Source organism: Callorhinus ursinus, unplaced genomic scaffold (assembly GCF_003265705.2).
Source record: "Callorhinus ursinus isolate GAN/ISIS: 27379988/994484 unplaced genomic scaffold, GSC_fseal_2.0 scaffold5, whole genome shotgun sequence".
Taxonomy (NCBI): Eukaryota; Metazoa; Chordata; class Mammalia; order Carnivora; family Otariidae; genus Callorhinus; species Callorhinus ursinus.
The window spans coordinates 46234511-46473181 of record NW_027397067.1 but is presented as its reverse complement, the minus strand read 5'-3'; the positions used below and the strand labels follow the sequence as shown (position 1 = coordinate 46473181).

General features: G+C 38.9%; 4 protein-coding genes and 2 pseudogenes across 27 annotated transcripts; 3 read left to right on the top strand and 3 right to left on the bottom strand.

The window, feature by feature from the left end:
- Window positions 1-1174: 1174 nt before the first annotated feature.
- Window positions 1175-1965, bottom strand: LOC112823279 (small ribosomal subunit protein uS5 pseudogene; annotated as a pseudogene).
- Window positions 1966-7965: 6000 nt separating this feature from the next.
- Window positions 7966-75849, bottom strand: SPAG1 (sperm associated antigen 1). 7 transcript variants are annotated; one of them, XM_073893044.1, is made up of 20 exons: window positions 73968-74024; window positions 72699-72755; window positions 70532-70673; window positions 68163-68322; window positions 62037-62162; window positions 58536-58600; window positions 57510-57619; window positions 56828-56933; window positions 53489-53619; window positions 50369-50475; window positions 46085-46244; window positions 33562-33936; window positions 33098-33197; window positions 27878-28030; window positions 23658-23824; window positions 21002-21134; window positions 19032-19158; window positions 11033-11197; window positions 9060-9431; window positions 7966-8953 (listed from the first exon to the last, which is right to left on the bottom strand). In XM_073893044.1, exons 2-20 carry the CDS (start codon window positions 72742-72744, stop codon window positions 8822-8824), a joined length of 2877 nt encoding a protein of 958 aa, XP_073749145.1. In that variant the 5' UTR covers window positions 72745-72755; window positions 73968-74024; the 3' UTR covers window positions 7966-8821. The 7 variants fall into 7 exon arrangements, with proteins under 7 accessions (XP_073749145.1, XP_073749144.1, XP_073749142.1 ...); XM_073893043.1 differs by having other exon boundaries at window positions 72699-72856; window positions 73968-73988; XM_073893041.1 differs by lacking the exon at window positions 72699-72755 and having other exon boundaries at window positions 73968-75849.
- Window positions 75850-78817: 2968 nt separating this feature from the next.
- Window positions 78818-82764, bottom strand: POLR2K (RNA polymerase II, I and III subunit K). The gene is made up of 4 exons (XM_025871494.2): window positions 82638-82764; window positions 81997-82066; window positions 81165-81257; window positions 78818-80497 (listed from the first exon to the last, which is right to left on the bottom strand). The coding sequence occupies exons 2-4, from the start codon at window positions 82055-82057 to the stop codon at window positions 80475-80477; spliced, it is 177 nt and encodes a 58-aa protein (XP_025727279.1). The 5' UTR covers window positions 82058-82066; window positions 82638-82764; the 3' UTR covers window positions 78818-80474.
- Window positions 82765-88311: 5547 nt separating this feature from the next.
- FBXO43 (F-box protein 43) lies at window positions 88312-102069 on the top strand. 7 transcript variants are annotated; one of them, XR_012378276.1, is made up of 5 exons: window positions 88312-89172; window positions 92109-93563; window positions 96799-96901; window positions 100196-100590; window positions 101138-101218. XR_012378276.1 is itself a non-coding variant. In XM_025870910.2 (5 exons), exons 2-5 carry the CDS (start codon window positions 92122-92124, stop codon window positions 101691-101693), a joined length of 1998 nt encoding a protein of 665 aa, XP_025726695.1. In that variant the 5' UTR covers window positions 88312-89172; window positions 92109-92121; the 3' UTR covers window positions 101694-102069. The 7 variants fall into 7 exon arrangements, 6 of the variants coding, with proteins under 6 accessions (XP_025726695.1, XP_073749138.1, XP_073749140.1 ...); XM_025870910.2 differs by lacking the exon at window positions 100196-100590 and adding an exon at window positions 101445-102069 and having other exon boundaries at window positions 101138-101341; XM_073893037.1 differs by lacking the exon at window positions 100196-100590 and adding an exon at window positions 101425-101627 and having other exon boundaries at window positions 101138-101341.
- Window positions 102070-114525: 12456 nt separating this feature from the next.
- RGS22 (regulator of G protein signaling 22) lies at window positions 114526-234450 on the top strand. Of its 12 annotated transcripts, XR_012378273.1 has the most exons (28): window positions 114526-114636; window positions 115123-115151; window positions 126072-126134; window positions 138227-138448; window positions 146873-146958; window positions 147599-147767; window positions 150893-151022; window positions 153043-153664; window positions 155784-155945; window positions 160795-160969; window positions 165156-165289; window positions 172781-172895; window positions 174325-174447; window positions 175467-175568; window positions 201112-201306; window positions 203202-203294; window positions 205536-205711; window positions 207082-207244; window positions 210657-210815; window positions 213531-213599; window positions 215875-216036; window positions 219116-219295; window positions 223173-223331; window positions 226678-226776; window positions 228249-228342; window positions 228460-228537; window positions 230459-230610; window positions 232770-234450. XR_012378273.1 is itself a non-coding variant. In XM_073893027.1 (27 exons), the coding sequence occupies exons 1-27, from the start codon at window positions 114612-114614 to the stop codon at window positions 230512-230514; spliced, it is 3840 nt and encodes a 1279-aa protein (XP_073749128.1). In that variant the 5' UTR covers window positions 114526-114611; the 3' UTR covers window positions 230515-234450. The 12 variants fall into 12 exon arrangements, 10 of the variants coding, with proteins under 10 accessions (XP_073749128.1, XP_073749131.1, XP_025726694.1 ...); XR_003207974.2 differs by lacking the exons at window positions 230459-230610; window positions 232770-234450 and adding an exon at window positions 229731-229901 and having other exon boundaries at window positions 228460-228685; XM_073893027.1 differs by having other exon boundaries at window positions 230459-234450.
- On the top strand, window positions 157280-159389 carry LOC112823274 (alpha-adducin pseudogene; annotated as a pseudogene).
- Window positions 234451-238671: the final 4221 nt, after the last annotated feature.

Genomic DNA, 238671 nt, shown 5'->3' with positions numbered 1-238671 from the left:
TACTATACAGTATTTGTCTCTCTGACTTATGTCACTTAGCTGTCCTCAAGGTCCATCCACATCACAAATGGCAGATTTCCTTCTTATGACTGAAAATATCACATCCTGTGTGTGTGTAATGTCCTCTTTATCCATTCATCAGGTGACAGACATACCTAAGTTGTTTCTGTACCTTGGCTATTGTGAATAATGCTACAATAAACAGGGAATTGCATATATCTCTTCAATATCCTGTTTTGGGTATATACCCACAAGTGGAATTGTTGGGTCATATGGTAGTTCTGTTTTTAGTTTTTTGAGGAGCCTCCATACTGTTTTCCGTAGTGGCTGCACCAATTTACATTTCCACCAACGGTGAGTGCACAAGGGTTCCTCTTTCCTCACATCCTCACCAATGCTTATTTCTTGTCTTCTTGATGACAGCCATTCTCATAGGTGTGAGGTGATATCTCATTGTGGTTTTGATTTGCATTTCCCTAATGATCGGTGATGTTGAGCATCTTTTCATATACCTGTGGCCATTTTGAGGTCTTCTTTGGGAAAATGTCTAGTTCCTCTGCCCATTTTTTAATCAGATTGGTCTTCATTATTGAGTAGTCTGAGTTGTTTATATATATATATATATATAAATAATTTTATTTATATATATATATAATTTAACAGATTTTTTTAAAGATTTTATTTATTTCAGAGAGAGAGAATGAGAGAGAGCACGAGAGGGAAGAGGGTCAGAGGGAGAAGCAGACTCCCCGCCGAGCAGGGAGCCCGATGTGGGACTCAATCCCAGGACTCCAGGATCATGACCTGAGCCGAAGGCAGTCGCTTAACCAACTGAGCCACCCAGGCGCCCTATTTAACAGATTTTAATTCGTTTTATTTTTTCTTGTGTAAAACTGCATACTGGCAACAGCTGGAGCCTGGGTCCTCTGCATGGAGACTCTGATGTAGGTCTTTACAAGATGGTCAGTGAATTCCATTTTGGGTTTTTTTTAGATTTTAATTTATTTGAGAGAGATATATATAGAGACAGAGAGAGCATATGAGTGGGGGGAGGGGCAGAGGGAGAGGGACAAGGAGACTCCCTGCTGAGCAGGGAACCTGATACAGGGCTTGATCTCAGCACCTTGAGATCATGACCTGAGTGGAAGGCAGACGCCTGACTGACTGAGCTACCTCAGGCGCCCTGGTCAGTGAATTCCTGATAGGGAGACTTAGTGAACAGTCTCTCTCCAGAAGTCAGAGGTGAGATAGCTGTAGGTCTTGGCATCAAGAGTGGCCTTGGCAAAGTTGCCTACACTGGCAGTGCAGCCCCTGGCTGAGGTGCAGCGGTCATCAATACAGGCCATCATCAGTAGCTTCTTGGGCATAGGGGCTGAGACAATGTCATGCGTCTGGGGGCAGGGATGAGGTGCACCAGCACAGAGCCATAGCGGCATGGTGTGGGGCTTGCTGATCTTATTCCATCAGTAGCCTTGCCACACAGGGATGATGGAAAGCTTCGCCAGGATGATGGCCCCATGGATGGCTGTTGCTGCCTTGGAGCACTTAACACCCAGAACAACGTGTCCATTGTAATTTACAATGGCAACAAATACTTTGAACCTGGTCCGATGGCCAGCATGGGTTTGCTTTTGAACAGGCATAATCTTCAAAACCTCATCTTTGAGGGATGCCCCCAGGAAAAAGTCAATGATCTCAGATTCCGTGATGGGCAGGGAGAAGAGATAGATCTCCTCCAGGGACTTGATCATGTCCTTTACCAGGCAGCCCAGCTTGGTGACAGGGATCCAATTCTTGGCCTTGGCCTTGTCTCCGAGAGCTCCTTGGCCTTGGCCCCAGCCTCACCATGGCCACAACCCCCACCCTGCATGCCACTGCCAAGCCTCTGCGGAAGCCACCACGGCCTCCCATTCCAGGGCCCCCAAGCCCTTCAGACCTTCCCACTGCACCAGTGCCATCCGCCATTTAATGTTTTCTCCGAGAACGATTTATATATTTTGAATATTAATCTCTTATCCAGGATATGCTTTGCCAATATTTTCTCCCATTCTATACATTACCTTTCCATTTTGTTGTTTCTTTTGCTGTGCAAAATTTGCTTTTCATTTTGATGTAGTCCCACTTGTTAATTTCTGCTTTTGTTGTTTGTGCTTTTGGTGTCATAAGCAAAAAAAACATCGCCCAGACCAGTATCAAGGAACTTCTTTCCTGTTTTTTTCTAGGAGTTTTATGGTGTCAAGTCTTAGTCTTTGATCATTTTCAAGTTAATTTTTGTGGGTGGTATAAGATTAGGGGCCCAAGGCGCCTGGTGGCTCAGTCGGTTAGGCATCTGCCTTCCACTCAGGTCATGATCCCGGGGTCCTGGGATCAAGTCCTGTGTCGGGCTCCCTGCTCAATGGGGAGTCTGCTTCTCAGTCTCCCTCTGCCCCTACCCCAGCTCATGTTCTCTCTCAGTCAAATAAGTAAAATCTTAAAAAGAAAAAAATCAGGGGCCCAGTTTCACTTTTCTGTGTTTACCCAGTTTTCCCAACACAATTTGTTGAAATACTTTCCTTTCCCTACTGGGTGTTCTTGGCTGCCTTGTTGAATATTAATTGACCATATATGTAGTGGTTTAATTTGGGGCTCTCTGTTCTATTCCACTGGTGTGTGTGCATTGTTTTTATGCCAGTACCATGTGGTTTTAATTACTAAAGCTTTGTGGTTTAGTTTGAAATCAAGAAGTGTGATGCCTCAGCTTTGTTCTTATGATTGCTTTGGCTATTTGGGGTCTTTTCTGGTTCCATTAAAGTTTTAGGATTTTTTTTCTATGTGAAAAATGCCATTGGGAATTTGATAGGGATTGTAATTAATCTATAGATGGCTTAGGGTAATAGGGACATTTTAACAATATTCTTCCAATCCATAAGCATGGAATCCCTTTTCCATTTGCTTGTGTCATCTTTGATTTCTTTCAATGAAGTCTTGTAGTTTTGGCTATACAGATCTTTCACTTCCTTGGTAAATTCAGTTTATTTTGTTTTTGATGCTACTTTGAATGGGATAGTTTTTCAGATGTTTCACTGTTCTAGAAATGCAACTGATTTCTCTATGTCAGTTTTATATCCTGCAACTTCATTGGATTTGATTAGTTCCAACATTTTTTTAATTGAATCTTTGGGATTTTCTCTATATAAAATATCATCTGCAACAAGAATTTTACTTCTTCCAGGGCACTTAAGTGGCTCAGTTGATTAAGTATCTGCCTTCAGCTCAGGTCATGATCCCAAAGTCCCGGGATCGAGCCCCACATTAGGCTCCCTGCTCAGCGGGAAGTCTCCTTGTCCCTTTGCCTCTCACCCTGCTCGTGCTCACACACTCTCTCTCAAATAAATAAAGTATTTTTAAAAAAATTTTTACTTCTTCCTATTCAATTTAGATGCCTTTTATTTATCTTGCCCAATTGTCCTAGCTAACATTTGTATTAAGAGTGATGAGAGTGGGCATCCTTGTCTTGTTCCTAATCTTAGAGGAAAAGCTTTTGATTTTTCACTGTTGAGTATATCTATATTCATCAGTTATGAGTCTTTAGCTTTATATGTAGGTCCTTATCTGGCTTTGATAGCAAGGTAATGCTGGTTTCATAGAAACAGCCTGGAAGTGTTCCCTTCTCTCACTTTTGGAAGAGTTTCAGGATTGCTAACTCTTCTTCAAACGTTTGGTAGAATCTGCCAGTGAAGCCATCTGTCCCTGCAGTTTTCTGTCTTAGGAGGTTTTTGATTACTGATTCAGTCTTTTATTGGTCTGTTCAGATTTTCTATTTCTTCCTGATTCAGTCTTGGTGAGTTCTTTTTCTAGGAATTCATAGATTTCTTCGAAGGTATCTAATTTGTTAGAATATAACTATTCATGGTAGGCTCTTATGATCCTTATTTCTGTAATGTCTCCTCTTTAAGCACTTCTGATTTTGAATCTTCTCTTAGTCTAGTGAACAGTCTTGTTAATTTCATTTATCTTTTTGAAAAAAGTTGCTTTGTTGATCTTTTCTGTTTTTTTTCTGGTCTCTATTTCATTTATTTCTGCTCTGATCTTTATTTCCTTCTGCTAACTTTGAGCTTAGTTTGTTCTTTTTATAGTTCTTTAGGTATAAAGTCAGACTGAGATCTGACTTAATATATGCATTTATCACTATAAACTTCCCTCTCAGAACTTTTTTTTTTAAACTTTATTTATTCATGAGAGACAGAGAGAGAGAGGCAGAGGGAGAAGCAGGCTCCCAAGAAGCAGGGAGCCCGATGCGGGACTCGATCCCAGGACACTGGGATCACGACCTGAGCCGAAGGCAGACGCTTAACCATCTGAGCCACCCAGGCGCCCTCAGAACCGCTTTTGCATAGGTTTGGTATGTTTCCATTTTCATTTGATAAATTTTATTTCCCTTGTAATTTCTTCTTTGACCCATTGGTTGTTCACAAGTGTTGTTGAATTTCCACATATGGATTTTCCAGCTTTCCTTTTGTTGAAGTTTCATACCATTGTGGTCAGAAAAGATGGTTGGTATGATTTCAGTCTTCTTAAATTTGCTAAGACTTGTTTTGTGTCCTTTCATATAATCTATCCTGCAGAATGTGCCTTGTATACTTGGGAATAGTATATTGTTGGTATTGGATGGAATGTTCTATATGTCAGTTAGGTCCATTTGGTCCAAAGTATGGTTCAATTCCAACATTTCCTTATTGATTTTCTGTCTGGATGACTTACCCACTGCTGTAAGTATTAAAGTCCTCTGCTATTATTCTGTGGTCTTATTTCTCCAGGTTTGTTAGCATTTGCTTCCTTAGTGCTCCAGTGTTGAATGCATACATATTTATGATTGTTCTGTCTTCTTGCTGTACTTACTGATCTTCATTATATCTGAAGGTCAGTTCAGATATAATGACTTTTATCATTATATAATCTTCTTTGTCTCGTTACCATTTTTGGCTTAAAGTTTGTTTTGTCTAATGTTCAGTATGGCTATCCCTGCTCTTCTGGTTTTCATTTGCATGTCATTTCTTCTTCCATCCTTTTACTTTGAGCCTGTGTGTGTTCTTAAAGCTGAAGTGAGTCTCTTGTGTGAAGCATATAGTTGGGTCTTACTTTTTTTTTTATCCAGCCACTTTGTGCCTTTTGATTGGTGAATTCAATTTACATTTAGAGTAATTATTGATATGTAGGGATTTACAACTGCCATCTTACTGATTCTTCTTTCCTTCTTGTTTCTGTTTCACCTCTGTGATTTTCCATGGTGGGTATACCCCATGTATATGTTTCCTTTTTTTAATCTTTTGTCAATCTAGATTTTTGCTTTGTGATTAACATGAGGCTTACCTAAAACATTTCATACATGGAACAGTCCGTTTTATGCTGATAGCAACTGATCTTCACTTGCCTATTAAAGGCTCTACACTTTTACTCCTATATTTTTATCACAATTCATCTTTTTATATTGTGTAGCTAGCAAATTACAGTAGCAAGTTATTTTTAATACTCTTTAATCTTTATACTGTATAGTTAAGTGGCTAATATACTATCCTATTATAGAATTAGAGTTTTCTAAATTTGAGTATTTTTCACCCTTACCAGTGTAAAGATGTTTTCATGTCACTGATTAGCATCTTTTAATTCAGCTTGAACTTTCAGCATTTCTTGCAAGGCAGACCTAGTGGTGATAAATTCCCACAACTTTTGTCTGTTGGGCAAGTCTTTATAACTCTGGTTGGCAGTTTTTATTTTTTGACACTTTGAATATGTCATTCCACAGTCTCTCCTGGCCTATGGGGCCTTTTTTTGCTGAGAAATCTGATAGCCTAATGGGCGTTCCTTTGTAAGTTACACTCTTTTTACCCCTGGCTGCCTTTAGGATTCTCTGATTTTTGGTAGTTTCCTTGTAACATGTCAGGGTGATCTATGAACTTTGTGAATTTGGATGTCCAAGTCTTTCCCCAGATTTAGGGGAGCTTTCAATTATTTTTAAAATAAACTTTCTGCCCCCTTCTCCCTCTTGTCTTCTGGATTGTGGATTATTTCAAAAGTCCTATCCTCTAAGTCATTTATTCTTTCATCTGCCCTATTCTACTACAAAGGCTATTGTAGTCTTGTTCACTGAATTCAACTCCAGAATTTGGTTATGTTTTTCATCTGATAAATTTTTCTTTTGTTCGGGACACCTGAGTGGCTTAGTTGGTTGAGCATCTCTTGGTTTCAACTCAGGTCATGATCTCAGGGTCCTGGGATCAAGCCCTGCCTCGGGCTCCACCATCAGTGAGGAGTCTGCTTCCCTTTGCCCTCTGCTCCCCGACCCCTGCTCATGCACGCTAAAATCTTAAGAAAAAAAAAAAAAAGTTATGTATTTTCCTTCCTAATACCATTGTATTGAGTTTTCTTGTAGCTAGTTGTGTTCTTCAAAACAGTTATTCTGAATTCTTTTATCAGCTAGATTGCAATATTCTGTGTCTTTGAGCTCAATTGTTGAATTATTGAGATCTTTTGGCGGTGAAATAGTTGATTTTCACGTTTGTGTTTTTCCATTGCTGTTTTCACATTTCAAGTAGCAGACACCTCCTGAGCCTTTACTGGTTGGCCTTCGATGGAGTGCTGCTCACCGGTGTTGCTACATCAGGTTTCCTCGACTTTTGAATGGGCAAAGCTGCGCCTCTTCCTGCTCCCTCTAGTGGCAGAATTCTTAAACCTCTACGTCTTGTCTTGTAACTCACCAGGCTGCCTGCTGGAAACCTGTTTTCCAGAAGGTGGTGCTATAGCTCCACAGCTCCAGTTGGTGACTTCTCCCTTGCCCAGGGACCCTGGTCCATTTTTCTGAGAACACTCTTATCACCGGACCTGTTCTCACTGCCCCAACACGAGCACGCACAGGGATCCAGCCACATAGTGGGAGCTGGTGTGCGTTTAGCACTTGGGGTTTGGGGATGCTGTGGACCCAGTGGAACAATCTTTAGTGGGATACTCTCGAGGTATATGGGCAGACCGCTTGAAGCAGTCAGCAGGAACTGCATTCTTTTAATGCCCTTTTTAAAGAAAGATTTTTATGTATTGAGAGAGTGAGAATGGTAGAGCGAGCATGAGAAGGAAGGTCAGAGGGAGCAGCAGACTCCCCGCTGAGCAGGGAGCCCGATGCGGGACTCAATCCCGGGGACTCCAGGATCATGACCTGAGCAGAAGGCAGTCGCCTAACCGACTGAGCCACCCAGGCGCCCTGCTCTTTGATATTCTTAACTGCTTCCTTCACCTCTCTTCCCTCGCCCTCACAGTCATGCAGGTCCCACTTCAGTACCCAGGCTGCTGCTGGAGACAAATGGATTTCTCCAGCCATGACCCACATAACTGGCATAGCTGGGCACTCACTGCTTTCCACCTTCTCTGGAGAGGCCCGCCACTGCCAGGAGGCTTAGCCCCAGGCAGCCAGGTGCTGGGTATGTAACTGTCAACAAAAGAGGTTTCCTTGTAATGTCTCTGAAGTTTACTAACATTCAAAAGGAGAAAACTTTTGTTTGCTTGAAGACTCGAGTCAGATTTTCATTAATGAACAAAGAACAGTTTAAAAATGTCAGAGTTTGGGCGCCTGGGTGGCTCAGTTGGTTAAGCGACTGCCTTCGGCTCAGGTCATGATCCTGGAGTCCCGGGATCGAGTCCCACATCGGGCTCCCTGCTCAGCGGGGAGTCTGCTTCTCCCTCTGACCCTCTTCCCTCTCATGCTCTCTATCTCTCATTCTCTCTCTCTCAAATAAATAAATAAATAAATCTTTAAAAAAAAAAAAAATTTCAAAAAATGTCAGAGTTTGAAAGGTATCATTTACCCACAATGATTTTTAAAATTCTGTAATTCTAAAAGATTAATGAATATGGAAATAATAAAAGTGATACCTAAAGAATGCTCCAGAAAAAGAGAATGGACTCTAACAACTACAGGAATAAATGACAGTACACTGATACAGACCTGAATGTTTTATTGTAAGAAATACTTTTACTTTGACCCAATTAACAAAGGAGCTTTCAATATGATAAGATTTCTTCACTTTCCATTAAGGGAATAAATATGGTTATGCTTAAAGGAGGAAAAGGGACATTTAAAGAAACATTGGGGAAAATGTGGAGGTGACAAAACACAGGCTTAGTTTGCTTTTATACAGTGGTGGTTTTGTTATTTACATAAGCAATATATACGGGACAGGAGCTTTTTAAAATCTAGTAAAAAGTAAAAATTTTTGCCCATTTTTTTTTAATGTTTCCATGTAAGAAAAAATAAGTTCCTCTTATAGCTCTTGAATTAATCACAATTTATTTAATAATCATTTCATATTAGAAGACTTAAGTGTTGCATTTCACCCAAGCAGACTGTAATCCACAAGTAGTAATAAAAGGGGATTGATTTATATCATAGCAGGAAATAAAGGTGATATAATAATCATTGTTAATGATTTTTAAAGAAATACATTTCTATCAAACTTTAGAGGAATCCTTCATAGCCCAAAGAAATGTAATTTAACTCAAATTTTTAACGAGTAATTAAAAGATGGAGAACATAAAATGTACTTTAAACAAGTTCCAAATATACTTATTAAATATAAAGATGTTAGCTCTTGGTACGTAAGAAAATATTTACAACTAATAAGAATATTGTAGAATATACATGTTCTATGTATAAAAATAAGTAAAATATTTTATAGTACAGACCAAAGGATCTTTTCTAAACCAGGTTTTATCCGTGCAACTCTCTTACAATACCATCCCACTAGCATTACTGGAACTCATACATGCATGGAAGAAATCTAACCATAGTCTTGCCTTAAAGCTCATACTTCCTTTTTAGGGCCTGTACATCTTCTAAAGTAAAATGTTTGTTTGGTGTGTCTGAGAGGTCATCAAAGAGCTGTTCAATTTGCTCCTTCTGGCCCTTGCTAATTAGTGTCAACATCATCTGGAATAAAGAGAAAAACTGTATTAGCTTAATTAAGAAAAAAATGAACATTTTAAAGTTACAGAAACCCTGGAAGAAAATCAATCTCTATTATTTTTCCACTTACCATGAACCTTTCTACTTTACTCAGATATAAAAGATGCTGATACACCAATGAGGGATCTTTACCAAGATTATTTTTCAGAGACTGAATGAGGAGGAGGAATGTATCCCCTTCAAGTTTGTTACTCAACAACATTGGCAAATCTTTCGGTTCTGTGATGGTTAAAAGGTGTGCACAGGCTTGTTTATCGTTCCGCATACTGATAGCATTTATAACCTGACCAAACTCATAGGCATTGTTAGGCTTGGTGATGGGTAGTTTTTCAGAGTATTCTGGTGGCCCACTACTGGTTGTGTCTCCGTTCTCGGAGGCACGGCAGTCAGTGGAGAGCTCCTCCGAGGTCCTTCCAGGCTCTTCTTCCTGGCCTTCGCTCACCTTCATGAGGGAAAAAATGATACTGTGACGTAACAGCCACTGCACACATCCCAAGCTACATTTATTAAAATGGGAAGGAACTGGAAAACACTAGGCGGCTATATTTTAGACAAATTCTAAGTGTGTAATTTATAATAGTAAAATCTATTCTTTTTAGGAAGAAGTTTTAAATATCCATTCATGAAAGTATTAAAATTTTTTATAGTTTTCCATGAAAGATGACCTATATAACAACTTTATCTCAGGGCACCTAGGGGGCTTAGTCGGTTAAGCGTCTGCCTTCGGCTCAGGTCATGATCCCAGGGTCCTGGGATCAAGCCCCACACCGCCCTGGGCTGGCTCCCTGCTCCGCGGGAAGCCTGCTTCTCCCTCTCCCACTCCCCCTGCTTGTGTTCCCTCTCTCGCTGTGTCTCTCTGTCATCAAATAAATAAAATCTTTAAAAAAGAGAAAAAGAAAAAACTTTCTCTTTTTCATGATAAATTTTACACTTACTTTCTTACATTTTAACAGAGACATGAACATTTTTTTCTTCCCTCAGAGGAAAAATACTTCTGGTTTTCTCACTTTTTGGCTTTTACTCTATAATGGAAATATAAGGTGATAAATATCACCATTTATGAATACACAAGAATTCAGGAGCCAACTTTTTTTTTACGAGAGCTTGTATGGGTGCGCACACACACTGGGGGGGGGGGCCCCCCCGTGAGAAGCAGCGGGAGGGAGAGAATCCTAAGCAGGCTCCATGACTCCACATCAGCTCAGAAGCCCAAAGCAGGGCTTAATCTCACAACCATGAGATCATGACCTGAGCTGAAATCAAGAGTCAAGACTCTTAACTCACTAAGTAACCCAGGTGCCCCATGAGCTGACATTCTTCACTGAAGGCAAAGCAAAAAGCTGGAGCACAAGACACTGAGTTTGATTCAGGACTAGTCCAAGATCTCTGATGAGGCCAGTCTTGTTTCAGAGTGCTAAAAAGGCCTAAATCGATCTTAAAAATCCCTATGGGGTATGGCAAGGCCACTGAAATTTCAATCAGTCCTATCAGGATTCTCCAGGTCTACCCTGAAGCAAAGTTCAATGACCACAGGCCCCCAGAGCAATCTGGGGTGGAAACAATGCAAACTGTAGGCAGGTGGGGAGGGGGGAGGGGTGGAATGCAGAGAAAGGAGGAACTGCAGTAATGCAGAATCCCAATGCCCTCCATGGACCCCAAGCTGGGAAATACAATGGCTAATTATGGCAAAGGAAAAGTTTTGTCTCTGTAACTGGTTAAAATTTCTTCACTGGAGATTAAAATAAAAAATTTAAAACATTTTTGTAGAACTCATAAGAATCTGACTTAAAAACATTAAATAAAGATTTTATTTATCTGACAGAGAAAGACAGAGAGGGAACACAAGCAGGGGGAGTGGGAGAGGGAGAAGCAGGCCTCCCGCTGAGCAGGGAGCCCGATGCGGGGCTCCATTCCAGGACCCTGGGACCATGACCTGAGCCGAAGGCAGACGTTGAATGACTGAGCCACCCAGGCGCCCCTGAATCTGACTTTAGAATCCAATATAAAATCCCCCAAAGAGTACCTTCAAAGATAATGAAATACCTCTTGAATCTCAATTTTCCTTCTCTCCTTTTCCTTGTTGAATAATGTTGTATTGTCCTTAATGTTAAGGAATCTGGTTACCTCTTCCAGTTCCATCTTTGCCTCAACAATACTTGAATCTAGTAGGAGAACTTTATTGAGATCGTTCAAACTTTTCTGATAATCCTGAAAGTAGAAAGCAGAGAAAATAATTTTCATAAATAAAAGACAGGGCACAGATTAGCTCAAGTGGGAGTAAGAACAAGCTTGAGTAGCACAGAACGTGTACAGGGGCTCCCTTTAGTACCTTGATGATAACGTCAGGCCCATACAGTAGTCTTGAACTAAAATATTAACACCCATAACACACAACACCCACCAGAGAAGAAAAGGCATGGAATCTGGAGTTGGAAGACTCAAGTTCAATTCGGGGTCACCACAACCTTCACAGTCCCTGGTATACAGCAGGCATTTGTTGTCTGCTGAGTGAGTGAATGGAAGAACCACCATCCTCATGTTAGCACCTACTAATTATGAAACTGGAACAAAATCCTACTTAATCTTTGAATTTCAGTTTTCTCATCTTTAAGGATAACAAAAGCTTCTCTACTCTGGTTTTCACCAAGGCTGTATCAAGTATAAATGAATTAATAAGGAATACTTTAAACCTATGTAAAGGGCTATCCAATGTCACTTGTCAGATAATATCTTGCACCATAAAACCCTTCAAAGTGGTACGCTGTTCAAACAGGCTGGCAGCAACATTTATTCTTCCATAGAGTCAAACAATACATGGGGGGGGGGGGTGAGGGAAAAGAAAAGGAATCTAAGCTTAACAAAACACAGCAAAGAATCTGGTGGTAGAGACAAGATACCACAAAATCACAGTCTGATGTGACAGGCCATTCTAGAACTACAGACTAGACCAATGTTTTCATTAAACCAAAATTAATTCTGTAAGGAGGCAAAGAATTCCAATGATGTGTAACCTCCCCAAGTATTCATGACCTGCCAATAAGCTCATGCGCTGGAGGCTAAGGCCTGGGTTAGACAGGCTCGTGGTTATGGGACGTTCCTGGGGGGCTCGCTGGGGGGCCACAGCCCTCCCCCTCCACCCAGCAGGACACTAGAGCAAAAGTGACCTGTTTAAAGAGATTAACGTAAATCTGCTCTCATTCAGTAAAAAAGGTAAATTATTTACAAACCATAGTAGAAATCTGCTACAGAAAAACAAGTGACACTGTATTTCCAACCGAAGTGTTCCTGCTGGGAACCATACTGAGAGGCAAGGAATGGGGCAGCAGAACAAGTTGAGGTAGTAATTAACTGCTAACTCTTAACCATTCTCTCTGCATTTTCATAGTAGTTTACTCCCAATAGCCCTATACATACTAACTGCTGTCCGCATTTTAAAGATAAGGAAACTGAGGCATCGAGAGAATCCTTGGGACGATCAAGGCAGCAATGCCCACCAAGCAAATGAGAACACAGTTGCGGAATCCCAGTGAGAAGCTTGAAAACAGACTGTGAGCTATGGCCTTGGAAATGGAAGAAGTCCCACACCACTGGAAACAATATGTTTTTTGTTTTGTATTGTATTTAAGAAAAATCTGTGCCTAGGGGCGCCTGGGTGGCTCAGTCGTTGAGTGTCTGCCTTCGGCTCAGGTCACGATCCCAGGGTCCTGGGATCGAGCCCCGCATCGGGCTCCCTGCTCAGCGGGAAGCCTGCTTCTCCCTCTCCCACTCCCCCTGCTTGTGTTCCCTCTCTCGCTGTCTCTGTCAAATAAATAAAATCTTAAAAAAAAAAAAATCTGTGGCTAAAGAGCGATCTGTCTGGTTGGAGGAGACCTAAGAAAACATGAAATAATACTTTGATAAAGAGTTACAACAGGGGCAAGCAAATGTAGAGAGAGAGAACAAGAGCACAGGAAGAGGGAGGAGCCCGTCTGCCAGATCCCAAGAATGGTCAGGTAGCCCTGGCCCCTATGGAAGCTTCTGTCTTAGGAAGGGAAACAATCTTTAAAAAGTAAACGAATGAATAAAGTACGGACTATCACTAATGCAATTAAGAAAGCCAAGGTTTTCTCTGGATACTAACGAGGGGGAATGAGTCTCCTTTTGATACCCTTGTCAGGGAACACAAGCCCTGAAGGGAAACAGGCATGCAGTGGAGGGAAGAGCAGGGCCTACACAGAGAAAAGTGTGGCTCCGGCAAAAAGGAGGACATTAAAAGCTGCTAAATACTGCATTAGGGCCTTAAAAAAGTATAATCACAGTATTAATAGATGTACTTAAAATGTGGTAACAATTATATGACTGTTTGATATTTCTGGCCTTACAGCATCCCCAATTAATGGGCTGCACATTCCCTAAAGCAACACCATGGGCTCGTCACCACTATGATCCACAGTCTAGCGCATACGTGGCACTCAATAAGAGAAAGAAGTTCTAAAACAAAATACCACAGGATTTAACTCACATGTGAAACTTAACAAAACAATTGAACACGGGGGAAAAAGGAGAGGCGGACCAAGAAACAGGCTCTTAACTATAGAGAACTGGTTACCAGAGGGGAGGTGGGGGGGGTTAAGTAGGTGATGGGGACTGAGGAAGACACTTGAGATGAGCACCGGGGGTTGCATGGAAGTGCTGAATCACTGAATTCTATACCCAAAACTAGTACTGCACTGTAGGTTAACCGGAATTTAAATAAAAACTTGCAAGAAAAGATAAATTCTGAGTGAAAGCTTTTAATTTTCAAAACTGGCACCCACGCACAAAGTTAAAAGGCATCTAGAAAACAAAAGATCTAAGAAAGCAGAGTACTCAGCTGCTAACTACAGGTAGGGCACCTGCTCACTGCAAGCCTCTGTGCTAATTCTCGTTACAGACACACTAAGGAAGTGGATCCGGGCGTGAGTTCTGATGCATTTGATAAAAGCAGCTGTCGCCTTTGAAGATCGTGAAATTAAATTTGCTTGGCACATAACTCAAAATTACAGGATATATAAATGGAAGCTACAAGAACTCAAACCAGAAACACAAACTGCCAGCCTCATAACCTAGTGGGATAGGATTACTCAAATTTGGGATTCTCTTTCTGCGTAATACAATTTCTAGAATTCATTCCAAAGAAGTATAAAAAGTCTTTCATTAGGTACACCTTCTGCCTTTATGTGAGGAAAACAGGTTCAAAGAATCAGGCAGCCAGTATGAGGTAAACGTGCTTTTTAGAGTCTGGACATACGTAAACTCATGAGTTGTCAGGCACACCTACCCTCATGTGCCCGAATCCATTAAACTCAGAAAAAGCCGAGTAAATTTTGAAGAAGCCTCTCTTACCTCATGGTGCTACACACCAGCTAAGAAATCTTTACGTGAGGTTTATGGATGGGTGTGTCACTAACAGAAGGAGTGGGGGGGGGGAGCGGGCCAGGTCACATGGGGGGCTTCCGGGTCGGCGGCAGATGCACCCACATGCAGGGAGGTGGTGCACGCCAGCACCGTGTCGACAGAAGCTGCTGTGCTCAGGACCCTTGTGGCCGTGGCCCGATATACCTCTTCGCCTGGCTCTCGATCTGCGTCCTTCACAATATCCTTGATAACACACTGGGCGGGAGATGGGGGGCAGGCACGGCACGGCCCCACTGGCCTCGGGGTCCTGCCACAGCAGCTGCATGCGTGCAGCTCAACCACAACCTCCGTGGATCCAGGATCTAGAAACACAAAAGCCTGAGCCCTCAATGCGCACAGCTTGGACTCATTTGCTACACTAGGCAGAAACGTAACTGCCCTCTCCCAAAAATCCCAGGTTTTATAGAATATATTTTTAGATATTGCCCTGTCAGTGATGGGCATGGAACCTAAAGAATTATCTCAAACTCAATAAGGTCAAGCTGAACTATCCCTCTCCCCAATCAAAACTCTCCCTCCTCCCGAATACCCTCCATTATCATACTGCACCACTCAATCCCCAAGCCAGGAAGCTGGGAGGTACCCCCCCTGCTCCTTCCCCCCTACACGTTACTGCTCAGGATGTTTACCTTCAAACGCCCTGGAATTAACCTCTCACTTTCTGCTATGGGCTAAACTGTGTCCCCCTGAAAATTCCTCTGTTGGGAGGAATTTTAACCACAGCACTTCAGAATGTGACCGTATTTGGAGATAGGTTCTCTAAAAAGGTAACCAAGTTAACATCAGGTCATTAGGTTGGGCCCCAATCCAGTGGGACTGGTGTCCTTATAAAAAGAGGGAACTGGCAGACAGACGTGTACAGAGAGAAGACAGCTATCCACAAGCCAAGGAGAGGGGCCTAGAGCACATCCTTCCCTCACAGCCCTCAGAAAGAGCCATCCCGGCTGCCAACTTAATCTCAAGATTAAGAACTCTAAGAACCGTTAAGAAAATATATTTCTCTTTAAGCCACAATGTGTGGTACTTTGTTATGGAAGTCCCGGCAAACTAAGAGACCTTCTCTCTTCCCTCTGCTATTCGTTACCTTCCTTCAGGCAACTGCTTCTTACTTTGGCAGCTTCTAACCTATCTCCCTACTCCACGCTGGGCCCCCGGTGATCCAGCTTTGACACTGCTGCCAAATCTGATCCATCATGCCCCCCCTGACCCTTAGGGGAATCCCACCACCTTCAGGATCAAGCCTATCCACCAGAGCAAGGCCTCCCAGGCCCTTCATAATCTGACCATCTCTCTCCATCCCCATTCCCATCTGCACCTGGCCTCTCGCTGTACCAGTTCATGTACAAGTTCATAAAAAATGTGGCAAGGAATAATCGTAACAGTTTTATTCTTAACAACCCCAGAAGGGAAACATCTAAATGTAATTAACTGGTGAATATGTTAAAAAAAAAAAAGTTGTAGTATATTCAGTAATAAAACTCAGTAATAAAAAGAAACAATTCCTGATATTCACAAAATATGGATGACTCTCAGATGCTCTGCTGAGCAAAAAAAAAAAAAAAAAAAAAAAAAAGCCAAAGAATACAGTACATTCTATATGATTATACTTATGTTACTGCCGAAAAGAAGCAAAACTAATCTACAATGATAGAAACGAGATGAATGGCTGCCTGGGGGTGGGTGTGGAAGGAGGGGAATGGGTATAGGGAACTTTCTGGAGAGATGGGAATGTTATTTACCTTGATTGGAGTGGTGGCTACATGGGGATATACATTATTCAAAAATCAACAACTAAAATAAGAAAACAATTCTACTTACAATTGCATCAAAAGGAATAAAATATCTAGGAATAAACTTAACCAAGAAGGTGAAAGATTTGTACACAGTATAGTGAAAAGTATAAGACACTGATCAAAGAAACTGAAGACAGAAATAAATGGGAAGACAGTTTGTGCTCATGGGTGGAAAAAATTAATATTGTTAAAATGTTTACACTACTCGAAGCAATCTACAGATTCAATGCAATACCTATTTAAAATTCCAATGGCATTTTTCACAGAAATAAAACAAGCAATCCTAAAACTTTTTTGGACCTGGTAACACCCCAAATAGCCAAAGCAATCTTGAAAAGGAACAAAGCTGGGGGCATCACAATTCCTGATTTTAGACTATATTACAAAACTCCAGTAATCAAAACAGTACGATACTGGCATAAGAACAGACACAGAGATCAATAAATCAGAATGGAGAGCCCAGAAATAAGCCCATGCATATATGGCCAACTAATTTACGACAAAGGAGCCAAGAATTCTCACTGGAGAAAGGACAGTCTTCAATAAACGGCGCTGGGAAAACTGGACCACTATCTTATACTATACACAAATATCAACACAAAATGGATTAAATTTGAACATAAGACTTGAAACCATAAAACTCCTAGAAGAAAACATAGCCAGTAAAGCTCCTTGACACTGGTCTTGGGTTTTGGATTTGACACCAAAAGCAAAGGTAACAAAATCAACAATAAACAACTGGGACTACACCAAACTAAAAAGCTTCTGCACAGTGAAGGAAACAAAATGAAAAACTACCAAGTAGGAGAAAATATTTGCAAATCACGTATCTAAGAAGTGGTTAATATCCAAAATACATAAGCAACTCCTACAACTCAGTATCAAAAAAAGAATCCGGTTAATAAAAGAGCAGAGGAACGGAACAGACAGTTCTCCAGAGAAGACCTACAGATGGGCAACAGACACATGAAAAGATGCTCAACGTCACTCATCATCGGGGAAATGCAAATCAAAGCCACAATGAGGTATCATCGCACACCTGTCAGAATGGCTAGAATCAACACCACAGGAAACAACAGGTGTTGGCGAGGATGTGGAGACAGGGGACCCCTTATGTGCCGGCGGTGGGAATGGACACTGGTGCAGTTATTACAGAAAGCAGCACGGAGGCTCCTTAAAAAAACTAAAACTAGAACTACCAGATGATCCAGCAATCCCACCTCTGGGTATTTATCTGAAGGAAATGAGAACACTAAATCTAAAAGATACCTGCACCCCCATGTTTACTGCAGCAATATTTACAACAGCCAAGACGTGGAAACAACCTAAGTGTCCACCACTGAATGAACGGATAGAGAAAAGGTGATATAGCTACACAATGGAGTATTATTCAGTCAAACAAAAGGAAATCCCTGCCATCTGCCAACAACACGGATGGATCCCAAGGACATATGCTAAGTGAAATAAGGCAAATAGAGAAAGGCAATTACCATACGACTTCACTTGTACGTGAAATCTAGAAAAAAACAAACAAAAAACTGAATTCACAGATATAAAAACTAATTGGTGGTTGTCAGAGGCAAGGTGGGGAGTGGGGAATGGGTGACATGGGTCAAATGTACAAACCTCCAGTTAAAAGTAAGTCATGGGCATACATATAATGGACCGCCTTAACACTGTACTGTGTATTTGAAAGTTGCTACAAGAGTAGATCTTTAAAAGTTCCCATTACAGGAAAAAAAAATGGTAATGATGTGTGCTGATGGGCTGCTAACTAGACTTATTGTGGTGATCATTTTGCAAATCGAATCATTATGCCATACACCCGGAACTAATATAATGTTATATGTCAATTATATCTCAACCTAAAGAAAGTCAATGACCTGTAGGCTTACAATGTGTGAATTTCATTGTATTAGGCCCTAAAACAAACTGGTTTTTAAGAAATACAATTTCAAGAAATGCCACAGCCCAGTATGTTCTAATTTGTCCTTGTGATGTTACTTTCTACAAAAATGAACATTAAAGTATTTCCACGCAGAAGACTCAGCCTAAAGAAAAGCGTAAATTATACTTTGAAAATAACGGTGTGGTTTTCTTAGAGAAGAACATCACTCCGCAGTCTCACGCTGATAACCAACCAGCCAGTTTAAAGCCCAAATCACCATCCGCTTCCCAATCTCTGATGTGTCTCTACCAACTTCCCCTGGGTGAGTCAATCTTCCGTCCCGAGGCCTTCCTCCCACCCCCCAGACAACCCCAATCGTTTGGTGGAGGAATCCACTGGCACCACTGGTTGCCTTCAGTGATTCAGTAGCAAACCTTCCTGTCCCTTAAAGTGGACCTATGATTAACTAATAAAATTCCTAGAAAATCAGGAAATAAATCCTAATCTCTGAGCTGGAAGGAATCTTAGAAATTATCTAGCTCCACATAAAAGGTGGGGGAAATCTGAGGCCCATTCCCAGGTGTCAGGACTGGTTAGCACAGAAGCAGGATTAAATCCCAGGATAATCTCACTCCCTTTCCATGATCCCAGGATTTATGTTCATAAAAACCACATGCTGTTTTCAGAGCTGCAATTTACATATTAAAATGAAGATTTCCAGGGCACCTGGGTGGCTCAGATGGTTGAGTGTCTGCCTTCAGCTCGGGTCATGATCTCCAGGTCCTGGGATCGAGCCCCGCATCAGACTCCCTGCTCAGCGGGGAGTCTGCTTCTCCCTCTTCCTCTGCCTCTCCCCACTGCTCCTGCTCTCCCTGTCTCAAATGAATAAAACAATTCTATTAAAAAAAAATGAAGATTTCCTCACCTTGAGTCCCTTATGAGCCAGAGCTCGTCTATAGCACGCTTTCACATTCCCGTTATCGATCTGAAGTGCACGATCACAGTCCTGCTTTGCCTCTTCAAACTGGCACAGCTTCAAGTAACAGAGAGCTCTGGTGTAACGTTAAGTATGAAAGTAACGATGTATTATCAACAGCGAAGACAACGTATCTCCAATCACAGCTTTTTCTTGCAATGCATGTAATCATGGCATTGGGGATACAACTGCAAACAAAATACAGTCTAGGACCCTCAAGGAGGCTACAGTCTAGTGGAAGAGAAAGACAATTAAAACAAGCAAACACAGTAAGATCTAAACAGGATGCTTTCTCTGGGAGCACACAGCTGAGAGTATCACGGAATCTGGTGGGGCTGAGGCAAGGGCAGGAGTAGTCAGGGAAGACTTCCCCGAAGAAGTTACATTTAAGTTGAAGCCCAGACATGAGGTGGGAATTATCCAGTGCAAAGGCACTGGGCCGAGAGTTAAGATGTAGGAGGGGAGTGGTGGCCAGGGGCCCAGCAAGAGCAGAGTCTCACAGTGAGAGAGAGAGACAGAGAGCGAGCGAGCGCACAGTGCTCCTGATGGGCTAAGAAAAGCGTCATATGGCTGGGTACAGGGATGAGCTAGAAGGGAGGACAGGCCAGATGGTGAAGGGTCCCGTAAATCATGGCAAGGAGGCTGGGCTTTCTCCTGAGCTTCGTGGAGGTCCACAAATGCATTCTCAAATAGGGCTAACATGTTTACCAGGTTTTAGAAAGATGGTTCGAGCTACAACCTTGGAGAAGGAGACAAGAGGGAACAAGACTTGCAAGGTAGTATGGAGGGTGCTGCAAACATCTAAGAGGAGCCGGTGGTGGCCCAGGACAGGGGTGACAGTGAGGTCGGAGAGAAAGACTCCCGCCAAAGAGGAATTTGGAAGGAGGACATCCCAGTTTGCAGACAGCCCGGGAGAGGGAGGCATCAGTCAGGAGTGCAGACAGGAGTGGAGTGCTCGGGTCTGGAGCCCAGAGGGAGATGGACAGGGCAGCAGGCAGTGGGCACACCTGAAAGGTGGTAGGGGGACTGGGGAGAAGATGGACTGGCCCGGAGAGCATGCAGGGTGAAAAAGGGATCTGCGCCTTCAGAAGCCCGAGAAGGTCAGGGGAAGGAAGGCCTGTGGAGGGAGGAGAGGAGCTGTGCTGGGTGAGCCGCCGGTACTGACATCAAAGGGCGAGGCGGTTTCAGGCCCAACTGAGCGGCCGCCCATACCCCAGACTGCAGAGGCTGAGCAGAAGGGGAGAACACTACCTGGTGGAGTTAGTGACAACGTTTTTGACAAAATGGTTGCCAACAGAGGAAAACACGCACAAAAACAAAGCAGTGAGAGGTCCGAGTAAAAAGAACTCATCTGAAGTAGCTAAGAAAACGTGTGCTGGGAGTCCCTGCTCTTTAGGAACTATCCTCACTCTTCTTTGTCACCTCAGACTCTACCTATTCCTGAAAATCCCCACATCACTGGAGTCTAGATAGCGATCTTTTACCATCATTGTGGTAAAGACTGCCTCTCAGCAGCTTTCCAGAACAACCTGCCCATTCCTGCTACACACTGAAGGATGCTGGTACCCTCCCTCAGGACTTCAAGAGAGAAAGGACACTTAGGAAACGCGTCGGAAAGACAGGTGAGTCTTGCTCCTATAGGGCCAACCACGCGCGGGCCTAGTTGGGCACAGGGAGCTGGGCGGCGGGAAGGGGGGCAAGGGCAGCCAGCGGGGACCCCCAGCCCGCCGCACCGCATGCTGTCAGTCTCTCTGGAACGCCTATGGCCCCCACCTCTTTGAAAAACACTTAGGACAATATGCTATATAAATTCTCCAAACGATGGAGAAAACACTTTGGCAAATAATCTGCCTATACTTTTTAATCCAAAAAAAAAAAAAAATTAACATAAGAAATACGTAAAGTTACAAAGAACTTGCCTGTTTGTATAAATGGCACATTCCTTGTTGTTAATCTTTAAGCATTCACTGTATTTACTAAGGGCATCTTTATAGTTTTTGTCCTTTACACATTGATTTCCTTCTTCTTTAAGGGTTTTAAACATTTTTTCATCTATGGGACACCCCCCAAGGGGGGGAAAAAAAAAGGAAGGATTCATATAAGCACCTCTACAAAATCTTCAGTACATCTGTAAGCAGATATTCTATTGCAAATTAACGTGACCACACACCATGCAGAGCTAAAGTCAAAGTGGAACAAAACTTTGTATACAAATTAAAAAGACAAATTGGCTGTAAGTAAAAATTACACAATTATGACATTTTTTTCAAATTAGAAAATAAAACATAAATAATGACATCATTTTATCCACACTGGTATGTCTTCTCTACTGGAGATACGAACATCTACAGTGTTTGGTTTAGTAACTATTTCATGAAAAATGCACAAACCTGTTCAAGCCTAAGGTGGACATTTGTCCAGCACCCCATTTCCTTGGAAAACCCACCTCCCCCTGCCCTCTGTCCTGCGGTTTAGGTAAAGCAAGCCCTACCCTAGCCCAACCTTTTGGAGTAATTTTTGTGTTACTATCAGCACATCATACTTCCTTGGCCACAATAATCTAACTCATCAGGGATAGGCCTCTGGGAGCCAATAAGCTACAACAAGATTTTTTATGGCAGCTTCTGGTAATGCTTGCTCTTTCTCGTGGAATATGAGGAGGAAGAGAGGAGCTATTCAGCCATCTGGTGATACAAGGGGAGAGGCTGTATTTCTCTAGATGGGGTGAAAAGAGCAAGAAAGAGGCCAAGAGAGACAGCTGAAGAAGAATCTATGAGTCCTGAATCTAGCCATCCCTGCAGCTACTCTACCTGTGGACGTTTCCATGATAGGAGCCAATAAACAACTTTTTTCACTTAAGCCATAAAAGGCTGGATTTTCTGTTATCTGCAGTGAGAGAGTCCCAACTATTACCATTACCTGTGCAGTGATCATGGCTGACTCTGCTTAGGATCCATTTCCCCTTCCTCAGGGTGCCCTGACGTCCACTCAGCTATCGCTTCTCTCCTACTCAACCCGGGCGTTCAGAGGAAGCTGACCCCACTGATCAGGAACACGGGCTTAGCTAAGCCAGTCGGGGCATGGCATGTCCTCATCATAGGGACTGGCTCAGGAATGGGCACATGACCCACTAGAATAAGTACCAGTAAAATGTGAGTCAAGAAAGTAACGGGATAAAAAAGCTAGGGCTTTCAGGGTAACATATTTTCTCATTTTTAAATTAATGCTACCCAAAGCAATGGTGTCTCTCTCTCTTTGGACATTGATACCTGCACCCAGGAAGCCTAAAACCACTACAGTTCTATTATTTTCAGTCAGCATCTGAGCCCTGATGAGCTTTCAGTTACATGAACCAAAATATTCCTTACGGTTTAAGTTAGTAGATTTTCTGTACTTGCAACCAAAGTTTTCTATCACACGTAAGTATGAAAACCTGAAGTTTTGAATCTATGTAATAAGTCTACCTAATGGAGTAACTTGATATAAAATAAAAATCCTGAAATTAAAATTTATTTCTAATGTTTCATGTTTCAAAAGACCACACAATGGGGCCAAATGGCACTCCCCATACATCCTGCTATATGTAAGACCTAAAACAGAATATTACAGGGATTCCTCCCTGCCCAATTTGCTGAAAAACTTTCCTTAAGCTTTTCTTCCCCCATTGTTTTTAAACCTTTGGTATCTATTCTAATAATCACATAGATATGTAGAGCTGATTATCCTTATGCTCCTCATGAGCTGACACAGATCCACAGTACAGTTAGTACATGCCCTTTGTTAATAAACCACCACCCTTCACTGAGCAAATGCTGTGTGCGAGACTCCGATGACAGCCAACTCTAGAAACCAGAGATCTCCAAGATTTTCCAAGTCTTAGTAGATGTTCCCTGCATCTCCCTTCTAGTCAATGAAGAGGATGAGGGTCTAAGAGAAGCCACATCACAACTCAGGAATCTCAGGGTGTCTATAGGATGAGGCTCAACCACCAGGGACACACATGGAGGTCCTAAGCAGGCAGGAGAAATGGGGCCTCAAGTTGCTTTTGTCAGAAAGCAAGAGTGAAGTCCCATTTATTAAACACTCTGCACAAAGTAATGAGGTAGGTACTATGGGAATGCAGATATGTTAATAACTATGATATAAGGCAGAAAGAAATACCTGCTAGATATTTATGTTGTAGCGTTTTACTTTGTTCTATTATTTCAAACACACCGATCTTATTACTTTAAGCCCTGCAACGTGCAGGTGTTAAGAGAGAACTACATGCTATACTTCTTTTTCTTATGAATAATAATGCTAGCTAAACCTTTATTAAGTGTTTTGTACGCCTATCTCCATTTACTCCTGGGAACAACGCCACAAGACAGTTAATTCATATTCCCCCCTTTCATACACACTAGGACACTGGATGTGGGAAGCAACTTCTTAAGACTCTAGTTAGAAAGAGGGCGAACAGGGTCTTAAACCTGGGTCTGTTGCCTGAGTTCATGCCCTTAACCTTCTGCTTCCCTGTGAAAACAGACACGCAGCTCAAGGTACCCTTGAAAAGAAGGGCGTGTAGGCTTCTCCCACCTGTGATGCCGGGCAGGGGCCGGCTGCAGGAACCTCCCCCTTGGTTGGGGGGCGTCTCCGCCACAGGCTGCCAAGCTCGCAAATGCGCAGAAGTGGGCACAGCAGGAATGGGTGACAACTTCTCCCTCCAGCTTGGTCCATCCAGATTCATTAAAATTCTTGTTATTCTAAAAAGAAAATGAGTTTTTTATATCACTGAAGCCCAAATCAACAGTAAGATTACAACACTTCTCTACAGAAAACACAGTCTTGAGCTATCTGCTGTCCCCATAAACGGTCTTTAAAAGGACTTTTAAAAGTTGCCCAAAACTATGTTAACTTTAGATCCTTTCTGTATCAAAAGAAAAAATGAAGGTCTAAAATTTTTTCAATGTATATGCAATAAAAAGCGAAATATAAAGGTAAAATTTAGGAGGCCTAGAAGAAATGTCCCACATAACATTTAATATAATTACTAAATTGATAACGCGTTACTCTTGAGAATAATCAAAAACACCTTAGAATTTCTATGCCCAAACTGTACACCAAAAAGAGGTGTACAAGACAAGCTACTAAAACTGATGAGGGCAAGCTATCATGTGTAATATTGTTTTTCCTTAAAGCATTTACATATGGCTAAGATACTCTTACCTTGCCTTTTTTTTTGTCTTTAAAGTTACTCACTTACTGTATTTTCATATGCATAAAGATGAAAGGACAGGGTACCGGAGTCTAAGAGACGGGCCCTTATACTATTGATGTTTACTAATGGCCATCACAAAGTTCAGATTAACATCCCCATTATCACTTATCACATCTGTCATCATTTTAAACATACAAAATATATTTACGTTTAAAAACAAAACTGAACTATGTCTTTGAAATGAAACTGGTTTTAAAAAGGTGTGTCCCAAGATGAGAAGATTTACAGGTAAGTAGTAGAATGCATTCAAGTTAGCTAACTCAACAGTACTTTTTGTGTGAATAGTTTTCTATTTATACAGAGACAAACACAATCCACATACTTTTTCTTACAGTTTCTGAAACCGAAATTTCAATAGTGATCTTTGGTTATGCAAACCAAGTATCAGACATCTTAGTGTAAAGAAAATAACTTTAAAAAATAATGTAAGGCCACCCACAACTACAGAAGGAAAAAAAAAGCTTTAGAAAAGAGAATTTTCAAGCAAAACTTGTATTACCAGCAGAGAGGAAGGAAGAAGCAGCTGAAAAGAGATGATGTGTTGCCAGGGAGTAAATAAGTAAATGCAGGGAAATTTAACATATAAGATTCCTGGAGAGGAAAAGAGGAACATGGTTAATGGAAGACAGAAACAAAATATAAGCACAGAGGTTTAAATAAATGAAAAAAAAAGCTGCTGTTGTTCACATGGAAAAGCAAACATAAACATGGGATTCGTGAAAAGGAACAGTGAAATTTAAAAAATGGATATTTCACAGAAAAATATATATGGCCACCCAGACAAAGCCCCCTCATCTTCTTATAAAGTATCACTAAGAAATGTTCGATTAAAAAGTGAATGAATCTTAAAAGTCAATCTGTATAAACGAACCTTCATGAATACATATAAAATGGATAACACAATCCTCAAAAAGCTAGACATAGAATTCCCCCATGACCCAGCGATTCCACTCCTAGGTATACTCCAAGAGAAAGTGAAAACAGGTGTGCAAACACTTGCACACAAATGCCCACAGCAGACTATTCCCAATAGCCCAAAGATGGAGACAACCCCAGTGTCCATCACCTGATGAATGAATAAACAAGACGAACAATGCCCATACAATGGAATGTTATTCAGCTATAAAAAGAAAGGAAGCACTCACATATTCTACAACATGAACCTTAAAAACATCACACTAGGTGAAAGAAGCCAAACACAAAAGGCACATACTCTAGGATTCCATTTACAGGGGCCATCCAGATAAACCAACAAGACAGAAAGCGGATGAGTGGTTGCCAGGGGCTGAGAGAAGGGAGAATGCGTGGCTGCTTAATAGGGACAGGGTTTCCTCTGGGGATGATGAGTGTTCTGGAACTAGAGAGAGGTGGTGGGTTGTACAAGTGTGCATGTACTAAAGGCCACTCAATTGCATACTCTAAAACACAATTTTATGTTCCATGAATTTTACTTCAATTTTTTCAAAATATATATATATATATAGTGCACAAGGTTCAGAAAGAGGAGTAATCACAGCCTCTCAGGTAACTATTTTTCCTGTCAGACCTTCCGGGCCCATCACTATGAACCCGCTTTCCTCCAACACCTTCCAACAGGCCCTTCCTCTCCGTCGGCTAATTCGGCTGTCTTCCTGCTTTGTCTCACAGGAAGCCGAGCTCTGGGAGAAGATCCTACTTGCCCAACTACGTTGGCGATGACTGGGGACAGAGGATGGGCAAACTAAAAGCCGACCACAGGAGTGAACTGTGCTCTCTCTGTTGGAGAATGAATTCATTCAACACATCTTACTGAGTGTATCTGCTGTAAGAGGTACTTCAACTACACAGACGGATAAAACCCAATTCCTGACCTCAAGGAACTTTCAGTAGAATGAGAGAAAAATAATTTTACAAAAAGGGACAGAGAATTTACAAACGATATGGAAGCTGGGTAATAATAGAGGGCACGGTGTTCTGGGGGAACTGGGAAGGGTGCCTAAAGTACATGTATGGTGGGATGGAGGTGGGTCTATCAGGGAAAGTCATTTCCTAGAGGAAGGAGGTCCTCTCCTAAAGGACAGCAAGGAATTAACCGGGCAAAAAATGGGAAAAGAGCCTCCAGGCACATATGAGGAGGCAGCAGATGACATTTCAGCAAGGCAGCTGTGCCACAGGGCAAATGGTTGAGACCTCCCAGGTGATGCTGCCCAAGCTCAAGATCAAGCTCAAGATCAAGGAGGCTGTGAATGCCCAAGGCTTGATCTGGCCCCAGGTCCAATTACCAATGCATATCCCTTTCTTCCAGTTAGGCCAGGATCAGACAGGTTCCACATGACCAGAGTGGACACTCCAGGAAATGACTGGTGGCTCTACACACAGATCTTTCCAACGGTCTTCTCCAAAGTGCGGTGGGACCATGTGTGGAGGTAAGGCATGATTTTATAAAATGAATTAATCTAAAACATGCCATTCTCATCTTGCACAATTTTGCTCAAGGTCGCCTCCTATCAGTGCTCTTCAAAGACCACGTCAGGCGCTTGCTCTCCAACAACTGCAGCCTACACAGACCAAGGGGGCCTGGCCTCTCTGTGATTTCCCCACCTTACTAACATATTTTCACCGTTGGGGATAATCTGTCTTATGTTTTTCCCCCTGGCTATATTCTGGTTTGCTTAAATACAGAGATTATGTTATTTTTCTGCTTTTTGTCTTTTTGTGGGGGGAGCAGGGCAGGGTACGCCAGACCAACACAGGGAACAGTGTAACGCACATAAGAAGGTATACTCTGGACAAATGGGATCAGAAAATAGTATACATAACTAGAAATATTATCCAACTTGCAATTTTTTAATTTCACCTGAAAGCAATTTATGAAGTCTGGAAATTCTTACCTTCCCATGCTCACTCAGGGGCTAAATAGGTCATAATATAAATTAGATCCAAATTCTTTGCTATTTCACCATGATAAATTAATACTCATCCTAGATGAGTGTCTATTTAAAGGGCATATAACACAAAATCTAGGAGGCTCATGAAGACATCCACTTTCCTGAGAAACAACAGTTACGCTTCCACTGACAGATGTGGTGCATTGAACATGTGCAAACCCTGTAGGAGAAGAAGATTCGATATGGCAGTTTTCACTACATTTTTGGATCTTGTGCTAGAATTACTAGTGATTTACAACATCACTGGAAACACCTTCCTAACGCCACAGATATTTACAAATACTAAAATTAAGTTCTGTGCGTTCAGAACAGCAAAGAAGATCTATACACTGAGCTTAAGAAAAAAAAATTTACTGAACAGTAATTAATGGACCAGGAAACAAATATAAAGGTGTTAGAGGACAACTCAAAATGGATTATAGGACAGTTAGAAATTAAGTTAGAGAGAGAGAGAGAACAGTTTGGTTTTGATGGGAGTGAAAATCATGCATGCAAAGTAAGTAACCAAGGACATGTCTACACTCTGACACCATTCTTGGAGAAGAGGAAGAAAAACACGTAATTCCAGTAGAAAACAACTAGACCTCAGGCACCGCCTCAGGCTGGCTTACCTGTTAATGCTGTCATTTGCTAGCTGGATTCTGCAGTCTATTTGCAACACTATTTTATAATCCACATAAGCTTTCTGATACTGCTCTAAAGTTTCATAGGCCATTGCTCGACGAAGAAGAGGTTTGATTGAGAATGGATGAAGTTCCAGAGCCCTGAAGACAAAAATATTACATGTCATTTGTTTTGAAAAGTTTTAACTTAATACTAACTGAATATACACTGTAGTACTGGACTTTCAAACACAAACATATCTAGTATTTTATACGAAGGACCTAGGAATATACTAGAAAGGCAAACTCAGAGTAGAAGAACAATCAAACTTGCGGTTACTTCCTTTATTTTATATACTTTGGGTGGCGGGGGAGGGAGAGAGAAAATCCTAAGCAGGCTCCACTCCCAGTGTGGAGCCGCCGTAGGGGCTCCGTCTCATAACCCTGAGATCATGCCCTGAGCTGAAATCAAGAGTGGGATGCACCACCTGAGCCACCCACGTGCCCCTACTTCCTTTATTTTAAACCAGTAGCAAAGCACGTTAGCATTTACTTTCCCCCGCTGAGACTGAGCTCCCCGGCAGTGGGCAGTGTGCCCCACCCTCTCCAATACCCCAAACCCTCCCCACCTCTGCCCCGACAGAGCCCACCATGGCACCAAATACAAGGTAGGCTTTCAACAGATTCTTGTTACCTACTAATGGATTAAGAGGAAAATTTTCATTCGCACTTGTGTTTAATAAGGCACCTCAGCAATAGAACCACAAAAATTTGCATTACATTTTGAAAATCAGCTCCCTAAAGGTCAGTTTATTATGATTTACTTGCTGGCAAAGGGCTTCAAAAATAGACCAGGGGGAAATCAAGGAAGTAAGTGTATGATGATTTCTTGTTAAGTCATGAATTTTCATCTTGCATTTGTTAAGGCTACGAAGTATTTCCAACATCACTAGAGATGTATTTCAAGGTTATGTTCCTTGGTTTTGTTTTAAGTAACTGTTTAAGGCTACTTCACTACACAACGGACTTCATGACATTCTGAAATAAAGCACACAATCCAGAGATTGTAATTATGAACGAAAATTATCACACTCTTCGTTTTAACGAACTTAACTGAAACTGTAAAGCACGGCGAGCAGAAATCCTAGCAAGAGCCTACCTTCTACACACCCCACCAGGGAGTGTCTGCTGCCCTGGGCTGTCCACACCAGGGATGGCAGGTCTGCTCCTCGGGTTCACTCTTCTGCTACACGCGGTATTCAAAGCACATGTTTAACTTCCTTCAGGGAAAGCACAAGTGAGGGCTGCTTTACTTGTTCTCCAACAGTCTTGGGGATCTGCTGTCTATCCCCGTCTACAGTGATCTGGCAAGGGGATGCTGACAGAGCACCTGCCAAGTGCGAGCCACTGCAGACTCCCTCCTCGCACTGCCCAAGCCAGCAAGGTCAACAGTCATCCGTTCATGCTGCAGGTGAGGAGGCGGAGGCGAACTGAGCCTGATCTGCCCACAGGGCAGTTCTGAATTTCAGCTTCAGGAAAGCCAGGGCAGTGACTGTCCCCACGGCTGAGATCAGCGCCTGGCCCGCAGGAGGCACTCAGCAAACACCCCAGCCCCCACAAGCGAACCTACGCTCTGCCTCCCTCACACATCCAAAAGCACTATCAATAAGGGAACTTCGTTGGAGTCATTCACAATTCTCCACACTGTATAGACACTCCACCGCAAAGGGGGGTGTGCTCCCGGGCTCTGCACCATACAGGCTGTCACGAACGAGCTTCAGTGCTCTATAATCTAACCAAGTTCGTTCTGCACAGGTGTTATCAGTGGGGGTTATTTTAATCTCCTCTGTACTGTACTGTACTGGGCTTTACGTTTTTTTCTCTAACACACATGTATTATTTTTATAACCAATAAAAGTTACTTTAAAAATAAAACTAAGATCAAGTAAAAACTACCTCAGATCTCTGAGCATCATTACCACTGCCTTAAATCTAGCTTAGTTTCATGCTTAGGGGATTTAACAACATGAACCCAGAAGACAAACATGTACGATACTCACACAACTACCCCAGGTCACCACAGACTTCCAATGCCCAAGGTGCTTTTCAGCCACTCAAGACAGAGCCCAGGTAGGCGTGGAATATAACACTGAGCAAGATGATGCATTTAATTTTTAGCCCTCCCAGCCCAGTAAATGCAAGGTTTTTTCTCTTTAACCACAATCCTGAAAGTGAATATGAGCTTATAAAGGAAATTCCACTAAGAAAAAAAAAAGGGCATTCATTCATAAAAACAGAGAGAACTTTTTAAGCCAGAGCTCACAAAGGTTTAACCATTCAAGTTAATACAGTTAAGACCCTACAGTCTTATAATTTGAAGCCTGTCAGAGAGAAGCAAAGAGGAGCAAAAGCAGAAAATTACCAGGCAGTGTTCATTTTTAGTGAGTCTGTCAAAATATCCTCAATGGAAAGTCACCGAAAGATTCTTTTGGGGTAGTTTAGATAACCCAAAAAGGTTCTCTGGCAGCTAGGAAGAGGATTTTTTTTTTTAAGCTGGTAAACAATTCTGAGAACATAAAGCAATTTCTAGGATAATGGTTTTAAACTTCTGCCCTGTTTCATGGTTCATCTCGAAGCCTAAAATAGAAACATGGAGATGCTGTGGTCAAGAGAGGGACAAGGCCCAGAGTCCCTTGAGCTCCTCAAATCCCCCTTATACTCCCAACCGTGGTCCTCTCAGCACACCCCTGGGACACACCTCAGAGGAGGTGTTTCAGAGGAGGCCCCAGGAGTTCAGATGTGTAAAATTAAACACTTTTCCCCCAAACTGCATTAAGTTATTCTCATAGGTCAATCTACAAAAGCTAATTCATAGGTTCCCCTCTCCCTTAAAGTTTGCCCCGATTGAGTTTTTTTTCAGTTTGACTCCTGCTACCACTTGCCTCAGAATAAGGGCTCATGGGCACACTAAAACAACTCTCCAAAGAGCAGAGACAAGCAAGTGAAAAACTAAAACATAGGCTTCCATTAAAATGTACGTAATCTTCTTGAGGTGAAAATAGTCCTATTTCTGCTACTAAATGATTCCTAGTTCATACAGATTTAAATACATTTATTTCAACATGTTTACAAAAGCATATCAAGTTTTCTGGCATTAAAAGTAGTTTGAGGGGCACCTCGGCGGCTTAGTCGTTAAGCGTCTGCCTTCAGCTCAGGTCATGATCCCAGGGTCCTGGGATCGAGTCCTACGGCAGGCTCCCTGCTCGGCGGGGAGCCTGCTTCTCCCTCTCCCACTCCCCCTGCTTGTGTTCCCTCTCTCGCTGTGTCTCTGTCAAATAAATTAAAATAGTTAAAAAAAAAAAAAGTAGTTTGAGGTTCACTGCTTTGGAGTAAAATCACCTCATGCCCCTTATGTTGGGACTCATATGCCAGGTATCAAGAAAACATCTAAGTAGGTCGGGCTCCACAGAGGTCAGTACTGACCAGCAAAGCAGGATTCTTTGGCCTAGAACACAGCTCTTATCTAAGGACATCTTAACTAAACCACCGCCCATCTCCCTCCACCCCCGCCCCCTCCCCAGGCCGTCTCCTGCTCTCTTTCCAGACAGACCTCCATTCTAGCCCCCTTAGACACCACGGAATCCCGTCTTTGACTTCCTCCCAGAGCTACATTGACACAGAACAAATTTGAGCAAGAAAATGTCTGCTACCCTAAACTATCTCACTTAAGGATAGTGACTCCACTGTTTTGCAGTAGCCCTAACTGTAGGGTTCCCAAGTTTGAACTGTAGTCCTGAACTCACTCACTGTAGCAAGACCTAAGATAAATCTGAAGGTTAACGCGTTAGCCACAGACACTTGTGCTGTAAAGGTTCTTGGCTGCAAATCACAATGTACTTGATATTCCACAAATTCATATGGTCTTACTAGTTAAGTGCAGTGGTAAATGTTTAACAACTGGCTCTCCTGAGGAGAAAAACCCAGATTTGAGGTGCCTGCCAATTTTCATGGTGTTAGTACTCCAACCATGGCAGATTTCAAGCTACCAATTTGACTTCGACCAGCTCCTAAAAATGTAACAAGTAGTGTAAGCCAGCACAACAGTGGATGGGGTCTACAGTCAGGGCCAAGTGAATATAAGCAGTATTTATTTTAAATTTGAACATGTAAAATTGGCAAAAAAAAAATCCAAGCCCCTCAACACCTTCTTTTTAAACTGTAGACACAGAAATTGGCAAGTTTTTACCCATATCAATATACTGATACTAACACAGAAAAAAATAATAAATTGTTCTTCTTATAATGAGATTGTCCACAAGTTATTGTTCAACCTAGGACTTCTGAGAGTGAAAACGGGTAATATTAGTAATTTTACCAGAGAAGAGGAGTAAACCAGGACTGTGAGGGTCAAGCCAGGACACACAACTTATTTTTTAGATGCACTAATAGTAGCTTCTTTCCAAAGGGCTCCTGAAGCAGGCTTATTACATAATGGTGGGAAAAAACAGTACTTTTTATTCATGTAAATACAGTCACCAACCTCAGTGTGTAAATTGTTGAGTACCACGGGTGACTATAGTGCTTGCAAAGTGGTCTACAACATGGTTCCTGACTTCACGGAGCTGAAAATCCATTGTAGTGGATAACACAAGTACCCACAGGTGTGAGAATGACCGTGCAAGGGGTATAGCCATGCAGGTGACCAGGAAGCCTGAGGTGACCAGGAAGGCAAAGAAGAGGGGGCAGCTGAGCAGGGATTTCAGAAGTAAAGATGTGCAGAGGGCATCACAGTGGCCCAAATGAGAGCAGAAAGCTTGTTTGGGGGGCAAGGAGGTAAGAGGAGCTTGTAATTATCTGCAACACCACACTGAGCCACTGAATACCTGTTTGAAACAAAATAATGCTTCAGGAAAAGTTGTTCTGATGCTACAGTGGAGGAGCCAAAGAGACTAGATGAAAGGCTTCTCCGAAAGTCTGAAACTGACATGAAAAGAGCATGGATTAAGGTGATGGCTGTGTAAATGAAAAAAGTTTGCAGCCTTCTATTAACTGTCTCTGTATATATGAAGGAGAAAAATGTATCATTTTTAGGTATAATTCAATTAACATGTCTTTAAAGTGTCTAAGAAATTAGATTCATGCAGAAAATTCAGTAAGAAATTAAATACTGCATTCATTCATCACACTGAAATGGTAATCTCTTGACAAACCTGAAAACGCGCAGTTTACCTGTTACAATCTTGAATGCAGCCGCTGCAGTTTCCTTCTTTTAGGTAGCACGCTGCTCTATTTGAATATAAGACACTTAGATCATCTGCACTTCCACTTCCTAAAATCACATTTAATTAAATACGGTTAAACTCCAGGAGCGCAATCACAGTTCCCCAGCAAGACGAGACGACTGAGGTCTCCGGGGGGCACTGCAGTCCTACAGCCCGCCCCTCACGCGGAGCCCGGGGAGCGCCCGGTGCCCGCAGGGGCCTCAGAGGGCGAGGCCGTGAGGGACGCACGCAGACGCGCCCCGCCCGGGCACATGCTACGCATTCCGAGGTGCAGCTCGCCCAAGTCGGTCCCACCCCGCCCTCCGTCCGGCCCGCACGGACGCGAGCGCCTGTCATCCGGGCGGCGGCCCTACACGTCCCGAGAGCCGCAGCCCGAGGGTCCGGGGAGGCGCGGGCTCAGCTCTCGCCTACCTGCAGGTTCCAGCTGCGCGATCGCCGCCGAGTACTTGAGGGCAGCCTCGGCGAACTGGCCGCTTTTGAACAGCTCGTTGCCCTGGCTCTTCAAGTCCGCGGGGCCGAGCGTGGCGGCAGGGACGGGGGCCGCGGCGACGGCGGCAGGGTCCCCGGCGCCCCGCCCGCTGCCCGGGTGCCGGTTGGCGCTGCCTGCCGCCTCGGGGGCCCGCGGTCGGCCCCGCTTGTCCGCGCCGGCTCCGGGCGCACGACCCCGCCGCAGCGCGCCCCTCTCCGGCCGCTTGCCGCCCTCGCTTTTGCCGGTCAGCTTCTTCTGGATGTTGCCCATGGCGCGCGGCTCCGCGGCGCTCCCGGCTCCCGCCGGCTCCGCGGCCTCTGTGGGAAGTGGATGCGGGAAGCGAGTGTTTGCATCATCAGGAGAAACTACCTACCGCGGCGGCCGCGGGGGTGCCCCGCGCAGACGCGCGGCGCAGCGCGCGCGGGGGCGGGTCGCGGCGGAGGCCAGGCGGACACCGCCCCCGCGGGCGGGGCAGCGCGGTTCCCGGCACCTCCAGGCGCGCGTCTGCCGGGGGGCTGACCGCCGGGCCGCGCGCTGCTCGGGCCACGCACTGGAGGCTCCCGTAGTTAACTCCTTGAACGCCGACGAGCTTAGGACGCGAACACGGCTCCGCAAAATCATTCCCTGAGTCAAAGCATCCGTGGCGAGGTACAGCTTAGAAAAAAAACGTACCTTTCTCCCATTTACGATTTACGAAAGCATGAAGTTACCAAACCTTGAATACGATAATTGCACCCAAGATCAGGGTACCCTTTTATGTTAAAGAACTGGGAGAGAAAGATAATTTGAAAGTGAAATAAAATCCAAGTGACCATTTTAAAATGAATTTAGCAAAGAAGTTACATAAAATAGGCACCAAGTTTTTAAAGTGATCCTTAAAAAACAGTAAATTTTCCATAACAGTGTCTTATTCAAGCTAAATTCCTTTATCTTGATGTAAAGACTTCAGGCATTAATCATAGCTTTAATAATTGATTTTTGAATCTATTATTTTTAAATATGAAAATGATGTATAAATATTTCATTGGTGGGTGTCTTATCAATATTTAAAACAAAGCAAAAAATATTTAAAACAAAGCAATTAATTATTTCACAGCACTGTTAGAAAAAACACTTAAGTACAGAGACTTCCGAGCTTTCTGTTTTAACAAATTCTAATCTGACTTTTTTTAAGCAGGCTCCATGCCCAACGTAGGACTTGAATTCAAGACCCGGAGATCAAGTGTGGCATACTGCACCACTGAGTGGGACTGAGTCAGCCAGGTGCTCCTCTAACCTGATTTTTAATGGATATATTTTCCACTGTTTCATGAATGGTAAAGCTAGTATTTGAACCACAAGGACAGGGGAATAGAAAAGCAGGAGTATTTAAGTGAAAATCAGTGGATGGTCACCTTAAGGCAAGCACTGAGTGTAAAAACACACTAATTAGTAAGTATGGGTTTCTATAGTGTAATAACCAAAAGAGGCTTCATTATGAAAAGAATAAAAAGATCTTGTTATAGCAATAAATCCCCAGATTGGACCCAGGAGGATTATTACAGCAAGACTCCAGTCTTCTTTGTCTGGTATCTGCTGCTCAAGTTCCCACCCAGCATCAAAACAGATGAAAGCAGAGATCAGTGTCAACAGAAACCATAGACACTTCAGTATTATTCTCTGTTCCCTTGTATATTACGCCCTCACGTCTGACCAGTACTATTACTAAATAGCTGCAGTTTATTTAGAACTTAATATGGGTCAAGATTTTTGCATACACCACTTTCCATTATCATTAATCCTCATGCCTAGTATTATCATCCCCACTTTATAAATAAGGCAACAAAGACACAAGGAAAAAGCTAAAGATTGTCCGAGAGCAAAGAGAGCTAGAAATCAGCATAACTGGTTTATGGGATTCAAATGAAATGACCTGAAAGCCATACCTCTCTCCTTAAGACTGAAAGGTCCTTGAACAACTTTGATAGTCTCTAGAGGTAAGCCGAGGCCTGATCCTGAAAGACCTGTGCGTCCTGGTGTGTACTGTACTACCTGTGGGACATTCCAGCGGAGTTGTTCAGGAGGTGGCTCCAAATGTAGCTCAGAGGAGTGGCCTTATCTAAAGTCTTCAGTAAGTCCCAGTGGACTTGGGAGTTGCTGATATAAATAGGATCACTGGAGTTTGGGTGTGGATGAGGTCACTCTGATCTTCCAGAGGATCCCTAAGAAATACTAACATGTAAAGGATGATAATAAGAAAAATCTTCAGTGGAGATGGAAGAGTATCTAGAAATGAGAGAAAGCCCAGGAGGGAGTACTGCCTCAGAAACCAAGAAGAAAGAGTATTTCAGGGAGGAAGGAGTCAAGAATAACAAATAATCAAAGGAAGGGATGGCTGGCAGTATCAGCTGCCTAAAGCCTACCGACAGCCATTAGATCTAAAGCCATGAGGACTCCCTTCAGTAGCCTTCAGTAGTTTGGGTAGTTGGTAGATGCAGAAATCCTCAACAAAACACTAGCAAACCAAATCCAACAGCAGAGTACAAGGATTATACACCATGACCAAGTGGGATTTATCTCAGGAAGTAGTTCAACGTACAAAATCAATATACAACATTCCACATTAATCGAATAAGGGGAAAAAAACCACATGATCATTACTGACTTTGAATGGGCATTTGACAAAAGCCAACACCCTTTCATGATAAAAAACAGAAAACTATGACCAGAAGTGAAATTTCTCAAAATGATAAAGTACATTTATGAAAAACTCAGTCAACATCATATCAGTGGTAAAATCCTCAAAGTTTTCCCCTGAAGTTCAGGAACAAGACAAGGATGCTGTCTTCACCACAGCTACTCAACATTATACTGGAAGTTGCAGCCTCATCATTAGGCAAGAAAAAAATAGAATAAAAACCATCCATATTGGAAAGAAAAAAGTAAAACTATTAACAGATGACGTGATTAGTATATTTTATATTATATGTGTGTGTGTGTGTGTTTATATTTGGAGGGTATATGTAATCCTAAAGAATACACACACACACATTACTACTACTAAGGCTAAAAAGCAAATTCAGCAGTTTCAGGGTACAAGATACACTAGCAATGAACAATCTGAAAATTACAAAAACAATTCCATATACAGTAGCATCCAGATGAATAAAATATTTAGGAATATATTTAACCAAGAAGGTGAAAGACTTGTATACCGAAAAATACAAATTACTGGAAGAAAACCAACAAATGGAAAGATATCTCTTGATCATAGGTAGGAAAACCTAATGTTAAGATATCCAAAGTGATCTACAGATCTGACATAATCCCCTATCAGAATTCTACAGCCTTTTCTGCAGAAATGGAAAAGTTGATCCTGAAATTCATATGGAATTTCAAGGGGTTCAGGGTAGTCAAAACGATCTTGAGAAAGAAGAACAAATCAAAGGACTTATACTTCTGATTTCTAAAAACTAAAAGCTTCAGTAATCAAAACCGTGTGGCACTGACATAAGAATAGACATCTAGGTGAACAGAATAGAACTGAGATTCTATAAACCCATACATCTATGGACAGTTAATTCTTGACAAGGGTGTCAAGTCCATTCAATGAGGAAACCATAGTCTCACAAATGGTGTTGGGACAATTGGATTTTTACATGCTGAAAAAAAAGCTAAGCTGGACTCCTTCCTACCTCAATTAATCAAAATAAGTCAGTGACCTAAATATAAGAACTAAAACCATAAAATTCTTAGAAGAGAACATAGGGGTAAATCTACATGCCCTTGGATTTGGTGATGGATTTTTATATAGGACACTGAAGGCACAGGCAACAAAAGAAAAAATAAACTTAACTTCATCAAAATTAAAAACTTTGCATAAAAGGATATTATCAAGAGCGCCTGGGTGGCTCAGTTGGTTGGGCGACTGCCTTCGGCTCAGGTCATGATCCTGGAGTCCCTGGATCAAGTCCCGCATCGGGCTCCCTGCTCGGCAAGGAGTCTGCTTCTCCCTCTGACCTTAACCCCTTTCATGTGCTCTCTCTCATTCTCTCTCTCTCAAATAAATAAAATCTTTAAAAAATAAAAAAATTTTAAAAAAAGGATATTATCAAGAAAGTAAAAACACAACCCACAGAATGGGAGAAATTATGTGCAAGCCATATATCTTACCTGCAAGGGTCTAGTACCCAGACTACATAAAGTACACTTACAATGCAACTATAAAAAGACAACCTAATTCTTAAATTAGGCTGCAAAGGACTTGAATAAGCATTCCTCCAAAGAAGATACACAAATAATAATATATACAGAAAAATGGTTACCATAATGTCATTACAAGAATGCAAATCAAAACCATAAGGAGGTGCCACTTCACACACCCATTATAATGGCTATAATCAAAATGGCAAACCATAACAAGTGTTTGCAAAAGTGTGGAGGAATTAAAATCCTCATATATTGTTGGTGGGACTATAAAATGGTGTAGCCACTTTGGAAAACAGTCTGGCAGTTCCTCAAGAAGTTAAACAAGAGTTACCATATAATCCAGCATTCTACTCCTAGTTATATACCCAAGAAAATTAAAAACATAACGCCCACACACAGAACTTATACACGAATTTCATAGCCACATTTTTCAGAAGAGCCAAAAAAGTGGCAATAATCCAAATGTCCATCAATAGATGGATAGAGAAAATGTGGTATTATCCATGCAATGGAGTTTATTTGTCCATAAAAAGGAATAAAGTACTGATACATGCTACAACATGGATGAACCTTGAAAATGTTATGCTAAGTGAAAGGAGCCAGACACAAAGGCCACATGTTGTATGATTCCATTTATATAAGATATTCAGCATGGGCAAAGCCACAGAGATAGAAAGGATTAATGGTTGCCCGGGGTTGGGGAGGGGGGGAGATGGAAGTGACTGTTAATGGGTATGAGGTTTCTTTTGTGATGATAAAAATGTGCCAGGATTAGACAGTGGTGATGGTTGTACAACCTTGTGAATATATTAAAATCCACTGAATTTGAAAAGGATGAATTTTATGGTATATGGATCCTATCTCAATTAAAAAAAAATGCTTATTTCACTTTACCCTTGACAACAAAGGATACTTTTTCTTTCTTTTTTTTTTTTTTATCTCCCATCTTGGCCAATTTGTTGGGAGAGAAAAAGAATCTACTTTTAATTTTCTTTTTTTGTTAGCAGTACAAAATACGTTGATCATTTAATTTCTCCATTAGTGATTAATTGTTCATATGCTTTGTTCATTTTGGTACTGGGCTCTTTTAACATTTTCTTACTGTTTTGGAAAAGCTCTTCATATCATAAGGTTACCAACCCCTTGCCATTTTTCCTAGTTTGTCATTTACCTTTTCATTTTTTTATAGCATCTGACTGATACTGGTTTTTCACTTATCCACAGTCAACATCATTCACCTTTCTTTTCATGATTTTATCTATTGTTTTAACTCCTTGAAATCCCTACCACCTTCCTGATCCCACCAATTCTAGGACAAGAGAAATAACTGTATTTTATTCTTCTGTTTGCAAGTTACTATTTAATTTTTTTTATTTTATTTGAGAGAGAGAGAGAGAGAGAGAGCACATGAGAAGGGGGAGGATCAGAGGGAGAAGCAGACTCCCCGCTGAGCAGGGAGCCCGACGCGGGACTCGATCCCGGGACTCCAGGATCATGACCTGAGCTGAAGGCAGTTGCTCAACCAACTGAGCCACCCAGGCACCCCTATTTAATTTTCTTATATTTCATTTTTAAGTAGGGAATAAGCAACAGCACGACAAAGGAGGCTAGATGCTTACTTTCCTCTGATTACTTCTCACACTCTGTAAGAAGACAATAAATACCAAAGTCTCTGACAGCTAGTCATATGGTGATGGTCACATCTAAATGCTCTCCACTAGGGAAGGAAAACACAAATAGATGGGGAGTTCCCAAGAAAGCCCAGGAGCTCAAATCCTTGGGTCTGATCAGCCTGGCAAATAGGTGTTTCTTCAAACTAGTCCCCATAAGGACAATTGTCAATGGTCTTGTCTTAGTACCTGATACAGAGCAGGTGATCAATAACTGTCAGCTATTAAATCAAATCCACTGGCTATGTTATACCTCAGTCGGGATGAACTGGGCCTGGCCAATCCAAATGGTGCTTACAGGTGAGCAGCATTATCAGCTGAGGTTACACAACACTCAAAGCTGCATTTTCCCAGGGGCTTTAGGGCTCCCTGCATCATAGCCCATAATGACTAAGAATTCTTTCTTGGAATGTGGTGGGATGGGGAAACATATGCAAGGATTCCATCCTGATGACCTCCCCTCTGGGCTTCAACAGGATTTCCTAAAAGTGACTTGGATTTCTCCTGTCTTGTCCAAGGCTCCAGGACCTCTTTTTACATGTCCTCTAACAATGGAACTTGGTAGAGGTGAGCATAAGACAGTCCTATTGACTTTATTTCATCTTAAAAGGACTACAGTCCTATTGACTTTATCTTAAAAGGACTACTTCTGAGCTTCCAGCTATTTATCCCACCTAATCTTGATTTGCTTTCCTGAAAAAAGGGAACTAACTAGTCTTAAAATTTATATTCCTATCAAGACATTTTTATTTTTGGAATTTCACATATCTTTATGTATTCCCTAATCTACAAAATAATTACTGAGGGGCATAAATGACGAGATCAGAAATGGTTCTCTCAGGGGTACCTGGGCGGTTCAGTCGGTAAAGCCTCCGACTCTTGATTTCGCTCAGGTCATGATCTCAGGGTTGGGGGATGGAGCCCTGTGTTGGGCTCTGCGCTGGGGATGGAGCCTGCTTAAGATTCTCTCTCTCCCCCACTGCCCCTACCCCAACCCTTCCTATGCGCCCCCCCCCCCATCCTCCCTCTCTCTCAAAAAAAAAGAAAAAAAGAAATGGTTCTCTTAAAGCTCTGGCTGCTTGGAGATCTGAATGGGAACATTGTTTCTCTGGGGTTCTGATGTTATGGATAACCACCTAACTCAGAAACATCAATCTATTAAATGATTAATATTACACAACAGTCTGGGGCGCCTGGGTGGCTCAGTCGTTAAGCGTCTGCCCTCGGCTCAGGTCATGATCCCAGTTAAGTTCCGCCCTGCCCTGCCCTCGGCTCAGGTCATGATCCCAGGGTATCGAGCCCCACATTGAGCTCCCTGCTCGGTGGGAAGCCTGCTTCTCCCTCTCCCACTCCCCCTGCTTGTGTTCCCTTTCTCGCTGTGTCTCTGTCAAATAAATAAATAAAATCTTTAAAAAAAAAATATTACACAACAATCCTGACTCACTTTTCTAATCACAGAATAGTAATTACTCATTGTTTAATGATTAGCCCTTTCCTGTTTATCTCTCTGTGGGAGGAGGGCCTTTTAGTATCTCCAGTCCCCCCCCAGCTTTATTGAGATATAATTGACATATAACATTGTATACGTTTAAAGTGTACGTGATGATTTGATATGGATATATATTGCAAAATTATTAGCACAGTAAGGTTACTTAACACATCCATCACCTCACGTAACCTTTTTTTTAATAGTGAGAACATTTAAGATCTACTTTCTTAGCAACTTTCAAGGATATAACATCATATTGTTAACTGTAGTCACCATGCTGTACACTACGTCCCCCAGACTTACAGGTGGAAGTTTCTACTCTTGGACCAACTTATCCCCAAAACCTCCACCTCTGGCAACCACTGTTCCACTCTCTATTTCTACAGGTTTGGCTTTTTTTTAGAATCTGCACATAAGTGAGTTCACACAGTATTCATCTTCCTCTGTCTGACTTATTTCACTTAGCATAATGTCTTAAAGGTCCACTTGTGGTTTTGCTAATGGCAGATTTCCTTCTTTTTTTGTGGCCTAATAATATTCTAGTGTTTAAATGAGTGTGTGTCTCACATTTTCTTTATCCGTTTATCTGCTGAAGGACACTTCAGGTTGTTATTGATGAAGGATAGTTGGAAGAAAGGAAGGCAGGGACGAGGGCCCTCCCCACCCCCCAAGAGGAAACCATCCTTGAAAGGAATTTACACCACCCTGGAAGGAACCCTCTCCCACGTGACAGATAGATGACAAAAGCCTGAATGGATGACAGGTGTGTGGAGGGTTAATCAGATTAATACAGTCCACCAGCAAGCCCATAAAACCCCCTAGACGTCGAAACTCTGGTGGCCACCCTCTCAGATCCCCTCCTTCTTCAGGAGCTTTGTACTATCGCTCAGTAAACCTTGCTTTGCTGCCCACCACTCTGTCTGGTCTACCTCTTCAGACGTCAAAGTGGCGTGACCAAGAACCGCGGGCACTGAGGGAAAAGAAATCCTGCAATGTTACCATGTCTTGGCTATTGAGAATGCTGACATGAACACAGGGGTGCAGATATCTCTTCAAGATAGTGGTTTCATTTCTTTTGGACATACAACCAGAAATGGGATGGCTGGACCAGACTGTAGCTCTATTTTGAGTCTTTTGAGGAAGCTCTAGAGTGTTGTTCATAGTGGCTGCATTAGTCCACATTCCCACCAGTAGTGCACGGGGTCCCCTTTCCTCCACATCCTCACCAACACTTGTTATCTCTCGTCTCTTTGATGACAGCCATTCAAACACATTTGAGGTGATATCTCATTGTGGGTTTTTTTTTTTTTTAAGACTTATCTAACATTCTTTAATTTCCACATTTTCTTCAACCCCCTTTCCACATCCATGCTCTTCTATGTATACTTTTCCGTTTATGTTTTATATTTTTTTCCCATTTATTTTTTTTTTTGATGTAGTGTTGCATGATTCATTGTTTGCGTATAACACCCAGTGCTCCATGCAGTACGTGCCCTCTTTAATACCCGTCACCAGGCTAACCCATCCCCCCACCGCCCTCCCCTCTAGAACCCTCAGTTTGTTTCTCAGAGTCCATAGTCTCTCATGGTTCGTCTCCTCCTCCGATTCCCCCCCTTCATTTTTTTTTTTTTTAACATGTAATGTATTATTTGTTTCAGAGGTACAGGTCTGTGATTCATTGTGGTTTTGGTTTGCATTTTCCTGATGATTAGTGATGTGAGCATCTTTTTCCTATACCCATGGACCATGTGAATGTCTTCTTTGGAAAAATGTCTATTCAGTTCCAATGCTTTTTTTTTTTTTTTAATAAAAAATGATCACATTAGCCTTTAACTCACTTGCTCTTCAACATAGGTTCAGCTTCTGATAAGAGTTTTGGTACAACATCAGTAAGCACGAGGGAGATAAACACCAAATTACATCTGTTTCTTTGACAAGGTAGCCTGGTGATGTTCAGTCTGGATTTTATAGAACCTGTACTTCCTTAGTTGGCATCTACTAACCACTTTTATGAGATAGACATTGGAGTCACACAGGTTTAGGGCCATGTCCTAGCCATGTGATTTATAGCCCGTGCAAATGTGGCAAATAACTAAACCTTTCTAGGCTTCCGTTGCCTAATCTATAAAAGTGTGGGTTATAGCTTCCTTGAGGATTAAATAAAATAACCTAAATAAGCAACTTTTATAGTTCTTCAAATGTGCTAATCCTTCAAAAAATAGTAATGAGAAAGGCAGTTCTGTCAAGATGGAATAAACACACTCTACCCATCTCTCCCCCTAAATATAACTAAAAACCTGAGACAGAATTGATGGAGTAGCCAAATGAGGACACTGAAAAGTAAATGGTAGCAGGCCAGTGGGAAAAGGGCCTAGAACCTGAAAAGCCACCAGACCAGCAGTGAGCTTCTCATTTTTCTTTCCTCTGTCATCTCCTAGCCTGGTTCAAAGGCTGTCCAAAACCTGGAGCTGGTGCCAAAATCTTGGTTTCTTTTATTTGTTTTGTTTTTCCTTTCTGTCCAATCCCAACCCCCAGGCCATCCTATATCAGCCGCAGTGGTAGTAACAGCCAACAGCTACGTAAAATTTTGAGGGAGAGGAACTCTTATCTCTGGTCAGAGAAACTGTGGTCCCAAGAATGTTCCCATTGCTGTTCTTCTCTGTCCTCTTGCTGCTCGGTCCTGGAGGTACAGGGTCATGGGAAGTGTGCGGTAGAAAGGGGTAATTAAAAGTCTGCCTTTCTAACTAGAGGAATAGGAAGGAAAACCTATGGGTGCCAGAAAGAGTAGGAAAGAATCACAGAGAAGGGGGAAGCTCAAGAAAACAATTGCATATGACCTGGGCTCACATCGTGCATTATGTGATCCTAAACAGCATACTAAAAGTTTTGAGAAATGAATTATGGGGGAAGACCACTGCCCAGGCAACGGCTGGTCACTGAGTGGTGTACAGGTGGGACAGATCCAAATAGCATTGCAAAGGTTCTGAAACTAAACTGACATTAGAACCATAGTCCACAGAAATCAGGCAGGAAAACTGTTACCCAAACCTAACCAGATTGATTAACTGCTAAAAAAAAATTCTCTGTAAGATTTAAATAAGACTGAAAATCGCATATCATAATGAAGTTGCTAGTATACAGTACAAAACTACTTAACAAATGAGGAAGAAAGAAAATCTCCATATTTGGCAAGGGAAAAGATGATTAAGTAATACCAAACCCCAAATAACATAGATGTGAATTCTCAAAGACTTTAAATGACTATTATAACCATGCTCCAAGAAATAAAGGCAAACACTCCGGAAATGGATAGAAAGATTTAAAAAGTTTGCAGAGAAGTGGAAGATCAAACAAACAAACAAAACAAAACAAAAAACAACCAGAACTAAGATGAAATTTTAGAATGGAAAAACACAATAACCAAAATTTAAAATTCACCGAATGGGGGCAACAGTACATTTGGGATCAGGAATTAAAAAATCAGTGAACTTGAATATAGATCAATAGAAACTTTTCAATCTTAATAACAGAGAGAGTGAGAAAAAGAGAAGAAAGCCTCAAGGACTTGTGGGACAACACTAGGTGATCTAACAATTGTAACAGTCCCTGTGGAAGAGGAGAAACTGTTCTCCCCCCCCCGCCAAAATCTGAAGAATTTATGGCCGACCAATGGTTACCAAGGTTTGAGGTGAGGGAAGAAATTGGCCAAAAGGACAGCAAGAAAGAGTCTTTGGCGTCATGGAATCGTTCTGTGTCCTGTCACGTGATTTTATACACCTGTTAGATAGAACTGCATACCAAGAGAGTCCACTTTTACTATATGTAAATATTTAAATAATAATTTACAAATAGGATCAACTGATCTAGTTTATACTGTATCTTGTTCCAGTAAGATATTAAATGATTTCCTTTAATTTTAAGATACTTGGCTTGATATCTTAAGATAAATATAAACCCTTAGAATAATATTTGCTGCCAGAATTTATTTAAAAATCTGTCTGAAAGGTAAGTCTCAATCCTTGAAAAACTATTTACTCTAACTTCTCCCTTTTTCATCCTTTTAATGCCCTCTCTTCCTTTCCCATCTCCCTGGTGCTCCTAGCATTTACTTTTCTCTCCTCTTCCCTTCTTTTCTGCCCCTTTGTCTTTACCCTAATTTCACTGATGTTTTGTCTTGAGCTGTATATTTTCCGTTATAGTTCTGTCACTAAAAAAATTAAAACTTTTACTTCTTTACTTTTTAAGTTGAATGCACTGAATATTTTATATCTCTCTCAAAATTAAAATATTCTGTCAGATTGCTTACAAGTTAATTTTTGCCTGTGAATAATTTTCAGAACTGTTACTTTCCCTTTGGTCGTTCAGGGGCTCTCAGAAAAGGGGTAAAGACACACTCCCCACCCTTGTTAAGGGAGTAGGCGCATCCTCCCCCTTAAAGCTGATGTAACTGTCATTGTTATATATTAGGAAGATGAAGCTTTATCTAGTCTAGATTCTGTTAAAAAAATTATACCAGAAGTGAAATTATACCTATTTCTTTTGCATATTTAAAAAAATTTTTGAGAGACATATATAGCAATTTCCCAACAATGCATTCATCCCTGTGAAGTCAATACATTTGGTTTAAAACCAAGTAGCTATATACAAAACAATCATCTTGGAGAGGGATTTAAGGTTAACCTGCAAATTATCAATAATGTCAATATACCATGATAATCAGGAATTGAGTCGAACACTAGAGAAAGGTGCCAGGTTAAGAAGAAAAATGGGTTTAGGAGATTGTAGTAAGAAAAACATTAAGAAAAAACTTGGGGCGCCTGGGTGGCTCAGTCAGTTAAGTGTTTGACTCTTGATTCCAGCTCGGGGTCACAAGATGGAGCCCAACGTTGGGCTCACCTGCTGGTCTTGATTCTCTCTCCCTGTCTCCCTCTGCCCCTCCCCCCGTCCCTCTCCTTCTCTAAAAAAAAAGAAAAAAGAAAAAACTTGTTTATGGATTTACATGGTAGAGCTAGAAAAAGTTTGGTGGACTAAGAATTTTGGTAGAAATAGAAAATTTGAGCCAGCTCATCGTATAAAAAGGGAGGTTTTTGCATAACCCAAAGAGGAAAGCTGTCTCACGCTTATCTCCACGGCCGTCCTCCTGTGCTCTTCTGCTGTCCTTTCCACCTTCATCCTCTGAGTTTTCTACTTCCTGGATAACCAGCCTCTTTCCTTTGGTTTGAGTCTTAGATGCAGGTTCAGAATTTTTCAGATCTCTCTCAACCTCTGACAAGGTCTTCTGCAACATAATCAGCATGTTAAAGAAAATGTTTTCCTTTAATTAAAAATATAAATTCTGTAGTTGGCTCCATAGCTCAGGGGTTAGAGCACTGGTCTTGTAAAAATATAAATTCTGTCAGGTAGGAATATGAAGATATTAAAAAGTGGATAAAGAGGGGCGCCTGGGTGGCTCAGTCGTTAAGCGTCTGCCTTGGGCTCGGGTCATGATCCCAGGGTCCTGGGATCGAGCCCCGCATCATGCTCCCTGTTCGGCGGGAAGCCTGCTTCTCCCTCTGCCACTCCCCCTGCTTGTGTTCCCTCTCTCGCTGTGTCTCGCTCTGTCAAATAAATAAAATCTTAAAAAGAAAAGTGGATAAAGGTACATAGGACAACACTTTTTATGGCGATCTTGTTTTTCTTTTTCAAACAACTTCATTTGTCTGATTATAATCATACATGTCCGTTAAAGCATAATGAGCGTGAAAAGAAAGAAATCATCTGAAATCCTGCCACTCTGAAACAATGACATTCTGACATTCCTAGATATGTTTCTACACATATGTACACACAGACACAGTTTTATACAAATAAAATCATACGACACATACTTTTTTTTAATGTGGAAAGTTCATATCAAAACATTTTCCTTCCCCCCCATTGCCCATTTTTAACAGTTTATGGAGGTATAGTTGACAAAGTCACATGCTTAAAATGCATGTTGATAGGTTTTGACATAATAAACATATCCATCATTCCCAAAAGTTTCTTCCCATTTTTTTTTTAAAGATTTTATTTATTTATTTGAGAGAAAGCACGTGAGAGAGCACAAGGGAGGAGAGGGAGAAGCAGCCTCCCCGCTGAGCAGGGAGCCTGACCAGGGGCTGGATCAAGACCTAAGCCAAAGGTGGAGGCTTAACTAACTGAGACACTCAGGCGCCCAGTATTGTGATTTTAATTTAAATTTCCCTAGTAACTAATGATCTTAAACATCTTTCCATATGCTTCTTTTCTTTTTTTTTTTTTTAAAGATTTTATTTATTTATTTGAGAGAGAGAGAGAGAATGAGAGAGAACACGAGAGGGAAGAGGGTCAGAGGGAGAAGCAGACTCCCTGCCGAGCAGGGAGCCCGACGCGGGACTCGATCCCGGGACTCCAGGATCATGACCTGAGCCAAAGGCAGCCGCTTAACCAACTGAGCCACCCAGGCGCCCTCCATATGCTTATTTTCCATTCACAGATCTCTTCTGGTGGAGTCTGACAGTCAAACATTTTGCTTATTTTTTATTTGCCTGTTTGTTTTCTTATTATTGGGTTTTAAGAGTTCTTTGCAGTTCTTACAGATCTTCATCAACTTACAATGGGGTTATGTCCTAATAACCCCATTTTAAGTTGAAAATGCATTTACAACACCTACCCTACCAAACATCATAACTTACTTAGCCTAGCCTCCCTTAATCGTGCTCAGAGGCAAAGTCCTCTAACACAAAGCCTCTTCTATAATAAAGTGATGAATATCTCATGTAATTTATTGAATATTGTACTGAAAGTGAACAACACAATGGTTGCATGGGCACAGAATGGTTATGACTGTATCGGTTAACCCCTGTGAGCGCATGGCTGACTGGGATCCGTGGCCCACTGCCCCTTCCCAGCATATTGCTAGTCCAGAAAAAAATGAAAATTCAAAGCACAGTTTCTACTGAATACCTATCACTTTTGCACCATCATAAAGTCAAAAAATTGTTAAGTCAAGCCATTGTAAGTTGGGGACCATGTGTACATTCGTGATACAAGTCCTTTGTTGGATACGTAATTTGCAAATATTTTTCCCAGTCTGTGACTTGTCTTTTTTTTATTTCTGATAGTGTCTTTCAAAGAGCAAAACTTTTAAATTTTGATGAAATCCAATTTACCAACTTTGCCTTTTATGGATTGTGCCATTATGTCATATCTAAGGAAGATTTGTTTAATCCAAGGTCATAAAGATTCTACCCTATGTGTCCTTCTAGAACTCTCACATTCTAGGTTTTACACTGAGGTATATGATCCATTTTGAGTTAATCTTTGCATATGGTTAAGATATAAATGGTTAAGGCCTGAAAGTTAATATGTAAACATGAAATTGTATTGGGTAGTGACATTAAAGGTGGTTTTCCTTGTTTCACATTTTTTTTAGAATATTGTCATGATAACTTTTCAGTAAATACACCACTACAAAATGAAAGTACTATGGGTAAAAGATGTGTTCTTCAGCTGGGCCCTAAACCTAATCCACTGAAATGCTAACTTGACAAATACACTAGGGACATCAGCTGCCACTGAGAGTGAGACAGATAACCCGACAGGTGTGTGTAGAAACAGTGACAACTTACTGCTGGAAGACAGTTCTCCATGGACTTCTCACATTTCTAAATATGTTGTGAGTAGTGGCATAAATAACAGTTGTTCTGGATTATCTTTTCCAGGATGTCTGTTACTGAGAACAGCCTTGGAAAACAGAGAGAGTATTTCTCTTCAGAGAAGAGAGCAGGTATGTTTGCTCTCCAGTAAAATAAAGATGTTTCCCTCCATAACAGAATTTTGGGCAGGTTTGCTTGTATCCCACGATAAAAGACAAGGGTTTTCCTAAGTTTGGGATTCCTCAGCTATGATACAAACCCAATGAGTGTGCAGCTCTATCTGGGCCGCCCTGCACCACCCCCATGGGATTTGGGGGCCAGGGGAGCTGACATGAACTTGAAGCTCATCAGTTTGCTGTAGTGTGAATAACAGAGTCCTTTGTGTCTTCTGCTAGGCCACCTTGTTAATTTGCAAGTTGGGTAAAATCTCACAGTTCTCTACACTTACCTCACTCATTAAGCCTCAAAACAGCCCCCGCGGTGCATACCTCAGTCAGTCTGCTCAGTCAGGCAGCGAATGCTGTCAGTGGTGCCATGCTTACCATGCACTCTTCTATGGCCATGGAGCCCTAGGAAACTTCTATACCACTCTGCATAATAAACTGAGATTGGCTCAGAGAAAAGCATTGCCTACAACACTGCAGGAAAGAGAAAAATCAAATATTCTTATTGTATGATATCACTTATATGTGAAATCTAAAAAAGCCAAACTCATAAAAACAGAAAGTGGAGGGGCGCCTGGGTGGCTCAGTCATTAAGCGTCTGCCTTTGGCTCAGGTCATGGTCCCAAGGGTCCTGGGATCGAGCCCCGCATCGGGCTCCCTGCTCCGCGGGAAGCCTGCTTCTCCCTCTCCCACTCCCCCTGCTTGTGTTCCCTCTCTCCTTGTGTCTCTCTCTGTCAAATAAATAAATAAAATCTTTAAAAAACAACAACAACAACAACAAAAAACAGAAAGTGGAATGATTATTACCAGGAACTGGGGAGGTACGGCACTGGGAGATGTTGCTTAGGGGCACAAACTTGCAATTAGTAGATAAGTAAGTCCTGGAGAGCTAAGGCACAGCATAGAGATTGGAGTCAGCAATACCATATTCTAAACTTAGAAGTTGCTGAGACAAGATCTTAATTGTTCTTACCACAAAAAAGAAATAATTATGTGATGTGACAGAGGTGTTAGCTAAAGCCAAGGTGGTGATCCTATTGCAATATATAAATGTATTGAATCAACATAAGTACACCTTATAAACAATGTTACCTATCTAAATAAATATTTGTCCTTCAAAAGTAGGTTTATAGTTTTGGACATTTTCAGAGCCTGTTTTCTTCCACTTCAAATAGATATTAACACTCTGGAGCATCTGGGATATACCTAGTTGTTTTTTGTTTTGGTTTTTTTTTCTTTTGGGATATACCTAGTTTTTAAAGCTGTGAGCTAATTCTCAACATCATTCATCCAACAAGATTGATGTCATTTTAACATAAATACAGAAATACTAACTGGGCAACTGGGTGGCTCAGTCCGTTAAGCATCTGCCTTCGGCTCAGGTCATGGTCCCAGGGTCCTGGGATTGAGCCCTCATCGGGCTCCCTGCTCGGTAGGGAGCCTCCTTCTCCCTCTCCTTCTGCCCCTGCCCCTGTGCTGTCTCTCTCACTCGCTCACTCTCTCAAATAAATAAAATCTTTTTAAAAATTAAAAAAAACACCAACTATAGAAATAAGTGAGGTATCACTTTCTGTACTTACCTTGGCCAACTCATTATCAGGTTCAACATTCAGTACTTTATTCAAATCTTCTAGGGCTTCCTGGAGCTTGTTTTGATGTTTATATGTAGTGGCACGGCGCAGAAGAGCTGAAAATTTACAGGAAAAAAAAGTTGTATTTTTTAATGTGTGGTATCATGGTTAGGACCTATTTTTCAAGTGGAAGAATGCAAATACCACAGAAGAGTTTAGTGGGCAAGTGGGCAAAGCTTAATTACACCCATTTTCATATTGTTGCACCTGTAGAAAATGATGCTGGGGTAAACAAAGAGGCTGCCCCAGGCACCAGTCCCTTCCAGCAACCCCGGTCCTTGAGCAGCCCCAGGCTCTGCCGGCTCCTGCCAGCACTGAGAGGCCATACCCTCAGAGGCGCCACACTATAGAGCTCTATTGGGAAGCTGGTCATAGAGCACGAACACTTACATCTTAATAGTCATCATCAGTATTATTTTGCCCCTTTATGAAAATTGAGAAAATCCTTTATTCAAATTTAGTATATTGCTGACCAGCAGGTGGCTCAGAATATGAGCCATTAGCAAAGGAAGCCTCTATAGCAATCTCTAAAATGATTAGACGGTATTTCACACAGGGAACCGACAGAATCCTGAGTAAGTTGGCTCAGTTCAGAAATTGAGCACTTTGATAATTTGCATCAGATTTTCTGTATATTTCAAATAATTCGACAATTATTTAATACTGATAAGGAATGCCTTTATAATCCCATCATTATCTATGTATAATCAGAGAACTTTGTATAGTAAATCATTATTTTGAAAAGAATGAGTCTTGGAAATTTTGAAAAGTGAGAAATTTATATCCAACATATTTTAATATGCTATTTTAAAACATACATTTGACCAACTTGATTTCAGTCTTAGAATGAGCCATGAAAACCTACAGGATAAATCATTTTGTCATAAATTTAATCAAAACTGTTACACTATACTTTAAGCAAGTTTAGCTATTACTATTACTACTCAGAAGGGAACAACCATAAGAAGTAGGCATGATATAATAGTTACCATTTTTTAAACTTTTTATTTTTGAAATAATTTTAGGCGTATGGCAAAGCTGCAAAGATAATACAGAGAGTTTTCATATACCTTCTTCCAGCTTTCCCTCATGCTAACATCTTACGTAACTGCGGAATATTTGCCAAAACTAAGAAATTAACATTGGTATACTACTATTAACTGAACTACAGGCTTTACTTGCATTTCACCAGTTTTTCCACTAATGCCTTTTTCTGTTGCAGGATGAATTGAAATACCACACTGCATTTAGAACAATTATATTTTGAGTAAAACAAAGTTTTGAAAATGAAGTTTTCATTTAAGCAAACATAAGACTTCTTAATGTTTTATATCCCTCCTCATTACTAGATTTGGCTCTATCCAGTTTGTTTTTTAAATAGTGAAGATTCTGGTGCTTTTGAAATTACTCAAACAAGGAAAAATGGAAACATAAAGTCATTCTGGTGGCAGAAGATGAGCACTGTGGTAGAATGTGGGCTCTGGAGTCTGCTGCCCAGTGCAGATTCCTGTCTCTGCCATTTGCTAGCTGTGTGACTGTGGATGAACTGCTTAATCCTTTTATGCCTCAGTTTCCACTTTTGTAAACTGAGTGTCCTAACAATAGTATCTGCACCTCTACTCACCTATTGTGAAATCAGTGGAGTTAATATGTGTCAAGGACCTGGCACAGTGTTGGTGTGGGCCCATCAGAAGATCACAAAACTTTTTTGCCACATCCTAAAACTGGGAGCCCACCCATGCCCCGTGACAGAGACAAACTACAGACAAAGAGGATTTTGCTGGTAAAAGGAGGGCAATCCATGGCAATGACAGTCAGGGCTGATGCTCCAGGATCTCCCCTTAGCACACCCACGGCTTGCACAGGAGGGTACACAAGGGTACATTCCATGTGAAAAAAATTAAATGTTTATATTTACTCAAATCCATAACATTTAAAGAAATAGGGTCTATTATAAATTATGCCGCTCCCTTGTGGAGTGATTCCTTCTAGATAACAGAAAAGGAGTGGAGTCTAACTTGTGTAGTCGGGCTTAGACCACAGCAAGGTGGTGCAGCCACTGAGACAGGAAATCCGAACACAGTGCAGGTTTTGGTAAAAAGATATAGTTAGCTTTAGGCACATTTAATTTAAAATGTCTATGGAGGGGCGCCTGGGTGGCTCCTTCGGCTAAGCGTCTGCCTTCAGCTCAGGTCATGATCTCAGGGTCCTGGGATTGAGTCCCACATTGGGCCACTTGCTCAGCAGAGAGTCTGCCTTTCCCTCTGCCCCTCACCCTGCTTGTGCTCAATCTCTCTTGCTCTCTCTCTCAAATAAATAAATAAATAAAAAGAAAGAAAGAAAATGTCTATGGACATGTAGGTGGAAATGCCCACAAAGCCACTGGCAGAAGGTTCTAGAGCTCTGGCATGGGCTTATTATATTAATGTCAGAAATTTTATATTAAATTATACTTAGATATTTTTTGGATAAAAGGATAGTTCGATAAGCCTGTAACAAAAAGATAAATATTATATGATTCCACTTAGATGAGATACCTACAATAGCAAAATCATAGAGACAGAAAGGAGAATGGTGGTTGCCAGAAGCTGGCAGGAGGGAAAGGTAGAGAATTATTGTTTAATGGGCATAGAGTTTCACTTATGCAGGATAAAAAAAGTTCTGGAAATGGAGGATAATGATGACTGCACAACAATATGAATGTATTTCATACCACTGAATTGTACATTGAAAAATGATAAAGATGGTAAGTTTTATGTTATGTGTATTTTACCAGAGTAAAAAAATTAAAAGATAAATAGAAAACCACCATGGCTCAAATGTAAGCCTGAGATATTTCTTTAAAAACATATTTTACTTCATCTCCTGGGATTATTAACCACTTCAGTGCAAATAACCAGGAATTTAAATTCCAAGTTAAACTTGAAGTTAAAAGTAACTTTATGAAAGTGATGATTCACAGAAATTAGAGTGTATCTGAAATAGTCTTAGTATAATCATAGTTGAGTGTCTACAAATTGTCAAACAAATCCTGGTATAAATTTAAAGCATTCTGTGAATATTTTTTACCCTTTAAGTTTCCAGGTTCTAACTCCAAGACCTTTTCACAATCCTGAAAAGCACTGTTCCAGTTCTGTAGTTTGAGTTCTGCTTGAGCACGATTGTTATAGGCCGCCACTGTGGGGAGCACTGATATACTCCTACAAAAGAGACACTTATTGGCAACAAGTAGACCAGAGGAAAACATAAGAAGATAGGAAAAACTCAGCTAAAGTTTTAAACAAAACAATTATAGCCTGTGTTATAGGTGGAACTGTGTCCCCCAAACTCATATGCTGAAGTCCTTACCCCCAGCAGCTCAGAATATAACTGTGTTTGGAGATGGTCTTTAAAGACATGATTAAGTTAAAATGAGGCCATGAGGGTATACCTTCATCCACCATGACTGGTGTCCTTATAGGAAGAGGAGTTTAGGACACAGACATGTGCCGAGGAAAGACCACTTGAAGACACAGAGAGAAGACAGCCACCTACAAGCCAAGGAGAGGGGCCTCGGAAGACACCAGCCCTGCCCACAGCCTTGATCTCAGATTTGCAGCCTCCACATGGTGAGAAAATAAATTTCTGTTGTTTGAGCCCCTCAGCCTGTGGCACTTTGTTATGGCAGCCCTAGCAAACTGGTACAGCCTGAATCATCAAGAGCAATAAAATATAGTTCTATAGACATACTGAATCAATATTTAGACAGATGCTGAGTATCCAGGTAAGCAGTTTAAGGTTGACCCTGGCTTTAGAAGTGACCTGGTAACCTACATACGCACAGATCTCCTAAAAAACCAGTTTAGTTAACATCAAATACATTATTTTGACTCCTTGGGGACAATTTCCTAGTACAAAAAAAAAGGAGCAATCAACCACAACTAATATCCTTTATTAAGTTGCTATGGTGAGTTTACTTTGTAATCTAAACACAAGAGTTTAGTTTGTAATCTAAAAGTGGATTTAACTGGGAGGAAATGATCATAATTTAATCAGAAAAAGTTAACTGAAAGAAACAAAGGACAGTAGTAGTAACTGAGGAATACAGACTTTAAGAGAGGAAATTTTGTTACATTAAGGGTATGAAAGCAAAAATAACTGATGAAAAGAGGGACTTAAAACCTCCCCAGTTGTTGCTTAATAAGTTGATTTGGAGTGAAATAATGTATTCCTAGGTTTAGGAAAGATAAGGGTATCAGTGCACTGAATTTTCTAAAGCCAGAAGAAGAATAGAAAATGAAAAGGGAAAAGCCACAAAAAGTAGCAATTTACTAAGATCATTAAAGATGAATATAAAGAAATCACATGGTTGGGTAGAGACCAAAGACAGACAATACAAGTAAGAATGACTAATACAAGTACCTGACACTGAGTACCTCCCACCTGCCAAGCACAAACACCACACTCATTGAATCCTCACTATAATCCATGAAGGAGGTATTACTGCTCTTCCTATCTTACAGATGAAAAAAACAGATGTGACAGAAAAGCCAAGTGACATGCCCGAGGTCACAAGCTAGTAAATGAGAGGCAGGACTCAAACTCAGTGTACTCCAGCACCTGCTATCACTACCACCATGTTAACCTGCCTTTCAGTGTGTTGTTTTATTGAATTCTCACAGCGGCTCTGAACTACTTCACTGTAACAACCTCATCACATTGAGGAAACTGAGGCAAGAGAGGTGAAGAATCTGCCCAATGTCAGAAAGTGGCAGTCTGAGTTCCCTTAATGCTATGCTGCTTTAATTTTTCACCACTCTGATTTCTTAAAAGAGGAAAAATTGTGTTCCCTGTAATAGACTAAGAGATTCTCTACTGGTGGAAATCTACGAGAGAGAACAACATCAGCACTGACATCCACCTGCCTAAAAAGGGAAGACAATACTGAAAGAGAAATAGATTAATAGCCTCTTTACCTTGTATGTTCACTTAAACATGGAGACAAACTTCTTTAGAGAAGCAACATTGAAAAAAAACCCTTCCTTCCAAAGATGAAAAAAGATCACAGAGAGTTTATTTGTAAGATAGCATAAGGGATTCTATAAGCACAATTAGTTTGTAACAATATTTTAGGAAATTAGTCTACTTTTCATTGACTGTTAAGAGCTTCAAAAGTTCATGTAAGTGGATGCCTGTGTGGCTCAGTCAGTTAAGCATCTGCCTGCGGCTCAGGTCATGATCTCAGGGTCAAAGGTAAGGAGAGTCTGAGTCAAAAGTCTGAGTCTCCCGCTCCCTCTGCCACTCTATCCACTCATGCGCTCTCTCTCTCTCTCAAATAAATAAAATCTTTATTTTAAAAAAGTGCATATAAGTATTTATTGAATATCTACTATGAACCAGGTACTTTGTTGGACCCCGGGGATACAAAGTTATAAGAAAACTGACAAGGGTGCTCTGCTCTGATAGAGTTTACAGTCCAGTTACTATCAAAACACACAAACTTAAATTGTATCTCCAACAAGTACCACAAAGGAGAGGCAAGATTGCCTTGGGAGTCAGGGGTGGGGAGGAGTGGAGTAGAGTGGAAATTTAACCTTGTCTGGGAGGCGCAAAGGAAGACTTCCCCAAAGAAGTGAAGCATGGGATGAGATCTGAAGGCAAGTTTGAATTAACTAGATAATAATAAGAAGAAAGGATTTCTACACAGAGGACCCAGCATATGCAAAGGCCCTGTGGTGGGAGGTAGCATCATAGTAATAGGATTATATCCAGGCACTCTGACTGCAGAACCTGAATTCTTAACCTCTATGCTATATGGAGTTTCTGTTGAGTTCCATTCAGATGGCTTCTATTTTCTCTGGAAAATAGGAAAGGACCTCTGTCAAACTGGGGGTCAGGGAGCTTAAGGGGTTGAGAAAAGTACTGAAAAACAAGGCAAACACAAGTGAATTTATGATAAATCATAAGTATAATATCTTCAGTGATTCTGACAGATTTTTTAGCTTATTTATGTCACTTCAACAATTAAATATAAACATTATCATGTTTTTTAAATGGCAAGTTTATTTATTTTTAAGATTTTATTTATTTGACAGAGAGAGAGAGAGTGAGAGAGGGAACACAAGCAGGGGGAGTGGGAGAGGGAGAAGCAGGCTTCCCGTGGAGTAGGGAGCCCAATGTGGGGCTCGATCCCAGGACCCTGGGATCATGACCTGAGCCAAAGGCAGACGCTTAACGACTGAGCCACCCAGGCACCCCTAAATGGCAAATTTAAACCTCAACAAGGGGTTCCTGGTTGGCACAGTTGGGAGAGCACGCAACTCTTGATCTCAGGGTCCTGAGTTCAAGTCCCATATTTAGGTGTGGATTCTACTTAAAAAAAAAAAAAAAAAAAAAAGGCAACATAAGCCACAACAAAAATCTGCTCACCTAGTATAATACATCACAGCCTCTTCATAGTCTCCTGAATGGAAAGCTTCATTTCCTTTTTCCTTTTCATGAGTAGCAAGAAAAGTCTTTTCCTTCTCAGTTAGACCTAGAAGTAAATGTTATCTGCTATAAATAAAAATATAATTGAAGAGAATTTTTTAAAAGTTTAAATCCAAGAATGCTTATTTTAAGAACAGCAGTAAATTGTGAAGTAAATAAAATAAAGGTTTCCTAAGTTTAGGAAATGTTTCTTTAAATCATTCACAATTTTGGGGGGTTTAGATTTTTTTATTATTGGTTTTATTTCACTTTAAAGGTGCTATACACCTACAGACTTCCAGTGAAAACAAATAAACTGCTGTATCTTTTTGTTTTGAGGCAAAAAAAAATTGAGGGATTTGGAGAAAAAAGATTTGAAAAATAGAATGAAAAACAAATTATAGTAAAACACTAGGTTTATATTTTTGAGTCTTACTAAATTTAAGTAGTGTAACTATTACTCATATAAAATTAAGTAATTAAAGGATGCAACTGAATTTGTTAGAAGTGGTCAACTCTAGGAGAAAATCCATAAACTTATAATGGAAATCTGTAGTGCTTAAAGAGAAGGTCATCTAGTTTGATAACTTTTATTACAATTTTTGAAAATGTAAAAACTACGAAATTATTTTTTTCCAATTACCTGCTGTGTCTATTCTTGTCTCAATTTTAGACAAATGTGACTTGTTGTTTACTACAGCTTTTTCTTTGTAATCTTCATCAATTTTTGAACATTCCTTTTCCACGTCAAATCTTAAATGAAAGAAAAAAACTGAAAAAATGTACAATACAAGCAAGAAAATTAAATTAGTGATATTCTTATATTTGTACCACTGTGCCTTTAGAGACATGTTCCAAAAATGCATAACAGGTTCATATTACAAGTCATCTGTATTCGCTCTTGGAAACCATGCAATTCAAGTGAGGACTTAACATATTTATCAGACCTAAACTGTTCAGAACTTTGTCATTAAAATTGTAACTAATTTATCTCGATTTAAAGTTTTTGTTCTTTTTTATTTTTGATGGGCATAGGATTACCTGAATTATTTCTGGTTGCTTTTATAAACAAAAGGATGCTGTAGATATTTATTTAATGAAAAAATATGATCAAAAGTGCTTATGTTACAGGATTTCTTTTCCCACAATGCCCATAGTTCTTGGTCACACCACTCTGAAGAATGAAGGGGTAGACCAGAAGAAGAGTGGTGGGCAGCAAAGCAAAGTTTATTGAGCGATAGTACAAAGCTCCTGAAAAGGGAGGGGACCCGAGAGGGTTGCAACCTGGAGTAACTTGGAGTGTCTAAGTCTAGAGGTTTTTATGGCCTGGCTGGTGGGCTGTTTAAATCTGATTAACCCTCCACACACCTGTCATCTAATCAGGCTTTTGTCATCTATCTATCACGTGGGAAAGGGTGGAGGGCTCCTTCCAGGGTGCTATAAAACCCTTTTAAGGGTGGTTTCCACTTAGGGGGAGTGGGGGGCTTGTCCCTGCCTGCCTGCCTTTCTTCCAACTACCCTTCATTACTTAGACCATATACTCTTAGTACTCTACCAAAGTAACTTCATAGTCTTGATATGTTGAGATTTATAATAAGAAGTTACTACAATATTTTATGGTAGAGAATTTTCCAGTGACAAATTTTGTATTACAAAATATAAAACATACTTATCCCATTCTGCATAATCCCTCGGAATTTTCTTTTTAGGTCGTCTGCTATTAGAATATTTTTCCTGAAAGAATAAAATCACATTTTATGAGACATATTTAATATAAGATTAGCAGGTTTAATGATAAATGCAATGTGAAGTACTGAATTAAGATATACTAATTGAATGGATAAGAAAAATAGGTACTCTTGAAGTTGTAACAACTCAAGTATTGTAACTATTAACATACAGCATGTTAAAAAGGATTTTAAATTGGTAGTTAATTCTGGGAGCAATCTATAGGACTTTAAGTATGTATATAAGATTTAAAAACTCACATGTATGAAATGTGATTTTTAGTGATTTTCTTATAATAAAAAAGTAATCAACGATCATTCATTCTTTTAAAACCTAGGCATTGGAGGGATAACTGGGTGGCTCAGTTGGTTAAGCTCTGCTTTTGGCTCAGGTCATGATCCCAGGGTGCTGGGAATGAGCCCGGCATCTGGCTCCCTGATCAGCAGGAAGCCTGCTTCTCCCTCTCCCTGCTGCTCCCGCTGCTTGTGCGCTCTCTCTCATCTCCGACAAATAAATAAATAAAATCTTAAAATAAAAACACACAAAAAAACCTAGGCATTGGAGAAATAAGAATAATTACTTTGGTGCATTAGAGATGTTTTGTTTGCAACAACAGACACCCAACTTGGACTAATTCTATTAAAAAAAGAATAAACTATTATTTTTTGGCTTTCTTTTATGGCTTACATAACTAAATTGATGAAAGGGCAGGGGTATTACTAGATAAAGGCTAGTTAGTATATTCTCTCTCTCTCCAGCTCTCCCACTCTCCCCCTGTTCCTAGTCTCTGCTTCTTTCTGCCCACAGATTTCATTTCCCCCCCGCTGGCTACTTGCTTTTTCCATATAGTACGCACAGTGGCCACAAGCAGTATGGGATTATAACCTCACAGGCCTCCCAATCAGAAAGAAGGAGAGTGACTCTTCTTTTCACCTTTAGTTAGAGAAATCCCAGGGAAGGACTCAGCATTCCCTAGCTTGGGTCATGCGCCCATCCCTGACCAAGCACTAGCTTGATGCTATTCAGTGGCCCAACCTAGGTCGCATGCCCACTACGGGAACTAGAAGGGAATGGGAGGAAAGCAAACAATGCCCATTATGCTCATCAACAGTTTCTTAAGTGGTTTCTTAAAAGTTAGTCACAATCCAGGATGCCTGGGTGGCTCAGTCGTTAAGCGTCTGCCTTCGGCTCATGTCATGATCCCAGGGTCCTGGGATGGAGCCCTGCATTGGGCTCCCTGCTCGGTGGGAAGCCTGCTTCTCCCTCTCCCACTCCCCCTGCTTGTGTTCCCTCTCTTGCTATATCTCTCTGTCAAATAAATAAATAAAATCTTTAAAAAAAAGTCACAATCCAAAACCAGTTTGAACGGGTTGTTTACCCATGCACAATTTTGTAACACTGGGTGCGGTCATTTGAGTTATGGAGATCTTCCAAATATCCCTACATTTCATTATACAATTTAAAAATCTTATCTGTTAATATCTTCATCGAGCTCATCAGAAAAGTCTTTAGGTATCCCCTTAAGGGGAAATTTTTTGTCACAAGCAGGTATTTAAGAGCTGCATAAGGATGTGAAATACTCTCTTAAATTGCAATTGAGAGCTCAGATTTTATCACTAGCAAAAAACACCGTCAGTTGTTTTCCTTAAAGTGACAGGCCCACTTAATTCATTTTCAATACAATGTTTGTCAAAAACCCAAGCCTGAATAACCATAATTTGTCTGTCAATCGCTTTCCAGTAAAACCTGTTCCGGGAAACAGTGGTGACTTAAGATGGCAACTCATTCATACAAGTCTCGAATCTCGAAATAACCACCGGATTTCACCTCACAGTCAAGTGCTTTTTGAACACTTCTTTTGTCACACAGAATATCAAAAAGATGTGTCCTCCAGATTCAAGACTTAACAAAATAAGCTTTTTTGTTTCATCAAAGACATTTTTAAGTCAAACTGGAATTGTTTACTGTAAATGGGGAGCTGTGGAGAAAACAGCGACTACTAGCACAGTTTGGTGCCACTCAGTGCCCTGCTTCATGCTAAGGCCGGGCAGCTTCACCCTCAATACAAATGTCAACACAGTGAAAAAGGCAAAGCAGTAACATTATTTTCTAAAAATAGCATTGACTTTCTGGACCCTCTGGAAGAATCTCTGGGAGAACCAAGGCCCATGGATTATACTTTGAGAATCACTGTACCACTAGTCTATCTACCCCACGGAACCATAACCTCCTGTTATATTTTCAGGGTACAGAACTAGCAAAAAATGGGTGTTCAATAAATACAAATATATTAATTACAGAGGATGGCATTCTTACCAGATTATGCTGTATCTCATTTACATAAGCAATTCTTTTTTTTTTAAAGATTTTATTTATTTGACAGAGAGAGACACAGCAAGAGAGGGAACACAAGCAGGGGGAGTGGGAGAGGGAGAAGCAGGCTTCCTGCCGAACAGGGAGCCCGAAGCAGGGCTTGATCCCAGGACCCCGGGATCATGACCAGAGCTGAAGGCAGACGCTTAATGACTGAGCCACCCAGGCGCCCCACATGAGCAATTCTTAATGGGGAGGAAAAAGATGCAGGAAGGTAAATTATTAGAGAGCACTGTAATGAAGGGCTATGGATGTTTTTTAAATAAAATTGAGTATTCAAAGAAGAAATGAGAATAATAAGAATGAACCCAGAATGAAGAGACTTGAGCAGGCAAACTTTCAGAAATGATAGGAATAAAAGAAAAAAGTAGGGCAGAGGGAACAGAATGCAGGATCCATGTGAAAGCCCAGAGACTCCCAATGCCCAGGACACAATGGCTAGATTCTGTAATATCAGGGTCAGGTGGATGCCCAGAAGCTCAGTTTTAAGTTGAAGTTAAGTATAAATGGACCTGAAATTCCAGCAGGCCCCTTCTCTATGGACCCCATGGGTGAAAAAGGAAAGGTCTACATGACAAAATAGGGATGGACCACAGAGAAATCTCATAAGGGGCTGGGGTAATAACATGCAGTAAACAGAGGAATGACATCTATAACTGCTTGAAAGTTATCTATTTAATACTTTAAATCCAGAGTTAATCATGTAATAAACGATTTCCTCTATGCCTCCATTGGACAGACAAAATTATTCCCTGAAATTCTCACCCACTGAATTGGATCTTATGTGTTCATCAAAACTGGTCAGAGTAGAGCAGACGTCACAATGAAAGAAAAAATGAGAAAAGGCAGTGAGCTGGAGAAGCAAGCCTTCAAAGGGAAATGTTGTTTCATCTGGATGTCCAAGTGATGAAACAAAGCCTCCTCAAGAAGGCGGCAGCACACAGCCACTGAAAGATAATCCCCGACTCTCAGAGGCCATCACACTGTGGTTACGCTCATTAAATGCTAGCCCTCTTAGCAACAACAATCCTGTCCCCCGCCACCCACACTTCACGCCAAAACGGCCTACCTTACTAACAGGAAGATGGCTACGTGACCCACGAACTGGAGGCAAATTATCTTCCTTTGCTGGAAGTGTTTCAGTTTCATGAAAGTGCATTTTATTTTCTTCTTTTTTAATTTCCGATATCCAACTCTGAGAAGCAGGAGAAAAAAGAAGATAAACGTACAGTTTGAAGTAATTAGTCAGGTGTTAGGATTACACATTATCATAGTTTCCTATGGGTTCATTTTTTGGGTGACAATTTGGTCAAGCATTCTATCTGTAATGCCCTTCTACTATTATTTTAAACTGTGGTAAAATACACAAAACAAAATTTATCATGTTAACCACTTTTGACTGTACAGTTCAGTATTATTATGCATATTTGTGTTACCCTTCCTACTTCTATTATTCTGCAAGCTTACTCTCATCCCTTCCAACAAGCTTTCCCTGAACTACCTGGTTGGGCTACAAATGCTCCTCCTCCATGTTTTAACACAGAGATTTTTTTTTTTATTGTATTTTTTTTAAGATTTTATTTATTTATTCATGAGAGACAGAGAAAGAGAGAGAGAGGCAGAGGGAGAAGCAGGCTCCCAAGAAGCAGGGAGCCCGATGCGGGACTCGATTCCAGGACTCTGGAATCATGACCTGAGCCGAAGGCAGACGCTTAACCACCTGAGCCACCCAGGCGCCCTAACACAGAGATTTAAAATAAGCCATTTATTGTTCATCTCTCTCACATTCTGTAAGTTCCCTGAGGGCAGACCTTATGTCATAGTCTCATTTTTGTAGTTCAGGAACCTAGCACAATGTTTGGCACATAATAGGTTCATAATCATGTTTATTAAACTGAATTGTCACAGGTTCTAGGAAGAAATTGAGTGAGAGATTTGTTATCTGAGAAATTCTATTATTATTATTCAGCAGCTATACAGTGAGGGTCTAATATCTGTCAGACACTATATTAAATTAGGCACCGTGATACAGCGATTAACTATATTATCTGTCCTAAACATGCAGGAGGCAGGGGAACAAAATGGGAGCAGAGAGGTGAAAAAGGGAGAAGAAACAGAAAAACAGTAAGGGGAGAAAGGTAAAACGGAAAAGGAAGCACTACAGAGGAGGACGAAGAATAAGAGAGCATGGGGGGGCGGGGGAAGAAGTGGCAGGGAAAAGCATGAAAGAAAGGGAGAGGAAGCAAAGTCGAGAGGTGACTGAGAAAGAACACGCAACTGGAAAAAAAAAGCAGGTTCTGCAACTAAAACTACGCTGTTATTCCCCGGACAATAAAGCCAAAGAACTCTGGACATAAACTGCTATTTTAACTTGTAGATTAATTATCAGATTTTCAATTTCAAGTCAATAAAATGGCAAAATGAGAAAGCTGAAAGTTTATTTTTTTAACGATTTTATTTATTTATATATTTGACAGAAAGAAATAGAGAGAGAGAGAGCACAAGCAAGGGAGCAGTAAAGGGAGAGGGAGGAGCACGCTGCCCGCTGAGCAGGGAGCCCGATGCAGGGGCTCAATCCCAGGACCTGGGGATCATGACCTGAGCCCAAGGCAGATGCTTAACTAACTGAGCCACCCAGGCACCCCGAGAAAACTGAAAGTTTAAAAAAACATAGCATTCTGAGTTAGAGAATACATATTCCTCAAAATTGTCTTCGAATGTATTATTCAATCCAGTAAAATACGCTGAATAAAATAAAGTAAAACAAAGAACTGTTTCTCCAGAATCTGTTTTAAGAAGTTATTTCTTAAGCAAAATGAAACCACAAAAGGACTCAGAAAATACAGGTAAATATGCATCTGGTGGAGAGGAAGCTTTCTCAAGTATAAAAGCAAGAAAACAGAAGGGATAAAACCAAGGGATAAAATTTTTTTAATGAATAAACATGAAAAACACTATACACAGATTTAAAAGACTAATGACAAATTGAAGGAAAATTTAGAATATATGCAACAGACCTATTACAAATAAATAAGGAACACATGAATAGAAACATCAATAAAGGGATATCTCCTCCTGGACCTGATGGAGTAACGGGACTGGATCTGCCCTCCTGCTTAAACTCTAGAAAACTGGATAAAATATATGAAACAGTGGTTTTCAGACATTGGACAATAGGTAGCACAGGGCAATGATTCTTGAAAGAAAGGAAACAAATGAGGGAAGCTTTGCATTGGCCCCAATTCACTGCCCGTAATTTCCAGGCTATAGCATAGGGAAAGGAAACCCAAACAGCCCTGTGGTCTCACTGAATTCAAAAAAACACAGTTCAGGCTTCAGGGAGGCAAAGATTACAAAGATCCAGGGTGCAGTATATCCAAGAAGGGGGAGCCAGACAGAGAGAGAACTCTAAGGATCACCTGAATAGCACTGTATCTGTTAAGGAAATGTAATTCATAGTCAAATCCTTTCTTATAATGAAAACTTGAGGCCCAGATGGCATCAGTGGTGAATTCTGGAAAATATTTAAGGAAGAAATAATACCAATTACACACAAACTTTCCTGGAAAATTCAAGAAGAGAGAGCACTTCCCAACTCATATTCTATGAGGCCAGCATTACCCTATTACCCAAACCAGACATTACAAGAAAACTACAGGCTAATATCTCTCATGATCGTAGACACAAAAATCCTTCATAAAATTCCAGCAATATATAAAAAAGACACAACATGACTAAATAGTGATTATCCTCGAATGCAAGACTGGTATAATGTTTGAAAACAGAGTACATAATTTACCTTATTAATAGACTATAAAGAAAATCTTACATTCCTCTCAATAAATGCAGGAAAAGCATTTCATAAAATTCTATATCCATTCATGATAAAAATTCTCATCAAGGGGCGCCTGGGTGGCTCAGTCGTTAAGCGTCTGCCTTTGGCTCAGGTTATGATCCCAGTGTCCTGGGATTGAGCCCGGCATCGGGCTCCCTCCCCAGCGGGAAGCCTGCTTCTCTCTCTCTCCCTCTCCTACCCCCCTGCTTGTGTTCCCTCTCTCACTGTGTCTCTGTCAAAAAAATAAAGTCTTAAAAAAAAAAATTCTCATCAAACAAGGAATAGAAGGGACCCTCCTCAGCCTTATAAAGGGTCACATCATAAAATCTAAAGCCAACATTATACTTAATGGTGAATGGTGAATGATGTCCCCCTAATATTATGAACAAGGCAAGAATATCTGTTCTTATACTTCTATTCAACATTGTACTAGAGGTCCAAGCCTGTGCAATAAGGCAAGTAAAAGAAATAAAAGGCAACCATCCTGGAAAAGAGGAAGTAAATCTTTCATTATTTGCGGATGACATGATCCTGCATGGAAGAAAATGAATCTACAAAAAAGCTACTAGAACTAATTTGTAAATTTAAGAAGATTGCAGGATACAAAGTCAATATAAAAAGATCAGTCAGGTAACTATAAACTTGCAATGTACAAATAAAAATCGAAATTAAAATTCCACTGATATGAGGTCTCTAGATTAGTCAAACTTACGAAACAGAAAGTGGAATGGTGGTTGCTAGGAGCTGAGGGGAGGGAGAGATGGAGAACTATTGTTTAATGGGTATAGAGTTTCAGTTCTGTACGATAAAAAAAGTTCTGAAGATTGGCTGCACAACAATATGAATATAACACTAATGAACTGCACACCTAAAAATCTCTGAATATAATAAAGTCAATATAACACTAATGAATTGTCCCCTTAAAAATGGTTAAGACGGTAAGTTTTATGTGATATGTATTTTACCACACCAAAAATACATACATACATACATACATACATACATATATAAAATTTCATAGCTAGGGTGACTTAGAATGAAGAAAAAGTTGAAATTAAAAAACATTAACTTTTAATATAGCATAAAATATATTAAATACTTAGGAATAAATTTAACAAAAAAATGCAAGAACTACACACTGAAAATTACAAGACACTGGCACAAAAAATTAAAGAAGACTTAAGTGAACAGAAAACATATGTTCATGGATCAGAAATTTCACTATTAAGATGTCAGTTATTTTGAAATTGATCCATAAGTTCAACACAATCCCAACCCAAAGACGAGCAAGTTATTTTGTAGTAACTGGCAAGCAAAGGACTTAGGAATAGCCAAAATAACTATGAAAAAGGAGAACAAAGTTGGAAGACTTGTACTATCTGATTTTAAGACTTAACCATAATCAAGAGAATGAGGTTTTAGAGTAAAGAGAGACATTTAGATTAATGAAAGAGAATAGAGAGAGTCCAGAAATAGACCCACACATACATGGTCAGTTGATTTATGATGATGATGTCAAGAAGTTCAATGGGGAAAGGATAATCTTTCATTAAGTGGTGCTTGAAAACTTGGATATCTATATTATATATATGTGTGTGTGTGTACCCCAAAATTAAAACAGTCCTAGACCTAAATTTAAGAGTTAAAACTAGAAACTTTCTAAAAGAATCATATGAAGAACCTTGGGGATCTGGGACTAGACAAAGATTTCCTAAATAGGACACAAAGCACAGACTGTAAAAGAAATATTGATTTCATCAAAATTAAACACCTTTGCTCTTCCAAAGTCACCATACAAAAAATGAAAAGGTAATCCGCAAAATATTTTTTTGCAAAACTATTTGCAAAAGATGTGTCTAATGAAAGACATGTATTTTACAACTCAATAAGAACACAAATAATCCAAATTTTTTTTTAATGGGCAAAGTATTTAAAGACTTTTCACAAAAGAAGATATATGGATGGGGGCAAATAAGCACATGAAAAGACACTCAACAAAGTCATTAGAGAAATGGAAATTAAAACCACAATGAGATACCACTGCATACCTAAAAGCTGAAATTAACAAAACTGGCAATACTAAGTGTGAACCAAGATGCAGAGCAACAGGAATTTTTATCCATTACTGGCAGGAATGCCACTTTGGAAAACATTTTGTTCATCAACTGATAAGTGGATAAACTGTGAGATATCCATACAATTCAGTACTACTCAGCAATTAAAAGAAACAAATTATGGACATGCAACAACATAGATGCATCTCAAAAGCATGATGCTAAGTGAAAGAAGACACAAAAGACCACATACTGTATGACTATCTTTATAGGAAAGTCTAAAAAAGACAAATCCATAATGATAGAAAACAGTTCAGGGGTTACGAGGGACCAGGATGTGGGGTCAGCACTGACTGCCACAGGGGCACAAGGAAACTTTTCGGGGTAATAGAAATGTTTTAGAGCATAGACAGGTGTCAAAACTCGGTGAAACGTAGACCATTAAATTTTTGTTTGACTGTAAATTATACCTCAATAAAGCTGATTAAAAGAAATCACTAAAGATACAGCCCATTAACAAAAGAAGAAATTCAACTGATGGACAAAAAAATTGAATGTTGCTAGTAATCAAACAAATACACGAATTTTTCAGTTATTTAGTTGATTAAAAAATGATTATAGGTTGGCTTAGTCAGTTAAGTGTCTGCCTGCAGCTCAGGTCATAATCCTGGAGTCCTGAGATTGAGTCCCGCGTTGGGCTCCCTGCTCAGCTGGGAGTCTGCTTCTCCCTCTCCCTCTGCCCCTCACCACACCCCCAACCCCTGCCCTACTCATGCTTGCTCACACTCTCTCTCAAATAAATAAATAAATAAATAAAATCTTAAAAAAAATTATTATAGTATCCAGTGAAGAATACCTTAAATGGGCATTCGTATATACTGCTGCTGAAAAGAGAACAAAGGCACAACTTCTCTGAGAACATGGAAATGTGTTTCAACAGCCTTCGAATTATTCACATCCTTTGATCAAGCAACTGGATTTCCAGTAATTTATGCCGAGGAAATAACCAGGATCGTAGAAAAGAAGTTACAAACCAGCATGTTTGTGTAGCACTATTTATAGAAGCTGAGTGAGTGAATTATGTTTCTTTGATAGGACAGTCACTTAAAATACACATGTGGGCGTATAGACACAAACATACACATTCACAATATTCTCCTGGGTTTGAGAAGCAACCAATACTACCTGAGTGAATACCACTAAAAGCCCTTCACTGACAAAAAAGAAAGAAGCCTAGGATTTTAGAAAAGGGAAGGAGACATATATGCAGTATGAGAATGTCACAAAAACCAGCGTCAACCTATACCTTTATGTCGCCGTCAATTTTTTCCCATTCTTCTGCTGTAAAACTGGATGCTGTTGCTGCAGGTTTATCTTTCCTCAAAGCTCTACTTTCAGGAGCCAAGCCTTTAAGGCGCTTTTCACAAAATTCCGTAAGTTCAGGATAATATCCTTCCTCACCAGACCTTCAAAAAAATTCAGAACTTTGGAGTCACCATTTTATTTAGAGATCAATGTAGATTTGCAGGCTGGGCTCCATGGAGCAGAGGGGTTCTGCAGAGCTCTCCAGGGCTGTCCCTGCACAGGGATGAAGGCTGGGCTGTGCGTGGGCTTCCCACTCGCCTTCTTCAACCGGCACAACCTTCATCTCTATGTTAATCTATGGAGTGATGCAATGAAGGAAAAAATGGAGCTCCAAAGATACCAGTTTCCATCACACACTTTGAAAGTTGAATAAACAACATTTTCTCCCCTCTTTAACATGTGTTCATTTTGTTACATAAGGTAATTTTAACTTATAAATGAAAATTCAATATGAGAGACAGGCGGAAACAGACTGGATTTCCTTCCCAAGGAGGAGTTTGTAGCTTTTTTTCCCACAAAGGTATAGGAAGAAAATGGCAGGGGAGTGGTTCAGAACAACACACCTCTAAATTCAACCACTCAAGGAACAGAATTCATTCCTAAAGAGTTGTATGGAGAACTCTGTTCTTTGTTTTTGAAGGAAAATCAACCTTTTCCCCTTATAAATCTGTTTACCTTTAAATTTTTAGAAAAATAGAAAAAAATTCCCATTTTCAAATAAAATTTTCTTAAAAATAAATTCTGGGGGTGCTTGGGTGGCTCAGTTGGTTAAACGTCTGCCTTCAACTCAGGTCATGGTCCCACAGTCCTGGGATGGAGCCCCGGGGTAGGCTCCCTGCTCAGCCGGGAGCCTGCTTCTCCCTCTCCCTCTGCCCTCCATTCATGATTTCTCTCTCACTCTCTATCTCAAATAAACAAATAAAATCTTTAAAAATGAATAAATAAATTCTGAATCAATGCAATATAATTGAATTAAGCTATTCATAGAATTTCTTAGAACCAACAGCGTGTGGCTTTCAAACTCTTCCATCACATAAATGTCACATTTTCTTTATCAGTCCTGACCACATGTAAATGAAAATGTTTTTCTACTGCTGAGAAAAAGGAAAAAATACATGTTTCACTTTCCATTTCAGAAATGGTGAGGTTGACATTGACTGTGTCCAGGCACAAGCAGGGATGCTTAGGGAGGACCGGAGGCTGAAGGTGATGAGACAGAAAAAGGAAAGGACACAGTGAGGGGGACGGGGGCCAGAAGACAGAAAACAGGACTACCACCTAACAAAAGGAACGCTACTGATGTCCAGGGAGGAGTAATTCACGCTCCACAAATACTTCCACAATATCAGGCTACTCTCCAAATGAAAACCCCTCAGTACATCCCAAATAGGTGGCACCCATTGGGATGCCCCAGAGCAGTGCTGCTTGAAGTGGGCTCCCTTGACCACCTGCATGTCAGTCAGCCAGGCACTCATTAAAAACACATGTTCCTGGGCCCCACCCCAGGGTTCCTGAAGCAGGGTCCCTGGGAATGGGACTCTCAAATCTGCATTTTTTTTAAAGATTTTATTTATTTATTTGTTAGAGAGAGAGAGAAGGTGGGGGAGAGTGAGCAAGAGAGAGTGAGCAAGGGTACAAGCAGGGGGAGCTGCAGGCAGAGGGAGAAGCAGGCTTCCCGCCGAGCAGGGAGCCTGATGCAGGACTGGATCCCAGGACCCTGGGATCATGACCTGAGCCGAAGGCAGACGCTTAACCGACTGAGCCACCCAGGAGTCCCTCAAATCTGCATTTTTAACAACCACATTTGACCTATATTAAAGTTTGACAGTCACCACTGTGGAGCCCTTACCCAGAGGTCTGGATTCCCTGCTTTCTGGTCCCACCTCATGACCTCCCCACTACCCTCTCCTTGTGACCAGCTCACAGTAAGTCACCACCCGTGTCGGCAGATGGTATGGAGCGCGGGGAGTACCAAAGAACTTTATCAACTGGTAGGCTGGTGAGCTAACCTTATTTTCTAATGGGTACTGTCATGGCTACCTTTTCCTAGAAAATGTGGAGGAAGCGAGAAAAATGTCCTCTTGAATACTGATGAGCCTTACGTTGCATGCTGGAAGTAGATCTAGCAGAACCCTCTAAACTAACCACAGGATCAAAACAACAATTTTGGAACCTTACATGGGAATAAACAAAACAACACAACAATCTCAATATGTGAAAATGTTCTGCAATATTTCTAAGAGTTTCAATTTTCAGAAGGCAACAATATAATTGGTATACTGAAACATAAAATGATTTTTGAATGCTTACCTGAGCACACAAAAAATTTTTTCCAAGTGTTTAACATCTGAACATTTTTCAATATACTTGAAATCCAAATGTTCCACAGGAATTTTAAACGTTTTTGTTGTTCCAAAGCCCCATAATGAGGGATAATCTTTGGCAGTCATGGCTGAAATGTAGTATAGGAAAATAGTTATGAAGCAAATATATATAGTAATACTGAATTTAGATAGTAGTACCCATCTAAGTATTTCTATAACATTGATTTTTCCTTTCTATGGAAAAAGGAGGTGTGTTTTCTCTAAGGAGGAAGGCTACTCATTTTAAACTCTCTCTCCTTGATAACAACAGTTAACAGTCATGGAACTAAATTACTAAGTACCATACATAGATTACCTCAATCTCCACTTAAGCAAAGTTGAACACAAAGCATGTTGTGGTGCTATAGAATAGGAAAAGAGTTTTCCTCTACTCATGTAGGTTCAGTGCCTGAGACTCCCATATTAAACTGATAAAATACACATTAACAGGAGAAAAGGTTTATTTTATACACTTAATGCATTGGGGGGCGGGGCTTCATAGAAAAGCGAAAACCCAAAGAAACTGTTAGGCCTGGGAGCCTATATACCATTTTAACAAAGGGTGATAAGTTGTGGATAAGTGATTAGACAAAGGAAAAGGGGGTTTGGCTTTTAGGAGAAGGTAAATATATGGGAGAATGAAATGAAAGATAATGGTTTCCTTATTAAGATCTGTTTATGCAGCTTTCTCCTGGTGCTATCTACTTGATGAGGATTGTTCTCCTCCTGGTGTGAGAGCGGGGAGGAGGGGACACCTTTACAAAGGGAAATTTATGCCCTGCTATTAGGCAGAAAGGGGGAGGGTGAGAATTCTTCCTGTTAATTGTTTTCAGTTTAAAATAATCCTTATGCTTAAATAGCTTATTTGGGGATGACATATTCTGGTCCCCTTAGGTGCTTAAATTTCCTTTTTTTTTTTTTTTAAGATTTTATTTATTCATGAGAGACAGAGAGAGAGAGGCAGAGGCAGAAGCAGGCTCCCCACTGAGCAGGGAGCCCGACAGGGGACTCGATCCCAGGACCCCGGGATCATGATCTGAGCCACCCAAGCGCCCTCAAACTGCTTTTTAAGATAGCTTTTAATGTTGATTTCAATGACTTCTACTTCAGCTGTTTGTTCACACCCCAACCATGCTTTGTGATTCAGCACAAACATAAATAACATCCTTTAACTGTTCTTTACATCACCCTCTCCACCATTCCCTGCTGCCCACTCCCGGCTGTGTTCTGATGACACTGGGCCCATACCTTTCTCATAGCACATATTCTAATTATGTATTTTTGTCTTCCCTTCTAGATTGTGAGATCTTACTTTATTCATCGTCATATATTCAGGACCAACATAAGTAGTGCCTTATACCCTTAAGAAACACTTGCTGAATTGGGAAAAAGGGGGCCTTGGACTGTTTCACTTTAATGATGCTGTTGCTAATGCTGATCATAATAACACCAACAAATACTACACAGCTCTTAATGTGTGCTGGGTACCATCCTAAGAATTTTACATATATTACCTCATTTACTCTTTCAACTACTGTATCAGGTAGGTCTTATTTTAAGTAGAGAGCAGTAATAACAGTTAACAGTTATGCAGCTAAATTACTGTGTGCCATGGATTATTATCTCACATAATCTTCAAAACCACTCTCATGAAGGGTATTAATAATTACTCCCATTTTACAGAAAAGGAAGTGTTTGTGTTTTAAGTAACCTGCTCAAGGTCATATAATTATTTAGTGACTGAGGATTTGAATCTCAGTAGGCAACTGCAGAGCCCACACACTTAGTCATCATACCCAGACTTTTCAAATTGTGGGTGGCAACCCCTGAAATCAATTTAGTGGGCTGCAATTAGCATTGTTTTATAATGAGACACACTAGAACAGCAACAACAAAAAAATCTGACTACTTCACATGCCATTACAGTGAATACTGCTTTGTAAAAACTTTTATTTCATGTCTATACAAACAAATGACAAGTGTGAACATAAATGCACATGTTACAAAATATATTTCTCATCGTGAGTCACTGTCAAAGTGTTTTAAAAACCACTACAGTAAAACACATTGGGTTATAAATTTTAAAACAAGAAGTAGCAATGGGTCTAACTGACCAAAAGTATCTCCTTCAGCATGCCTGCCCTCTGGGAGTCTGGTCATACATCAGACCTCTGCAAAAGAGAAGGCTCTGTCAACTTCTCCATATTCCTGCTAGCTTTGACTGGGGCATGGAACACAGAAGACAGGTCAGCGGCTTTCCGATGAGATCCAGCTGAAAAATGAGATGGTTTTCGCCCTATACTGGCAGGGCCCAGGATGATGATACATTCATCACAAGGATAGCCTTAAGAGTAGAAGTTACTGGAAAGCAACCTGAAGGACTTTTAAATTATTGACGCTGCCCAGAAGAGAATGGGTTGCATTAGGAGAATTTTTCTAAAGAGTTGGCAGATCTTTGATGGGAGAAACTTAAGCATCCAACAGGATTAAAATGGATGATCTCGGATTTGTCTTGCAACCCCTGAGATTTCACGATTTGAATAAAATACAGTGAAAAACATTTTAAATGACAGAGCCATCTCATCTAATCAAATGAATTTCATTCTGCACACTGGTTTAACATTTCTCTGAAAATCCTTTTTGAAAACTTTGTTTGGGTTTTTTTTTTCCCCCCAGTGGGAGGCACATTTCAAGACTCCTAAATGTTAACTCTCAAGTTCCAAAAAAATCATACAACAGTTTATTTGCTCTCATTAACCCTCCCACATCCGGTTGGAATTTCTTTGATTAGGAAAATCCTTGATTCTAGTTGGATTTAATCTCTTCGTCATCCTGATCCACATCCATTTCCCATATCCCTAATCAGCTGATAGGAATACCTCCAGCGGAAACTGAGATGGTTAAGTAACACGAAAACCTGTTTTCCTCCTCCAGGCACATTCTCTCCACAACCACAGGGTCGAGCGCCCCCTGCAGGCGGAGGTCGAAAGGAAATGGCTCCCTTAGCCGTAGCAACGGTTTCTGTGTACAGCGTCGCCGAAAGCGGCAGGGTACAGGGGCCGGCCGGGAACCCGGAGCTCTACAGTCAACCCAACGGTCAGGGGGCACTTTAGGACCCTCTGAAATTGCTCCCCACTCCCCGGCTTTGGTCTCCAGGACTAGTCGCCGCCGGCCGACCCCGGCAACCCCCGTGTGGGGACCCTGCCCCAACATCCGCCACCCTCCGCCACAGTAAACTAAAGCCCCCAGTTTCTTCATCCCATAACCGGCTCCCTCAGTCGAGTCCGACCGTGTATTTGCTTCTCGGGGCCCGCTTTTCACCCCAGCTCCCGAAGGGAACTGCGATGGGAGATGTAATTTACTCCTGGCCGGCAGGTACTCACCTGGTTCCCAGACGCCACTCCGCGCCGCGGACGTGACCAAGGCACAATTTACCACCGACGCCTCAGCCCCCACCGGTGAGAGGCTGACCGCCGGGGGCGGGACCACAGCTTCTGTGGATGATTGGAGGGCCCTCGACATGCTACCTCGCTGATAGGCCTCACAGCCCAGCCTCTCCCGCACAGAGGACCCGTTTTCCATCGAGTTAAAATGCCGTTACTGTTCTGGATTGTTATACTACCCGCAAGATAAATTGATAACTACTCCAACTTAATTATAGAAATATAATTAAACGTTCAGAATATCTACAATGCAACCCAGACTTAGCTCCTTCCCTTTACATAGAAAAGTAAATGAAAGACAAGATTCCCTCTTCCTTTGTATGCATTCAACATCTTCGGAGTGCTGGTTATGAGACACTGTACTGGGTACTGGGATACAAAGGCAAATAAGACGTAATACAGTTCAGATGAATAAAACAGTAGAGATTGCTGGGGGAAAGTATTTTACAATTTCAGATTAATGTCTGGTACATAATAGGAACTCAATAATGTATTTTCCTTCCCTTTGCACTTAAATTAGATCTAGTCCTTTAAGCAGTCACTGATAGTGGTAAAAACACTGATAGCGGTAAAACTTCTGAAAATTTGACTATATTTTTATTATTTCCATTGCCAATGCCAGAGAATGCTAAATGTGCACCTTTATAGGCACAGATTTGAATTTTAGAGTAATCCTTAGTTTGCTTTGTCAGCATCACATGCCCCAGTCCATGTAAAGTCACGTCACACCTCATTCCAGCCAGCAAACTTCACTCAAAACTATGTCCTAGGTTTAAAACACTGACTACTGTAACTTGACATCGTTTTACTTCCAGCACAGGAGGAAATCCTTTAAATATTTGGGGAAATTGTTGTAATTCCACATACTCTGTAATTTTTTCATTCATACTCAATATTTTGTTCTGGTTATAATTATGTATATATACATTTATGCTTAATTAAAAAGTAGGGTAAAAAGCAACTTGAAGGGGATGGACTATGCAGGCAAATGAAAATTATCACTATCATCTTCATAGAGGTAAGACACTGCATCCAAGAAACAAGGATAGGTATATGTTAGTTTTTCTTCGAATGTATACATTCCAATACACATTCAAATATACAAAGAAAAAATAAGCTTACAGAAATTAAAATTACACCAGAAATGAAAATCCCAATATATGGATTAGAAAGTAAAATTAAAGAAATCTTCCAAAGAGCAAAGGAAAAAAAAAAAGGAAAAGGAAAGATGAGAAAGGTCAATGAAGTCTAACATTTGTTTAAAAAAGATCTGGAGAAAAGAGAATATTGCAGGTAGGAAGTAATTAAACAATTCAAGAAGGGCCGCCTGGATGGTTCAATTGGTTGACATCCTACTCTTGGTTTCAGGGCAGTTGGTGATCTCATGGGCCCTGAGATCCTGCCCAGCATAGAGCTTTGTGCTCAGCCAGGAGTCAGTCTTAAGATTTTCTTTCTGCACACTCATGCACTCGCTCTTTTAAATAAAAAATAATTCAAGAAAATTTCCCAGAATTGAAGAGCTTGACTTTCCAGATTAAAAGGACCCACCAAGTGCCCAGAACAGTGGAAAACAGCCCCATGCTAAGGCACATACTGTAAAACTTCAGTACACTGGCAAAGAGAATCCTACATTTCCAGAGAAAAAATGAAAAAGAATTAGGAATAAGAATCTCAACAATAATACTGGGGAGATGGATGGGGGCACCTGGGTGGCTCAGTCAGTTAAGAATCTGCCTTTGGCTCAGGTCATGATCCCAGGGTTCTGGGATCAAGCCCCACATTGGCCTCCCTGCTCAGCGGGGAATCGGCTTCTCCCTCTCCCTCTGCCCCTCCCACTTCAGTGCACCCACACACACACACACCTCCCGTGCATTCGAGCATGCTCTTTCAAAGAAGTAAAATCTTTAAAAAAAAATACTGGAAGCCAGGAGACTATGAAACAATCCTTCAGAATTCTGATGCTGGTTAAGAACAACACAAAAGGTCATTTCAGGCAGAGAGAAAAGCATGAGAAAGGCACAGGTAAGAAAGAAAGGAGTTACCTGCTTAAAGAACTGCAAACATCTCCTTAGAACCAAAAGATTAAGTGAGAGGTGGGTTGAAGTGGTGACAGAGATAGAAAAGGAGTCAAATATACTCTTCCAATACTTTTGGCTTTATCAAAATGGAGAGCCACTGAAGATTTTCAGCAGGACAGTGCCATGAAATCTGTATTCCTGAAACAGCAATCTGAAAAGGATGGAGACAGCAAGGCTGGAAGCTGGGAGACTGATCTTGAAACAAATCATGTGTGGAAAATAATCCAGCAATGGTGATAATAATAAACACTGATTAGGCTAAGAGTTTTTATGGATTCATTTTATTTTGCAACTAACCTATGAGGTGGGTGCTATTATTTCATGCCTACCTTACAAATGAGGAAAGTGAACCCTGGTGAAGTCACACGGACTGTTAACAAAAGACACTGTGGCTATTTGAACCCCAAGCCTTTCACTTAAGTCCGTATTGTTTACTGAGCTCTTAAAATGATAGCCAATCCATCAATAAGTCCAGTTAGCTCAACTTCAAAATGTTATCTTACAACCAGCCACTTCTTAGTCCCTCCACTGCTACCACTCTGGCCTGCCATCATCATCGTTATCCTGAACTATTACAGGTGGTCCTTAACTGGGTTCCCCATCCATCACCCATCCCTACATTATCCATTCTCACAGAACAGCTCAAGTAATCTTTTTTTTTTTTTTTAAGATTTTATGTATTTGACAGAGAGAGACACAGCAAGAGAGGGAACACAAGCAGGGGGAGTGGGAGAAGGAAAAGCAGGCTTCCCGCGGAGCAGGGAGCCCGACGCAGGGCTTGATCCCGGGACCCTGGGATCATGACCTGAGCCGAAAGCAGACGCTTAACAATTGAGCCACCCAGGCGCCCACAGCTCAAGTAATCTAGTCTTAAATCATGTTACTGTCCTGTTTACTCCCATCACGAGACCATAAATAAGCAGGCCTCTGCCTACCTCAAAAGTTTGAGCCAAATGGGCTTCATTCTAAAGTGGGAACATCCACCCCTGAGACATTACAATGGCTATTTCCTCAATTTCAGGAATGCTCTTTCCCCTTGTCTTACTATCTCATCCTTCAGCCCTCTGTTCAAATAACCACTCCCTCTTGACTAATTTTCTACACAGAACTTATTCTAGGAAGGGTGGGAATATCAATGTATTTGTATATGTGAGGAGGCAACTTGTTTTTACATCTTCTCAACTTATATAATTTAGTCTTAAGACTGGCCTTTTTTTTTTTTTTTTTTTTTTTAATTTTTAAGTAATCTCTACACCCAACATGGGGCTCAAACTCACAACCCCGATCAGGAGTTGCTTGCTCTACTGACTAAGCCAGCCAGACACTCCTAAGACTGGCTTTTTTTTTTTGGCAGACACACACACACACACACACACAGAGACAAACACAGCGGAGGGTGAGGTGTGCAGAGGATCTGGAGCTCATGACCTGAGCCAAAGGCAGACACTAACCCTCTGAGCCACCCAGGCACTGAGGTGTGCAGAGGGAGAGAGAATCTTCATCTCACAACCCTGGGTTCATGACCTGAGCCAAAATCAAGAGTCCAACGCTTAACTGACTGAGCCACCAAGGAGGCCCAAGATTGGCCATTTCTGATTTCATCTACTATTTTTAAATTTTCACAACTTTAATCTCTGAAGATAACTTCAGAGCCTCAAAGCACCATACTGACCATCATAAATTCCTCCACTTTGACAATGAAGCTACAGTTAAAAGAAATGAACTGGCTAGTCACTGAGTAGCAGGGCTGGATTTGAATCAGTTTCCATGCTTTTCTCATGGACACGCATGTCCATAGTCATTGGTAAATAGTTTAAGTACAGGACAAGTTAGGTGGTAACTCTAAGTTCAGATTTACTGGTATTTATACTTACAGAACACTTCTTGAAAGTCTTTAAGATTTGTTTTTATTTATTATTGAGAGAGAGTGTGTGTGCAAAGGGAAGGGGTAGAGGGAGAGGGACAGAGTCTCTGCATTCAGTGCAAAGCCTGACACTGGGCTCGAGCCCACAACACTGAGATCATGACCTGAGCTGAAACTAAGACTCGAACACTTAACCGACTATGCCACCCAGGCACCCCCAAAACCATCTTTTAAAGCAATTTTATATCCATTTTACCTTTTTTTCTTAAAACTGTCCAGGGAGGCAAGAGGTAAAATGGCTTCCATTTTTATAGATGTAAGGGACACAAAGAGGTGACTGGTTGAAATGCTGGTCTTAAGTTCCAGTGGTATTGTTTTTTCCATTAAACCACTGTCTAGTTAACCAAATAATATTTCAATTAAATTAATGATACATAAAAGAACTATGATAAAATCAAAACAGCTAACAGCAACATTATCCGAAGTGTTAGGATTTTAGGGAACTGTCCTATCATATTTATTGGGACTCTTTGTCTGGAAAAGACAAGGTCAAGAAGGAACAGAGCAGAATTACAAAATTATGAAAGGTATGGCTAAAGGAAAACCTGGACCTAGGAAGCACTCTTTAAAAATTTGAGCATGGGGGGGTGCCTGGGTGGCTCAGTTGGTTAAGCGACTGCCTTCGGCTCAGGTCATGATCCTGGAGTCCTGGGATCGAGTCCCGCATCGGGCTCCCTGCTCAGCGGGGAGTCTGCTTCTACCTCTGACCCTTCCCCCTCTCATGCTCTCTATCTCATTCTCTCTCTCAAATGAATAAATAAAATATTTAAAATAAATAAATAAATAAAAATAAATAAATAAAAAAATAAAAATTTGAGCATGGGGGGCGCCTGGGTGGCTCAGTTGTTAAGCGTCTGCCTTCAGCTCAAGTCATGATCTCAGGGTGCTGGGATCGAGCCCTACATCGGGCTCCCTGCTCAACGGGAAGCCTGCTTCTCCCTCTCCCACTCCCCCTGCTTGTGTTCCCTCTCTCTGACCAATAAATAAAATCTTTAAAAAATAAATAAAAATTTGAGCATGGTAGTACTTTGTATAGCACTTAAAAAACTTATAGCACTAAGTATTCAAGGATGGTAATAGAAATATAGGTGCTTTGGGTGCCTGGGTGGTTCAGTTGGTTAAGCGACTGCCTTCGGCTCAGGTCATGATCCTGGAGTTCCAGGATCGAGTCCCGCATCGGGCTCCCTGCTCAGCAGGGAGTCTGCTTCTCCCTCTAACCCTCTCTCCTCTCATGTGCGCTCTCTCTCTCTCATTCTCTCTCTCAAATAAATAAATAAAAAAAAAAACTTAAAAAAAAAAAAGAAATATAGGTGCTTTTTTAAAATGGCACAGTTAATTTTTTGAATGTCAGAGACACACATAGCTATTAGTGAAGATGGAATATATCTACTCTTCAAAGTGAATGTCAGATGACATCCCATAATGATGGAATCCTGGAACAAATGGGAGTATCCGAGTATCCATATCCCTAAGATCAAGGCAAAAGTTTTAAACATTTATCCATAGGTCAGTGTGAACAAGACCCTATATACATATACATATATATATACACACATATATACACATATATATTTATATATCCTGAAACCAGAATTTTTTACCTTAATGATTATACCTCAGAAACTATACCTGCCTTAATAATCTGCTTCATCCACTTTACTTAGGGTTGATTTTGCCTTACAGATGCAACCATTAAAGTTTCTTTTTCTCACCCAAGATTTAAAATATAGTCAAGCCTTTGGGGCGCGTGGGTGGCTCAGTCATTAAGCATCTGCCTTCTGCTCAGTCATGATCCTAGGGTCCTGGGATCGAGCCCTGCATCGGGCTCTCTGCTCAGCGGGAAGCCTGTTTCTCCCTCTCCCACTCCCCTTGCTTGTGTTCCCTCTCTCGCTGTCTCTCTCTCTTTCTCTGTCAATTAAATAAATAAAATCTTTAAAAAATATATATATATAGTCAAGCCTTATATATATATACAAAAGGCCTACATCAAGTAAAAATAAAAAATTTAACTCAAAATAATGCATGCAAGCTAAGTACATTGGTATACTCAATACAAAATAATGCTGGAGAGTTTATAAAGTTGGTGATGTAAAACAGTAGTTTCCAAGGAACTTACTAAATCAGACCTTCACAGGGCCCTAGAAAACTTCATTTTTAACAAGAATCCCAAAAGATTCTAGGCCTTAATTAAAAGTGTGGTTTAGGGAAGCACTTTAAACTTTCACTCTGTGTCAGATTACATATACAATAAAAGTAAATTATAAATCATGTAATTGAACAAAAAATTTTTCTTTATAGGAACTATTAAATAGATATCTAAATACAAGATGGATTTTAAAATGAAATGTTATTTGTATTTGTAAAGATATGTACACTAATCAAAAGCTATACAACATTAACACCAAATCCAAATCCAAATGAAGATAATCCTCTGAATTCCATGTTTCATCGAGCATCAAAAACCACCACTGTATTAAAATGAGTTAAGGAGAAAAACATATTTAAAAATTACATGAAAGATTTAACACTTCCAAGTCACTTTCTCTTTGCAATAAGCTAGTTATTTAGCTACAATGCACAAAAGAATGGAACTCAGCATTTACTATGACAATTGGAAATAAAAAAGTTTCAGTTTTTATTAGTCCCCTTTCCATGACACAAAAGACCAATGCACCAAAAAACACTGAAACCATGTTAGCAAGGTAACTTACTGGTTTAAAAAATACTGTAATTGTATTATTAGTTACCATGTAACAATGTACTTTCAGTCTTTTGGCTAATTTGTAAGCCTCACTTTATCCAGTAAGTAGCATTCATACACAGTATTTGTATTTCTCCTTGTATAATTTAGTTTGTCCATAAACTCAAAACTCAAGGACTATAAGTAAAATAAGTTAAATACCAATCCTGAAAAACAGACTTATGAGAACTAAAATCAACTAGTAAATATTTAGTATATGCCTCTTCACTGGATTTTTATTATGAAAATAAAAATAAAATGATTATGAAAATCCTAATCATGCCTTTTTGGTAAGTAGTTATTACCTTTTTTTATCAGAAATTAGTCTTTGACTAATAACCCAAGCATTATTCTTCACTTCCACCTACTTCATATTTAGCAAGTTACAAGGATACATCTTTTAGTCCTTTTCTTGTACATTATTCTGTATCCACATTCTCTGCATCTGATTGGATCCCTGGATTTTATTTCATTTTCTGTGTGACATTCTAAAAAAGAAAGCATGGTCATTCAATGCCTAAAGGGCAAACAGGACAGACAAGCAAATTATCTTAACTGTATTTTTCACCCAAAGCATTAAAATGTACTCAATCTCAAGAGTATGGTGCTATAACCATGTTGAAAAGAAAACCACAGGCCCCAAATGGCCTCACTTAGGTTAAGATGCCAAGTCCGTAAACCTAGTAAACCAAGACTTAACACTTAACCTAACTGCAGTTTCAACCATGCAGAAATATAACCCCTGACCAGTCAATATGGGAATTTCCTTGTCAGCATTAGGAAATTTACTGTTTTTTGGTTCCTCTTAGAAAGGCGACCTTACCTATAACAATGGAGTCTTTGCTAATCATTTCCTTTTTTCCACTCCTCTCTACCTTTAAAAACCTTTCCTTTTCTGTAGCCTTTTGGAGCTCCCATCTACTTGCTAGACAGGATGCTGCCTGATTCATGAATCCATTAATAAAGCCTATTACACCTTTAAAATGTACTCAGTTGAACTTTTATTATTTAACGACAATATACTAAGGAGGAAAGAAAAAAGTTATGGGCAGTGTACTTTTTCTTGGAGAGAAAACGAATTCTTAATGAGTTGTTTTTTTTTTTTTTACAGTTGCTAGTATTCTGCTTTATAACTTTAAAAGATGACTCATTCAAGACAAAGTTAAATGTAATTATTTCAAAACTCTGAAGTAAAACACTCCTACTTTATGTAAGTTCTATCCTTACCTCCGCAGATATATATCATGGGCTGCTGCTTCGGGGGCTGAACGTCCTTTTGGGTGTCCATTGATAGTCCCTGCAATCACAGACTTAAATCTTGAATATCTCAAAAGGGCTCCTCACAAATCCAACCAGGCCTCATTTTTCTCAGGAAAACCTAAGAGTCCCAATTCCTAACGTGTACTTTTTCCAAACCCTATGGGTAGAGCTAAAGGACGGAACAAAAACACAACGTATTGCGCACTTACCCCCAAACTAGACACAGTAACATTTTACACATGTCATTTTAATCTTTACAACAATCGTAGGAGTTATTACCCTTACTTTACAGATGAAGAAACCCAGCCCTGTAGAAGTCAATTTGCGTAGGGTTATTCAACTACTAAGAGGTAGGGGCACTGGGATCTGACTGCAAAGCTCGCGTTCCCATTTAACAGAAGTCCTACTCTTCCAAAATTCAGCAGAAGGCAATAAATTATATCCCTCAACAAGCGAACATGCGAACCGAAAATAAGGGGAGAATAACTCCCCAAAGCCAAACAGCTAAACTGAACGAAACCGGGCAAAGGATTAACACCATCCACTCAATCCGCAGCTTCTCCCAATTCTAACCCCAGGGTTTTACCAGTTTGGGTCCAAACACCCACCTGTAAATACAGGCAGCCAATTCCCTACCCACGTAGCCCCCAGACACTCCGTACTCTGAAGTTCGCGGCGGATTATGGCTCCTCGTTGTGTCTCAACCAACTTCCGGCGCTGGCATATGACGCCTCTAGTCCCCGCCTCTTCCGCCCCCGGGCGTGGCCGAGGAACCCGGATTGTACACAAGCGGTAAAGCCGGGAATTTTGTTATGGTAGGCTCTGTGGAGAAGAATTCGTGTTTCGCCCCAGCTTATTTCATTTTTCAGGATAGCAAAGCATTTCAATAGTTCCTCAAATCGAAGAGAGTCTGCTTTTCTGACTAATGAAGTTAGTGGAAAGTACACTTTTCCAGGAGGGCTGAGGGTTAGGAGAGAGTGAAATGACAAGTGCCCCCGGAATCCTAGGCTAACCGTTACTCGGAGGAACACAGAAGCAGCGACTGCATCACTGATTTTCACTTTAAAAAGCACTTTTCAGATTATGTTTTTCCTATTGTTTGATACCTGTGCTGGGCCAGTGGAGCATCCGTCCCCTATCCTTCACATTATTTCATTTTTGCTTTTTGAAACTTTCGTAGGCTCCTGTTTTCCCTCTGACCCACTCCTTTTACTTGTTTTAAAGCAAAGGCTGGGGGCGCCAACTCTTGGTTTGGGGTTTGTTTGTTTTTTTAAGATTTTATTTATTCGAGAGAGAGAGGCGGAGGGAGAAGCAGGCTCCCCAAGGAGCAGGGAGCCCGATTCGGAACTAGATCCCAGAACCCTGGGATCATGACCCGAACCACCCAGGCGCCCCCAACTCTTGGTTTCTGCTCAGGTCGTGATCTCCGGGTCCTGGGATGGAGCCCCGCATCAGGCTCTGCACTCAAGCGTGGAGTCTGAGATTCTCTCTCTCCCTTTCCCTCTGTCCCTCTCACTCGTGCTGTCTCTCTCTCTCTAAAATACATTTTTTTACAAAAGCAAAGGCGGTATAAAGGCAGCTACATAAATTAATTCCACTTAAAACTAAAGGATATTGGTAGCAGTCACTACCCATTGATTGACCTTCCTTCCATCTCATGTATTCCTCCCTAGATGAAACAAAAGGATCTGCGCAGTGGAGGTGTGCTTTTTGAAAGATCAAAATCAGTGAGATTAATAGCAATTGGGTTCACAACATTGACATTCGTTTGCTTCTTTCACAGCAGGTTTTCACTTACATCAGAAGGAAGAAGAAAATGAATTAAAATTTAGAAAATAGTTGTTAATAATGATTATACTTAAGCAGAGAAACAGGTTTCTTTCACCCCAACATGTCTTTGATTTCTTATTAAGCAGAATATTCTGCTTTCCTGTCTTCCATCCAGCAGTTTGACAATGGAAGATTTTATTTATACACAGAACAGCCTATTTACACCCCCAGATCGGGTATGTACACAGCGATACAGGAGACATTTGCTTCCATGGCGGGCACTGTATAAATTAAGATCATAAATATGAGGGGTAAGCCCCACCCGAAGGCTAAAACCTTTTCCCCAAGACTCCCCAGGACCACCCCCCCCTCCACAGCCACAGCGGGGTCGGGTTGGGCCAGGCTTCACCTTTCACTTCCAGAAGTTCAAACTGATCGTACCTTTACAGACCAGGTTGGGAGTTTTAACTTGATCTTCCTGGTCTTCCTGGCTGCCAATTTTTTAATTTCCAGGGAAACATAATGGATTTTCTTGCTTCTTCTTTCACAGACAGGCCAACATACAGCATAAATATTTTGACCATTAGCTTACAAACTACCTCCCCTCTCAACCAAAGAGAAGAGAGTAATGCAACAGAATAGTCAAAATAAGCTTTCCTACAACAATTACTAGATAAAACTGTTGTTATAAGAGAAAGATGATGGAGGGGCACCTTGGTGGCTTAGTCGGTAAGCATCTTGACTTCGGCTCAGGTCATGATCCCAGGGTCCTGGGACTGAGCCCCGCATCGGGCTCCTTGCTCAGCAGGAAGCCTGCTTCTCCCTCTCCCACTCCCCCTGCTTGTGTTCCCTCTCTTGCGGTCTCTCTGTCAAATAAATAAATAAAATCTTTTTAAAAAAGAGAAAGATGATGGAGTGATATAAAGTATAACTTTAATCATTGCACACTTTACTGGATTCTGACTCTCCAGTTGATGTATCAAAAGGATTCTGGCACATAATAGTCTATGGAGATCAGAATGGATCGCAAAAGCAGGATAGAAATGAGTCCTAGGACCCTGTGGAAGGGTAGAGTAATTGCAAGTGATATCAAGGAGATCCAGAATTTCAGCAAAAGTCCATGTTGATGCTAGTTCTCAATCCAACACCCTCTTTCCTATCAGCAGGAACCAATAGTTTTAGAATCAGTATGGAGCATGGTCAATGTAAACTATTATCATTGGTAACAGCTAACTTTTCTTGAGCACTTACCATGTGCAGATATCACTCTATTGCCCTCTCCTAATGAGGGCAGATGTCTTGTTATCTTGGATGCTAGTGCTTTTAATTCCTTAAAATATGGTTATGGAGATGCAAGTTGCTTTTTTCCTCCCTGAATCTCTGTTTTTCATATTCCTTGATCTTATTCTTTTAAGTATATCTGCATAGCTTTAGTCATCGTGATTGGAAAAGTCTTTCATTATGTTTTGCTGGATGGTCCCCAAAAGAATTAGATCTTGTGGAAAACAGATGGGTTTTAGAATTCTGAGGTCAGTAATGGGATGACATCCAATCCAGAAAAGGAAGCAAAAAGGCCAAAGACCATGGTGGGTAAATAGAAAAAAAAAAGAATAGGAGAATATAGCTCAGTGGTTTGTATTTGGGGTATATGAGTAAAGCCAGGACAAGCTACATATGACTAGGTTTCTTTTTGCCTTTTCAGTGGGGGAGGGGAGTAAAAATTATTCTTATGATAGAAGGGAGTTATGTTATACTTTTGCGGTCTTCAGTCATAATAAAATAAAGAAAAATAAATTAACTAGATAAAGAGAAAAGAGCAATGTTTAAATTATGTTTGGGATTTTGTGGATTTTTTAAACCATAGGCAAAATCCCCTGCCCTGTTTATGTTATAGTGGGAGTGAGGATCAGACATTAAACTAGATAAGTAATATGACATTTTAATTTTTATTTACTTTTTCTAAGGATTTTATTTATTTGTCAGAGAGTGCACAAGCAGGGGGAGCGGCAGGCAGAGGGAGAAGAGGCTTCCCGCTGAGCAAGGAACCCGAGTACTCGATCCTAGGATCCTGGGATCATGACCTGAGCTGAAGACAGATGCTTAACCGACTGAGCCACCCAGGCATCCCAGTAATATGACATTTTTAGAAGGTGATAAACTACATGGAGAAAATTCAGCAAAGGAGGATTGCAAATGCTATGGTGGGGGGAAGGGCAAAATGGCTGTAACAGAGATTTCTTTGAAGAGCTAGAGAGGGCACTACTCACTCTATCTGGGTACGTGTGGGTGTCTTCAGAGAGGTGCTATGTGTAATTCACCAATTCCTTAAGTCCTACAGGTACCTGAAACTTAACAACCTCATACTAAATTCATCTTATTTTGTTCCAAACCTGTCCTCTGTGCTTCCTCAACCCCTGCCCCATGCACTTGATTCTTCTAACTGAACATGTTGAGTCCAGGTTCTTCTCCAGCCCCACTGGCTTCCAGAGTCATGCAGTAGCTTCCTAAGTGGTCTTGCAACCACCCTCACCTCTTTTCCTTCTGTTCTCCATTCTGCCACCAGAGTGATCTTTCTTTTTTTTTTTTTTTAAGATTTTATTTATTTATTAGAGAGAATGAGATAGAGAGAGAGCACGAGAGGGGAAAGGGTCAGAGGGAGAAGCAGACTTCCCGCTGAGCAGGGAGCCCGATGTGGGACTCGATCCCGGGACTCCAGGATCATGACCCGAGCCGAAGGCAGTCGCCTAACCAACAGAGCCACCCAGGCGCCCCCAGAGTGATCTTTCTAAAATTAAAACGCTCTGCAATGCCTAGAGGATCAACTTCAGACTCTTAAATGCATCCAAAATTCTCCATGACTTGGCTTCTTCCCCTTCTCAAGAATTTTCTTTGCCCTTTCCTCAAATAAACCTGAGTTTCTAAGTATAACAAACTATTTACAGTTTCCCCAACTGTCCCAACTTTCCTGCTTTTGCACATTTTGAGATTGAAATCACCTGTTGCCTGACTTTTAAGTTGCCATTTGTCCCTCAAAATCCACCTCGAGTCATGGTCTTTATTTTTTTTATTATGTTAATCACCATACATTACATCATTAGTTTCTGATGTAGGGTTCCATGATTTCTTGTTTGAGTATAACACCCAGTGCTCCATGCAGAATGTGCCCTCTTTAATACCCATCACCAGGCTAACCCATCCCCTCACCCCCTCCTCTCTAGAACCCTCAGTTTGTTTCTCAGAGTCCATAGTCTCTCATGGTTCATCTCCCTCTCCGATTCCCCCCTTCATTCTTCCCCTCCTGCTATCTTCTTCTTCTTTTTCTTTTTTTAACATATAATGTATTATTTGTTTCAGAGGTACAGGTCTGTGATTCATCATCAGTCTTACACAATTCACAACGCTCACCATAGCACATGCCCTCCCCAATGTCTATCACCCAGCCACCCCATCCCTCCCACCCCCCACCACTCCAGCAACCCTCAGTTTGTTTCCTGAGATTAAGAATTCCTCATATCAGTGAGGTCATATGATACATGTCTTTCTCTGATTAAGTCATGATCTTTATAAAGTTAATTCTACCCCTTCTTTGAATTCCTTAGGGTTAGTTGATCCTCTTTCCTTTGTACTACTACTGCCCCCCTATTAGAGTGCTTGTGAGCCCCTTAAGGCCATAACTGTGCTGTACTCATCTTTGTATTCCCAGTAACTAGCCTAGTGATTGGCAGAACTTAATTGTTAGTGAGTTTTATTTTGGATATATTTCATTTTGGATGACTAAAGGGCATCCAGACGGAGAAATAAATGTCCAGTTGGAGGAGAGTGGTAGTAGCTGCTATTATTGGCTTAAAAGTAATGGGTGAGGTTCTGCCCAAGAATTATGTAAGAACATAATGGCAAAGTTTAAAAAAAAAAAAGTGCTGAGGTAGGACGTCTCATTTAGGGAAAAGGCAGAGAAAAAGAAGCCAGAAAAAGGAGACTAGGAGGAAGCCGCCCAGAGCAGAAGGGTGGAGCCTGGCATAGAATAGGTGTCCGGTGTATAATATAAAACATCCTGTCTAGCAGAATCAAGCATAATCCCGTGTAGAGACACTGTAACCAAGTTAGTCATACCTTTCAGACCTCATCCTGTGTATAACTATACTACCAAAAGGCGTCATTCATTTTGTAACCCGCTTTTTATACCTATCTCAGGAAACATTCTCAAGTGACCACTCACCTGCATTATTTTTAATGGCATCCCACAGTAGGACCTAGTGGCCTTTCTACATAATGCTCCCCAAGGTGAGAATGGGGAGAGGCAGAGCCCATGAAGTTAGGAAGCCCGGCTGAGCTTTGGGTCGGGGTGGAAGAGTGGGAAAGGGAGGACGAGACCGCCTCCGGGGGAAGCCGGGACCCCGGCCTGCGGGTCGCGGGGCGGCCGGCGGGGGCGCCACGGAGGCGGAGGAAGGGGCGGCGCGGGGCGGCGCGGGGCGGGGCGAGCGCGTAGCGGTTACTCAAGGCGGGCAGTTCAAACCGAAGGAGGGAAACGCGGCGGTCCCACGCGAACCTGGCGTGGGTGTTGCCATAGCCCGGCATCCCTGGGGGCGAGGCGGTGGCTCCTGCCCGGCGCTCCCAGCGGCGGCTGCCTGACTCCCTTCCCGCCTGGCCCCGCGGCCCGGTCGGTGCGGGCGCGCCTCGCTCTCCAGGTGGGCGGGAGTGGGGGGCCCAAGTGTGTGCCGGCTAGCGGGCCTCCCGGCGTCCCCGGGCCCGGCGCCCACTTTGCTTTCCAGGTGCTGGGACTAGAGAGGCGCCCCGAAGCCGATCTCTTGCCCCCTCGCTCCGCTCCAGGTGACGCCCACCCACCCTCCGCCTTTCGGTGGCGTTCTGGGCCCTGGGCCCTGGCGGCGGAGCCGAGGCGACCCCCGTCCCCCCGCCAGCTTGGCCTTGGGAAGGTCCAGGAGGGACGAACAGGGCCAAAAGACGCCCTGGTGAGACCGTTAACCAGCCACCCGCTGACAGCACCTTGGGGGAGTAAATGACCGCGCTGTGGCTTGTTACACTGCATTTTCAGAAAAACCCGAATTTGGGAAGGTTCCTCAGTTCCCAGACTCGCTGGAGAGAACAAGGATATTGAAATTACCATTACCATTATCTGGAGAGCTGAAAGAAATTCAAAATGGTTTAGGCCTTTTCATATGTTAGGAATAATCCCTGAAGCGTGTACTTTATGTACCTTGCCAATCTTAGCAGTCATCATGCTGCTGCAGGTTTCAATTGTCCAAACTAGAGTTTTTAATCGGTAATACTTTGGCATGAGTTTTGAAGGCAAAGTGAAAGATTTTCTTGTTTGGAAGCTCACATAACTGACATCTAAGATCTCAAGATTGACTGATGGTAAGATTTTCCACTTTAACAAATGAAAGTTTGGTTTTAATATAGTTAAGTAGTATTTCATTCTCTAACTTAACAAGTGTTTTTAAACTGAATTATGGTTGACATACAATATTATATTAGTTTCAGGTGTACAACATTAGTGATTCTACATTTTTATACATTATGAAATGATCACATTGATAGGTCTAGTTATCTGTCACTATAAAAATTTACTACATTATTATTCATTGCATTCCCTATGGTATATATTACCTTCCCATGGCTTATTTATTTTATAACTGGAAGTTTGTACCTCTAATTCTTTTCATTTATTTTGACTACCCTTTACCCCCATCCCCTCTGGCAACTTCAGATTTGTTCTCTGTATCTGTGAGTCCGTTCCTGTTTTGTTTGTTCATTTGTTTTGTTTCTTAGATTCCACAATAAGTGAAATCATATGGTATTTGTTTTTGTCTGGCTTATTTCACTTAGCATAATACCCTATGAGTCCATCCATGTTGTCACAAATGACAAGATTTCATTCTTTTTTATGGCAGAGTAATATTTCATTGTGTATATGTACCTCATTTTATCAGTTCATCTATCAATGGACACTTAGGTTGCTTCCATATCTTGGCTATTGTAAATAATACTGCAATGAACACAGAGGTGTACGTGTATCTTTTCAAATTAGTGTTTTCAAATTTTCTTTGGGTAAATACCCAGAAGTGGAATTGCTGGATCATATGATGGTTCTATTTTTGATTTTTTAAGGAACCTCCATACCGTTTCCACAGCGGCTGCACCAATTTGCATTCCCATCAGCAGTGTGTGAAGGTTCCCTTTTCTCCACACCCTTGCCAATTTTTTCTTTTTTGAGAGCACATAGAGATGTGTTCTCAACACTCAGGAGCCTGGTTTTAAAAAATGAGTATCAAGGAGGCTCGTTTGATTAATTAGTGAACTGTTGAATCAGTAAAATTAAGTAAGTCAATGGACATTTCAAAATTTTGCATGAGTCTTTTTAAATGATTTAAAAATTAAGTTTTGAAGAACCAAATTTTGTTTGAGACCAACGCCTTGGGATAGTAGAAAGGTGGACATGATGACAGCAGAGAAAGCACAGTGGAGGCAACTTCAGATCGGTAGATGAACAGAAAAAAAATTAGTGTTTTGTTTATATGTTTATGTTTATATCAAGTGGCCTATGGGTGATAGGGGTAGAGGATATCTGCATCCTTGTTTGTTTCTAACAATTTGCCGGTTTCCCAAATTCTAGCATGGTGAGACACCTAGTGGTAAGGTAGAATAGTTACATTTGCTCTAAAATTTTAGAAGGATTTGTTGACCTAATTTTAACTTATATTTATAGAATGATTCTCAGAGAGAGGAAAATATTCATGGGTGCAGGTATAATTTGGAAGCTCATTATATGTCATTAACTTAATATGTTGGAAACAAAATTGTTTTAAAGTATAACACAAGTTATAGAAAGCAAAGTTTGATTATCTTGGCTGGTAAGCAGTACAGAAGATAGCAGTCATTCTTATGATCTGTGGGGATCTAGATCAGAAGAGAACATGTATGAGATTTACCAGAATTGAATATAGGTTTAAAAGGTTGAAAAACACTTAGATATTTTGCCCAGTGGTAATCTTCCCATGATCATTTTAGCATAAAGAAACTTTTGTTTTGTGGTTGGAGTAGCAATTTGTTGTTGTTGTTGTTTTTAAAAACTCATTCACTTAGGTACTTAACTAGTATAACCTAGGCATAAATATATTACTTTACCATTATAGTCAACTAAAATATATTTTCCCAGGATCTTTTAATAGAGAAAAATCATGTATTTGGTCTGGAGAAAACTTTGAAAAATGACAGTTTTCTTAGTGTTCTTTGAATATTCTGGAGAAATATCAGAAACTATGGTAGTTTTCTCCCCTTCACACTCTTTGAGTTAAGATTTGAGTTTCTAAAAAGAAGGAATGTGATAATACTGTTAAGAAAATGTTAAGGGGTAAAGTATTTCCTGGTGTTATTCCTTACAAATATAATTACTGAGTAACTCAATAAGTAATTACAAGTAATTTACTTGACTTCTGTTCTTGTAATTTCAAGAATATTATAAAGGGTGAGTTTCCCACAAATAGTTGTCTGTTATCTGTGAATTCAAGCCTGCAACTGGACCTGATATCTCAAAATATTTAGAAAATGAGACAAGAATGACATGCCAGGTTTGTAATGGGCCTCTATCTGTGGGGTGCTGGTTCACTTGGGTTAGCTCAAGAAGAATGTATTAGTAATTAACAATCAGCCAAGGAGTCTTTGCAAAGTCATGAGTCTGGGAACTCAGACCTCGAAAATGGTCATGGGGACTGGATTTCTGTGGCAGGCCTATGTCACAAAGATGAATAACATTATCCTGGCATTGCTTAGCCAAGTTGCTGTTAAATCTAGTGGTAGCACCCATGTGACACATTTCCAAAAACATGTTTAAAAATTGGCATATAGTTTTTTAAGCAGCTTTACTTATATACCAGAACTTTGAAGGGAAATATCCAACTGACTAGATATAGGCCAGTACGAATAAGCTAGAATATTAAAACTATAACTCTGTACTTCAGTGCTGTTAAAATTGTAAGGTAATAAAATCTAAAAATGATGCTGCCAGATTTTTTCCTCAAGTGTAGTTCAAGAAAATATTTATGCATGGTGCTTAGGACTATGCTTAACCAAGTAGTCTGTGAATATGTATTGGTTGTTTTGTTTTGTTTTTTATGATGTTAAAAGTTGGGTTAAGTAATGTACACATGAGTATATATTAGAGTAGATTTGTTTTTTTAAGGTAACTTTTCTTATTGCCATAACATTTTCTATTATCCCTATTCACATATTTTTGGATAAGCTGCTAGGCTACTCATTTCAAAGGAAGAATAAAATCTGTTTTCACTCTGTAGAAACATTGTGAAGATGTCAGAGAGACGTTCAAGCCAAGCTTGCAGTGGAGCAGAAAATGAGGTGGACTCTCCTACTGTCAACTTCAAATCCTCCAGATTCAGAGATTTCTGTTCCACATCTTCATTTCAAGATAGTGGCTACAATGAGTTGTTACAACCTTGCAACTTTGGTAGTGCAGATAAAGAATTTTTTGGAAAGAAAGAAAAAGGCCCAACATTAATCCATGAACATCCTGAAACTTCAAATATGGGCTTAACTCATCCTTTAGAATCTCCAACTCAAAAAAAGAGATTTGTCTTTTCTAGGAAGGAAAATGATAAAACTCCAGAACTTTGTGAAACCCCTAAAGTCAGTGGAAAAAAATTTTTACTGCGTAGAAGGTTGGACATATCTTTCTCTCTCCTAAAGGGGTACTGTGAATCACAAAACAGTTCTCTAGAAAGTAGTATAAACCAAGTCCTCAACTTAGAAAAAAATAATCCAAGCTGTGCTGCAAGTTTTCCAAGGCAAACCAATTTTAGTCCTTTAGTTACTAGTACTTTGAAAACAGAAGAAACAACTTCCAGCAGTCAAAAATTGAGACTTAATTTTTCTCAACAGAAGACTTCCACAGTTGATGATTCCAAAGATGACTGTAGCCTATTTGAAGTTGAATGTATATCTCCGATTCAGGGCGATAGTTTTAAAGACTCTATCACATATGACCTTAGTGATAGCAGTCTGTTTGTTAATGATGAGAATACATATCCCAAACTTCTGGGCTCTTCTGCTAGTCGAACATCTTGTGGAACAAATGAGAATTTATGTGTGACTCCAATAAGTAATCTTGTAGCAAACATTAAATATAATGCAAGTCAAAGGCTCTCTCCTTCAGCTGAAGTGAGGGGCAATATTTCAACACCTGAAGACAGTGGTTTTAACTCACTTTGTTTGGATAAATCAGAAGATTCCCTCTCTGACCAGGAGGGTTCTTTTCGAGAACTTTGGAAACATAAGGGAACTGTCAAAGTGGGGGACACCATTAAAAAGTCAGGGCATCTTCGGAGGCTGAGAAGATTGTCTACCCTTCAGGAACAAAGCTCACAGTCTGAGACAGAAAGGGACTCCGACTTGGAAGCAACACCAGCAACTGCTTCAGACACGTCGGAGAATCAGCCGAGCAGTGACAATGAGATTTTAAGCTTTAAGAATTTATCAAAGACCCCAGCCTTGCAGTTAGTGCACGAGCTCTTTATGAGAAACAAAAGAAAAAGATTCCAGCAAAATGGTGCACATGAATTCTTAGAAGAGAAGGATGGGGGGCAAATAGCTGTACTACAGTGTGTACTTGCAGGACTGATTGGCAAGAAAATGGGTATAGAAAAACTGGACATCTTAACGGAATTAAAATATAGAAATTTAAAACACATTCTTGCTATGGTTTTCGATTCCTTGACTGCAGAAAGCCTATGCAGGTAAGAATTTTTTTCTGAAGTAAAACTTCCTTCTTACCACTTTTTTTTTTTTAAGTTGGAAAGCTTTTCTGTGAGTTGAGTAGTTGTCCTGTTTTTTATTCATTTTGTTTTATTATCTCTATCTTTAGTTGTCTTACACTTTATCAAAGGTGGTTTAGTGAGCTTCCTAATAGAGTTCCTTCTGTTTAAAATCCTGTTTTAGGGGCGCCTGGGTGGCTCAGTCAGTTGGGGGTCCCACTCTTGGTTTTGGCTGGAGTCAGGTTGTGGGGTGGAGCCCTGCCTTGTGCTTGGCTCTCAGTGGGGCATCTGCTTGGGGGTTATCTGCCTCTGCCCCTCCCCGCAACCTCTCTCTCTCTCTCTCCCTCTCTTTAAAATAAACAAATAAATCTTAAAAAAAATAAAATCCTGTTTTGGAAGTATCAGTATAGTCTTCTGGATAAAGTTCATGTCACTGTCATTTGGGAAGAGAGTTTCTAAACGTTGAACTTTAAATTTTCAAGATGGCAAACTGTCTTCTGCAAAAGTTATTTACTGATTTAATAGTTCACATCCTATTGTCAGATTGCAAATTGTATTAAAGTTATGACACTTGGTCAGAAACAATGTAAAGTATTATGGTGACTAAGAAATGACAGCATACAAAGGATACCATTTAGTTATTTAATCTAAATTCTAGAATCCAAAATAATGGTTAGCTTCATTTTAGGGCTTAGTTTCTCTAGAGACCAAGGGAATAGGGATTAGTTCATTTTCATTGCTAACAGGGCAGTGGAAGGTAATTACTTTTGGGAATTTCAAGGAATTAGAAACTGAAGTATTTGTGTTAACAGAGATTTCAGTGTATTGGATGCTGCTACATAATTAAAGAGAAACAGACATTTAGGAGTACTGAAGGAAGGAATGAGGGTTATAAAGACTAACGTGAGACTGTGTTCATACTGGCAATTTTGGGGAGTTGCAGGACTATCAGAAGACAAGATCTTTGGGAATGCCATGACCAGGAAGGAGGGAAGCCTGTAGAACAAGACTTCTGCAAGGTGACGGTTGACGGAGGACATGCAGGAGAGTTTGTGAATTTGTTTTTTGATAGAGATATGTCAAGAGTTTGGTTCATAGAATCCTTGCTGTTTTTATGGCCACTGCTTCTATTAAAGCCCTTCTTCACCTTTCCTCCACAAATTAATTGTAGGCTACTGTAGAGAATTGTAGAATTTCATAGCTGGAAGTCTTCTGAGACATCTAGTTTAATCACATATTTTGCAGATGAGGAAACTGTGTTCCAAAGAAGTTAAGTACCTGCCAACAGTCATTCAAGGAGATAGGAATGTATCTGGGTCTTTAATTGAGCCCTCTGATTTTTTTTTCTTTTTTTTTTTTTTTAAGAAAGGGAGAGGTGGAGGCAGGGGCAGAAGCAGAGAGAGAATCTTCAGCTGACTCCACACTGGGCGTGGAGCCCAATGCCAGGCTTGATCCCATGACCCTGAGATCATGACCTGAGCTGAAATCAAGAGTCAGACGCTTAACTAACTGAGCCACCCAGGTGCCCTGAGCCCTCTGATTTCCAATCCAATACTGCCTCACAAACTCATATTAAGATTTAAGGCCTTTCTAAATAAACTTGACTGGGAATGTACGTGGTGTAACACAAGTAGGATAATAAACAGATCAGTGTACCTGTATGTATGTGCCTTTAAAAAAAGTTTGAATGAGATAAATTATTTGTTTAAAAAATCAAGGAGATGGCTGAAATATAGGAAGTTTATTTTTATATGCTGTAGTATTTGGATAGAGACCAATTAAAAACTTGGGTGATATTTTTGGTTGCTCACTTCTGGGAGCATTTGATATTCGGTCATATTTTTGTAGTTACCACTTTTCCACACCCCTCCAAATGTATAGTATTTGTACTGCAGAATGCATGTATAATGTTAGCAGTGTTTATTCTTGGTAATGTGAGAGATTACGGTCATTTGAAATAACTGTGGCAAATAACCAATTGCATAGTTCATTTCTTCCCCATTTAGAGGTGACTTTCTGCCTTTTCCTCTCCATCAATCTGATATAAGACACATTTATTGGCTTAGGGAGAGGCAAGACAATTGAAGTGGCCATGGTAACTGAAGGACAGTATTACCCCCAGAACTTTTTTGAATTGTCTGATCTTATTCCCTTTGAGTGATTTGAGTTAGAGTAATAAAAAAGACCAGAATAACAGCTGAGAGATTATCTTTTCTTTCATAATTAGTATAGCCAAGGTTATTGATAAATAGGCAGCCACTGGATATAAATTGAGGGTTTTTTTTTTTTTTTTTTGGTTACTTCATTCTCATCAACTTTGGTTTCTAAAATAGGAACTTTCTAGTGCTACCCATCATAACGATTGTTATTTGGCACTTAGTACATCCAATGAATTATTGATAGTTCTTCTGTTTGTGGGGGGATGGGTTAGCCTGGTGATGGGTATAAAAGAGGGCACATATTGGGGCGCCTGGGTGGCTCAGTTGGTTAAGCGGCTGCCTTCGGCTCAGGTCATGATCCTGGGGTCCTCGGATCGAGCCCTGCATTGGGCTCCCTGCTCGGCAGAGAGCCTGCTTCTCCCTCTCCCTCTGCCTGCCACTCTGCCTACTTGTGCTCTCTCTCTCTCTGTCAAATAAATAAATAAAATCTTAAGAAAAAAAAGAGGGCACATATTGAATGGAGCACTGGGTGTTATACGCAAACAATGAATCATGGAACACTACATCAAAAACTAATGATGTAATGTATGGTGGTTAACATAACATAATAAAAAATGTCTAATAAAAAATGATAGCTTTGTTAAGTACTTTCATAGGAGGAATAGATAAACACCTCTTGTGCTGTATGGATGATAATCATTTTCTACATGTTGTGTTCCAAATTTTTGTCTCACATTTGAAGTTAAATCCTCTTAATCAGTCTCCCAGTGGACTCATATTGGCTTTATATGAAACTATGCTTTTCCCTTAACTATTTGTAAGATAATAACCTGTCAGTATAATGCTGGCATATACTTAATATTTTAATGACAATTCTTTCATATGGTGAAACAGTATGGAACAACAATGTAGATCAAGTCATAATTTTAATGTAAATTTTTAGGTTTAAATTTACTGTCCAAATCTTTAAAACAAGTTTTTCTTATTAATTGTGGTATGCAAAAATGGAATAATTTTGTGGAACATATACAATATAAAGACCAATCATTTTGTTGCAGTGTTTGGAAAGTGAGCAGAAATTGGCGAGAAATTATTGTTCAAGATAAAAAAGCAAATCGGAGGAGGAAATGTTATATCTCACAACTGAAAGCAGATTCTGAGGTAATGTATATAATACTTTTCTCAAATGGATTTGTAAAATAATCTCATATTGCTGGACAACCTAATTTGGTTTTCCTGCTATCTTTTAACCCTTTTCATTTAGCAAACATTCACACATGAATGTTTTACTTCTCTCAAACTCCATTTCCTTCCAGTCCATAAGTGGAGTAGACTACCTAGCATCAGGAGCGTCTTGTAGGGTTTTGTTGTTCAGGTGTGTGTGCTGTTAGCAGGGTTTGAATACCAGTGCTATGCTGGATCCTATTCATAATTAGATATCCTTAAAGCATTTTCTATCTAGTCTTTTGAGTGGATATTATGTGCCAATTGCTCAGATTACAATGGTGAACCTTTCTGAAATGGTCCCTGCTCTCTTGGAACTCATGCCCCATGACTTGAGATATTAGTCAACAGGGGATTATAATACAGGTGTGTTAGAGGAAGCCCAGAGTTTGTTCTATTAGATCATTTAAAAGGAGTATTTGACACTGGAGAATCAAGAGAAGGCTTTTCAGAAACAGTGCAACTCCGCTGAGACCCGATGGATGAGGAATGAGTGGCTAGCCAGGTGAAGACAGGGAGGAGTGTTTCAGCAGAGAGAATAGCATAGAGGGAGGCCTGCAAATGAGTGAGTGTGGCAGAGTAGTACTGGGGAAGCATCATAAGCTTGTATTTTCTTGAAGATTTGGGAACCAGCTTTGAATTGACAGGAAAAGTCCTGCAGAAGCTGATTTATTCTTCCTAGTGACACTACTTTGTGTACTAGGCATCTGATGACTCTGGCCCTGTACGTATTGTATATGCAGCTTTTAGACCTTTCTTAGCCATTAAATACCAAAAGAAACCACGAGAGTTCACTCTCTTATCCTTGTTCTAGTAAAAAGTCTTTAATAACATAAGTAAATTTCTAATTTGACAAAATATAATAATTGAGGTGATACATGGTGTAAACAAATATAAATACCTAGATACAGATTGGTGGGTTTCTCATTACAATGAAATATTAGGGACTGCACTTAACTAAAATGTTGACTTTCTATTTTACTTTGAAGAACAGTGTTACCTTCTCGCCTACGATATTGCCTTACAACTTGCTCACAGCTCCTGGCTACTTACTGCTGCAGCTTCTGGGCCTGGGAGCTTATACTAGAGAAAATATTTGCCTTCTTAACTTCGTATTTTTTAGAGTGCTGCTCTATGTGCTAAGGACTAAATTTTTTTAGGGCGCCTGGGTGGCTCAGTTGGTTAAGTGTCTGCCTTCGGCTCAGGTCATGGTCCCAGGGTCCTGGAATTGAGTCCTGCATGGGGCTCCCTGCTCGTTGGGGAGCCTGCTTCCCCCTTTCCCTCTGCCTGCCGCTCCCCCTGCCTGTGCTCTCTCTCTCTCTCTGACAAACAAATAAAACAGCAGAGAGGGAGGCTGAAGCAGACTCCCCACTGAGCAGGGAGCCAGACTCAGGATTGGATCCCAGGACCCTGAGATCGTGACCCGAGCGGAAGGCAGATGCTTAACTGACTGAGCCGCCCAGGTGCCCCCCAAAAAACAATTTTTAAGCAAGCATCTATTAATATTAAACTATCACCTCCAGGTACATGTACAAAGAAAGAAACATGGTTGTGTTTGGCAACACTTCAGGTAATTCCAGATAAAATATTCATATCCGGGCCACCACTTTTTTTTTTCCAACTTTATTTCTTAAAGGACTATACGTTTTTCCTTACTTTAACTTTTTTCTTATTTTGGTTTGCTTTTTAAATTTTTTTTTCATAGTAAAACAAGTACATGGTTTAAAAAGTCAAACTGGACTATGAGGCTTATAACAAAACACATTCTCTTACCTGTCTCTTCCTACTCTTGATTCTTGTCCCAAGTTAATCACTTTCAACTCTTCAGTTGTTCCTTTTGAGATTTACCTCCACGTTTCTAAATAGCATGGCTTTCCTCCTATTTCTTGGCTTTTATCTTTGAAGAGTTTTTCTCTAACTTCTCACCATTCCTACCACTACCTGCCCGCCCGCCCCTCTCTCTGAACTACCACTACCTCCCCGCCCGCCCGTCTCTGAACTCCTTTCTCCTTTTCTCCTCACTAATGTAACCACACCACCATTTGGGAGTGAATCAGAAACAAGTGCTGACATTATTAAGACTGTATTGAGATTATGAGTTTGTTGACTGCTGAAACATGCAGTACACTACGATTACACCTTTTTTCCTATATAACTTTTTTTTCCAGAGTTAATAATTGCCCAGTTTCTTTCTTTTGTTTTGCTTAGTGTTTCTCTGTACAGATCCCCGATTCATCTCCTATTATCCACCAGAACTGGAAATCTCCTCTGTGTAAGTCCAGACAAATCAGGTATTCTTCCTGTTCCTTCTTTTCCCTAGAGACATCCTTCCTGGTGCACTTTGCCCTCCTATTCTGATATGGACTGGTTACTTTCCACATGAACTCTCCTAATGTATATCATTAACCCAAACAGAAACATTGTAAGACAGAGTTGTTTGATAGTTTTCCTCATACTTGTGTAATGTCTCTGAAAGCTCCTTATGTATAGAAGTTAGAAGGCAAACAGCAGCTACGTGTAATAGGATCTCAATTTCATCTATTTGCTTTGCAACCATGAGAATGAATGTTAGAATTGGGATATGGCTTTTCCATTGAATTTCTTAATTTACTGTATTCCTCACTGTTTTTTATAATTATGGAAATGAACAACCACATGGTGACTCCACTCTCACATTTAAGTATTTTCTGGTAACATGATGTGACTGTGTTTGAAAAATTTTGGCCTTCGTGAACATGTGCCTTGGTTGACTTCTTTGCCTCCTATTGCTCAGAGATGGAAGCACATTTTAAACTCTACAAGGCCTGGGATTAGACTGTTTTATTCACTTGACACCTTTAGGAGTTCTATAAATATTTGTTAAATAAATGAAGGTTTATTCTGTGGCTGAAATGTGTTTCAACAGTGTATCTCTATTCATTTTGTTGGTTCATACACAATCACCGTGTTTACCAATTGCATCGAATCCATCAAAATTTTGGTGTGCTCTTTTATCGTGTGTGTGTGTCCTAGGCTGCAAATTATTTATACAAATGTACTATAAAGAAATGTACTGAGTCCTTGAAAAAGTTCAGTTGTATTCATTCTAATTTTGGCAAACCAATGTTCATCCATTACACTTATGCATATGTTGTTAAACTGTTAATCATGGAATTTTCCATGACCAGCTAATCTTATTTCCTATACTTATCCTACTATAATTTCTCTTATTTTCTCTCTCCTCACTTTTAGGAGCCAATTGTGGCAAAGGGAAACTCTCAAGGGAGAGGAAGCACAGTTTTAGTTAGACACATGAGGAAATTCACTCTCAGTACATTTTATTTTGATAATTGGTTAAGAAGGCCAATTTGTTAAAAAACAAAAACAAAAACCCAATTTTTTCCCGTTATCAACCTCAGCAAAATAGAGGGCTTACTGAAAATATTTCTTGGCTGAATATTTAAGTAATGTGGAAATCCAGTTCAGAGAAGAGATACCTTTTTTTCTCCTTTTAAAATACCTAAGCATGTTTATTACAATGTAAGTATAAAAATGACTCCAGTATTTACATGTATTGTAAAAACTAGCCAAACCAATTGGATTTCATGGTCTAACCAGTACCATTATTCTTCTGACATGTGGCTAAGGTAAGAAACCTTCAAAGAATTCCATGATATCCCATAGTAAACTTTACAAAGATTCACCTCTTCTTAAACCTTGACTTAAAAGAGGGGTTGGCAAACTCCAGTCTGTGGGCCAAATCCTGTCCATCACTTCTGTTTTTAAAGTAAGTTGCATTGGAACACAGCCTTGCTCTTTCATTTACGTATCTCTACAGCTGCTTTTGGTAAAATGGCAGTTGAGTAGCTGTGACTATCTGGCCTGCAAAACGTTAAATATATACCGTCTGGCCCTTTTCAGGAAAAGTTTTCCAACCCATACCTTAAGCAGAAAAAGAACCCATCGTGTAAGCTTAAAGCTAACACTTCTTGTTTTAATTTCGTTCATTTATATTTCTTTGACATTTAAGTGTTAGCTGAGAGAAAATTTTTTGTCTAGAAGGGAAAGTTTAGGGGGAAAATTCTAATGGAATTTAGTGTGAAATCACTTTCAATATTTAAATACATGTGCATCAGAGAACTGTTCCGGAACTTTTGACATTACAGTACTGACCCCTCTTATCTTTTACGGCAGGGGGCTATATTAAATGTTGAGGATGCTGCCACTCGGCTCCATCTTTTAAATCGATCAGCTTTAAGATCTGTACAAGCTCAGGCTAGGATACCAGGTTTTCAGAAAGGAGAAGTTTCAACATTTTCTCCTTGGGGAGAAGTTTTGACACCTACAGCAAGCTCTTCTGTTACTCCCTTAAGTAGTAAACAAGATGAATATGTTAAGGTGAGTATTTCTCATAAGTTATTAGAAATACATATTGAGAGTTTGAAATAAAGTGATTCTCTGTGTGAAACTGGAAGATTCAGTGTGTATGCTTTCACTGCAGGTTGCCAAAACACTATTTATTGATGAAGCATTAAAACCTTGCCCCAGGTGCCAATCCCCTGCTAAGTACCAGCCGTATAAGAAAAGGGGACTGTGCAGCAGTACAGCCTGTGGTTTTGACTTTTGTGTGTTATGTTTGTGTGCTTATCATGGGTCTGAAGAATGTAGTAGAGGAGCAGCGAAGCCGAGAAATAGGAAAGATGCTCTTCCAGGAAGTGCCCAGAGTAAGCGGAATTTAAAACGCCTTTGAGGAGACTCTCAAATAAAAGAAGCATTCCCCCTAAACAGCGTTTTGTCTGACTTAAAATTATGAATATTTTGAAAGCATGCAACATTTCCCATTAATGACAGATGGTGATTTATTTCCTATTTTGTATATATCATAATCTATGTCTGTATTCTTTAAAGTGATGAGTTTGAAAAAATTTTATTTTACTGTGTCACATTTTCCCATTTTAATAAGTGTTTTTAAATAAAGAGTTTTTAATGTTGTCATATATATGTATTTAACTGTTTCATGTAACCTTTGAAAATTGTGCATTTCATCACTTTGTGTTGAAATGTTCTTCGATCACTTTTTAAAAATAGTTTTCCAAGTAATATTACAAATTTTGAACTTGAGACAGATGGCGTTATAGATTTGGAAAATGAGTATTTGACTGAAATGAAATATAAATAAAATGTTTTCAGAAGTTCTATTGAATTTACTCTATAATTTCTATCTTGTAATTTAGCGAGTGTCATATGTGAGCACACTTCTGGTTAAATAAAATTTACTTAATATTGATTACTAAGAAGACATAAAAACTAAGTTGTTAGACATATGTTGTTAATTCACAATGAGAGTCTCAGTCAGTTAATAAACCCTTGTAAGTCCTGCATTTCATTTAAGCGTTTTTTAAAATTCCAGAACTATAATCGCAGATTCCATTTGTTTAATCTAGCTTGGGTATCACTATTGTGATAAATTTGCGCGAGTTAGAAAAGATTGTTGTTGGTTTTTCTTTTCTCAACAGTTAGTTTTACATTGGGTTTCTTAAATAAGAAAATTTACTGAATTGTTTATAATGTACCTCTTTCCAAAAATGGTTGGAGGTAGCATGTTTCATTTATAGAATAGCAGCAAGAAAGAGGTAAGTTCTATTGTTGAACATATTACTAAGACCAGGGGAAAATTTGAAGATGGTTTCATATTTTATTTGTTTGTCTTTAGGTAACTGTTGTGGGTATATGTCTGTGTACACACTATACACACAGATTTTTAAAATGTAGCTCTTACACAGTATTTTAATAAGACAGTCTTAAAGTGTGAATTACGTATAGATATATCTGGTTTTTTTAATTATTAAAAAGATTTTATTGGGGTGCCTGGGTGGCTCAGTCGTTAAGTGTCTGCCTTCATCTCAGGTCATAGTCCCAGGGTCCTGGGATTAAGTCCCACATCGGGCTCCCTGCTCTGCGGGAAGCCTGCTTCTCCCTCTCCCACTCCCCCTGCTTGTGTTCCTGCTCTTGCTATCTCTCTCTCTGTCAAGTAAATAAAATCTTTTTTTTTTTTAAAGATTATTTATTTTAGAGAGTCAGGGACAGGTGAGTGGGGCTAGGCGCAGAGGGAGAGGGATAAGCAGACTCTGTGTGGAGCTCGATATGGGGCTCCATCCTACCACCCTGAGATCATGACCTGAACTGAAATCAAGGGTCGGACACTCAACCAACTGAGCCAGCCAGGCGCCCCTAGATATAAATATATTTGGAAAAATCTGCCCTAAATTTTAATTTGTTGTTTAACTCACTAAAAATTTTAGCTGCTAAATATTACATTTTATCTATATCTTTTCTAATTCCACAAAGAATTTTTGGAGGCTAAATATAAATATAAGTAAATTGTTGGTTGTCTTTAATAATTTACCCAGTCTATACATTTTATATCAAATTTTCTGATTCAGTTGATTCTAATCAAGTTTAATTCTCAGTGTCTACTTAATTTCCTGAGGTATCTTCCACATCAGGGTCAATATACTTATTAATATTTTTAATAAACATTGTTAATTGAAGTTTCTTTGCATTTAGAAAACTTATTCCCAGTCTTGATTCTTTTAATTTATGAAGACAACTCTTTGATATAGTTTGACTACCTGTCTTGACCTCTCTTTCTGGGGCTTAGATCAAATCATATCCTCTTCTGTCATATGAACATTTTTGCTATTTTATGCTCTTGACTTCTGCCTGGCCTAAATGCCGTTCTAGAAGTGACTTCTTAAGTTGTAAAAATCACAGATCCAGTTTCATGGTATGTTTTTTAAAAATGAAATGCAAGATTTTTTATTTTATATAATTTAAAATGTTTATTTCCCAATATCCTATGGATTTTTATTATTCTATTACAGAAAATGAAAAAGGAAGGATAAGCATTTCTTTTGCCTCCTTATACTTGAAATTGTCAGTATTACAATGTGAGAATCTGGAATCCTATCTCCTGTCCATTAGGAAGCACTTTGCATCTGTCTTATGTGGTACAGTCACACTGCCTTCTCTGTGTGATCACCTTTGTGGTCTTGTAGCAACTCAGTCCATTCGAATGTAATATTTTATCTTACTCTACTGTTGAAAATGTAGATTTTACCACGTTTTGTTTTAGAAATCAATAATCTCCATGTATTCTTGTCTACCGCAGGTACTGTTAACAATGGAGTTTCAAATTTTTTATATTTCTGGTTTTGATTGGGATTTGAGTACCATGATCAAGTAGTTATGAGTAAAACAGTATAAGGACTCAGTACCACATATTTTAATGATTTCATAATAAAAATTCTGAAGAAAGATCAGAGTAGGAATTTGAAAGATAAGCTTTTTACTGGTAAGCTTTATATTTGTGATGGGGTTAAGAGGTAGGTTAACTAGAAGAAAATCATACAGTTTCCAGAATAACTTTATTAAACAAAGGCTTTAGCTATCCAGAAAATAATCAGCATTCTCCAAATTATTGTAAATGACTACGTATTGTAGTAGCAGCTGTATGCTCCGGTAGCGTCTTGTGCTTCCCCTGTCACAGCACTTAGTTTACTTTATTCAAATTGTTTGTTAATTTTCTTTCCCCATGAGCCTATCAGCTCTGTGAAGACCTGGACCATATCATGTTTGATTTAAATGCTGTTGCATCCCTAGCACCTTGCCCAGTGCCAGGCAACTAGAAGGTGCTCAATAAGTATTTATTGAATGAGTCGATTTTTAAGTACTACTAGTATTTTTATCGAGTAAACGCTTTCAACTCTTTGCTATGATGTTAATTTCATAATATTTGATCTTAGTGATTAATGCTTCATGACACAAAAAAGTGAGATCTAAATGATTTCTTAAATTGCTTCACACATGTAATCAGTGGATTTGTTTGGCTTACTCCTTCTTTTAGCTACTGTTCTTACAGTTTGTGAAAGTGTAATGGAAAGAGCTCTAGACTAGGAGTCAAAAACCCGGAGTGGGTATTCTAAACTACTTGCCAGCTATGCCCTTATGCAGGTAGCTTATTGATTCTGAGCCTATTTCTTCTGTCTATAAATGAGAGAAATTAAGAGAGTTGATCACTGTTGAAACTCTAAGTGTTACACTAATCTGTATGGCTATGTGTTTGGCTAAAATATGAATAGAATAAAACAAAATACCATTTGTGGGGAGAGAATATATGATCTTGATATCATTAGCATTATGCTCAATGAAACTATAAAACCAGCCTCTAACTTGCTTGTAAAAAATGTCTGCTTGAAAAAAAATTCATCTAATCATAAATTGAGTGTTTACTATGGATAGACAGTGTCCTAAGTCCCTTACGTGTGTTAAACTCATTTATTCCTCACATTGACTCTATAAGGCAATTGTTATCTTATTCCTTTTACATATCAGGAAGCCAAGAATTGGGTTAAAACATCTAAGATCACTTAGGCAACAAGTGCGGGAGCCAAGATTCTACCAGAGGTAGCCTGCCACTTGTACATGACAAAACTCTGCAGAATCCCTGTTGATAAATTCAATATGCATATAATTACCATGTCTTAAATAGAAGATTGTTTTGCCATTAAAGGAAAATCTATTGGTATGTCAGGAAAAAAAATTCTAACTTAAAACAGTTCTGCCATAAAGTAGTTCCTTAGCTCCGTAGTTCCTCACAACTTTATAATTTGAAAAACTAAATGAATTGCATGAATATACTATTATCTGAGAGCTCAGTTCCAGAAAAAGACTTAGCTCCAGTCCCAAGGTCTTTGTAATCTAAAGACACAAGTCATGAAAATAAGTATTAACACATTCCAGTCATTACTGCCTTCTTACAGATTTTGATTATTGAGTGAAAGTAATTAGAACAAATTTAGCAGTTATTGATAGGTCTACTCTGCATTTCCAAGAAGATTCCAATGCAAGAGGGATGATTAAATTTGGCACTTTCTTTTTGTATTTTTTCCCACTTCTTAATAAGGACATAAGGGAAAGAAGGAGTGTTAAATCTGGGGAAAATCAACACTTTACCTTCTACTGATTTAGGATAAGAATCTACCTTTCCCCACTGTGGTCTGCCCCCTTGACAGCCTTGTTAGCTAATGGGCAGGAATATTTTTTTCTTTTTGACTTCCACTTGTCTCCAGGAAAGACAGGAATTTCCTATTTTTCATTCCCTAGTTTGAAAAATAAATGGTCAGAAACTTGTGATAAGTGATATAAAGAGAAACAACACTTTAAAAGTTACCTGATTATTTTATACTAGCATTTCTATGGGCACAAATATGGATGTTTACAATTATTCCAGTTATTTAAATACTTAATAATGTCTTAAGGATTTGTTAGCAATAATTTAAGGGTAGAAGTGCTATTGAGAAAACAGTTTTGATACTTACCTAGCACAGTGTAAAGCTAAGTTTTTCCATTACCTTTGCTTAATTTATGATTCACAGAGCAAAATTGTCATAAATTTATGACAAAAATTTACTGAACATTTTCAACATTTGGTCTCTTATGTTTCTAGTTTGAATTAAATTATTCATGTGGCCTTATTTTAAGTTATGTGCCTTAGGAATAATGTAACATGTACAGAAAGTACTTAAAATGTCTTAAAGGATGGCAGTAACCCATTACTGTTTCTGTGCAAAAGGTAAATATTTCAAAGCTCACACTAAATATTCCACAAGGGGGCACCAAAGACTCATTTATGGGGATTTTGGCCCTCCTTCAAAAAAGTTAATTTAACTTTTATATATTTGACGCTGATGTACTGTGACATTGCCAAGTAGGGGAAATGTTCCTTGGCTTAATTTTAAAAATGCATACAGAATAAATTTAGGTAATAGTTATTGCTCAGAGTTGCTAATTAAATATTTTAGCTGGCTTTCAAGATTGCTCCGTTTCTGGGATGACTTTTAACAGAACACCTTGTTGGCGGCTGGGTCTGTGCCTTGGCCATCTGTATTTACTTGCCCAGCAGCTCTGCCCTCCTGGCTCCCTCATCATGGACAGTGGAGCCAGAGGAGTGGGAGGAGCATAGAATCATGGAGGTGAGTTCTGGTTTTGAACGGGGTAGCGTGCTACCAATCATTTCCTTCTGGCATTCTCATTTCTGCAGAAGGGTGGTGCTTGCTTGGTTCAGATCCTAATCACAGCCTGCCTAGGTTCTGTAAATGCTTCGTAACAGGTCTCTTTCCTTTTACTTTCTCCCCATCTAAATCTGTCCTAAATAGCCATTGCCAGGTTATTTGTACTAAAATGTGGCTCCAATTATATTGCTTCCTATTAAAAATGTAGCTGAATTTAGTATCTCCTAATGGTCCTAACTTTCTAGCAATCTCTCTCAGCATTCCACTCTGTACACTTGTTTCAGCCAAACTAGACTCCTTACTACTCCCTAAATTTCCCCTCTGCTTTTTCCCTCTTCCCCTCTCTCTTGCCATACTAAATCCCATCAAACCCAGCTAATCCTTAGTTTCTTTCCATGAATCATCTTTGACGATCTCTCCAACAAGATGAAATTTTTACCTTCTTTGAATCTAGTGTTTATTTATACCTTTCTTGTGCTGTCTCTGGCCTGTCTTATTTGTATTAAATTCTTGTAATCTTAAAAAAAATACAAATAAAAATAAATTTTTGTAGTCTTCCACCATTAGCAAGTTCCTTAAGAGCAGAACTGTTTTATTCACCTCTCTACCTCCTTTAGCAGAATGTCTTATACATGATAGATGATAGAGCAAATATTAACTGAATTGTTGAATTAATGATTGTCACATGATATGATAATGAACCATGTGATAATGATATGCTGAATGAGAATTAAAATTATGTATGTATAAGTGTATATACACGTTAGTTGTTTAGGGGCAGACGATATTGCCTTTAGAGGTGAAATATGCATCACTTTAGAATTAAGTGGTAAAAAAATACACATGCAGAAAGTTAACAACATAACATTAAAAAAATTTTTTTTAAAGATTTTATTTATTTATTTGAGAGGGAGGGAAAGAGAGCACAAGCAGAGGGAGAGGGAGAAGCAGGCTTCCTGAAGAGCAGGGAGCCTGATGTGGGGCTTGATCCCAGGACCCTGGGATCATGACCTGAGCCGAAGGCAGACACTTAACAACTGCCCCAACATTTAAATTTTTATGTGCTAGGGCAGCAAAGATATTTTTGGGTTGGTATTCAAAAGAAGGAAATATATATTCAAGACATTGCCCTTATATTAAATAAAGGAAGAAAAATAATTTTCCTTTTTTTTCCAGCTTGAGATATAATTGACAATAGAGCATTGTGGATGTTTAAGGTGTACAACGTTATTTTGATACACTTCCTTTATTGCACAGTGATCACCACCATAGTATTATCTAACACCTCCATCCCATCACATAATTACCATTTTTTCCTGTGATGAGAACATTTAAGATCCACTCTCTTAGCAACGTTCGAGTACAGTTGACCCTTTAACAATATGGGCTTAAACTGGGTGGGTCCACTTATACGTAGATTTTTTTTTTTGATACAGTAGACTATTGTCAGTATATTTCTTTCTTATGATTTTCTTAATATTTTCTTTTCCCTAGCTTGCTTTATTGTAAGAATGCAGTATGTAATACATATAACATCCAAAATATGTGTCATTTGACTATTGATATTATCGGTAGGGCTTCTGGTCAACAGTAGGCTATTAGTAGTTCCGTTTTGGGGAAATCAAAAGATATGCCTGGATTTCCAACTGTGCAGAGGGCGTTGGTGCCCCGAACCCCCACATTAAGGTTCAACTATATTCTCTATTTGTAAAAACTACAACATCCTAGAGCAATATTAGAGTTTTAAAACTTTAACTAGGGAAGGGTTAAAAATGGAATTATCTCATCAGTTTGTGCAAGAAGCAAAGTAATGTAATGGAATATATTGACAATTATAATAAATCTAAACCAGCAGGTCCAGATGGTAGTTATCTTGGATAAGTTAAGAAATTGCCTAATGAATGTATTAAACTAATTATATTCCTTCTTCAAAAAATCATGAACTGTTAAGAAACAGAAAAAAATGCTGTTTTCTAGTTAAATGTGATAGGAATGTGTGTAGTTATCTAATATAGACATGTAATTTCATAAAAAGGAAAGATAATGATTATCAAAAAGAGAATGGAAATAAACAACATAAATTTTGTGATTTGTGTTTCTGATCTTGCCACAACGGCAGTTACTTTCGGGACTGCAGTGGGGGTTGGTATAATACGTTATTAGATGTTGAGTTGCCATCCAGCTCCTAGGAAAAACATTATACCGCACTCTTCTGTCAGTCTGGTTCATTTGTGTGTAAAAATTTAAAAAAAATGGTTTAATTATATGGAAATAAATGAAAACAACCCAGAGAAGAATAAGCAAAGGGTATTTATTCAGAGCTTGCAATAGCAAGGGAGTCAGACACCATCATATGCATTTGGTAGAGACTCAGGGCAGGCAAGAGAGGGGGAAAGCTGTATAGTGCAAAAAGGGGAAGACTTCAGGTGTGCTCTGATTGGATGTTGTTGGCATGGGGGAGCAGGAAGCGGGCTAACTATAATCTACAGGGCATCCTATGTGATTGGTTTGGGAAGCTTATTTGGCTTTCTCTGGTTGGTCCTTAATTGGAAATAGGGACAAAAATTAGGGAAACTGGCAGTTACTGACCTGAGCTGAAGGCAGACACTTAACGACTGCCCCAACATTTAAATTTGACTATTCTGGGTCTATTGCCATAGAGGTTTTGGTTTGGTTTCCAAGACTGGTTGCTGCAGAGATTTGAGTCAGAGTTCTATTGGCATATAGGGTCTGGCCATTGTCCATTTGTATATTCAGACTCTCAGCCATATAAAAAATCTCATTACCATTAAAAATTAAAATCACAATGATATAAATTTCAGCCTTTGGTGCTATTCCTGTTCACATTCAGAAAAGTTTAGAACTAGGCTTAAGTGGGACCCTACCACATTAAACTCAAGAAAGGACTAGTACTTCTAAATCATTAAACACATAGGATGCCTGAAATTTTGCTTGTGATTGTCGAGATACACACACACACACACACACACGCACTAGCACATCTCTCCAGCAGTACTTGGGAGAATCATTGAATAAATCCTTGCAGCTTTGCCTCCTGAGCAGGCTATCGAGTAGCCCTAGTGCAAATAAATCTTTGCAATTTAGGTCAGCCCTCAAAACATTTGGTTTAGGGCTCATATCTGAAACCTAATCAATTTTTTTTTTTTGTCCACAGCAGCTTAACATGATATCACTTCTGTCCCATGGTTATGTTGGCTTCTTGTCAACAGTTTTAGATATTTTGCAGGGAGATTGAGATGCTCTCCAGAGTTCCCCAAATTGAACTACAGGTGTACTACAAAGTCTGTTTCTAAGTAAGGCCATCTCAAGCACATCCTTCAAATTTGCTACCAATATGTCCAGAATCAGAGTAAACAGAAACTTAATTCCACTTATGTAGATATAATTCCCATTATAAACTTTTGGTTTTAGACAGCATCAGTTTTCAACAATGATACAGACCAAAGGTAGAAAAAGGCATTTCTGGAAAAACTAGCTAGTTGGGGGGCAGAGACAGAATAAAATATTTTAAAAGTAAATTAAATCTAGTCTTCAGGGAAATGTGAATCAATTGCACCAAGAGATAACCACTTCACACCCAGTGGGATGGCTATAATAAAAAAGTTAGATGATAACAAATGTTAGTGAGGATGTGGTGAAACCAGAATCCTTAACCCACTGGTGGTGATAATATAAAATGGCTCAGCCAATATGGAACAGCAGTGTAGCAGTTCCTCAAAAGGCTACAAAGAGTTGTCAAACAAACACAGGATTACCCTCTGACCCAGCAATTCCACTCCTAGGTATATATTCAAGAGAAATGAAAACATATGTCCACACAAAAACTTGTACGTGGATGTTCATAGAAGCATTATTCATAACAGCCAAAAAGTAGAAACAACCCAATGTCTACCAACTGATGAATGGACAAACTATGATATATCCACACAATGAAATATTATTCAGCAATAAGGAATGAAGTACTGATTCATGCCACAATGTGGATGAAAATTAGAAACACGCTAAGTGAAAGGAACCAGGCATGAAAGCCCAACATATGGTATGATTCCATTTATATGAAATGTCCAGAATAGGAAAATACACAGAGACAGAGGGTAGGTTAGTGATTGCTTTTTTGAGGTAATAATGTTCTAAAATTGATTTTGGTGATAGTTGCACAACTTTGAATATATTAAAAATCACTGAAGTATATACTTCAGATAGATGAATTGTATGATATATGAATTATATTTTAATGAAGCTATTACAAAAAAATAAAATCACCAAAACATTAGAATAATTTAAAACCTACACATTTGGGTTCAAGTTACGGTCTTTGTGATTCTTAGGTTGTTTTTTTAAACCTCATGAGATTATTTTTAGAGGGAAAGGCTGCATAGCATTGTTGTTAAAGAGCAAAGGCTTTGGAATCAGACCTGGATCAACTTGTGGCTTCAACACTTTAAAGCTGTTTGTCTTTGAACAAATTATCTCACCTCTGGAAGTCTCAGTTTCCTAGACTGTTGGAAATAATACCAATCTCTTAGGGGTATTGTTAGAGGCCCATAGTTAAGTGTGCAATAAGTGTTAGCCACACTTGATGAAAAAACAATTGACTTATTATTGGTGTGGTTATCTGAAACAGGGATAAACAAGTCTTCTGTGAACAGGGCACAGTGCGGAATGATTGCATGCAGAGAAGATATTTCAACAAATATGTACTGAGTGGCAGGCACTCAGTAGAGGGGTGTGGGGGTTGGGGGCAAAATGAGATGGATCTCTTTTTTTTTTTTTTAAAGATTTTATTAATTTGACAAAGAGAGCACAAGCAGAGAGGGAGAGAGGGAGAAGCAGGCTCCCTGCTGAGCAAGGAGCCCGATGTGGGACTCGATCCCAGGACTCTGGGATCGACCCGTGCGGAAGGCAGCCACTTAATTGACTGAGCCACCCAGGCACCCCAAGATGGATCTCTTTCAATCCCCAGGAATTTACTGTCTGCTAGGTGTCACTGAAGGTAGTGGGCACACCTCTCTGTACCGATTATTTTATTTTATTTTATTTTTAAATATTTTATTTATTTGACACAGAGAGACAGCCAGAGAGGGAACACAAGCAGGGGGAGCAGGAGAGGGAGAAGCAGGCTCCCGGCCGAGCAAGGAGCCCGATGCGGGGCTCGACCCCAGGACCCCAGGACCATGAGCTAAGCTGAAGGCAGACGCCTAACGACGGAGCCACCCAGGTGCCCCTGTACCAATTATTTTAATATTATTATGGTTTTAAGATAGCAATTTTTACCCAATATACAGGAAAAATAGGAGAGGCCAATGAAAGGAATTCATAGGAAGGTACACTAGAGAAGATGACACTCGAGCTGAGTATTGAAGAATGAGGAAATTTTGCTTGAAAAAGGCCAGAAGGGCTTCCCTGGCAGCAGAAACAGTGCAAGCAAATAAAAAAGCCCATTTATAGGTCAGCTGTCAAATTTACATCTCCTAACTTCCAGGCTTCTATATCAACTGCAAATTCAGAACCTTCACTTGTAAGGCTCATACACTTCTTAAACTCTCCCCCACAACATGGCCCACTCACAACTTTTCCCATCTCGGATGATGGCAACCCCATTCTTCTGGTTGCTCATGCCAGAATCCTTGGAGTTATTCTCAGCTACTTTTTGTTTCATGCCCACAACCAACTTGTCAGGAATCCCCTTGGCTCTGCTGTTAAAATGTATGCAGGATCTGAGTTTTCTCAAACCTGTTACTGCTACCACCCTGGTCTGAGCCACTGTCAATTCCTGTCTACTTCTGCTCGTGCCCATCTACATTCTCTAGATAGCACCCGGAGTGAGCCTTTTCAAATAAAAGTACGATCATAGTACTTCTCTGCTCAAAACTTCTATGGTTTGTATTTCACTCAGGATGAAAGTTGGGATCCTTGCAAGGGCCGACAAAACCCTTCCATGGTTTTTGGCCTCACACCTTCCCTTGCCTTTCTAATTGCTTCCACTACTCCCCCTTGATTTCATTTGGCCCTGTGATTTTGTTTGGTCCGAGTAGTGGTTTATAGTTTTATTTTTCTCTTTGACTATGTACTATTGACAAGGCAGGGACTATAACTAGGCAGATGTACCGGTTCCTTGCTCTATAAGCACCCATTGTCTGACTCCTTGCTTGCTCAAGCATTCACACATACCTGCAGTACCCTGCCAGGCCTTGGATGTCCCCCACTGTGTAGGAGGCAAATGTGGAGCCACTGAAGGTTTTAAGTAGGCCATCTTCGTATTTAGAGAGATTGTTTCACTTTCAGCACAGGAAATGGATTTAAGGGGAACCCCACTGGAAGCAAGCAGGGGAAGAGGGACAAGTTAAGGAACTTTTTATGACACTCCACATGGGAGCCTGTGCTTAGGGTATGGTTGTTCATGGGAGTGGAGAGGAGATTCCAGACTCCAGAAATACTTTACCGTAGAATTGGCAGGACCTAAAACTGGCAGGACCTTACTAAATATGGTTTTCTGGCTTGAGTCACCCAGTAGATGAAGGTACCACTTACTGAACATGGGATATATGCAGAAAGATGACATTTGAAGATAAGGAATGGGGGGAAAATGTAGATTTCCTTTTGGATATTTTGATTTGGAAGCATCCAAGGAGGAGCCACCGCTGTGTAGGTGCAGCAAGCAATTGGATTTAGGGTTCCCAGGAGCAGGGAGAGCCTGAGGTGGAAATCTGGACTAGAAATTTGACTATGACTTTTCTAAAAATCTTCTTTTTCTCCTTCCTCCTTTCCCTCCCCTTCCTCTTGATTAGAATTTTTGAATTTCCCCCTCCTCTTGATTTTCATTTTTCGAATTTCACTTTTTACTTCTATCATAACTTTTCCTGGAACACACACTACGGACATCGTCGATTTATTGTTCTTGTCAACGACCTCCTCGGGTAATTTTTAAAGCTTAGCTATCTTGAAAAGGCAGGAGCCCTAACAGATTGAAACAAAAACGTGGGGGCAGATCTCGTTCCTAAAGCACACGAATATTTGACTTCTGATGTAGGCATTTCCTACAGCTGGGGATGAGCTCAGGCGCTGTGTGTGACTATGTCTTCCTTCCTTCCTTTTCAAGGAAACTCCTGAGGCCCGACTCCCCTTTCTTCCTCCTCTTCTCAGGACCAGCCCTTCGAGCCCTGTCTCCCGCACGCGCTCGCCGGCGGGTCATTTCTAGCTAGTATTCACCGAGTTTCCTGGACGGTGCAGCCACGGTCTTGATGCGCGGGAACAGGCCGGAGCCGCGGGCACCACAGGCACGAGGCCCGGGCGAGTCGGGTCTCTCTCCCGGGGAGGCCGTGCGGGTGCCCCGGCTCCTGGCGGCGGCGTCCGCCCCTGCCCCGGAGGAGGAGGAGGAGGACTGGCTGCGGCGGCCCGGGGCCCCCGGGAAGGCGCGCGCCGCCGCCCGCCTGGCCCGCATTGTCTCAGCTCCATAGCAACTCGGCGGCGTCGGCGTGCGCTCCGGCTCTCGCTCCCGGGGAGAGACGGGCGCTGCCGGGCGATGGCGCCCTGACGGCCCAGCGCGGGGGACGGGCGCGGGCAACGGCGGCGGCATGCCCCAGAAGCGGCTCACCGCAGGTCGGTACGGCGGCGGGGACCACACACCCGCCTCTGGACTTGACTTCTTGCCCGGGCACCCCGCTTCCACACTTTCCAAACTCTGGCTCCCCTGCGCTTTCTTAGCATTTTATTGCGAATTTCACCAGCTCCCTCTACCCCCCCTCCGCCCCCGGCGACCCCCGTTTGCATTGCCTCATTGGCACCGTCTTATTTTGTCTTGCTTAATTCTCCGTTTTGCAGCCGGAATAATGGAAGCCTACAAGGTTAACTTCAGGGTCACAGTGAATTAGTGACCAAGCTGGATTCCAGAGGCCTTTCCTCCCCACTTCCACCTTGAATTCCAACTTAAAATTCAATCCATGTGCAGAGAATGAACGGAGGGCCAAAATTTTACTGAGCCTGCCCATGTATAAAGCAGGGCTAGGTGCTGTCTCAAATTATTTCATTTACTTTAAAAGGAAATCAGATTTGAGTGAGATAATGTCATATTTTATCTTGTTTCAGAGCCACCAGATATTACAGAAGAAGGATTTGTAAGTACAATTTTAGAGGGCTAATTTTCCCTCTTGGCTTTTTAAAATCATAGATTGTAGAAAAAAGCTGTATATTTTCTTTTCTCCTTTTGCCAAATGAATATAATAGAAGCTTCGGCTCGGTAACAGTGGTGCTGAGTACAAGCATTTTTACATTCTTTAACAGGTACATTTTTAAGAAGAGGCCAGTTGATTTATATGGTGGATGTTTTTACATAAATGACCTCATTTAATTTCTCTAAACTCTTTCATGACTCTGTGAGAGGTAGGTTTTATCTCCATGGTTTCATTGTGATGTGGCGCTGCAGTTCCTGGTTGTGTAAACATTAGTAGATGGCGCTGATTGATAACAAGTGGTCAATTTATAGTTATAATTACTTTAAAAATGTACTGAATGTTTCAGGTCAGACTTCTGCTGAGTTGAGTAGTAATAAGTCCTTTGCCAAATAGGTTATACCCTTGATCATTTAAGTGAGTGCTTTATTTAGGATGGGTTCTATTGTAACTTGTTGGATATTTAAGGAACTTGCTCAAAGTTAAACAACCAGATAGGAGATAGTAGAAACTATTTCCTACTAAGGTTGGAATTTGATTCTAAGAGCCCTAACCACTGTAGGGGCCAAGGGCAGGCTGCCCTATGATGGGCCACTTTGGCATGAGGATTATTTTGAGTTAAAAACAGTTAAAACCCAGCAGATTGAGGAACAGCTCTTTATCTCTCCTGCAACCGCCTAAAAAGAATTTAGGTAGAGGATCCAGGAAGAGAACTGTCACCACAGAGAACGGCATTATGGTATGAACAAGGTACGGCAGACGGGGAAGAACCTGGCAAGGCCTGTTTTTTTTTTTTTAAATAAAGATTTTATTGATTTATTTGACAGAGAAAAAGAGAGAGAGAGAGAGAGAGCGCCGAAGCGGGGGGGGGGGGGGCGGCAGGCAAAGAGAGAAGCAGACTCCTCACTGAGTGGGGAGCCGGATGCGGGGCTCAATCCCAGGACCCTGGGAGCAGGACCTGAGCTGAAGGCAGACGCTTAACCACTGAGCCACCCAGGCGCCCCTGGCAAGGCCTGTTTGATCCAAGTCCCCCATGTCCCATGGGTTCCCAGTGGCCCAGCCCACATTGGCTTACCAAACACTTCCTCTTTTTCATCCTCCTGTGAATTGCACTGTTTCCCTTGGAACTCCCAGACCCCTACCCCTTCTCCTTGAGTCAGAAGGACACAAAGTCCTCATTTTGCCTATCTTTGGAATTTCCATGCCTTTGTGGATTCCCCATATGCACACTATTAAATCTGATCTTCTCCTGTTAATCTGTCTCATGTAAATGCAATTCTTAGTCTAGCTGGAAGGCCTTGAGGGCAGAGAAGAATTTTTCCTCCCCTTCACCACTTCTCTGTGCTATTTGGCTTATGTCTTCCAGCACTTATTTCTCTTGTTGGCCAATTACCTTATTTGCTTTTGGCTTTTTATTCAACAAACATGAGTGCCTCTATATTCACAGTGCACTACTAGATGCTGAAGATAAGTCTCGAAAAGTTTACAGTCTAGCAGGGAGGGGCTGTGAAAGGAGAGGGTGAGGGGCTGCATCTGCTAGCACCTTCATTTTCACCCTTCTGGACCTTTGGTCCACTACTGAGAGAGAGAGAGAGAGAGAGAGAGAGAGCGTGACAGACAGACAGACATCAAGATGGAGACACAAACAGCATGCCAGAAACCCCACCCGTCTTCTTGTTGCCTTGGTGTAACCCTGGATAGTGGCAGATTTCTTTAAACTGCTTTCAGAACTGTTCTTCATTCCTGCAGGAGGTCAGCATTTCTGGAGCCAATCTTTCCCATACAATTCCACCATAAATTCTCTGAGGGGTACTCAGCAGCCTTGCATTTAACCATTTGAGTAGCCTGCTGACCCCTCAGGTCTTTGTAACTGTTGGTGAACTCATAACAGCTCCAAGACTCTATTAGCCACCCCTCTTTCTCTTGGTGTCTCTGATACCACCATCTCCTGGTTTCCCATCTCTCTTGTTCATGTCCCCATTTCCGGCTTCTCTTTTCTTTTGCCCGTGAAAGTGTTGACCCTCTTCAGGACTCTGTTCCACAGACTACTTCTGGGGGAGCTCTTCTTCTCCTGTAGTTTTAGCTGCTCTTGTTTCCCAGAGCTTCCAGATCTATACGTCTCCAACCCAGACACCTTTTCTGACGCCAGCACCCTATATCCGTTGGGTTATGGGGCACCTTCCTCAGCTGGATGTCCCTGCATCACCACCACAGTCCCATTCCTATTCCACACTCTCTTTCTCAGGAATGTGATAAAGTGAGCTTCTCTCTCTGCTCCCCGCAGCCCCCTGCTGTTTTTCTTCCTCTTTTTCTTGTTTTGGTTCATGGTGCCACTGGCCATTCAGTCGTCCAAGAGGCCAGAACTTTCTTCCCTTTTCTTCACCTCCCACCTGCAATCATTTACCAAGTTCCTTTCCTATCCGGGTCTTTTTCTCCAGCCTCACAGCTACTGTCTTATTTCAGGCCCTCATCCGGGCCTGGACCCTGGCAGTAGTCCTAACTGATATCACTACCTCCAATATTCCCTCTGTCAACTCCAATTTTTCTTGGCCTAAAGCTTAAAGTGCAAACTCATGTGCATTGCCTGCGCTGGCTGATTATTGCTTTGCTCTGTCTGCCTTCAGACTCTCCCCCTCCCATCACTCCTGCCCTGGCTCCCTGGCTGTCAGATTGCTATTCACAATTTTAAAGAATTACCACGTTCCTTGATTGCTCCACTCTTTTATTAATCCTCCTATTTATTGAATGCTGACTACAGGCTAGTATTTAACCTCATTACAACTCCATCAGGTTGTTATTAATCACCCACGTTTCACAGATGAGGAAGTTGAAATCCACAACTGTTAACCAACTTGGCCGGAGGCCACACCTCTAGTAACTGGCAGAGCCGGAAAGTCAAACACCTCCCTCCAGCAATTCAGAATCTTTTCTATGGCTTTTTAGCCTTTTTTAACCTTGCGTCCCAGTACTTCCCGTGTGATAGACCATGTTCGTACTGTTTTGGGGATTATTAAGTACTTCCACATTTCTTCTGCTCCAGCCTTCTCGCCTTTGCCATGCGGTTCTGCCTCCGTTACCCTCCCCGTCTCTTTCCCAGTCTTGCACCCCCTTCAAGGCCCAGCTCACCTCAATGACAGCATGACCAACCTCACGCCGTCCGCACCGCCTTTGAACTCTGCAGCTTGCCCCAGAGACCAGTTGGTGACCAGCTCCTGCAATGCATGTGCTCACCCAGGATTATTGGTGGATTAAATAATTCATGCCTTGCACACATATTTACCTCAGTTTTTCAAAAATGTCAAAATAATTTTTTTCTCATTGATATTCTTAGAGAAATAATGTGGCAGAGCTCTCTGGCTCACCCAGATCGATTCTACCCTTTCCCACAATATATGCTAGACACGTTGCTTTCTAGATTAGACTACATTTTCCCAAGCAGGCTGCATGCCCCGCACGGAGCCCGATGCAGGGCTCAATCTCACGACCCTGAGATCATGACCTGAGCCAAAATCAAGAGTCGGATGCTCAAATGACTGAGCCCCCGGGTGGCTCTGTATTCATTAGACAGTAACTTGCCTCTGGTTACCATTATTCTACTTTCTGTCTTTAAAGATTCAACTATTCTAGGTACCTCATATAAGTGGAATCATACAATATTTGTCCTTTTGTGTCTGGCTTATTTTATTTAGCATTACATTTTCAAGGATCATCCATGTTGTTGCATGAATCAGAATTTCATTCCTTTTTAAGGCTGAATACCATTCCATGTATGTATATACCATATCTCGTTTATCCTTTGGTATGTCAATGGACATTTGAATTGCTTCACTTTTTGGCTATTATGAATAATGCCACTATGAACATGGGTGTACAAAATTCTATTTGTGTCCCTGCTTTCAGTTCTTTTGGGCATATACCCAGAACCGGAATTGCTGGGTCATATGGTAATTATATATCTAATTTTTTGAGGAACTGCCACACTATGCTCCACAGTAGCTACACTATCTCACATTCCCACCAGCAGCATACAAAGGTCCCAATTTCTCCACATCCCCCCCAATACTTGTTATTTTACTTTTTTTTTTTTTAAATTGCAGCCCACCTAGTAGATGTGAAGTGATATCTCATTGTGGTTTTGATTTTAATTTCTCTTATTGCTAGTGATGTTGAGCATCTTTTCACATGCTTATTGACTACTTGAATATCTTCTTTGGAGAAATGTCTATTCAGGACCTTTGCCCATTTAAAAAATGTGGATTGTTTATCTTTTTCTTGCTTATCAGATATATGATTTGCAAATATTTTCTCACATTCTGTAGGTGGCCTTTTCACTTTCTTTTTTTTTTTTTTAAGATTTTTAAAATTTATTTATTTGACAGAGAGATAGCGGGAGCAGGAACACAAGCAGGGGGAGTGGGAGAGGGGGAAGCAGGCTTCCCGCTGAGCAGGGAGCCTGACGCGGGGCTCAATCCCAGGACCCTGGGATCATGACCTAAGCTGAAGGTAGATGCTTAACGACTGAGCCACCCAGGCGCCCCGCCTTTTCACTTTCTTAATAGATGCCTTTGATGCACAAAATTTTAAAATTTTCATAAAGTCCTATTTTTCTTTTATTGCTCATGCTTTTGGTGTAATGTCTAAGAATCCATGGGCAAATACAAGGTCATAAAGAATTATCTTTATGTTTTTTGGGAAGTATTTTATAGTTTTAGTTCTTATGTTTAGGTCTTTCATCCATTTTGAGTTAATTTTTGTGTATGGTATAAGGTAAGGGTCCAACTTCATTCTTTTGCATGTGGATATTCAGTTTTCTAGCACCATTTGTTGATAAATAGTGTCCTTTCCTCACTGAATGATCTTAGCACCCTTGTTGAAAACCATTTGACCATGTATGAGAGGGTTTATTTATGGACTCTATTCCAGTGGTCTCTATCTCTGTTTTTTATGCCACACTGTTTTGATTACTGTAGTTTTGTAGTAAGTATTGAAATCAGGATATGTGAGTTCTTCAGATTTGTTCTTTTTCAAGATGGTTTTGGCTATTTGAGGTCCCTTGAAATTCCATATGAGTTTTAGGATGAGTTTTTCTATTTCTGCAAAAAATAACGTTATTGGGATTTTCGTGGAGATCTGTTATAATTAATGTTATGGGGATTTTGGTACTAAATCTGTAGATTGCTTTGGATGGTATTGTCATCTTAACAATATTGTCTTCCAATTCATAAACATGGTATGTTTTCCATGTATTTATGTCTTCTCTTACTACTTTGCAGCAAATTTCTTTGTAAATCGAATTCTTAATTTCCTTTTTTGGATGTAGGTAACGTTTTAATATGAAGTTTTATGGTTGAAATGTCTGTATGCAATTACTAATCTAGATTTTTTTAATGGTGATCTCTTAAAATTCTTGAATAGTCTCTATTGGTAAGAAACTGTTCGCCCAATAAGAGTTAAAAATTTTTAGACTGTTTTTTGTAACCATTCCAAATTGCAAGAATTGAAATTAAAATGTAATAGTTCTTCTCATGACAAATATAATGTCAAAATTTCTTAGGGTAAACAAATTGATTTAGAAATCAATAAAATGTTTCATATCAAATATTTCTAAATAATGATGAAACTATGTTGCAGTATATGCATACAGTTTTTGAGTGATCACCTTGTATCTAGCTTGGATACTACTACAGGCATACATCAGTTATCAATAGACAGAAATATCTGATATATGTGAAGGCAGAGATTTGAGGCCATCCTCTGCAGACTTCCAGGATCTCCCTTCCCCCCTTCCTCCAAGCTGTCAGCACCTTTGGCTGTGCATGGTTTTCTTGGACATCTCGAACAATCTCTTCTGGCAGCTTCATGGGACAGTGATATGCTCTACAGATAGCTAATAAATCTGTGTCCAGAGGCTTGAGCAACTCCTTGGCTATGCTCAGTGTCTTACAGAGGAGCGGTGGGTGTGGGATGTAACTCATCAATTGCCTTCTCCAGGGGAGGGAGATGGACACAAGGAGTCCCAAACCAGGTTGCTCACAACCAGACATCACGATCCTGGAAACTCCAGCCATCCCTGGCTGTGCCTGGTTGCCTTGAAGGCTGAAGAGGTCCACTTTGACTTGACCCATTAAATTCAATTGTCTATACACCACTGTTTTATTGCATTCTGGTGGAAAGCTCTGGTCTAGTGATTGGCTTGTTTAGAAAGGAGAAAAGAAAGACCATGTGTACTTAAGGAAAAAGCAGCAAAAATAGGTGCATCCTGGTAGGTGTAATTTTGGAAATATGGTCTGTCCTATTCACTGATTAATGAAAGCATTCTTTTTTTTTTTTTTTTAAAGATTTTATTTATTTATTTGTCAAGGAGACAGAGAGAGAACAAGCAGGGGGAGTGGCAGGCAGAGCAGGCAGAGGGAGAAGCAGGCTCCCCACTGAGCAAGGAACCTGATGTGAGACTCGATCCCAGGACCCTGGGATGATGACCTGAGCTGAAGGCAGACGCTTCACCGACTGAGCCACCCAGGCATCCCTGATGAGAGCATTCTTTTTTTAAAATTTTATTTATTTATTTATTTTTTATTTGACAGAGAGAGAGAGAGAGCACAAGCAGGGAAAGCAGCAGGCAGAGGCAGAGGGAGAAGGAGAAGCAGGCTTCCCGCTGAGCAGGGAGCCCATGAGGGGCACCATCCCAGGACCCCGGGATCATGACCTGAGCCGAAGGCAGACGCTTAAATGTCTGAGCCACCCAGGCGCCCCCCTGATGAGAGCATTCTTAATCTAAAGTGTATCAGTACAGGATTCTGCATCGGAAATTAGATGAATGGCTTTGTGTGTGAATGGCTTGAAAGGAAGTTGGAAACTTGGATTATTTTTCTACTTCTGCCATTAGCTAACTGTGATCCCCTTTACTATGTTTTACTTTCCACCTCTCTTTGCTCATGCATTTCTCTCTGCATTCTGCATTATTGCCTCTCATATAGGTATTTCTAATTAGAGAATTTGAAGTTATTTCAAATGCCATTTTTCTACTTGAGTCTCTTCTGATTCCTCCTACCAGATAGTATGTTTCCTTCCTTTGAGAGGAAACATTTAATATTGTAATTTTCTTTTGGTATGTATCATATTCTTTCTTGGACTATGGTTTATGTCTGTCTTTATCTTCTTTCTTTTTTTTTTTAAAGATTTTATTTATTTATTTGACAGAGAGACAGCAAGAGCAGGAACACAAGCAGGGGAAGTGGCAGGCAGAGGGAGAAGCAGGCTTCCCGCTGAGCAGGGAGCCCAATGCGGGGCTCGATCCCAGGACATTGGGACCATGACCTGAGCCAAAGGCAGACGCTTAACCGACTGAGCCACCCAGGCGCCCCTGTTTTTATCTTATTTCATCCTTCTTGTTTACAAGGTCTTCTCTGTGTATCTTGCATCTTTTAGAGTGGTGAACTAATTGTAGTTTATCTGATTTGAGGGTGCAGCAAAATAAATTTTTAAGCAAAAAAATTTTTGTCCACCATAATTAGCCAGCACATAGAAACTATTTTGCTTAACCTTCTTTCAGGAAGAAACTTGAGAAGTTTGGACTAAAAACGGAAAAGCTGACTTCACTTTCACAGATGGCACACCTGTAGCACATGAAAAAACAGGTTTCAAGTGTGTATTCAATTCTGAAAAAAACGTTCCTGCCTTCTCTTGCATCATTCAGCAGAGAATCTGTGTTGCAAATTTTGCAGTCAGGTCCATGAAATGATGTAATGGAGGAATTGATTGTAACTCAGTGTTCTTCTTGATTGTACCAGTAGTACAAACATCACCAGTTTATTGGTTATTTGGAATATATTAATACCAAATATGGCGACTTAGTTCATTTTAATATGGCCATGTGACTAGATTGTGGAGACTTACTAGAGGAACTGAGCTGCTTCTTCAGATCAAGGCCTTAAAAATTTATTTTTATTTATTTTTATTTTTTATTTATTTTTTTATAAATATTCTTTTGTGTTTTTTTTAAAAGATTTTGTTTATTTGAGAGAGAGAGAATGAGAGATAGAGAGCACGAGAGGAAAGAGGGTCAGAGGGAGAAGCAGGCTCCCTGCTGAGCAGGGAGCCCGATGCGGGACTCGATCCCCCGCGGGACTCCAGGATCATTACCTGAGCCGAAGGCAGTCGCTTAACCAACTGAGCCACCCAGGCGCCCTAAAATTTTTTTTTTTTAAATAAAGAGTTTTGAGAATAAAGGTTTTATTAAGATCCTTAACAAATAAAGATAAATAAATAACAAGTCAAGGGTTGAATAAGATTCTCATTATGACAAGATTCTGAATACATTGGACCAGAAACTTCAGTGGGAAGGTAATTAATGCTCATTTGTTTAGAGAAGTGCAAGCCTTCCCGTTAAAGTGCAACAGGAGGACAGAGCAAATGGCACTTGGAGACCATGCTTTCTTCTTTAAAGATTTTATTTATTTGAGAGAAAGAGAGAACAAGAACAAGAGGGGGTGGGGGGCAGAGGGAGAAACAGACTTCCCGCTGAGCAGGGAGCCCAACATGGGTCTCGATACCAGGACCCTGAGATCATGAGCTGAACTGAAGGCAGATGCTCAACCAACTGAGCCACCCAGGTGCCCCTCATGTTTATTTCTATTGTAGAACTCCCCTAATAGCAGAAGTGCTGATATTTCAGATGGGGAGAAGGTAAGATACAACTTCAGAAGAGAAATCCAGATTTTGATGTTTTTGAATACTTTGAGTTTCTGTAGTTGTTAATGCAAACCTGAGGGTGTGACTGAATGCCAAGGAAATGCCCTACAGGGTGGCTTGGTTTCAGGGGGACCCGAGGTTACTGAAAGCAAACTGCTCACCAGGGTGTCGGGGCGCTGCTGCTTGATGAAGGTTTGTGGATCAGAGGTGCCTGAGACTCTTAGTCCTTGCTGAGATGAGTTCAGAAATCGAGAGAAAACGCTTAGAAACTTTATGGTGGTTTGACAGTATGCCTGTATTTATTGAATTTAGTAACCAACAATTGGCCTTTTGTATTACATATATCTTTTATTTCATTTTCTAGTTAATTCATTCTTACTGTATTTTACAAGTTATTTGTCTGAAACTTAGGGATTAGGGAAAAAAACACAACAAAACATTACTTCATCACAGAGAGTTTAGAAATCACTGAGTTATAGTCTCTGAGAAGGGTGAGGCATCAGGAAATGAATATATGAATTTGAGGATTATCTAGAAATTTCTGGCTATGTGGCTGGCCAAATTCTAGGCAATATGTAGGTCCATCTGACTCTGTGAAATATATATTCTGTTTTAGAGGTGAAATTTAAAAATACAGTGCTATTTTAGAAAAATTAACAAGGGACTGTACTCCACCATCGTTATTAATTAAAAATACTCACGCTCCCCATCTGAGGATTTTTGATCATGAGCCCAGTAGTGCAAAGTCTGGCCACCCTTATTGTAGCACAGTGCCTTCTTCCATCTGGGAGCTCCTAAAAATATTTATTAAATTCAATTGATTTCTCCTAAGAGTTAGCAGAAAGTAGGTAGTTCACTAAATAAAGTCCAGAAAATTAAAGTCATTTTGAAAGGTAAAATTTGAGAGCTTATTAGCTGTAGAGAGCCTTCACCAAGTGTTATCTGCTTTGTTCTGCTTTATTAGATCTTTGTGAGTCAGAATATATTCTTTGAGAATGTATTACTGAGGCAGTACTATGAATGCGGAAGATTTATGAGATCCTAAGTTGTTTGTTGTTCTAATCAATTGAGATTTTTAGTAAACTAAATTCTTAGTTTGTTGTTGTTTTAAAAGTTCATAGATTTTCAGTAAGTTCCTTGATAGACATCCTGTGTGGTTGTTTATCACTCTATTCCAATTGCACTACAGATACTTAAAGAAAGTACCCTGAAAAATGTATTTTCCAAGTTAATATGCTGCAGTATCTTCCTTTTACTGCAACACTATACTCAACAAATTTTTTAAATTGACCAATATAAGAAGAAAATAATCAGCCATATGGAAATAATAGCATCGTGACATATTGTCAACTTTCATGTTAGATTTGCAAAGTGGAAATATAATTATGAATAACAAAATAAACACATGTTATATATAACAGAGTATACCATGATGTGCTTTTGACACAATGGAAACAATTGCTAATAAAATAAGGTGTTTTATTTGGAAGAAAGAATTTGTTCTTGGCAATGGTTTTCCAATTTTGCCAATTTTAAAAGCGACTATGTTGGTGGGTGAGATAGTTATGGAAAAAATATATACAATCTTTATGCTTAGAACATATGCATTGTCAAAGTTTCTTCATGCAAAAGTTAAGCAGGACTCAAATTATTAAAGCTATCTCATTCTGAGGAGGAAGCAGTAGAATATTTTCTTTCCTTAGTTTATCACTTCCATGGGGCAATTTAAAAAATATGCATTCTGAATTTCATTTTAACTCCAAACACTGGTTCTATCTTTATTGATTCTGCCATTATTTTTATGAAATATGTATAATGTGAATATAAATAATATATACATAAATGTATGAAAATAAGTCTGTGGGAAATTTACCATGTGTGCTGGTTTGTGCTACATTTCGTTTAAGTACTGTGCTGTATTTTTCATGTGTTCTGTTTTTCAGTTAGGCATACTAGCAAAATCTTCTAAGAGTATGCTCCGTTCTATTTTGTTATTTTTTCCTTCCAGAGATTGTAGCACTGTGTTCTGTTTATAGCAAGGATTCGATGTTGACAGACTGAAAAAGATCTGAAGATCTACCTTATAATGTATTGATAAGCAAAATTAGAGAATAATATTGGCATGTTTTAAAACATTTTAGTATAAACATAATATTGTGTTTTATGTTTTTGCAGGAAGATTCTTTGGCAACAGATGATTTCCTTGTGGACTACTTTAATGAATTCCTAAGCCTTCCAGTGAGTGTATTATTATGTTCTATGGAATTTATTATCAAAGCGAAATATTGTAATCACTGCATTATCTTGTAAGACAAATTTACCAGGGATAATATTTTTTAAAACTATTAAAGCATTTAGGTAAAGTTTATATCTTTTTATGGACTAAACCATTTGGGTTTGAATCATATTTAGGAATTATTGAAGATAGCTGAGTCCGTTGTACCACAATAAAAATGAATGAATGAATGGATGGATAAGAAAGGTGGAATATTTCTAATCATTAAAAGTATTCTGTACAAAAATTAAATAAATAATAATAAAAATAAATGTGGATAAACTAGAAAAAAAAGTGTTCTGTATAAAATCTGATGTTGTTGTATTTGGCACCATTTCAGGCTTTGAACAGAGGTGATAAGGACGAAATATCAAAAAAATTAGGAAACTGTATTTCTTGCCTCTAGGCAATTATTGGCATCGCCTTAGGCAGATACTAAAGTGGAACTTGTGTTTAAGTCAACTAGAATTTTATATCAAGAGTAAATAAGACATAGGTGGTTGCCAAATAATAGATTTTTAGTATTAGGGAGCAGTGACTGATAGACTAGTTATCAAGGGGGTTGGGAAAAGTGAAATGGAAGTGCATAAAAAACATTGCTTAGTAAATAAAGTTAATTAGGAATGTCAGATAAAAGAAAGATAAGAAAAGGTTTTCATTATTTGTTATGAAAATGCAGAAAACTTTTTTCATTAACATATTTACTAGGGAAATTTTGGGATATAAAAAATTCACAAGTTATGTTATTTTGTTTTATTTATTTTTAAAGATTCATTTATTTAAGAGAGAAAAGCATGAGATCGGGGGTGGGGGTAGGGGCAGAGGGAGGAGAGGGAGAGAGAGAATCCTGAAGCAGACTCCCTGCTGAGCATGGAGCCAGACGCTGGGCTGGACTCCAGGACCCCGAGATCACAACCTGAGCTGAAATCAAGAGTCGGACGTTCAACTGACTAAGCCACTCAGGCACCCCACGAGTAATTTTAAAGGGAGTGGGCCATAATATGTTAAGCCTCTTAAAGCCTAGCCACTGAAAATGTCTTTTGAAGGGAAAGTACTAGGTGCACTTTGTTGCCTAGATTAGTTTTTGTATGCATGTATGTATCTATGTATGCATGTTTGTTGTTTTATCTTATTTTCCTTTTTCCAAAAGAATTTGTGTTCTCTCTTCCTTTTGGCCTAGCAAGGCCTCGGGAACCATTATGGGGGTTAGGTTGAGACACCAAACACCTCTCCCTTTCCAGCAACAGGACTGAGTGATATTATAGGATACCTGATGGGTTCTTATTTGGTCTGATTTTTCAACTTTCATTATCCAGTTATATAATATAAAAACCTCAGTAGTATCACAAAACTGTCAGAATTTTGCTCTTCCAGATTATGTAGTCTTTCCTCTAGGCTCTGCATTCTCCATTCTTCCTCCCATTTTTGTGACATTTTAAAGAGAAAAATCTCTATATTGGGTCTGATTTCAGCTTCTCAAGATTTATATTTCATCGTCTCAAGATTTGCGATTATCTTGACTTTTACTTGCTCCAGAACATAAATTCCCCTACTTACTTTTTTTTAAAATCTATTTTAAATTACAGAACTGATATAAAAATACTAGAGAAGATTTACCTTAAATGTAAGAAAAATTCAGCCACAGTCCTGCCATCCAGTCAGGAACAGTGTTACCATTGTTGTGTGATTCCTTTCAGGGTTTAGATGAGATGACAGACTGTCACTTCAATCATGGGTTCATCCCACCCCAGCAGACCCCACCCCTGCAGTTTCAGCCTTTCATCTGTGCCATGCAGCCCACCGGGACCACTTTTCCCCTATTTTCTGTCTGTCCAAATCCTTCTGCTTTTCATTCTCCACCGCCGCCCACCACCCCCCCACCCCGCCCCGCCCCGCCACCATCTCTCATTCCTTTGCATCTGCATATGGTACCGTGCAATCTACCTATTAACTACCCATGCTTCACGCCATAAGATGGAAGAAAGGGAAATATGGTCACAGGTTTCCAAAAAAGAATTTGGGGCTGGGGCAGGGGGGTGGAAAGAATGATGGATTCTCCAACCAAGTTCTGGGCAAGATTCTAGAACAATTAGTAATGTTTGGTTTATAAGCACTTGACTAAGAATTAGAAGCCAGTATGGGTTTGCTGAGAATAAGTGTGCCAAACTGACCTCTCTTTTTTGGAGTGTTGTGGACTGGCATTTTAGGGAACCATAAATTTAATGTATTATGGTTTCAGTAAAGCATACTAATAACAATAACAGCCACAATAATAATACCGATAAATGGAACCATGTTACTTCCTGCTCAAAGCCCTCAAAAGTGGTTTCTCCTTACATTAAGAATAAAATCCAGATTCCTGTATGATCTGGCTTTTGTCACCTCATCCCCTGATCTTTATTTCCTACGCGTCTTCCCCTTGTTAATTCTTTCCCAGCCTAACGGGCCCTCTTCATGTTTCTCAACCATGAATATGCCAAGCATACTCAGGGCCCTCCAGGCTGGGGTGCTCGTCCCTGAGATACTTGTATCACCTTCTCTCTGATTTAAGTCACTTCCATTCAGGAAATCTTCCCTCCCAACCCTGGCTAAAATTATACATGCTCCACTTATGCCACTTTATTTGTCTCCAAACCCCTTATCATTATCTGTGAAATTAGTTTTCAAATATTTGAATGGGTTCTCTAACTATAGCCAGTAGGGGTTGACTCTTAATAGCCTACAGATTTAAGTCCACATTCCTTAGTATGGAGTTCAAGATCTTTTACAATCTGGTCTTTATCTCACCTTCCTAGTTTCACCTCTAGCTCCATACTGCTTGTGTCACCTGCACCATCTTTCCTGCCTCACCCAAGCCCCCTCCTTCTTCCCCCACGACCTGACCACACCTGTTCTTCCTGCACTCATTCCCCAGTGTAATGGTTAGAACAGGAACGAGGCAGAACTGTGCTTGAGCCTGGCTTCTCTGCTTACTGCCCATGTGATCTTAGACACATTCTTTAATTACTGAGTTCCTTGGTTTCTTTCTCTGTGAAAACAGTGTAACTATCTTATAAAGTTGTAATGAAAGGAGGTAATGCTTAAATGCCTGGCACAGAATTAGCGTTTCTCTTTATCCTTCACCAACTAGACCATCTCATCTTCCATTCCTGAAACATGAGGGGCAGTCACTCCTTAATTAGACTGGTGGATCATCGTCAATCTAGAGAATACTCTTCTGTGCCACACAAATCTGTCATTCGCTTTGACTTTTCACGTTATTTTTATTAGGTTCTTGGATAAAACATTGCAAGTGAACTAGTGTTTTTCCACCTTAAGCTCACTCAGCTACTGGCTACCCCTACTGGCTAGTAAGTGACAGGGTCCACCCAGGTCCACAAGACTCAATAACTCCTACTACGCTGTAATGATGATAGAACTGACAGCAACGGAATAAACTGATAGTTTGAATAACAGAATCTGGTCTCGTTTTTATTGTGGTAATCTGAAATGGTCTAAAACAAACCTAATGTGTTTTTAGGGTGCATTAACAGAAGTATAGTTAAAATCAAGAAAAATATTAATCTGGAGCATAGAAGGTACTCAATCAATATTTTTTTTGAATCGTATTGAGTTGTCAGACCACAGTTGGAATATTGTGTTCCATTCTTGGTGCCCCAGGTTGAGAGTTGCTCTGCCAAACCAGACTTGGGGAGACTTAGCCAATGAACACTCTTGAGACCACATCAGATGAGGAAGGGTTGAAAGAAGTGTGGGTGTTGAATCTGGTTGGGGAATGGGTAAAAGGGTTGGAATGGACCAGCTTTTTCCAAATATTTCAAAACTGATTGAGGAAGAGGGATTAACATGTTCTGTGAAGCTAGAAGGCAGAACCAGGGCCAGCATCTATGAGGAAATTGATTTTTTCCTAGAAGGAAGATGTTTGAAGTGTACTTTCTAACAGTAGAACAGAACAGTGGGGCTAGCATGGTTCACAGGACTAAACTTCCTGTGATTGGAGATGTTCAGATAGAATGTTTTATGGGGATATATGTATCAGGTGGGAGATTAGACTTTTCTAGCTCAAAAAAATTTGATTAATCTCTGTTTATTTTTATCTCAGGAGCTACATTGTAAATTTCCTGGGGTCAAGGATAGGTCCCTTTCTTCTGTATCTCCCAAAGCTTCTTGAGGATGATTCTATTTTTTATTTCTATATCTTCCATGTAAGACTTTTTTTTTTTAAATAAACAAACCTAATCTTCTGCCTCCCCTCCTCTACCATCTCCACCCCAAAACCCCAACAATCTAAGCCTGAGATAGATAGAAAGTATAGATATCAATTCTAATATTCTCAATCTGAAAGTCCCTTCAGTCATCTAGATTTCTGAGACTTCTGAGTCTTCTTCCACATCTGTAGTGACATGCCAAAGTTCGCAGAACTGGATTGTGGCAGAAAAGGGCCTAGGAATCAGGCTTTCTGGCTCCCACCCTCCTTCTTTCCATTACCCCGTTACACCCATGGGACACATTGTAAGATCCAGAAATTGATGGCTGGTAGCCTGCCTCCATGTTATTTTGATGAGGGGAATCCAGGACAGTTGCTGCTATTATAAATGATTATGGCACTTTCCAAATCCTAGCTTTCATAACTTCATTCTGTTTGTTCTTGTGCCAGGTTTATATTCAGATATTGTTTTCATTTGGTGTCTGGGAGGTTTTTTTTTTTTTTCTGTCAACTGTTTATGGATAAGTGTTTGCTTATTAAGTTTTCTTCTGTGCTATAGTGTGAAAATATGTTTTTTTTCCTTTTGGTTTTGTTTTGTGTGTTTTATGCTCAGTGACTGTTGTGGGATTGGGTAGATGAGCCCACATACAGATTTAGGTTGGTCCTCTGTGGGTGGTTTAGAATGTTTGTGACATTTATGGTTTGCAGAAGCTGAAGGGGTGGCCTGTTCAATACCCTCCTTGCAAGGATAGGTATGTCATGTGTTTGCCAGACCATGCTTAGCTATGTGCCTTTGGAATTTTACCATAACTTCTTTTTTTGGGACTGATTCTCCACACTTTTTTTCTTTAATCTGTAAACTATTATAATTTCTTGCAGCTTTATGAAGGATTTATATGTTGGATGGATTGTTGGGTAAGCAGAAGGAGAGAGAAAAAAGAGAGGAGAGATTTGGGGAATCTGTGGCATGAAGGGGGATGCAGGGCTCAGGTCTTCCGCTGCCAAAATTTAAATACTCAGAGTTTGATTTTTAAAGGTGTTGATGGAGCCTAGGTGGTACTGCTTAGTTCAGAGTTTATACCTCTGGGTGTTTTGATAAGCCTTGTAGCTCAAACATAAAGCACTCAAATTACCTAACGTAACTCCTTTTATTACCTAAGGATATTTTCTATGCATTTTATGGAGCACACTATTCCTTCCATCCTGTTGGTGAATGTGTCCAGTAAATAGCTTATGGTTAAACATCTAAAATGACAATAAAAACTTAGATTGAAAGAAGTCATTGGTAACTGACTTCTTATATTCAAGTAGTCACATGTTTTTCATTCGCTGACTAGGATGGATGCATGTTTAAAATACAGCTTCAGAGCTCAATTAGTAGAGATGGAGTTGGAGCAGAGATGAACATGTATTAAATTAACCTAGTCATTAGTTTTTAATTTAAATACTGTTCAGCTAAATAATTTGGCACCCGGTAAGTTTCAGTGGTGCTCTGCTGGCAGTTTAAGCAACATCACTAATTATTCACAGGTTTGTTGTTTTGTTTTTTTTTTTTTTCTCTCCTCAAAGAAATGTGGAACCAGCAATTTATTGTGGTAAAAATATTTTCATGCACTTGCTTTTTCTGTGAAAATATTTTTCGCACATGGATGACTGGTACTACAAAGTTAGCTTTCACCACCTTCAGGTCAATTCGTTTTAGAACATTTGGAAAATGATACCCTTGAAATAAGAAAATTAAGCAAGGGAAAGAGCAGTCTGCAACAACTTGCAGAGGATTGGGTTTGAGGCTCAAACTGAAGATTTTTCCTGTCATATGATTAAAAGCTGAGTGTTCTCTAAATCAGCCTATTCAGCTTTTTCAGGAGAAGGACTGACTTCCCACATCGTTCATTTCTCTCTCCCCCACCTTACATGTGTTTTATTGTCACATGCTAAACCAACTGTAGGAGTTTTGTGGATAGTCTGAGAAACGGTGAAAACAAAGGATTTGATGTGTGAGAGAGATTTTTTTTTTTAAAGTAGGACCTTGCATAATAAAGACCAGGGTTCGTTCTTCTTCTTCTTTTTATTTTTTTATTATTATTTTTTTAAAGATTTTATTTATTTATTTGACAGAGAGAGAGAGACAGCGAGAGAGGGAACACAAGCAGGGGGAGTGGGAGAGGGAGAAGCAGGCTTCCCGCCGAGTCGGGAGCCTGATGCGGGGCTCGATCCCCGGACCCTGAGATCAGGACCTGAGCCGAAGGCAGTCACTTCACCGACTGAGCCACCCAGGCGCCCCTGGGGTTCTTTCTTCTGTGTACAGAACATAGATGGCCAGTCCCTCCACTTACATGAATACACAGCAAAGTCTACATGAAGTAGGGGACAGAGGTAGGCGTTGAAGTTTGTCTTGACCGGGATTCTGTTTCTCCCCAGCTGCAAACTTCACTGGCTCCCCGTCATCCTAAAGCAGTGATTCTCAAACTTGAACAATGCATCCGAGTCACCTGAGGACTTGTTAACACAGAAAGCAGGCCCCACTATCAGAGTTTCGGATTATGGGGAGGGGCCTGAGAATTCCATTTCTAGCAGGGTCCACGGTGATGCCGATGTTGCTGGTCCAGGCACCACGCTCTGAGAACTGGGGATTAGAGAGAATTAAGTTGAGAGTTATGCATAAAATAGAAAGTCCTTGGGGCGCCTGGGTGGCTCAGTCATTGGGCATCTGCCTTTGGCTCGGGTTGTGGTCCCGGGGTCCTGGGATCGAGCCCCACATGGGACTCCCTGCTCGGCGGGAAGCCTGCTTCTCCCTCTCCCACTCCCCTGCTTGTGCTCTCTCTCTCACTGTGTCTCTCTGTCAAATAAATAAATAAAAATCTTTAAAAAAAAAATAGAAAGTCCTCGATGAACTCATCCTCTGCCTTTCTCGCTAGGATTATCTCCTGTTATTCCCCACTTGAATAGTAAGCTTCAGCAATGTCAAACTGCTTGCAGTTCATCAATATACATGTGTTATTACTCAAAATGAATTACTTGTGCTCTGCAGAGAGAGTGAGGGTGATTTAAAGAGTGAGGATGATTTCGTCTGTTGTACTAATTCATAAACACACATATAGCAGTCCATGAGCATCCTGATGAGGGTGTGAGATGGAAGATGAGAACCTGCTGTTCCCTCAGGGGTCTCTTCCTGCTTGCCTCTCCTAGTGTAGTCAACTGATTGTGCTGAGGGGGATTCTAGTGTGAAACATGCATCTCTCTACATAACATGAGCTTTAAACACAAGCCCACCATTTCATCTGGTTCCTAACTGAAAAACCCATGACCCATTTCAATACCAGAGGAAAAACTGTGAGCAGCTTCTTGAGAGGTAGGACAACATTGTACTTTATGGGTCTTCTCAAGGATTTCAAAGGATAATTTTGACTAAATATGATTTCACCTTATGTGCCCACCGTAGGGCTCATTGCCTTGTGGGATGAGTCTTTGCTGTCTCTGTGTACTTATATATCTTCCTTCTGTTGTTGGATCAGCATAACCTGAGGCCAGATCTGTCTCATTCATTTCATTTGGGGCTTTGTGGAGAATGCTCTGGATTGGCTCACTCAGTGTAGCAGTGTATCATCTATCATGATATCTCATTTAATAAGGATTCAATAAATACTTATTGAATGAATGAATAAAATAACAAAGGAGCAGTGGAATTGGTTGATCTTATTAGAAAGCAGAAGATATAGACTCGGGGCACCTGGGTGGCTCAGCCAATTAAGTGTCTGTCTTCGGCTCAGGTCATGGTCCCGGGGTCCTGAGACCTAGCCCGGCATCGGGTTCCCTGCTCAGCAGGGAACCAGCTTCTCCCTCTCCCTGTGTCTGCCACTCCTCCTGCTTGTGCTCTCTCTCACTATCTCTCTCTCTCTCAAATAAATAAAATAAAATCTTTAAGAAAAAAGAAGATATAGGCTCTTTTTTTCCTGAGAGACAATCATGGACCAATGGAGTATCAAACATGGAAGGCACCTTGGGATTGTTTAATTAAAACCCCTTTTATGATAAAAAAAAAAAAATCCCAGAAAAGCAAAGTAATTTTACTCAACATTGCTTCCATTTAATAATTCTGTTTGTCCTTTTCTGGATAGATTCTAGTTTAGACAAATCCCTTTTAAAGTACAATAACTAATCTAGATAAAATAGTATTACTACCATGGTCTCTGTGGATAGATTTCCCCTTTAGCACTTGCATGTTACACTAATTCAAATTATTTCAGGATTTTGTTGACTCTCTTCATCATAGAGAAAAATGAATGACCATGTATTGTTCCTGCGAGGGCAGAAACAATGTTTTGTTCAGCTTGTATCCTCTTTGCTTGGGACATTAATTGACACTTGGGCCTTCAAAAGTTTTGTTTTTGCTGAAATAAGTGAACGGGGCAAAGCTTTGAATCCGTTATTTGCCCCTTTTATAAATTTAGAATCACAGCGTTGTTAAGGACCTGCAGAGATCCATTGGAAATCATGGCTTTTAAAGCAGGAAAACACTTATTTCCCTGTGGCAAAGACCCTATCAGATTTCAATTCCACTGAGTTAAATTCTTAAGTTTAAAAATTGTAAATATTTTACATATAGCTACATTTCTTTTTAAAAAAAATACTTGGGGTCATTTCATGTCATTTAATCATGAACACAATTAATTGTGGCTTTCCTTCCGTTGTCTTTTTTATTTTCCATAAAGTACTTCTTTTTGTCCAGTTTCTCTCCTCACTTTCACTTGTTTATGTCCTTGAGCTTTCCTTCCTCAGGATGGACAGACCTTGCCTCTTTCCCCACTTGACTTGCTTCAGAATTTCAGTATTTTGTGCACATGACTAGGAGAACCTAAATCACACGTGAAACTGGACTTGCAAGGGACCTGGCTGATATAGTTTTTAGTTGTCCAGATTCTGCATTTCAGGAGGTTGGAACAGATCCTGAGTGAGCTAATCCACAGCATCTACCGATGCCTACTGAAATTATGTGTCAGCCCTGGGTTTAAAGCGGGTGGTCGTCATGAGCCCAGAGTTCTATAGTGAGCTAACTAGGGGACTGGCTGTAAATCCACGAAGAGATCGTTTAACCTTTTTCTGCTGCAATTTGGTTTGTGAGTTGAAAATGAGAGCAATTTGCTAACCACCTGCCTTAAAGCCTGCCCTAGCCTCTGTGTGTGCTGGGGACAGTAAACCATCCGGGAGAGTGAATAATTACCACACCGAACCTGGCTCCGATGGCAACAGCTGTGAGGTCACAACCAGCCTCCCCAGAGCGTGGCGATGGCTCTGCTTGTGGGATGGGAGCTCAGTACCTCACCAGCTCCAGAGCCCGCAAACAACACTCCAGACTGCTACCTGGAGAGTCTTCCTAAAACCCAAATCAGATTGTGTTACTTACTCTCCAATTTGGAATATTCCTATCCCACACTGTTTCCCACAGGATCAAGATAAGCCTATGCTTCTTAAAATGGCATGCACAGCCTTCCATGATCTTGTCCTATCTACCTCAGCTACCTCAAGTCTTTCCTCTGTTCCTTAAACTGTTTCAACTGTGGACTCGTCTAGTGAGATTCTAACTGCATGCAACTGCTTAAAATGACCCACATACACCATGCTGCTTCAAGCCTCTGTGTCTTTACTCATAAAACACCTTGATTTGAACCCCAGTTCCACTAACTGTGTAGGGTTATTGCATAGCACCGTGCCTGGCCTAGAGAAGGTGGTGAGTGCATGCTAGTTTTATCAGATGTAAGACAATATGATGGTAAAGAAGGGGAAATGCACTCTTTGGGACCAGATAGACCTATTTCAATAGCCCTGATCTGGCACTTTATAGCTCTGAATCCATGGCCCATCATGTAACCATCCTGGCTGTCCACTTTCTATAAAGACTGATCTCAGGAATGTGGAAGGATTCAAGATAGAGCATTTGAAGTATATGTCACATGCCTGGCACATTACGTAGTTGTTCTAGGAAACAGTAGTTCTTGTCACTTCTATTATTTCTACCAACTGTATGGTAACTATTTACTAGTCAGTAACATTGGCTGCTGAGGGGCTTAGAGTGTCACGGTCCCTCTATTTTTTTTTTTTTTTACTGGAGCATTATTTTTTTTTTAAACTTGAGTAGCAGGAAATATTTTATTTGTTCGTGGAACTAATTGGCATTCTTTGCTTTGGATTATCACAGCTTTGTGTTCCCGTGTCTACCAGGTGTGAGGGTAGGAGGCAGAAAAAAGAAAGGAAAACAAATAAAGACCAAACCTGCCCTCTTGTTCCATGGATACTCAGAACTAGAAGAAATCTTTTCCAGATGGTCTTTTGCCATTGACTGTACCATTTCCCTCTCCCCAGTTAATATTTTATGTCTATTATTTACCACGTTTAATTCAGTTCCTTTCTCCTACCAGTTGAATTTTGTCTCTGATATCAGCAGACTCATTTATCTGTTTAGTCTAGTGATAGTATAATTCAGAGATAATATTTGACATTCAGGTAAGCAATGCCTGTGTGAATCTCATGTTTGAAAGACAGATGCAATTAAATATGTTTATTGAAGAAACCTTGTACATAATTTACTGGTAATCGTTGATACTTGTCCATTGAGCTATACTTATTTTTGAGGGGGAAATCTTAGCCCTGAGGCCTTTGGGCCTGTAGGCTACTGTTCATATTGAACCCTATTGTCCATGCACTTTAAACTCCTTAGAAGGGGAGACACTCAGACTTTAGAGATGTGACGTTATCTGACATTAGAAGAATATGTATGTATATATACACACATATATGGGTATTTATACATATGCATGTATTTCTAACTCCAATTTTATGACATCCTGCCATTTATTAAACTTTAACTATAGTTTATCTACCAATCTCTTAGTAAAATTTGAAAGAATGGGTGCTCTCCCTAGGACAGTTATTGATCCAAGGGGAAGGGCTAGATGTCTTCTACCACCTGGCTAAAAATACATAAATTAATCTACACGAGTACATAGTTCATGAAAGGTATTCTAAAATAAGTTCATACTCTGAAAAAGGAACCTGATTCTAGATTTGGAGGGCAAAATGGGAAAAGACAGAGACAGCCAATCCAATATTTATTTGTTAAGGAGATGGAGGCCCCACACATGTTTAACGATTTACTCAAAGTCACAGAGCTACTTATTGGCAAGCTGGCATTCAAACTCAAGACTCCTGACTGTTGTATATTAACTGACTGACTTTAAATAAAAGTTGGCAGCATTTAGTAATTACTGAGAAAAGCTCAGAAATGTTATTGTCTTTCACTCTCTCTCTCTCTTTTTTTTTCACAGTGAGAGGAATGGTGTTGAAATAGTCTTAAATGAAGAACACATTGTACTTAATTTTATCCTTTTGGGCAAGGGGGACTTTAGCTCTCATGGCTCCTGGGGATGAAAGAGATAACGGGAGTGTTATTTCTTCTTCCTTTACTCATTCTTCCCTAGTAATCCACCCCCTCCTTAGAGAATAACATTGCTTCATAGAGACCAGGTGTGTATTTCTTTCCAGTTCCAAAGAAGCACAGGGATAAGATGTTTATGGAAAGGGAATTTCTGCTGTAATACATCCTTATTTCTTGGCCTAAGTACATTGGAAAGGAAGGATTCAATGGGTTCCCTTATCTGTAGTCAAGAGAGTTCCAAGCTCCTAAAGAGAGGAGCTAATGGTTAAATACACAAAACTCTGTGTGTGTGTGTGTGTGTTTGTATGTGTGTGTGTGTGTGTGTGTGTATGCTTATTAAGTGTCAAGTGTTCTTGGAGACAGTGAGTTTCTGGTTTATAAAACTTAAGATATATTTCTACAAATTTATTTTGCAGACCTTTTCAGAGGCAATTAGATTTAACGTGGATTTTGGAGTTTTTGAAATAGTTAACAATGCTCCACAACTTCTGGAAAAGCAACTGAAAAAAATTCTACAAAGCCAGCAACCTCGAAATCCCATCTATGATGTTGTAAGAAAAGGAAAGAATGATGTTAAACCTGTTCAGATGAATGCCCCCTATGAAGATGAAACCATTAATATAAACTACAATATCATGGTAAGAAGGTATATTTGAGTTTATATCTTGCTAGGTAGATAAAGCATTAGGTAAGACTAACATGAGGTTCCTTGGGCTTAACTTTCTGAAATGTAACTATATTTATTAAGTTTTATTGTACTTAAATGTAGTATTTGTTACTCTATCATCTTATTCATGTCAAATGGCCAATTTAATCTAGCAATATTGTTGATGTTAGATTTACAATATGAGAAGATTCATATAATTTCCTTTGAACATTTAGGATATCAGGTTTAATTTGGGGCAGCAGAAATATGTGCATCCTTTATAGTTTAGATGTATTCTAGAAAATGTGGGTATACAGTGAATTTATCTAATTTGGGTTCTATCCTAACAAGCAGTTGGGAATTATGCATTCTGACCCTCCAGTTACACTATGTGACTCTGACCTCCCTAGCCTTAAATTCCACTCTCAGCGTCTGGATTTTGTCTACTTAGCATGAGGTTAAAACAAAACAAAACAAAAACAAACAAACAAACAAACAAACAAAAAACACAAACGACCCTGGGTTCTAACCTTGACTCTTTAACTTACCAGCTCTGTGTTCTTGAACAAGTCATTTTGATGAACCTTATTTTCATCACCTGTCAAATGATTCCTTTGCTACCTACTACTTAGGTTTGTTGTGTGGCTCAGCTGAAAATAAAATGAATGTTTAACATTTTCCATGATTTGAAGTGTCTGATGGAACTAGGCTGAAATATGTTCAACACTTATGATATAGCTCTTTTCTAGCCTGAAAGTTCTTTAGTGTTTCTTTTACTGAATTCCAATATATTTCTGTCTTTCTTGTTTACTTTCATCAAATTAAATATATTAATAATAATAATAGTCTTTAAAATACTTTTATAAATACTAAAACAAAAAACTATGTTATAGCAATGTTTTGAAGTTTAGACAAGGAAATATATTCTGAACTATAAAGCACCATATAAATTGTTACAATATTCATTCATGATAGGAACTCTCAGCAAAGTAGGTTTAGAGGGGACATACCTCAACGTAAAAGCCATATGTGAAAAACCTACAGCTAACATTATGCTCAATGGGGAAAAATTGAGAGCTTTTCCTCTAAGATCAGGAATAAGACAAGGGTGTCCACTCTCACCACTTCTATTCAACATAGCACTGGAAGTCCTAACCACAGCAATCAGACAAGGAAAAGAAAGAAAAGGCATCCAGATTAGTAAGAAAGAAGTGAAACTTTCACTGCCGATGACATGACACTATATGTAGAAAACCTTACAGACTCCACCAAAAAACTACTAGAACTGATAAATAAATTCAGTAAAGTTGTAGGATACAAAATTAGTATACATAAATCTATTGCGTTTCATGCAAACTCATGTCTAATAAAAACTCATTAAAAAATAAATTGCTTAAACATGTTAAAGGCTACCCGAAATTGATCGTACACACTGTATATGGTGAAATACTGTAACCATTTCCAGTAGATCACAAGAAAAGAAAAAGTATATCTTTATTGCTAATTCAAAATTATTTTAGACTTCCTAGACAAAGCTTAAACACAATAAATATAAATAATTACTATCAATTTGTAAGAGTAAGCTGAACTGTCTTTATTTGTATATTAATAAATAAATGGTTTTTTAAACTGAAATATTACAATAAAATCCAGGAAAATTTGTATGTAAACTTAGCATGTGACCCATCCTCTCATGAAGTCAAGAACTCCAGAATCCTCAAAATAATAATAATTAAAAAAAACATAGACACCAAAATTAAAGTATTTCACATGTTAGAAAATGACATAAAGTTCAGAAACAATGATTTAGAAAAAAAATTTTGCAAGTGTGAGGAAATGCATTTTACTTAATTTCTTACCAATCTTATTCAAGAAAAAGACAAGTAGTCCAGTAAAATAATTGAAGTAATTCAACAAACTATTTACAAGAGAAGAATTAAAATGGAAAATGAGCAAATAAAAAGATGTTTAATCACAAAAATGATCAGGAATATGCAAATTATAAGTACAGCCAGATACCATTTTTTAAGACATTAAATGGGCCTACAATTTTTTTTATTTAAATTCAGTTAGCCAACAAATGGTGCATTAGTTTCAGAAGTAGAATTTGATAATTCATCGGTTGCGTATAACACCCAGTCCTCATCACATCACATGAAATGGGCCTACAATTAAAAAAATAATAACATCTAGTGTTGGTAGAATATTAATTGCTACAATCTTTGGGAATTATTCTGGCAAAATTGATTAAAATTAAAAGTACTATGACTTATGCCTGGAAAGCCACTTTGGGATTTTTATCCCATACAAATAAATGTGTATGTATAGGAGCTGATTGCAGCATTGATTTCAGTAGTATAAACATATTATATGTTTATCAACTGAAGAACTGTGGAATGTTATATTTCTAAATATGACTATTTAGAAAGAATGTGTTTGAGCTATGTCTGTTGTCCTGATGAGATAGATGCACATTTATTGTTCAATGGAAAAATCAAGTTGTAAATTAAAGCATATAATATGAATCAGTTTTTATATAAAATAAATCCTACAAAGGAGTTCCAAAAAATCTGTTGCATTTCTATACACTAAAAATGAAGTAGCAGAAAGAGAAATTAAGAAAACAATCCCATTTACAATTGCAACAAAATAATAAAATACCTAGGAATAAACCTAAGCAAGGAGGTGAAAGATCTGTACTCTGAAAGGTATAAAACATTGATGGAAGAAATTGAAGAAGATACAAATGGGAAGCTATTTCATGCTCATAAATTGGAAGAACCAATTTTGTTAAAATGTCTGTTATGCAAAGCAGTCTACAGATTTAATGCCATCCCTCTCAGAATACCAGCTACATTCTTCATAGAACTAGAACAAATAACACGAAAATTTGTGTGGCGCCACCAAAGACCCTGAAAAGGCAAAGCAATCTCAAGAGAAAACAAAGCTGGAGGGATCACAACCCCAGATTTCAAGATATACTACAAAGCTATAGTGATCAAAACACTGTGGTAGTGGCACAAAAATAGACAAATAGATCAATGGACTAGAAGAGTATGGTCAGTTAATCTATGACAAAGGAGGCGAGAATATACAATGGAGAAATGACAGTCTCTTTGACAAATGATGCTGGGAAAGCTGGACGACATCATGCAAAACAATGAAGTTGGACCACTTTCTTACACCAAACAGAAAGATAAACTCAAAATGGATTAAAGACCTGTGAAACCTAAAACCAAAAAACTCCTAGAAGAAACCATAGGTAGTAATTTCTTTGACATTAGCCATGGAAACATTTTTTTAGGGTTGTCTCCTCAGGCAAGGGAAACAAAAGCAAAATTAAAATACTGGGATTACACCAAAATAAAAAGCTTTTGCACAACAAGGGAAACCATCATTAAAACAAAAAGACACCTACTGAATGGGAGAAGATACTTGCAAATGGTATAGCCAGTAAGGGATTAATATGCAGGATATATATATAAAGAACTTACACAAGTCAACACCAGATAAACAATCCGATTAAAAAATGGGCAGAGGACTGTAGAAAACAGTATGGAGTTTCCTCATATAGTTGAAAACAGAACTACCCTATGATCCAGCAATTGCACTATTAAGTATTTACCCAAAGGATACAAAAATAATAATTTGAAGGGATACATGCACCCCAATGTTGCAGTTGCATTATCATTATAATTGTTGCATTATCAACAATAGCCAAATTATGGAAAGAGCCCAAATGTCCATCGACTGATGAATGGATAAAGACGTGGTGTGTGTGTGTGTGTGTGTGTGTGTGTGTATCATATATATATTAGAATATTATTTAACCATCAAAAGCAATGAAATCTTGCCATTTGCAACAATGTGGATGGAACTAGAGAGTATTATGCTAAGCAAAATAAGTCAGAGAAAGACATACCATATGATTTCACTCACATGTGGGGTTTAAGAAACAAAACAAATGAACATAAGGGGGTAAAGAGAGGCAAACCAAGAAACAGACCCTTAACTATAGAGAACAAACTGATGGTTACCAGAGGGGAGAGGGTGGGAGGATGGGTGACATAGGTGATGGGGATTAAGGAGGGCACTTGTGATGAACACCGGGTGTTGTCTGGAAGTGTTGAATCACTAAATTCTACACCTGAAACTAATATTACACTGTATGTTAACTAACTGGAATTTAAATAAAAACTTGAAAAAAATAAAAAAATGGGCAGAGGACTTGAACATACATTTTTCCAAAGAAGACAGACAGCTGGCCAACAGACACGTGAAAATATGCTCAACATCACTAATCATCAGCAAAATTCAAATCAAAACTACAGTGAGATATCACCTCACACCTGTCAGAATGGCTAGAATCAAAAAGACAAGAAATAATAAGTGTTGGCGAGGATGTGCAGAAAATGGAACCCTCCTGCACTGTTGGTGGGAATGCAAATTGGTGCAGCCACTGTGGAAAACGTTATGGAGTATCCTCAAAAAATTAAAAATAGAATTACCATATGATCCAGTAATGCCATACTGGGTATTTACCCAAAGAAAATGAAAACACTAATTCAAAAAGATATATGAGCCCTTATGTTTATTGCAATAGCATCATTTACAATAGCCAAGATATGGAAGCAACCCAACTGTCCATCGATAGATGAAGGGATAAAGAAGATGTAATATATGTGGCTGAATTATTCTTATAAAAAAGAATGAGATCTTTGAGATCTTGCCGTTTGCAACATGAATGGACCTAGAGGGTATCATGCTGAGTGAAATAAGTCAGTCGGAGAAAGACAACTATCCTATGGCCTCACTCATATGTGGAATTTAAGAAATAAAGCAGACAACTAAAAGAGACAAAAACCCAGACTCAACTCTAGAGAACAAACTGGGGGTTGCCAGGGGGGGGGGGGGGGGGGGGAGGGGTGAAATAAAGAGGATTAAGAGTACGCTAACTTTGATGAGCACTGAATAATGTATAGAATTGTTGAATCAGTGTATTGTGCACCTGAAATTAATATAACACTGCAGGTTCATTATACTTCAGTTTTAAAAAATGGACATAGGATCTGAATAAATAAAGATGTACAGATGACAAAAATGCATATGAGAAGATGCTCAACATTTATCATAAAAGAAATGTCATCAACATTGGGAGATAGGGGTGGGCGAGTTGATGTGGAAGGGAGAGTGACTGCTAGTGGATATGAGGTTTTCTGGAAGGTGATGAAATTTTATCATGGTGATGGTTTGGGAATGTACTAAAAACCATTGGATTATATATTATAAATGGGTGAATTATATGGAATGTGAATTATATCTTGAAGTTGTTATAAAAAAAAAGCAGCGTGTATGTATACACACATACACAAATCTCAATGAACTGTTTCTATCACCTTTTAGAATGAGTTAACTATGCAACACACATTGACAATACCAAGTGCCAGTCAAGGTGCAGAGCAATTGGAACTCTTACATCGCTGATGCAAATTCCATTTTGGAAAGCAGTTTGGCAGTTAGCTTTCTAAGTTAAGCATACACCACGCTACCCATCTATCCTACTGCATATTACCAAAGAGAAATGAACAGTTCTGTTCACACAAAAACCTGTATGTGAGAGTCTGTAGTTCCTTTATTTATAATCACCAAAAGCTATAATAAGCCCAGATTTCCTTGAATGGGGAGTGAATAAACAAACTGTGGTTCATCTATACAGTGGAGTACTAAGCTGAAGAGGAGTGGAGAGGAATGAACTAGTGATCCGTCTAAGAACATAGGTCAATCTCCAGATGCATCATGCTAAATGAAGGAAGCTACGTACTGTATTGATTCCAATTATATGACACTTTGGAAAAGGCAAACCTGTGGAGAACTAATTGGTGGTTGCCAGGGCCTGGGGTTAGAGGGAGTCATTGAATGCAAAGTGGTATGAGGAAGTTTGGAGGATGTAGGAACTATTCTCTATCTTGATTGTAGTCATGGTTATACAACTCTAAGTATTTGTTAAAACTTACAGAACCGGTTACTAAAAAGGATGGCTTTTTACTGTATGTATTTTTTGTTTCTTAGTTTTAAGGATTAAATAATTTTACCTTAGGTAAATTATTTCTGTGTTTTTCATAGGTATTTATTAAGTTGTCATTTTATGTCTGACAAGATTGTTCTGTGTTTTTTTGGTCTTTATATTTTAGTTATTTGTAAACACCTTGAAGGGACATTTTGGCAGTCTGACTAAAGACTTTTCTTCAGTTTTGATTTTATTCCTTTTAAACTTTTCGTTCCATTTCATTTTTGGGTTAGATAGATGCAAAGACATTCAAAAGGGGATGAGTTATTGGTGAACTGTTCATTAAATATTAGGCAAATTGATTTTGTATGACTGACTACTCTTGACAACCTTGTAGTATTCCTCAAGGGGGTGTACCGATCTTAATATGTGGTCTCGTGTCTTTCCGGGACACATTGAATGCATTGCTAATGAGCCAAGAGTTGCGTATAGTTGTCGGTGTGTAGCATATGTGGAGGCCTATTTGGAGTTTTTCTGACTACAAGATCCACATGTCCTTCATATCTCACTCATAGGCAATAAGACCATCAACAAGATGCTCCTGTTCAGGTGCTGGCTGCTTCCAAACTTTCTTCTGTTTTTTTTCATTACCCGGAAGATAAGTCTTTGGTCAGAGCCAAATGGATGTTTTGGGCTGAACAGAAGGAAACCATTGTTCTCTCAGTTTTCCAGCCTTGGGGAGCCTAATGACTTCATGCCACACATGCAAGCAGTGTTGAGCACGGGTGCATGCTCAAGAACATCAGCCCATCAGATGTTGTCAGTACTACTCTGTGAGCCGTTTAATTTCCTCCCTGGAGTTAGCAGGGGTCTGTGTTGACTGATGTTACTACCACAGCACAACTGTTTCTTTAGCAGATAATCAATGAAGTCACATAAATGCAGATACCCTTGCCTCACTGACATGTGTACTTTACTGGTTGTTTTACTTATCCAGGAGCATTCGTTTAGTGTTCAAAGTACTGACATTCTTTAGAATTCTGGAAAAAAAGTGCACATAAGACAAAAAGAGGATCGATAGTGAGTAAATGTTTGAGAATGAACAGCAACTCAGTAACTCTTCCATGATTTTGTGTGGCCCTCACAACCTCAAAATAAAATCTAAACTCCTTACTGTCATTTAAAAGATAATTCATAATTAGGCCTGCCTGCTTCTCCAGCTTGCTTCCCTCCTTTCCTCAAACCTCACCCTGCGATCTGGTCATCCTAGACTTACCTTCGTTTCCTCTCCTGCTCTCCTCTTCACCAAGCTAATCATGCGTCAGGTCAAAGAGTGAGTGGCATGCTCTCTGGGAAACCTTTGCTGGTTTTAGTGCCCAGGTGTCCTCCCACAGAAGCCTGAACTTGTGGCATTTACTGCACTCTACTACTGTTGCTTATTGAATTACCTGTAAGCTCCTTAAGAGCACGGCCTTATCGGGGCGCCTGGGTGGCTCAGTTGGTTAAGCGACTGCCTTCGGCTCAGGTCATGATCCTGGAGTCCCGGGATCGAGTCCCACATCGGGCTCCCTGCTCAGCGGGGAGCCTGCTTCTCCCTCTGACCCTCTTCCCTCTTGTGCTCTCTATCTCTCATTCTCTCTCTCTCAAATAAATAAATAAATTCTTTAAAAAAAAGTTTAAAAAAAAAAAAAAGCACGGCCTTATCTATCTTCCTTCCTTCCTTCCTTCATTTTTTCCTTCCTTCCTTCCTCCCTTCCTAAGATTTTATTTATTCACTTGACAGAGCGAGAGAGCACAAGAAGAGGGAGGAGCAGACTCCCCACTGAGCAGGGAGCCCGATGCGGGGCTCAGTCCCAGGACCCCGGGATCATGACCTGAGCCGAAGGCCGATGCTTAACCTACTGAGCCACCCAAGTGCCTCAGGGCCTTATCTTTCTTGCTAACCTTGGTATTCCCAGGATAGCGCCTGGGATGTTACATACTTAACCAAATTTTCTAAAATTGAAAGGACAAAGGGGCCTGTCGTGACCGTAGTGACCTTATCAAGTGTTCTGGTTAGCTCTTTTTCTGTTTGTGATTATTTTTAACCCATTTTGCGACTGTGAAAATACCGAGAGTGACTTTTTTTCTCATACCTCCTCCTTCAATAAGTTACTTAACTTCTCTGGATTCAGTTTGTTAATCTGTAAAATGGGCCTCATAGTTGATGCAGGGTTGTTGAGAGAATTAAAGAAGTACCTGAAGGCAAGCAATGGCTTCAAATATGTGACTCCGAGGTTCTTGCTCTCTCTTGTGCAAACAGAAGGTAGAGGCAGGGCTCCTGGTAATATTGCTCTAGTGACTAGGCCTTAATTGTCCTGAAAGGTGATTCTCTTTGACTCTTTTTCTTTTTCACTTGTCCTCTAATAGTGTCTCAGTCGTGAAGAAGGTATTGAGTGGATCAAAAAAGAAAGACTTCCAGCATTTCTGGAAAGCGATTGTTACTTTGAATACAGGTATTATAGTCCCATCAACAAGCCTATTTTTTAATTGCCTGGGTTTTTTTTTCATCTAAAATCATTTTTCCATACTTTCTTGATAAAATCACATACTTTTAAACCCACTGGAGTTTGTATCCCACCTGCTATAGTATGTGAGTGATAGAGCATTTGTAAAAATCACTTAACTTTTCCAAAGAGGTCTCAAAGAAATAGTACCTAATAAATGTATTTCAGTTGTGCTTCTTAGATCATTTTGTTTTAAAAATTATCTACTTGTGATAATGGTATTTATGTGCAGGCTGTTAAAAAACAAATATAAGTATGTCATGAAAAAGAATGTCATAGTGGACCAAATTTTTCTTGTATGTTTCCTGACTTTTAATGTGTAAGTACCTAAACATTCTGAAATTTTACTAAAATTTGACCTATATTTAGAACCACCATATTAAAAATCAAAGTAAAATAAATTAAAACAGAGTAATTTTTAATTAGTATTTCTGTGAATAAGCCATTAATTTTAGCAGATCCTAAGAGAATCATTGTGCAGAGTGAGGAGATGGACTTGAAAATAAAATAAAATTTTAGCGTTTTTTTTCCCCCTGAATTCTACCATATTTGAAACTTATTTCAAGTTTGTATGTTTTCTGAACTGCAGATTAGCCAAATTGGTCTCACAAGTAAGATGGAGTGTATCAGGCATGAACATCACAGTCAATGCAGATTTTTCCCCCTGGGTCCTGAAAAAACCAGCCAGTCCACCACCACCTGTTGTTGATGAAGAGAATGTTATCATCATGAAAAAGTTCTACATTTCTCTTGGCGAGGTAAAAGTATGAGTGTTACCTCATGACTTGGCATTTCAAGGAGACTTCCATTTTAGGGATAGGAATTTCATTTGTACCACTTGAACAGGGGAAATGACTTCAAGTACTTCTAAGGCAGATTTAGCAAAACATTTTGTGGATTTATGCTGACTCCTTTGCTCTGCACTCTTTCACCTGAAATGTAATTGGTATTATTATCCTCATGTGTACAGAGAACCAAATGCAAGATTGAAGAACATGCTCAGTGTCACCCGGGAATTCAAGGGTACCTTGAATTATATCCATGGTTTCATTGTTCATTCCAAAATTTTCATTGTTTGGAATCTATAATTTTTGTACAAAATGATGATAAATTGGGTCTTCTCCTCCCTGTTGTTAAGATTATTCCTCAGTAGTAAAATGCATGACCCTTTAACTGTTATCAGATGAATTTGTCCTCCATGAAGAAATGCTGGGTTGTATGAGTGCATTTAAAGAGATCTAACCTAAAATCAAATGTCCTTTTGGAGAGTCATGGTGTAGTAAAAACCATTGTTTGATCTCTGGCCTCTAATTATCAGGTCTTCTTTCTGGGAACACATTTCCTATACACAACTCTGTACAAAACCAGGAATTGCAAATAAGTGGCCCAAGTGTTGCTGCTCTCCTAGTTTCCATTCATGACAGACATTGCTAATCAATCATGGCAGTTTTCCTGCTGAGCTAGGACTTGGCTCCAAATTCTTTTCAACACAGCCCTCTAGGCAAGCACTTCCAATTGATCAAAGATGTCATACAAAAGGAAAACTATTGCCATCTCTGTTGGAATAGATAGACTTAACCTGTCTTACCTGACCTTTTATTTTCCTGTGTAGTTCCTATTTAGTTTTGTAGTTTGGTATTTCTATCAGTAATATTTGGCAAAAATGTTTGAAACTTTGCCAGTTGCATTATTTCCACTGAGCTAATGCTAGGGATGTACAAAAAGCATATTCTACTTCTCTCTTATGCTTAAAGTATTTATTTTTTCTCTTATGTATTATAGGAATGTCAGGAATGTCATAAAAAATGTACTGATAGCACAGGTCAGTAAACATACAACAGGAAGAATCAATCTAGGGAAATAAATCTGATTCCTTACATGTAAATTAAATTGAATGTAAGAGAGTAAAATTTATGCTAGTTTACTTTTGCTGTTTTCTGTGATGAAAAAACTCAATTCTGTCCACTTGATTAATACTTTAACTATCTAATATCTTTTTTTTCAGATTTTATTTTTATTTATTTATTTTAGAAAGAGAGACAGAGAGAGTGAGGGGTAGGGGCAGATGAGGAGGGAGAGGGACAAGCAGACTCCATGCTGAGCTTAGAGCCTGACACAGGGCTTGATCTCACGACACTGAGATCATGACCTGAGCCAATATCAAGAGTTGGATGCTCAACCAACTGCGCCACCCAATCACCCCACTAATATCTTCTTAATAGCTTTTGAACTTTGAGGATTCAAAATTCTTTGAGCCCTTAACTCATTTAAATCATGACTGTAGATAAAGACTAATCTTTATGATGATAGCTGGTAATATTTCTTTGAGTCTTCATTAAACATCTAAACACAAACAATTGACTCATCTTTTAAGCATATTAAGTGGACTAGTTACCTACTTTTTTGTCTGACTGACTACTTACTACTTCTCTAATTTTTGCTTTGCAATCCTTTTTGCACAGTTGAAATAACAAGGGCTTTTGTATATTGGCCTCTCTCAATTCCCTAACAGTTCTTCATTATTTTGTCCTTCTCTCAGCGCTTAGGATACTGCTTGGAATAGAGTAGTCACTCAATAAATACATGTTGAATGAACATATAATAATAAATGACTTGGTTTTATTTTTTTTTAAGATTTTATTTGTTTGAGAGAGAGAGAGCATGAGAGTCGGGAGGGTCAGAGGGAGAAGCAGACTCCTTGCTGAGCAGGGAGCTCTATGCGGGACTCTATCCCGGGACTCCAGGATCATGACCTGAGCCGAAGGCAGTCTCTTAATCAACTGAGCCACCCAGGTGCCCAAATGACTCGGTTTTAAAGGAAGTAAAAGAGGGAACAAAAGGAAATTAGAATCTTTTAAAGCTTGTGTCCACCCAGGAAACCTAACTTCTAAGTGGGATAGTGACTATATAGGTGGCACTTTTCATTTCTCTCTCTTGCTTTTTGGTTTCATTGTGTGGCCCGACTTGCCCTGCTAATTCTGTATCATAGAGAACAATACCTATTCCATTTGAGCCCTGCCTCTTTTGTGAGTATTCCTGAGGCTAAGGGCCAACCTGCTGACTCAGCAGGAGAAAGGAGAAAGGAGAGTAATGCTGGACACTCCCCTCTCTGCTTCTGTTGAACAATCTGGATTATTTTAGAAAGATTGTGAGGATATTACTGAGAGAGACAGGCAGAGGAATTTTCCCAGGAAAGTTGAGAAAAGGGCTTCTCAGGACTGGGGTTCTGGAAGCTGAGGGTCAGCTTGGGAATTGGGTCAGCTGGCTTGAGGGTGCACAAAGCAAAGGAAAAATTGAAGGCTCCATCCAGGGGCAGATGGAGTCAGGAATAAATTTTCAGGGAGCGTACAATCCAAGAAAAACTGTGAAAACTGAATCTATGGCAAAGGGGCAGTTGAGCTTGGGGAGGTTTTCAGTGCTCCTGAGAATAAGTCTGTCATATTAGGGAGGCGTCGTAAAAAACGCAGAGCCAGATCAGACAGAATTAGGGGCAGGGAATAATTGGGAAGTTGTAAATGTGGGAGTAGCTGGCAAAGGATGCAGCCAAGAACTGATGAGCCATGTGACTGCCAAGATATGGTGAGGTGGCCTGAATCTATAATGAAGCCGGGAAGTAGGGTTGCATGCCTCCGGTGGAAGAGTGGGGAAGGATTTGATGGATTTGGGGCTCATTTTTACCTTTGGTCATCTAATATCCAGATAATCTGAGTTGAAATTTCCTTCCCATTATTCTCAAATAATGAATTTTTCGTTTCTTTCATGGCATAGTTTTCCCTTTCATATTGCACTATGCGAATTTAATGTTCTAATGACGTGTCGAGGTCTGCGATTGGGAGAACACTGCTGATCTTAATGTTAAACAAAGGTGCACCTTTCTTCCTAGGCCTCCTATACTCAAACAAAAGATTGGTTTGCATTAGCCAAACAGAGTCTGCAAACAGCATCAACGTTTTCATTGCCATCTTGTGTAGTCCACAGCAAACGTGAAACACCAGTTGTTTCATCTGTTTCTGGTAAGCAGAAAGGACAAGAATGATTTCAAAACTCCTCTTTAAATCCTTCGTTATTGGTGTTCTAATCTTCCAGTACAACACATAGTGGTAGGGGAGAAAAATAATCTCCATCCCTACCCGCCCTCCCACTTCACTTTCCACTGTTTTTATTTTTAAAGATTTATTTATTTATTTTAGAGAGAGAGAAATAGAGCCGGGGGAGGGGCAGAGGGAGAGAGAATCTCAAGCAGACTCCCCGTCGAGCGTAGAGCCCACTGTGGAGTTCCATCTCACAACCCTGAGATCATGACCTGAGCCGAAATCAAGAGTCAGATGCTTAACTGACTGAGCCATCTAGGCGCCCCTCTACTGTTTTTTGAGAAGCAACATGGCATAGGAAAAAGAGAATGGGTTTAGATGGGTTAATGCTTATTAGCTGTGTGACTTTTTAAAGTTATTCCACTTCTTGAGAGCCTTGCTTTTCTTATCTGTAAGATGAGAATAATGATACTAAATGTCTAGAAAAGGCCGGGCCTAGTGCCGGGTCCCTCATAGGCAGTCAGTAAATGTTTGTCTTGTCTTTACTTCCTGTGACAGTTTACAGATTCTTATTATTAAATATTTGAAATTAGGTGGGTGGAACCTTTCTCGCCTCTTGAAAGTGTAGAGTCGTTCATGCAAATTGAGTTTTCCTTCTAAGTTCAGACTTGTTTTTCTCCTTGAAAAACAGATACATTTCTACCGTGGGGAACTTTTGTGGACGATACCAACTTTTCATAGCTATAGGAGGAAACTTCCAGAAATGGGTGTCATTAACATGATATTGCTAGAGGAAAAAAATCTAGCAATGTGATTCAGGAGAGGAACTTAGCAATTCACAAAGTTCCTAATTCTTTTGAAAAGTGTAAGCAACCTCTGAAGACATTAAATCTGGGTTCTCTAGAATTGAACCTAAATCTAGGTAAAGAAGGAAAATAATCTCCTTAATTGCAAATAGCTGAATTTATAGGTTTCTTGCTGTTTCCCCCAAGTAGTAAAGTAGAAAATTGGAGAGCAAAGATAGTGAAAGGGTAGAGACAGGGTAGCAGGAGGGTGGTGAACAGAAATGCAGGCCTTGCTCTCTCCCTCCACTTCTGTGGGATTGAGTGTATACCCAGCATCTTTTCATAGGTTTACAGAAGTCTAGCCTCTTAATTTATTAAAATTAAAATTAAGTCTCTTAATAACTTAGTATCTTCATTTTCAATAAAACTTGTAATAAAACACTTCCAGTTCATTGGGATTTGAAACCTATTACTTAGAAAATGGCCATTGAAGTGGGACACAGATGACAACAGTTTTCCTGCTCTATGGCATTTCAAGCGGTAGATTTGCCATGTGAAATAAAGCACTGACATCAGATATTTCACTGATTTCTAAATAAGGAGAAAATAAGAGCTAAAGACTATATGTCTTTAGAAAAAGTATGAAACAATCCATTTGTATTTGTAAGCCTTCATAAGTACTGTATGCCATTTTGTAATTTTGATGGTAGGTTGTTAAGTATGATGGTAATTGAATCCTTTGGATAAAATAGTGAATTTTTAAAAATTACTGATATGACTCCAGTTCTGATCTGTTCATTGACTGTCTAATTTTATTTTATCTTATAGCATGACATATTAGAATACGTACAATTGTTTAATGTACATATTCTAATTGTTTAATAGATTTGGCCTTTACATATTGACATTCTATATCAGCCTCAAATATGACATTTTAAAAGTGCATAGTATCTTTTTGAAGATCCTCTGTAATAGGGATGTCAGATATTTCGTTCATCTGCCACTGTTATCCACTTTCATGTCCAAGGAAGACATGGCCAATCCTGTTAGTTTTTTCTCTAGTGGTATCAAATGTGGCTTTAGAACTCCCCCTTATGTACACGAAGTCCCTACCTGTGCCAAACCCACTTACCATGCTGGCTCTGCAACATCTAGTTAATAATAAAAACAACTTTGTATTCATATCTGATCTAATAGCCCTTTATGATTTAATGCAGACAGCTTTATCTTTGATGATGGAATTCACCGGAGGATAAAAAGGGACTCATCTGAAACCATTAGATTAACTTCTCATTTTGAAGAAGAAGACGAAAACATTGGGTCCATCTCTCTACAAGACACTCCTTCTCAAGCCCTTCTGAGAATATACCTTGAGAGGCAACGGGATACTGATGAAAGCCTTATATTGCATTTCTCAACATGGGAAGAGTTTTTAAGATCTTATGTAACCTTTATATTGAGAGTAGCAATTCATCAAATTTTTGATGAGCCACTGATGGAAAGCCCAGATTATATAAATTTCAACAAGGTAACAGAAGTGGTGCTTGAGGAGGGTTTTGAGCCTATCCCTGGCAGGAATGTTTTGTTAAGTGAAACATTTCAAATCACAAATGAAAAGTCAGAAGAGATGTTAGAACAAGCAAGTTCAAAGAGTGAGAGCATTAGACCAGAAACCAGGGCTGATTGGTGTATGTCTCATGAAGCTTATGATATTGGCAATAGAAAGGAGTTTGAAAGATTTAAGAAATTTATAAAAGATACATTAGGAGAGAGATATTGGTCATTATGGATGGATATCGAGAGGTTGAAAGTCCTTAAGGACCCCGGAAGACATCAAAGGTATGTCTAGTTTTTACTTTCAATAGTTTTTTTTTTTAATTATGGAATATTAGTTTGGGTACCTTAAGCGCAGGCAGAAAGCCTGAAATAAAGATAAAAATGTAATTTATACTTTTAGAAATGAATAATAACATTTATTTTATTGTAATAATAGTGATTTTACTAGTTCTGTGATTTCATAATTTTCAGATACAAATAGTGGCAATTGTTTGGGTTCACATAATGTTTCTTCCCATGGATTCTAAACCTGCTTTCAAATCAATCATTGTCTTATTTTTATAACATTGTAGTGATATATTTTTGTAGAGAAAATAATTTTTCCATTATATAACCACACTGACTTCAGATACCTTATATAAAATGTACCTTATGCCATGGTAAGAGACTGCTGTTCCTAGCAGCCTGCTCAGTTAACAAATCCCATGATCTTTGGTTGGATGCCACTTGGACATTCATATCTGAATAAGATATCTCCTAGATATGCCAGATATCCTCTGGAGAGCCTCCTGGTTGTCTGATGGGTCCAGGTCCTTATTTGCCTATCCCATGTGTTTTAGATTACGGTAAGTCTTAACAACCTTAAGAGGACCCTGCTTTAGGAAGGTTTTTATCCTATCTGTGTTCTCCTTTCTGCTCTGAAGCAGATCAATACAGTAGATTGCGATTCCCAGGAAGGGTTTGACTGAGTGTATACCAGTAACTGGGTTATTCCACTTATTTCAATGGCGTTCAGATCATAGAGCTCATTTTTGCGCATACTTATAGGATCAGGGGTATTCAAATGGTTGATTATGCAGCCATGACTTGGTGGATCATGGAGTAGAAAGCCACTACCACTTTTCAAGATATATTAAGGAAGTTACATGCAAGCAACCTATATAAATTCTTCAGGATCAATCCTGTATTAGTTCCTATTGTTGCTGTAGCAGATTGCCACAAATTTAATGGCTTTTATTTTTATTTATTTTTTATATTTCTAGGATTTTATTGACTTTTTTTAAAAGATTTTATTTATTTATTTGACAGAGAGAGAGACAGCGAGAGCAGGAACACAAGCAAGGGGAGTGGGAGAGGGAGAAGCAGGCTTCCCACCGAGCAGGGAGCCCAATGTGGGGCTCGATCCCAGGACCCTGGGATCATGACCTGAGCCAAAGGCAGACGCTTAAGGACTGAGCCACCCAGGCTCCCCACTTTACTGACTTTTAAATAAAGCTCACATAGTATCTTCTTAAAGCCTTTGTATAAATATTAGTGATTTTATTGTAACTGATTACATGGAAGATGTATATTAGTATCTTAGTCTTTTAAAGCAACATAAATTTATTCTGTCACCATTTGGAATTAGGAAGTCTAACATGGGTGGGTAGGGCTACAGTCTTTCTGGAGGCTCTAGGGGTGAATTTGTTTCCTTGCTTTTTCCAACCTCCAGAGGTCACCTACTTTCCTTTGTTCGTGGCCTTTCTTCCATCTTCAAGCCAGCAATGTAGCATCTTCTCTCTGACCTCTGCTTCTATCCTCACATCTTTTCTCAATGACTCACCCTCCTGCCTCCTTCTTAGAAGGACCCTTGTGATTACATTAGGCCCATCTAAATAATCTAGGATAATCTTCTCAAAATCCTAATCACACTGGGGTGCCTGGGTGGCTCAGATGCTTGAGTGCCTGCCTTTGGCTTAGGTCATGATCTCCAGGTCCTGGGATCAAGCTCCATGTCGAGCCCCATGTTGGGCTCCCGGCTCAGCAGGGAGTCTGCTTCTCCCTGGGTGCCTCTCCCCCCTGCTCGTGCTCGCTCTGTCCCTCTCTCTTTCTCTCAAATGGATAAATAGAATCCTTAAAAAAAATTCTAATCACATCTGCAGAATGCCTTCGACCATGTAAGATAACGTTCAGAGATTCTGGGAATTAGGACATGGACATCATTGGAAGACCATTGTTCAAACTACCAAAAATACCCTTCTTATTCCCATAATTGTAAGAAATATTTTTATCTCCACATTGGTACTCCTGCAACTCAGTGTTGGTTTTGAAATAGTTCATTACTTGTCTGAAACATTTTAGAAGTGAAAACATTTGGTTTGTTGAATGTCATAGCAATGTGTGTGGATTTGTTTTGTTTTAGACATCTTGAGAAGATGAAAAAATGCTATCTAGTAAGCAATGGAGATTGCTACCTTTCTGCAGAAATATTATCAAAACTTAAACTGCTAGACGCATCTCAGTGGAATGAAGGACACTTAAGAAATATTCAGGCTGAGGTTGTAAAACCCTTACTTCTATATTGGTGAGAAAAATAATGTGAATCAAACTTACTTGCTTTTACTTTTCCTAGGCAAGTTACAAGTTATACTTTTTTGTCTTACCGATTTATAATTTACGGAGATTTAAAATGACAAGATTATTAAATCTTTTGCCTTCCTTAAAGTCAGTCAGAGAAAGACAAATACCATATATTTCATTCATATGTGGAATTTAAGAAACAAAACAAACAACGATTTAATGAATATCATGAAGCAAATACTTATGTAACCACTACATGGGCTGGGAAATAAAACATTGCCAAGACCCCTGAAGTTCCCTTATCGATCACAACATCCTCACACCCCTTGGAGGTAACCACTATCCTGACTTTTGTGATTATCATCCTCTTACTTTTCTTTATAGTTTTACCAACCGTGTATGCAAATAAATCCTTAAGCATATACTTTTCTCTGTTCTACAACTGTATATAAATGGAATCATGTTGTATGCGTTCTTTTGTGTCTTCTATCAGCATTACATGAGAGAATTGTCTGTAATTGTGTTTAGGAGTTTTATTGATTTTCATTGATGTATATTGGTATTCTGCATGAATATACCATAACTGCTATTTTTTTAAAACATTTGGGTTGTTTCCTACTTTTCACAATTAAAAGCAGTGCTGTAATGTATATTCTTGTACACATACCCATTTTTCTACAGCAGTTGTATCCATTTATGCTCTCATCAACAGAATAAGAGAGTGCCCATTGTTGTAAATCCATGGTAGCATTTAATATTGTCAAACTTTTAAAATTTTGCGTATGTGTTTAGTGTGTCATTGGTGTCCTGTGGTTGTAACTGGCATTTCCCTGAGTACTAGTGAGGCTGATAATCTTCTCCATGATCGGTCATTTGGTCATTTGGATTTCAATTTTCATGAATTGCTTGTTTATCTCATTTGCCCATTTTTCTATTGGGATATATATGCACACACATATGTATATACTCACACACACACACACACACATCATATTGAATACAGTTTCTTTGATCGTATTATGTGACAGATACCTTCTCCCACCCTCTAGAGCTTGAGAATTAAGTTGTGTGCAGTGTACACGAGAACTCATGATGGAAGCATGAAAAATAGTACACCAGTTTATGATTGACTGTGAAACTTATTCCACAATATTTGATGAAGTTACATAGTGGCTAATAAAAATTTAATGCTATGAATGAAATAATAATGCAAGATTAAATTGATAGGGGCATTTTAGATAAGCAGAGACTTATGGGGGTCCATATGAGTATAGTATAATGATGGAAAGCAGAAAATTGAGACACTTAGATTTTCTGGCCAGCACAGGTATGCTTTATTGTATAAGGATCTTGTAGATATTCCCCTTATTGGTTGACATGAGAATAAGAGGTCATTTTGGATATTTCCAAGTATGCAAGTAAAGGTTCTGAAATATAGTTAGGATGACCACCTAGATCTATGCAGTGTTCTCTCTGAATCTAAACTAATTATAAACTTTGGATTTTCTTCCACTCCCAACCTGTGTTCACATCAGGGGAATATCTGCTTTCTTCCTGTTTTAAAGGGAGGCAGTTTTATTGTTGTTGTTGTTGTTGTTTTTACCAGAACCTGAAATAATAGAGTGAGAATTTGTGTTTGGGCTGTGGCATCAGGGAGAAAACCCGGTCCAAGCTGCAAATAGCACCAGGCCTGACAGCTGGCGTTAGCCCTGTAGCCAATAAAGAGTTAGCCCACCCGCGGCGGGGGCAGCGCTGGGGCTGAGGGGGCGGAGAGGCCGGTTGCGGGCCCGGGCTTGCGGGCTGGGGAGCGCGCGGCGGACAGGGGGCGGAGCCCGAGCCGGAGCCCCGAGCCGGAGCCGACGTGCGGCGGCCGCCCTCGGACCTGGGAGCGCCTGTGCGCGGCCAGCGATTCGCCCCCTGAGGAACCAAGAAAGAGTGTGCAATGAATGGTGACACTCGGGCCGCCGTGGTGACCTCACCACCCCCGACCACAGCCCCTCACAAGGAGTGGTACTTCGACAGGGTGGATGAGAACAATCCGGAGTATTTGCGAGAGAGGAACATGGCACCGGACCTTCGCCAGGACTTCGAATATGATGGAGCAGAAGAAGAGGGTGTCCATGATCCTGCAGAGTCCTGCTTTCTGTGAAGAGTTGGAATCGATGATACAGGAACAATTTAAGAAGGGGAAGAACCCCACAGGCGTGTTGGCGCGACAGCAAATTGCAGATTTCATGACTACGAACGTACTGAACGTCTATCCCGCAGCTCCACAAGGGGGGATGGCGGCCTTGAACATGAGTCTTGGTATGGTGACCCCTGTGAATGACCTGAGAGGATCCGATTCGATCGCCTATGACAAAGGGGAGAAATTATTGCGGTGTAAGTTGGCAGCATTTTACCGGCTGGCAGATCTCTTTGGATGGTCTCAGCTTATCTACAATCATGTCACAACCAGAGTGAGCTCCGAGCAGGAACATTTCCTCATTGTTCCCTTTGGACTTCTCTATAGTGAAGTGACTGCATCCAGTTTGGTTAAAATCAATATACAATGAGATGCAGTAGATCGTGCAAGTACTAATCTGGGCGTAAGTCAGGCTGGCTTTGTGTTACATTCTGCCATTTATGCTGCGCGACCGGATGTGAAGTGTGTGGTGCACATCCACACACCAGCAGGGGCCGTGGTCTCTGCGATGAAATGTGGCCTCTTGCCAATCTCCCCGGAGGCACTTTTCCTTGGAGAAGTGGCTTACCATGATTATCATGGGATTCTGGTTGAGGAGGAGGAAAAAGTATTAATTCAGAAAAACTTGGGGCCTAAAAGCAAGGTTCTTATTCTCTGGAATCACGGGCTCGTGTCGGTCGGAGGGAGTGTTGAGGAGGCCTTCTACTATATCCATAACCTGGTGGTTGCGTGTGAGATCCAGGTTCGAACTCTGGCCAGTGCAGGAGGGCCGGACAACTTGGTCCTCCTGGATCCTGACAAGTACAAAGCCAAATCCCGTTCCCCGGGGTCCGCGGCTGGGGAGGGCACAAGCTCACCTCCCAAGTGGCAGATTGGCGAGCAGGAGTTTGAAGCCCTCATGCCGATGCTCGATAATCTGGGTTACAGAACGGCTACCCTTACCGATACCCTGCTCTGAGAGAGAAATCTAAAAAACACAGCGACGTGGAGGCTCCTGCGAATGTCACAGGTTACTCCCTCACTGGTGACGGGGACCCGGGCACTTGCCCCCCTCTCAGACACAGTGTTCAGAAGCAGCAGCGGGAGAAGACAAGATGGCTGAGCTCTGGCCGGGGCGACGATGCTTCTGAGGAGGGTTAGAATGGAAGCAGCCCCAAGTCGAAGACTAAGGTGTGGACGAACGTTACACACGATCGCGTGAAACCCTTGCTGCAGTCTCTCTCGTCCGGTGTCTGCGTGCCAAGCTGTATTATCAACTGCTTGGTCTGTGCCTACCTTACTGTTCATAGTTAGATGACGTAGAGCAAGTTGGGTAGCTGGGGCTTCAGAGGCTTTGGGAATCCAGCCCCTCTGACCCGGATTGAAAGCAAACCTTCCTCATTAACCTTCTTTAGCCTGAACCTGAATCTGCTTTATGCATCAGCTGTAATTCAAGTAAATCTGTCTGCTTGAAACTGCTTAAAAAAAAAAAAAAGAGCCCACAGACTAAATACCAGGAGAGCCATCCAGTTAAGTGTGGCCTTGACATTGTGCCAAACATTCTTTTTCCTGGGTTTCTGGAAGTAGTGTTGGTCTGTCATTTATATAAATTGTTGTAAAACTAATTCTTATCTTTAAATTTAAGGCTTGAAAATAGAGCATATGAATCAAAATCCACTTTAGTAGTATAGTTAAACATTATAAAAATGTTTTTATATTTTAAAATGTGAATTTCATCTACCAGTTTTTTTATTATGTTCAGTTAGCCAGCATATAGTACATTGTAAGTTTTTGTTGTAGTGTTCAGTGATTCATTAGTTGCATATAACACCCAGTGCTCATCCCAACACATGCCCTCCTTAATGCCCATCACGCACTTACCCCATCCCCCACCCCCCTCCCTTCTGTAACCCTCAGTTTGTTTCCCGGAGTCCAGAGTCTCTCATGGTTTGTCTCCCTCTCTGGTTTCTTCCCACTCAGTTTTCCCTCTCTTCTCCTGTGGTCCTCCACTCTATTCCTTACGTTCCACATATGAGTGAAACCATATGATAATTGTCTTTCTCTGCTTGACTTATTTCACTTAGCATAATCCCCTCCAGTTCCATCCATGTCATTGCAAATGATGGGTATTTATCCTTGATGGCTGAATAATATTCCATTGTGTATATTATATATATATATATATATATATATATACCACATCTTCTTTATCCATTCATCTGTTGAAGGGCATCTTGGTTCCTTCCACTGTTTGGCTATTGTGGACATTGCTGCTATGAACATTGGGGTGCATATGCCCCTTCTTTTTACTGCTTTAAAATGACCACATATGCATTTTATGTTTATTTTACTAGAAACTGTAAGTTATTTTTAAAAATTCCTTCATCAATACAATAGATATATAGATTTCTTTTTCTTATCAAACAGATAGTAATTTGAATGTAATTTTATTATTTTTTTCCTAATGTATATTGCCTCTTTATATGAGTGAGTGTGATTTCAGGCAGTCGATATATTGTAGAAAAGCATTTTTTTTTAAGGCAAGGCAGCAGGAAAAAAGTGGGAATTTTTAGAAAAAGGATTTGGTAAGACTGATAATTGTGAGCATTGGCATTCTAGATTTTGTAGGCTTTCGATTTTTGAGGCTTCTTGTCTAGCTTAATCTTAAATTTGTTTTTCCTTTGATTAGGGCACCAAGATTCTGTGTTACTCATTCATCCTCAGCAAAACATGCTAGTGCTGAACTAAAATTCTGGCACCTACGTCAAGAGAAACCAAGGAAGGATGTTGACCCATTTCCACAAATGGCAACCCTCTTGCCATTAAGACCTAAATCTTGCATTCCACAGATACCTGTTATGCAGGTTGGGTAGACATTGATACTTTGATTTCTTTATTAAGTTTATGATAAAATATCTATGCTTAGGTTTTGTGCACTAATACTTAAGTTTTATAATAAGCTTTTTTGAGGGGGTTGTTGTTAATGTGCATCCTGCAACAGTTATGAGTTAAGAAAACCCATGGTCTGTTCTCCTCCAAGCAACCAGAATGAGCCTTTAAAAATACATGATCAGGTCACTCATCTGCTCAGAATTCCCTAGGGACCTCCTCTCTCACTCAGAATAAAATCCCAGGTCTTTACACAGCTATACACACCCCTGCTGACCTCCTGACTTCGTTTCCTACCGTTCTTCTCGAACCTGGTCTACTCCAACCACACTGGCCTCTCTGCTGTTCTTGGAACACACCACGCAAAAATCGGGAAATGGTGCATTTGTTGTCCCCTTCACGTGGAGCACTGTTCTTCCAGATATCCTATGTGGCTTGTTCCCTCACTCACTTTAGGTGTGTGTTCCAGCGTCACGTATTGAGAGGCTGTCCTTGACATTTCCATATGAGCACACTCGCATAGGATGGCACAGATGCCCTCCATCATTGCGCAAGCCCTCTGCTGTGCTTGATTTTGCTTGATAGTACTCATGACCACATGATTAATGTTTATTTTCTTATAGTCTCCTACTGGAATATCAGCGCTTATCCAAAGTGCCCGGCACATGATAGTTGCTTAATAAATATAAATGAATGAATGAATGAGAAGTAGCAACAGCAGAATTAGAAGTAGTGAGTAGTTTTTGTAATGGGGGAGAATAAAATAGTACAAAAAGATAAGGAAAAAGCCAAAAAAGAAAAGAGAAGTTCAACTTTATACAGAAGAAGTAAATAACCCTACATACTTTGTAGCCAGAACGTGCATTTCAGGAGTAAAGAGTCTTTAATCCTAATAGCCCTTATTTATTTATTTTTTAAAAAGATTTTTATTTATTTATTTGACAGAGAGAGAGAGAGAGAGAGCACAAGCAGGGGGAACAGCTGGCAGAGGGAGAGGGAGAAACAGGCTCTCTGCCGAGCAGGAAGCCTGACACGGGGCTGGATCCCAGGACCCCGGGATCATGATCCAAGCCGAAGGCAGACGATTAACCGACTGAGCCACCCAGGCGCCCCTCTTAATAGCCTTTAAATGTGTCACAGAATGTTAAGTGTTACCAGCCATAGTCACACACAACCCCTTCCAAAGAGGTTATTTTATGTTCAGGGTATCTTATTTTAAAAGGTAGAGAGAGTTCTTAAAGTTTGACTTCAACAAGTAGTGTTTGAGAGCTGAAGAGACTTTTCATGTTTTCTCGGTCAGTGGTTTCTTAGCCCTAGGTGCTCATTAGAATCACATAGAGAGCTTTTCATTAAGACCTACTGATGGCTGGGTCCCACCTTCAGAGATTCTGATTTAATTGCTCTGGAATGGGTCAGAATCATTCTGTAAAATCAGGAGGTTGGCTTAGAACTGAGGCTTTCAACCTGCCTGAACATAATTGTCACATTTTGGAACCCACATTTTAATAGGATTGCTAGGGGATCCGTATTCGAAGCACTGCGGTAACCTGGTGGTTCTGAAGCTTCAGCGTATATGCATGAGTCATCCAAAGAGCTTGTTAAAATAGATCCCTGGGCAGGCACCTGGGTGGCTCAGTCGGTTAAGCATCTGCCTTCAGCTCAGGTCATGATTCCAGGGTCCTGGGATGGAGTCCCACATCAGGCTCCCTGCTCAGCAGGGAGTCTTCTTCTCCCTCTCCCTCTGCTTCTGCTCTCTCTGTCAAATAAATAAATAATATCTTAAAAAAAAATAGATTCCTGGGCTTCACCTGAATATCTAAAGTCAGGAGATCTGGTGTGGGGCCCACGGATTTGCCATTTTCAACAAGCTTCCTCCCAGGTGATGCTCTTACTGTGGGTTTGAGGACCACACTCTCAATTAGTGTCACTTTAGCACATTAATGATTTCCTATTCATTTTGATATTTTCCTGACCTCCTTTGCACCGTGTGGCTTTTTTCTCTGCCACTTCACTGATAAATCTAATCTTCCCCCATTTGCCCATGTGACCAGTTAATATACGTCTTAGGGGTGTCGTGTTGGGAGCACGTATTCTGATAACATGGAAATGTTTGTACAAATAACATTTGTATGGTATTTGGGAGGTAAGTGGCAAGATAGAGTAAGTGGTGTGGTTAGGGAAAGGAACTTGAAGGAGAGCAATGCCAGAGGAGTGGGGAGAGATTGATCTCAGCCCAGGTCTTGATCTCAGGGTCCTGAGTCCAAGCCCCACGTAGGGCTCCACAACCAGTGTTAAGGTGTAATTTATAGACAGTAAAGTTTACTCTTCTTAGTGTACAGTTTTGTGAATTTTGACAGACATATTCATCATGTAACTGCCATCACAATCACGATATAGAACAGTGCCTTTACCTACCCCCTCCCCCCCAATTCACAGGGTCCTTTTAGTTTCTTCTCCATCAGGGATTTTCTGGATACTCTTCTAGTTTTCACTCAAGCCAGAAAGGCCTAAAATTCTAACTTAGGCTTTTCTCTGTATAAGACATTTAATTTTTTATTTTATTTTAAGAAAACTTGTTTCAATGTGGTAAAAAACATGTAAAATTTACCACCTTAACCATTTTCAAGTCTACACTTCAGTAATAAATATATTTGCATTGTTGTGAAACAGATCTCCAGAACTTGTTTATCTTGTGGATTTGAAACCACATACCCATTAAACCACTCCCCTTCTCCTCCTGCAGCCCCTGGTAACCACCATTCAACGTTCTGTTTTTATGAATTTGACCACTTTGTATGATACTTTTAATAAGCTCAGCCCCCTGTGGTACCACTCATTTATTGAGTGTTGCTTAATGTCACGCTGTGTTCTGAATGACTAAACAGATGTAAGCCCTGATACCTAGGAAGTTATGTGTAAGCCATACTTAAGTAATTAATTTTGTTTATGGAATTCTTAAAAAAATATTAGTAGTTATTAGGCACCTAGAATGTATATAAGATTTTATTGTTTGTTCTGGATAATAAAACATCACAAATATATTCCTTGCTCTCCAGCAACATGTATTACATTGCAATAGAAGTTGACATATTTGACTTTTTTTTTCCAAACTATAAAAATAACAAAACTACTGTAAATTTGGAAACTGAAGACAAATCACTTTTTTTTTAAAGGCTTTTATTCATTTATTTGAGAGAGAGCATGAATGGGGGAAGGGGCAGAAGCAGACTCCCTGCTGAGCAGGGAGTCTGATCTGGGGCTTGATCCCAGGACCGATCCCAGGACCCTGAGATTATGACCTGAGCCTAAGGCAGATGCTTAACTGACTGAGCCACCCAGGGGCTCCCTAGACAAATCACTTCTGATCTCACCTACCTGTAGACAACTATTACTTATTTTCTCTTGGTCTTGTTGTGAATTTTTAATTTGAATGTACTTATACTTTTGTATTCTGATTATTTCTTTTAACATCTTCATCACATTTTTCCATGTGTCATAATTTCATAATCCTTACTTTCAAGTGTTATGTAATGTTACATTTATGTATATCCCATACTCAGATCATTGTTTCTTTCTCCTACATTTGGACCTTTAAGTGTTTATACTTTTTTTGATTTGTCCATGTGGCTTTTACCAAATAGTTAACTCTTTATCATAAATAACATTTAAGAATGGGAATAATAACCACAAAAATAAAATGTCCAAAATGGAAGGAGATAGTTTTGTTAAGGTATAGGTCTTTATTATGGACTGGTTGTATCCTTGCTTCCTTTCCCTGTCCTGCTACCCCCCTTCCCCAGCCCCCTACTCCCACCCCTCAGATGTACTAAAACCTATGCGGTTAGAGAATAAAGAAAAGTTATTGTGAAGTTCTCCCTCTAGGAAAGAGTCTTCTTTCACAGTGCTGTGAATAGGATATATAAGCCTTTGGCCTTTCTCTTCTTACATTCTAAAGAGTTGTAGGGGGTTCAGCCTGCTGGTTGTATAAAAGCAGGAGTTTAGGAAGCAGTACATTTGTATTCTAATGGGAAACATGGTAGGTGGTAGAGTGAGAGAAGAAATCCTCTAGTGATGGGCAGAGCTATGCTTTATTCTCTGGCCCTTTTTTTTCCCTTCATATTGCTCATTTTTCACTTTGTGTATTATTTTACCATTTTTTAGAATGAAGAATTCAATTTATCACAACGTCCTAAATCTCCCAAGAAACCACCTCGAGTGAAAACAGCAGTTCAAAAACCTTGGAGGAACAAGTCTTTGTATCTAATTTCTTCGAAGGATGATGTGATTGAGAAAGGGTAGGTACTGCTTTTTATGTGCCAGGTGTTATTCTGCAATGGTAAGATTTTTATGCAATTGAAAAATTAAATAGAAACTGAAAACTGAATACATTGATTTTTTTATGCTTATAAATAAATATAAATATAAATATATTTTATATTTATTATATATATTATATAAATTTATTATATATTATTATAATATATATAACATAATAATATAATAATATAATAATATATTATATATATTATAAATAAATATAAATAAAAATATAAAAATAAAAAATAAAAAATATATAAATATAAAATTAATATAAAGATATTCTTATATCTTTATTTTTATATAAGAATTTTTTATAAGAATTTTTTTATATTTCATTGATAGGTGTTAGAGTCATGCATACTCTGAGTTAGGAACAGAACTCCTGAGATTAGTCATTTGAAATCGATGGTGCCTCTGATCTCCACCCTCTTATGAGCTGTATGGTCAAAAGACTTCTGAGATTTCCCTCCAGTTCTTACTTGGCCCTGTTCAGTATCTCAAACTTGCAAACTCATAAGATTCTCAAGAATTTTGTCATTATTTAATAGCATATTACCTTATTCATTTAGATTTGCCCACATATGTACTCTTTTCACTGTTCTTTATTTCAAATGGGATTATTTTCCATCCACCTAAAAAAATACCCTTTGGGTTAACTTTGGTGTTGGATCTGCTGGTCCCACTAATTTATTACTTTGCTTTTATTCTTTTGTTTTCCTTTGAGATAAAATTCACTAACACGAAATTTACCATTTTTAACTTATCTTTAATTTTTTTTTTTTTTTTTTTTTACTTGTAGACTATGCCAAGGATCAGCCTGAGGTAAAATTTAGGGCCTTCTTAGGTCCTTTTCCTGGGCATGTGTGGTCACTTTCTAATTTTTCCCTACAAATGCATTTTGCTTTTGAATGTCCTAATCTTTCATGTCTGGCTTCTAAAAGGAGGCAAAAGAGAAAAATGAAGTTTGGGGGTAAAAAGGGCAATGTCTCTTTAAATTCCTGGAAGTCACTTCAGCCTGAAGGGGACTGGGCTTGCAACCTCGCAGGGAGGCTAAGAGGTGCAACCACAGCAGCCACCTGCCTTGTCTGCACCTCTGTGATCTGCAGCAGCAATCAGAGATCAGAGCTCAGATCCCTGAGATTTGATAGACAGGGTCTTTTCTGCTCACACTGGCTCTTGCAGCTGTATGCAGAATGCTCCAGAACACATACCCAGCTGTCTGACACAAGGCTGGGGGTCGGGAAGGTTAGCTGCCGCTATTGTGTTAGCAATTCTAATTGAGCAAAATGAACCCAATTTACTCTCCAAGCCTTCCCCTGGCAGGTGAAAGCCTTAAGACTCCAGGGTTCCAAAATAGTTACATTAGATTCTGCCAGTGCAATTGTTGTTTAGGGGGGAGGCAAGTTCCTGGTGCTTCCTACTCTGACATCTTCCCAGAATCCTCACCTCTGGTAATTTTGTTTTCCTCAATGAGTTTTGGCCCCAGAATTCCTTTTAAAAATTTATTATTATTATTGTTATTATTATTATTATTATTATTAATTTTAACTCCAGTGTAGTTAACTTACAGTATTATATTAGGTTCAGTTTATATTAGTTTATAGTGATTGAATAGTTCCATGTATTACTCACTGCTCATCAAGAGAAGTGTACTCTTCACCTCTTTCACCCAACCCCCCACCCACTTCTGTAATCCTCAGTTTATTCTCTAAAGTTAAGGGTCTGTTTCTTTAGTTTGTCTCTCTCTTTTTTTTCCTTTGTTTGTTTTGTTTCTTAACTTCCACATATGAGTGAAATCGTGGTTTTCGTCTTTCTCTGACTGACTTATTTCCTGTAGTGTTACACTCTCTAGATCTGTGTTGTTGCAAATGGCAAGATTTCATTCTTTTCTATGGCTGAGTAATATTCCATTGTAAATATAAACCACTTCTCTTTTTTATATTGTCAGTTATATTACCTTTTTAAAAGTTTTTTATTGTAATCCCAGTGTAGTTACCATACAGTGTTGTATTAGTTTCAGGTGTACAACATAGTGATTCAGTGATTCTATACAGTACTCAGTGCTCATCGTCATAAGTGTACTTTTTACTCCCCAACACCTATTTCACCCATCCCCCCCCGCCTCCCCTTGGTAACCATCAGTTTGTTCTCTACAGTTAAGAGTGTGTTTCTTGGTTTGTCTCTCTCTTTTTTCCTTTGCATGTTTGTACTGTTTCTTAACTTCCACATATGAGGGAAATCGTGGTATTCGTCTTTCTCTGACTTATTTTGCTTAACATTATACTCTCTAGCTCCTTCCGTGTCATTGCAAATGGTAAGATTTCATTTTTTATGGCTGAGTAATATTCCATTGTGTGTGTATACCACATCTTCTTTATCCATTCATCTATTTTTTTTTTAAAGATTTTATTTATTTATTTGACAAAGAGAGACACCGTGAGAGAGGGAACACAAACAGGGGGAGTGGGTGAGGGAGAAGCAGGCTTCCCGCTGAACAGGGAGCCTGGTGCGGGGCTCAATCCCAGTACCCTGGGATCATGACCTGAGCCGAAGGCAGACGCTTAATGCCTGAGCCACCTAGGTGCCCTATTTTTAACTTTTTGAGGAAACTCCATACTGTTTTCTAGAGTGGCTGCACAGTTTGCATTTCCACCAACAGTGCACAGGGATTCCTTTTTCTCCATATCCTCGCCAACACTTGTTTCTTGTGGTTTTGATTTTAGTCATTATGACAGGTGTGAGGTGATATCTCATTGTAGTTTTGATTTGCATTTCCCTGATGATGAGTGATGTTGAGCATTTTTTTATGTGTCTGTTAACCATCTGGATGTCTTCTTTGGAAAAATATCTGTTCGGGGCGCCTGAGTGGCTTGGTTGTTAAGCGTCTGCCTTCGGCTCAGGTCATGGTCCCAGGGTCCTGGGATCGAGCCCCGCATCGGGCTCCCTGCTCGGCTGGAAGCCTGCTTCTCCCTCTCCCACTCCCCCTGCTTGTGTTCCCTTTCTCACTGTGTCTCTCTCTGTCAAATAAATAAATAAAATCTTAAAAAAAAAAAAAAGAAAAATATCTGTTCATGTCTTCTGTCCATTTTTAAATTGGATTATTTGTTTTTTGGTTTTGAGTTGTATCAGTTCCTTATATATTTTTGACACCAACCCTTTATCAGCTATGTCATTTACCGATATCTTCTTCATTCAGTAGATTTTTAGTTTTGTTGCTTGTTTCTTTGCTGTGCAGAAGCTTCTTATTTTGATAGAGTCCCAGAGTTTACTTTTACTTTTGTTTCCCTTGCCTCAGGAGACATATCCAGAAAGATACGATTATGGCCAATGTCTGAGAAGTTACTGACTGTGCTGTCTTGTAGGAGTTTTATGGTTTGGTCTCACATTTAGGTCCTTAATCCATTTCTAGTTTATTTTTGTCTCTGGTGTAAGAAAGTGGTGCAGTTTCATTCTTTTGCATGTAGCTGTCCAATTTTCCCAGCACCACTTGTTGAAGAGAATGTTTTTTTTCTATTGCATATTCTTGCCTTTTTTGTCAAAGATTAATTGACCATGTAATTGTGAGTTTATTTCTGTTGGCTCCAAAATTCTTAACTACATTGTTAGCACTCAAATTTCTTTTAGCAGATTAATTTTTGTATTTTTCAGTTTATCTAGTTGGTCTTTAAAGGGAGAGTTGGTCTAAATCACCCTCTCTGCCATTTCCAAAAATAGCAGTTAATGAGCTTTGGTGTACTTTGCTTGCATTATATCAGTTCTTACTGCATCCCTATGAAGAAAGCATTATCTTAATTTTTCAAGTGATAAAGATATATAAGTATGAATTGAGAGAAAAGTTGAATTTTGAGAACTATGTATTGTTTTTATGTTTATGTTGTGGCTAGGGTATAGAATATTACAGTGAAAAGGCAAGATACAAGCTAAAACAATAAATGAGGTTCAGATAGTGAATTTTTTTGTGTCACATTAGGGAATTTGGAGTTTATTTTCTATGCAGTGGAAAACATCTAGAAAGTTTTTTTGTGTCATTTACTAAAATTAAATTATTTTATTTTCAAAATTGGAAATATATGCATAGTTCAAAATTAGTAGCATGCTATCCACTTATTCTATACCTTTGTTTTTACTGAATTCATTGGAAAAGATGTTTCATAGCATTAAATGCTATCATTACAGTAACAGATACACTATAATCTATTTTTTCTGTTGTTTCTTGTTCTTGTAATCTTATCTCTCCTTATGTCTGGTTGTCTTTGATTTTATGCCCAACATTGTACTTGAGGGACATGGACATTATTTCCAATATTTTTCATTAGTAAAAACAGTGTTGCAATGGATATTCTTGTACATTTGCTGTATTTCATGTATGCATATGTCTGCAAGATAAATTTCTCAAAGTAGAATTTCTAAATCAAAGTTCATATGATTTAAAAATTGTTTTAGATATTACTAAATTATATTTCATAAGAGTTGTAACAACATACTCTTTTCAGCATATATGAGAGCATTCAAACCACTCTGTGTCTTTTAATTGGAGAGGTTAGTCCATTTACATTTAAAATAATTGTTGATAAGTATGGACCTATTGTCATTTTATTCATTGTTTTCTGGCTATTTCATAATTCCCTTGTTCCTTTTTTTTTTTTTCTTGCTCTCTTCCTTTGTGATTTGATGATTTTCTGTAGTGGGAAGCAATATTTTTAAGGTGGAGGAGACCTGAGGCTGTTTATATGTCTACAGTAGTATCTAGTGGAAAGGGAAAAGTTAAAGATCCATGAGAAAGAAGCTCTGTATTTTCAAAGGAGAATAGAAGGAAGGATTCAAGAAAAAGGCCATGAGATTAACCTTGGATGTGAGATAGGACACTTTTTCCTGAGACAGGATGGAAGGAAATAAGGATAGGTATAGGTGGATATATTTGTTGATAGATAATTTAAGAGTTTTCAGCTGCAAATAACAAAACTTGACTAACAACGGCTTAGACAAATTGGGCTTATTTTTCTCACAGAACAAGAAATCTGAGGGTAAGCAACTGCCAGTATTGGTTCCTTGGATTGGAAATATTAGGGCCTGAATTTTTGTAATGTTTTTGGCCATTCTTTCATATTCATTGGTGTTATAGCTCCTGATATCAGGCTTTCAAATCATGAAGAAGAAAGGGCAATTTTCATTAATCCTTTCCCTTTGGTCAGGAAAGCAAGCTTTCTTAGAAGCTCCCCAGCAGACTTTGTTTTGTATCTCATTAGTCATAACTGTGTCACATGACGATCCGTCTCCGCAAGTCGGTCTTAGAAAGTGAATATTTAGCTTTCTCAGTATCACCCAGTATCTGGGAATGAGTGTTGAGTAAACCAGTCAGTCAACAGTGTCTACTACATCAGGGAGTGGAAACAGAAGCATGTTGTACCTACCTTTTGTCTGAGAAGAACCTGCAAAGCAATCTGCTGGTGGGTTGGAGTGCAGATATATTGGTGAGGTGGATGGGCATGTTTTATGGAGCTGGAAAATAAGGCTTAGAATAATTGCAGTGAGGTATGGAGAGGGAGATGGATAAGAAAATATAAAAAGATAATGTCTAAAGCCATTAGTCAAGTCCATAGTCTTCCATTATCTCACCCCGCACTACCACATATAAATCCTTATGAATCCCACCTGTTGTGAGGATTAAATATAATAATGTGAATTTTATTTAGCACAGTGTTTGGTATGTGTTATATAGTGTTTACTTAACTGTTAGTGTCCTCTTGCTCTAAGCAAATTAGTTAACGTGCAGCCTTTTAAACAAGGCTTTCCCTACCTACTTTCACTTATTGCTCACTATTCTCCCCATCTAACGAACCCCTCTAGAACCCTCCTACACTGTTGGTGGGAATGCAAACTGGCAATAAGTTTTCCACTATCCATTGCAACTTCTAATTGTTAGGGTTATTAAAAATGAAAATTAAAGGATTGATAGAAATCAGCTCTGACTTTAATATATATTATATCAAAACAAAATTACATGAGAATAAAATATTGTTAATAATGCAAGTCAAGGGGCACCTGGGAATGCAAGCTGGTGCAGCCACTCTGGAAAACAGTATGGCAGTTCCTCAAAAAGTTGAAAATAGAGCTACCATATGACCCAGCAATTGCACTACTGGGTCTTTACCACAAAGATACAAATGTAGTGATCTGAAGGTGTATGTGCACCCCAATGTTTATAGCAGCAATGTGCACAATAGCCAAACTATGGAAAGAGCCAAGATGTCCATCAACAGATGAATGGATAAAGAAGATGTGGTATATACATACAATGGAATATTATGCAGCCATCAAAAAACCCGAAATCTTGCCATTTGCAATGATGTGGATGGAACTAGAGGGTATTATGCTAAGCGAAATAAGTCAGTCAGAGAAAGACGTGTCATATGATCTCACTGATATGAGGAATTCTTAATCTCAGGAAACAAACTGAGGGTTGCTGGAGTGGTGGGGTTAGGAGGGATGGGGTGGCTGGGTGATGGACACTGGGGGGGTATGTGCTATGGTGAGCACTGTGAATTGTGTAAGACTGTTGAATCACAGATCTGTACCTCTGAAACAAATAATACATTGTATGTTAAAAAAAGAAGATAGTAGGAGGGGGAAAATGAAGTGGGGGGAATTGCAGGGGGAGACAAACCATGAGAGATGATGGACTCTGAGAAACAAACTGAGGGTTCTAGAGGGAAGGGGGTGGGGGGATGGGTTAGCCTGGTGATGGGTATTAAAGAGGGCACATTCTGCATGGAGCACTGGGTGTTATATGCAAACAATGAATCATGGAACACTACATCAAAAACTAATGATGTAATGTATGGTGATTAACATAACATAATAAAATAAAATTAAAAAAATAAAGAACCCCTCTAAACACACACACACACACACACACACACACACACACACACTTACAATACATCTCCTATTTTCAGGGAAAATCTCGTTTCTTTAATTACTAATATAGCTCAAAGGGACTTCTCATTGTTATCCATTCCAGTCATTAGACATCTATATTCTTGAATTCATTCAACTAGCAATTAATCTTATAGAGAGTTGTCTTTATTGAGGACTGTACTTCATTTTCTCAGCCACTTTTTTTTTTTTAAAGATCTTATTTATTTATTAGAGAGAGAGAGAGAGAAAGCACAAACAGCAGGAGTGGCAGGGAGAGGGAGAAGCAGGCTCCCCGCTGAGCAAGGAGCCCGATGCGGGACTCGATCCCAGGACCCCAGGATCATGACCTGAGCCGAAGGCAGACGCTTAACTGACTGAGCCACCCAGGCATCCCTCTCAGCCACTTCTTAAAGGCCGGACCTGATACTTGTACTTTTTCTTCCCCTGTTCTCTCACAGTGTTCAGATGCACTCCTAAGATTTGGTGCCACATGTACCACAGGTAGCTCAATATATATTGATCAATGCGTTCTTATCCTTATAATTTAGGTTGAGGCTCAGGTCAGAAAGCAGTAAAATTATTCGCTTAACATCTTTTACTGACATTTCTGAATGTCTGAAGCCCCAGCTGGATAGAAGATACACTTACACAGAAGAACCTTTGGTAAGTATTTTGAGAACTGATTTATCTGACTCTTCATTTAACTGACCAATGTCCCCTGATTTTAGAGAATTTTTATTGCTTTACCATAGTATTTTTTTTCTCTACTAAACAATACATTTTATTTTTTCCTTCCAAAAAGATTTTTATACAAAAATTTTATCTGTGTTTCCTTTTGTAGTACCATGTCGCTGTATATACTCCATTGATTACTATTTTCTCAAAAATAGCTGTCTTCTGGTTTTGGTGTGAGAATACCTTAGATACAAAATAAGAGCATCTATTATTTTTATTAAATTGCTAACATGTGATAAAAAATAATGTTTGATGTCATTTTTTGGAAACAATTTTTATAAAGCAGAGTATTTCCAGTGTGTGGCTATCTTAATAAAGTGGATTTACTTCACCAGTTGTGGTTGACAATTTTATATTCCCTAAGGATTATACTTTAGGTAGAAACTTTGGTAGTCCCAATAAGGTCTGAACACTTAGCTATAATTTTGTATAACTTTTTATTTTATTCTAAGCAAACAGTTCTCCTTTTCTTCCAACTAGGGCTTTTTTCCCCTACCAAAATAATATTTTTTTTTTTTAGTTTTTGGGATGCCAACAGTTAAACATCATAAAAACATTAAATTCTCACTTTAGAATATGTTTGGAAGAGGGATAAAGAGAGAGGCAGAGAGACACTATAACAATGCCTTAAATTGTTCATGCCACAGTTATCTTAAGATTACAAAGAAGTCTGAGTTCCATACAGCAAATGCCAGAGTTCCTGAGAAAGGTGGATGCTTTTTCATATTCTGAAGTCACTCTTATGCTTGGGGAGGTAGCCAAATTTCTGTGTTTCAAGAATGGTATTAGGGTTGCCAGCTTTGTTGGCAGAGAGGCCCCAAAATAACAGAGCTTTATGAGAACTTACATTACCATTTACATTCTGAAGGCCATGACCTGCACAGGGTGAGACTCTCCAAGGAGGGGCCCCCTGAGGACAGTTAATGAGCGGCACTGAGAGACCTTGAGGATGGTTCTTTTTATAACTCTCTTGTAGCCATTATAGCATCACCTCAAGGCTAAAATAACAGTAAATATGTAGGAACGAGGCCACCAACAGAGCTTTGGAAGACTCCTAAAATGGTATCCCTGTGCCTGAAACATGAAAATAATAGAGGTTGAGAAGTTACCCTAACATTAAGTTTGAAATCAGATTGGTTTATAATAGAATGAAGTCTGCTGCTATATTTACCTCCATAAATGACTCTTAAGTGACAGTTATATGCAAACATACTGCATTAATTACTTATAAGGTACAAAAATAAAAAGTCCAGTGGGAAAATGACAGCCTGGCAGAATTTATGAAACCCTGTTGTACAGTGTCATAAAAAATCACCACGTTCTTGGGTGGATCATGGACTTCTGTTTTGTTATCTAGGTTAAAACCATGGCAGATGGTGCCTTGGGAGGATTTGACATGGAAAATTTGTTGCAGACTTTGTACGTAGAAAATAGAGCTGGATTCTTCTTTACTAAATTCTGTGAACATTCAGGAAACAAGGTAGAAAATAATGATTTTAAATCTAATTTTATGCCTTTACCTCATTTTAAACTAAGAGAAGCTGAAGTAATTCAATGCTCAAATAATTTTATTTGATCTTAAAATTTCCATTTCTTCTGGTAAGAAATTTTGTGCTAAATATTTAGTAAACATGTTAACATCTCAGTTATAATTCTCTTGGTTTACTGTTCTACTAGAATTACAAAGAAAAGTAAAGGATTGACTTGCATTATTTTAAAAAAAATTTTATATTTATTTATTTTATAGAGAGTGAGAGAAAGAGCATGCCAGCAGAGGGGAGGGGCAGCGGGAGGAGAGGGAGAGAGAGAATCCTGACGCAGACTCCCCACTGAGCATGGAGCCAGACATGGGCCTTGATCCCAGGACCCTGAGATCATGACCTGAGCCGAAACTGAATCGGACACTTAACTGACTGAGCCACCCAGGCGCCCCTTGACTTGCATTATTAACAATATTTTATTCTCATGTAATTTTGTTTTGATGTACTATATATTAAATTCAGAGTTGATGTCTATCAATCCCCCTTTAATTTTCATTTTTAATAACTAACAATTAGAAGTTGCAATGGATAATGGAAAACTCATTGCCAGTTTGTTTTGTTTTGTTTTCATTTTGCTCAAATGTAAAATATTTCACTGGCTCAATTATTAGAGTAGTGTTTGGTTTTAGTATGATATACATTTGTCCATATATATCAAAATACCTCCAGATTTTGGTTTCATGCCAGAAATATGTGATTATTCTTTGTTAACCAGCATGCTTCCTATTTTAATGGCCAATTATGTAAGAAGCATACATGCAAAAATATAATATTTTAGCGACAATACCAATAAATATTTTGTATGCTGCCAGTTTGTAATAGAAGATAAGACCATCTTAAATTGAACCTGATTTATGGTAACACCAAGGAGCTGAACAATTATTTATATTTGAAATTAGGGCTTTGTAGAGCTTTAATAATTGGGTGGTAATGATTTATGTATTTTTTCCACCTACAGTTGTGGAAGAACAGTGTGTACTTTTGGTTTGATCTACAGGCTTATCATCAGCTTTTCTACCAAGAAACGCTTCACCCTTTTAAAGTATGCAAACAAGCCCAAGTAAGTAGTAAATAATGTTGGTTCAATGTGCAGCTCTAAGTACACAAAAAAATGAAAAAGTTGTGTCCAGCTCCAAACAAGAGAAATCTGGGACTACAGGCAAAAAGGCGGCAGTTAAATTGTTGCCATGGGATTACTTCATTTAAATGTCAGTACAATATTGTTTTATAGTTTGATTTGTGGGTTTCCATTTTATCTATTTTATTTGGTTTGCTTTATTTTCTCTTTGCTGGCAATTACTTGTTCTGCCAATAAGGGACATCCCACATTTTTTGTAATTTATGCCTTTTTGGTTTGGTTGTGAGTGACTTAAAAGAGAACCCTGAGACAGGACTTGTCATGAATCATTGAAGTGATGGGGAATGGAGACATTGACCAGAGCTATTCTCTGAGCTTACTGTAGGAATCAACTGTTGGACATACTCAGCCTGGTGACCTTCTAGAGGGCGGGAAATGATGTTGACTCTGTGATGTAGGCTCCATGTCATCCCCTATGCTTCTGTACTACACACCATGTAAGACAGAGACAGAGGTGGAGGAAAGAACATCTCAAGACCATGCTGAAGCAAAATAGAGGAGGAAGAACAGAGGATTCTCTGCAAAGGGAAACCAAGAGAGTGGCCTCTTTTGAGGGGGAAGAAGGAAAGAGAATAGAATTATGACTCAAGCTCACTTAATCTTTTCAGTTTTTTATTCTTAGGATCTTGTGATCTTTTTTTCTTTCAAAGATTTTATTTATGTATTTATTTATGTATTTATTTATGTATTTATTTATTTGAGAGAGAGAGAGAGAGAGAGCATGAGCAGGGGGGAGGGCAGAAAGAGAAGAAGCAGACTCACTGCTGAGCAGGGAGCCCGACACAGGGCGCGATACCAGGACCCTGAGATCATGACCTGATCCCGAGGCAGACACTTAACTGACTGAGGCACCCAGGAGCCCTAGGATCTTATGATCTTTTATCGAGAGAAGTCTTCAAGCCTAGAAAACTGCTAGTCCCTTCTGTATCTGTTCACCACATAAGTGGTTCTCATAAGCTGGAATAACCCCATTCCGGAGAACCTCTCCCCAGATGATGCAGAGATAGTTTTGTCATATTGTGTATTACCTTATATTCTTATTCAGGATCTCAGAGAGTACCGCTGCTGGATGTTTGTTTTTCCTTCCACCGTCTGGACTCTGGTGTTAATAACTATGCTTTGTAAATCAGCTGACAGAGCTTTGTACTTTTTATCATGAGAACAAGGGCTTCAGCTGCTACCTAGCCCAGATCTGGCTCAATGCGATCATGAAATTATAGCTCTAATTTGCCAGTACCATTTTTTGAGACCATACAGTGGGCTCTTTTGCTTGTTCATCCTTGACCTGTGGGTCTCTACATATCCTCTTCCCCCTGGCCTCTTGCTCCTGTCTGGAAAAGTACCATCTGTTATTTATTATGTTTTCACTACTGCAAAGCCCACTCCTCCAAACATCTTCGGCTGGTCCATCAAGTGGGTTCTTTGTTGTTGTTGTAGTCACCATATTTCCATGCACTTGTACAAGTGGAAATTCTATTTAAGTCTATTGGTAGACTTACTAGTTCTTAGTAATGAAATTATTCTACCCGCTATAGAAGTATTGTGAAATAGGATACAGCCAACTTTTGGTTATTCTGAGATGGATTATTCTGTTTGGGGATCATCAAGGTCTGAAAGCTTTTTATCCTCCTCTAGATTATCTTCTAATTTTTTTTTTTGTAAATAGAAGTATAATTAGCATACAACGTTAGATTCATTGCAGGTGTACAACATAGTGATTCAACAATTTTGTACATTACTCAGTGCTCATCATTGTAAGTGTAGTCACATCTGTCACCAAACAACATTATTACAACATTAATAACTATATTCCCTATGCTGTGCTTTTCATCACCATGACTTATTTTATAACTGGAAGTTTGTATCTCTTAATTGCCTTTATCTGTTTTATTCATGTCCCCATTCACCTCCCCTCTAGCAACCACCAATTTGTTTTCGTATTTAAGAATCTGTTTTCTTGTCATTTGTTCATTTGTTTTGTTTTTTAGATTCCACATATAAGGATGGACTTAGAGGGTGTTATGCTAAGTGAAATAAGTCAGAGAGATAAATACCATATGACTTCACATATTCTTCCCTAGGTTATCTTTTGGGGAGTCACAGCAGGTGGGAGCGGGGAACAGTGGAGAAAGTTGCCTTCAGGTTAATAGAGGGAAATTGAAGGAGCAAGTCATGTGATTTTTTTTTTCTTGGCTTGTTTGCTTTTTACATCTATGGTTACTTTATTTTTTGGTTAATGGAGCAATGGTCTAGATTGGTTTAGGTTTTAATTATCCAAGATTTCTGTGCCTCCAGATGTAAGAATTGTCTCACAGTATGAAATAGCATTCATTTCTTTATAATACAAATGCTGTATGGCTTTCTTCAAGAGTATATTTACAATACAGATATTTGGATCAATAATGCCAATGGTAGAATGTAATCAGCTGGCACCATGTTAAAGGCACTGTGAACTTGATTTTATATTGTTTTGATACATCTGACATGCTCTATGGTAGGAGACTGAGAGTTGGTTCCAAGGGACTTATATGCTTTTCTGTATGATAGTAAGCAAATTACATACCTTGAAGTTTTGCCTCATAAAATATTGCAGAAGTTTCTGTAGGCAGACTAGATGCGGAATCAGTGACAGTGACTTAGCAAGAGTAATTGTCCAAGAGCTTGAACTGCAGCCTAGGGCGCATCCTGAAGATTTTACTGCATGGTTTCAAGATAGAATAGTGCTGTTAGAAGCCAATGGAAATGGTCTTGGCAAGGAGAAAAGGAGTCACTTACCCTAGTGCAGAGGTAAAGTCTTTGACTCTAGCAACAGTTTTCCAGGGGACCATCTACCACTGCTAAGATTTGGAGCCTAGATTGTTGCCACAGATAGTCCTACTGCTTTTTTGATAGTACATACTTGCTTCAGTCATAGAGTACTATAATAGAATGAAGCAGATCTGGGTACCACTGACTTTTATGACGTCTTTCATCTTTGTAGAAATCTTTCAAACAAAGAGCATTCCAGCAAAAACTATGCATTTAGAATTTACCACTCTCTACAGCATATACATTGAGAATTTTTTTGAAATAAACAAGTACGATCATAAATATTGCACATGTTTACACACGTGTACACATACTTATTCTTATTAATCACATACATATTTAAGTGGGAAAGAGGAAGAGAGAAAAAAAACAGTAAAGATTAGAGCCCAGGAGAAAAATTATTTGGGGAATGTAGGAATTAATGAGTGGAGAGAGTAGGTAAGAATGAAATGGAAAAGAATAAGAGGATTTGCTTACTTTTACTACAAAGTGCTGTTTAACATAAAGATATTCTTGCAGCAGTGTGAGATTTTTTGCCTTATTCAATGGAACATGTATCAGAGGGTATATGACATAGAAGGAAAAAAAATCACAGACTTGGAGTTGAAAGAAATGAATTTACGTCACATGCTGTTATTATTATGCTAGTTCTTAGCTGGTTAAACTTAGTCAAGTCAGTCAGTTTAATAAGCCTCAGTTTAATGTCCTATAAAATGTGGGTGGTAATAGTGCTTTACATTTTATTTTCTCTACTGTTTTAGAAATTACATATTCTATTTCTGTTTTCACCCTTACAGTTTTAACATGCATACCAAAATTAACAAAGTCTACAATTAATCATTATCTTAATCCTTTCAAATAATTTAAGGATCTTAGAACACTTTAATTCCACCACACCTTGACCATTTTACATATCATTTTTGTATGGCATTTAAAATTTTTTTATATACCTACCAAGTAGCTATCATCATTTTTGTTTTGATACCATTGATGTTTGTGTAGATTTATTCACACACAGATTTCATGCTTACCATTGCTTTTTGCATCATATTCCTTCCTTTGGGTTTCATTTCTGAAGAATATCTTTTAGTAGGTTTTTCATTAGGATTTACTAGTGGTAAAACAGGTTTTATTTGTCTGAAAATGTTTATTTAAATTCTCTCATCAGTCATGTGACTGAATATAAAATTCTAGGTTGACAGTTTTCTCTTAGCACTTTGATGATATTATTCTACTGTCTTAGGGTTTCTTTTGCTCTTTTTGAGGAGTCTCCTGTTGCCCCCTTTGCTTTTTCTCATCGTTTGATTTTTAATCTTCTCTTAAACTTCAGTGTTCCATATTGCACGTCAGTGTGTTTACCATAATTATCTTTCTTGGGTCTAAGTTGCTTCTAGAATCTGAGGAATCATGTCTTTCATCAATTCTGGAAAATCCTCAGCCATTATTTCCTTCAGTTTTTCTACTTCTCTTTTATGTGTTCTCTCCTTCAGGATTCCCTGTCTGGTCAATGTTGTCAATCCTATATCTCTCTTAATCTTTCAAGTTTTTCTGTCTTTTTTTTTAAATTTATTTGAGAGAGAGAGAGATTATAAGTGGGGTGAGGGGCAGAGGCAGAAGCAGGCTCCCCCACTGGGCAGGGAGCCCGATTTGGGGCTTGATCCCAGGACCCTGGGACCATGACCTGACCTGAAGGCAGACGCTTAACTGACTGAGCCACCCAGGTGCCCCTTTTTCTGTCTTTTAGTATCTGTGTTGCATGTGGTAAATTGAAATAGATATATTTCCTTTCATCTGTTTTCCAGTTCATATGTTGTTTCTTCAGCAGATTTCAATCTGCTATTTAACCCATCCATTGAGTTAAGTTATTTTAAGAATTATTTTTTTATTATTAGATATTCTACTTGTATTTTTCAAGTCTCTCTGATGTTTTTGTCTCATTTTTCCTTCCTGTTTTTATTTCTTCTTTTGTCTTTAAACATTTTAAACATATATTATAGTCTGTAGCTATGTTAGTTATCTATTCCTGCATGACAGTATTACCATAAGTTTGTGGCTTAAAATGACACACATTTATTATCTCACAGTTTACATAGATAAGGAGTCTGGGCACAACTTTGCTGGGTCCTCTGCAAGATTGTAAATCAAGATGTTGGCCAGGGCTGGTTTCTCATCTGTAGTCCCACAGGGAAGGATCTGCTTCATGGTTGTCAGTAGCATCAGGGTCCTTGCAGCCACTGGACTGAAGAGAACTCAGTTTCTCACTGGCTGTCGGCTAGACACTACCCCAGCTCTGTGCCATGTAGTGTGGCCCCCTCCATGGTGGCAGCTCACAACATGGCAGCTTCCTTCTCCAAAACCAGCAAGGGAGGCAGTTTCTTAGCAAGACAGGCATTACCATTGTGTGTAATGTAATCACATACATATAATCATATATATCTCATCACTATTACTGTATTTTGTTGGTCAGAAGCAAGCCATGCATTATATGCCCACATAGGGGGAGAGAATTACAAAAGGGCATGAATACTAGGAGACACTGAGAGTCTGACTGCTACAGCATCCAGTAATTCTATGATTTGTAGTTTTTGGAAGAACTAATTTTGCTATTTATTATTTTTCCCGACATGTTGCATTCCTTCCTATATGTAAGTCTGAATTATGAGCTGTTTAGGGAGGTTTTTACCTATGGTGCTTATGCTAGGCACATTTTTAATGCTGATTTCTCGTCTCGGAGTTTCCTTATTTGCCAAGTGTAATCTTGAAAACCCAAACCACAAGATGGTAAGTTTACAATAATGAATCCTGAGGAGACATTCTTTTATTCCTTTGCATGGAGTCTAGGCCAGGGCAAACAAGCTTCTGTTTTTGTTTCCTAGGTTTGGTCAGTGTAGATATAGGTAGTGATAGAGATAGAGACAGAGATAGAGATATACACATGCATATATTTTTTCCCCATTCTGCATTTCACATTGTGTATGGCCCTTCAAGGACCTTGGTGTATGTATGGCTCTTAGTATAACTTTTCCACCTAGTGAGGGTCCAAGGACTTGTCTCCTGTACCCAGTGGCTCTTATAACCCACACTCTTGGTTTGCCTCATGGTAGTCCCATTGTCAGCTCATGCTTATCACCCTAATTTTTAGTATATTACTTAATTTTGGCCCCTGCTGGGTTTCCTTATTATCTCAGCCATACGTTTAAAAGAATATTTGTTGTATTTTATCCAATATTTTAGGTATTTTATAGAGAAAGGATTTTCAACTAATCTAGCCTGTCAGGATACCAGAAAAGGAAGCAGTCATATATTTTCTAATTTAAAACCCACAGTAAACATACAAGGTATTTTTATCCTATTTTTTAAATAGATAAAAACAAACTACATCTCTGAAATGTTAACCTTGCCAAAGTTTCATAGCTAGGAACAAAATTAAGCTCAAACTTGAGATGCAGAACTGATTTCAATGCTGCACTTCACCTCCTTTACCCTATAAAAGTTCTCATGTCTACTTCACAGGACGTCTGTAAGGATGACATAAGATAATGTAGGTGGGAATATTTTGTAGTACAGACATACCTGGAGATATTGTGGGTTTGGTCCATACCACTGCAATAAAGCAAATATCACAATAAAGTGAGTCAAACGAGGGGTGCCTGGGTGGCTTTGTTGGTTAAGCGGGTGACTCTTGATTTCAGCTCAGATCATGATCTCAGGGTTGTGAGATCGAGTCCTGCATTGGGGCTCTGTGCTAGGTGTGGAGCCTGCTTAAGATTCTCTCCCTCTCCCTCTGTTCCTCCCCTCCCACTTGCATGCTCTCTTTCTCTCTCTCTAATTAAATTAAATTAAATTAAAATAAAAGAGTCCAATGAATTTTTTTGGTTTCCCAGTGCATATTCAAGTATGTTTACACTACACTGTGGTCTATTAAGTGTGCAATAGTCTTATGTCTAAAAAACAATGTATATACCTTAATTAAAAAATACTTTATTACTAGGGGTGCCTGGGTGACTCAGTCAATTAAGCGGCTGCCTTTGGCTCAGGTCATGATCCCAGGGTCCTGAGATCGAGCCCCACATCGGACTCCTTGCTCAGTGGGAGCCTGCTTCTCCCTCTCCCTCTGCCTGCCGCTCCCCCTGCTTGTTCTCTCTCTCTCTCTCTCTGAGAAAAATTCTTTATTACTAGCAAATGCTAACCATCATTTGAGCTTTCAGGAAGTCACAATCTTTTTGCTGGGGGAGGGTCTTGCTTCGACACTGATGGCTGCTGACTGATCAGAGTCGGGGTTGCTGAAGGTTGAGGTAGCTGTGGTAATTTCTTGAAACAATAATGAAGTGCGCTGCATTGATTGACTCTTCCTTTTACTTAACGCTTAGAGGCCATTGTCGGGCTATTAATTGACCTAATTCCAATTGTTTTGTCTCAGGGAATAGGGAGACCCGAGAACAAGGAGAGAGACAGGGGAATGGCTGGGTGGTGGAGCGGTCAGAACCCACACAACATTTATCGATTACGTTTGTCATCTTATTTGGGCACAGTCTGTTGTCACCCCAAAATAATTACAATAACATCAAAGGTCACTGATCACAGATCACCATAGCAAATATAATAATAATGAAAAGTTTGGAATATTGTGAGAATTACTAAAACATGACACAGAGGCACAAAGTGAGCAAATGCTTTTGGGAAAATGATGCCAGTAGACTTGCTCCATGCTGCATGGCCACAGACCTGCAGTTTGTAAAGAAAATGCAGTATCTGCAAAGCACAGCAAAGCAAAGTGCAGTAAGATATGTTTTGCCTGTATACTGGAGAGCACGCTATGGAATAAGTAAATATTATCATTATTAGAGTCAATACTTAAGGTTCTCTCAATTACCTAGACAATGGGGAAGGAAAAGAGGAATTTGAAGATATCCAAGCAAATAGGTTGGAAGAACAGCAACTCCTAAATTCATAGCTATTCATTCAATCAATACTAGAACTTACTGAGTTTCAGGATATACCTCATAGAATCACAACCTTTAAAGAATATCTTTGACAATATTGTTACTTACTAATTAACACTCACTGAGGGCGGCTATGTGCCAGGCAAGGTTCTATGAATACGGAGATGATTGGGGCAAAGTTCTTTGCTTAAAGAGCTCACTTTCTAGTGGGGGAGAGAAATAATTACTGAAGTACTTCAATTATATTTAAAATAAAACCAAATTAATAGCATCTTAACTGGAGATTAAGTTCTTAACTGGAAATTACTTCTTTCTTCACCAGCAGGTTAACGGTTGTTTTTTTTTTCTGTTTTTTTTTTAAATTATTGAGGTATAATTTACATACAGTGTTATATTGGTTTCCGATGTACCACATAGTGATTTGACAACTCTATACATTACTCAGTGCTCACCATGATAAGTATAGTCAGCATATAAAGTGATTATGATATTATTGACTATATTCCCTGTGTTGTACTTTCCATCTCTGTGAATTATTTAATTTATAACTGGAAGTTTGTAGCTCCTAACCTTTTTTTAAATCTATTTCGCCCATCCCCTCACCCACCTCCCCTCTGGCAACCACCAGTTTGTTTTTTGTATTTAAGAGTCTTTTTGTTTGTTTATTGTTTGATCATTTGTTTTTTAGATTTCACATATGAGTGAAATCATATAGTTGTCTTTCTCTGTCTGACTTATTTTACTTAGCATAATACCCTTTAGCTCCATCCATGTTGTTGCAAGAGCAAACTCTCATTCTTTTTGTGTCTGAGTAATATTCCGTTACACACACATACACACCACATCTTCTGTATCCATTCATATGTCAGTGGACATATAGGTTGCTTCCATATCTTGGCTATTGTAAATAATGCTGCAGTAAACATGGGGGTGCATATATCTTTTTGAATTAATGTTTTTGGTTATTGTTTTTTAAAAATAATCATCAGCTTCTTTTAAAATACCTGTAGGAGGAAAAGAACGGTTTCCTTTTCTTTTTTTTTTTTTTTTTCACTTTTGAGCCAAAACCTTTCATCCTTTGGTGTTATTCTGACCCTGTGAAGCAATTACAAAATAAATCTTTATCTGTTTCAGGTGACAACACTTCAAACAAAAAAATTATAATGTCATGTTTTATTCAGGTCAATAACTTAGACTAAATCTCAAATCTTTTCAGTATCTTTTACCATAACTAGATGAAATCTTGACATTTGGAAGTCTCTCCTGACATCTCCACTCAATAATTTGATAGCTTGGAATAATCTGGCCTAATGCCTTAGTGAGTGACTGTTGCTCCTATGTGTGTGCCTTCCTACAAAGAAATCACCTGATGCAAAACCATAGTAAATAGATCAGTCTAAGTGACTACTTCCAACTACCCAGAGTCTGTAGTACTGTCACTGGCTTACTCTTGGGTTTGCAAAATGTCACACAAGAGAAAGAGAACACAAAACCTGAGTCAATAAATGTCATCAGACCTATATTATGCATTGGTATTTTTAGGGAAGCCATAAGTTATGTGATAGTAATGCAGAATTCATTAATATATTCATTCAGCAATTATTTATTGCTAGCCTTCTCATTCTTTCTGGGCCCAAATCACTTTAGTTTCCCATTAGGTGATCTTAGACACAGTGTGGAGCCAAATGAAGTTCATACCAGCTTGGGCAGCATAATCCCACCTGAGGGGTCTACAGGTATGTCCATGTATTTGACTCCTTTACTCCTATTTCTGTCTATTCCTGTGGAAGCAAAAAATCAACATAAGTTAGATAGCTGTTAGATCACCAATTACAAGCACATTTTCCCTAGCCTAAAAACTTTTACTGACATTTACACAAACAGCTATCAAACATCTGGTACACACAAGGCTCTGATTGATGGTGGGAACACTTTGGGGAACAAAGCACACACAGGTGTTGCCACCCAAGTGCTATCAAGGTTCAAGAAGGTACTCTTCTTTTGCCTACTTTTCCAGAAAACACTAGGAAGATTGAGAAAGAGGAGACCCTTTAGCCCTATCCCCATGAAATTTGCATTGTCCTGACAATGTTTCTCCATGTAGTTTGAGCTAATTTTAGGTAACCAAGGCCTTCGGTGTTACCATAAATTCCTTTGAAAAAACTTATAGCCCAAGAGGGGCGGTGTTGAAATTTTTTCTGATAATCAGCTTAGTTTTTTTCTTTGCTTGCTGTCATCCATTACCTTAATTGTTTAGCTCTTCTCCTTCCTTGGCATTTACAGGACTTAAATACTTCAGGGTGGTCCTGACATTTTCATTAAAGTGCTGTGAGCTGAGTGCTCCCTTTCTAGGCTGATGGTGTATTTTCAGGTGCACTAACAGAGCTCATTATTTCTTTATACAGCAGCAGCATGAAGAATCAAGCTGTGTTTCCTGAAAGATGAATGGGCATGGGTGAGGGGTGAGGTTGGGGTGGTGATTAAATGTGGAAAATCCTGTGCCTCTTCATAGCTTTATGGTAAGTTGCAGTGTCTTTATGATTAGGCTGCTTCTTGAGTGCAGGGCAGTTATTCTTCAGGCTTTCTTACATTATTTGTTTTTGTTACCAGAGAGATGGTGTCCCAAGTAGCAGTCAGGCTTGGAATCCTGTGCACTATGAATCACTGAGCACAGCATCAGCGGGGTTCCCATCTTGCATCCCATTTTATTGTGCTTGCTAGTGAATTCAGGAAGAACACGTATAGAAGCCAGCTTTCTAGCTTACAGTTATTCATTCATTTCTCCTGTTCCTGATGTTTATACCAGCTATCTACATTCAGTCTTCAGATTTTGAATATTATAGGATTATGAACCAAAAAAGGATCTTCAAAGATCCTCTTTTAATCCTCTTGTTTCCAGAGAAGTCAGCATATGAAGTTCTCTAAACCATAATTAGCATTATACCTGACATTTATTTAATGTTTACTGTCAGTTAGGTTCTGTGGTGATTACTTTAAAGAGATAATTTTATTTAATTCTTCACCATCCTAAAAGGCAGATATTGGTATTATCCCCATTTTACAGATTAGGAAACTGACATTTAGAGAAATTGAATACTTTCTGAAGGCCATCCATTCAGCAATTAGACTTAACTTCTAAAGTCGTTGCTTTGTTATTGTCTCTAGAAAAAGGAGTATCTGTTTATCACCTTGTTTAATCTTTCACTGTAGTATCTTCAAATATCTTTATAGACACCAAATACCAAAATACCAGGTTTAACCCTTAACATTTTCCCCCACTGCACTTTAAGCTCCAAGAAGACTGCTTTGTTTACCTTGTGTGTTCAGAACTGGAACTGGCATATAAAAGATGCTCTAATAATATTTATTGAATGACTGAATGAACTCACTGGCATATTTATATCCTTAGCAACATATTATAAACCTAATTATAGATAATCATTGATTAGTTTTATATGACTGCCAGCCAGGTGTTTTTATTTTAAAACATTTAAAAAAATAAAAATAGTTTAAGGAGCCTACATATACCATCACCTAGCTTCAACTGTGATCAACATTTCTTTCTAGGCATGCTGTGTGTATAGTTCAAGTTTGCTTTTATAAAAGAGCTCTTGGGGTGCCTGAGTGGCTCAGTCAGTTAGGCATCTGACTCTTGGTTTTGGCTCAGGTCATGATCTCATGGGCGGTGGTGAGATCGAGCCCCATCTCGGGCTCCATGATGAGTGCAGAGTCTGCTTCAGATTCTTTCTCCCCCTCACCCCCCATCCCTCCTCCCTCTCTCTCTCAAATAAATAAATAAAATCTTAAAAAAAAAAAAAAGCTCTTTGGAGCGCCTAGGTGGCTCAGTCAAGGTTAAATGTCTGCCTTCGGCTCAGGTCATGGTCCTGGAGTTCTAGGATGGAGCCCCATGTCTGGCTCCCTGCTCAGTGGGGAGTCTGCTTCTCCATCGCCCTCTGCCCCTCCCCCTGCTTCTTCTCTGTCTCTCTCACTCTCTCAAATAAATAAATAAAATCTTAAAAAAAAAAGCTCTTAAGAAATTTCACTGGAGCAACAATGAAGTCTCCTTGTCGCTTTCCACTTTACCGGAGGAACTTAAAAATAAGGTTGCTTCCTGAAACTGAACGTGTGAAATCATTGTGTAAAACAATGTGTAAATAAAACAGAGCAGTTGTCTAGGGAATGGTTTCACAGGCTAGCAAGACTTAAAATGAAGGTACTGGTACATTTAAAGAAAGTATGTTCCCGTCAAGGAGAAGTATTAGTCAGGAGTGCATCCAGAAAAGGAATGTTGCAGAGGCTGACCTTGACCTCGCAGTTGAAGCACTATGCTGAGTGGTCTACTCCTGTGAGCACCTCATAAGCCTAATAGATCTCATGGAGAGAACATTCATGGGGGTCATAGTTAATTTCCCTGATTTGACTGTAAGCAACCTTTAAGGTTGCTTTCTAAGGTGATGGACTGGCTAACAAACATCCAACCTGTTTGACAGTTGATTTTCTCATTGTAAAATAATCCCTCAATGATCTGGTTTCATGATCAGTTTCTCTTGTTTTGTTAGTGTGGATTAACTTCCTTGTGAGACAGGTTTTTGTTTGTTTTTGGTTTTGTTTTTTTAAAGCCAAAAATGTTAATATAGTCATGCTTTTCTCATTGAATTATTCTTTGTTCATTGACTTTCAAGAAATTATTTTTATTGGAGGTTGAATGATTCCATTAGTTTAAATACATATTTTGCTTTTGTCAGAAGTTTTTTTAATGAATCCAAAAATTTACCAAAATAAAATACTTATTTGTTGCTTAGTTTTCCTTGAACCAAGTAGCAGTAACTCTTTTTTGCGTGTAATTGTTTATTTTTTCCATTTTATATTGATCAATTTTGTTTAAAATACCTGAGGTAATGGCCCAAGTTATCCTTAAGCCTAGTATATTTTGTCCCTTGAGTTTGTGGTTTGCTTTTGTCTTTACTTAACATGTTCTGTGTTCCCTTCTGATTTTTCATTCTGTCCAAAATGATTCAAGTTTGTTTCATTCTTTTATCCTTTTTTTTTTTTTTAGGTTCTCTTTTGCACTGAGTTCTTCTTAATAGAATCGGAGTGATTGCCAGAAATTCTCAGTTTGATTGTCATCACATTATCTTTTTTGTGCAATTCCATTTTGTGTTGATCTCTGCAGTAGTTTGCCTCTCAGTATCAGGATGTTGCAATCTCTGGGAATCTTGAAGATTCCTAATTGAAAAACCCCAAGGTCCTTCACATGAAAACCCATTTGTGGAAAGCTCCATCTGCAATTTATTCCCTCTCGGCGTAGCTCCTCAGTAATGTTTTTGAGCTCCTAGTGGGATATGAGAGGTCATTAAAAATCATCATTTTTTCCTCTTTTTGCAGAAAAAACAACACTGGGTTGCCTGAACTTGCTCATTATTTTTTTTTTCCTGCCTCATATGAACTCAGATAATGATGTTCTATGCCCGGTAGAGCTGTGAAATGGTTATGAAAACAGATCTCATTTTTTGCTGAAGTAAATATTTTGTGATTTCTGAAAGTGTCCCATATCAAGGCATTTATGTTCCTTTTATAAACCCCTCTGGGGACCCTTTGCCTCTAGCTCTTTGGAGCACAGTTTCATCTTATTATTTCATATAAATTCCAAGGGTGGAATTATTGAGCCCCGTTGAGAAGGTCCCACATGGCTTGCTGTTTGCCTTCAAGCGCCGCAATATGTTTTGTCCTTGATGATCTGGCACAGCAGATGTCTGTTCTGCTGTGTTTGAGGTTATCTGGAAGTGATGTGGGGCTTTTGGGGACCAAACACTGTATTAAGATCCACTAGTATCAATTTTATATCTCATGATGCTTCGTGTTTTTTCCTCAGAGCTCCTCCTTATATTCTCTCAGGAGGACAAGTTAACAAGATTTTCCCAAACTCTTACCGCCTCTGATGTACTGATCAGACTGAAGGAAATTGATCGTTGAAGCTCGCTTTGCTCTTTTCTAAATAAGGACTATTCAGAATGTAAAGTTTCAAAGAAGAGCTTGTTTGCTCTCTTCTTGTAGTTCAACCTTGCTCCAACTGAACTATTAAAAAGAACTTTACCCTATCCATATTTTTAAAAATTGGATGTCAGTTAAACACTATTTAAGTAAACTGTAATGAGTTGGCATATTCTGGTATGAATTGGTATTTTTAGGTATATGACTTTGCCTCCAGTGAAATTTGAATTAATTGGTGTCATTTGCATTTTTTCTGACTTTATTTCTCTCTCTCACTTTTTTAAAGATTTTATTTATTTATTTGACAGAGAGATACATAGTGAGAGAGGGAACACAAGCAGGGGGAGTGGGAGAAGGAGAAGCAGGCTTCCCGCTGAGCAGGGAGCCCGATGCGGGGCTCCATCCCAGGCCCCTGGGATCATGACCTGAGCCAAAGGCAGGCGCTTAACGACTGAGCCACTCAGGCGCCCCTCTCTTTTTTTTTTTTTTAAGATTTTTAAAATGTATTTATTTTAAAGAGAAAAAGAAGGGGGGAAGGGGCAGAGGGGGAGGGAGCAGGACAAGTAGACTCCTCTGCTGAGCACAATGCCCAGCTTGGGGCTTGATTCCACCACCACAAAATCACGACCTAAGCTGAAATCAAGAGTCACACGCTCAACTGACTGTGCCACCCAGGTGCCCCTATTTCTCTTTCTTCAGCGATCATGATAGGAAAAGAGAAGTATATTTGCCTTATAATCAGTGGCATGATGATAAATATTTAACAACCAGCTCTCCAGGGGGAAAGGCAGCCCTGATTTGTAGATTTGCATATCTCTGGGTGTAAGCACTCTCCCCATGGATGATTTCAAGCTGCCAACATGACATCACTGAATGCAGAGTTGGGAAGGGATGTGTAATAGAATGTGCAGTAGTAGTTCACCATTCAGATACACTAGAGGTAAATAACCTCAAGAGCATGGATGATAGTAAAAGCAGTAAAATCATTAGGAAGTGATGAATTTTGGGTATTCACTATTTTTGTTTTCAGTATAATTTCATTGTAGGTTGATGTAATTTAGTTTTTAATAATAACCGCGTTTAAAAACCTGCTCACATAATCCCTGAAAATCTATGAATTTGTTGAGCTGGTATGAGGTGGTTCCAGTGTACCATTGCTTAAGGCAGAGGAAAAGAGATGACAAGAGAACTTTCACTCTGATCCTTTCCCCTTTTAAGTTTCTCTAATGTTACAGCTGCAGACAACTGACCCTCCACCTTTATTTTTCTCCCATCCTTTAGAGACTGCTTTTGAACCCCTTGCTTATACCTACCAAAGAAGGCATGCATCACCTTTGCTCCAGAATCTCCAGGTCCTGTACAGTTTGTTTATTATGAACTGAAAGAAGGAGCTTACCGGAAAAAAACAAAAACAAAAAAAACCTTTGTATATTTCAGTAGCCAAAAACTCTTCTCTTCTTTTGTCTTTAGGGTGTTTGCCATAGTGTCATGGGTTTTATGGGCTATGTCTTCTTCCCAGGGAGCCAGCTAGGTCTTTGTTGATAGCACCCTGTCCGTCCATCTGGCAGAACCCTAATGCTGCCCCCCAGTAAGTAGAAGACAACAGCAGCAGGCACTTGTATGTTTCCTGTGCTCTCGGTGGGCATCTTGGACACTCACCAGAAGAATGTGAAAGATGCACATCTTCCAGCAGCCTTAGTAGTCACACGATTAGAATCCCTTCTTTCGTAGCTGTAGTGGGGTAAGGCATCTTAAGGAAAAAATGGACTTGTGAATAACACCAAATGCTGAGGCATAAATGTTTTCTCCTAATATCTAGCCTCCTTTAATAAGTTATATTGAAAATCCACTTTGTAAATGTCCCCAGTTTTAGTTCACCTGTTGATAGGCTCTGCTAGATGTCCTGTAATTTTGTATTAAGATCTTACAGCCTGTTGGTTCTGACACATCTTGTCCCTGTTGTACTGAGGGACTTACTTTAAGTCGTACAGTTGTGAAGTTGAAGCTTTACATTTTTTTTTACCCCTTACTTCCAGTCCTGGCCTGGTGGTGACAGCAGAACATCATGCAGTCAATCTTACCAGGCAATCACAGAAAGATACATACACATGATCATTAAAATAAATACATCAAAACCAAGTATGTGAAACTGTTCCATTAGCATAACTAACAGCTGAAATGTAACATAACAAATCAACACATGTGCTACAACATTTAGTATTATTCTTGACTTTGCCTTTTAAGGCTACACAGAAATTGTTCTTATTTTCATTGGAACACAGATGAGTGTCAAGCTGAAGCTCATCAAATGGCCCCTGCTTATGGAAAAGATGCTTTCCCAAAGACTATGCTCACCTTTGGCACAGGAAGACAGCTTTGCTGGGTGCTTCTACAGCATAATAATTGGAATCTAACCCCGTGGCTGTCATCATTTTGTCTTTGGTACAATGAGAAAGCCAAATAGCACAGGCAGTTGTGGAAATTATTTTATTTTATTTTTTGCTCTTGACATTGTTAAATAACAAGGATAAATTCAATAAGCCCGCAGTTCTCATTTCTCAGGTATGTTTTCCTAAGCTTTATGATGCAGTAAGAAAACATCAGTCCATTCCAGGGTCTTCATATGAGAATGAATCAAAAGTGGGAAAACTAAGCCTGGAATGCATTATGATATATTTGAAAGGAGATTGGGATCCACTTCCATCCAAGAATATGTTTATCATATAAACTTACCGTAATAATTTTAGAATGATTTTGAAAACTAGTACTAGAGTGGCAAGGCTGAAATCTTACATGCAAAATTACCTTAAGGTTGGGAAAAAAATATAAATCACAATGGGAAATGGCATATTTTAATCTGAGCCATCTCCTGTGTAATGCGATACCCTCGTCATGTATAGGATATTGGCTCTAATTAATGAAGCATCAGAGGTTTCCTTGAAGAAGCAAGCATAGAAACATTTTTATGGTTTTTTTCTTGTAATGGCAACAAACTAACATGTACTATAAGTAATTTTGATGAAATATCGTCCATCATTTGGCCATCCTTTAGATAGCAAAGCAAAATGGTGTCAAAAATGTCACTTCTTTCTCTCTTTTGTCTTCATTTCCTCAGTTCATTTCTCCATTCCACTATCCAATTCAGTTCTTCCTCGTTTTTCCAACGGTATCCATCCTATATTTTTTTCCTCTTGATGGTCTTGTTAGCTATCCTATGGTCATCGGAGTTTAGTTAAACAAGAAAGTTAATTCCCAGAATTTCAAGACCCTAAGAGATTTTTTTAAAGGGCAGGAATTGCTTTTTCCCCTCTATCTGATACAGAGGCCAAGAAAGTGAGTCACAGGCCCAGGTGTAAAGCGGCCGGGCAAGCCGCCCATTGTGCATTTCCTGATTACATCACCTTTGAGCGCCTACGGGAGAGAGGGGGTTGAGAGCTGTACTGTGTGCAGAGCCCGGCAGTCTGATCGCAGACAGGCAGGGCTTGTGTCCCTTCTCAAACACTTTCCTGTTGGGTTGTTAAAGCATCATAGGTTCATGTTTAAATTGGAATCCTGTCGACCACAGCTGTGTGTGAGTGAATCTCTGCTTTAATGTGAATCAGAGTAGCTGACTAGGGTATGAAGGGAGCATTCTCTTCTCCAACATTAGCTACATTGTTATTTCCTCAGTGGTTAGAAAGGAAGAACTGGGTGGCCAATAAAAAAGCAAATGACCCAGGACACTTAAGCAATGTTTGTAAACCCCAATTAGACTATATTTTTTAGCTATCATGTAGCATGAGCTTTATATTCTTTCTTCAAGTAAGTTCACATCAACTTAAAAATCATCTTCATCATCTTTATACAGATTTTAAAGCTGTTCTTTAGCCTTTTGTTTCATATATGTGATTACCATCCCTTGTATTTGTTATATGTAGTCGGTTGTCAGTCCACTTATACATTGTCCCTGGATTATTAGAAGCACATATTAGAAAGACATTGTCAGATTTTAACAGCATAGTTCAGTTGAATGTACTGTAAATGTACAGAGCGGCCCAATAAAGAATTGACAATCAAATCCATTTTTTTTCCTTCTTATACCCTTACCTACTTTTGTCCCTACCACTCTGGGAGCAGAGAGACCAGAGACTGAGCCTCAAAAGAAGACAATAAATGTGCATAATGTGATTTTGGGACACTCTGGAAAGGATGATTTTTCAAGCCCCTTTCTAATGTTTCCAGTTCTGTAATTTTATAACAGTGGTAAAGAATTAGGGAGGTGAGGGAAAGCATATGCTCCTAAGGACTATGCTGGTTATCAGAGTGGGGGTTGATACTGTATGAACAAAGAGAAATTACTTATGTGATAATGAACAATGTTCAATAAACAGACAGGAAGCCCCCCCCACCAAAAAAAGGTGAGAAGACAAACAAATATCTAAATTTAGGTGCAATAGAAAGGGGAAAGATTTTTAAATTTCTGTTAAGATTTTCATTTAATGCATTCATTCTTTAAAAAATTTTTTTTTCTTAGTAATCTCTGCACCCAGTGTGGGGCTTGAACTCACAACCCCAAGATCGAGAGTCACATGCTCTTCTGACTGAGCCAGCCAGGTGTCCCCAATGCATTTAGTCTTAATAGAGAAGTCTGTGAAGCTTCAATCCAAGTTCTAAATAAAATATTTGGGATTTTGGCTTTGATAACAGTATTCAATTCATTTGATTGTGATCAGACAAACATGTTTCTCAGCAAGGACTATTTTCCGCCTTTCTTTATTTTCAGCTCTAAATATGTGTTGAGCACTTCTAGGATTCTTGGTTTTAGAGAGATCTTATAGTGTCATCTAACTGGTGTCAGTTAATTATGGGGAGAACATATAATTTATTATCTAAACCAGGATTCTTTTCCGAGTGAAAGGGAAACTCTTAATAATTATGCCACGACAATAAGCTTAAGCGAGAATGGGGTTATATGGCTACCCTAATTATGGCTCCTTGAGACTGTGGGAATAGGCAGTTAAATAATATGAAAAAACCCAAACTCATTAAAAAGAGATCAGATTTGTAGTGACTAGAGGTGTAGGGGTTGCTTAAAGAAGGTGGTCAGTACAAACTTCCAGGTATAAGATAAGTGAGTACTGGGGAAGTAACCTACACCATGATGACTGTAGTCAACATTGCTGTATGGTACATACAGAAGTTGTTAAGAGAGTAGATACTCCTCTCTTCATGAGAAGAAAAATTTTTTTTCTTTTTTTTGGTATCTAAATGAGATGATGGATGGTTAAACTTACTGTGGTAATTATTTCACAATATATGTAAATCATATTATACTGTATACTTTAAACTTGTACAGTGCTGTCTGCCAATTCTTTCTCAATAAGACTGGACAAAAATAGCTTAACAACAACAGCAACAAAAATATGCATGGACCCCTGTGGCTTCATAGAAGGAAGTAAAAGTGTGAGGTCAGGAAGGAAGGTAGTAGACAGTAGCCTGGAAAGAGTCTCACCGAACTTGGCCAGAAGTCTGACTTTTATTTTGTTTCTTGTTGGAATGGAACTGCTGCCTTTTATTTCCTCCTCATATTTTTATACTTGTTCTGATCAGTTTCTCCTTGTTTCAATGTAGAAAGGTAAATTCATAGGACTTGCATTTGAGGGAGAAGGCAAGGAAAGTGGATGTCAAAGGTTGTGCTGTGAATGGTAATGAAAACTGGAAATGTAGAGGGAAGGGAGAGGCTTGGAGGCTCTGAAACAACAATTTGTTATATTATTGAGTCACTGAGTTTGAGGGTCTGTAAGCTATCCATATAGCAATAATAAGTTAGCAACTAAAAGCAGAGATTTTAGTTCGGGAAAGAAATCAGGTCTAAAGCTATATGTATTTAGGTTTCTTCTACATATAGTTAACTGTTAAGTCTGTGGGAATGGACAAAGTCTTTCATTCATCTGTTCGTTCATCCTAAATTTAACATTATACTAGATGCTAAGGATATAGTAGCAAACAAAGTAGACCTAAATCTGTCTTCCTAGACCTTGTGGTCCGGTGGGAGAAATATACAAGTACAAGGCCCCCATAGGAGCACGTAAGGATGATACCAAAGACAGACTTCAGGAGTCAAGGAACACTGAGCAAAAGGCAGAAAGAGGATAAGGCTGGAGTGTGCCTAGAGGGCATAGAGGACATCGTGTGAAAATCCTATGAGAGGGTGCCTGGCATGTGTGAGAAACTGCAAGAATGTGAACTGAGAAGAAAATATAGTTGAACATAGAATTTTAATGAATGCTTTCCTTTAAGGGGAGATAGAGGAAAAGGAATCATCAAAGGAGTCCGAGAGTGGAAATAAGCAGAGAATCAGGAGACAGTGTTGAGGGCAGAGGAGAGAGTCAAGGAAAGGGTAGTCAACAATGTAACAGCTTCAAAGGGAATATAAGAGGGTGGAGATTAAGGAGAGAAGCTATCAAATTGGCATTTGTGTGTATGGCTGTGAGTGAACTTGGAGATCAGTTTCATTGGCCTGCAAACCAAAGATTGCAGTAGGTTGAGAAGTGGGTGAAAAGGGAGTATGAAGATCTGTAGAGATGGGAAAGAGAGAAGAGCAATAGTTTGTTGGCAAAGCAGTCAAGAAACTTATTTTACAATGGGAGAGACACCTCATCTGAACACCTTTGTAGCATAAGGAAGAAGATGGAATCAATGGCAAAGTGAATTAAGGACATTAGCACGAAGGAAATAATCAATGTTGCAAAGTTCTGGGGGTGGGGTTGGGGAGAATGGAGTCAAGACCACACATGAACGGCTTAGTCTTGGAGAGGAGTCTTCCTCTGAAACATCAGAGAAAGAAAAATATTTAGAAGAAGGCTCTTGAGGAGAAAGTTGAGGGCATTCATACCAGAGTTTTTTTTCCCAGTTCAGTGGAAGATAAATCTCCTGAAAGTGAAGAAGCATAAGGAACAGTTGGGAGCTTTACGGAGGATGGCAAAGTTTAGAAATGGGGAGATAAGACGTGATTAGAAATATGCACAAACGTACTGAGCTTTGCCATCACAGCTGAAGTTCTTCTTTTTTTAAATCTATGTATAATGGAGCCAGCTGTGATAGTTTTTATTGGGAGCTAGAGGACAGAGTTGGAAAAATGAATGATTCAGCTGCCTCAGAATTGAGCAGAAAATCAAGATGGGAGGAATTAAGGATGTAAGAGTGTAGTTGAAATGATGGGCAATCTTCAGACCCGATCATCTAAGAAAGTAAGAGAAATTAGGTGGTGCCCCATTTATTTGGAGGACAGGAAGAAGCCACAGATTGTGCTGAAGGTAAAGAAAAGCTTGGTGAGAAGTATAAAAGGATGAAGAATAATGATCAGAGAGAGGAAGTTGTGCTATTAATACAGTAATTGGCAAAGTGAAGAGAATGAGCGTCACGCTCATTCTGAAGAAAATCATAAAGCAAAATTTCAGAAGGTAAAAGCCCAAGCCAACTGGATATAGTCACATACAGCAACCTGGCTTTACCGTGGCATCACAAAGTGTCCACCAAGGTATAATGATAGACAATATAAATAGCATCTAGAGTCTCTCATGAGACTGTGGGTAGCAGCAGATCTTGAAAGACAAGCAGAGTGAAGGCAAGACTGGGAGAGAAAGGGAAAAGAACGGATTTGGGTGTCCACAAGAAGCTGACTTTCATTTCTATCACTGTTATTCTAGTCACCATTTCAACTTCTTTTGTACTTTATCCTCTTCACTGTTACTATGTTTTTAAAAATCAAAGAAATTGTCCTGACTTCTACACAAAGAGTTTGATATGTGGCATGTCAGGTGTTTATTTATACTTGCAGTGTAGCTGACCCAATGACTAAGCAGTTGCTTTATTTTTCCATTAGAAGCTATTCAACCCCAAATAAAACCTGACCACTGATTTTTAAATGAAGTGATTTGGGGAGTCAAATTTACTCTCCTTTGAGGTAAATTTGAAATTACTGAAGCAAATTTTAGAGACGTTTTTATTGTTTTTAATTTGATTATTTTCATCTTTAGTTTCTTAATTTACCTTAGTATGACATTATTTATTTTTTTTTAAAGATTTTATTTATTTATTCATGAGAGACAGAGGGAGAGAGAGAGAGAGAGAGAGAAGCAGAGGGAGAAGCAGGCTCCCAAGGAGCAGGGAGCCTGATGCGGGACTCGATCCCAGGACCCTGGGATCATGACCTGAGCCGAAGGCAGACGCTTAACCATCTGAGCCACCCAGGCGCCCAGTATGACATTATTTTAATTCATGTACTTTTAAAATCTCCAACTTAGAAAATATTTAAGAATAGATTTGAATCTGATACAAACCTAACTTGTTAGACTAGTTAGATTTACAAGTCATTCTTCTACAACCCAAGTGTCAATCAACAGATGAATGGATAAAGCCGATGTGGTATACATACACGATGGAATATTACTCAGCCGTCAAAAAGAACGAAGTCTTAACCATCTGCAAAAACATGGATGGAGCTAGAGAGTATTATACTAAGCAAGATAATCACAGAAAGACAAATACCATATGATTTCACTCATATGTGGAATTTAAGAAACAAAACAAATGAGTTATTAACTATATAGAGAACAAACTAAGAGATGCTGGAGAGCTGGGTGGGGGATGGGTTAAATGGGTGATAAGGATTAAGGAAGCCACTTGTGATGAGCACTGGGTATTACATGTAGGGGATGAACCACTAAATTCTACTCCTGAAACCAATATTACATTGTATGTTAACTAGAATTTAAATAAAAACTTGAAATAAACAAAAAAGAGTCACATGCTCTGAGTCACTGAGCCAGCCATGTGCCCCATTCACTCTCATTCTTTGAAATCCCCCTCTGCATATTGTTATTACTATCCTGATTCTAACCTCACTTCCTTTCCTCCCTATAGTAGGGCTCACACTAGATCATTTCAGTTGCACCTTAACCTGCCTCTTCAATCTCAACTTCTTTTTCTTAGGCTCTTTTACTATTTCCTCTGATTTCATTTATTATTATTATGCTTTACAATGAATATTTATTCATCTTTACCTATATATTTATGCATCTGTTGTTCTCTATTCCATCCTACTCTTACCTTTGTTTATTTTACATACATAGTGCAGGTCTGCTGGTAATGAATTGTCTGCTGCTGTTTGTTGATTTATGACGTCTTTGTTTTCTTTTCATTTTATAAGGGTATTTTTGCTAGGTACAGAATTACAGGTTAGCAGCCATTTTCTCTTGGCACTTTAAAGATTCAAGGCTAGAGTCTATACCTGGTCCAGCCCTGGTGTTAGGGTGTTATGAGACCCTAGCGTATTTACAGGGGCTTCCCCAATTTCAGGTCCTGAACTATAATCCTTGTCCTCTCAGTATTGGGAAACTTCTAAAAATCCCAATTATAAGGACTTTGACTGTTATTGTGTGTGAGAGAAGTCACTGAAGAATTGAGCAGAAGAGTGATAGGCAAAAGGTCTTCTCTGTTTGCTGTAGTAAGAAAAGATGGTACAAAAGCAAAGAGGAACCCTTGAGGATGAGTTAAGAGGCTGTTGCACAAAAGCAGGTGAGAGATGAAGGTGGCACATAATTTCTTATCTGGCTATTGCAATAACTTCCAAACTACCTCAAATCTTGACCTGCTTGAACCTTTTCTCTTTCCTGATGCCAAAGTGATTTCTTTCTAAGATTCATATCCAATGATGTCACTCCTCAGAGAGACCTCATTATTTATCTTTAAGTAAAAATTCAAATTCTTCACCAAGGGTCAAAAGGTCATATGCATGTTCTGGCTTCTGCCTCCCTTTATAGCATCCTCTCTTATTCTACCTCTTTCCTTTAGCCAGTGGTATCTATTTGGAGCCTAGAATCTCTCCATAGGTCATAAAACTTCCCTAAGCCTTCATGCCTCGCCCCATATTTTCCTTCTTCTTAAACCATCTTTCTCATCAACTCCCTTTTCTTGCCTGATTGACTCCCAACTCATCTTTAAAGATTCAGCTAAAGGATTAAGGATAAGAGAAGCTTATCTTCTCTTGGAAAAGTTTTGGAATCTTTTCCTTTCCCATTCCAAGACATAAATGAGTCTTTTCTGTGGATTTAGTACAATTCAATAAACATTTATGGCATCTTCTCTCTGCCAAGAACAGTTTTAGGAGTCGAAGAATGACAAAAGAATAAGCTGCAGTATTTGCCCTCAAGGACCTTGTTCTAGAAGAGAAAATACATAATACATAACTTCATTATAGTGTGGTAGGGATAACAGTAGAAAATGATCTTGGGAGGAGGGTGTGAGTGAAGCCTTCCTGGAGGAGGAAAAATCCATGTTGGTTTTTAAAGAATAAATCAGAGTTTATCAAGCAGACAAGGTGCATGGGGTAAGGTGAATATCCAAGATTGAAGGAATAATATAGTCAATGGTATGGAATGGCGAAACAGCAAGGTTTAGAAAAATAACAGAAGAATTGGTATTTGAGTATAAAATTTAAAAGGTGATCAATGGGATGTGAGTTTTAAAAGAATGGGTAGGCAATCATGATCTTATTTGCAGTGCATACTTCCCTTGTTGTACTTACCATACTGTATTGCAATGACCGATTTTCAACTCCATGTCACCAGGAATGGGCTCCTTCAGATTAAGTATTGGGTCTTAATCATTAATCTTTGCATACATAGCAACTATCCAAGTGTCTAAGACTTGATAGGAGATACTCAGCAAATGCTTATGTTATTAATGTTATTAATGTGGACCCTTTAAAACTTTTAGAAAGATTATTTTACAGAATACTATTATTTCTATCTATCTATCTATCTATCTATCTATCTATCTATCTATCTATCTATCTAATCTGTTGCCTGGGTTGAATCTGGACATTATCAGGTCCAAAACTAAGTAAAAAAATAAAATTAAGATTGAATACAATTAATTAGAGGTTGTTCATAAAACTACATTTAAATCTGATACACAGGGCATGACATTCAAAATGTAATATTTTAAAAGTAAACTGTTATTAAATTACTTCTCAGATGTAAATAGCTATTATTTAGAGAAAAGACAAATGAGTAGAATGGAATAGACATTTATGCAGCTTTTTCTAGGAAGCTAGAAATTCCATATGTATCTGTGTTTCTTTCCACTCACTCCTACTTCCTTCTCATATCTCTGATCCACAGCATTGGACATTAGATGGAGATATTTTTACAACAGAAAGAAATAATTAGTAACAGTCTTAAGAACTCTGCAGCTCCGTTGGGTAGGGCAGGTAGTCTGTTGGGTCTCTATACTAGAAGACAGCCAGTTTTTCAGCCCTGGTGTATTCTTGCCTCTTGTTTTAAAATGGGCATTTCAAACCATTTTGGGAGGTAGCACTAATGTGTTAGAAATATCGTGAACATAAAGGGAAAAGGAGACCTATAACCTGGAATAAATCATAATAATACATGGAAGTAATCTGATAAAAAATTGGAATATCCAAATGATATACTCTTGTGTAAGATCCACTGGCAAATTGACTAATTACCGCTGAAGAAATAGGAAAAGTAAAGAGAAGCCTTTTGAATAAACACACTGCTTTGACGTTAAGTAGTTTTATGCATTTTTTTCAAGAAAAAAACATCACTTGAGCTTGTTTCCCTTCTCTTACCTTTTTTAAATGCCTTTACTGAGGAATCCACTCACCATTATGGTTTCTCCCAACATCCTCTCCTTTCTTTCTCCCCCTTCTCCTTTAGTATCTTTTTGCCACATACATTGCTCCTTCGGCTACTCTTGACATTGGACTCCAACAGGAAAAGAAAAAAGAAATCTATATGAAAATACAGCCACCATTTGAAGACCTTTTTGACACAGCAGAAGAATATATCCTTCTCCTCCTTCTCGAGCCCTGGACAAAGATGGTAAAATTAGACCAAGTTGCTTTTGGAAAGGTATTGTGGCACTAAGACATGATGTGTGACTATTCAGGTTTACTACAAAACTGATGATAAGCAACATTATTAATTCACAAGAGAAGAACTGAGAAAGGTCTCATATGGGCCAGGCACTCAGAGTTAAGATTTGGCAGGCTCAAAATTGGAGTAGTGAAAGTATTTATTAACTTCATTTTTTGCCAGTTTCTCTATTGTCTCCCAACAAAAGACTAAAATCTTTGTCATTTTTGGTTCCCTGTACAAATATGTCAGCAGAGAGAAATCTGAGTTTTGGTTTCCTGTGAACCAACAAAATATGCCATGATAATGTACAGGCTTTGTCTCTTCTTGCCATTTCTTAGCAGTGGCCTTAATTTTGATTAATGGAAAAAGCACATTTAATTTTATACTGGATGAGTTATGGTAAATATTGCACCCATGGAAAATAGAAATGTTTTGTATGTATTGTGGAAAATACATTCTATAACTTCAGTGTTGCTATTTTAAGGCACCCCAGATGTTCATCAGGTCAGACTGATTGGATAGAAGTTTCAACACATCTTTTTTAATTCCAAATAAGTCTCAATGCTTGAATATTTTCACTATTCTTATTGATGGGTGGAGGAAATTTCTTTCAATATTTATTTTGAGTTACAGATTCAGACAAGTAATGGGCATTTTTTTCTATGAAGTTACTGCATGTACCCTCTACATCAGGTCACTCCCGGTGGAACTCTGCTGTCTTCATATTGCTAGTCTTTGTTCCTATCTGCTCAACAATCTCTTAGTCATGTCTTCTCACAGAAAGAATAGGTTAGGTAAATTAAGATAAAATTAGTACCAAAGCACCTTGGATAAAATTACCTTATCGGATTGTGATTGAACAACCCTTAAGGCTTACTAAATTCAGTGATCAAAATTAAATTTTCCTTCCTGATTTCTCTTTGTCCTCAAAAATTAGCATTACATCTTTTCTACCACAAAAATACATCTATCACACTAGAAAAATTAGGCTATTGTATGAATTTTTAAAAAAATTCTCCCCAGTCATTATTTGAAATACAATGTATGGCATAGAGGAAAATAGACCTGAGATAGGGTCCTGAGATGTTAAAAAAAAAAAAAAAAAAAAATTTAGATTTATAACAAATGTCCCTAAATCAAAAAGTTTTGGCATTGGTAATGACTCTTATGTGTGGGAAAATTATATACTCTTTTTAATAATAAACTAGAAACTTCCTTAAGTTCGGCCCAGAGGATCTCTCTAAAAGTCCAGTTGACTGGATTATGTAGACTCCTTCCCAAAAAGGATAATCAAAGCTAGTCATTAAATGTAGAAAGTTCTCAGTCTGCCAAACTGATTTTTTCCCCGGAATAGAGAAATGGAGAATGAGATTGTTCTTCTTCCTATCTAAAACAGGGATACCTACAATGAGGTTAATCTAATGAATGACTCTCTCCTCTCTTGCTACAGCAACAAAACCTTAGCTCACAGACTATTAACAATGGAGTGTGGTCATTTCTTGTTCTGCTCTGGATTATTTGAGCCCTAAAGCTAGCAATGCCTGCCTTCGTGACTATTATCCTGTTATAATGAATAGAAAATGGCAATGTGACCCAATATGTGTGCAGTGTTTGTTAGTTCACATGGGATGTCCCGAAAGGAGGAATGATCTCTGGTGTCACTGTATCATTACATAGAAATATTTTATCATATGCATGTGAAGTCTGAATTTGCTGTAGTTAATATTTTTACGTTGGTCTTGCTGCTTTTGCTTCCAAACTAATTTACTTTATTGGCAAGTGTATTCATTTTTTTAGCCCACTGTTATTGGCAAATTGTGCATTCTTTCCCCCACTTTTTTGTAATGTACGTTCTATTGATGTTACGAGCTTTATTATTGTTTTATTAGGTGGGGCTGATGGAAGAAAGTCGACAGCTAGATTCCACATACTTCAGAAAGCTACAGGCTTTGCATAAAGAGACGTTTTCCAAGAAAACTGAGGTAAGTTAGCGCTCTACTTAGAAAAACCAACTTTTTATCCTGGAGAGATTACCACTGTATATATTGGCATGGGGTCGGGGGGTGGGGAAATCCTATCTTAAGGAGCTAATGTCCTGATAAAGTAGGGGATAGGCAGTTTCATTTTTCTGCTACTTCTTTGCTTGGCAGGCTGCCTTTGACAGGTGTCACTTTATATTGACACATTTAACAACAAAGCCAGAAGAACAAAGCAGATGAGGTAGCGTAGGGAGTCAAGCCATTTATCTGCCTTAATTAAGAGCCTTCAAGCCACATTATTCCTTGGAACGTTTCTGGTTATTTTCTGTATGGCAGCAGCTCTCTTCGTTGTCAATTCAAAAAAGAGTTATATGGAGTTTTCCAAACAGAAAAGGAACTGTCGTGTGACAGCAATAGGGAAAACAATAAAGGAAAAAATACAGAAAGAATTTGGGGGAGTCCGTAAAAAGATCATAGGATTGACTAGGATAGTAAAGTGTTATTTTGATTTATAAATTTGCAACTTTTGGATTAGCTACATAAACCATGATAGGTCCTGAAAGCCATAAAATGAAATGTGCATATCTACATGCAAGTGACAGTTCATATTCATATTTATTGACATGGAAAATGCCCAGGACATATTATTATATAAAAATGTGGGAAACAAAAAATACTAGTATCATATAATCCTATTTATGTATAATTATATATGTATTTCTACATGTATACATATATTCATATATGTAAGATATCTAGATGTTCACCAAAATGTTGAAGACACTTAGCTCTGAGTGGTAAGGTTTCAAGTGATATATTTTTTTTTTCAGGTGATAGTTTTACTTTCTCCTTTGTGCCTGTCTCAAATTTTTACTCTTTTACAATAAAATTTTACACAAACAGTAAAGTTGTTTTTTAAATGTAACCTTCATGAGGGGGCACCTGGGTGGCTCAGATAGTTAAATGTAATCTTCATGATAGTTGCCTTTTTAACACAGAAATTCCTTATTTGAGAAACTACTAATTAGTATCTTGGAAAGACTATATGAAAAGCCAAAAAAGTAACACATTTTATTGCATTTTAAACATAATGAAAATGTTCATAAAATTGTATTTTAAGTTTGTGTTGTAAACCTTATGACTAAAATATAGCATTTTAGTTGTATTTTAAGTTGTGTTTTAAAATTTATGAACTAAAAGGTATAATTCTACCCATAATCCTTCTCCACATTGGAAATTGATTTTTTAAATATTGGTAGTTTCTCTCATAGTCTGATGCTTTTCAAACACAAATAGAGGGATGAATTAATTATATAAGGTATTCCATAAGGAGAGGAAAGGTTTTTCAAAGAATAAGCTTCTCTAGCTCTTTGCCCTTATATAGAGCTTATAAACTGCAAAATATCAAGTCTTAAAAATGCCTAAAAATTAACTTTTATATGAAGAAGATTACATGTAAAGGATGTACTATTAGAAAAGTATTTTGTTTTACTCTATAACTTTCAAAATTGTTATAAATAAAAGAACATTTTATGTTCATAATACATTGTTAAGAAAAAGAACTAAGTTACAAAACCATACATAGTTGTACAGTCCTATCTTGGTTTTTAATAATCTACATGTGTGTATGCAAAAAAGACTAGAAGATTTGTATTTGGAAATGTTAGCTATGGGGGCGCCTGGGTGGCTCAGTCATTAAGCATCTGCCTTCGCCTCAGGTCATGATTGCAGGGTCCTGAGATCGAGCCCCGCATCGGGCTCCCTGCTCGGCGGGAAGCCTTCTTCTCCCTCTCCCACTCCCCCTGCTTGTGTTCCCTCTCTCGCTGTGTCTCTCTCTGTCAAATAAATAAATAAAATCTTTAAAAAAAAAAAGAAAGAAAGGAAATCTTAGCTATGGTTATCTCTGAGTGGGGTAGTAAGTAGTATGTATGCCTTTTGTTTTCTTATTACAGAAGATATATTATTCTTATACTAACAAAAATAAGATAAATATTTTATAAGCAAATATAAAGTAAATGTTTACTAAATGTTCCTAAAAAGAAGAGAATGGAACAGCAAGGAACAGAATAGAATTTGACAGGAGTTAGAGCCAGATTCTAGATTCTAGATTCTTCACCCACTTCTACCATTGCATTGTTAGTTGGTGTTGACCTAATTATTCATTTTTATTTGTTTCCCTTTTTAAATTTGGAAAATAATTTGCTGTATTTAAGAGATTTTTTGTTAAAAGTATCATTTCACTAGGACACTGTGACTGGTGAAATTGGAACTGGTATTTCACGGCTTCCTGAGGTCTCTAAAAAACCAGAATACTGGAATAATGTCCCTGAAGAATATAAGCACTTTAATTTTAATGACCTGCTTAACAACAAACTGGAGTTTGAACATTTCCGTCAGTTTCTTGAGGCTCATTCTTCAAGGTAAAGAACATAACCATTTTAAAATGTATTTCTCTCTGCTGGAGTGGTGGGGGGTGGGAGGGATGGGGTGGTTGGGTGATAGACATTGGGGAGGGTATGTGCTATGGTGAGCGCTGTGAATTGTGCAAGACTGTTGAATCACAGATCTGTACTTCTGAAACAAATAATGCAATATATGTTAAGAAAAAAAAAGAAGAAGAAGATAGCAGGAGGGGAAGAATGAAGGGGAGTAAGTTGGAGGGGGAGACGAACCATGAGAGACGATGGACTCTGAGAGACAAACTGAGGGTTCTAGAGGGGAGGGGGGTGGGGGATGGGTTAGCCTGGTGATGGGTATTAAAGAGGGCACATTCTGCGTGGAGCACCGGGTGTTATGCACAATGAATCATGGAACACTACATCAAAAACTAATGATGTAATGTATGGTGATTAACATAACAATAAAAAATTATTAAAAAATAAATAAAATGTATTTCTCTCTTTAAACATCCTTTTTCTAAGCTACTTATTTTTGTAAGCTACTTTGATCCAACATATTATAAAAGTGATTTGGAGCTAGATTTCACCCATGACAGTAAAAAGTAATGAGCATACCTATCTGAAATCTGTATGGGTAACTTTTGGTTGGGGAGTGCATTTTAATAATAGTAACCTCCCACATGTTACTTTAAGTAGTCAAACAAGATTTGTAGTAGTTTTAGCATTGGCTAAATAAAAACACCAGTGTGGTTTATTCTTTTGCTTTTCTACTGATTCTTTCTTCCGCATTTTTCTAGACAGGTGCTTTAATTAGTATTTCTGAAAAGTATCTCCTTTATATTTTTCTAAGCTATTGAAATTTTACTGTAATACGTTGTAATTTTTATTAGCTAATACATAAATGGAACATTGTAGTTTTGCACAGAATCTTGGAAACTTATGACATATTTATCTAATATAAACTGAAATATTGATCATATATTTTTCCAATAATTTTCTCCCAAATTAGTAGAAAAGGTTTAGACCTGGGAGCCAAATTGCACATATATAGTTTCCCTTCTTATTGATGCGAATTGTTGTGAATTTAGCATGTTGCCAAATATACATGCAGTAGGTAGAAATTTTCCCAGATTTGACATCAACGATACAAGTCCATTGTTAATGGAGGAACTCTGAGACCCTATCAAAAACAGTGGTAGATTCTTTTCTGATCCCAGTACTTCTGTGTTCATTCATATATTTAGCCAGCATGAGACATATTATTGAACTCATTAGTTTCATGATCTAATCAGTTCTGCTAACTAGTCAGGACAACAACTTGTTTGGTGGGTTAGTAGAATTCAGAGAAAAAAAATAAAAAGGGCTGTACTTTGTTTTTGTTTTCCTTTTAGTATGGACCTTATGTGCTGGACCGACATTGAACAGTTCCGAAGAACAGTTTATGGAGACCGAAAGCAAAGGGAAGCAAAATCTATATATATTAAAAACAAATACCTTAATAAAAAATATTTCTTTGGCCCCCAAAGTCCAGCCTCTCTATATCAGCAGGACCAGGTATCAATATATAACATATTTTCTTTGTTGAAGTATGAAAACCAGTAATTTTTTTAATTTAAATTCAATTAGTTAACATATAGTATATTATTAGTTTCAGAGGTAGAGTTCAGTGATTCATCAGTTTTATATGATACCTAGTGCTCATTACATCACATGCCGTCCTTAATGTCCATCACCCAGTTACCCCATCCCCCTACTCACCCTCCCCTCCAGCAACACTTAGTTTGTTTCCTATGATTAAGAGTCTCTTTATGGTTTGTCTCACTCTCTGATTTTGTCTTGTTTTATTTTTCCCTCCCTTCCCCTATGACCTCTGTTTTGTTTCTTAAATTCCACATATAACTGAGATCATATGATACTTGTCTTTCTCTGATTGAGTTATTTCGCTTAACTTAATACCCTCTAGTTCCATCCATGTCATTGCAAATGGCAAGATTTCTTTTTTAAATATTTTATTTATTTATTTGACAGAGAGAGACACAGTGAGAGAGGGAACACAAGCAGGGGGAGTGGGAGAGGGAGAAAGAGGCTTCCCGCATAGTAGGGAGCCCGATACGGAGCTCAATCCCAGGACCCTGAGACCATGACCTGAGCCGAAGGCAGACGCTTAATGACTGAACCACCCAGGTGCCCCAAGATTTCATTTTTTGATGGCTGAGTAGTATTCCACTGTGTGTGTATATATATATATATATATATATACACCACATCTTCTTTATCCATTCATCTGTTGGACACCTGGGCTCTTTCCATAGTTTAGCTATTGTGGACATTGCTGCTATAAACATTGGGGTGCAGGTGCCCCTTCGGATCACTACATTTGTATCTTTGGGGTAAATACCCAGTAGTACAATTGCTGGGTCATAGGGTAACTCTATTTTCAACTTTTTGAGGAACCTCCATACTGCTTTCCAGAGTGGCTGCACCAGCTTGCATTCCCACCAACAGTGTAAGAGGGTTCCCCTTTCTCTGCATCCTTGCCAACATCTGTTGTTTCCTCACTTGTTAATTTTAGCCATTCTGACTGGTGTGAGGTCATTGTGGTTGAAAACCAGTAATTTATTTATTTTTGCCAACAACCTGAAAGTCATCTTTTTTGTCTTTTGCTTTCATGATTTATATGTTAGACATTTTGGATATCTTACTTTTTAAGCTATTTTTAAGTATCTACAAATTAAATGCCTTTAAAATTCACTCAAGTATACTATAAAACTATGTTATTTTTAGAAGTAGTTTATAGAATAAAAATAGCTTTTATTCATCCAGTCATCCATTCATTCAGCAAATGAATGTGATAGATGGTGTAATTATTTATTATATTATTACTGTCATTATTACTATATGTCATTATTATACTATGTGGTGTTATTATTTAGGGCAAAAAGGTCAGATTGGAATTCAGCAGTGCGACTGAGTGTTCAAGTAACAATTTTATCATGAAATATGGCTCAATTTTTATGCTTTTGAAATATAAAGAATTAAGTGTTATAACTAATTTGAAGTTTGCTAGTACCACATTACTACCTGGAGATCAAATGTATAGTGTTTGATATCTTTATTTTGGTAGTTTAAAAGGATGCATATCCTAATGGTGTACATTTATAAAATACAAATTTCAGATTAATGCTGAATTCAGTAAATTAAAGAAAAATTCAGAAGTGTTAAGTAGGGTACACCAAATTAAAAAGCTAGATCTTCCGGGTGTAAAATAAGCAAAAGTTTTTGGGAATAAGAAGGAGAAGAAATTCTGAATTTAAGCAACCTTGACAAAATGCCTTGCCATCACATCAGTTCCCTGGGATACAAATCTGGGCTGTATTAGCAAAAGTGTTGGGTATCTCAATAAGCACAACTATGAATAAACACATGGAGGGCATTTGTTTTCTCTTTGGCTTGTGCTACATTGTATGAGGTTTCGTGGTATCTGCTGCTACTGTGTGAGCCTTCTATACTAGAACATGCTGAGAAGTTCAAATTCAGTGGAAAAAGTTACCCATTGCTATCATAGCAAATGATTGTGTTTACTCCAGAAGAGTTTCCCCAATGGCCTTTCTTCCTCATCTTTGGCTTTACTTTTATTTTTTGTTTACTTATTTTATACTTAAGCACATCCACATCACATTATGTTCCATTTAGATCTTGCTAGTTCTAATTTCAGTTGGGTGGCTAAGTTTGCTGTTTGATTAGCAAGACAGTCTTTTCTCTTTTTCTTCTTTCTTCCTTTTATATATAAAAATCAGTATTATTAAAGGATGGGTAAGAGCGTTTCTCTTGTTTTTATGCAAAACAATTATTTTATTAGTAGGATTTGATTGATTTTATTATTCAAAGGGGAACTAAGAAGAAGCTAATTTTTCCAGTGAGGGGTCTAGAGGTTTTGAAAGGTGTATACACAGAAACAGGTAGAAAACAGAATGATTTATAGCAGGAAATAGCCATTCATAGCTTGTTGAAGCTGATACTTAAACAGAAGGAAGATCTGGGTCACAAAGAAACTGTGTTTTGTAAAAGGTGTCACCTGTTCAGGTCAGAGACTATTCTCTGTATAACCTGATCTCTCTCTACTTCTGCTGCTTCTGTTTTCTTTTTCTTTTTTTTTTTTTTAAGATTTTATTTATTCTTTGAGACACAGAGATACAGAGAGAGAGAGAGAGAGAGAGCATGAGCAGGGGGAGAGGCAGAGGGAGGAGCAGGCTCCCTGCTGAGCCAGGAGCCAGACATGGGGCTCGATCCCAGGACCCTGGGATCATGACCCAAGCCGAAGGCATATGCTTAACCATCTGAGCCACCCAGGTGCCCCTGCTTCTGTTTTCTTCTGTGAAGTTGTTGGGGCAGCCCGGCATTGCTAGCACCACCCTCATCCTGCCAAGTTCAACCCAACATTTGTTTGTGCCTATTTAAAATTTCTGGGTCAATGCCCTCTCCTAAATAATTCATGTCCCATTTTCCCCATACACAAAAGAAAATGCTTTCTCCAACTAGTCAATTTGACCAGAATCACGGATTCATAGAATATTAGACCTGGAAGAGCACTTAGAGAACTCATAGACTAATAATTACCCCCATTTCACAGTTGAAGATGCTGAGGCCATGGAGAGAAAAATGGCATTGCTTGTGGTCACACGGGATAAAAATCCCACTCCTGTGTTCTCTGACCTATATCATGAGCAAAATCATACATCTAAAATAACCATCACATAAACCACAATTATCTGTTTGATGTTGGGGGAGTTATGTGTCTTTACTATCCACGGTATAACCAGGAGATAGCTTTCAGAAAATGACAGTTGTGCTACCTAGCGTGTGCTCAGCAAATGGTTTGGGGGTGAATGGATAAATTAATGACTATTAGTGTTTCTTCACTAAAACAGAAGTTTGCAGTTTTTCTGTTTCCTTTGTATTTTCTTAGATAATGAATTTAAGTGGTGGCTGGGGAAAGATGCTCCATGAGCAGCTTGATGCACCTGTTCTGCTTGAAGTTCAGAAGCATGTCCTCAATAAGCTAGAAAACATGTGGTTGCCATTGTTTCTTGCAAGTGAACAGTTTGCAGCACGTCAAAAGATAAAGGTATATCAGTTAGTGTAATCTTTGGATAGTAATCGGCAGTACCCCTTAAAATATCAAATGTGTCTACCCGTTGACCTAGCTGTTGTACTTCTATGGCACAGTGGTTAAGAGCATGGAGTTAGCCTTCCCAAGGTTTTGCCTCAACCCTGCCCTGTGTTAACTGTACAACTTTAAGGTTTTTTGTTGTTTTTCTTTAAGTAAATTTTTATTTATTTATTTATTTTAACTTTAAGTAATCTCTACATCCAAAATGGGTCTTGAACTCATGACCCCAAGATCAAGAGTCTCATATTCTTCTTGACTGAGCCAGCCAGGCGCCCCTACAACTTTAAGTTTTATAACCTTTGTTTCCTCATTTGAAAAATAACTGGGGTTAATAAGAGTAATTGCTTCATAAGATACTTGTGAAGATGAAATGAAAGAATGTATGTGTAGTTTCTTAGCATGGTACCTGGCACACAGCAAACACTCAAATATTACTTATTAATCTAGTTGTTATTTTTTATATTGTTATTAAGTCCTCATATAAACGGGCAAGGATGTACAAGGGGGAATAGTTAAATGCTTTATGATAATTCTGTACTATGAATATTTCCATATAAAATGGGGTTATAAAATGAGATTAAAATATAAAAATGAGGTTTCCACATGTACTGATATGAAAGATATTATTTCTTGAGTGAAACAAGCAGGATGCAGAACAGTATATAGAAGAGAATCTCATTACATGTTCTTATCCATATTAAATGGGGTTATAAAATGAGATTAAAATATAAGATTTCCACATGTACTGATACAAAAGATATTATTTCTTGAGTGAAACAAGCAGGATGTGGAACAGTATATAAAAGAGAATCTCATTACATGTTCTTATATTTCTATATCTATTTATGTATTTCTTTTTCCATCTATCTATCTATATTTGTGTTTATGAAAAAAGTCTAAAAGAATCTGCCTCCTGGGGAGTAAGGATTTTTACTTTTTTTTTTTTTAAAGATTTTATTTATTTATTTATTTATTTGAGAGAGAGAATGAGAGAGAGAGAGCATGAGAGGGGGGAGGGTCAGAGGGAGAAGCAGACTCCCTGCTGAGCAGGGAGCCCGATGCCGGACTCGATCCCGGGACTCCGAAATCATGACCTGAGCTGAAGGCAGTCGCTTAACCAACTGAGCCACCCAGACGCCCCAGGATTTTTACTTTTTACTTTGTGAAACGAGGTGTTCTTTTGTTTTTGTTTGCTTTTTGCTTTGTTTGTACTTTATAAAAAGCATGTGTTACTTTGATAATTTAAAATGTCATTGTCACACCAAAAAAAAAGGCAAACCTGATCTTTACAAAAATAACATAAAGGGACAGAAGGTGTAATTTTGGACTTTAGTATGCAAAACACATGCCATTAGTGTTGATCAGGAAAAATCTAAAAGAACTGCCCTCTATATTGAATTTATCAAATACTTTGAGCCTTACTTATGTGGAAATATCCATAGTCTTACGAGCACCTTAAGTTATGGAAAACACAATACAGCTGGGAAAATAGAATTTATAGTATGAAGAAGTGCTCACTTGTTTCAGGCAAAAAGTCCTGGAAATAAGCTTTGAGACAACTCAAATTTCCTCATGTCCTTTCTTTAGGCTTTGGCTTACTAATATTATTTACCATGTTTTCTCACTATGTTGACCACAATAACTTTATTGTAACTTATAACCATTTCCTGATTTACTTAGCATTCTTTGGGTGGCCAATAACATAAACTGATTCTGGCAACCTTAAGCCAAAGGCAAAAGAGAAAGGAGAGAATTTATTATAAAATGGTGCTAGAACATCTCACACACTGAGGGGAAGAGTAGACACCCAAGCTTTAGAAAGCCTAGGGGGTGGGACAGCCCTGGAAACCCAGCAGAAGTTCCTGGATCTTTTCTCCAGCTGTGGCTATCAAAGAGCAGCAGCTGTCATCTAATACTAGTCTCTCTAGGTCAATGCCTGGATCTATCTGATGTGGACAGGGAGGTGGATTCATATAGCACAGATTTGGCAGGAGTGGTTCCCAAGGGAAAATGTTGTGAATAGGCAATAACCTCAAGAAATATCTACTATATTTCCTCCCTGCATTGAATAACTTCTGTGCTCTTCTAAAATTAGTTGTGGCTAGAAAATAGCACAAAAATCTGGGAACTCCTAATCGTCTCTCCAGCTTCAATTTCCATGGGACCCAAAGTGAACTATTATCCACATTTGGGGCAACATGCTTGGGTATTATTAGCTTCATTTTGCAGATGGGGAAACTGTTCAGAGAATTTGAGTGACTTGCTCAGGTACATAGGGAGGGCTTCCATTTCTAAGTCTGATCCTTTTTCTCCTAAAATGCATTATCTCTTATCCATGCTGACCTTTACCTCATTTTTAAAAGCTATTAAATTAGGGGCACCTGGGTGGTGCAGTCAGTTGAGCGGCCAGCTGTTGGTTTTGGCTCAGGTTGTGGTCTCAGGATGGTGGGATTGAGCCCCATGTCAGGCTCTGTGGTCAACACGGAGTCTGCTTGGGATTCTCTCTCTCTCTCTCTCCCTCTGCCCCTTACCGCGCTCGTGCTCTCCCTCTCTCTCTAAAATAAGTAAATATTTTTAAAAAATAAAATAAAAGCTATTAAATTAGTAAATGATGTCAAAAAATGTAGACATTCTGAATAACTGGGATAAAATAATTGGTTTTGCTTTTAGGTACAGATGAGAGACATAGCTGAAGATCTCTTGTTACAGAAGCATGAAAGGAAAATCGGGGTCTGGAAGGCAAGTAGTGTTTGCTATATTCTTCCTCTTGCAACTTCCACTCTGTCAAAGTATTACTTTTTTCCACCCCTACTTGTTCAAAAACCCGCATTGTAGACACTGCATTCTAAGCCACCAACTCTGTTTAATTGGCTGATGGAATCTGGGGGAGAGTGTGATTCTGCCAGAGCCCTCTTCTTAAAGCCCTCTCGACCTGCTAAACCCTAGAAGTGTGCTTTAAATATTAGACTTTAAATATGCATTTTTGTTTATTTTGCCTGTGATGGATTTATTGAGACAAGCTGTTCATTTCAGCATATGGTAATTTATTCATTACTGAGAGTGGATTGCACAAAAAGAGTAAGTATGCAACAGAATGAGCAAGTTAAATGATCTTGCATTATACTCTGTTGAGGATTACATTTTGGCTTTAAGAGAATTAAAAACTATCATTCTGGCAATTATTTAAACCACTATAATAGGATACTTTACTAGAAAATGCCTATTTTGCTTCTTAACAAGCATGATAAACACAGTCGTCTTTCTGAGCCTACAAATTTATATGTATTCATCCTTCTACAGGTCTTGCTGGAATGTCAGACTAGTCCCGGGTGACCCTCTACATACATAAAATTTTATTTGACTATTAGAGGATTATATGTATCTGTTAGGATGCTCTTTTTCTGTATTTTCCTCTTGAAAGGAAATAAACCATTCTATGTTTGTCTTTTGCTATATTTTTTTTGTTGAAATGCTAAGGAGGATGGGTTTATATTTCATATTATTGTGCATTGTATGTTATGTTATTTTCTGTTTAAATTACTACGTTTTAGTATCTTAAGAAGCAGGTCTTAAAACATTATTTGCTGAGTGGGTTTTAAATAAACATCCCAGTCCAATACATAATTGTTCCTATTTATAGGGCTGTAATTTTAATATGGAACATATGGTGGGGTCTTAACTTTTTGACCAGAGAACATGACATGGGCCTCACTAAAACAGTGTTAGCCATCTAATCACTTTATCTGGGTTAAGGCACTGCTATTCACCTAGACTGCCTGGTGTTGGCTTCCCTTTTCAGTTTCCAATTCAGATGTCATCCTCAAGGCCCTTCAGCAAAGCTTTTACTCCTCCAGGCAGAATGAGTTACTCCTTTTGTGTTCCCATAGTGCTTTTTACCTAACTCTCTCAAACACTTATGCTGATAGTCGCATATGATTTGTTTCAAGAAATTTATTTTATGCATTGTCAGTCATGGATGTTTATCACGTGTTTTGACTGATTGTTACTATAATCCCCAAATTCATTTAAAATATTGCCTTTGGAATGGTGCTTCTTTGCATGATTGTAGACTAAACTCAGATTTGGGGAACTTCAATAAAATTTATCCAGTAAAAAATTTTCTATTCAGTAAATTCAGTAAAATCTAGGTCTTATGTTTTTTAACCTGAGAGGCTAAAGAGGGATGGATATGTGATCTAAAATGGTCAAAATTTAGAAAGTAGACATCTTGTATTTCAAAACTGTGAAGATACAAACTAAGTAATACTGTAAGCATTACTAAAATACCATGGGTCCTTCTGGCTTTTTTGTTATGTAAAGTAAATCCTCAGTCAGTTTATTATTAAAAATAATGTATTAATGATTTTTCTTCTTGTTAGGAAGTATTAATAACAATTTTTATTAAAATAATATAAAGATGTCTCACCTGAAAACATGATATTTTTTCTAGTTAGAAGCTCCACAGCAAATTTTCTGTTTAAATTAACAGGGTTAATTGGTAATATTTTTTAAGATTTTGAAAAAATATCTTAAATGTCCTAGTGTTCTTACTTTTTAAAAGGCAGGAGAGTTATATTTAATATATGACATGATACATACATAATATATGTAGTTATAAAATACATAATAATGATATAACAATATATAATCATAACATTATGGTTACATTTTTCTGTTTAAGTACAGAACTCATGCAGTGCACTAAAATGTAGTTTTTCACCATAGTCCCAAACTGTAATGATTCTTAACATTCTTAAACAATGTAGTTATATGTTCTGAATCATCCAATCATTTCTCTTTCTCTCTACCTCTTAAAAAAAATGATGCCATAAAAATATAAAGGAAACAAAAGAGAGAACAGAGAGGTAAAAGTTGCCAAATTCTGTTGTGTCCATGCCATAAATTTCAGCAGCCCAAAGTAAAGGAGGTTGAAGTTGGTAATTTTTAGCCTAACAAATAACTTTATTATTACTTTAGAACAAAGCTAATTTTCTGTATTCTCTGCTTTGGACAGCCTGTGGAGAGTAAGTGGATATCTTCATCTTGTGAAATCATTGCATTTCGTAAAACATTATTGAATCCAATTACTGCAAGACAATTTCAACGGTTTGTGGCTTTAAAAGGAGATTTATTGGAAAATGGTGTACTCTTTTGGCAAGAAGTACAAAAATATAAGGTATTATATTGGAAGTTGGAAAAAAAAACCCTTTTTTGTGGAGGAAATGCATTAACACATCAGATTCTGAACTGTAACTTTATAGACAAGATTTGTATAAGATATCCCAATTTTGTCATCTTCAGACCAATATGTAAATATTGAGGTGTTCATTGTTCTAAGTTAGATACATTTCTCATGTAGTGAAGAGTAAGAGTGAGCCCTGAAATGATAGAATTGGATTTTTCAACGTATTCACATATACTCTGATTTAATGAGAACCTTCCTGAAAAGAGTTTTAATTACATTTTTGCATATCACTCCTCTATAAATGTACCATACACATTTTTTCCTGAAGACATCCATATTCAATACTTTAACTAAGACCTCTTTACCAGAATTCCTCCCAACTATATTGCCAGCAATAGTAATCAAAGATAGAGGATTATAGAAAATAAACCAAGAGAGATGAGAGGAGCTTTTCTATTAGAATGGCCAAATTTTTAACAAAACAAATAAGTGAAAGAACAAGTGGTTAGGAGCAAAGGCAGTTTTAGGTTTAAGTGTTTATTGAAACCATATTTCATCTTTGCGTTGGAGAAAGGAAAGGACTTTCTAGGTATTATAATCTAGACTTGAATATGGGAGTGTTGTCTAGAAATACCCAAGAGTAGGCATCCAGACTCTGCTTCAGTTCTCCCACAGGGAGCAGATTCATTTCTGGGCAAGCAGCCTATTTTATCCCATTATAAAGGTAGAGAATCAGAATAAAACTGGAATTTAAGAGGCTAATACTTTCAATTCACCTATAATCTAAGTATGAATTATGCAATACTAATACTCTGCAGCATTTATATTCTATATAGTTAGTAATTGCTCAATAAAATCTATTTCCAAACTTTCTCCAACTTACCATGAAGCTGTTTTCTACCTTTTCTGTTATGAACAATTTTTGTACTATTCTCACCTTAGAAATTTTCTCAGAGGGGCGCCTGGGTGGCTCAGATGGTTAAGCGTCTGCCTTCGGCTCAGGTCATGATCCCAGGGTCCTGGGATCGAGTCCCGCATCGGGGGGACTCTGCTTCTCTCTCTCTCTCCCTCTGTCTCTCATGAATGGATAAATAAAATCTTTTAAAAAAAAAAAAAGAAATTTTCTCAGAAAAAATTTTTTGAGATAAAATTTTTCAAAATCTGTCACAAGGTAAGCAATATTAAAATATTTTTTTAAGAATTAGGAAGGAGGTGGAGTCTGTTTTCCAGAATAGGCAGTTATTATGAGTGGGCAGAATTATTTTTAAGCTACTATGAATATGAGTAAGCCCAACCCTACTAGGACAGGAGGTAATGCAATAAACCTTGCACAAAAAGCATTTGAAAAAAACCCACTCCTTCAAAGTCAACCCTTAGCTGTGTGACTGTTTCTCCTTCAAGGCTGCCCTTGGTCTTCATTTAAATATCTTGTCTGTGGCATAGAATGGAAGACATATAATTCTAGGTAACTAGTTAAAATCATGCTATAGGAGGTAATTTGTTCATTCTAATGTGCCAGCCATTATGCTAGATCATAGGAATAAAAACGTGAATACAACACATTGCCCGCCTTCAAGGAGGGAGACACCCATGAAAACAAATATCATGACATAGTATTGATTATGATCCATGTTCTAACTAGGTATAATTTTGGCACTGAGGAGGGAATGATGCAGAGAGGGTTGTAGGTCAGGGAAATCTCAGCAGAGATAACATTTAACTGGGTCTTGAGAGAGTTTGCTAGGTGGAAAGCATTCCACCTGGTATGGCGAAATCTTACTGAGCTCACTTTTATATGGCTTACGCTTATTAAATGTTTACTATCTGCCAGATATTGTCTTAATTCTTTTCATGTAACAGTGAATTTATTCTTCAGAAGAATCCTATTGGGTCAAAGCTGTTATTCTTGCCATTTTACAGATGAAGAAGCTAAGGCACAGAAGGGTTAAGAAACTCCTAACATCATGTAGATAATTAAGTGGTAGAGCTGGAATTTGAACCAAGGCATTCTGTTGCCAAAGCTCATGCCCTTAACCACTAAGTTATGTTCACCCCCCCCACCCCCCAGCAGTGATTGTGGTAATATGCTTAGAAATTGAGATCTGGGTTCTTCCCAAATTTTCACAATCACAATCTTGAATTGTGAAAATTTGGGAAGAACCCAGATGTTCAACAACAGGACATTACTTACTTAATTATTACACATCTATAGAATTGAATACTCTGCAACCATTAGAAATCATGCTGTAGGAGAATAATCAATGATAGAAAAAGATATTCATCTTATTGATTTTTTAGAAACCTAGCTACTAGAAAACAGTATAATTTAATCTCATGTGTGCATGTATGTGTGTGTGTGTGTGTGTGTGTGTGTGTGTGTGTCCATAGAAAAAAGACTGGAAGGATATATTCATCCAGCAAGTACTTATTGAGCACTTACCAAGAGCCATGCTAAATCCTGAGGATACGATCATGATCAGAATAGTCTTCCCTCCTAGAGCTTACAGTGTCATGGGAGGGACAGACAAGCAATAGACACGGTCATTAAGACTGTGATTAGAGCTGTGGTGATGGAAGCACAGGGCACAATGGAATTACCTACTAAGATGGACATCTCTCCTGAACTGAGAGAGTCATCGAAAGCCTTCTAGAGGAAAGTCTTTTTAAACTGAGACCTTAATGATAGGTGCTCTTGCTTCTCCTCCAGGAAGATTGAGCCTTTAAAGGGCAGGTACTGTCATGGGACTCAGCTGGTATATAGCAAGCACCCAATACAAATTTGTTAAATGAGTCAAAGTAGACATTGACGTTGTTCCTTTGCCTAGGAGTAGAAGCACTCAAGATTAAGTGAAACGTGTTTATGTAAGGTATATGCATCAAAGTGTTAGGTTCCTCAAACCCAAGAGAAATAGAAGATATGATTTTTTTTAAGATAGCCTTCACATGTTCTAGTGCCCTCTTGACCTGAAGTTAAAGAGTATATATTACTGAAAGACATGTTGGCACAATTCTATAAAGTATTCTAGGAATGCATTAATCATATATTGTTCTATCTTTTCTCCTTTTTCAGGACTTGTGCCATTCTCATTGTGATCAGTCCATCATTCACAAGAAGATCATGACTATTATCAACTGCTTTATTAATTCTAGTATTCCACCAGCTTTACAAATTGACATTCCAATAGAGCAAGCCCAGAAGATTATTGAACAAAGGAAGGAGTTAGGACCATATGTGTTTAGAGAGGCACAGGTAAGAGATCAGGGCATGCAGCTAAGGGTATTTTATTATTTATTTTATTTTATTTTATTTTATTTTATTTTATTTTATTTAGCAGCTAAACATATTTTAAAATAGATGAACAATCTAGATATTCTTTTAAGTGTTTGCATTATTCATATTTGACAAGGTTCCAACCTTCCTAATACTGAGATTTATTCTATTAACAAATTTTTCTGGGGTGCCTGGGTGGCTCAGTTGGTTAAGTGTTGGGCTCTGGATTTGGGCTCAGATTATGATCTCAAGGTCCTGGGATTGAGCCCTGCGTTAACTCTGTTTCAGACTCTGCGCTCAGCAGGAAGTCTGCTTGAGATTCATTCTTTCTGTCTGCCCCCCCACTCTCTCTCTCTCTAAAATGGATAGATAAATCTTTTACATTTTTTGCATATTCCACAGATCATAAAAAACTAGTAACTTATTATTTTGTTGATAATATATAGCAAATACAATTACTTAAATACTATCCTTGGCTCTCCATGATTATCATTTTTGTTTCTAACTTATAAAACTCCAGCCAATTCCTCCTTCCTTTCCCACCATTCCTATTTCCTTTAGAAAATCTGCTACCGCAAATATGTGGTAAAATATGTGTGTCCCAAGATTTGTGTATTTTTAAAGATTGGAATATTCACATAGCTCATAAAGTAAGTGAGAGGAGATTTAAGTACACAAGCTCATGAAAGGAAAACCATGCCTGTTAACCTGCTCAAATTACTTCTTTTTAAGATAAATAATAGAAAACAGCGATTTGATGAACATAATTTATTTGCATTTTTAAAAGCCTTTTAGTGATGTTGTTCCTGAAAAATGATTAAGAAAAATAAATTATAATGAGGGTAATAGGGAAGGCCATGTCATGATTTAAGTGATATGAAACAGAGATTTAGGATATGATTGCCTTTGAGCATGGAAAAAAAGGCCATTATTCCTTAACATTCATTTGTGAGCCAGCTGTGTTCTAAGTCCTCTAAGGAACTGAAAATGGACTCACAATCCAAATTGTGCATTAAAAGAAGTGAAAATATAGAGGAACAGTTGAGGATGTGCTAGAGAGAAATAGGGAAAACAACAGTATCTGTTAGTGAAAAGATCTTAGAGATCACTTAGCTTAGCCTAGGTCTCTGAATAATCAGACCAGGCCTTGCCCATCTAGATCAAAGACCTTGAGTCTGCAAGTGCATGTCTGGAGCTGCTTATATTTTTTGGTTCCGCCATACTATCTAGGGATTGAAGCCAGTGAACTCTATTGGAGTCCTCTAGTTTGTGCCCTCTACTTGATTTCCTAAAATGGAGTCCTAGACATGTCTTAAATATGGACTTCGGAGCATCGGAAAATAAGAGAATGTTTATATAGAGTCCTCACCCCACCAAACTGATGATTCTTCCTGCGTTTCCTAAGGAAGTTCAGAGAATAGCATCACCTTCTACCCAGGTGTGCAAGCCAGAGATCTGGTTACTATCTTTATGTCTTTCTTCTCTTTTATTCCTTTAACCTCATGTCTGCAGTCCCTAAAATTTATCCACTGGTCTCCTTGTTATCTGTCATCCTATCTACTTTTCTCTGACTCTGTGCCATTACCTCAGTTCACATCTGCAATACTTCACATTAATTGCCAAACGTGCCTCTGAGCTCTCAAAACCATTTAACCCACTGCAGACAGAGCCATCTTTTTCAAAATGTCTATCTGATCATGTCGCTTCTCTGCTTTCAATTTCAGTTATTCCCCACTGTCCTCAGAATGAAGACCATACTCATTTATCTCTCTTAGGCATATCTCTTACCATTCCCTGCTACCCATCCCCCAGTTTTACTGACATATCTGTACTTCCATAAACAAGCCTTACTCTCTTCCCTCCTGAGTTTTTTGCGTTATCATCTACTCTCCCTTGTGCTTCTGTAACATCCTGTATACGTCTATGTTTATCACACAAAACTGAAAATGCCTATTTTCATGCTAGCTTTCCCACTAGACTGTAAAGTGTTTGAGGGCAGGGAATGTTTGTTATTTACCCTTGTGGCCCAAATGCCTGGCACAGAATAGGCATTTTTGAACACATTTTTGAACACATAGATGACTGACACGAGAAGTGATCATTTGTGACAGAAACGAGTAAGATCAAATTGGAAATGAAAGCAAACTTGAGTGAAAGGGCTGCATAGTAGATAAAAAAGCCTGTTGCCTGTTCTAGTATTGTTATCAGTATAGCCTCTGCCTGTTCCGCACTTGCACCCCTAATAGCTTTAAAGTTTTCTTCACTCAGCCAAATTTTCACTGGCCCTTTTTACTCATACTAAAGCCATTGCCCATCTCCTGCCAGTGAGCAAAGTAGCTCTATAATTATTAAAACATTTTCTTACCTACAGTTTGATTTCTTTTAAGGTTCTGGAGGCACGGGGTAATTTTCATGACCAGCACATATGTTATTAACCTAAAATCTTAATTGCAACTTGTAGGAATAGAGCAGTTTTATATCTCCTATTGAAAAATTGTGTTCTACTTGGGTGACTTTTACTGGAAGCCTTTCTAGATTGAAATAACTATTTGAGAGCTAGGAATGACTCAGGTTTTGGAGAGATAACTGAGGTATAGGGTCAATAGTTGGTAAATAGAGGAGGAAAGGGGGAGTATTTAAGTTTAAGAAGTTCATATAAAAACTACCATGATCCCTTGACATTGGAGCAAGGGCTTACTTAAATAAAGACATGGCAGGTAAATGTAAATGAAGTTTTTTAAAAAGCCTGCCGTTCATCAAATAAAGAATCTCTAGCCTTTTTGTTCAAAATGCCAAGAAGCTACAGAATTCAATGATAAAACTGTATTTTTTTAATTTAAATTTAATTAGCTAACATATAGTACATCATTGGTTTCTGGTGTAGTGTTCAATGATTCATTAGTTGCGTATAAACTGTATTTTAAAACGAATAACTTTAGAATTACTAATAATATCCATATACAGAAAAGAGGAATAGTGAAGTATACCAACCCATTGAGGACTCTGTTGATCAGTTCAGCACTTGCTTTTTAAAAAATTCCTCTATTCCCCTGAAGAGTTGGCTTGGAGCCTAATGGGATGGTTCATTTTTCTCCAGGGCATTAGGTAAAGGTCATTCCTAGCAACAAGATGTTGGGCTTGATCTGATGTGGCAAGTCCTACCTTCTTGGAAGTAATGTATACCTCTGGAACTAATGGAAATACTTGGCACGGGAATTTGAGCAACAATTCTTATCTCTATAAATATCACAATTAATCACTTAACATAGAGTGTCCTCATAGAAAGCATTTGTCCAGGATACCACCCTGCTTCTTAAATATTACTTTTCTTGCTCTCACATAAAAGAGATTATATCATTTAAAAGTTACTCAAGATTTATTCTTAGATCTGCAGCTTTGTTTAAAAGCTTTTCCAGAGGTATTTCCTTTCTCTAAAAGAAAGAAAAGGGGGGCAGAGAGGAGTTTCTCTTGATGGACTGAATATTTGGAATACTTGTATAAAACAGCAGAGTGTGTGGCAGATCAACTAGTGTATGTTTTAAAAGAAAACATAAATTTCTTATTTAAAAAGACCTAATGGATTCTTTATTAATACAATCAATTGGTTTGGGAAACATAAAGAATAAAGTAACTTTTAAGTGTATTTAAAAAAAAAAAAGACTTCTCATTGGTAGTAAAATACACTGATCATAAGCATGTGCTGAGCTAAACTATACCAAGATGTCTGGAGACAATAAGTTGGAGGAAACATGCTGTATATTAAAGATAGAATAGTTAATCCATTATTATGGTGAATTAGAGTTTAAATCAGTACATTTGTATGAAATTGTAACCTGAGACATTGTTTTTTATACAGATGACAATTTTTGGGGTTCTATTTAAATTTTGGCCTCAATTTTGTGAGTTTAGGAAGAATTTAACTGATGAAAAAATTATGAGTGTTTTAGAGAGAAGACAAGAATATAATAAGCAGAAAAAAAAATTGGCAGTCATAGAAGATGAAAAATTTGCAAAGGTAAGACAAAACTCATTTTGAGTTGAATCATACTTTTATTTTTTATTTATTTTTTTCTTATGGTTTGAATCACACTTTTAAAAGGTATGTGATGTGTGTGAATTTAGAGAAGAATTTGGGCCAGAGAAAAAATACAGAGACATTATAGAACACAGATTTTAGTGGCTTTAATCCTTTAGTTAGAGGTTTCAGACTTCATTTTGAATTTCTTAAAATTCATCTCAAATGTCACCTCTTCCCTGTGGAAGCTTCCTTGACCTTAATAGGCAACATAAGCAGCTCACATCCACTGTAGTAACATTCCTAACTCTCTTGGAGAATGCTTTCTATAGCCTCATAAATAAGTTTTTGCATCTGTCATCCTCAATGGACTGAGATTCCCAAGGATAGTATCTGTCTTGTGCATCTGTGTATCATAGCACATAGACCAGTGTCCAGCATATGCTCAATTATTAATCACTGTTTACTGAGTAAATCAGGAATAAAAAAAAATGAATGAATGAAAAGATGTCATGTACTCATGGGAAAGCATTTTCAGTATTACAATTACAGAATAATACATGACTGTGAAATTTATAAATATGAATCATAAATTGCCCAACTTGCCTATTTGTCCATTTATTCATCCATTCATCTGTCTATCCCTATATTTATCTATTTTCTTTGAATTGAAAAAGGGTAACTGCATCTAACTAATTTATTTGTTTATAGGCTTATGCTTATTCTATTTTTTTAAAAGAAATTTAAGTTACTGAAAGATGCAAAAGTAATATAATGAATGCTCATATATACACAGGTCAAAATAAACACTGCTTACATTTTGCCTCTTTTTTTTTTCCCCTCCTTAAAATATTGTATAAAGAGTAAATACTGCAGAAAGAGGAAACTCTCTTAATCCCAGCTCTGCGTTCTGTTACCCTCCCCATTCCCAAGAGCAACCACTAAGCTTGGGATATATTCTTCCAGATCTCTTTAAAGATAGTGTTTTATACATGTATGTATACAATTTTGTAAATAATATAGAGGACTATGGAGGTTCTCAAAAAACTGCCAAACTTCTCCAAAGCTGTAGAAGCAGCTTTCTCTGTTTTGATGTTTGTATGGTGTATCTTTTTCTATTCCTTTACTACCTATACCATTATATTTCAATTAAACAGTGTATAATTGGGTCACGGTGGTTTTTTTAAAAAAATCTATTCTGCCAATCTCTGTCTTTTAATTGGTGTATTTAGTCTCTTTATCTTTAGTATAGTTTTTTATATGTTAGTTAAGTCTGCCATTTTATTTCTTGTTTTGATTGTTCCTCCTGTTTTTCATTTTATTCTGTTTCCTTTGTCGGCACTCCTGTGGATTACTTGCCTATTTCTTAGAATTTTATTTGGGTGTGTCTTTGTTAGATATTTTAGTGGTTGCTTTAGATATTACATTATAGATACATGACTTTCACCAGTCTATTAGTGTTGACATTTTACCAGTTTGAGTAGTCTAGAAACTGCTCTCCCCTATAGGGAAAAGAAAGAGTTTCCTAATTTATGTTTGAGGGTTGAAGCAAAAATTATAAAATGTTGGAGTTTTCATTTTCTGTTTTATTCTTTTGACGGCTTTATATGGATATCATCTGCCATTTTCTGCTCATTTTGAAATGTCTTATATTTTCCTCAACCACCTCACCCTTTATAGGGATGTGGTCCTCAATATATGTTGAGGATATATTTAAAATAAGTATAAACAGGTGAGGGAAAGGTGAGGGGGAAAAAGTCTTTTTCCCCTCACCTGTTTATACTTATTTTAAACTCCAACATTTTATAATTTTTGCTTCAACCCCAAACATAAATTAGGAAACTCAAGGAGAGTGGAAAAATCTATTCTATTAAGCCATATTTTTGCTCTTTCAATTTTTCTTCCTTCCTGATGTTCCAAGATTTATTATTTTATTCTTTCTTTTCCCTGTACATAAAGTATTGTTTCTCACTTACTGCTTTCAAGACTTTTTCTTTGTCTTTAGTTTTCAGAATTTGATTATGATATGTCTTTCAGAATTTGATTATGATATGTCTTATGTGGATTTCTTTGGATTTCTTTTGACTGAGGATTACTCAGGTTCTTGAGTCTATAGGTTTATGTCTTTTGCTAAGTTTTTTGGGGGGATTTATATACATATTATATATGTGTATGCATATGTATGTATATATAAACTTTTTGATCCATATATCTGATTTGTATACATATTATGTATCATTTATATACATATATATGAATCAGAAAGAAAGTATATATAAATAACAGGTGTATAAATCCTCTATATATTTAATCAAATTTCTTCTCCATTGAGTACCTTATAGCTTCACTTTTGAGAGATTTTTGTCTTTTACTTCAGTCTTATTTTAAGTCCAGTAAACTATCGTTTACATTTCCTTTTTATATTTTTGGTCTATTTCTGGCCTGAGTTTCTGCATTTATGATTTGGAATATTATTTAATATATGCAAATATTTGTATACGAATATTTAGGTAATTTATTTTATAGTTCTCCTCTGACTCATGACTGGATTTCTTGGACACTACTGTCAGCAACTAAATTGTGTACACAGCGTCATTTATGATAGTAAAAAATTTTAATGACTTAAGTTTCTAATAGCAGGCATTGATTAAATTTTCTATGGTACATACCTTTACCAGACTATTATTCACCTGTTGAAATGATGATATAGTTTATTTTTTTATCATTGAGGATTTGCATGCATAGGACAGTTCATCATTGGAAATGATGATGTATTCATTTCATCATCCAAATACTCGTGTGTTATACTGTATGTTGTATGGTAGTCATACTGGTGATTGATAAAAAAACCCTCCCCTTTACATTCCCATTCTACTTTTTTTTTTCCCATTCTACTTTTATTCACATAGAAACGTTTTCACAACATTTAACATGAAAAGGATATTTCAAAAGAGCATATATAGTGTGATTCCATTTTGTGAAACTTATGTAATAAAATATAAATATTAAAATTATAGATTATATCTATGTCTTTTTCTGGTGAGAATTTTGGATGGATGTTTATGAAACTGTTTACAATGGTTTTTCTTAGATGCCAGAATTTTGGGCGTGATTTTTATGCTCTTCATAATTTATTATTTATTATAAAATATTTTTACATTAGTATGAAAGAAAATTAAAGAGTTCATAAGTTATGTCACATTAGTAATATAGATTTGATGAAACCACAGGTGTGGTACTCACCACAAAACATGTTTTCATTTAATATTGTGACCCTTTTACTGTAAATTTATACTAATATAGTTTTACCCATTTTTTGGAATAACTTAATTTAAAATAATTACAGGATGGACTCAAACAATATGCAAGTTCTTCAGGATCTGCTATCAGAACAGTTACTGTAGCCACTGACCCAGTTTTAGGCATACAAGCGTACGGTCGACAGGTGAGCAGTTAACGGTGTCACAGACACTGCTTCTTCTACAGCAGAACGCAGTCACTCGGTTATTTTACAATAGTCGAGGTGTGCTTGTTGGAAAACGAAGGTAAAATTATGCTGGAAGACATTGGAAGGGAATTTCCTTGAGCCTTCAGAGAACATCAAAATTTCAGCTGATCTTGGATAATATAATCAACAAAAATACTTTTTGATACCTATGAAGAATATTTAAGAGGCAGCAATTGAAATGACTATCTTATTGGAAAAGAGAATAAGGCAGATAGAAAACAAGATGGAATATATTTGGTTGATATATTCTTGGGTTAAAAAAAGAAAGAAAAACGTCAACTCTCCATCGCAATTTTTTACTCCTTTGAAGTGGTCATAAAATTGGCCAGTACATGACCATCAACAACACATGTTAATGCATTCACAGTTTTTATGTTTATATTTACATGTATAACTTGTACATCCCATGAAATTTCATAAGTTTATGTCCATTTTTAATGACCTCTATCAACGTGTTTGTGTCTTAAGATAACACTAGCTCAAGAAACAATCTTTTTCGCATTTAGGAATGTCAAACAAATTCAGCCACTCAGCTAAGATAGACTGATAGACTGTAAAACTGTTATTGAGAGAAGGGAAATGTCCAATTTTGTGACACCATATTTTGAAAAAGGTAATAGCTAAACATGTGTGGTATGTAATAATGCCATTTGGAAGAACATTCATTAGCAAATAACTAGCATTAAATTTCAGAAACACGGTGTAAAAATAAAGGGGGAAATGTGGAATTCGAGATAGCAGGCTTCTCATTTTCACTGTCATTTACAAGTCAGTATTACCTGGAAGCCTGAAAAAAAAATCACGGAATTTGCTTTGAGCCTGTTAAAAGGAGAAAGGGAGAGAAAAGGGGATGATGATGATGGTGGTGATCTCTTGTCATATATCTCAAGAGTTTTATAAGAAACTAAAAAGCTTTTGGAAACCAAAGGCATTCCATAAATGTAAATTATTATTGTTGTTGCTATTGAAGGAATACATGTGAATTATTCCAGCAATTGGTAGAGTTATAATAATACACTCCACATTTTGCAAGTGTGGATGCTCTGTATATACATTTGTTTCAGATAGATTTTGCACATTTAAGAATTGCAGTTAATCCAAATGCAAAATACCCCCCCAAACTTGGATCTCTCTTAAGCCTCTAAATTCATAATCAAATTAAATATATAGGTGCCTGCATAGCTGTCAAGAAATCTATAAAGCCTTTGCAACATTGATTCATTGAGAAATAGTTATAACACATATAATTACAGCACATCATTGAAGAGTTATATTCAATGATCTGTTATTGAAGTTTGTTATACTTCAATAGAAGGTTTAAATGAAGAGACTTATGTAAGTCATCCTACCTTCAGTTTATTTCCTGGGGCAAACATTTCCAAAATTAAGTTTGAAAATTGTCTTTCTAGCCAACCTGGTGCTACTCCAAGTACATAGAAGCCTTAGAACAGGAAAGGGTTCTTCTTAAAATTCAAGAAGAGCTGGAAAAAAAGTTATTTACAGGTAATTTTTGCTTTCTGCCTACAGGATTGCTTTGTTACCTTCTACCATGGATTAATTGTAGAGGACTTTGCTGATGATAACTTCGCTGTTTTCCTTCTTTCTCTTATTTTTGTGCAGCTACACCATCTTTTACAAATTTTAAGTCTGCTTCAGCCATGTCTTTGAAAAAGACCATATCTTCCCACAGCATCCAGAGTGAGTTTTCAGTGATAGTCTACCTGCAGTTCTTCCCTGTTAGAATTCAGCCTGCCACGAGGCCATCAGCATAGAGACAACAAGAAGGGATGAAGACTGCTTTCCTCCTAACTGCTCTGACCCACAACTTTGGAGAATTTCAGTACATGTGTGTGCGTGTGTGTGTGTGTGTGCGTGTGTGCATGTGTGCATGTATGTGTGTGTTTGTGTGTTCTGTTTTCCTTTCTTTTTTTTCTCCTCTGCTGAGAACCTAACTCTCCATCCCATTTTTAGAATGATAGTACTCATGTGGGTATTAACCTGCTGCTGCTAGATGCAAGATAAGTCACAGACTGAAAGTTGTTCAGTACCATCCATGTCCCTCTGACACACACACTCATGCACACACAGCTGCACACACGCACACACACAAAACATACAGGCACCACACACACACACACACACACACACACACACACACACACACACACCACTAACAAATTGATAGGTAAGAGTGAGCACCTTGCCTCCCTTCTAAGTGGCACAGTCCCCTGAAAAGGAATGCTTCCAGGGAATGATTACTTATTGCTTCTATTTACTCCTTATCTTTTCTTTTCTTCCACAAAGAACAACAGAATAGGGTCTAGCTCAGTTTCCCGAGTTTTTCCAAGTTCCATCTCCCCAAGTTGGGAATACAAGAAGAAACTGAAAATAAAGAACTGAAAATCAAGCCAAGTCCTTCTCTCCTACAGATACTGATACGATTATACAGTTTTGATTTGACTGGCTGCTAAGGTAAAGGCTTCAATGCCTTTACAAAGTAGTATAGTAAAACATGTGGTATATGTGTGACCCAGGGAGCCAGTATTTGAAGAACCCAGTAAAGGTCCCGTTTCTCCGATCTTCTATCTTACTGCTTAGCTTTTTGTGAATTTTGGTTTTTTGGTTCTTGGGAGGGTTTGATGAGCAGGCCTTCATGTTCTTAGCCTGTTCATCTTTTTTCTCTCTTGGTTTATCCTAGCCACTGTACCCTTCTGCAAGTTCCCCAACCCCTTAGGCCACCCTCACGGGGCCTCAACCTGGAGGGTTTGCTGATATATCCGTTCATTTTTTTTTTGATCCTTATTACAACTTTTTGTTAAGTCTTTTGTTTCTTTTCGATTTAGATTTTCCATAACTGCTTCTGTTTTCAGCCATTTATTTTTCTCTTGCAGGAATTCCTTAAACCAAATTTAACTGATATGGAAGCTCAAGTGATTTTTTTTGATGGCCTGCATTAGAGCAAGCTTACCATCTAAATAAAGTTTGGCATGTTGTACTCTCATAGTTTTAAAATGATAGCTATTCTGTATACATGACATACAAGACCATAAAATTTTTTAAAAACTTATTTAGAATAAAATGACTTCTGTCTAGGTTAGAAGAATGAAAATGGTTTGCTAATCACAGAACATCAGAAAGTACCGTGTTATGCTCCTCAGGTAATCTTTCAGTAAATATTCTTGGAGCATTTACTCTATTTCGTTAGCAGATATAATCAGCAGGGGGTTAGGGGCAAATACTCCTAGCAGTACATTGACCCAAAACAAAGAGAAGTGACTTCGAACCCCATCCCTTTCCCCAGCTCTGAAGGAACTGAATATTAAAGCAGTGGTCCTCAAATGCAGACTTTAGTGTGTGTAAGAGTTACTTACCAGCAGGGCAGATTTCTGGGCTCGCTCTCCAAGAGTCTGATTCAATAGCTCTTGTGCAAAACCCATGAATCTCCCTCTTTAACAGATGTCCTAGGTGATTCTGATAGAGCAGCTCCACGGATCATTCTTTGCAATGAACTGTGAGGGTAAACGAGAAGAGCTTGAAAAGGTAAAGGACCCCTTATTTACTGGGGTTACATGTGTATCACAGAGAGCCCAGACACACACCCTCTTCTCCTCTTTCCCAGAGAGAAAGGAGAAAGTATCAGAAATGATGCGGGAGAATGAACTTCACCAGCTGTAGGCCTCGGGACGCGACACTCTAAAGACTGTGACCTGGATTACCGGCTGGGAAGCAATGGACTTCCTCTCTCTCAGAACCCCAGAGAGTATTTTCAAAGTAGAAATTGCTATTTCTGATTCTCTAAAGAGTTTTAAAGAAACATCTTAAAGGGGGGAGGCATCAGGAGGCACACTTCAGATAGAAATTTTCTTCTGAAGCAGTGGTTTGGACACTTGTTACAGCTTTGAAGCCCTGTGGTTTCCTCTGCTTCCGCTCCGCTCCACACCCTGGGGTGGCCGTGAAGCTTGTAACATTTCTATGCTTTGCACTAGATCCTTGTTTCTTTCTTTTCTTTTTTCTTTTCTTTTTTTCCTTTCCTTTCCTTTCCTTTCTTCCTTCTTTCCTTCCTTCCTCCCTCCCTCCCTTCCTTCCTTTTTTTTTTCTTTTTTCTTTTTGGTATTCCACTCTTTTTCTGCCTTCCTTTGGTTTTAATTGAACATTTTATAAGATTCCATTTTCTCTCCTCTCTTAACACGTCAATTATACTTCTTTTTTTAAAGAAGTTGCCCCAGAGTTTGCAGTATACATTTACAACTAATAAAAGCCCGCTTTCAAGTACTACCGTACCACTTCGTGGGTGGTGCAGGTGCCTTATATCAGAGCATGTGCGCTTGCTCCCTCTTTTCCCTTATCACTTTGCTCTCAGTTCATTTCACTTGTCCCTAAGCTATAATCACCGAATACATTCTTGCTATTATTATTTTAAACTGTTTTCTGTTAGGCCAACTAAGAATAAGAAAAATAAAACATTATTTCCCCTTTATTTATTCCTTCTCTAATGTTCTTCCCATCTTTATGTAGATCCAAGTTTCTGACCTATTATCATTTTCCTTCTCTCTGAAGAACTTCTTTCATCATTTCTTGTAAGGCAGGTTTGCTGGAGACAAATTCCCTCAATTTTTGTGTGCCTTATAAAGTCTTTATTTCTCCTTCACTTTTGAAGGGTAATTTCACCGTATACAGAATTCTAGGTTAGTAGTTTTATTCTTTCAACACTTCATATATTTCACTCCACTCTCCCCTGGCTTGCATGTTTTCAGAAGAGAAACCAAATTGAATTCTTATCTTGTTCCCCTGGCTTTTTTCAAGATTCTCTTTCTGACTTTGTGCAATTCAAATATAGTATGTCTAGGTGTAGATTTTATGGTACATATCCTGCTTATGTACTCTGAGTTTCCTAGATCAGTGGTTTGGTGTCTGTCATTAATTTTGGAAAATTCGCAGTCATTATGACTTCAAATATTGCTTCTGTTCCTTATCTTTCTTCTCCTGGTATTTCCACTACGCACATGTAGCAACTCTTGTAAGTGTCCCACAGTTCTTGGATATTCTGTTATTTTCCACTTTTTTTTCCCCCTCGTTGCATTTCAGTTTTGGAATTTTCTATTGACCTTTCTTCAGGCTCACTGATTCTTTTCGTAGCTACGTCTAGTCTGTTGGGAAGCCCCTCAAAGGCATTCTTCATTTACATTACAATGTTTTTAGTTTCTAGTATTTCATTTAGATTTTGTCTTAGAACTTCCATCTCTCTGCTTATATGACCCATCTGCTCCGACATCCACTTTTTTAGTAGATCTCTTAGCATATTAATCATTTTACATTTCTGGTCTGATAATTCCAAAATCTCTGCCATATCTGAGTCTGGTTCAGAGGCTTGCTTTATCTTTTCAGACTGTTTTTTGTTTGTTTGTTTGTTTCCTTGTCTTTTAGCATGCTTTGTAATATTTTATAGAAGACAAGACATGATCAAAGGAACTGAGGTTATACATTTGTCTGGCTAGGCATTAGGCTGTATTTACTGTTTGCTGTGGCTGCGGGGTTCCAGGCTGAAATTTCCCATATGTCCTTGTTTTTGTCTCCTCTTTTGTTTTGGGTTTTCCTGGAGACTCCTCAACAGGTCCTGAGGGTTGCAGTTCTTTTAGCTGCAATCACGGTTATTACACTAGAACCCTGTTGATGTGGTAAAGTGTAGGAGGAGGGGAAGTGTTTTACATTCTGATGGTTATATGTCAGTCTTCTGGTGAGACTGAGTTCAGTATTTCCCTTCGCCTAGGTCATTTAGGCTTTAGTAAAACCCCAGTCCATTAAGCTCTGGTAAAATAGTTTCCCTTGAGGGCAGGCCTTGTTAGGAAGAGAACTCTGGATGTATTCCAAAATGTTTTCTTTACCACTCCCCCGACCAGAAGCAGAGGAGATTTTTTCTCTGGTCTTTACAGTGAAAACCTGGTGGAGCTACTGGAAGTAAAACCCAAGAATGTGGACTCCTCCCCGCCCCCCAAAGACAGGGCCCCTCTCAAGCTGGTCTGCCCTGAGCCTGGAGCAAGTCACCGATTACAACAAAGAATTTCTCCCAAAATTAACTCCAGCTGCCAGCTTCTGCTCCTGGTAAGCTCTGATTCTCTGTATCTGCCTGTCTTTCTATCCAGCTTTAAGGGCAGTGGTTTGCCCTCTTACCACAGTTCTTTGAAGGATCCAAAGAGACTTGTTGATTTTCGGTTTGTTCAGCTTTTTTCTTGTTGAGGACGGTAGTGATGACTTCTAAGCTCTTTAACATGTTGGATAGGACCCTCAAGTTTGACACCAGTATTTCAAAGTATTCTGTAGTCCGTTTTATTTTTAAGATAAAGTTAAGAAAATTTAAATTATTTACGTTTGTATTGTGTTATACATATATATATTAAATTGATGGCAATTTTTATGTTATAAATATTTACATGTTCGTTTTGGCCTACTCTCAAAGCATCCTCCAGCATGGGCTAGTCTCAACTTTTTAGCACTAGAGACAGTTTCCTTATATTAGCATGCTCAGGAGGTATCTTCCGACTGTGCTTCTACTGATGCTTCTTAACATCTCTTCATTCATCTCCTCCTTCTCCCAAGCCTATTGGATGACTGCCTTGTTCCAGATTCTTATCACCTTGAATCTGAGTCCTAATTAGTATCTCTGTCTTCTGCCTGACCATCCTCCAACTGTGCTGAGTGATTTTTTTATAAAATCATACCTTCTTATGACATTACTTTGCCTAAATCCTTCGTTAAGATGGTCAGTGGGGCGCCTGGGTGGTTTAGTCGGTTAAGTGTCTGATTCTTGATTTGGGCTCAGGTCATGATTTCCTCATGTTTGGTGGGGAGTCTGCTTGGGACTCTCTCCGTTTCCCTCTGCCCCTCCTCTCTCTCTAATAAATAAATAAATAAATAAATAAATAAATAAATAAATAAATCTTTTAAAAAATGATTGGTAAACCTGTTATTGATAGAAGTTCTCTTTTTTTTTTAAAGATTTTATTTATTTACTTGACAGAGAGAGACAAAGCGAGAGAAGGAACACAAGCAGGGGGAGAGGGAGAAGCAGGCTTCTTGCTGAGCAGGGAGCCTGATATGGGGCTCAATCCCAGGACCCCGGGATCATGACCTGAGCTGAAGGCAGATGCTTAATGACTGAGCTACCCAGGCACCCCCCCCTTTTTTTTGAGAGAGAGAGAGAGAGACAGTGTGTGTGCAAGGAGGGGAGAGGGGCAGAAGGAGAGGGAGAGAGAGAATCTTAAACAGGCTCTGACCCTGAGATCATGACCCAAGCCAAAATCAAGAGTTGGATGTTTAACCAACTGAGCCACCCAGGTGCCCCAAGAAATTTTTTGCTTAGCATGACATACGTGTAAGTCCCTTCTGTCTTCTGATATAAATATTCAGATCAGGCATTTGTTTTTCTGTAAAGCTATCTTTGATATTCTTCTCTTACCCTAGACACACCCCCCCAACAACTACAGAAGTTATCACTCCTGCTTCTGTCTTACCACTCTGTGACTGATTTATTCCTCTATAATAACCCTTGTCATATGGATTGTAATTTTTTGTTCACATGCCTGTTTCCCCAATAAAGCTGTTATTTGAACTTTCGTTCCCAGCACCTTACATAAAATATCTAGAAAATAGATGTTCATTAAATATTTGTTGAAAAAATGAAGGAAATGTCTCCACTGTAAAAATCACAGGAAGGTAAAAATCACTGCATATGTAAGAAAGGTCGGTATAATGCCATTCACAAAAATTTGCCATTAATATTTTTATAATTAAAATACATAATAATGTCACAATTCATGTAAAGTATATAATCTTTGTTCTATCCATATCATTTTTCATATTTATGAAAATACACCTACGTGTCATCATGTCTTTCAGAGAAGAAATTAGTGCTTATTAAATCACATTAAATCACTTAAAGTACTTAAGGCCTGGGTTTCTCAAACTTGACACTATTGACATTTTTGGCCAGCTAATTCTTTGTTGTGGAGGGCTATCTTGTGCAGTGTTGGATATTTCACAATGTCCCTGGCCTCTACCCAGTGGAGGCCAGTAACACCTCCCCAGTTGTGACAACCCAAAATATTTCTAGACATTGCCAAATCATACCTAGTTGAGAACACTGCTTTAGACTTTGCAACATTTTTATGTTTAATTTTTTGAGGTCTGTACTTACAATGGAACCTTTAAATTCTAGTTCCCCAGTATATCCTTTTTTAAAAAGTATCATAGTACCTAGCCCCATAACACTACCAATAGTGCCTTCTAAGAGATGCCTTATTTGTTTTAATGGTTTCTATATTAGATCCATTTAAATAATTTCTCTTTTTTTACATCATCTTTGGAAGTGTAATGCCTAAAGGAAATGCTCAGTTAATATTTGTTGAATTAATAAAACTTAAAATAAATTCCTTACTTACATTTAATATAATATATATGTTAGGTAATCTTAAAAGTACCCTTAAATCTGACTTGGGTTTGTACAAATAAATACATTAATTCTAATTGTGCTAACTGTTTATATCTGATGTGCTTCTTGATTTTATGAGTTGAGTTGAGTTCTCGTTAAAAAAAGCTTACTTTTGGAAGAGACTCAGGTTTTAAAACACACAAATTACCATGTATACTTTGTCAAATTATACCCTTCAAAACATGGGAAAATTGATCTCATACTTTGTTTACATTATTGTTTGGGGTGAATAAATATATTTTGAAATAAAAATGATAGTGAAATAATCCGAAAGTAATTTGGCCAGATGGGTCAGATTTCAACTTTGTATATTATTTTCTAATAAACAGATTTAGTATTAAAGGTATAATCTAATTCATGTTATATTTCTTAAATGTGTATCTGTATCATTTGTCATATAATTGAAAATTACTTTACAGTACATTATCTGTGAATAATTGTGTTTTTTTCTTAATTGGCAAATATAATGTATTATTTGTTTCAGGGGTACAGGTCTGTGATTCATCGGTCTTACACAATTCACAGCGCTCACCATAGTACCTACCCTCCCCAGTGTCTATCACCCAGCCACCCCATCCCTCCCACCCACCTCCACTCCAGCAACCCTCAGTTTGTTTCCTGAGATTAAGAGTCTCTTATGGTTTGTCTCCCTTTCCGGTTTCATCTTGTTTCATTCCCCACCCCCTTTCCCTATGATCCTCTGTCTTGTTTCTCAAATTCCTCATATCAGTGAGATCATATGATACTTGTCTTTCTCTGATTGACTTATTTCGCTCAGCATAATACCCTCTAGTTATAGCCACGTCGTTGCAAATGGAAAGATTTTGGGGTTTTTTTTGATGGCTGCATAATATTCTATTCCATTGTGTATATATATATACCACATCTTCTTTATCCATTCATCTGTTGATGGACATCTAGGCTCTTTCCATAGTTTGGCTACTGTGGACATTGCTGCTATAAACATTGGGATGCACGTGTCCCTTCGGATCACTACATTTGTATCTTTGGGGTGAATACCCAGGAGTGAAATTGCTGGGTCATAGGGTAGCTCTATTTTCAACTTTTTGAGGAACCTCCATACTGTTTTCCAGAGTGGCTGCACCAGCTTGCATTCCCACCAACAGTGTAGGTGGGAATCTCTGCATCCTGGCCAACATCTGTCATTTCCTGACTTGTTAATTTTAGCCATTCTGACTGGTGTAAGGTGGTATTTCATTGAGGTTTTGATTTGGATTTCCCTGATGCTGAGCGATGTTGAGCACTTTTTCATGTGTCTGTTGACCATTTGGATGTCTTCTTTGGAAAAATGTCTGTTCATGTCTTCTGCCCATTTCTTCTATTTAATTTTTTTATTGTTATGTTAATCACCATATATTACATCATTAGTTTTTGGTGCAGTGTTCCATGATTCATTGTTTGTTCATAACACCCAGTGCTCCATGCAGAACGTGCCCTCCTCAATACCCATCACCAGGCTAACGCATCCCCCTACCCCCCTCCCCTCTAGAACCCTCAGTTTGTTTTTCAGAGTCCATCATCTCTCATGGTTCGTCTCCCCCTCTGACATACTCCCCTTTTCTTCCTCTCCTGCTATCTTCTTCTTTTTCTTTTTTCTTAAAATATGTTGCGTTATTTGTTTCAGAAGTACAGATCTGTGATTCAACAGTCTTGCACAATTCACAGTGCTCACCATCGCACATAGCCTCCCCAATGTCTATCACCCAGCCACCCCATCCCTCCCACCCCCAACCACTCCAGTAACACTCAGTTTGTTTCCTGAGATTAAGAATTCCTCATATCAGTGAGGTCATGTGATACATGTCTTTCTCTGATTGACTTATTTCACTCAGCATAACACCCTCCAGTTCCATCCACGTCGTTGTAAATGGCAAGATCTCATTCCTTTTGATGGCTGCATAATATCCCATTGTGTATATATACCACATCTTCTTTATCCATTCATCTTTCGATGGGCATCTTGGCTCTTTCCACAGTTTGGCTATTGTGGACATTGCTGCTATAAACATTGGGGTACACGTACCCCTTCGGGTCCCTACATTTGTGTCTTTGTGGTAAATACCCAGTAGTGCAATTGCTGGATCGAACAGTAGCTCTAATTTCAACTGTTTGAGGAACCTCCATACTGTTTTCCAGAGTGGTTGCACCAGCTTGCATTCCCACCAACAGTGTAGGAGGGTTCCCCTTTCTCCACATCCCCGCCAACATCTGTCGTTCCCTGACTTGTTAATTTTAGCCATTCTGACGGGTGTGAGGTGGTATCTCATTGAGGTTTTGATTTGGATTTCCCTGATGCCGAGCGATGTTGAGCACTTTTTCATGTGCCTGTTGGCCATTTGGATGTCTTCTTTGGAGAAATGTCTGTTCATGTCTTCTGCCCATTTCTTGATTGGATTATTTGTTCTTTGGGTGTTGAGTTTGATAAGTTCTTTATAGATTTTGGATACTAGCCCTTTATCTGATATGTCATTTGCAAATATTTTCTCCCATTCTGTCGGTTGTCTTTTGGTTTTGTGGACTGTTTCTTTTGCTGTGCAAAAGCTTTTTATCTTGATGAAATCCCAATAGTTCATTTTTGCCCTGGCTTACCGTGCCTTTGGCGATGTTTCTAGGAAGAAGTTGCTGCGGCTAAGGTCGAAAAGGTTGCTACCTGTGTTCTCCTTTAGGATTTGGATGGACTCCTGTCTCACGTTTATGTCTTTCAACCATTTGGAGTCTATTTTTGTGTGTGGTGTAAGGAAATGGTCCAGTTTCATTCTTCTGCATGTGGCTGTCCAATTTTCCCAACACCATTTGTTGAAGAGACTGTCTTTTTGCCATTGGACATTCTTTCCTGCTTTGTCAAAAATAAGTTGACCATAGAGTTGAGGGTCCATTTCTGGGCTCTCGATTCTGTTCCATTGATCTATGTGTCTGTTTTTGTGCCAGTACCATACTGTCTTGATGATGACAGCTTTGTAATAGAGCTGGAAGTCCGGAATTGTGATGCCGCCAGCTTTGCTTTTCTTTTTCAGTATTCCTCTGGCTATTCTGGGTCTCTTCTGGTTCCATACAAATTTTAGGATTATTTGTTCCATTTCTTTGAAAAAAGTGGATGGTATTTTGATGGGGATTGCATTGAATGTGTAGATTACTCTAGGTAGCATTGACATCTTCACAATGTTGATTCTCCCAATCCATGAGCATGGAACGTTTTTCCATTTCTTTGTGTCTTCTTCAATTTCTTTCATGAGTATTTTATAGTTTTCTGAGTACAGATCCTTTGCCTCTTTGGTTAGATTTATTCCTAGGTATCTAATGGTTTTGGGTGCAATTGTAAATGGGAT

Bases quoted from the DNA above. Each gene is read 5' to 3' on its own strand.
- SPAG1 (XM_073893041.1), bottom strand. From the start codon at position 74,166: ATGGAAAACGGGTCCTCTGTGCGGGAGAGGCTGGGCTGTGAGGCCTAT. The intron at 56,934-57,509 runs GTAATTGGAAAA...ATTTACTTCTAG, and splicing joins GACAAGAATAGACACAGCAG to GTCTAACTGAGAAGGAAAAG. The intron at 8,954-9,059 runs GTAAGTGGAAAA...TCTTTATTCCAG, and splicing joins GTAAAGTAGAAAGGTTCATG to ATGATGTTGACACTAATTAG.
- POLR2K (XM_025871494.2), bottom strand. From the start codon at position 82,057: ATGGACACCCAAAAGGACGTTCAGCCCCCGAAGCAGCAGCCCATGATA. The intron at 81,258-81,996 runs GTAAGGATAGAA...TTTCTTTTTTAG, and splicing joins CATGATATATATCTGCGGAG to AATGTCACACAGAAAATGAA. The intron at 80,498-81,164 runs GTATCCTTGTAA...ATTTTAATACAG, and splicing joins CAAGAAAAGGACTAAAAGAT to TGGTGGTTTTTGATGCTCGA.
- FBXO43 (XM_025870910.2), top strand. From the start codon at position 92,122: ATGTCAGAGAGACGTTCAAGCCAAGCTTGCAGTGGAGCAGAAAATGAG. The intron at 93,564-96,798 runs GTAAGAATTTTT...ATTTTGTTGCAG, and splicing joins ACTGCAGAAAGCCTATGCAG to TGTTTGGAAAGTGAGCAGAA. The intron at 101,342-101,444 runs GTGAGTATTTCT...CTTTCACTGCAG, and splicing joins AACAAGATGAATATGTTAAG to GTTGCCAAAACACTATTTAT.
- RGS22 (XM_073893026.1), top strand. From the start codon at position 114,612: ATGCCCCAGAAGCGGCTCACCGCAG. The intron at 210,816-213,530 runs GTATATCAGTTA...TTTTGCTTTTAG, and splicing joins CAGCACGTCAAAAGATAAAG to GTACAGATGAGAGACATAGC. The intron at 219,296-223,172 runs GTAAGAGATCAG...TTTTTTATACAG, and splicing joins ATGTGTTTAGAGAGGCACAG to ATGACAATTTTTGGGGTTCT.